We start from the raw sequence: 243,793 nt of genomic DNA on the forward strand, positions 1-243,793 counted from the left end.
ATCAAGACTGAGAAGAGATTCCCAAAAAACAGTGTAAAAGAGCATATGCTTTGGAGTTACTATGCTGCTTCAAATTATGTGTTCAGACCTGGGAATAAGAGACCCAGCCAGGCCACTCTTAGCTATGCCTGATGTTCTTGGAATTTCCCTCACAGAAATCAGGCCTAATTCTAGCTTTAATACTCAGTACCCTGCTGCTGCCGCCTTCCAGTTAAATAAGTGCATTTTGCAAACATAGACACCCTGATAGGTCTCCGTAAGTGCTAACTACCCTCACTGTACTCTTGACTTGCCAGCATCCATAACCTTTCCCTGAATTTCTGAAACTCCCAATCTTCCCTCTAGTTTTGACTTCTGGATAGGACCTCTAAAAAGTGGATTTCATGCTCAGGAAGTAGGGATTCCAAGGCCTATTCCAGGATGTATTAAAATCCAAAGGTAAGGTCCTTCTCAGCAATCTGGCATTGAGTGTGGCCTAGGAATAGTGCAGTGGAAAGAATATCAGGTTTGGAATGAGGCTCTGCCAGTAACTCATTGTATGACCACCCTATTCAATTCATTTAACCTCTCTGAGCCTCAGTTTACTCATCTGTACAACTGAAATACCAAGACCTTTTTCCTATGCCCAGATGAGCTAAACGATATGAAAGTAATTGGCAAAATATGGTTATGGTTAAACCAAAGCGCTGTTATCTTCTAAACATGCTATGGATCACAACCATGCCTGTTAGATCAAAGGCTTATGAGAAAAACATCTCGTCTCTAGAAAACATGCATCTTACTATTTCAAATAATTTTTTTTTAAGGTGAGGAAGTAATAGGAATGTAGCTTCAGCTTACAGAACATTTTATAGGAAGCAATGCTGGGAGGGAGTGATTGTTATGATGGTCGAACAATGATAGCAGTGATTACAGATGTGAGTTTACCTACTTCTCTGCCGATCTTAATTTAAGAACACTTTGCAACCTTGTGACCCTGCTGATGCTCTCTCCCTTCACCAAGGCAAGGTGAAGAAATATATATGGGGCTATGGCAGGCTGCATGTTGGTCCCTCTGAAATGTCCACATCCTAATCCCTGGGACCTGCGGATGCTACCTTCCATAGCAAAAGGGACTTTGTAGATGTGTACAGATGTGCCGAGTAAGAATCTTGATTAAAGATTTTGAGATCAAGAGATTAATCCTGATTATCAGAGTTGGCCCTAAATGTAATCACAAGTGTCCTTATAAGAGGGAGGCAAAGGGAGATTTGACCACGGTAGGTGGAATGACAGAAGCAAGAAGCCCGAGTGATATAAGGAAGGGCTGGGAGCCAAGAAATGAAGTTAGAAAAGGAAAGGAAGTGGACTCCCCCCAGAAGCCTCCAGAAGGAATGTTGCCCTGCCAATACCTTGATTTTAGACTTCTGATCTCCAGAACTGTAAGAGAATAAATTGTGTTGTTTTAAACCACTGAGTTTGCAATGATTTGTTACAGCAGGAATAGGAAACTAACACAGGGATTCTGACTACAGTGAGACTAGGCTACAAGCCAAGTGGCACCTGTCCCAAATAACTCCTGATGGCAGGAAATGGCCCGGTGACCAAAGGAGTAGGCTGGGGCTCCATCAACATGGGTAACTGAGGAATCTTCAGTCATTGAAAGCTTCGGGAGATGCTTCAGCATCTGAACCTGACCTCCCAACATTTCTATAGGCTATAGGTCAGCAGTTACCTGACCTCTGGGGAGGAACTGTTGTATTTGAAATCTGTAGCAGTTAGTTTCAAACGAGATGTGTAAATAGTGCTCATAATGATGAGGTCCCAGTACCAAGAGGGTAATGATTGTGTAATGGCCTAGGAGAGCCTTTGGAGATGGTAAGAATATCTTTGGCTTCAAGAAAAGATCATCTTTATTTATCCTCAAAATAGCCTAATTTAGGAACCAACACCAAACATGACAAGAGACTTATTGAGGAATAAGAATGAAGAATGGTCTTGGACAGACTTTAAAAATATATGTCTGTAATCCAGTATATTCAAAAATTAGCATTTCAACATGCAGTCAACATAAAAATTATTAATGAGATATGTTATTTTCTAATACTGCCTTCAAACTCTGCTGCTAAGTCACTTCAGTCGTGTCTGACTCTGTGTGACCCCATAGACAGCAGCCCACCAGGCTCCCCCGTCCCTGGGATTCTCCAGGCAAGAACACTGGAGTGGGTTGCCATTTCCTTCTCCAATGCATGACAGTGAAAAGTGAAAGTGAAGTCGCTCAGTCGTGTCCAACTCTCAGCAACCCCATGGACTGCAGCCTACCAGGCTCCTCCGTCCATGGGATTTTCCAGGCAAGAGTACTGGAGTGGGATGCCATTGCCTTCTCAAACTCTAGTGTGTATTTTATACTTATAGCTCATCTCAGTCTGGACTAGCCACATTTCAGATGCTTGTTAGCCACACGTGGCTAACACTACACATTTATGACAAATCAAAAAGTAATTTATCAAGTTCCTTCCATATACCCAGCATGCTTTTAGCTGCTATGGCAGGGTGGACAGGGGGGTGGGAATCAGTTAAACCAGCAGTCCCCAACTTTTTTGGCACCAGGGATTAATTTTGTGGAAGATAATTTTTCCATGGACAAGGGTGGGGGTGGGGTGATGGCTTCAGGATGATTCGAGTGCATTACGTTTACTGTACATTTTATTTCTATTTTGTGGCAACCTCAAGATATTCCACCTTGACTTTAGGCTTAGTGTTCGGGCTCCTATGAGAATCTAATATTGCCACCGATCTGACAGGAGGTGGCGCTCAGGCCATAATGTGAGTGATGGGGAGCAGCTGTAAATACGGATAAAGCTTCACTTGCTCACCTGCTGCTCACTTCCTGCTCTGCAGCCCAGTTCCTAACAGACCTCTGACAGGTACCTCATCTGTGGCCCAGGGGTTGTAGACTCCTGAGTTAAACAAACCCAGGCTCCTAAAGATTAGATTTCTTTTAGCAACTATGTTAAAGTTGAGGGGGATAAAAGAGAGGCTCATAGATAGTAGCATGTGATCAGGTGAGCTTCAGAAAAGGAAAAATCATCATAACAGTAGGTTTTGCATCCACAGAGTTAACCAAACATGGATCAAATGTATCTGGGGGAAAAAATTACAGAAAGTTCCAAAAAGCAAAACTTGAATTTACATTGTATTTATAACTGTTTTAGCATTTATACTGTATTAGGTATGACATGTAATCTAGGGATGATTTAAAGTATAATGGAGGATATACATAGGTTACATGCAAACACTACAACATTTTACATGAGGGACTTGAGCATCCATGGATTTTGCTATCAGTTGGAGTCTTGGAACCAATTCCCCAGGGCTACTAAGGGACAGAACTATATAGCTTTTTCAATGGTAACAAGAGGACAAGGAGCATGCCCTATAAGCCAAGTAAATGAATCTCTCTGAAAGGGTACACAGAAATGGATGTTTTATTCACTGAGAACAGACTGGTTGGTCTGGAAGGGAGATGTCATTCTGAGCAGTAGTGAGAAATAACAATGCTTTTTGCCATTTAAGTAGATTCTGGATGACATATTTAAAAAGAAAACCATAAGCATACTAGAGAAAAAAGGTAATTTTAAAAAATTGGAGTACTTTCTAAACACAAGACTCCAAAAGCCATAGAGAAAAAGATCGATAAATTTGACTACCTAAGGCAAAAGGGGAAAAAAAATCTAATAAAGTCACAAGACAAACTCCCAACTAGGAAAACTTTGCAATACATGTGACAAAGGGCAAATTTCATTATAATACAACCAACTCTTATACATCTATTAGAAAAAGACATGCACAGAAGATGATAACAGCAGATAAACACCCAAAAATTTGTTAAATCTCACTCCTTATTAATTACATGCAAATAAAAACAATGAAAGAATATTTTCATCACTTAGAGCAATATTCACAAAATTTTTAAACAGTGATGGTGAGGATTTGGAAAAGTAAGTATTTTCATACCTTATTAGTGGGAATATAAATTAGCATAACCAATCTGAAAGGCAATTTGTCAGTATTTATCCAAAATGTTTACTGAACATACCTAGAAATTCCACTGCTAGGAATTTATCCTGTGAATATACTCACGAAAGTATGTCAGGATTTGTATACAATATCATCCATTACAGTCGGTTGATAAAAGTGAAAAGCTGGAAACAACATAAATGTCCATCAGCAGGAAACGGTATGGCCCAGCCATAAATGGATTACTATGCACTTGTTTAAAGAACAAAGTAGGGACTCCCCTGGTGGTCCAGTGGGTAAGACTCGGTGCTCCCAATGCAGGCAGGCCAGATGTAGTCCCTGGTCAGAGACCTAGATCCCACATGCCACAACTAAAAGTTCACAACTGAAACCGATCCCACGTGCTGCAATTAAACCCTGGTGCAGCCAGATAAATATTTTTTAAAAAGAAGAAGGTAGATCCACATATGCTAATATTGAAAGGTCTCCAAGATATTTTAAGTATAAGAAGAAAGGTACAGAACAATTTGAATGGTAAGATCCCATTTTTTTACCTTTTAAAAAGAATATACACACAGAAGGTAATACAATATTTAAAAGTGAAAAATAAAAGAATTCATTTTTATAAGTATAAGCATATTTAATCATATTAAAGAATCAACCAAAAAGTTCAAATGGCTCATTTTGGGAGGTAGGGAATGCAGCAAATAATTGCTTCTGTGTTGTTTGATTTTTTAAACTGTATTTAGTGCTTTTTAAAAATAATTAATTTTAAATATTTCTGAAAATTAAGCAGTGTCTTTCTAAAAATAATTCTCTCTCATCCCCCATTGTCCCGCCCATCTATCTATCTAACTTTTCCCTCACAACATAGCCAAAATTCTTGAGAGAGTTTTAAATACCTCTTTTCTCCATCCCTTACTTCGTACATCTTTCTCAACCCTTCAAAATTTTATTCTGTCCAAGTCACCAACCACATGTGGCTAAAGTCAGTGGGTATGTCTAAATCCTGATCCGGCCTGACATCAATATCAGGGACTATTTAGTCATTTTTTTGGAAACCTCTTGGGCTCTGGTGACAGCACTTAGCCAGCTGTCTTCCTCCGTTTCTGCAGACCCCTCTCTACTCTTCCTAATGATTCTGTCCCAGTTTCCTGTCTTTCTTTGCATGATCTCCTCCACTCTATGGCTTTAGTTATTACCTATGTTCTGATGACTCACCATGTCTTATCTGTAGTCCAGACATCTCTCCTGAGCTTCAGAAGTATTTAACATCACCATGCATCAGTACTTCCCAGCGTTTCCTACATCATGGCACACGCAGAAAATGATGGTGTTTTTGTGGCAGTCCACCTTACCGAGACTGTGCTCTGTTGAAGGGAGCTTGTGCTGCTTTGAGAGTTGAGAAGATCAACATGCAGCACACTGGGAACCTTTTCCTGAGGCACAATGGTAGGGAAGCTCTGACCTCTTGGCTAGACATTTCCACTTGGACATCTCCCAGGCATTTCAATGTGAACATGTTTGGAAGTGAACATATCCTCTCCCAAATTTGCTCTTCTTCAGGTGTTTTTGATGTTTCAGTGAGTGGTCCAGCGGTCTTGGCTTAGCGCTCTGCTTCCCTCCTCTTCCAATCCTAAGATCTGCTGACTTCAATACTATTTATTTCTTTAAGTCATCTCTCCATCACCCCTATCATTTTCCTAGTCCTGAATCAATAGTTTCTAATTGTTCCCAAATACTACAAAAACTTTCTATCTGATCTCCCTTACTTCAGTCTTGTTCTTTCTAATCTGTTCTCCACACTGCCACCACAGTGATCTTTTTAAAATACGATTTTAATTATGACCCTCCTCCCATCCTGCTTAATACCTTTCAAAGGTTCTGCATTGTTTTTAGGATAAAGCATGATTGTCCCCACTAATTAATTACCTTTTCAGTCTCATCACTTATCATATCTCATGTGAATTCCTTATTAGGTAGCTAATACTACATGCACAGTGCCTGTGATACAGTAAAGATTCAATATGAATTTTTGAATGATGAAAATGAGGTTCAAGGACCTGAGCAGATCCATCATATCTGTGCCAAGTAGACACTTTCAAATCACATACTGGCAATGCTGTCAAAACCCAAAGAACATGTTGTCCTATGTAGAATTAAGCAGCATTAGCGCAGATCTATTCCTATTCAGCAAATGAACCAAATAATAGCCTTTTCCCAGCTTCTTTCTTCCTCCTAGTGAGCAGGAAAGACATAAAAAAATCAGAGTCAGGTTACCAACCCAACTGTCTCCTTATGTCAGGAATTCTAAACTGGGGTCAGTTCACCAACAAGTGTATTTTGCATTGTTGAACTTAGCTGTTTGATATTGGAATACATTCTTAAATAAATGTGCATCATTTTAATGCACATTTCTTGCTTTATGTTTTTTTGCTAATGACTTATTACTTGCTGTGTATTTTATATTTATTTCAGACTAGGGAAATGATGTTAGACAAAAAGCAAATTGGAGTGATCTTCTTATTCAAATTCAAAATGGGTCATAAAGTAATGGAGACAACTCACAACATCAACAACACATTTGGCCCAGGAACTGCTAACAAATGTACAGTGCAGTGGAGGTTCAAGAAGTTTTGCAAAGGAGACGAGAGCCTTGAAGATGAATATCGCAGTGGCCAGCCATTGGAAGTTGACAGTGACCAATTGAGAGGATCATCAAAGCTGATCCTCTTACAACTACACAAGAAGTTGCCTAAGAACTCAAGGTAGACTGTTATGGTCATTCAGCATTTGAAGCAAATTGGAAAGGTGAAAAATCTCGATAAGTGGGTACCTCATGAGCTGACCACAGATAAAAAAAAAATCATCATTCTGAAGTGTCGTCTTCTCTTATTCTATGCAATGACAATGAACCATTTCTCCATCAGATTATGATGTGAGATGAAATTGGATTTTATATGACAGCCAGCAACAACCAGCTCAGTGGCTGGACCGAGAAGCTTCAAGGCACTTCCCAAAGCAAAACTTGCACCAAAAAAAGGTCTTGGTTATTTTCTGGTGGTCTGCTGCTGATCTAATCCACTACAACTTTCTGAATTCCAGCGAAACCATTATATCTGAGAAGTATGCTCAGCAAATCGATGAAATGCTCGAAAAGCTGCAACGCCTGCAGCCGGCATTGGTTGACAGAAGGGGCCTGATTCTTCTCCCAACAACACTCAACTGCACGTTGCACAATTAACATTCACTTCAAAAGTTGAATGAATTGGGCTACAAAGTTTTGCCTCATCCACCATATTCACCTGACCTCTCAACAACCGACTACCACTTCTTCAAGCATCTTGACAACTTCTTGCTGGGAAAATGCTTCCATAACAAGCAGGAGGCAGAAAATGCTTTTCAAGAGTTCATCTAACCCAAAACATGGATTTTTATGCTATAGGAATAAACAAACGTATTTCTCACTGGTAAAAATGTGTTGATTGTAATGGTTTCTATTTTGATTAATAAAGATGTGTTTCAGCCAAGTTATAATGGTTTAAAATTCATGGTCCAAAACAGCAAATTACTTTTCCATCAACCTAATAACACAGTAGCCAAATGGCTACAATGCCGAACTGAAGAATGAAGATGCCGTAACACCAAATGAATGACCACATGGTATTGAAGTAGAGAACCCTATTCAATGTACTGATGTGAGCAGTGAGGGCATGGTTCTCTGAGATGCCACCTACCAGTCATTCATCAGCACTATATGCACAGTTAGACCATGCCACAAACTCGTGTAGTACCAACAGCTTGCAGCAACCAGAAACCTAAGAGGCCTAGCTTGTTTTGTAACATGGATAACTCAAGTAAAGAACAACTAATGGGACTTCCCTGGCAGTACAGTGGATAAGAATCCACCTGCCAATGCAGGGAACTCAGGTTTGATCCCTGGTCTGTAAAGATTCCACATGCTTTGGAGCAGCTGAGCTCATGTGCCACAACTACGGAGCCTGCACTCTAGAACCTGTGAGCTCCAAGTACTGAAGCCCCTACACTTGGGAGCCTGTGCTCCACAACAAGAGGAGCCAACTCAGTGAGAAGCCCGCACGTCAGAAGGAAGGGTAGCCTGCATTTGCCATAACTAGAGACAGCCCATGCACAGAAACAAAGACCCATTGCAGCCGGAAAAAAAACAAAGAAAGAACAATTTATGATCAGAAAACTGATGTTGGGACTTCAGTATAATTTTTAATAAGTGAATAATACCATTAAGAAATTAATGTGTATTAAGCCTCATCAAAGACAGAAAGCATGGAGCAACTGTAGCTATACTTCTTTCACCTCCTGTCAGTGAAGATAAAGGTCTGTGAACCATAGAGAATCTGCCAAAATCTGTATGTCTAAAGTGTGCAAAAGCCTTTAAGTTAAGGAGAATAGGTACTTGTTCTGACAAGTGCAGATGTTCTGGCTGTGTTTATTAAACAAGGGTAAACATCTGAATGTAAAGAAAAAAAATCATCTAGATGGCTTGTTTGCTTCCAAAATTTAGCTATTTGGAAACACCCAAAAATAGTTAGAAATGCCTGGCAGACTCAAGGTTTTTTCACGTGACTTTGGAATGCAACAGATTTGTGGACTTTTACTGGACTTTTAAACCTTTTCAGGAAACCATCATGTCTCATATTTGTTGAAAACCCAAGACTAGAACATTATTATTATTATTCCTATTCAATAAATGTTAAATGACTGAATGAATAAGAATGCTTAAGGATTCTAAAGATGCCACTATCTATCATAAGAAATAAGGTGCGTTCTCTCAAAATGAAAATACATTGACAAAAAGATGTGTTCAAGAATATTTAGAGCACCTTTATTCACAATAGCCCCAAAATGGAAACACTCAAATATCCATCAACTGGAGAATGGATAAACAAATTATGATACAGTCATGCAATGGACTATTACTCAGCAATATAAAAGAATAGATTACACATGGCTGAATGGCAAAAACATAATTAAGCTAAAGAACACAGACAAAAAAGAGTACATACTATATGATTCCACTTATGTGATATTCAAGAACAGACAACGATGGTGATAAAATTCAGGAAGTTGCAAGGGTGGGTGTTGGTAGGTAAAGGGTAATTGACTGTGCAGGGGGATGAACAAATTCTTTGTGGGTGACGGTTCAGGTGGGTTACATAGGTGAATATATTATTGTTGAAATTCACCAAACAAAACACCCGAGATCTATGAATTTTATTGTATGTTAAGGATGAAAGTGAAAGAGGAGAGTAAAAAAGTTGGCTTAAAGCTCAACATTCAGAAAACTAAGAAAGATCATGGCATCTGGTCCCATCACTTCATGGGAAATAGATGGGGAAACAGTGGAAACAGTGTCAGACTTTATTTTTGGGGGCTCCAAAATCACTGCAGTTGGTGATGGCAGCCATGAAATTAAAAGACGCTTACTCCTTGGAAGGAAAGTTATGACCAACCTAGATAGCATATTAAAAAGCAGAGACATTACTTTGTCAACAAAGGTCCGTCTAGTCAAGGCTATGGTTTTTCCGATGGTCATGTATGGATGTGAGAGTTGGACTGTGAAGGAAGCTGAGCACCGAAGAATTGATGCTTTTGAAGTGTGGTGTTGGAGAAGACTCTTGAGAGTCCCTTGGACTGCAAGGAGATCCAACCAGTCCATTGTGAAGGAGATCAGTCCTGGGTGTTCACTGGAAGAACTGATGTTGAGGCTGAAACTCCAATACTTTGGCCACCTCATGCAAAGAGTTGACTCATTGGAAAAGACTCTGATGCTGGGAGGGATTGGGGGCAGGAGGAGAAGGGGACGACAGAGGATGAGATGGCTGAATGGCATCACCAACTTGATGGCACATGAGTTTGGGTGAACTCCGGGAGCTGGTGATGGACAGGGAGGCCTGGTGTGCTGCGATTCATGGGGTCGCAAAGAGTTGGACATGACTGAGCAACTGAACTGAAGGATAAATCTATTTTTTTAATTGTTTTAAAGCAAAGGTGAGATCTGATGGGAGTAACCACCATCTTATCTTCTAGGCTCCAATAATCACTATCCTCAGGCACTCTTTTCATCAAGCTACCTCTACACTCAAGAATCCAAAATGACTTATTACTTGTCCTTTCAAATCCATATCTTTATTATCTCCTCCATACAAAACTTCCTCCATTAACTTCTCCCACTTCCCACCCTACCACTGGTATCTGCTCACTGTCCCATGCAGATAATTTGCTTTTTCCTACCTGAATCTCCTTGGGTCCTTACCTGGCCTAGATCCTACTCAAGTGCTCTCTGCCCTTCAAATTCCATTTTAAATTAAGGAGCCTCCTTCAGAGTGGAATTCTTGGTTAATTCTAGTCAATTTGAGCACGCTATGTTCCCTCAGCTCTTATGTTCATTTATTGGATAATATGGTGTATACCCCAATTTTAATAAAATGCGCAGAGACTGTGGCTAGGGATCCCTTTGTATTTCTCTGCAGAACCCATTTCAGAACCAGCATCAACGGGCCAGCTTATATGGTATCCAGACAAGGGCAAATAGCTGTTTAACCAAGGACCAAAGAGAATCATATAGAAGGGAGCTCTGAGGCCATTCAGGGACCTAAGTGGGCTGTTGGCTTTTCCTCTTTCAAGCAAACAGTTCAACAAGGAAGGATCTGGTCCCCACTGAAACAGCAAGTGGCTGAGAACAAGGTTGTATTCTTTTTCTGCTCACCCTTCCCTCTTCTTTAACTAGTGAGGAAAAGACCAGCACTGCTCTGAGCGGGGCAGAGCCAGTTTCCAGGGCTCAGATTTCCATAGTGCTAAAAGGACCCGATCCAGAAGGAAGAAACGGGTGGCGGGAGCATTTAAGGCCAAGCAGGCACTCAAACCTCTTCCCTTAGATTTACACCCAACACGTATGCAGGAAAGCGAGTTACAAACACCGACGCTCACAACCACATATACACGTGCACGCCCAGCCCTACAGAAGCAGACGCGCATGCCCACTAACCCGCGTGCACCTACTTAGTTTTCTCTGCTATAGATGCCTCCCATGCCACCACCGCTCGGCCCAGCCTGGCTTCTCCTATCCCGGCACTGGGGAGGTTTACCAGCCCCGACCCTGCCAGGTCTGAGAAGACTGTGTCTCTATCCGGGGGGTGATGGGGTGGGGGCGGGAATGGCTTGTAGGGGAGGCCCTTTCCTCCAGGGCGGAAGCAGCGCGCTCCAGCCGGGCGGACTTAGCTCTTGTCCTGGGAACATCTGGAGGGGGCTGGGAGGGGGCTGGGAGGGGCGCGCATCCAGAGTGAACGCGGATTGGCTACGCGGGAGGGGGAGGCGGGGTCTGAGCGAGGGGCGGGGTTCATTGGCCCCTTTAAAGCCTTGACATCAAGAGGCGGCCCCAGCACCCCCCCTTTTCTCTGCCCCCCGCCCCAGAGCCGCGGCCATGGACCCGGCGGATCCGGCCTGCCCTGGCCCAGCTCAGCACCTGATTTTGGTGAGTTCTGGGCCCACTTGCAATTTAAAGGGCGGCGAGTGAAGGGTCTGTAAGCCCCGGGCCGAGGGTGGGAGGTATGGAGGGTAAGACTCTCGTGGCAGCCTTGGGCCGGAGAGGGCGGCGCAGCTTCCTGCCGGACCTCGCTGCCGTCCCCTAGAGCTCGCCGCCCTCACCCCGGGGGGACCAGCCGCGACTCTGTCCACCCCCACCCCACACCCTCCCGCCCCCCGCGCCATCCTCGCGCACACTCCGTGGCCCCGGAAGGGAAACTTTCCAGAGAGGGGGATGTTCCGGGGGGCCGGTCTCCCTCCCCCTTTAAAAGCTCTGACCTTGCCCCAGCTGCGCACCCCACCCCACCCGCATCCCACCGCCCGGGTGCCGTTAGCGGTGCCAGGTTGTTGCTGGGGGGAGACTCTCCCCAAAGCGCAGGCGCGGAGAGGAGCCTCGGGCTCCTCTTCTCACTCCTTGCAGTCCCGGTGGCCTGGGGCGGTGGGGCGTAGGGGAGGTGGGGAGAGGCGGAGAGCTCGGGGTCTCCCGGAACGACCCTTCGGTGGCTTTGAGGGGCTGCGGAAAGGAGAAAGGGAGCTGGGCAGGCTGAACACTAAAGAGGCTGAGGAAGGGAGAAGGGCTGGGCAGGGAGTGGAGCCAGGGCAGCGCCTGCAGGAAAGGCTCTCTGGGTCCTGGCTGCGGTGCCAGAAGAATGCAGAGAATTTATCTGTGCCCGACACTCCCCTGGCCTAGACCGACTAGAAGACCGACTGTCTGAACCCCAGCCCCGGTCTCCTGATCCTGGGCCCAAGGCCCCGCGGTCTCTCCGGCCCTGGCGCCGCCCCAAGGGCACGGAGGACCCTTATCTCCCACAGGCCTGGTTTTCCAGGTGTCTCAGCGCTATCCACTGGCCTGTCCAGCTGCTACTTCTTAAACGCCGGCCTTCCTGAGAAGCCAGGGGTCTTAGGCTGCCGCGTTGCCTGGCTGTAAAGGCAGAGCTTCTATTCCCTTCTTACCACTGCTCTCCCTCCCCTCCACGGGTCCTCCTGCTTAAGCACAATTGTCCGCCAGGGATAACGGTGGAAACAGATGCCTGGAACACGTGTGGTCCTGGAGGAGGGGTAGCGAAGGGTCAGAGTCTGACGGTTCAGTGGACAGTGTGTGTGCTTCGTTGGTCAGTGATGTCCGACTCTTTGCGACCCCATGGACTGCAGTCCGCCAGGCTCCTCTGTCCTTAGGGACTCCCCAGGCAAGAATGCTGGAGTGGGTTGCCATGCTCTTCTCCAGGGGATCTTCCCAACCCAGGGATCAAACCCAGGTCTCCCCGATTGCACGCGATGGACGGTACTTTGGGGAAAATGAACCTAACCCAGTTGCCCTGTTGCAGACTCTCTCTTGCAAGACATGCCAGCTGACTGGGAGACTCCTTGTCTTTCAAGAAAGGAGATAACACAGTTCACTTCTCATATTGGGTCCCTGTCCTTCTGAGAACAACCTGGGGTTAGTGGGTTTCTTACCTCAGAGAAACACTTGCATCCCTGTTTGGGGAGATATTCCCATGTAGTTCAACTTTGTTTTCAGTCTGTGGTCTGTGCATGAGGTGGTATTAGCTCTCCAGGTCAGGCCTTTGGAGGATGGTGAGAACCTGAAGAGGGAGATGGCCTGGGCTGCAGGGAAGAAGGCCCTTCTACAACAGGCAAATGGAAACCAAAGTGTGTGAGGATCAAACTGCTATCACTGTGAACTGGGAGTCAGAAGCTCTGGTCCCTGCCCTTCGTAGGTTGCTGTGTGACCTTAACCAAAGTAGTTTGCCTCTCTGGTGTTCCTTTCCCATATGTAAAATCCAGCAGTTGGACTAGAAAGCTCTACCATTCCTTTCCATGTTTTGACATTGTGTGGTTTCACTGATGAGTGAAATTGGAGGGGAGAAAGGTCCTCCAGCAGGGTAGCTAAGTTTGGAGAGGTAAATTGCTTAGGATTAGAACCTAGAGTTGGAGGGGTGCAGACTCCCTTATCCTGCCTAAGAATAACCACTGCCCTGCTCACCCCTGGTGCCTTGGAGTATGAACTGCTGGCTAGGATTTGGCCCACCCATCAAGGCCTCTGGTGAGACACCCTGGCAGGCCAGTCTTTGAGCTGGGCCTTTGGGGAGGGGTTGAGAAAGGAGAAGGCAGCCAAGGGCCAGCAGGGTAAGCAGATTCCCAGGAGACAGTTTGCATCTCAGCTGTTGGGACTTGTTTTAGGATCTGGGCCAGGGACTACGGCACACTCTTCCACTCTCTTATGGGAAGAGGGCAAGGAGAGCCCCACCGCTGTTGCCCAGCCTGGCCCCACTCAGCTCACCTCTGTACTCACCACCCCCAGCTCCCAGCCACCCTCCCAGACCCTGCCACACCAGCCCAGCAGCAGCAGAGAGAGGCTGCCCCAACCCCACCTTGCCTGGACTCCTTCCCTCCTGGGGATAGAGCTTGCTCAGGAGTCAGGCTCTCCAGGTTGGGACTTGCTCTCTAGCTCAAGAGCCAAAGGCCTTCACGTTCTCCTTGTTTGTTTTCACCCTTTGGTCTCCGGGTGCTGAGGGGGATATCAAAGGAGGTGTGGTGGGCAGAGAGGCCGTGGGACCAGTTGCACATGGAGCACATTCTCTTGCACTGCTTTTCCCTCTGCTTGCTCCCCAGGAGCCCTCTTCCCCTGGGCCTTGCTGCCCACGGGAGTGAAGCTACAGCAGAGGGTATTGAGGTTAGACCCCGAAGGAAGCCTTCCTCACTGCTAGGAGCCCCTGGGATGCAGAATGGAAGCTCCCAGGAAGGTCAGTTTCCCAGAAAGTAGCTAATGGTGGAGTCCCTGTCAGAGTGAAGGATGCGGCTGTTGCTAGGCAGAGGCTGCTGTTTCCTCTTGGGGTGTGGCTCTGAGGCTGGCCAGCCAGAGGCCCCGTTAGAAGCAGGAGGAGAAAGTACTCTTGCCTTGCAGCCAAAGAGGGGTCCCTGGCCCCCTCAGCCTTGGGTCATCAGAAGCACATCTCTCAGGACAAATGCTGCTTCTGCTCCTGCTTCCCCGGCTCCTCCCCTGATTCACCACTACTACCACTGTCTGCTTTGACAGTCCCCTCCCAAACCTGGCAGGCTCCTTCAGCCCTCAGTCTGGCTGCACTAATGGACTGATTGGATTTTCTATACTTGGGAGTTTAGGATTTCTGATTGAACATGCAAATTTATGTAAATCAATCTGGGATCTGCCACAGCATCAAAACAACATAGAGTCACAGGCTGGAAGGAATCCTAGAGACAGTCTAGTCCAACGCCCTCGTGTTAAAAATGGGGAAACTGAAAAAAAAAGAGGGAGGTGCGGTGAAATCTAGAGAGGAAGTGATTCATACAGTGGCGAGTGTCAGAAGCAGGGCTCCTGACTCTGGTCTGTTGTTTTACATTGTACCATTTGCCTTAAATTTCTTGTGCATGAGGGGGCTGGGCCAGATTTAAAGCAGAGAGGGCAGTTCTTGAACCTGAGATTGTGGAGACCTAAGCCCTTAGTGGGTCAGAGTTTTGTCTCAGGGTCCCCCATGGGCTCTGGTCAGCTCTGTTAACATGCTGAAGAAAAACAATGTCAAATTGTTTAGAGTAGCACCCTTAATATTTTTCCCCAGGCTCTGCCCTGGAGGGTTGGAAGACAAGGTCCTTCATTGGTTGCTACCTGGTTTGACACTTATGGTTCCCCAGAGCTGAGATTGTGTCTGTTCCCAGCATCTCTCACGGTACCAAGCACATGTAGTAAGCTGCAGTGCCTCCATCTTTTTGTTGTTGTTGTTAAGATTTTTTTTTATATGGACCATTTTTAAAGTCTTTATTGAATTTGTTGCGACATTGCTTTTCCTATTTATGTTCTGGTTTTTTGGCCCATGTGGAATCCTAACTCCCTGACCAGGGATCAAACCCACACCCCTCTACACTGGAAGGCGAAGTCTCAACTACTGGACCCCCAGGGAAGTCCTCAGAGCCTCCCCTTTCCATTTCCATGCACATTCCAGTGTCTGCTGCTTCCCTCCATGGGTACAGTGGGAAAAGACCTTTGGTCTTCTATAGTTCTCTGCCCACTGTCCTGGAAGTACGGACCAGCTGAGCCTCCTTGTGGATTTCTGAAGCAGTGGCCAACTAAGCAGGCTTTGCTGTAGGAAAGATCTCATTTTAAAAATCAGTGCCAAAAGTGTGTGGGGGCTACAGAGATGGGCTTGGATCCCAAAGAGGCAGTCTCCACACTTGAGATGATTTTGGTCTGATCTAGCCAGTCGGCTGCCAGGTGCCCCCTGCTCCCACTTCATGGACTGGGGCTGTGGTGTGGTGCTGTTTGGAGCGCTGAGCCCTCACTTACCCCACAGTGGCTGTGTACGTTGCAGAGATGACGCTTTGGAGAGTAGTGTGTTCTGACTCAAGATCAAAACCCCAGACTCCCGGCCGAGGCTACCACCAGGCTCTGCTGTAGTCTGGGGAAGGGGCTTGGGACATATTTGGGGTCTTCCTCACCTTCACCCCAAACTCAAGTCTGGCCGCCTCTGAAAGAAGCACCCTTGTCTTCAGCACCGTCCCAAACCCAGCAGGTACAGGGCGGGCACCTCTGATTCTTCACTGCGCAGTGGCCCTCGGCATCCTATATCCTTAGCTCCCTGTGAGAGAAATCTTTCTCCCTGGGCCTCAGTTTCCCAGTCTGTTGCTGATGGATTAATAAGACATCATCTTTGGGGTGTGGCACCTGCTTGATAATTAGCATCTTCGCTTCTCTGGGAGTTACACAGATGAAAGAGGCCCAGGGAGGCCAGCTTGTTATTAAGGTGAATTATCATTGCTGTTAGTCCTGAATTCTAAAAATCCAGCAGCTGCTGGGAAGAGCCCAGTAAGCACAGCTCCCTGAACCTTATGCTGGTCAATAAGCTCTGGGAGTTCTCCAAGACTCACTAAGCTTTTTTTTTTTAAGTATAGGTATTTTGAAAGGAGAAACACCCCATTCTGCTGCTCATGCTGTTGCCTGAAACGCTGAGTACCGCTTGGGGTGTTGGTCTGCAGTTCTCACTTTAATGCAGGGCATGAAGTCGTCTCTCCCTGTAGACCCTTTGGGTAAGAGAGTGGTGAGGTCTTTCCTAGAGGGGAATGTGAGGGGCCCTGTAACTCCTGGGGTGTGGCGCTGGAGTCCTCGGCAGCCGCAGTTCCCAGGGGCTGATTCATTTCATCCCCAGCTGGCTTGATGTGGGGGCTGTAATTGGCCCTTTTGTGTGAGGATCTGTTGAGACACCCCCAGAACTTGCTCTCGGAAGCCCTAGGCACTTTCAGGAGCCCTTTACCCCACTTTACCTCCACCTGCCCCAAACATTCCCCTTGCCCAAGCTCCTACCTCTGCCCTTGGCCAACCTTACCCCTTTCCCAGGAGTGAGAATGAACCCAGCTCTTAGCTAGGAAGAAGTGGCCCTAATTTAACTTCTGAATAGTTTGTTGCTACCAAGGCACACCACAGCCGATGGCTGGGAGGGCCTCTCCCCAAACTTGGGGAGACACTACTGGGAAGAAAGGCGAGAGAAGAAACTGGTGTGCTTTGGCCAGACCCCACACTCCCCTGTGGAGACCTCTTCACCCTCCCTCATCCCTGGGGCCTGGTCCTTACAAGTCACATGGTCAAGTGTTTATTCCTTCTAACAGTTTTTTTTTAAGTTTATATTCTTTTTTTCACTAGATTTTTTTTTTTTACAAAGTCCAAAAATCAAAATGATACAAAAAGGCATATATTGAGAAATCTCACTCTGACGTCCACCCTCTTCTTCCTCCATGTGGTGGTATGTGTGCTCAGTCGCGTCCAACTCTTTGTAACCCCGTGGACTGTAGCTCACCAGGCTGCTCTATCCTTGTAATTCTCCAGGCAAGAATACTGGAGTGGGTTGCCATTTCCTTCTCTAGGAGATCTTCCTGACCCAGGGGTCAAACCTGGGTCTCTTGAGTCTCTGCATTGGCAGGCAGATTCTTTACCACTGTGCCATCTCCCCCCATAGATGATCACTTCTTAATTTCTCTCTTTTCTTTTTGGTTGTTTGGGGCTTTTGCTGCTGCGAGGGCTCTTCTCTAGTTGCAGCGCATGGGCTCATTGCAGTGGTTTCTCTTGCGGCTGGTAGGCCCTGGAGCGTGCCGGCGTCAGTAGTTGGAGCACGTGGATCCAGTAGTTGTGGCGCACGGCTTCGTTGCCCCACAGCATGTGGGATATTAGTTTCCTGGGCCAGAAATCGAACCTGTGTCCCCTGCCTTGGCAGGCAGATTCTTAACCACTGGACCACCAGGGAAGTCCCATTAATTTCTTACATATCCCCCATCTTTTAATACAAAACCAAATACGAACATCCTTTTATCCCCCTTTACCCAAAGATAGCATGTGGCATGTACTATTTTCATCTGTTACCTGTTGGCAATATTTGTGTGTAGAGTGTTTTCTTCTGCCACCATGTTGGGTCTCTGATTTCTGTCCTTTAGCACCCACCTCAGGGTCCCCCAGTCAGCCCCAGGCCAGGAGCAGGGTTCATTTACTTTTGTATACCAGACTTCATTCAGATGCCAAAACCAGCCTCTCAGGGATGCTAAACCTCCAGCCAGCTCTTACTAAGTGTTCAGTGTGATGCCAGACTTTGGGGGTACAGTGGGGATCCCAGAAGTCCATGTCAATCAAAAATTAAGCAGTTATAGAATTAAAGCTGTGATGGAGGCTGCAAAGAAAGGACAAGTATTGTCAGACCAGATAGTCAGAGGCCCTATCCACCTTGGTGTCCGGGTGGGATGTGTGTATACTGGGGGCAGGCACGTGGCATAGCACAGAGCTGGGGCAGGGGTCTAGGACCAACGCTGCAGAAATGGTCCCGTGTGACCTGGAAAGCTGGGTTTTTCAATTTGACTTCGGTTGTGCTCCTCTTCCCACTACCCCAATCTGTGGACTGTCCGGGACCCCTTAAGTTTTATTGTGTCTCAGACAAGAGGCCATCTTTTCTTGGCAGATGGTGCCAAAAATGCCTCCTCCCTGCCCCCTCCACCTTCAGCTTCCCCAGCTCTGGGGCTATGAGCTCCTGAAGCTAGAGCCTTCCTTTCCACTTCAGGCTGAGGGGAAGTTGGGGGGTGTTTGCCTCTCACTTCCTCTGTAGACGGCACCTCACTTCCTGTCCCTGGGGCTAGAAGGAAGCTCAAGTTCTTGGCTTTGCTGTCCCTTCCTCTCTACCCGCCTTGCTTTCCTGGGAAGCCCACGGGGCCCATAGGAGGAGGGCAGCATCAAAGCCAAGGGTTTCTCCCTAACGGTCCTGCCGAGCTCCTCACCCACACATATCCCTACCCCACACAAGGGGACCTCTCAGCTGCAGTCCATTTCCAGGCGTGACCTCATCCTTCTCTTCTATGCCCTATGGGAAGAGAGGAGTCAGAGAGAGCTCACCCCATTTTACAGATAAGAGTAGGGGTGGTTCCAGGCTTCACCTAGGGGCATGCAGTATGCCTGAGCCGGATCAGAATCCAGGAAGCCTAGCTTGTATTTATGGGCATGGATGAGCAGGGCCTGTGGGTGAACAGAGCTGCGTCTCCCTGAGCTGAGCTGGCACCTTAGGCGGTCACCCATGGGCCCTGGCCAGATGGCACCCACTGAGTCAACACTAAAGCTGCCTGGCTGTGGAAGGCACTTGATTGGCCAGAGGCTGTTCCCTTTGAAGAAAGAAGCTAGGATATGGGGCTTGGGGGTGTGAGCACTAGGGGCCGGGCATGGGGGCTAGCAGAGTATATGCCTACCTCTTCAGGGCCTGCAGTGCAGCCTGAGCACCAACAGGCTGTGTGACCTTCCAGGCCCCTTTTTCTCGGATCTGAGAGCAGATCACCGAAGTTCCAGTTGTCAGCTCTTCTGTCATCTCCAGGAACCTCTCTGCCTTGGTTCCTCCTGGGGGACCCAGCATATGCCTCTGGTTACATCCAGGTTGTTGAAAAGATGCTGACTATCGTATTCGGTCTGGGAATAGGAGAGGAGTTAGTAACTAGCATGGACCAGGGGAGCAGGAAGCACTCACCTTCAAACGCCCTTCAGTCCAGCTGCACTGAGTCACTGTTTCCATGCACACCCAGAGATTTCTGCCTCCTGCTGCCTGGAATGACCCCCTTCCCTTTTTCTTGTACCCAAACCGTGTCTGTCTATAAAGGCTAAGTTCACTAGATGCCTCCAATTCTGAAAAACTGTTCCAGCTCCAACCTAATATTTCTTTCCTGATTTTTTTTAAAGTTCTACAAAGACTTTTCTTGTGGAACCTCCTTCATAGTACAGCTATCTACCTGCATGGCTTACATCCCCTACTAGTCTGAAAGCTCCAGGAAGTCTGAGAAGAGGGGACCCATCTCTAAATTGCCCCCCAGTACCCAGCATTGTACCTCCTAATCTGCAGAATGAGTAGATGAATCCCTTTTTCAGAGGGCATCGCTGAGACCTGGGCAAAGGTTGAGAGCTTGGTCATATCAGTGTTCAGGGCAAATCTGAAAATGCCCTCTCTCACTTTGCATGTGTTTTGTCATATGGGCCTTTCAGAAGCACTTGGGGGGGGGCAGGGTCACTGGAGATCTTTAAACATGATGAATCCTCACCTGTCCCTTCTTTCTGGTCTTGAAAGGAGATCACCAAATTCAGGACCTCGGCGGCAGGAATTGGGGAGAACAGAAGTATCAGTATAAGCAGGGTCCCTCCTCAAGGAGCTCCCCTCTAACAGCACCCCTTCTCAGAGGAGTGCTGGAGAACAGGATGCATTGCTGTTTGAAATGCAGGACGAACTTGAAGATGAGAGATCAGTGGGGGCCTCGTCAGTCCAGGACAGCTTTTCAGAAGAATGTTGCTCTGGGGCCAGCCCAGGTCAGGGCTCCCAGGGCCGCGTTGAGTGCTTTCATCTGTCCCCAAAGCTAGGAGGTCATGGGAAGATTTGACGTGAAAGGGACACAATCAGATTTACAGTTTTAGAAAGAAGATTGCTCTGCTAGAAAAAGACTGTGGCAGGGAAAATGCAAGATAAGCCTGGGACATCTTCTGTACCAGAAAGTAAGCAAATGTTAAAAATACTGTCTTTGGGGGCTACGAGGGCTCTTTGTTGTGGACTGCAAGCTTCTCTAGCTGTGGCGCATGGGCTCGGTAGTTATGGTGCACAGGCTTAGCTCCCTGCAGCATCTTAGTTCCCTGACCAGGGATCCAACCTGCATTCCGTGCGTTGGAAGGCGGATTCTTAACCAGTGGACCTCCAGGAACGGCCCAGTTTTGTTTTTTTTTTTTAATGAAAGCATATTGAAAGGACACAGGAACCAACCTGAAAGAATGGCCAAAGCTGGCATTTAAGCTGTAAAAGTAAGTGGTGATGATAATATTAAGATTATAATCCAAAGAATAAAATATTGCATACTGTGAGTCCATACTGATACAAATATGTAATTAAGTAAATAAATGGGAGTGAAGAGACAGCTTTTCCTTACAGAAAACTTCTAATTAATAAATTATAAGGAATGAGAAAAATCAAAAGTTATCTTTAGAGCACAATAGTAATTGCTGCAGGCGAGTTCCACTGATGAATCCTAAAATCATTGGGTGAAAGTTTAAGCAGAAATAGGATTTTGCATGGTCACAAAGGGTTGTCCCCCCTAAATGTTTATTAACTACAAAAGAAAAATAGTCTTGTTATGATGCAAAGCCCACTGATAGATGCCACCTAACCAAGTGATCAAAGTTTAACATCGTTAGTAATAAGACTTCTCAGCGTCATGTATACATACCCCCTGATAGCATGTGCTGAGAAGGGCACATCACCTCTGTAATATTCTTTCCTAGAATCCATAACCCCAATCTCATTGAAGAAAACATGAAACCAACTCATATTAAGGAATATTTTCCAAAATACAGTTTCCTTCTGAAGTGTCAAGGTAATAAAAGACAAAGACTAAGGAACTGTCTTCTATCATAGGAGACTAAGGAGTCATGGTAATTAACCACAACGTGGGATCCTGTATTGCATCTTGGGATAGAATACCAGTGGAAAAGACATCAGTGGAAAAACTCATAAGATCCAAATAAAGTCTGTTTTGTTTTGTTTTTAAGTCTTATTTATTTCTTTAGGGCTTCCTAGGTGGTGCTAATGGTAAATAACCTGCCTGCCAGTGTAGGAGGCATAAGAGACTAGAGTTCAATCCCTGGGTCAAGAAGATCCTTTGGAGGAGGGCATGGCAACCCACTCTAGTTTCTTGCCTGGAGAGTCCCTGTGGACTGAGGAGCCTGGTGGGCTACAGTCTATAAGGTCACAAAGAGCCTGACACAACTGAAGAGACTTAGCACACACATTCGTTTTTGGCTATGGTGGGTCTTCCTTGCTTCACTCTGGTTTTCTCTAGTTGCCGCGAGCAGGTCTGTTCTTCGTTGCTGGCTCAGGCTTCTCACTGCAGTGGCTTCTCTTGTTGCAAAGCACAGGTTCTAGGGCTCGTGTCTTCAGTAGTTGTGTTTCACAGGCTCTAAAGCACCAGCTCAGCAGTTGTGGTGCACAGACTTAGTTCCTCTGAGGCATGTGGGACCTTCCCAGACCTAGGATCGAACCTGTGTCCTCTGCATTGGCAGAGAGCTTCCTTACCACTGAGCTACCAGGGGAACCCCCATTCCTTTTTTTTTAAAGTACACACATGTGCTCAGTCATCAAGTTGTGTCTGACTCTTTGTGACCCCATGGACTGTAGCCTGCCAGACTCCTCTGTCCATGGGATTTTCCAGGCAAGAGGACTAGAGTGGGTTGCCATTCCCTCTTCCAGGGGATCTTCCTGACCCAGGGATCAAACCCACATCTCCTGCATTGGCAGGCAGATTCTTTACCTCTCAGCCATCAGGAAAATGTTAACAAAGTATACACAACATATTCTCACAAATAAATAACAGAAGAGGTGGAAGATGGCTGCAAAGAGAGAAATGCGGTAGACGAGGGAACAGTTGTCCAGGAGGAAGTGGTTACCATCAAGGCAGTGAAAAGACAACCACAGAATAGGAGAAAATATTTGCAAATCATATATCTGATAAGGGGCCTGTGTTCAGAATATATAAAGAATTCTGACAACTCGATGGCAAAAAAGACACATACTGCAATTAAACAATAGGCAAAGGGTCTGAATAGGCTTGTCTCCATGGAAGACATGCAAATGGCCAATAAGCCCTTGAAAAGATGCTCAACATCATCAGTCAAAGAAACAGAAATCAAAACCATAATGAGGTATCACTTCACATTTACTAAGGTGACTTAGAATTAGGAAATCAGACAATAACGAGTGGTGAGGACATGGAGAAATTGCACATCCCATCACACTGTTGATGGGACTCTGAAATGATGCATCTACTTTGGGAAACAGGCTGGCAGTTCTTCAAAAATTTAAACTTAAAGTCACCATATGACCCAGCGGTCCCACTCCTAGGTGTATACCCATGAAAGCTTTCATCCATGTGAAACTAACAGCAGTGCTTAGAGCAGCTTTGTGCATAATAGCCAAACAGTGGAAATAGCTCAAATGTCCATTAGTGGCTGAATAGATAAATTGTGGCGTAGTCATACCATGGAATATTATTTGGCCATGAAGAGGAATGTAGTACTGATACATGCTTCAATAGGGATGAACCTTGAAAACATGCAGAGTGCAAGAAGCCAGTCACAGAAGTCCACCTGTTATATGATTCCCTTCATACGAAATGCCCAGAATGGGGAAGCTATAGAGACAGAAAATAGATGAGTGGTTTCCTAGGTTTGGGCATGAGGGGATGGTAACTAAGGGGTGATGAAAATGTTCTCAAATTGACTATGGTCATGATCTATATATATATCTGTGAATATGCTACAAACCCCTGAATTGTACGCTTTAAATGAGTGAGTTGTGTGTGAGTTGAACTATGTCTCTAAGCTTTAAAAAAAAAGTCCAGCAGGAAGTAACCACCAGAGGCACCTGAGAAAGCAGTGGGGACTGAAAAGTACTGTAGGATTTAGCCTTGTGGCAGTTACTGAAGTTGGACCAGGTTGAGGAAAGAATGAGAAGGAAGGATAGCTTTTTTTTTTTTTTTTTTTAAAGAAGTTTGGCTGTGAAAGGCAAAAGAGGACAGTGTCTGGAGAAATGTCAAGGGGAAATCACTTTTAAGATGAAAGTACCTGAGAAGTTGTAAAGGTAGATGAGAAAGATCCGTTCTGGAAGTAGACCCTGAAGTTGGGGAGGGTCTGGGACAGGAAGTCCTGGCCTTGCTGGGGGAAAGAGCAGCCCCTCTGCTGTAACAGGAGGAGAGGAGGGACAGAGGAGGGGAGGGTGGTGGCAGGAGGTTTGAGGGGTTTTCCCTCTGATGGCCAGTCCTCTTCGGAAACAAGGGGAGATGGTAGACCAGAAGTATGAGGTGATTGGCAAAGGTGTGACATAGTTGTTGCCAAGAATGAGAGAGCAACTCTAAGCCTCAGTAAGAGGGCCAGCAGGACTGCCCATCTGGCTTAGATGGCCTTCCTTTAGTGAAGAGACAGTGAGAAATAATGTGAGACAAAGCCTGGGGACAGAGTATCCAGGCCTGTGTTTCCTTACTGGTAGCCTCTGGACTGGAAAGAGGCATTGACCTTGAATGCTAAAGTCAAGAGGCCCAGGGATCTAACTTCGCTGTCCAGTATAGTCGCCACCAGCTGCATATGGCTTTTTAAATTTAAAATTCAGCTTCTCCATTGGACTAGCCACATTTCAAATGTTCAGTAGCCATATGTGGCTGGTGGCTACCATGTTTATTAAACAGCACAGAATTAACATTTTCATCATCACTAAAGTTCTCCTGGATAACATTGTTCTAAGAAAAGTGATTCTTTTCAAACTATTGAGTCTAAGGACCCCTCTACACTCTTAAAAATTGAAGACCCCCCCCCAAAGAGCTTTGGTTCACATGGATTATACCTACTGACATTCACTGTCGTATAAATTAGAACTGAGAGTTTTGAATATTTAATTCATTTTAAGGTAACAATAACCCATGTTAACATTTTATGAAAAACAATTATCTGTTTTCCAAAACAAAAAATAGTGAAAAGAATGACATTGTTCTTCATTTCTGTAAATCTGTCGTGTCTGACTTAATCAGAGGCAGCTGGATTCTCATATCTGCTTCTGAATTCAGTCTGTCATGCTACCACTTATCCTGTAGTCTCTGGAAAATGTCACTGCCTGCTCATGAGACAAAGAGAGTTAAAAAGACAAATCATGTCTTAGTGATATTGTGAAAATAGTTTTGACCCGGTGGATTCCTTGAAAGGGCCTCAGGATCCCTGGACCTCACTTTGAGAACCGCTGCTCTAGAAGAACCTCCACTTGGCATGAAAGAACTAATCCTTGAGAAATGGAGCGATCTGCCTAAAGTCACACAGCAAATAAATTGCACTGTTGGAACTATAAGCCAAACCATCTGGCCTGAGGCTTTTTCCAGTTCCCTTGGCCCGGCCAGGATGGGCCTGCTGGACTTTTGGGAGTGGGGCTAGGCGTCTTGGCTGCAGAGCCCCTGGCGTGTGGCCCTATAAATAAACCCATTGAGTCTGTCAGAGCCCCTTCTCTCCCTACCCCCAGCGGCTGCTTTTATTGTTGGGTGATGCAGTGAATGGGGAACAGAAAGGATCTGGGGAGGAGAGACAAAGGGTATCAACATCTATAAGCCTTTTGGGCTCATAACACCGCTACCCTTCCTCCTGCCCTGACTGACCTACAGTCGGTTTGAAAGAACCTCCACCATGGTCTGGAGGTTCTTGGAGTGCCTGTGAGGAGGAAGTTGGAGGAGGGGTGCAGTGGGCCCCTTCCCCATGGACACTTGCCCCTCAGAAGGGCTATTGTTGTCAACTGCCCCCTCCTGGGGCCAGTTGTCAGGAGGAGGGAAGGAAATTCTTGTCTGCCTCTGGCCCTGAGTGAGGGGGTGGGGGAGACCAGTGGGAATACTTGGGGCTGAGAGATGCTTTAGGCCAGAGGAAGGAGCCACTCTCAGACCAGGAATGCCCGGGGCCTCAGTCCTCGTTTTGTTTTTTTTTCCCCTACCCTCAGCCCAGGGCAGATCTTGTCTGGAAAGGAGTGTTGCTGTGGGTGAAGAAGTTGCTGTTTACAAGTAGACTCCTGGGTGTGACGGGGATTCCAGAAAGCAGCTGGGGGATGGGGGGGGAACAGAGGGGGAAACGCTTGGATTACACGGACAATTCTGTTAGTAAAGCCAACTCCATCTCTGCCTTCCCACAGCTGCCCACCCCTCCCCCAGCCCCGGCCCCTGGCTCTTTTTCCCTAGAGGACTCTAGGGGGAAACAGCTGGTCATTGAGGGGCTCATCAGGGCCCAGAGGCCTTGGCTAAGGGCCAGGGTGAGGGACTCTAGAGGACCGGCTCACTGCCATCTCTCTGGCCCCTTCCTCCCAAGCCTGGACTCTGATATTACAGAGGGGTCTTCTTGCCTGTGCTCTGGCTGGAGAGGGGTTGGGAGCTGCGGGCTCCCCCTCCTTGATCTGGCTGCCTGAAAGGTCAGGACAGTCTTTTTTGCGGGATTGCCCAACATGCCTGACCAGGCTGAAGAGATGAGCGACCACCCAGGTTCACTCAGTCATTGGGCTGCACCTGCCCCTTCCCTAGGTTACCCAGAGAAACCCCTGAGCAGCTGATCCCCCTTCGCTGTCTCCTCTGAAGGAGGGCCAGAGAGGCCCTCCTCTTCCTCTCCCTCCCTCCCCTCAGCACTGAGGTCACCTCCCTCTGAATCAGGCCTTTGTGGAGGGCGGGGTTGCCCGTTGGCAGTTCTGGCGGGAGAGCCTCCCCATTCAAGTTCAAGCTACCACCCACTGCAGCTCCATCCCTACCCAGCTGGGCCAGTGTCCTGTGTTCCAGACCCACATCGGACACCCGGGATATGTTGTGGGACCCCCCAGAGGAATGCTTGAAAGCAGGGCCATCCCGAAAAACCCAGGCCAGGGGTTTTCCTGGGCTCCAGGTGGGGCTGAGCACAGAAGCTGTGAGTAGCAGTTGTGGGGCCTGAGGGTGGACGAGGGTACTTGGCCCTGGGGAGGGGACCCCCTTGACCCTGCAGGGACAGCCACTGGGGAACTGACCTGGATTGATTGCTTTTTGGTTTTGTTTTTTTCCTCAAGAGATTTGGGTCAAAACCTCAGACTCTGAAGGGCCAAATTCCTAATTGGGCTCAGTTTGGGAGCTAGAGGTGGTATTATCGCTCTGGATCGTAATTTTCCCCAGAGGAGGCTAAAGATGCAAGAAGTTTTCAGTCTAGAGATCTTGAGCCCAGACTTACAGCACGCACCTCCCCAGCGCCAAGTTTAAATGCAGGCCTCTTCCGAGTGACTCAACAATCCGGGCTGACAGCTTCCTGCCTTCATCTTGTGGCCATGCAGACACACAGAAAGCCCAGCGTCCGGAGCTGGCCAGACCACTTGGGCCGAGGGCAGAGAACTTCTCCCCAAAGTGGGGCTGAGTCACAGCCCGCCTTCAGCCGACGTGTCTGGAGCCTCTCCCAGGCCCTGCTCGGACCCGGACGCTGACGCCCTTGACGAGCTGTTGCGCTCCGGTGGCTTGTCCCTTGGAGGGTCTCCCCAGGTCACAGTGGGACTCAGGCCGCCCTGCCTTGGGATTCCCGGGGGCTCAGATCCAAGGGTGGTAGTGGTTGGCTTGGTTGGCGTGTTGGGTCCCCACCCTCCTCAACACATACACAGGCCTCATGCCTGACCTGGATGCCTTTTCATTCATTCGCTTATTTATTTTAGCAAAAGATACCCTCCTAAACCACCTTCACCCTTAGTTTGGTTTCTGTGGTTGTGTGAAGAAAACAAAGACTGGAGGTTTCTACCACTTTATCTTTCCCTTTTGTGGCCTCCGGACACAGCCCTGTTCATCCCACTCCCCTCCTTCATCCTCCTGTTTTTTTCTCACCCTCCCAAGCACTCCCTTCCCTGCCCATGCCCCTTTATTTCTAGAGGTGTCCACTGGGAACGTAAGTGATGAGGAGGTCGAGGGGACGCTGGTGACCTGTGGGGACAGGCCTCTCCTAGAGCAGGGGGAGCCCCGGCCTGGCAAGAGGATGGTGGCCTGGGGATAAGTGACGCGGGGTGGGCTGGACCTGGTCCTCCGAGGCCTGTTTTGGTTTTAACCCCTGTTTGTGTATGTGGGAAGGAGGCTTTTTCCTGAATTTTTTTCATTTATTTTGAGGTCTGTCCATTTCTAAATATAGCAAGTGTGATAATGTTATGAGCAAACAAAGTTATAACTCAATACATTTTTATGATGTTAAAATAACAAAGGACTTTAGATTGTGGTGGAGTGTCAAAAATAAGCATTGCACAGTTTTTCCTTTTTCTCTAGCTTTCAGAAGCCCCCTTCCCGTTGTTGTGCACATGCTTGTTTTTTCTCCCTCCCCACTCCACCCCCACCCAGAAAGAAGCCTTCTCCTCTTCTCTCCCTTTCTTTCTAGAGTATCAGGTGGAAGAGAGTGAGGGCTGGAGGGCTGCCAGGGAAGGGGTCGGAGAGGAGGAAGCCCCTATGGGCAGGGCAGAGGGGCAACACTTCAGATCTTCAGGAGCCCCTCCTTTAAAGACCCCCAGGGAGAGGGACCTGGGACTTAGGGTCTGCTTACAGGTGAAGTGCTAGAGTGAAAAGCCTTCATTTATCAGAGTCCATGCAAGACTCTCTACATACATTATCTCACTTCCTGCTCCAACAGCCCTGTGGACTAGGTATTCTTACCCCATGTTAGGGGTGAGGAAACTGGTTTTGCTGAGTCAGCTTCTAACCCAGGTCTGTCTGACTGCAAAGCTCCGGGAACGCTGAGACTAAGTGCACGGAGCACAGAGGACAAGGATGTACAAAGAGGCTGCACAGGAAGGGGGCCCAGGCCTGCCCACTGTGCTCTGTGAACCAGCCATATGGTGTGGGCAGCATCCTTTGTCTCTGGAGCTTGCTTCAGAGCAGGCTGGCACCTCCCCCCGTCACCCTTCTTACGAGGTCGAAAGGAGAATCAGATGTGATCTGCGACACGGGAACATGCCAGCGCGCAGGATACACTCCGAGGATGCAGGTGTAGCTTCCTTTGCCTCGGTTTCCTCATCTCAAATACGTGTCGATAATAGCACTTGACCCCCTCTGTGGTCGTGAGAATGAAAGAAGACGGCGTATGCTGGGTTGCTGTTCGTTCCCCTCTGGCTGAGAGCTGGGGCCATTTGCACTGGCTCTTTCCTCTGCCTGGAAAGCTTTTCCCATTCCGGGATTTCATCTGCCCATTCACGCAGGTAGGTCTCTGCCTCGCTGTCACCTTCAGCGCCTTCTCAGGACCTGATGTTGGTTCATTGGTTTATCTCTGGTATTACCTGCTGGTCCCAGTAGAATGGCAGCTTCATACGGGCAGGATTTTCTCTGGCTTGTTTATCCCTCTTGTCCAGGATGCCAGGCAGTAGGAAGCCAATAAATGCACGGCTGACCTTGTCTCCCTCTGTCTCCACAGGCAAGGTGACCATTCTGGCTGCGTGCGTGAGTGTGCCAGCCTGGGTGAGGAGGCAGAGACAGGTGAGGGGCTTTGGAACTTGGGTGTGCTTGTGGTGGGGACTGGAGGAGGGCTGGGTTGGGCAAGGCAGCCTCTGCCCCACAGGGGAGGGAGGAAAAAGCATTCAGATGCCTGGTAGGTGAGCTGCTGAGGGCTCCTCTTCCTTGGTCCAAAAGACCTAAGCCCCTTTTGTGGGAGCTTCAGAGGGTCAGGGAGGCAAGCAGTTGGTGTAGACTGGGGACCCCTACCCTTTTGCATTAGGATGGGTTTCCCATCTACTGGAAATTGCAACAGTATTTGTTCAGAGGAAGGAAAGGAGTACTTTGCTCTACCTGAAAAATTAAAACTCAAATGGAAGATGAAGACTAGTTGAGGAAAGCCAGTCACTATGGCAACAGTTTGGAGTAGGGTGGGAGCAGGGATCACATAATGTGATACAGGTCAGAAACCTGGCTCTGTTGTGTTCAGGCAATGAACAGACTAGTCTGTTCAGCCATCAGTTGGTCTCTTCCACACCAGGTATCACATAGGGTATATAGTCAATGAAATGAAGACAGTGTCCCTGCCCTCGCAGAGTTGACAGTCTGGGGGGACACTTACAGAGCCGAGCTGGAGGAGTACCTGACTCAGCCTTGGAGTGGGGGCCCTGGAAAATGAGTGAAAGTGAAAGTGAAGTCGCTCAGTCGTGTCCGACTCTTTGCAACCACATGGACTGTAGCCTACCAGGCTCCTCCATCTATGGGATTTTCCAGGCAAGAATACTAGAGTGGATTGCCATTTCCTTCTCCAGGGGATCTTCCCAACCCAGGGATCGAACCCCGTATTGCAGGCAGACAGACGCTTTACCATCTGAACTACCAGGGAAGCCACCAGGAAGGAGCTGGGAAAGTGGAAGGGGGATGGGTATCAAGAGACCCCTGCAGAGGGCCCAGCGCTCACAGAGGCTGGTCTGCTGGGGCCTTGCCCAGAGCACGGGGGCTTGGAGGCTTGCAGGCCACCTCCCGCTCTGCCAGGAAGATACAGAGTGTCAGTTTGAGACCAACCTCAGTGGAGAATTCAGGTTTCTTGGCTCCTGGCCAGTGTCTGTGTAATCTGTAAGAGGGCAAGGGCAGTCATAAGGGTTTATAAAAACAATGGTCTCTGTTCTTGAGATGGAAGGGCATGTCTATGTGTCTGTCCCATGAGCAGGAATCTGAGCCTCACCCCGAGTTGTTACAGTGTCCAAGGCACAGGGGTCACACGGATGCCAACTCCGGGAATACTGACAAGTTCTGTCTCTGTCCTCCTCCTCCTCCACTCACCTCCCTGTGCCCTGGAGTAGCCTGCTGGGGCTTCTCTCACTTATCCCCAGGGCCTGATGTCAGAGGCCATGGACCAGTCGGCCGGGAGCCCTGGAAACCTGAACCCAGGAGAAGGTGGTGATGGCAGCACGGAGCCGGGCACCTGCCAGGAACTCCTGCACCGGCTGCGGGAGCTGGAGGTGGGGCACGGGGCAGGCTGGCCAGAGCCCTGCAAGCTTGGGTGGTTTTGGAGGTGCAGGGCAACCTTCCTCTCAGCCTGCTTTTCCAGGCTGAAGCAGAGCTGAAACGTTTCTTTAGCAGAGCCGCTCTGAGACGCCCTTTCCTTACTCTTAGCTCTCCAGCCTTCATGCCAGCTCAGGACAAGAGGCGTGCACAAGGCTGGGGCTGTACTAACCCCCAGTTATCTCCCTTCTTTACCCGACTTTTGTGCCCTGGCTGTAGGAAAGGGGTGGCCACAGAGGCCACAGAAGGAAAAGTCTCAGGCATTGAGGGACCAGGGCACGGATCCATGAACTAGGCTACTTACCACGTTCCTAGACCCTGCCCTCCTCCCTCCAGCCTCCTCTGCCTTCTCCCCAGGGAAATAAGGGTAACGTTTAGCACCTCCCACCTTGGTCCTCCTGGCCACTGTATCTCCCCAGCCCCTCCAGCCTCATGGACTGAAGTCGGGGTAACAAAGGACCAGGCGTCTCAGCTCTGCCTTCTGGATGCCCTGGGTCTCTATGTGCTCTCCCCTGACAGAAGCACCCCAGAGCCAAGAGCTGGGGCAGGGAGAGAGCTACTGGACTCCTTGCCTCTCCTTTCCAAGAGGAACCTGCCCTGGGAAGAATGATTGCTTAGCCTCCCATTTACCTTCCTCCTCCTCCCTGCAGGCAGAGAACTCAGCACTCGCCCAAGCCAACGAAAATCAGCGGGAGACCTACGAGCGCTGTCTGGACGAGGTGGGTGGACTGATACCGCCTGTGGGAAGCATAGCTTGTCGGCTCCAGGCTCCAGGCAGAGACTCAGTCATCTGACAGCTTTTCCTCAGCTCTGCCTTTCTCTCCCCAGGTTGCCAACCACGTGGTGCAGGCACTGCTGAACCAAAAGGTAAAAGGCCACAGGAGACATTCATACCCCCTGACCTGAGCCCAGATGCCCTGGGAGGAGGCCCTGGGCACAGCAGGGGAGGTCCTTCCTGGGGACCCCTGAGCCTGCTCAGCTACGGGATCGAGGAAGGTGGAAATGGCCTCTTGGCTCTCCAGCAGAGTCCCCTTTCTCTATCTTGGACAATCCATACTCTTTGACCTGGAGCCGGGGCCACGCTAGGTAAGGCCGGGTCTCCAAGCGATAGTAACTTTGATTTGGGCTCGAATCCTTCCATTATCCAGGCCCCAGCTAGTTTCTCCAGATCATTATAGCCCTGATAGCAATGTTGATGTTGTGACCATAAAGTGACATCTAAATATTGACTCAAGTACTGGGGGTAATTTCTTGACATGTGGGCTACTCTGACCCCCAAGTCTTCCCCTGCCTTACCTGAGCCCTTCTTTGATGTGTGGTTTCTAAGAGGCAGAGGATTGGCTCCAGAGATGAGAAAGCTGCCAAAGGGAATGAAATTACTTCCGACCAGGAGTGGTAAACTTTAGAAAATTTACCATCCCCAGAAGATGCGAGAGCCATAAATATAGGCAGGCTCAACTCCTTCATAGGAGGTTGCAACAGAAGCACATGCCCAGCAGGAGTGCCCACTGCTCTGATGAAGCGACTGTGCTCATGCCACTCTCCCTCTCCCCACCACCTTGCCCTTCTTCCGCCTCCTGGGGGTGGCAGGACCTGCGAGAGGAGTGCATCAAGCTGAAGAAGAGGGTGTTTGACCTGGAAAGGCAGAACCAGATGCTGAGCGCCCTGTTTCAGCAGAAGCTCCAGCTGACAGCGGGCTCCCTCCCTCAGGTGGGCACACGTGATTCCCCCTCCTTCCTCACCTCTCAGCCTCAGACCTCCCAACCAGCCCTGTCGTCGTCATCACCTCAGAAGCAGGTTGTTAGCCACTGGCCTCCATTCTGGGCACTGTGGCCTTCCAGGGCAGGCCCACCTCGCCTGATAGATCTGAGCCTTAGGTGAAGGGAAGCTTCCTAAGACCCCTTACACTTGGCTGTCCCCTACCTCCCCAGTGCTGCCCACCCAGCCAGTTGGTGTCCCTTTTTGTTGACAGAGAAAGTCCTTGCTTCCTTTGCCCTGAGTAGAGAGATGGGTGGATGCTGAAAATGCAGTCATTTCAAGCTAGCTCCCACGAGGCCCCTTTGGCCACTGCCTTTCCTCTTCTTGGCCAGGGGCAGGGGTGGGGCCGGGTGTAAGGCACCCAGTGCTTGGTGTCATGGAGAGGTTAGGGAAGGCCCTTCACCCGGATGACTCTGCGCACGCCTGCTGCATCTGCCCACCCGCTAACCCAGTCTTGGCCACAGACACTCGTCCCTGCTTCCAGCCCTGACACCTGCCTTATCCCGGGAGAAGCAAGAGGGTAGTGGTAGTGAACCCTGGGCTCAGTTAACATGTAACATGGGGTCCACTCTGTTTGGAAGCCCCAAGGATGTGGTGTGCCTGTGGGGAATCAGGAGCAGCTCCATGTACCCAAGGTTCACGGTGGGTTCTGAGGTCAGCCAGCACACCCCCAACCCACCCTGACTTGCCAGGAAGAGAAATACCTTATGTGTGTTTGTGTCTAAATTTATATGTCTGGGATACAAACCAGGTGGCCATTGGCCCCCCCCAAACCCTGAGCAGGATGCCCTCAGCTCCCTGGGAAGCCTGACCCCTGGCAGATGAAGCCTATGTCTCCCCAGGCCGGTGCAGACACGGGTGACTGAGCTGCAGTGACTCTGCAGCTTCCTTTGTCCTGTCCTGGCCCTGCCATGGGCTGACCTGGAGGGCCAGATCACACCAGCCAAGCTCACCCTGTCCACACTCTTCTCAGTGACTGATGATAACAGGCGTAGATCATCCTGAAATCGTTTGTTTTTTAGTAAATGAATTCTGGGATTCGAGTTGGAGATTTTTTAATGAATTTTGGGGTTTGGGACCATAGATTTATCTTCCCCAGAAGTAACATGACATAATGGAAAGAGCACGAACCTTGGCCTCAGATAAACTTGGGTTGGGTCCCTAACTTAGCTAATTCTTAGCTGTGTGACCTTGGGTAGATTATTTAACCATACAAATCGTAGGTTTTTTTCCTTTATAAATGGGGATAAAAATACCTATATTGCAGGCTGTCATGAGGATGAAATGAGATAATATCTAGTGCTTGACCTGTAGTAGTCAATGATTAGCAGCTAGTTATCATTATTAATGTTATTTCTAAGTTGTGCTTTGCTAGGATGGAAGCTCCATTGAACGAATGTTAATTAAGCTCTTACTGTAAGCAGTGCCTTTGCCAACGCACATGGAATTGGAGGGAGCTGGGGCTTTTGGACACGAAGGCAGGGCTGCAGAGGGTGACGGTGCTGACCAAAAGCCCAGGGAGGGGGAGAGGCCATCAGAGATGGGCTAAAGAGAGTGCCCTGAGGACGTGACTGCACCCTGATGATGGGAGATGTTTACTTTTTTATTCTAGTTTTGTTTTATTCTTATTTTTATTTTTTGACTGCACAGGGATTTTAGTTCCCTGACCAGGGGTTGAACCCACACCCTCAGCAGTGAAAGCAGAGTCCTAACCATGGACCACCAGGGAATTCCTGATGGACAGGAGATTTTAAAGAGTACAGAAGGGGTCTGGGAGAAGGGGTGCCCTGTGGGAGGAACAGAGCGGGGGATCCTAGGGAGCAGAGAGCTGTTCAGCCGGACTTGAGCAAAGGTTGTATACAGAGCAAGTGAGACAAAGCTGGGGATGGTGTCAGGGAAGAACCGGTAGATCTGGCTATAATGCCGACCGAAGAGTTCAGACATGTCAGTGGAGGCTGGCAGAGGAAGCTGTGAGCACAGAGGTGCTTTAGACAAAAAAGACTGGAAAGCCACGCGGTCAGGTGAGCGAGACTGAAATGCTGAGCAGCTTTCAGGCCAGAGATGTGAGGATGGTGTGCCAAAGGAGCCGCTGCAGATGGCTCGGCCGGAGGGGAGGCAGAGATACCACAAAGACAGGACTTAACAGCTGTGGAGTGCAAGAGACAGGGGAGAGTTGAAGCTGACTTGTGTCTCATCAAGGTGCCCAAGAGAAGAGGAATGAGAGACAAGTGATCTGTGATTAAATCCAACTTTGGTAATCCTCCGAGCAGAGGCCATTCAGGGGAGATGGAACTAGTAACTGCCACCATCTCTATTCCGGGACCCAGTAAACAACGCCGCTTCTGTTAGTCTGAGCCATTCCTGTGGAGGCTGGGCCACAGGTGGTCAGAAAAGAAATGGGCCCTGAGGCTCACCTTCTCTGTACTCAGGGAGGAGGCTCCACAGAAAAGCAGAGGATCTTGGAGGCTCGGCGGACAGCCAGGCTAGGCCTGCCACTGCCCTGTGGCCCCCGGGCACTCTCCTTTCTCCAGAGGCCCCTGCCCGGTCCCACCTCCCCACCCCGCCACCTGAGCTTGCATTTCTTCAGGCTACCTGTGCTGGGGTCTCCCAAGGTACCTCTGACCCAAGTGGTGAAAGCCTTACCTTGGGCCAGGAGACGTCACTGAAGGAGCAGGGAAGGATGTTCCGCTGCCCCTGGATGGGAAGCCGTAGCTCCCTGAGGGCACAGGGCCCTGGGCTGACAGCACCTGTGCTAACCTTGCCTCTCCCCTGTAGATCCCACTTGCCCCACTCCAGCCGCCTTCAGAGCCACCGGCCTCGCCCTCCCTGAGCTCCGCCGAGGGACCGGCCACCCCGCTGCCTCTGGGGCGTTGTGCTGGGCAGAGAGAGGTAGGAGGGCTGGGCTTCGTGGTCTGTGGCTCCGCTGGCACTGGGCTCGTCAGCTGGTGCTCCACGACTGTTTCCTAACAAGTCTCAGGGGAAGGACTGCTTCCGGGCACACAGATTCTCATCCAGGCTGGGTGTGAGCCCTCAGCTGTCAGCCTCGTACCAAGAAAAACAGATCCCTGCCCCTAACCGCTGGCCTTGTGAGTAAACATGTTTATACTGCAGTCAGACTCAACAGTTTACACTTCTGAGCTCTTCCTCTGAGCCAGGCACTGTGCCGGACACCTGGATCTCATTTATCTTTTTCCTTTTTGGTAATTTTTGGCATACATTTATAATCCTACACGTATTTATTTATCCAAGTCCAATTCATTCATTCTTTTGTTGATCTGGTTCCATTTATCTTATTTTATGAGATTTAAACACAATCACCATCTTATTTTACAGATGATACAGTGAAGCTTAGAGATTAAATGACTTGCTAAAAGTCTTATAACTAGTTAAGCAATAGACCTGGGTCTTGAACCCACACAGTCTGGCCCAGGAGCCCAGGTAGTTAACCACTGTACCAGACTGGACCAGGCCTGAGAAGGGGCCAGGGAGAAGCAGGAAAAGGCTCACAGCGGAGTCGTTGCGTCTGCTTCTCCACGGGGATCAGCTCAGTAGGACAGCTGTCTGACCTGAGAAGGCCTGGGCTTGCCTGTAGCGACTAACTGAGGACTTGGCCACATCATATCCCCTTCTTGAGTCTGTGTTCTTTCCAAAACCTGAAAAAATGGATGGGTCTCCCTCCCCTGGGGCAAATAGAGATATCAGGGGTATAGATGGTCAGCCTTCCTGACTCATAGTTGTAGGAAGTAGTGCTGGGATAACCAGGAAGGAAGGTAGGTGCCCCCTAAGTGTGCCGGGAAGGACAGCTGGGGTAACCAGAACTCAAACTCTTGAGGAAACTTTCCAGCACATTCCAGAAGCCATCAGTTCCTTTTGGGGACACAGACAAACCTGGCCAGCTCAGGTTATGCCAGCTCAGTTACGCCAGCTGACATGCTCAGTTATGCCAGCTCGGGTCCCAGGCCTGCTCATGGTTTCCTCCTCATGCCATTTCTCCCCCAAGGTGTGTTGGGAGCAGCAGCTGCGGTCAGGAGGCCCAGGACCCCCAGCCACCCCACCCCCAGCGCTGGATGCCCTCTCCCCATTCCTTCAAAAGAAAGCGCAGATCCTGGAGGTGCTGAGAGCCCTGGAAGAGACGGACCCCTTGCTTCTGTGCTCACCTGCTACCCCCTGGCAGCCTCCAGGCGAGGGTCCTGGCTCCCCAGAGCCCATCAATGGCGAGCTGTGTGGCCCGCCTCAGCCTGAACCCTCTCCCTGGGCCCCCTACCTGCTACTAGGTCCTGGCAGCCTGGGAGGCCTGCTGCACTGGGAGCGCTTCTTAGGGGGTCCAGGGGAGGAGGAGGGTGCTGGGCGGCCCTGGGGCCCTGGCAGGGGCTCCCCACAGGCCCAGGGCACTGGTTCTGGGCCGCCCTGTGCGCCAGGCAGTAGCTCCTCCTCCTCTTCTGATGAGGCCGGTGACCCCAATGAGGCCCCCAGCCCGGACACCCTGCTAGGGGCCCTGGCCCGCAAGCAGTTGAACCTGGGCCAGCTCCTTGAAGACACAGAGTCTTACCTACAGGCCTTTTTGGCCGGGGCTGCTTGCCCACTCAGTGGGGACCACCCGGGTCCCAGGCAGCCATCCTCCCCAGACCAGGGGCCCCCACAACTGTCCAAGTCCAAAGGCCTCCCCAAGTCAGCTTGGGTTGGGGGTACCCCAGAGGCCAACAGGCCAGGCTTTGGTGCTACCTCAGAGGGCCAGGGGTCCCTCCCCTTCCTCAGCATGTTCATGGGTGCAGGGGACACCCCCCTGGGCTCACGGCCTGGCCACCCCCACTCTTCATCTCAGGTGAAAAGCAAGCTCCAAATTGGCCCCCCTTCTCCTGGGGAAGCCCAAGGACCCCTTCTGCCCTCTCCAGCCAGAGGTCTCAAATTTCTAAAGCTGCCTCCAGCCTCAGAGAAGGTCCCCAGCCCAGGAGGTCCCCAGCTTAGCCCCCAGCTCCCCCGGAATTCCCGAATACCCTGTCGGAACAGTGGCTCAGACGGTAGCCCCTCCCCACTGCTGACCCGCAGGGGTCTGGGCGGAGGAGAGCTGTCCCCAGAGGGGGCACAGGGCCTGCCCACCAGCCCTTCACCCTGCTCCATGACCCCTGACTCTGCACAGCTCAGACCTCCCCAGCCAGCCTTGTCCGCTACACTTTCCCCAGGACCCACAGTGTCTCCTTGCTACGAGAACATTCTGGACCTTTCCCGGAACACCTTTAGGGGGCCTTCCCCAGAGCCACCTCCATCTCCTCTGCAGGTGCCCACCTACCCACAACTAACTCTGGAGGTGCCACGGGTCCCTGAGGTCCTCAGAAGCCCTGGCATCCCCTCCAGCCCTTGCCACCCAGAATCCTGCCCCTATGAGGGCACCCAGGAGAAGAGTTCGGACAAGGCAGGCTCCGAGTCTCCCCATCCTGGCCGCAGGGGCCCAGGCAGCTCGTCCAAGAAGCCCAGCCAGGGGGCAGGACGGCGACCTGGGGATCCTGGCTACACGCCTCTGCGGGACAGACTGGCAGCCCTGGGAAAACTGAAGACTGGCCCTGAGGGGCCTCAGGGCCCAGAAAAGAATGGGGTGCCTGTCAAACCTGGCACTGAGAAGGCCCGGGTAGCAGGGAAGTCAGGGGAGAGCACTGGAGACACAGCACCCCCTGCTTCCAGGCCCCCTGAGCAGCCAGAAGCCAAGGGGGCCCTGCGAGGGGCAGTGGCCTTAGGCACAAGCAGCCTGAAGCAACAGGAATCTGGGCTCCTGGGGGACCCCGGGGCCCGAGTCTACTCTTCCCACTCCATGGGGGCCCGGGTGGACCTGGAGCCTGTCTCACCAAGGAGCTGCCTCACCAAAGTGGAGCTGGCCAAGAGCCGGCTGGCAGGGGCCCTGTGCCCCCAGGTACCCCGCACCCCTGCCAAAGTGCCAACCTCAGCCCCCAGCCTTGGCAAGCCCAATAAGAGCCCCCACAGCAGCCCAACCAAGCTGCCTTCAAAGTCACCCACCAAGGTGGTGCCCCGACCTGTGGTCCCACCAGCCACCAAGGAGCCCCCCAAACCTGACAAGGGGAAGGGCCCACCCTGGGCAGACTGTGGTGGCACCGTGGCCCAGCCCATGTCCCCAGCACCTGGCCCTGCGGACCCAGGCCCAGGCCCTGAGGGGCGGGCTCCACACTCGGCCATTGAGGAGAAGGTGATGAAGGGCATCGAGGAGAACATGCTGCGGCTCCAGGGCCAGGAGCGGGCCCCCGGCACCGAGGCCAAGCATCGGAACACCAGCAGCATCGCCAGCTGGTTTGGCCTTAAGAAGAGCAAGTTGCCAGCGTTAAACCGCCGCACAGAGACCACCAAGGGCAAAGAAGGGGCCGGGGGCTCCCCGCTGCGGAAGGAGGTCAAGGTGGAAGCCCGGAAGCTGGAGGCTGAGAGTCTCAACATCTCCAAGCTGATGGCTAAGGCGGAAGACCTGCGCCGGGCCCTGGAGGAGGAAAAGGCCTACCTGAGCAGCAGGGCCCGGCCTCGGCCCGGGGGCCCAGCACCAGGGACCAGTGCAGGCCTGGGGCAGGGGCAGGGCCAGCTGGTTGGCATGTACCAGGGTGCAGACACCTTCATGCAGCAGCTTCTCAACAGGTGAGAGCTGGGACTGGCTGGCAGAGGCTCAGTAGTTGGGGGCACTTTGCTCTCCACAGGCACTCTGGGATTGGGGGCTGCCTTTCCTGGGAACAGGCTTTCCAGAGGTCAAAGAGTGTAGGAGGTCAGATGACATGGCACCAAATCTTCTGGGGGTTAATGGCCCTGCCCAGAGGAGGGGTCAGGACCTCAAACAAGGAGCTAGGGATTTGTGCCCCAGCTCCCTTCTTCCCTGGCTGTCTGACATTTGGCTTGCTGAGACTCGGTTTCTCCTTTGAGAAGAGTTACCAGTCAATGTTTCCCTGAATCGCCTCGAGTCAGGTGAGGCAGCCTGTCTGGGGTCCAGGGTAGTTAAGACTGCTAGTACCTAGCCATGGGCTAATGCAGGTCTTCTCCCTCCAGGGTTTTATATCCTGTAGAACAAGGAGGGCTCCATCCCTTTGCCTTTTGGTACTTGCCACAGACTCAGCAAAGGGAGATGTGGTTTAGAGAGGGGGTTGCTCTGTCTGGGCCAGGTAAGGCAGAATGTCTGCAGGAATCTGGCTGCAGGCAGAGTGTGCTTTGGACAGCAAGTACACGCAGGGCCAGCTAGAGTAGGCAGGGTGTGTTACATGTGGACCAAGGTGTGACCATGTTTGTTCCTACTGGGGGACATTATCAGAAAGGTCTGTAGGCTTGACCCTAGGTAGCTATGGAGATGTTCTCCCATCACTCCTGCCCCTGCTGGTCCTCTGGGGTTTCCCCTGGGGTCTCCCCTGGGGTCTTGGCCTATTCCTGATGTCAGGAGAGTTGATGCAGAAAGCCAACAGGCATATGTCCTCTTCCCCAGGAGCAGGGGCCAGTAGGTACCTCTCTAGACCCAGCCCCACTGGAGGAAGTGAGGCCAGAATGTGTGGGTGGGCCTGGGGCTCCCTCACTTCCATGTGCACTGCCTGCCCCTAGGGTGGATGGCAAGGAACTGCCCCCCAAGAGCTGGCGGGAACCCAAACCTGAGTATGGCGATTTCCAGCCAGTGTCCTCTGACCCCAAGAACCCCTGGCCCGCCTGTGGGCCCCGAAATGGCCTGGTGGGCCCTCTCCAGGGCTGTGGAAAACCTGGGAAGGTAAGTTCCTGGGGTAGGGGCTGGGTGGAGGCCCTGGCTTTGTGGCCCTGCCAGGTCTCTGACCTGGAGGGCTACCCTTCCCTGGGGCCAGAAGCCTGCTGGATGTATTTCTGGTTTCCAAGGAGAATGGGGAGGGGAGAGGGCTTTCTGAGGGCTAGCAGGTTGCCAGGACTCTTAGATCCATACTCCAGGGGTCCTGATGGAGGGCATTGGCATGGAGGAAGAAGGGGCTCTGAAGTCTTCTGTACCCCATACAGCCAAGCATCGAGCCAGGGAGGCGAGAAGAGATGCCCTCCGAGGACAGTCTGGCGGAGCCAGTGACCACCTCACACTTCACAGGTCAGCAGGGTCAAGGGCCAAGGCTGGGACCTGCCCCTCACCTCTTGCTCACTTTATTCCTTCCTGTCACCACAGCAGGTGCCAAGCCCCAAAGGGCACTGGGACTACACAGGAATATCTCCCTGTCACTTAGGGTACCTGCCCTGTCCTCTTCCCCAAGACTAGGGGAGATGGGGCAGGGCAGGCAGGGACAACTGAGCCTGTAGAGCTAGAAGGGTGTCCAAGGGTGGAGCCTGGGCTGGGGCAGGAAGCCAGAAGAAGGCAGAGGGGCTGAGCCACCTGAGCCTCACATCACCTCCCTTCCCCTCCCCAGCCTGTGGCTCTTTGACTCGAACCCTGGACAGTGGCATTGGGACCTTCCCGCCCCCAGACCATGGCAGCAGTGGGACCCCCAGCAAGAATCTTCCGAAGACCAAGCCACCACGGCTGGAGCCCCCACCAGGGGTGCCCCCAGCTCGGCCCCCACCCCTTACCAAAGTCCCCCGCCGTGCCCACACACTGGAGCGTGAGGTGCCTGGCATAGAGGAGCTGCTGGTGAGCGGGAGGCACCCCAGCATGCCGGCCTTCCCTGCCCTGCTCACCGCTGCCCCAGGCCACCGGGGCCATCAGACCTGTCCAGACGGTGAGTGCCTGGGCAGGGGTAGGGTGGGTCTTTCTGGGAGCTCCGCCCACCACCCACCTTCCCCTTGTCCCCGGACAGATCCCTGCGAAGACCCAGGCCCACCCCCTCCAGTCCAGCTGGCCAAGAACTGGACCTTCCCCAATGCCAGGGCAGCCGGCGGTTCCTCTGACCCTTTCTTATGCCCACCCCGACAACTGGAGGGGCTGCCCAGGACCCCCATGGTGAGCATGGCGGAAGGGGAAAGGGAACAGCACTGGAGGGCAGCGGGGAATGACGAGGGGTGAGGTACCGCCCTGTCCGGGAGGAGGACTGAGCCGTCAGCCCTTTGGATGCCCGTCTGGACAGCCCAACCCCTGCCTTTTCACACCCGTCTTGGGGAAAGGGTTTCTCTCCCTTCCGGAACCTTGGTGGGACTGGCTCAGTCGCACCTCCAGTTTCCGTCCTCTGCAGCGCCTGGCTCAGGTGGGCAGAGCCTCTTAGGAGGTGAGAAGTGAGAGGTACCTGCTCCCGAGCCTGCCCTCCTTCCCCAGGCCCTCCCCGTGGATGGAAAGCGGAGCCTGGAGCCCACCCGCCCTGCCCCTGCGCCCCAGGGCCCGGCATTTGGGGGCAGCCGCACCCCCAGCACATCGGACGTGGGCGAGGAAGGGAGAGTGGCCAGCGGGGGACCCCCGGGGCTGGAGACCTCTGAGTCTCTCAGCGACTCGCTCTACGACTCGCTGTCCTCTTGCGGGAGTCAGGGCTGAGGGGAGTCAAGGCTGAGTGGCAGCGGCAGCTACGCCCCGCGCTGGAGGCGGAGACCTCGGATTGGACTGCTCTCCTCAAGCCCCGCCCCCGGGGGCCCCGCCCTGAAGGGACCAAGGAGGCAGATGAACCAGAAGGTGAAGGGGGTTCCTGGCACAACCAACTGCCCGCCGCTGCCGCCGCCGCCGCCGCTGCTGTGGAGGAGATGACTACTCTCAGCTCAGGGAGAGACCCCACCCTTGGTCCTTTCTCTCACCCAGAGTACGGCTCTTCCTCTGAGGGACTGGGGGGTTCAAGGCCGCTGTGTCCCGGCCCCCACTCCCGCTTCAGGCTGAGCCATCTTGTGGTGCTGGGCTTCCTGCCCACCGGTCGTGCCATCTCCGCCCACCCTGGCGGCTCCCCTGCCTCAGCAGCCCCGTGCTGGTGGAGTTTAGGGGCGAGGGGTCACGTTGCCTTCTCTGTCTGCCCTGGTCCTCCCCGCTGTCTGGATGGTGCTGCCCTCTCCTGCCCCATATCTTTGGGGCCCACTTGTCTGTCTTTTTTTGTTGGTTGTTTTTATATATATATATATATATATATATATATATATATATAAAAGCGTCTGACCCAGCCCCCACCCACCCCCATTCCCACACTGCGGTTAATTTATCTGTTGTTAAAAACGCGGTTGCTCTGCTTCCAGCCTCTGCTTCTGCCCTATCCCTAATAAAACGTGGAGGACCCCCCCACTCCCGCCCCAGACTCAGCTTGTTCTATGGGAGGACTCAGGGATGGACAGGCCAGTAGAGACCTCGTGGGCACCAGAGTGCAGGACTCCAGGGCTCTGCTCCAGGAGCTCTTGTGAGGCAGTTCAGTTTACCAGGGCTGCTGACTTGAGTCACCCTAGAATGTAACTAAGGCTGGGGGATCTGTTTAGACCTGGAATGGTACCTGGCAGTGGGGAAATTCCCCTGGCCCAGGGCTTGGTCAGGAGGAAGGCTGTGCTGCCCCTCAGAAAGGGAGGTGGAGATGGTGGCTGTGGACATGCACTCAAACCCTGGACATACCAGGTTGGGTGGGTATATAAACTGTAAGCTTCAGGAGTCCAGGGGTAAACAGAGTTAAGTGTCCACAGCTGCCTGTTGTCATAAAGGGAGGCACGACTGGGTTTCTGACTTGCCACCTTCTAGTCACACCTCAGCCTTTGGGCTTGCCCATCTTCTTGCCCCTATTTCGCCCTCAGATTTCAACCAGAAGTTCTCCTGGCTCTCAAATTCTTACTTTAAGATGGGAAGGCCAGGAATGAGGCTGTGTGGAAGGGTCTAGGCTTCTAGGAGTTATTTCAGACTCTCCATGGGATGTGAGAAGGCCAGGGGGTGGTTGTGGCCCTCCAGCCCTCGGATTTCCTATTGAGCATAGAGTTGGACCTGAAGGTGGCCCCAGCCCATCTCACACTGACCAGCCAAGTTGGGCCTCAGGAAGGCCTTCTTCTAGCCCAGGTTGCAAGGTGTGGGCTGACTTGCTCAGAGCACCCACCTGCCATAGTCAACACTCACTGCCTCCCCATGCCATCTGTAGGCCGCCTGGACATTGTGCATGCTCCACAGCCCTGGCCTTGTGGCTGGGACTCTGGACAGTTCATCACGGGGGTAGGGGGCTGTGCAGTGAATACACGGTCTGTGTTGGCACTTCAGGCTTGCCAAGCCAAGGTCAGGAGTGCCTGAACAGGGAGCAGTGCTGGGCCAATTCACAACTCAGTTATACCACTGGATGCTGCCATGCGCTCTGACCAGCCCGAGGAAGGCTGGGAGGGACGAAGGATGTCCGTGCCTCTCTTTATACTAACTCCTCCCAGCAGTGTCTCTTCAGCTGTAAATGGTCCAGAGAGCAGTGAAAGAACTCCCTGTTAAATACCTACCATATTGCCAGCCTCCTGATTCATTTCACAGGTGAAGTTATTGAGGCTCAAAAATATTTGAGTAGATGAATTCCCTGGTGGTCCAGTGGTTAAGACCCTGCGGGGGCACAGTTTCAGTCCTTGGTCAGGGAAGTAAAACCCTGAATGCTGCATGGCCTGTCCAAAAACAGACCATTCAGTAGTTTTCCAAAGCTGAGAAGTGATGGGTCTTGGCAGGAGTGATCCCTTTTGGGTGTGTAACTTTGCTTTCTTCTGTCAGGACTCTAATCCCCTCCTCCATTTTTAGCCCTGGATCACTCCTGATGGACAGGGCTGGAGAGCACTAAGCTGGGAGTCAAGGGTCTTAGCCCTTGAGGCCGGGTCTGTGGGGAATGTTACATCTTGTCTCCGGGCCTTGGTTTTCCTTATCTATGGAAGATTGGGAAGTTGGTCCAGACTAGCTTTCCCCTTAGCTTTCTGCTTTTCCCACCATCTCCCAATCTGGCTGTTCTGCCTCCTGTTTCCCTTAGTGGATGTCATCGCTGAGGAGGTTAAAACGACTTAGAGAAGCATCAAGTCAGATGTCTTTATTTTCTTCAAATGTCAGGATCGCATTTTCTTATTTCTGTCTCCTACTTCCAGGTATCCATCCCACTCTCCCTTCTGCTTTTATGGGCTTAAGGATGTTATTACCAAGCTGTTGATCTCTACCTCTTGCCAGGCAGGCTCGGAGAAGTCTACATCCTTCTCTAACTTTTTATTTCTTGGTTTCTTAAGCCCTTTTCTCTGTGTGAACCTGATGGATTACCTCATTTCCTTGTTAGAATTGTTCACCTACAGGATATTTATCCTATTTCCTTTCTGAGAAGGAATTTGGCATGGTGGGTTTAATTCTGGACTCTACCTCCAACAAGCCGAGATCAAGGGTCCATGCAGGTTTCTGTCACCAGAGTCTGCTCATTCCGCCGCCAGGCTCTGTCCTGCAGTGTTTCCACGTGCTAGGTGACCTCTTGGGCCAGGGGACACTGTGGGCCACTTGAGAAAAAGCCCACTGTCTCGCCAGGACAGAGCAGCATCAGCCACAGCTAGTACCTGGAGCCAGCCCTTCCCTACCAGGCAGCTCCTCGTTCCTAAGTCCCCCGGTGTGCTGCTAAGGGGTGCTGGGCCCAGACAAGCCATCTGTGGCCCACATGACTGTGTATGCCCTCCACACAGACAGAATATTCCATCTGAAGTAATTCTGTGGCAAGGGACACACAGTTGAGTTCGAGACCCTTCCAGGTAACCAGTTTCTCTTTGCCCTTGAAGAAAAGATTTATCTAAAAGACCACTTGATCCTCACCATGGCAGAATACTTCATATCTGAGTTTGTAACATCTGCTTGCAGGATTAAGGCGACCTCACTGTTTTCTCCACGAACAATGTGTAAACACTTGCCTTACCATTGTATATGACCCTTTCTGCTGGATTTCCCAAAGAAAAGAAGCCCAAACCACCAAACTCCTCTTGTCCCCCATAAATGGCATCAACAAAAAGCTATGAAAAGACTCCAGATTCCACCTTTCTGGGCACCCTGCTTCTTGTAAAAAGTGTCCCAAAATGTTAACTGAGATTTTCTGTGAGTTGCCAATTGGTTTTATTTTCTTCTCTACCCTTGTCTAGATTTTCTAGACATATTTGAGTCTTAAATAGTATGTTTTGTTTTCCTTACCCCCAAAAAAATTTTAAAAAGAAACAACCATTCTCTGCAACAAATTCTAGGTATGTAACCCCATTCTATAGTCCTGAGTGAGTTAATTCAAGCATATAAGTATTTTTTAAAGACATGAATTTAAATATAGGTGAGTATTTCTATGATCTTGAGGTAAGGGAAACCTTTTTAAAAACCTTTTTTTAATCATTAAAGACATACAAATTAGAAAAGTGCATGTTCAGGACTTCTCTGGAGGTCCAGTGGCTAAGAATCCACCTTCCAATGCAGGGGACATGGGTTTGATCCCTGGTCAAGGAACTAGGACCCCACATGCTGCGGAGCAACTAAGACCACGCATCTCAACTACCGAGCCTGCAGTGCCTCAACGCAAGATCCCGCACGCCACAACTAAGATCCGCCACAGCCTAATAACATATTTTTTTAAGTGCATGTTCATGGTTTTTAAAAATAATTAAGGACTTCCCTCGCAGTCCAGTGGTTAAGACTCTGTGTTTCCACTGCAGGGGGTGTGGGTTCGACCCCTGGTCAGGGAACTAAGATCCTGCATGCCATAGGGTACAGCCAAAAAAATAAAAATAAATTTAAAAAGTCAAAATTGAATAGAATATCATGTAAGGAAGAAGAATAATCTCATATTCCAAGTTCCAGTCTCACTGCCCAGATATAACCCAAGTTGATTAGAATTCCTCTCAAATCACTTTTTTTTTTTTTAATTGTGCTCTTTCAGTAGACATTCTGAGGGCTTCAAGCCAACCACAGCCTCTCAGATCACTCTAAGGGACAGCTCCCTCAAATCACTCTTTAAATGCACACTACACAGAGACAATATATTTATGTTGACCTTTTACTAGACAATGAGATTATTCCATAATTGCTGATCTGCTTCTTTTAGTACTTACTATTATATCTTAGAGATCTTTCCAAAGATCATGATTCTCCATTATTATACACGCTCTCCCATTGGATGGATGTGTGATATTTACATGTTTTGCCATGACAAGCAATGCTGCAGTGAACATTGTATATGTGTCCTTGGCCACTTGCATTTTTCCGTAAGATAAATTCCTATAAATGGAATTGCTGCATTATAAAATATGCTTAATGAAAAACTTTTTATAGATATTAACAAATCACACTTCACCAACCATGTGTAAGTGGGCTATCTTCCACACTGCGTATTATCAAACTTCGCTATTGCTAAGTCACTTCAGTCATGTCCGACTCTGTGTGACCCCATAGACGGCAGCCCACCAGGCTTTCCTGTCCCTGGGATTCTCCAAGCAAGAACACTGGAGTGGGTTGCCATTTCCTTCTCCAATGCATGAAAGTGAAAAGTGAAAGTGAAGTCGCTCAGTCGTGTCCAACCCTCAGCGACCCTATGGACTGCAGCCTCCCAGGCTCCTCTGTCCATGGGATCCTCCAGGCAAGAGTACTGGAGTGGGGTGGTGCCATTGCCTTCTCCGATTATCAAACTTTATTCTTAGCCAATTTGGTAGCAGTAAGTGATCATGTCTTGTAGTCTTGGAGCCCAAAGTAGGGACTTTGGCTTTTACTCAGAATGAAATGAGGAGTAATTAGAAGAGCAATTAAACTGTAGAGGGCAAGTATGGAAATGAACCAGTAAGGAAGCCTCTTGGGTAACTCCAGTGAGAGATGGGAACCTGTGCCAAGGGCAGAGACACCATGAACAACAGGGTTTGCTAATGTAATTTCGATGGGGGGAAAGAGAAGAGTCAAGGACAGCTTCGACACACAGATGGCAGATAGGCACATGAAAAGATGCCCAACATCACTAATTATCAGGGAAATGCAAATCAAAACATTGAGGTACCACCTCACACCAGTCAGAATGGCCATCATTAAAAAGTCTATAAATAACAAATACTGGAGAGGCTGTAGAGAAAAGAGATCACCTCCTACACTGATGGTGGGAATGTAAGTTGGTGCAGCCACTATGAACAGTATGGAGGTTCCTCAGAAAGCTAAAAATAGAGTTGCTATGCAATCCAGCAATCCCAGTCTGGGACATATATCTGGACAAAACTATAATTCGATTAGATACATGCACCCCTGTGCTCATAGCAGCACTATTCACAATAGCCAACGACCTAAATGTCCATCGAAAGATGAACGCATAAAGAAGATGTGGAATATACATATAACGGAATACTTCTCAGCCATAAGAAAGAACGAAATAATACCATTTGCAGCAACATAGATGGAACTAGAGAGAACTATACTTAGTGAAATGAGTCAAAAGAGAAATATAAATACCATATGATATCACTTATATGAAAAATCTAAAATATGACACAAATGACTTAACTACGAAGCAGAAACAGACTCACAGACATAGAAGATAGACTTGTGGTTCCAAGGGGGAGGGGGAAAGAAAGGGGATGGACTGGGAATCTGGGGTTAGTAGATGCAAACTATTACATATAGAATAGATAGGAAACAAGGTCCTCCTGTATAGCACAGAGAATTACATTCAATGTCCTGGGATTAACCATAATGGAAGAGAATATGAAAAGAATGTAAATGTACGTATAGCTGAATCATTTTGGTGTTCAGTAGAAATTAACACAACATTGTAAATCAACTATATTTAAATAAAAAAAAAAGGATAACTCCAAGTTTTTTGGAACAACTGGTAGAATTTGCTATTAACTGATATGGAAAGGACAGTAGATGGAGCAGACTTGAGGGAGGGAAGATCAGGAGTTAAATACTGGACGTGTTAAATTTGAGATGTCTGTTGGACAACATCCAGTGGAAAATGTGGAGTAAGCAGTGAGTTATAGAAGTCTAGAATTCAGAAAAGAAGCCTGGGTTGGGGATATAAATCGGCAAGTCATCAGCATATGGATGCTATTTAAAGCCGAGGGACTGGATGAAATCACCAAGAGAGTAAGAGGAAAGGTCTGAGTCCTAAGCCCTGGGGGTACTCCATCCCTTTAGAGGGCAGAGGAAATTAAGAAAAACAGCACAGAACATAGTGGGGGCTACTTTGAAACTGTGTAAATATTTCACTTTTAGGAAACTTTCCATTTGTGCATTTATATCAGTATAGGTTCATGGTTTCCTGTTTAATGGTTTATAATCCATTATTACCATTATCTACTTTGGTGCTCAAATTGTCCATGATTTGGCCAGTAGGACCCCCCTTAAAACTGGCTTTTGTTTTGCTTTTTACTAATCTCCATCATTCTTTTTGAGTACATACTATCTGGCATAACATGTTCAAGATTCATTTTCACAAACCCAGCTCTGAAATCAACCATTTTTCCAATGAACCCTGGTTTCTTTGAGTGAGGGCATCTCTAGAAACCAAGACCTGGGGGCTGTGTGTGCTTATTGTTATGGGGGAGTTGCTTCCCCCAGGTTCTAAGAGAGGTTTCTTAGAGACTGAAGAAGTTAAAGCATTTTCCTGTACTTATGGGACTGATCAGATAGAGAACATTTGATGATGCAGGAGAGAAACCAGGAAGTGGTTGGGTATTCAGTGCTCAGGTAGCCTCAAGCATCATCTACAGGTACAGGAAGGAGGAGGGAGCACAGGCAGGTAGGTGAGCGTATGTGGTGGTGTCAACTTAGAGAAGAACTCTCCTGATTGCTTCTGTTTTCTCAAGCAAATAATCAAGATCATCAGCCAAGAGGAAGGCTGCGAGAAAGTTGTTGGAGGTTTGAGAAGAGAGAAGATAATATAATAGTCATTTAGGAGCTCAAAAGTTTTTTGTTTTTTTTTTTAATCTGAGGGGTTTTGGACTTTTTTACTTACTAATTTTAAAAAAAGATGTGTTTTTTTATTTGACTGCACCAGGTCTTAGTTGCAGCATGCAAGATCTTTAGTTGTGGCATGCAGGATCTGGTTCCCTAACCAAGAATTGAACCCAGGCCCCCTGCATGGGGAGCGTGGAGTCTTAACCACTAAACCACCAGGAAAGTCCCTAGGATTTCAAAAGTTTGTGAATAAGTTAGAGAAATGTAGTAGGCATAAAGGGTCCACTTGAGGTGATTAGGAATTAAAAACAAGTCTTATTAATGTGAATGTGTTGGAGGTTTTCTTCTGCCATATTAGGTACAGAATAGGCAGCAAGTTGGATTAGCCAGAGCTGCCAATTTGTCAAATAAGCAACAAAAAGAGAGAGGCAAGAGTACTGAAGGTATATATATACAAGGAAGTGGTTCTATTAACTGGCTGTTGGCTTTGCACTGGTTAAAGAGGGAAGAGAGTACAATAAAGGAGAGAGGCATGAAGGGAGGTAGAATCAGTAGGCTGAAGGGCCTGGTGGGATCAAATAAGTTTTGGAGATAAAGTTCTAGCGGGAATGAGCTGGAAAGATGTTGAGAAGAAAAGAGGTGATGGTCAGAGGGTGAGTTGCATGAAATTGAGATTATGGGAGAACAGGAAACTTTATGGGTTGAATTGTGTCCCTTCCTTCCTTAAAAAATGCTGAAGTCCTAGACCCCAGTAACTTCTGAGGTTACAAGTTAAAATGGGGTCATTTGGGTGGACCCTAATCCAAAATGATTGATGTCCTTATAAAAAGTGGAAAATTGGACATAAGGAGAGTGCCATGGAACATGATGATGGCAGAGATCAGAGTGATGCCTCTGCAAGCCAAGGAATGCTGAAGTGTGCCTGCATATTACCAGAAGCTAGAGGACAGGTCTGGGGGAACAGATTCTCCTTCAACAGCCCTCAGAAGGAACCAACACTCCTGACAGCCTGATCTCAGACTTCTAGCCTCCAAAACTGTGGAACACTAAATTCTGTTCTTTGAGCCACCCAGTCTGTGACATTGTGTGATGGCAGCCCCACACTAAAGCAGAAAGGTTGCAGTTATGGGTAAGTTAAGGACCAGGGAATGACCATGAGAGTGAGGGGCTCAGAGGGCCAGGGCGTTGGAGAAGAGGTCATGAAATGCAGAGGCCAGGGACTGTGACGATTATCTCTGTGTGTATTGAGAGGTCTAAGCATCAGAGGGGGTGACAGTGAGGCAGGAGCCAAAACCTCAGGAAAGAAGGGGAAGTAACCCAGAGATTGATAGATAAGAGTGGGGGGCATGGTAGGTGGAATAGTTCGTCAGCATGAGATTCAAAGCTGAGGGAATTTCAGGAAGAAGAACCATCTGAAAGCAACCCTGAGGAATAAGGAGGGCACCTACAAACCCTCTGGCCTCCAGGCACAGGGCTGAGGGAGAGAACAGTGCCCCCTTGAGAGGCCCACAGGGAAGGCGTGCTCAGGGAGAGCCAAGAGGTCAAAGGGGAACTGTGGAGCCCTATCCCTAGATAACCACAATGATGTGATCACTCACCTAGAGCCACACATCCTGGAATTCGAGGTCAAGTGGGCCTTAGGAAGCACCACTACGAACAAAGGTAGTGAAAGTGATGGAATTCCGGTTGAGCTATTTCAAATCCTAAAAGATGATGCTGTGAAAGTGCTGCACTCAATATGCCAGCAACTTTGGAAAACTCAGCAGTGGCCACAGGACTGGAAAAGGTCAGTTTTCATTCCAATCCCAAAGAAAGGCAATGCCAAAGAATGCTCAAACTACCACACACTTGACTCATCTCACACGCTAGTAAAGTAATGCTCAAAATTCTCCAAGCCAGGCTTCAACAGTATGTGAACCGTGAACTTCCAGATGTTCAAGCTGAATTTAGAAAAGGCAGAGGAACCAGAGATCAAATCGCCAACATCCACTGGATCATCAAAAAAGCAAGAGAGTTCCAGAAAAACATCTATCTTTGATTTACTGACTATGCCAAAGCCTTTGACTGTGTTCAGTTCAGTTCAGTCGCTCAGTCATGTCCGACTCCTCGCGACCCCATGAATTGCAGCACACCAGGCCTCCCTGTCCATCACCAACTCTCAGAGTTTACCCAAACCCATGTCCATCGAGTCGGTGATGCCATCCAGCCATCTCATCCTCTGTCGTCCCCTTCTCCTCCTGCCCCCAATCCTTCCCACCATTAGGGTCTTTTCCAATGAGTCAACTCTTGGCATGAAGTGGCCAAAGTATTGGAGTTTCAGCTTCAATATCAGTCCTTCCAATGAACACCCAGGACTGATCTCCTTTAGGGTGGACTGGTTGGATCCTCTTGCAATCCAAGGGATTCTCAAGAATCTTCTCCAACACCACAGTTCAAAAGCATCAATTCTTCGGCACTCAGCTTTCTTCACTGTCAAACTCTCACATCCGTACATGACCACTGGAAAAACCATAGCCTTGACTAGTGTGGATCACAGCAAACCATGGAAAATTCTTCAAGAGATGGAAATACCAGACCACTTGACCTGTCTCCTGAGAAATCTGTATGCAGGTCAGAAAGCAACAGTTAGAACTGGACATGGAACAACAGACTGGTTCCAAATTGGTAAAGGAGTATATCAAGGCTGTATATTATCATCCTGATTATTTAACTTATATGCAGAGTACATCATGCGAAATGCTGGACTGGATGAAGCAAGAGCTGAAATCAAGATTGCTGGGAGAAATATCAGTAACCTCAGATATGCAGATGACACCACCCTTATGTCAGAAAGTGAAGAACTAAAGAGCCTCTTGATGAAAGTGAAAGAGGAGAGTGAAAATGTTGGCTTAAAACTCAATATTCAGAAAACTAAGATCATGGCATCTGGTCCCATCTCTTCATGGCAAAAAGATGGGGAAACAATGGAAACAGTGAGAGACTTTATTTTGGGGGGCTCCAAAATCACTGCAGATGGTGACTGCAGCCATGAAATTAAAAGATGCTTGCTCCTTGGAAGAAAAGCTATGATCAACCTAGACAGCATATTAAAAAGCAGAGACATTACTTTACCAACAAAGGTCCATCTAATCAAGGCTATGGTTTTTCCAGTAGTCATATATGGATGGATGTGAGAGTTGGACATCTCTCTGAAGAATTGATGCTTTTGAACTGTGGTGTTGGAGAAGACTCTTGAGAGTCCCTTGAACTGCAAGGAGATCCAACCAGTCAATCCTAAAGGAAATCAGTCCTGAATATTCATTGGAAGTATTGATGCTGAAGCTGAAACGCGAATACTTTGGCAATCTGATGCAAAGAACTGACTCATTGGAAAGACCCTGATGCTGGGAAAGATTAAAGGCAGGAGGAGAAGGGGATGACAGAGGATGAGATGGTTGGATGGCATCACTGACATGATGGACACGAGTTTGATTATGCTCCGGAAGTTGGTGATGGACAGGGAAGGCTGGTGTGCTGCAGTCCATGGGGTCGCAAAGAGTGGGACACGACTAAGCAACTGAAATGAACTGATCCCTAGGTCACAAGGAGAGGCCTGAACTGAGGCCAGAGAAGTGGAGTCCAGAGCCAAGGTCATCTCCAGAACTGACTGTGCCCCATTGTAACCTTGCCAAAAGACCCTTGACCCTTACTAACCAGCCAAAAGCCCCTTGATCCTTACTGACCAGCTTCCTGTCCCCAAACTAGGTGAAAACGCCCACCCTGCTACTCACCCTATCGCGCCCTAATCAACCACCTAATGCCACCCTCCAGCAGGAATTTTCCTTGTCTCGAGTCTACAAATTGGCTACTAACCCACAAATAGAACCATCGGCTTTCCCCGGCCCACTGCTTTTGCAGCACCTTCATTATCTCTGCTCCTTGCTCTTTATATGCTCGCTCCCTTCTCAAGTGCTCTGTGTCTGGAAATTCTTTTCCAACCTGCCCTTGGACTGCTGCTCCAGGAATGTTTAAAGAGGCTGGATCCAGGGACATCCCTGGTGGTCCAGTGGTCATGACTCTGCCTTTCTACTGCAGGGGATGTGGGTTCTATCCCTGGTCAGCAAACTAAGATCCCACATGCTTCAGGGTGTGGCCAAAATTTTAAAAAGAAAAAAGAAAAGCTTATGTCCAAGGGAGTTTGCTGATGAAGAGCCATGAGCTCAAGAGGATCCAGTGGAAGGGTTTCAGGAGACAGGAACAAAGCAGGGCATGTGCGGGGATGTGAGGATCAGAATGTGAGAGCCAAAGGGTCATCTCATGTCAAGGGGAGTGACTATAGAATACGGTGGCTCTGTTTATCAAATTACCACAGAGGGACCCTTTTATCACTGTAACCTTTTATATATTTTGAATTTCATATCCTGTGAATGGAGAAAGTGGTGACAATGTGGAATGGTCACTGCACACAGAAGAGAGGAATGAGGCTAAAGACAAGTCAAGGATTTTTCAAAGGAGACTGGAGCCCAGTGGAGGCTGAGAATCAGAAATATCCAGTGGCAAAATTGGGATTTTTGTGTTTTCTGTTTCTTCTCTTAGCAGAGTGCAGACGCCTGGTTCTAGGATGAAAAAGGAAGATTGTGGGCTTAGTGCAAGGATGGGCTTTGTTGAGGTGGCTGGTAAGGTCATCCGCCATAGGCTCCCGCTTGAGCAATAATAACATATAGCAGCAAACACCTCTACAGCATTTACAGTGTGCCAGGCACTGTTCTAAGTGGTCACACATCTTCACCGCAACCTTTTAAGGTAGGTATTCACCACCTCCCCCATTTTAATGAGAGAGTGAGGCTCAGAGAGCTTAAGTGAGTTGCCCAAAGTCAAAGCTTGTCTATGGAAGACTTATGATTCAAACCCAGGCAGTCCAGCTCCAGAGTCCACACAAACGCAAAGAGGCTGATGCTAGGCAAGCGCTGAAAGAGCAGAGAAAGTGGAATAAGAGTTAAGAGAGGAGTTAAGGGGCAGGACTGGAGTTTCAGCGCATCCAGAGCGCAGAGGAAAGAGCATGCAGGAGCTGGGATGATGTGAGCGATGGTCTGAGATTGGAAGACTAGATTCTGTACGGACTTTTGTACTCTGAGGCTGGCTGCGATGAGCCAGAGGTGAAAGCCCTGTGAGGGGTGAAGATCCACGAGCCACGGAGTGGGTGGACCACCCACAGGAGCACAATTGAAGACAGATCTCTAATAAGTGCGGTGGATGATTCCTGCAGGAGAGTGAGCCTGCAGAGCAGAGTCTGGACCGAGAGCAGCTGGAGCCTAAGAGGGCAAAAGCCACCAGGAAATCGGGTTTCTGTCATTGACTCGTGGGAAAGCTAACAGGATAGCACTGGGGGCATTTTCTAAGGCAGAAGCACTCCAAGGAGTTCTTTAAGAGCCTCATGTTTAAGTTTGCCACATATGTTCTGTGTGAGATTCTTCAACTTCAAAAAAATCCTTTCCTATCCAACAATTGGAAGACACATGGCCACCAGGTGGCGCCCAGGCGGCAGCGCCCATCTGAGAGGTTTGCGGGTCTGAAGGGCCACCGTGTGGCGAGAAGAGGAGATGCAGGGTGCCTCCCTTCAGCATCGATGACCCTTACGCAAGGAACCTAGGTTGCTATCTCCTCGCACCTACTACATGCGTTGCAAAAAGTACGGAGAACAGGAATATGTGGACTTGGATGGACATAAACTGTCTCTGTCAGAGTCTGTTTCCCCTGAACTCCCCCACCAAGTCCGCCCCCACCTGGGACTCGTGGTGGGCATTTTTCCCACAGCCAGTCCCAAGGCAGGCAGCATTGGCTAAGAAACAGAGGGGACTTTGGGCTTCATTTGCCTCTCTCTTCTTGCCCCTTCTGAAGTCAGGACACTCAGCTGGGGCCCTTCCTCCCCACGCCATGCCTCCCCTTTCACTCTATTTCTTCATCCACCCCCACTGTCCTTCACGCAAGGAACATTCACTGGACCCTTAGTAGGTGTGAAGCAATGAGCTAGACCAGTGACCCAGGGATGAACATGGCAGGCCCCAGCCTTCAGGACTCAGTTCTGGTGGGTGATGCCAGTGATGCCAGTCACCAGGTGACGGATCATAGGAGGACGTGGGGAGTGCTATGATGGAGGGTGCCCAGACACTTAGAGGCCCCAGAAGGGGCTAAAACCCAGTCTTGGGGGTTCAGAGAAGGCTTCCTAGATGAGGTAAGAAAACTAAGGCCTGCAGGGTGGGTGTGATGAATCAGGCAGAATGGATGCGGATGAAAGTTCTAAGCAGAAAAATAAAAATACCAAGGCCTAGCAGCCAAGGATCAAATGGAACATTCTAGCGTAAATTTGAGTTTACTATGCCTAGAGGACTGAAAGATGAGAGGACAAAGGTAGGCAGGAGACTCGAATGTATGATGCAAAGTTTGGACTTTATCCTGACAGCAAAAATGAGTCATTGAAAAATTCAGTGTTCACCATCAGAAGGATTCATCTAGAAATAGTGTGCAGAGTGCGTGGGAGAGAACCAAGGCTGGGAACTAGGAGGTCGGTAAGGAGGCTGGAGCAGTACTCCAGGTGAAATCCAGTAGGGCCTGAACCTAGGCCGCAGGGGTTCGGTTAGAGGGCAGATTAAAAAGATTTCCACAACCTCCTTAAGGTTGCAGGACTTCCACTGGGGTCACTATACCTTCATAAAATATTGCCTTTGAGATCCACCTGATGCTTTTGAACTGTGGTGTTGGAGAAGACTCTTGAGAGTCCCTTGGACTGCAAGGAGATCCTACCAGTCCATTCTGAAGGAGATCAGCCCTGGGATTTCTTTGGAAGGAATGATGCTAAAGCTGAAACTCCAGTACTTTGGCCACCTCATGCGAAGAGCTGACTCATTGGAAAAGACTCTGATGCTGGGAGGGATTGGGGGCAGGAGGAGAAGGGAACGACAGAGGATGAGATGGCTGGATGGCACCACCGACTCGATGGACGTGAGTTTGAGTGAACTCCGGGAGTTGGTGATGGACAGGGAGGCCTGGCGTGCTGCGATTCATGGGGTCGCAGAGAGTCGGACACGACTGATCGACTGAACTGAACTGAACTGAACTGAATGACTACTGATGTTTAACAGCTTTTCATGTGCCAGTTTGCTATTTGTGTATCTTCTTTGGTGAAGTGTCTGTTCAAGGAGCTGACTCATTTCTTTGGTTTTTCAATATGCCAAACAGCCTGTATGTCTATCCCTCACTTGTCCTCAGAGCTGACATCTTTGTGGAAGTCCCTCATGCTGGCCTTCTTAGCACATCCAAAACCAGAATTGTCATCCCCCTGGGCCTCCCCAGGGAAGAACTAACACTGGGAGGGTTTACTATTGTTCCAAACACTGTCCTTAGTGCTTTATATGTTTTAAGTAACTGGATCCTCACAGTCATCCTGTGAGGTGAGTACTGTTTCTGCCTCTGTTTCACACATGGGGAAGTGAGGCACAGACATCTTGGTTGGTCCACCCCAGTTTGCAGAGCTACAAGTGGACAGTAGGGCCATCCAGACACCTGACAGCCGCCCTAGATGTTTCCTTCTCCCCTCTCTACATCTGTTCAGTCACTAAGTCCTGAACGTTTCGCCTCCTTATTTTATCTCATTGTCTATCTTCCTGGCCTTATAATTACTGCTGTTTTTCAAACCATCTTTTCTCTTGCCTGGACCATTTATTTCCAACTTTATATTATAGAAATTTCCAACAATACAAAAAAGTAGAGAGAATAGAACAACGAATGTGTCTATTGCCCAGCTGTGTGTGTGTGTGTGTATGCACACGCGTGCACCAGGGCTCAGTTGTGTTAGACTCTTTGGGACGCCATGGACGGTCGTCTGCCAGGCTCCTCTGCCTATGGAATTTTCCAGGCGAGAATATTGGAGTGGGTTGCCATTTCTTCCTCCAGAATCTTCCTGACCCAGGGATCAAACCCGTATTTTCTACATCTTCTGTATTGGCAGGTGGATTCTTTACCACTCAGCTGTCATGGAAGCCCAGATACAACCAACATATACTCATGACCATTCACTGTATCTATGCCCTCCACTCCTTGCTGCCATCCAACTGCGTTATGTTGAAGTGAATCTCAGGCAGTATATTAATACATCTATAGATACTTCTGTATATATCTCTAAAAGATAACTTTAAAAAAATCACAATTACATGATGAGCATTATGCATTAGCAATATTTCTTTAAATCATCAACTATCTAGTCCAGGTTGGTGTAAGTTATCTATTGCTGTGTAACTAAAGTGTTTTAAAGCAACAATAAACATTCATTGTCACTCGGTTGCTGTGGGTCAGGAATTCAGGAACAGCTTAGCTAGTTCTGGGTCTGTGTCTCCTGAAATTTCTGTCGCTTGAAAGCTTGACAGGTCCTGCAGGATCTGCTTTCCAGGTGGCTCATTCACACTGGCTGGCAAGTCAGAGCTGGCTGTTGACTGGAGACTCAGGTCCTCTCCTGAGAGGGCTCGCCACTTGGCAGCTTGAACCGCCTCAGAACCTGTGCCTGGCTTCCCTCAGAGCTAGTGAACCAGGGAGCCAAGGAGGAAGCTACAATGCCTTTCATGACCAAGCTTCATAAATCGCACACACTTCTGTGGTGTTCCTCCCACCATCTGTGCCAGCCTGCTTCAATGTATACAGGGTGTGAATGCCAGGCCAGGAATTTTTTAGGGGGAGGCAAGCATCCTGGAGAATGGTTACCACAGGCTGAAGTTGCCCCACGCGTCTCTCATTTACAATTTTTGAAAGAAAGTGAAATCACTCAGTTGTGTCCGACTCTTAGTGACCCCATGGACTGCAGCCTACCAGGCTCCTCCGTCCATGGGATTCTCCAGGCAAGAATACTGGAGTGGGTTGCCATTTCCTTCTCCAGGGCATCTTCCCGACCCAGGGATCGAACCCAGGTCTCCCATATTGCAGGCAGGGTCTAATTCAGTTTTACATCACTGCATTTTCTTGATAGGGCTCAAACTCTTTAATTGGAGGATAATGATAACATTGTGATGGTTTTTGTCATACATCAGCGTGAATCAGCCATAGGCGTACATGTGACCCCTTCCCCCACCTCTCCCCCCACCCCATCCCTGGCTCATAACTCTCAACTTCTAGATTTCTTTCCCTCCTTTTTTTTGGTTCTTGCTTCATCTTTTTGTTGTTTAAAGAAACCAGGTTGTTTGTCCTTAGAGTTTTACTAGATTTTGCTGCCCACCTCCCCATGATGTCATTTACATAGTTCTCTGACGCTTGTCTTTCCCATAAACTGGTATGTAGATCTAGAACCTAATATGCCTGAGATTCAACTATTTTTTTTTGCAATTAACCTTTATTGGTCGTGTTGCTTACTTTCATCAGGAGGCATGTCAGGTTGTCTCTTAATATGATGTTGGTAGCTATTGATTACCATCACCCAGCTTCATTATTTCATCAGAGGTTTACAAAACAGTCATTCTAATCTTCTGGGGCTTCCCTGGTAGCTCAGTCAGTAAAGAATCTGCCTGCAGTGTAGGAGACCTGGGTTCAGTTGTTTGGTGGGGAAGATCTCCTGGAGAAGGAAATGGCAACCCACTCTAGTATTCTTGCCTGGGAAATTCCATGGACAAAGGAGCCTGGCGGGCTACAGTCCATGCGGTCTCAAGAGTTGGACACAACTTAGCAGCTAAACCACCAATCTTCTAATTTCTTCATCTATTAGCTGGTATACGTCTATAGAAACCTGAACTTATTTTTGATTACCCTTAAGTACAGTTTATACAGAAAAGAAAGGATAGAGGAGACTGGCGGGCTACAGTCCGTGGGACTGCAGAGTTGGACATGACTAAGCACTTAGCAGCAGCAGCTAGCATCCACCAAAAGTGATCAATATTTTAAAAAATATCATGAACTTATGAGTTTAAAAAATTTGATTTCAACCCTTTACTCTTATAATTCTTAGTGATGCTCAAATTATCCCATCTTTGGCCAAAAGAAGCCTCTTTAGCCCCCGAGTCCTTCTGAATGATACTGCAGTAGTCATTTTTGATAGTTCCTTTACTTTCTGGCCTAACATTATGTTCCAGGTTGATTTTGTACATTTCCTGGGCTGACCTCTAACCACCGTCTTTCCAAGGAGCTCTGCTTCCTTTTACTGACACGTGAGAGACCACCTCTGGGTGTTACTCTAATAGTTGCCTTTCAACTAGCCCCTTCCCCATTCTACTCTGTAGCCACCTGAAATGTGAGGACACAAATCCAACCACTCCCTCCCTCCAAGCTCTTCAGTGCTCTCAGCTGCCCTCAGGACAAGGCCAGATCCTTAGCACCCAAAGGCAGGCCCTAAATTAGTTAGTTCCCTTCCTCCTCCTCATGTCCTCCTGGTCCTCTCAAAATTTACAACCCGGCCATTGCAGCCCCCAGTGCACCCTATGCTGAATCACACTGTGCATTTTCTGATACTAATCTCGACCTGAAAAGGCCCATTCCCAGCACTGCCCATCTTAACCTCTGACTCGATCTTTGAGATCTCACCTTTGCTCACATACCACTTCCTACACACTTTTCCCTGAATCAGGGCACAGGGCTCTCTCTCTCTTGTCCCATGGCCCTGCATTTCTGTGGTGACTGAATAGCAGTAAGTGCCTTATCCATCTTTACCCCCAGCATGGAGCCTGTTACCTGGTGCCAGGTGGACGCCCCGTCTGACTCCCTGCCTGGTCAGGAGACTGTCTCCTCTCCCAACAGACACCTTTCCACTTCTGACGTCCATCAAGACTTTCCCCACTCTAAATCAGCCTGCAGACCTGTTAGGCCTGGAATGAGTAGCTACATCATCTCTTAAAATTTTAACTTGTGACTGGTGGGCAGGTTGGGAGACTAAAATGGAGCTCACTGCCCTGCTCTGGTTACAAAGATTGGGGTTGGGTGGCAGGGGGAACTATTCCCTGAAGCCCCTCCTATTTCCTGCTCCACCGCAGCTGGAGCCTCAGCCAGCAGTCAGACTAACAGGAAGCTGTTGAGCAGAGGGCAAGCGAGCCAAAATGGAGCAACTGGAATGCAAATTTTGGCTTTTAATGGCATACATAAACACTATGAAGACAAGGATTTTTATTTTCACTGATTTCTAGCATCAAGAACAGAGCCTGGCCCAGTTGGGCAACCATGAATACTTGCATAATGAGTGGGTTGTGATGCCTTTTCCATTACATGCTGTGCTTAGTTGCGTCGGACTCTGGAACACCATGGACTGCAGTCTGCCAGGCTCCTGTCCGCGGGGATTCTCCAGGCAAGAATACTGGAGTGGGTTGCCATGCCCTGCTCCAGGGGCGCTTCCCAACCCAGGGATCGAATCCAGGTCTCCCGCATTGCAGGTGGATTCTTCACCATCTGAGCCTCAAACTTCAAAGCTTGGCTGTATTCCGGAATCAGATATACATGCTGCTGCCATGAGCTCCCTGCAATAAAGGCCTGGGTTGTGTATGGAACACAGAATATTCCCAACACCTGTGGCAAGCTGGGTCTACAAGAATGGGAGGCCTAAGTGGGGTTTCTTTGTTTCTATTGATACCTAGAGCAGAAACTTAATCCTGTCCCACTCCCAGCCCCAAGAACAAGAAATCAACAGCACCTCAAACTCAGCTGTAGCCTTGAATTCCACACACACACACCAGAAAAGGTTAAGGAATTTTATTTTTTACAAATTAAGACTATGTAGATTTCATATATTTCTGAATCAAAAACACCTTTGTCTTCACAGTATGAGTTAGAGAATGCAGCCTGAGCTGAAAACCAAGGAACTAGAAAAGAAAGTGATAACTACAGTGATTACTGTATTAAAAACCTGTTAGGCATTTTCTTTAAAAGTAGTTTTTTATATCTTGTCATTCTTGGCACTGTTTCTAAAAGAAAAACTCCTTTAATCCCAAGCAAAAAAGCACAAGAGGTGGAGTTCGGCTTCAGATGTAACTCAGATTCTCAGGCCTAGCAGAGAATCAACAAATTTATGGAGAGTTGCTAGTGGGGGGTTGATAGGAAGGAAATTCCTTCTGGTAAATGTCAAGTGACAGGCTGGGGACAGCAGCTCAATCACAGCAGCATCCTCTGCAGAAGCAAGCCATTCTTCCGGGTGGCATGCCACTCAAGGAACCACACGGCCTGCCAACACAACTGTCTCATAGGGTACGGTGATGTGGTACGCTGCGAACCAGCAGCCACTGGGTCAAACTGTATACTGGTTGTGAACAAGGAAAGCCAAAAATGGTGTCCTACGAGCAATGAGTTTTCAATGGCTCCAGCCCTCCTTAGGCTGAAGCTCTGTGAACAGCCAAAGCCACAACCATTCCCAAGGTTGCCTGCCCTTCCGGGCCAGCTGACTGTGGCAGCTCATGGGGAGCAGCTGGTGATCCCCATTAGTACTGCCCCCTACACCTGCAAACAGAAAGTTGCAGGAAATCAGGGGTATGGTCGCGCGGCCCCTGCCTAAAGGCAGCTACAGACTTCTAGAAATCAGTGAACAGACCAAAACCTAAAAGTGCATCTGTAAAACGGACATTTATCGACTGCCCCAAATCTCTGGCCTGATACTACTTATTAGTGCTCAGGTGGGATAAGACAAAAATGCACCTAAGGACTGTTCTGAATGCTGCCTCCTGAGTCATCACAGGCGGTTCCCCTGGTCTAAACAAAGATGCAGTTAGTGGAGATTTTGCTCTCTCCTGCCTCAAGAGGGTCCTTATCTGGGTTTGTATGGCAGGATTAGTTACAATCACCCTAGAGGCACAACCATGCCCCTTCCTTATCCTTCCTCTCCTGGGATCCTTATTCATAGTCACCTAATAGAGGCCACTCAGTAATTAAGATAGTGATCAAAAAAAAAAAACCACACTGGGACAGTTTGGGAATTTTCCATATCTTCCATACATAATCAGCCTTTCATAAATGCCTGACAAGAATTTCCCTTTGTACTGAAATCCTCCCATCCCCATGGAAGGAAAGCAGGCAGATTCCCTGAGGATCAGATAAGGGACTGGGAAGGGAACATACACAAATCCACATTCCTTTTGTGATAGCAAGGCAGAAAGGTGTGTTTGCCAGACCAGCGGAGACTTAAGCAGCTCAGAGGAAGCTCAGCATCCACCAGAAGAGGCTTTTTCCTTGTAGGGGCTGACAGCTCAGATACAATGAGCCCAAGTAACAATGGGACCAGAAGTCTTTCCAGTGGAAAACACACTTCCTAGTCCCACAGGAACTGTGCACAAACCAAACAACGCTGAGGAAGGAAGGGCCGAGGCGTCTTTACCAAACAGTCCAGGTCCTCTTGGTGAAGCTCGGCCGGAGAGCGGACTCTTGGAGCTTGCCTCTGCTGCAGACCCCGCTCCTTCTCACGGTGGGCTGGCTGCTTGAGGAGAGGAAGGGGCTAAGGGTGGGGGCTGACAGAAAACGAAAGCAGGGAAAAACCCCAGGAATATGAAGCCAAACTCCAAACTATATTCTGCTAATCAGTTTTTTGGATCAAAAAATTCAAAATAGAGAAAACCACAAAGTACAAAAGCTTTTCTGATGCTTTTCATTATCACAGAACACGCCACCTGTAATGTGTGCAAAGAGGAAATGAGGGGCGGAGGGAGAGGAAGTCAAATTGGGGAAGGCTGGATGGCTGCTTCACTTCTTCTTCTTCTTATCCTAGAAATGGAGGAAAATGACCCAATTAACTTCTGGTGTTGACAGTTAAGCTAAAACTCGAGTGAGCCAACAGCTGACTGCCTTTGATTAGGTACTGTAAGACGGAAGGAGAGAAGCTACTTTGGTGTAGGAGGAGCTAAAGCTTAACCGTCTTCCACTGGCAGTCCCCCAAATTGCCAGACTTGACAAGAAAAAAGTCTATGCTCTCGCTCCCGCTTCTAACCGGCGTGAAGCTAGGTGCGTTGCCTGACCACTCCTGGTACTCACAACCGTGACAGCTCAGATACCCACCACCAAAAGCTGCAGACTGGCAGTCTATCCTAAAAGAACTAAATGAGAGGCCAAGACCAACTTTCCATTAGGCCTGAGACGGAAACATAAATCCTGGGCGTAAGCCAACATGCAAAATAATCCAGTCCAGCCAAACTCTTCACTGCATGGGGGTGGAAGCCCAGTGTATAATTACATGAAAGAAAGGCAAGTTGTTTGGACCGAAACTGGGAGGCTGGCTTCGTGCTCAGCCCATTCGTGGCACAGCCGAGACAGGGGCCACAAATCCTATCCAGTCGCCAGCACCCACCACTGCTGCACTGTCCCTTGTTCCATTTTAAGTTCCGTGAAGAAAGGCTATGCTTTCAGCTGTTCCCCTACTACTGGAGTGGACAATGCTTGCTCCTCACTAACCCTACCTAGCATACCTCACTTGGGAAAAAAAAAATTAGACCAACAAATGGATACAACTGGCCTATTTCTGAAATAAAGATAAAAAAGCTGGCTGTCATTTCATCCAAATCCTCTAGGATCTCTTTTTGAGTCAAAGCTATCTTTACAGCCTTTAAATTCTTCATATATACTAATTGTTTCTTGCTGCCACTGAAGCTCTTTTCCTTCTGATACTAATCTTGGGGAGACATTTTCTAAAAAAAAACAGAATTGTCTTTACTTGTTCCTTTTTATCCAACAGCTAATGACTTCTAGTTTAACTCATATGCAGTGGCCTGCCTTACAAGTACCCTGGGCCCACACACAGTGTGAGCAAGCTCTCAGGTTTGAAGGACACACAGATGCTGAGCTCAGGAGCCCGTCTTTCCTCTTCGGGTGGTGCTAACCTTCTCATTCATAGCCAGGATCATCATGAGCTTTCTGAAGAGAGTTACGAAATCCAAGAAGAGGTCAACGCAGTGCCTGAAAGAGAACCACCAGGTTATAAACTGCACTTTCCATGTGTCTTTATCCACAAGCCCACAGAGGTACAGGGCATAAAAACCTCACCCCAACCCCAAGAGTCAACCTCACCAGCACCCTACCATCAACGAAGTACCCTATTGTCTCAGACCCTCTTTGACTCCATGAAGCCATGAAGCACAGAAAGAAGAAAATTTAGACTGTTACATTCCTCTCCCTCTCGTCTGCCTAGAGGTAACCACTATTCAAAGGATAAGATAATTAACTATCTATCAATAGTCCAACTTTTAAAAATCTGATGTCTTTCAGGAACTGAGAAAGACAATGCTTTCTAATGGATAGTTCCAGAACCCTGGATATTCCATCATGTATACCCCTGGTAGGCTGGCCACGTAAGTCAGCCAGTGCCACCTGGTCCACTCTTATTCCTACCAATGTGCAAAGAAAGGTGAGTCAGACAAAAGATCATCCCAGAGATTCAGGAAAGAGCCGCTGAAGAGTAGCCTCCTCCTCCATACTTATTAAAGACCATTTTCACACTCACCAGATATAATCTTTATCTCCATTTTCAGCCTTTTCAATAATGAGTTGAGTATCAAAAAGGACAAAGCCACACATGACCACCAGCCCCATATACAGGTTTGCCTGGCAAAAGAAGAATGAGATGTTACCATGTGGTAGACATTGTAGAGAAGAACAGTCATACCTCTCTCTGGTCCTTGGTCACTTCAAAGTACATCAAACACTAACCCTACAGACATAAACATTCACGAAAATTGAAGCCCACAATGAAGACCATATTACCTTCCCAAGCACAATTCTGCACTTATTTTTTTTTATGTCACTGAAAGAGCTTTGATCATTTTAACAAGAAGCCACTGCTGGACTGGTTTTAGAAAAATGACTTCTGAGCAAACCATCATCTCCACTGCAATGCCCAACCCCTGTTCAGTCTGTACTTTGACCTGGAGCAGAAGGCTCCACTCTGAAAGGGTGAGTGGGGAGGCTTCAAGAGCACTGCCCATGAAGATAAGAGTTTTGGAGGATTCCTAGCCTATCCTGGTTTTAGGAGATTAAACAAGGAAAAGAAACACAAGGTAAATGGGGACTGGAAAGTTATATGCAAATCTCACCTGGAAAAGCCAAACAGATCCGAAGAAAAGGTTCCCCAGGGAAGACAAGAGCATGAGGCTCATGGCCGACATCAAGATACCTAGAAGGGAAGACAAAAACCACCTTGAGAAAAGCTAACACAAAGTTCAGCAATCTCATTAAAGCCATTCTTTACTTTTTCCCCCAAAACAGAGGCTGTCATTCTCAACCCAACAGTTACAAGTTGGAGGGAGGGAAAGGGTCCCAGGGAGAATTTTGGCTAAAGCAGAGATCCTCTCCCTGTTTTCCAGCTCATACATACCTCCTAGAAAGAGGTAGCTACGGCGCCTGGCATAGAGTGCACTCAGGGTGAAGCAGGTGAAGATCATTGCTGTGCCCATGAAGGCAGTGGGAAGGATGCTGTTAAAGGAAAAGGCCGTTATATCAAGGGCTACAGGTATATAACCTTTGTTTAGAAGGTATCTTCATTAAGGTAGAAAGACCTAAGACACTACTAACATAGTTACCTGGGGTTGACGGCAATGCACAAGTCCAGAGCAGGGCCCAGGCCAACTCCTAGAAAACAAAAAGCCCCAGAACATAAAATAAACACCAATTCTTGAAGGATTAATCAATAGCATGGGCATGCCTACAGTCCTAGAAAACAAAACATGTGGACTAAGATAATTCAGTCTCCCTCCCTTCCATCCTCAACTGTTTTCCAGAGAACATATACTTGACTAAATTATTTATGGACAGAGCTGCAAAACCAAGTCCTTGGTTGAAAATCATGGATGACACAGAAGGAACAGAGATTAGGAGAAATGAAGCAGGGAGTTCAAACATTGTCAAGCTAAACTGTAAGGCTGAAAAATTCTGAAGAGCAATGATGTGAGACTGTAATGTGGGCCAGATCAGGAATCAGAATAGAAGAAAAGGATAAAGAGCAAAGTGGTGAAAAGTGGCCAACAACCTGTAGTCATGCAGACTGACTCCCTGTGTAGCAGAAAAGGCCAGACCAGTTCTGCAGGTGGACACTTGCCAACAGGAGGGAAACCTGTCCCAGCTCCAAACACTTCCTCTACTCTGGCCATGCCCTCTCCTTCTGCTCATCCCACCTCTTAACACTTTCAAAAACCAGCTTTTCCTGATCTAAAAATCTAATCTCTAAATCCCTTCCTTTCTACAATTTCTTCAACACTGTACAGATTAGACGCACTCAGAACAAGTTGTATTAACTCAAATGTTGCTCTGTGAATATTTTTATTAGGTAGGCTTGAACTGTTTTCCTTAATGATTATTCTAGAAGAGCTGTGCTTGTACTTCTTGAGCATCAGCAAAGTGCCCTGTAGGATGAATCTCGATGTATGGCTTTAATGAACTGTCTGCAAGATTCAGAACAGATGCTCCTACGAAAGTTGCCAGCGTTGAGTCCTTAATTCATTAAATCAGATTCTCAGGCCGCTGTTTAGTCCCATGTCCACTGTTAACAAGTCATGCTACCTAAGCTCTTAAACTTCATTCATTCAAGCACATGAATGCTTATTTTTGGGTACAAAAGTAGAAGTCATAGTCACAAGTCACAAACAGCTTACCCTCTGGATGGGGGAGCAAGATGCACTTATATGAAATAAGAAAGGAATACAAGGCACACTCAAATACAAGACAGGATAATACAGTGTGCCAATTGGGATGCATCAGAATATATACATATCTTGGGCCTTGGTTTAAAGAGATACTAAAATACAGTGTCGCTCCCTCAAAAATCAGAGCCATCCCAAACATACCTGTAAGGAAAGCAAATCCAGCCAGAAGTCCCAGTCTTTTTTGCTCAGTTTCATGGCTGTGAGGTGTTGCCATCAGCCAAATCATCAACCCCAAAGAGCCCAAGGCAGAGAGCAGGCCAGCCTGTCAGATCCAGAATCAATAATTAAATACTTGAAACTATCAAATTTATCTTACAGGAGACTTTATTGGATTACAATATTCACCTGAACTTCCTAATATTTGATCTTAACCTGGAGGCAGTGGAAAAGGCAGTGAAGGCAGAGGAGAAAAACCAAAAGCCTTGTGGAACAGGCTTAGAACCATGACAGATGCTGGAGGCAGTCCATCCACTAGAACTACCCAAGTCAAATTATGAGTCTTGCCCAAGAAACAGAAAAGATGAATCAAAATTGACAGGTGCTTAAAGAACATTTCAATCTGCAGAATTAAGTAGGATGACCTCTTTTTGATCCCTTTAAAACATACACACACAAATACACATAGAGAGAGAGAACTGAATGACCGTGTACTCATGTACCCCAAAACTCACGTTTAAATCCCAATCCCCAATGTAATGGTATTTGGAGGTGGAGTCTTCAGAAAGTGATTAGGTCACAAGTGTGGAGCTTTTTTGAAGGGAGATTAATGATCTTATAAAAGATTCCAGAGAGCTCCTTTGCCCCTTCTACTATGTGGGGACACAGAAGGTGGCCACTTACACAGGAAGCAAGCCCTCACCACACAACAAATCTGCCAGTGCTTTGATCATGGAATTCCCAAACTGTTGAGAGATGTTTCTTGTTTAAACCACCCAATTTATGGTATTCTGTTATAGCAGCGTGAATGAACTGAGACAGAGTAGGAACCAAAATGTTAAAGAGTTATTTTAGGGTGATGGGATTACAGGGTTTTATATTTCCTTCTTTAACGAATCTGTTTTCTAAATTCTCTATGGTGAACATGTATTAGTTTAAGAAAAAAAAATTTAAAGCAAATGGGAAAAGTAACAGGCAATAGAGACAGAAAAAAATAATTAAAGATGTATGCAGACACCGAAGTTCCTTCCTTCTTTTAAAGGTAGAGTCAATCCTCAGTGTTCACAGTAGTTATGTTCTGCACAGTCACTGTGAGCAATGAATCAGTGATACCCAACAAATGCTCCTGGAGGAAATGAAGGTGTAATTCTTTCGAGCGTCTTGTCAACATTTTTATCAACTGGCCTAAATAAAATACAAAACCTTACTGAATGTGTGTTTTCTGGTTAAAGACACTTGGGTATGCAGTACTGACTCTTTAACACAACTCGTGCTCAGCAGCACTGTAATTCATGCCTGAACAAAGTTTATCTAACACACGTATTTTCTCTAGAAGGCACATCACAGTATTGCATTGAGCAATACCAGACATTTGAGCGTTATGCTTGGGGCCATTTTAAACATCAAAATCACCAACAAAAATGATAAAAATGCAAAAAATGTGGCACTAAATAGACTATGAAAAGGACACTTGTTGACAGTATGAGAGTTTGAAAGAAGGCAGTATTGCTTTGCTCAATCTCAGCTAGAACATGGTGCAGCGGACAACTCAAATTTTTTGCCACTCTGTGTATGGCTGCAAAAGTCCACAAAAGCACCACAAAGGCTGATTTTAGAGTTACAAATGAATCTTGGCAAGTAGGTGAATTCACAAATATGGAATCCACAAATAATGAGGATGACTGTGTCTCACTTAAAAAAGCCAACACGACCAGAAACCAAAAGGGCCACTGTTGCCTAAAAGGTACAATGTTTTGGTCTAAACTCGAAGGATCAAAGCTCTATCTTTGAGTGTCCAAAGTAATTTTTCACACAGCTTCTGCCAGATGCCTGAGCACTGGGGTGTCTGAGCATGCCACTCCCCAGCTGTGGCAAATGCCAACATAATTACATCTCCATATTTACATTAAAAAGGACAACTCTAAAAGGGACCAGTCTTGGTTAGTGAGCCTCAAACTTTCTGGTTTTTCCTCAACTGTTCCTTTTATTGATGCTAGCCAAACTCAAACTCTCCCTCAACAAAGGAAAATGCGTTGTATCATAGAATAAAATGGACCAAGTCCTTAAAGGTCTCAACCCTGTCTCTCCTGGAAATTAAACATACAGTCAGTGTTTTGTATCCAAGTACTCCACAGTCATTCGGGCAAAAAGAGGAAGAAGGGAAGAACAGATAAAAAGGTTACTGTGCAAAGTCACCCCAGCATGCATGTCAAGTCTGTACTCAGTGCGCGGGGGCCTCGCACGTCAGCAGCTCAGCATTCAGTGTCAGGGTCAAGACATCCTGTTTTCAGTACCTAGACAGGGCATAACTGCCAGAAAAAGTAAATGGCTCTGCATGTCCTGATTCATGACTGGTTTTGGCTGGGCTTCCCTGATAGCTCAGTTAGTTAAGACCCCTGTTCGATTCCTGGGTTGGGAAGATCTACTGGAGAAGAGATAGGCTACCCACTCCAGTATTCTTGGGCTTCCCTTGTGGCTCAGCTGGTAAAGAATCCACCTGCAATACGGGAGACCTGGGTTCGATCCCTGGGTTGGAAAGATCCCCTGCAGAAGAGAAAGGTTACCCAGTCCAGTATTCTGGCCTGGAGAAAGTCCAAAGCGACAGACATGACTGAATGACTTTCACTTGGCTGGGTGCAGATCCCAAACTACTGAAAAAGACTACGGAGAGACACAGGCTTGTACCACCCTGCTGAGCTCGTTTCTTCCTAATGCAATTTATGCCACAGCGACTAGAGGAGAAAACTGTTCTTACCTGAATGAAATGGGTGACCACATGGATATAGGCCCCCGCAGCCGCCACAAACATACAGAGGGCAAAACTGGCATAAACCTTCTTCAGGTGCTGCTGTGTCGAGGGGGTTCTAGGAAAGAAGGTTAATAATGGCCATCACTCCAGGACCAATCTATTCTCTAAGCTAAGAATAATTTTCCTTCTTCTCAGGGAATATATGAAAGTTTTAATACAATAAAGAAAGAACAGAAAATCTTAAATTCTGAGGAAGGCCCCACAGCCCAGAATTAACAATCAGTACCCAAACTATAATAACTAACTAGCTTTCAGTGACCACACAGCAGCCCTTAAGAGTTTGGATGCTTTTATCAGAGCCTCTGGACTCTAGCGAAGTTAATATGTTAGTTCATACATGCAAAAGTTAATACAACAGGAAAAGGAAAAGAAAAAAGACATAAAAGGAAACGTAAAAGGAAGCACAGTCAAGGTCAAAGCACTTACATGTGGGAAAATTTAAAGAGTGCATCAAAGTTGATCTTCCGATCAAATATATTCATGATGCTAGTGTCTGTGGGACACAGCCTCCGCTCTGTGGAATCAAGGATATAAGAAAAGTTATCCGAAAGATACAGGGACACACAAAATAACAACTTTCTTTTGATTTTTTAAAAATTTATTTACTTTTTACTGAAGGATAATTGCTTTACAGAATTTTGTTGTTTTCTGTCAAACCTCAACATGAATCAGCCACAGGCATTTGTTATGAAAAACAGCAACATACGAGTTGGGAAACATGAAAGTTATCTGAAAATCCCACTGCCCTAACACAACCATTTTCATTTTTACATATTTCCTTCTAGAACACATTTGCAATCATATGCAACCAATTTAAAGGGGACAAACTCATCTTCTGCCCAAACTGTTTCATTACCAGCAATCGATTTCCATTTTTTCATTAGGTAACTTGCCCCTTTAAAAGACATTCTGTTTCTTGGAGAAACAAAGAAGGAAACTTTTTTTTGTTACAATCCCCAAACTAACTTCCTGAGGAATCCTGGGCCTTCCTTAAGAGTTCACAGGCACTGCTACCATTTGTTCCCTGAGGTTTCTCTCTCACAAATGAAAACAACTACAATGGCGGGCTTGCTTCCTGATTTCCTCTTTCCTTTCTCACCGGCATCCCTACTCACCTCAACAGCACCTTCAGTTTTGTTCTTAAGGATGGATACAGTGAGAAGCTCCAGAACCTACTAAAGCCATTCCCCTCACCTCTAAGTCACGGGACTCTGGCCCTCTTGATCGAGATGGTGCAATGATTGCAGGCTGTTGCACGGCCAACCACAGCCTTCCATAACCATGATGAATCCACCCTCTAGAGAATACATTTATAGGATGGCAGAATCCAGCATCTGGAAAGTGTCTTTGTTTAAAGCTTCCATTAAGTGCCCTAATGACATCCCTAGACAGAACTTGCAACAGCACTGAAGCAACCTGCAGAGCTAAGTTTCTCTTACAACAAAGCTAGAGTGCCTCTTGCTTCCAATTTCAGGAGTTAAAGGTGGGGATGGGGAGGGGGGGTTAAATCCTCAAATACCCTGGAGGTTGTTAGTCAGAAAGGGCCAACATTCTGTAACCAGACCCCACTGAGTGGAAATTGTGAGAGGGGAGAATGGCAGTTTGCTCTTTGGCATTTCCCAGGGGGTACTCTCTCTCTTAAAACTGCTGATGGAAAAACCAAAGTCATCAAAAGTTGTTAAGATAGGGAAGGAGGTGTCAAATAAGAATTTCTCCATGATTTAGTGTCTTGTGATTTAAAATCACTAAAAAATTAATTAATTAAATAAAACTAGTTTTCCACCATTACTATCAACTCTAAGTTTTTTTAAATCTATCAACTCTAAAATTTAAGTGAAATATGTAATTATCAAATTTTCTAGATGCAAAGGTAAACAGCAATTGTAGTAGCAATTTTATAGGGAAAATGCAATAAAGTAAACATTTAATAAATATGACAAGGTGTATATGACAACTTCAGAACTGTTAAAATCAGAGGGGAAAAAAGTTAGGACTTTGAATCAAGGAAACATATGACAGTTTCCTCTTGGTCTGTTCCAAATAGACACTAACATACAGACAAGTAATGAGTTAAAACTGTTCTTACAAGTTTTGCCAGACAGACAAAACGCACCAGTTTTCAATCTTAGCCTTAACTACCTGTGCTCAGAAGCGTAGAGAAGAGATACCTACATTCAGTGGTTCCTGTGTAAACTCAGCTGAACAAGATTAAATTGCATTCATAACTCAAAAATAGCAGCTCCCATACCAAAAGTATTTTCAGTCCAGGAACAGTCAGTTCTCAGCCCAGCTTGAAGTATTCAAAACCATTAACCAAGTAACTCAGTTAACATTCCAGAGGGCCCCCACAGTTAAGTGAAAATCTTTGTTTAAAAATTTGCTTTTAAAAAAGTACAAAGAATTCCCTGAAGTCTGGTGGGACTCCATGCTTTCACTGCCAAGGGCCCAGGTTCAGGCCCTGGTCAGGAAGCTAGGATCCTGCAGGCCGAGCAGCTCGATCAAAATAGATAAATAAAATGTAAAAGCACATTAAAATAATTTTTATGTTATGTGTATTTTACCAAAATAAAGGAGGAAAGTACTGCAAGTATCTAAAAAGGTACTCAATAAAGGATTTCCCCTAACATACATTGAAACCCATTACAGAATGGATACCAGCATTGGTTTGTCTCACTCTGGACCCCAACTCGTACACAGTTCTACACTCCGATCTGAAACAGTAAAGTGGACAGCGCCTCTGAGACTCATGGGAAATTTGCCTGCACTGCATTTGTAAATGAGAAGTAAATGTTCAAGTGTTAATCATAACTAAATTTCTTTAATTCAGAGACTCATTTTATGCCTTCATCCTTAGAAAAGCAGAATACCAAAACTTGTCAAAATTGGTCACGCATACATTGCTAAAGCTTTATTGTAAGTCACTACCTGTGGTTTCCCAGGCCAGCCTCTCTGCCAGAGGCATCCAAAAACATTGCATAGTTATACCAAGAAAGAAAAACTTAAGTGAACACATTGCTTTGAGTCGGTATTCATGAGGTCTGCTTTGGTTTGAGGAAGGAAGGGCAGCAGGGGCAGGCAGAGGGAGACAGGAGTCAGATAATCTGATCAAAGAACACCTATGTCTTCTCACATACTGTTAAATCTGTTTTATTCTAAGCATCTCCCTTAACCTGTTCTAAAACATAACAGCCAAGCCTTAAATTAAAAAAAAAAAAAAAAAATTCTCCTCAATCTTATTCTAACACATATTAAGTACAATGCAAATGAAACATGGCCAAGTGGCCAAAAGCTATGCAAAACAACCATGCATTTAGCATTCTAATAAAAAAAAAAAAAGAAAAGCTTGCTGACTTTTGGAGCCAGCACAGAAGCTGCCTCAGTGTATACAATTTAACAACATTAAACCAATTAAGTCAAAGAAACATTGGTCACACGTTGATTTAAACATTCAGTGTGTGAATTATATGGTTCTTTATTCCTGTTGTAGTAAACTCAACCAGATGAATCCTGTTCCCACACATCCAAAAGGATCTGATTGATACTTAAGAAAAATCTCATGTTAAAAAAAAAGTGGGGGGGGGGTGGAGCAGTAATTTTTGTTAGCAGTTCTTCCTACTAAATAGCTTGTAGACTCTGTACAACCATGTCCCTGGAACAGTGGTTAACATGGCCAGCTGCCTCTGAACCCTGGCTACTTCCTTAGCTGTATGATGCAGCAAGTTTCTGGCACTTAACCTCACTGTGCTTCAGTTTCCTCTTTTGTAAAATAGTAACACTTAATATTTCCTACTTCATAGGAATGAGGACTAAGCGAGAGAATACAAATCAAGTGCTCAGAGTAGTGCTTTTTTTCGTAAGACCAGCTCAGTATGTTAACCATTGTTGTTACCAGTGTAATTCATTACTCTCATGTCCTCAGTGCATGACTTCCCCCCCTTTTTTTTTTTAATTTGTTTAGAATCATTTAACAGATGTTCCAAACACACCCTTCACAGGGCTACAGGTGGTGGCTTTCCCTTTTTTTAAAGTCTAGTTTTAGAAGACATTTATCTTAGACCTAATTTATATACACTCTGTATTTTACTTAAAAAAATATATATTATCCAATAACTAACTATATCCTGAAGGCTTAACAGTTACACAATGAGAGAGTAAAATTAAATGGGAGGAGGGGAGAGTCTAGGAAAATTATAAACTGGAATTGAAAGGAACCTGGTTAAGCTAACTACCGATTAAAAGGTTTAAATGGCATGTCTCTCTGCTGGTACATTTACACTGTCTCTCCTGTCCCCCAGGACCACAAAGGTGTTTTGAGACAGTCTAATAACCACTAAGTGATCGTCTGATGTGGCAAAGAATTTGATGAAATAAATGGTTATTTATTAGCTTGATGTTTTCCTTGCTACCCTTAGGAGGCAGGTCAGTTTGGTTTCAGGAAATCCAAGAAATTCTGTCTCAGCTAGGGCTGAGCTCTGATTGTCCTAGATTTGGATTCCAGATGTCCCAGCCCATCCCTTAACTTGGACCAAAATTCCTGGATCAGGTAACACTGCATCTCTAGGAGGCTGCCTCAGAACCTAACAAGTAACTGGAGATGGAATGCCTATTGCCTTCAATAAATTATTTTTTTGCATCAAGCTGACACTACTAAATCTCCCTCACTAAAGCACAATTGTTTGACAGACACTGAATCGCCTTAAGAAGGTCTCAATGTCCTAAATGCATAATCATCCTCCAGTATAAACCAGCAATCCCTCCCCAATAAAACCGTATTTAGCCCAAGTGAGAGCAGGCATAGATTAGGACAAACGGCACACTCACTCAACCCTCATTCCTAAAGCTCTTTTTTCCCCAAGTGTTTTGGATTCCAGTTAATTGTGCAGGAACTGTTCTCACACATTTTGTTGTAATCACTTTAAGAACCTGCATGTGATTCATCTTGCTATCCCCCACACTTAAATCTCCAGAGTAAATCTAGATGCTACTATCTAATGAAGCGTTGCAACCACACATCAAGATTTCTCAGCTGGCTCAGAGAGGAACTTCCCTTAAAGGGTCATTCAAGTGGCCCTAAAAGCCAGTCTACAGTTTTTCTCTCCTTGGTTTGAATACTGTTTTTTGAAAACAAAAATGTGTATGTGTCATATAAAAGCTACTCCATACAATTTGGTTAGTAACTCTAGAGGAGAGCAAGGTGGAGTGAAAGACATTTCTACCAGTTTCTACACCCAAATCAAAGTAGCAAAGAAAAATTTAGCAAGATAACGCATCAAGAGAATATTCAGTGTTTTCCCAGAGGAGACTAATACCCTTGGGTAGTTTATGAAATAAAGTGAAACTCTTCAGGCCAGTAACGGTACCTCCTGTAACAATACCACTGACTGCATTTATATAGAACTTTACAACTTTCAAAGCGTTGTATTATGTACATTATCCCCTTTGATCATCATACACATGAAGAAAGGACAAAAATGATTAGTACCTCTCTAAAGATTAAAAAGACAGTTCAAAAAAGTAACATAATAGTACCATGAGCACTGGATTTGAAGTTACAAGTCCTGCCATCAGATCAGATCAGATCAGTCACTCAGTCGCGTCCGACTCTTTGCGACCCCATGAATCGCAGCACGCCAGGCCTCCCTGTCCATCACCAACTCCCGGAGTTCACGCCTGCCATAGTCTACCACATAACTTTGGGGAAATCACTTTACCTAAGGTCATCTAGGCTTCCTCATCTGTGAGAGAACGACGATTAACACCTTCCCTATTAAGCTCACTGAATGCCAATAAGAAAACCTCTGTGAAATTACTGTAAAGTATTAAACACTACAGTGGACATTGAACAGACAGTAGTGCTGACAAACGTCAGAAAGTTAACAGTGGAGCCAGGACCAGTTAGGTAAACTCTAGTGCTCTTTATATATTACACCCGACAGCAGAAAAGCCAAGTTTTCCTTAAAGCAGTTTCAGCTGCTGGTCGAGAGAAATTGTAAAACAACTATGACAACAAACACATCCCGATTCCTCTTATACTTTTCTCTGTATTTTTCAGCATTTCTACAGTAAATACGAACCATACACATATGTCAGGAAAAAACCTGGAAATGGCTGACCAAATATCTGGATTAATTTTACCTTTCCTATTCTTTAGGAGAGTGAGACTTCAGTGGATCAACAGGGGAGAAGGGAGAGAAGGAAAGAAAGAGGGTACTAAGCCAGGTTTCCACAACAAAATAATGGAAAAGGGAAACTACAGACTGCACTTCTCAAGGCTTCAACCATTCTGACTCCACTGGAGGAAAATGGCAGAAAATCTAAATGTCAACATACTCTTGAAGCAAGGACAGAAAAAAACATTAGACGAGGAAAAAGAAAACACTGAAGAGAATAAGTCAAGTAATTACACAAAGGTGTTTGCAGAAGCCATAAGAAATGTGGTTATGAAATTTTTATCTTTCCTGAACTTAATTCTTAAACTACACATTCAACCAAAATTCAAGATAAACTTGAAAAAAATAATTAACTAGAAAAGCCCATTTGCCGTTAACCTTTAACCTTGAAATTTCTGTCTATGTTTCAGGCATAGTCAGCTCTTCTGCATGATTACACATTCACAACTAAACTATTGCTGGAACAGAGTCTCAAGTTCAGAAAGGTTTTTGTTGTTGTTTGGTCAATGAAAGGCTGATGAAGCAGGCAACGCAACCTGGGCAGGCACCGGGCTGCAATTCCTCACTTAATAAATACACAAAAATACCACAGCTCCAGCAAGTAGGTCCAAGGGAAAAAACAAAAAACTGCCCGATGACGCCTTTCCTGAGCGAACTTTGAGAAAGACGCCCACAAGGCCCAGGCCCAGCAAAGCCAAAGCCACCTCACCTGTCCAAAGGTAACCAATCAGGTCAGAGCGGGGCTGCCCAGCGGGGCTGGCAAACCAGGCCTAGCCCTGGCCTCTCCTCACCTCCCGCCTCTGCTGTTGGCTTCCAAGTAACTAAGGTGCCTCCCATGTCACAAAAGAGTGTGGCATCACCCGCCCCGCCGTGACAGGGCAGCCTGTCGGACCAGGTACTCCCGAGTCCAAGCCCCAGCCCCTCACCCACAGGCAGCCTAGCCAGAGGCCTCCCAGCAGGCCAGCAATCGGTCGGGAGGGGTTGGGATGACCACAAGCCTGTAAGGTTTCGCTTTCATTCTCCTCCGAAAGAAGGGGTTGGGGGGGGGCGGGGAAACGCGCCCCGAATTCAAGGGATCGAGGCTAGGCCTAGGCAGTTTACACTTGGGCGGAGCAGAAGGAGGGACGCGGCCTGGGCGGGGCAGGAAGGCCAAGAAAGGGGCCTGCGATAACATTTATGCGCAGAATCCCCGCCTCGACGCCGCGCAAAGACCCAGCAACCTTGCCCGCCGCCTCTCCCCTGCTACGGTACAGTTGCGCATGCGCCATTGTAGTTCCTCGCTTCCCTCTCCGCCTAGCTTTCCGGAGTCCAGCGGCCGAGCAAGGCCCAGTTCCCCCAGGATGCAGTCCGTCCGAAAACGGTGACTACTTCCACTCTTTCTCAAGCAATAACTGCTAACCTTCTTTCCATTTCTCACTCCCAGCCTGCGCACTCCTAGCTTCAGACATACCTTCTAACCCGCCTCTCAGGAGCCCACACAGCTCTTCTAACACCGGATGTGCTTCTGACGCTCCCAGGGTCCGCTCCTGACTCTTTACCTTGCGTCCCCGCCCCTCGAGGGAAGCCCCGCCTCCGTATTCGGCCTAAGGCCAGTCCTCATTGGTCGTTGATTGCACTTCTGCCCTTCCATTGGTTGTACGTGCATAAACAACGACTACTTACTTCAGAGCTATTTGCTTAACTCCCTTGTCGATCAGAACTCTAGCCGCCAACCAGCGTCGTTGCAAAAGACCTCCACCTTCTTCCTGCATAGTAAGGAAGGGTCGCGGTCCAAAGCCGCCTCTAGTGGACAAAGGGAAGAGGGGCAGGCCCCACCCAAAACACAGGGCAACTAATGCAGCCTGCAAAACGCGTGAGGTAGCGCTGCAAAAGTGTCAGGATTCTGGTTTAAGGCTTGTCATGTAATGTTAAAGGGGGAAACAGATTCAGAAAACACGTAGAAAAACGCTGTCACAAGGGCCAATTTACCGTGAATCTAGTGAAGCTTAAACTTCAGAACACCTACGGAGGCTCAGTGAATTCTCCAGGAACGCGAGGAAGAATTAACAGCCCCAGTCCTGCATCGGACGCACGAGCCCACCCTGAAAGTCCCTCTCTGAGCCTTAATGGTGGATCTGGGGTCGTGGGCGGGGCCAGCGGGCTGCCAGGACCACCTCCCTGTCCACCTTGCTTCGGGGAGGTGGATATTATTAGTCCGATGGGTGGGAGGGGAACGAGGGTGGCTGTCTGGCCGAGCTGCCCTGACAGCCCTGAAGAAACTAAGCCATGGAAGATCAAAGGGCTCGAGCTCTCCGAGGACTCCTAAGCAATACTTGCACAAGAACTTACAGTAAGGAGTTATGAAACTGATTTTAAAAAGTTTCTACACTATCAGTTTTTTTCAGAACTATTTTTTTTGCTGATTTATTTTTCTAATATCTCTACAAAAATAATACAACATGGTTATACGAAGAGGCAAAAAGTATGCAGCCAAAAAAAGTAGAAAAAGAAAAAAAGCTTAAAGTGGTTTGCAAGCAGTTCAGTTCAGTTCAGTCGCTCAGTCGTGTCCGACTCTTTGCGACCCCATGAATTGCAGCATGCCAGGCCTCCCTGTCCATCACCAACTCCCGGAGTTCACTCAAACTCACGTCCATCGAGTCAGTGATGCCATCTAGCCATCTCATCCTCTGTCGTCCCCTTCTCCTCCTGCCCCCAATCCCTCCCAGTTAGTAATAATAATGTAATTTTTTTGATTGTGGTGATGTTTGTGGTTTTGTCATTATTTTAAAATCTGTAATGATTAATATTCTTATTCTAAATAAATATTGACTTTATTACATGATTTTGTATTCTTTTTATGAAATACAGCCCTACAATTGTAGATGTTTTGGGCTGTACAAAGCATAGATCCACCCCTGACCCTCATTTTACAAATAAGGAAACAAGCCCCTGGACAGAAAAGGTTCTAGCAAAACAAGGGAAGAAATTTAGATTAAGGATTTCATCAGTGAATATCAAATCAGAATGAAAGATTTAGGAAACTGCTTTCTAGAAGGATAGGTTATTTTTCCTTTTTTTTCTTTGGCAGCGTCTCCCTGATTCAGGGTGGAACCCAGGCCCTGGGCAGTGAAAGCATGGAATTCTAACTGCTGGACTGACAGGGAATTCCCTAGAAGGGTAAAATGGTTATCTTTTTTCATAAAGAATACAAATGGGCAGGGTATGATTCTTGGAACACAAACTCAGATATGCAATAACATTTTATTTTTTGTAGTGCAACCTAATGTTTACTCTGAACCTTATTCCATCAGAGTGGAAAAAATATGTATTATCAGTCTTCCTTGAGATTTCTGTCCCTATTCCACCCTAATTTCTGTCACATTTCTGGGGCTAAAGTGCTTGGGAACAGGGCCTATCTGGTTCCTGGTCTTCGATCTACACAGGTTGCTGCAGAAGTTTTTACATCTGTACTGGTGTCCTTTAAAGTATAGCAGTAGCTATTTCCTTCTATACTTAAGGCACAAGAAACCTTTTGTCAGGCTAATACTGAATTATCCACCTAGAACAAGAGGTTGCTAAGAATTTGGCCTGGATAGTATATACTGACATAGGTTACTCATTCATTGAAGACATAGATTATTCACTCCATTTCTGGCTCAGGGTCTTTCAAGAGGTTGCAATCAGATGTCAACAAAGGATGCAGTCATCCAAAGGACTGACTGAAGCTAGAGGAATTATTCCAAGGTATGGCTGACAATTTGGTGCTGACTGTTGGTAGCAGACCTTAGAAGCTTTCCAAATGCGTTCCTTCTTAGGGCTGTTTGAATGTCCTCAAGTTTGAGGCCTGGCTTTTTCCAGAAAGAGCAATCCCAGAAGCAGAGACAACTAGATGGAAGCCCTTTTTACAACTTATCCTCACAGTTGCATAACAATCACTTCCTTATAATAATACCCTTATTACCAGAGCCCTGTCCTGCGTCTCATGCCTCAGAGGGCCTCATGCTTTGGAGGGCCTTCCTAGAAATTTTCTAAGTCTTCCTCATGTGCCTGGGACCAATCTGGGCCAGTTATGGCATCAAGGTTCAGCCCAGATCGGGTCCTGCTGAGCTCTTGTTCAAATTTCTCCCCTTCATGGGATTCTCCAATTCCAGGATGCCCAAGGAACTCTGGAACTCATGTCTATAGCATTATCCCAAGGCCCTGTGATCAAGTCTCTACCCCAAGAGGGCAGCCTGATCACTCTTGCTGGCCAGGATAGTATTTCTTTTGTGGAATTCATGAGATTGGATCTCCAGGATCATGCTGATAGGCCTACTTGGGGGTCAGACAGAAGATGAACTGAGGCCTCTGGGCTGCCAAGAGTCTTCTACTAAGCCTTGGGCTCGAATTGTGTGTATGGGTCCCTGTATTGATCCTTTCCTGTCTGTGTTCTGACTGTGGGGCTGTGTGTGGTCCATAGCACCAGAGGAAACAGAGTGACCGCAGGCATTTCTTCTTCTGTACATCACCACACACAAGCCACCCCCACCACCCCACCCCCCACCCATCCTACCACTGACATCCAGGGCATTCACTGCATCTCCTTCAAAGACTGTGGAATGTATGTCAAGCAGTCCTCTGGGAGTAGCCCCACCTTTCTCCTCCAAGATCACTTCTGAGTGCTTTTAAAACTATTGGTCCACAGTGTCAAAAGGCCTTCCCAACTAATGTCCTCTTCTGTTTCTGAATGCTGTGATGATGCCGTGTTCCCACCCACATCAGTCTTAAGTCGTGCCAAATGAGTGCACATATGACATTATGCCTCTTGTTCTATCCTTGATATGTGGAGGGTAGGGATGTGGTTAACACTGAAAGAGATCACAGTCTGAGAATGCTAGGATTATGGTTTAAAGAGTATAAGAGAAGACATGCTGAGAAGGGATGTTTATCCATTCATCCATTGACATTTGGGTTGTTTACACTTTTTGGCTATTATCAATAATGCTGCTGTGAATAGTCATGTACAAGCTTTTGTGTGAAGATATGTTTTGATTTCTCTTGGGCCTATTCCTAGGTGTGGAATTGCTGAATCTGGAGCCATAATTGGGGTAGTTTTTCTAAAATGGCCTTGAATGCTTGACACTTATCGACAGAGTAAGTCTATTCCCTCTCCCTTGGATCTGAACGAGCTCATGACTACTTCCCATAATAGACTATAGAAGTATTGCTGTGTGACTGCTAGTGCTAGGTCATAAGATACCATGCAGCTTTTGCCTGTTTCTCTTGGAGCACTGTTTCTTGGAATACTCTCTGAAGACTCTCTTAGAACCCAACTACTAGCCTGTGAGTCTAAGCTACTTGAAGAGGCCTTGTATAGGTTCTCCCATCAATAGTCACAATGGAACCAACTTTTGAGTCATCCTAGCCCAGATGTTACACATGTGAGCAATGAAGTCTTTGGATGATCCCAGCCTCCAGATGATTCTAGCAATTCATCTTCCCAGCTGATATCCTGCTGTGTCCTCTCCAAATTCCTATCTCATAGATTCCATAGGCTTAATAAAGTGGTTGTTGGTTTTTGTCATGGGGTGGCATGGACAAGTGTGTTTTTTCTACAAATCAGTAAGAAAAAGACCAAAACCAATGTAAAAATGGGCAAAGGGTATAAACAGGCAGTTCACCCAAGGGAAAAACCAAATGGTCAATAGACAAAGGAAAGTATGTTCAGTCTCACTAGTATTTAGAAAAATGCAAATTAAAACAATGATAGACCATTTTACATAGATTGGCAAAATCAAAAAGCCTGATAACTCCAGCTTTCGTAAAGAAGTGGAAAAACAGAAAATAATATGCTACTGGTGTAATGGAAAACTGTCATAAACATTTTGGGGAACAATTTAACAAGATCTATCCCAGGGACCAGAGAAGGCAATGGCACCCCACTCCAGTACTCTTGCCTGGAAAATCCCATGGACGGAGGAGCCTGGTGGGCTGCAGTCCATGGGGTCGCTAAGAGTCGGGCACGACTGAGTGACTTGCCTTTCACTTTTCACTTTCATGCATTGGAGAAGGAAATGGCAACCCACTCCAGTGTTCTTGCCTGGAGAATCCCAGGGATGGGGGAGCCTGGTAGGCTACCATCTAGGGGGTCACACAGAGTCGGACACAACTGAAGTGACTTAGCATAGCATCCCAGGGACAGAGGAGCCTGGTAGGAGGCTGTCTATGGGGTCGCACAGAGTCGGACATGACTGAAGCGACTTAGCAGCAGCAGCAGCAGCAGCAGCAAAGCTTAAATGAACATACCTCATAACTTCTAGGGATATATTAATATTTTAATGTGTATGTATAAAAATATAAAACTAAACTCTTCTTTGCAACAAAAAGTTAGAAACATGGTATATTTATACCATACATTCTCAACAGGGGCAAATATCACCCTGAAAATGGTGAAAATTGGTTCTTAGGGGGCCGAAACTTAGGTGTGGCTTGTGGTTTGTGAACTCCCCAAAGCTCAGTTCTAGCCAATGAAAATTTTATTCCTTAGTACTTTTTTTCTCTTGTTGGAAGAAATTAAATTAAAATTGAATGTTATTCATTTAATAACTGGTAGTTAACAAAATTTTCTCTTTGGGGAAAATAACAAAAGAAAGGTTGAGAAACAAATTTACACAGTGAAAAACCAGTGCAGCTGCTACAACAAATGTAGTAGATTCATATGTATCAACATGGACACATCTTCAACACAATATGAATGAAAACAAATTATATAATGCTACACCCAAAATGGTACAACTGACTTAAATATAAAGTAACACTCAGAACAGTAATGTATATATTGTTTAAATATTGGGTTGGCCAGAAAGTTCTTTGGGCTTTTTTCCGTAACATTTTACAGGTTTTAGAAAGTTTTTTTTAAAAACTTGGACTTTTTTGTCCAAAACTTGTATAAACATTGGACTTTGCTGGTGGCCCAGATGGTAAAAAATCTGCCTGCAATGCAGGAGACTCGGGTTTGGAATCATGATAATAGGGGTCTCAGAGGATGCTTTGTGAGTGAGATTAAGGAAAGTTTTGATGTATTTATAATATCCTATCTTTATGAGAAATTTTCTGAAGAAAAAGTTATGAAATCTTAACATTCATTAATTGTAACCAATGGGAACATGGGCATTTATTATTATTGTCTGTGCTTTTTTTTCTCCCAAATTTTTCAAATTGAAAGAAAGTAAAAAGTTAAATATTTTAAAAATTCCTATTTGTTTTAGGTGTGTGTGAAGTGCATTTATGGAGAAGGAAATGGCAACCACTCCAGTATTCTTGCCTGGGAAGTGCATTTAACTGGGTCTGTGTCAGTGAAATCCAATTTAATGAGAGAATATGAATGGATGGAGCAGATAGAGTTTGCTTATAAAACAAATAGCTTTTTTTAAAAACCCTGCCTGCTTCACCCCATTCATATCATTCTCCTGGCCCTGAAGATATAGATGGGTTTACTTGGTCCAGAAACCCTCTGCTCTCAGGCCCCTACAGACCTCCCCTCCATCCTGTCTCTAATCCAGGGGAGGGAGATTCTTCTTAGTTTGGTGAAATGAAGGTCCTTTTTTATCTGTCCAAGACACTATACCCACGCCCTTGAGTACTTTGCCAGTAAGTGAAATGCTTAGCAGGCATCATTTGTTCACCGACCCTGCTCTACTTGCCATATCTTCCACGAAGACAATAAACATAAAGTCCACCGACTGCTTGATGGGGGGAAATAGGAAGAAAACCAAGGGAAAAATCTTAAAATGTGATTTAAAGCAGTAGGCCATAGCTGCTGTTGAAGTACCTACTATCTGATAGGCACTGGACTCTAGATCCTTTAAAAACATTGCGAAATTTAAGCTGACAGGATTCCTAAATTAGACTTTGACTTCTTTTCCCATTGCTTCTTTATTTGTCCATCTCACCGTTTACCCTTTGGTTCCCATTCTACCCACCAATGCCAAGTTCAGTTACATAAAATGCACCTCCCAGGAGGGCCTGGAACTTGGCTTTTAGAAAGCATAGACATATTCTTTGGAAACGACTCAAGGAGACTATTTCCAGATAGCACAGAGACCCAGGGAAATGGCCATCACCCAGTCTACCTGAAGATCCTCCGAGTGTGTATGTCCAACCTCAGATTAAGGGAACAAAAGACCAACCATCTATTTACCTGGGTCAGGGAGGTTTCTCAGAATGCGGGACTTTTAGTGCTAAAAGCAGGACAGGCAATTTGGGACAACTACCAGCCCCAAACCTGGGACAGAGTGGAAGTTATGGGACACAGGGCTAGGCAGGGAGCTAGTAGGAGAAGAGAAAGCTAAGCGACCTCCTCCCACAACGTGAATTTGAAGGAAAATTCTGTTGGGTTTCCAGTCATTTCAAGGAGTGTAGATGTAACTAATGACCAAGAAGCAAAAGACTCCAGAAAGATTTCTTAAGCTTCATAACTTCCGCATATTTGTAGTGTTATTTTTGGTCTGTTTTTATTAGCAGAAGCAAAACACTTGTGATTATAGGTAAGATTTTTCTGTTCCTGTTTTTTTTTGTTTTCGATCATGCAGCACGGCTTGAGGGGTCTTAGTTCTCTGACCAGGTACTAAACCCCGGGCCCACTGGACTGCTAGGGAATTCAGGTAATTTTTTTTCCCTTTGCTTTCTATAATAATACTAGTAAATATGTATTGTGCACTGTTTCTTACATGTTAGTCAATGGATAAGATGTTTTGTATGTATAAACTAATTTAATTCTTATAATCACCCTGCGAGGCAGCAACGAATACTACATTTAAGATGAGGAAATTAAGATTCAGTTTGCCCAAGGTCACAGAGCTTCAGTTTGAGCTCTGGGTATCTCATTCTAAAGCCCTTATTCTTAATCATTAAGCTATACTGCATCTCATAAAATTGGCATGTGTTGTTAATGCAATTTTGTAAAGTTCTGTGTGTTTTTGTATTTTAATAAAATCTTTGAAAGAAAAGAGCAGTTGTACTTGACATTAAGAGCTTGGGGAGCTTAAAAAATGGTGAGGAAGGGACTTCCCTGGTGGTCCAGTGGCTAAGACTCTGAGCTCCCAAAGCAGGGGGCCCAGGTTTCATCCCTGGTCAGAGAACTAGACATTGCATGCTGCAAATAAATAATAATAAAAAAAATTCCACGTGCCACAACTAAGACCTGGTACAGTCAACAAATAAATTTTTTAAAAAAGAAAAATGATAGGAAGGAGGTGGGAAGACAGCAACAGAGTCTACATTCCAGAAGCTAGGGAGGAGGTGAAAAGCAGGGTAAGGAAGGAGAGGAGGATGAGAGGGATAGCTTGGAATGACTGCGAGTCCTACTCTCAACTTAGCCATAGGGAGGTTGACTGGTTTCCTAACAATAACGATAAACATGGCTTCCCTGAATCTTACACTTTTCCTTGTCTACTCTTATATCTCCAATCCCTCCTTCAAACTTGCTGACCTTGTTCTGCCCAGTGATTATGAGAACAAGCAGCAAACAGGATTGAAACACATCAAAACCCGCACCATCACCCATAAATGTGTATTTAATATTCTGCTTAAGATTCAGGAGGAGCCTTTTCACTTCCCAGATCTCATTTGCATTTCCATTGACATCTGAAGGACAGAAGTGAAGAAACAAAACTTGAGCTTTCTTTTTCAAATCACAGTATAGTAGGCTATTATTACTGAAGACCAGAAGAAGAAAACAACTAAACTACACAGTTTACAGTATTTTTTACTATCAACTCAGCCCATTGTAACTTTTCAGAGGGCAGTGATTAACAGTAGCAAGAGTATTAGAAGAATGCTTTACTCTTTTCAAAATAATTTTCTATCTGTCGTTTCACTTTCTCTGTATAAAAACTCCAGTGGAGAAGGTAATGCAGATATTATCAGTCCCATTTTATAGATGAGGAAACTGAAACTCAAATAGATTAAGTTAGTTTCTGTGAAGAGCTATGAGAGATGCTTTGGTCTTAGATGTAATTAGCTCTCTCCATTTCTGTTGAGTTTCAGTCTGAGTTTCAGATCAATTACTTTAGTATTTCCCAGCACTCTAAAATCTATACTCAGGACTTCCCTAGTGGTCCAGTGGTTAAGAATCCACCTGCCAATTCAGGGGACACAGGTTTGATCACTGGTTCAGCAAGATCCCACATGCCACAGAGCAACGAAGCTTATCCTCTGCAACTACTGGTCCACTCGCCTAGAGCCTGTGCTCCACACTAAGAGAAGCCACTGCAATGAGAAGCCCCCGCACCGCAACTAGAAAGTAGCCCCCACTCACCACAACTAGAGAAAGCCAGCTTGCAGCAATGAAGATCCAGCACAGCCAATAAATAAATAAAGTCTACACTCTTCTATTCCATCACCACTTCCAAACTCCGGACACTTGGCCAACCTCTTCATCCACTTCATCTTCATCCTGCCTCTGTCATGGGTGCAGGTAGTGAAACACAGCAAAGGGCTCGTGTGCCCAGGGCACACAGAAAGCCAACCCTGGCAGCAGGAGTTTGCAGCAAAGCAAGGATTTAGGCTTCCTTGATAGCTCAGCTGGTAAAGAATCCGCCTGTAATGCAGGAGACCACAGTTCGATTCCTGGGTTGAAAAGATCCGCTGGAGAAGGGGTAAGCTACCCAGTTCAGTATTCTTGGGCTTTCCTGGTAGCTCAGCTGGTAAAGAATCTGCCTGCAACGCGGGTAGGCCTGGGTTCAATCCCTGGGTTGGGAAGATCCCCTGGAGAAGGGAAAGGCTACCCACTCCAGTATTCTGGCCTAGATGATTCCATGGACTGGATAAGTCCATGGGGTCACAAAGAGTTGGACACAATTGAGCAACTTTCTCTTTCACTTTCAAGAATTTATTGCAGGGTGCCAAGCAAGGGTGTGGGAGACAATCCTCAGATCCACTCCCACTAGGTCCTGAGTTAGTGGATTTTTAAAAGGGAAGAGCCAAGAGACTGGGATTAATCATTGTCCTGTGACAACTTTGTGACATTTCTTCATTGTAGTTTTGGAAGCCAGGATATCTCTGGTTTATGATTCTCTCTCTGGCCAGGTGGTTCATGGCTTGGGGGTCTTTTAGTTCATCTTGCCCTGGAGGAACAGCCCGAGTTTGTATGGTGGTAGTTTGTATGGTGGTAGTTTGTATGGTGTTTGTTTGTATGTTGTGTTACTTACAACAACAATTTTAGCCATCTGACTCTGATTGATTAGCATTCAGTTAGCACAGGACTGAAGTCAGAGGAGACAAGAAAGGGAATAAGTTTTGGACAGAGAAGTTAATCACAAACTCTGCAGGGGAACTAAGTTTTAGAGGGACTCGGTTTCAGTAGAGAAGCACTGCATTGTATAACCACTGTTTTACTGCACTGGCTCCTTGAATGACTATTCACAACTGATGACAAAAATCTTTCTTGCCTTAAGGCTTCAACATACCTTTTTCTTTTGCCTTCCTTTAACGGTTTTAAAATAGATAAACACAAGTTCTTTAAGATTTCTCCCTTCAGGTATACGTGCATGTGCTTAGACTGTTTGCGATCTCAATGGCACCCCACTCCAGTACTCTTGCCTGGGAAATCCCATGGACAGAGGAGCCTGGTAGGCTGCAGTCCATGGAGTCACTAAGAGTCAGACACGACTGAGCGACTTCACTTTCACTTTTCACTTTCATGCATTGGAGAAGGAAATGGCAACACACTCCAGTGTTCTTGCCTGGAGAATCCCAGGGACGGGGGAGCCTGGTGGGCTGCCGTCTACGGGGTCTCACAGAGTCAGACACGACTGAAGTGACTTAGCAGCAGCAGCAGCAGCAGACTATAGCCTGCCAGGCTCCTCTGTCCATGCAATTTTTTAGGCAAGAATACTGGAGTGGGTTGCCATTTCCTACTCCAGGGGATCTTCCTGACCCGGGGATCAAACCCACGTCTCTTCTGTCCCTTGCATTGGCAGAGGGATTCTCTACCACTGCCTCACATGAGAAGTCCTCTCCCTTCAAGAAGCAGAGCTTAATTCTCCTCCCTTCAAGCATGAGCTGGATGTTAAGTTGCTTCTAATAAATAGAATGTAAATCTTCCTCAACTTACTATGGGACTTTGTCCCAATAAACCCATCAAAAATTAAAAATATTTTAGGTTGAAAATGTACTTAATACATCTAAGCCACATAACACCATAGCCTAACCTAACTTAAATGTGCTCAGAACACTTATTAGCCTACAGTTGGGCTAATAAAATCATCTAACACAACATTTTATAATAAAATGTTGAGTATTTCATGTAATTTATTCAATGTGTACCGAAAGTGAAAAATATAATACTTGTATGGGTACAGAATGGTTGTAACGGCATCAGTTGTTTACCGTCATGATCCCCTTTAGGGAAGAGTATGGCACTGCATCTCAATAGCCTAGGAAAAGATTACAATTCACAATTCTAACTTCAGTTTCTAAGGAATGTGTATCACTTTCAAACCATCATAAACACGAAAAATCGTAAGTTTAACCATGGTTAGTTGGGGACTGTCTATAAAGTGGAAGTGATGAGGATTAGGTAAAAACACTAGGTCAGAAAAAGCACTGCAGCTTCCTCTCTGCTCTCTCTCTGCTCACAGCTGCCATGTCAGGAGGACACTCAAGCAGCCCTGTGGAAAGGCCCAGGTGGTGGAGGAACTGAGGCCTTTTGCCAACAACTAGTAAGGAAGTGAAGCATCTGACCAACAGCCATGTAAATGAGGCATCTTAAAAGTACATCAAGTTGGGGATTTCCATGGTGGTCCAGTGGCTAAGATTCTGTGCTTCCAATGCAGGGGGCCCAGGTTCAATCTCTGATCAGGGAACTGGATCCCACAATTAAGAGTTTGTATGCCACAGCTAAAACAGATTCAGCATGCCACAACTAAAAGACCTCACATGCTGCAACTTAAAGAAGCCACACGCTTCAACTAAGACCCAGCACAGCCAAATAAATAGATATTAAAAAAAAAAAAAAGAAATCAAGCCTTCAGATGACTGGAGCTGCAGCCGAAAGCTTTATTGCAACCTAATGTGAGTTCCTGAGACAATAGCACCCAACTAAGCCTCTCCCAGATTCCTGACTCTCAGAAAATGTAAGATAATAGGTTTTTTTTTTTTGGTTTTGTTGTTTCAAGCCTCAACGTTTTGGGGTTATTTGCTAGGCAGAAATATATCACTAATATCCTATGTAGTTTCCTTTCTTGATTCCAGCTGATGATGTGATGTAGCTCGAGAGTTTCATAGCTTGAACACATTTGGGTGCCAATCATTGCAGTGGAGAGATAAACTGAATGACAAGGAGATTCCAAGGAAGAGCTAGGCACAGGACCTGTGTCTCTAGTTTTAAAACTCTAGGGACTTTTCCTGGTGGTCCAGTGGTTAAGACTCCCTGCTTCCAATGCAAGGAATGTGGTTCAATCCCTCATCAAAGAACTAAGATCTCACATGCTGTGAGGCCAAAAATTAAAAATAAATAAAGTGTACAACTTGAAAAAAAAATCACTCTAACTTGTGACAGAAGAGAACAAGAGTGGCATCCAAGAAACTCCTATTGGAACAGAACAAATGAGGAAGAATGAGGGCTTGGACTAGAATGGCAGCTTGTTGAAGATGGAGGAAGCCAAGTAGGTGTTCTACTGTATAGGGAAGTTTTGTGTTTTGTATATAGGGAAGACTGGGGAGGGAAAACAACCCGGTATCTGTCTGAAATCGCTTTCTTCAGGGAGCCAATGCTGTCTAACTGCGGAATCCAAAAATCCGAAGGCCTTTTCCCAACCCTCCTGCCTGAGATTACCTCTCCCCTGGCTTTGCGGACATAGTGTCACGTGGCTCCCTTTCACCCTCTTAGGGTGTTCCACCTCTGCCTTGCCTCCTGATTCCTCCCTATCTATCAACAACGACACATTTTCTCTTTCACTCAGGGTTAAAACTTGGAGCTCTTCTCAACTCTTCTCTCTTTTCTTTCTTCAACATGGATTTGTCAAATCCCTAACAAGCACCAGGTTCTGTGTTAAACATTAGAGATGCAAATAGGCATGGCCTTAGCCTTTATGACGTTTTCACTGTACAGGGGAAGACAGACATCAGACATTCACGAAGTGAGAGAAGGGAGAGAATTCCCTGGTGGTCCAGTGGTTAGGACTCCGAGCTTTCACTGCTGGGCCCAGGGGGCCTGTGTGTGATGCTTGATTGGAGAAATAAGATCTTGGAAAACACACACACGAGGAGCATAGCAGTTTTTTCCCAGTTCAAAGGCCTCTGCTTTATTTTAAATTTAAACAACTTTATTTAGGTATAATTGACATATAATAAGCTGCACATATTTAAAGTGTACAATTTCATGAGTTTTTTACATGAAACCATTACCCTAGTCAAGATAAAGAATGATTCATTATCCCTTCAAACTTCCTCATGCCCCTTTGTTTCATGCGACGATTTCTCTTGCCTTCACCCTCCTCATCCCCAGCCAACCACTGACTTGCTTTCTATCACTATTAGATTGGTTTGAATTTTCTGGAATTTTATGTAAATGGACTCATACAATATATACTCTTTTTTCTTTTGCCTCTTTTTACTCACCATAAATTTGAGATTCATTCATTGATGTGAATGAATCACAGTTCATTTTTGTTTATTGTTTATTTCTATTTATTGTTCAAACAGAAATCATAGTTCATTTCTGTTTATTCCTGAGAAGTATCCCATTGTATTTTTTGCTGTTCAGTCACTAAGTCATGTCCGACTTTTTGTGACCCCATGGACTGCAGCATGCCAGGCTCCTCTCTCCTTCACTATTTCCTAGAATTTGCTCAAACTCATGTCCATTGAGTCGGTGATACTATCCAATCATTTCATACTGTCTCCCCCTTCTCCTGCTGCCCTCAATCTTTCCCAGCATCAAGGTCTTTTCCAGTGAGTCAGCTCTTCACACCAGGTGGGCAAAGTATTGAAGCTTCAGCTTCAGCCTCAGTCCTTCCAGTGAATATTCAGGGTTGATTTCCTTTAGCATTGACTGGTTTGATCTGATTTACCATAAATCGTTTATTCATTTACCTGATGATGAATTTGGGATTGCTTCCAGGGGACTTTTTTTTTCCCCTTATAAATAAGGTGCCGAGAATATTTGTGTACAAATCTTTCTGTGCTCATTGGTTTCTTCTTCCCTGGGGTAAATATCTAGGAGTACAATTGCTGAATCATATAGTGGGTATTGGGTTGGCCAAGAAGTTTGTTTGGGTTACCCATACCATCTTACACAGTATGTTTAACTTAAAAAAAAATTTCCGAATTGTTTCCAGAGGGTTGTACCATTCATTTTACACTCCCACCAGCAGAATATGAGAGATCCAAGTTCTCCACAGCTTTTCCAACACTCAGATCACTTTAAATTTTAGGTGTGTATATAGTGGTTTTTCACTGTGGTCTTAATTTGTATTTCCCTAATGACTAATGATTTGAATATCTTTTTATGTGTTTATTTGTCATGCATATATCTTCTTTGCTGAACAAGCCTCTAAATCTTTTGCCCAATTTCTTTTATTGGGCTGTTTGTTTTCTTATTATTAATTTTTGAGAGTTATTTCTGTGTTCTAGATACAAGTCCTTTGTCAGATATGTGATTTGTAATCATTTCTCCTAGTTTGTGGCTTATTTTTAGTTCTCTTAACAATGTCTTTCAAAGAGCATTTGATTTTAATTTTGATGAAGTCCAGTATATCCATTTGTCCTATAAAGGACTGTGCTAAGGATAACTAAGAACTTTGGCCTCATCCACGTCACAGAAAAGGGCAAACTGTAGCCTAAAGGAGAGGACTGAGAGACAGGACCAGAGATAGTCACCAGCAGGGGCCCCTGGGTGGGTTGGGGGAGTGGGAGTGGGCTGGGGGCTGGGGAGGGAAGGCGGGGGGAGGGGAGACGAAGAGACCCAGTTACAGGTGATTAAGACATTGGGTGGATTGTCATACAAGCAGAGTAGTGGATATGTTTATTAGCATTCAGCATATATTCCCACGTTCCTAACATGTTTTTTCCTTCCAGTGTGCTTTCCTATACTGCAGAGGCTGAAAAAAATAAGGATTATATTTCTCAACATACCTTGTAGTCAGTCAGATGTACTTGGGTGAGATTTAAGAGGCAGAAGTGAGACAAAGGTCATCCCTCTGCTACTTTGGCTATTTCTCCTGGCAAGCAAGGCCTTGGAGATGTGATCTATTTCTACTGCAGCAGCCCAGTGATGTCTCAAGCTTTGCAAACATTGAGAGGTGGTTGCATCAGAGTGCAGCGGCGGCAATGTCCTGATTATAGCTTCCAGATCCCTGGATCACAGTTGCGACCACTTGTTCTCAAGCCCCATCATCAGTGGAGACGTCCAGGTGCTCCACCCTCTCTGACTATGGCAGAGGTAGCAGCTCGTCTGATAGAGCACTTTTATCATGTTCTGGAGCTCCATTGCTGGAGTTTCAGCCCAGAGTGGGTGCTTCTAGACATTCCAAGTGAGTTTGTAAGCACGTATGTCTTCATATCCTTGTACTACTTGGAGGGGGTTTTGTTTTCTGCATTGAACCTTCAGTGATACAAGCAGTCAGACTGTATCTGAGAGGAATGATAAAGAGTAAAAGGGCTCTGTGGTGTGGGAGGAATGTCACAATGTATGAAATCATTCATTTATTCAACATGTAACAGACACAAAGTGGGTGCTATTGCTAGATACTAGGAATATCAGCCTGCCCTGAAGGAACTTACACAATCTTATGATTCAAGATATGATGACAGAAATATATTGGGGCACTATGTGCTCACAGACATGTTCTCATCAATTCTGGAGAGGTCATGAAGGAGGTGACCTATAAGCCTGGTTTTAAGGCATGAGTAAGAATTAGCCAGTTAAGAGGAAAGAGAAAATCCTTCTCTCGGTACCAGTGTAAATTATGAAAAAAAAGTTTAAAATTTCTATATTTACCCCCCCCCCCAACATAACTTCCCACAAGAAAGGAGAGAGCAGATGTGTGTTTCTAAAGACCTTAGAGGAGGGGGCTAGAGATAATATAGGGTTTCCTAGGTAGGAGGGAGTAGCAGGAGTTTGAATGTGTTTTGAGTAAGCAGTTGACTTAAGAGAGAGTCTGGGCTCCCCAGAGAATAAGGGTAAGGGATCCAAGCTGGCCTCAACTTTTCAGTCCTCTTTACTCCCTCACTTCTCACAAGAAAATCAGAATGGCATGGAATTCCAAGTCGAAGGCCAGGTTCAGTGCCAGGGTCTGTACTTACTTGCTATAAGGCCTCAGATGTATTATTTAACTTCTTTTAATCTGCTTACTCATCTGTGCAATGGGGATAATAATATCCCTTTCCCACAGTGTTGTGAAGGTCTAACCAGATAATAGGTGTGGGAAAAAATTCTGTAAATTACAAACACTATAAAAATATTAGTCACTGTTATCAAATAGGTAACTATGTCTTGTTGATTCTGTCTCAGATATATCTCTGTTACAAACTGAATTGTATCCTCCGTAAATTCATATGATGATAATGTGACTGTAGTTGGTAACTGGGCCTTTAAGAAGGCAATGAAAGTTAAAGGGGGTTAATGAAGGGTTAATGAAGATTAATGAAGGTTAAAGGGGGCAATGAAGGTTAAAGGTCATAAAGGTGGGGTGTTAACCTGACAGGATGGTGTCCTTATTAAGGAGAGGAAGAAAGGGACTTCCCAGTGTTTGGGACTTCGCTTTCCAATACAGGGAGTGCAGGTTTGATCTATGGTCAGGGAACTAACATCCCAAATGCCTCAAGGCCAAAAAACCAAAACATAAAACAGAAGCAATATTGTAAGAAAATGCAATAAAGTTTTTAAAAAAAAAACAAAAAGAGGAAGAGCCACTAAAGCCTTCTCTCCATGTGAATACAGAGGGAAGGTCCCGTAAGGGCATGGCGAGAAGACAGACATCTACAAGCCAGGAAGAAAAGTCTCTCCAGAAACCAACCCTGATGGCACCTTGATCTTGGATTTCTAAGCTCCAGGACTGTAAGAAAATAAATATCTGCTGTTTAAGACATCCAGGCTCCAGGATTTTATTACAACAGCCTGAACAGACTAATGTAATCTTTCCCAACAATTCTACTTCTCTTCACCCGACCCCTGCCCCTGGTCCTGATTTTGTTCAGGCCTTTATCTCCTCCATATTATCTCTGCATTCTCAAATGCTGCTAAAAGAATCCTTCCAAAGAGTATACTCAAAAACTGACTAGGGAGAGGAGACACCAGTCCACATGTCCTACCAACCTCCCAGAATCCTTCTTGCTGGAATCAATCTCGGCTGAGTAATGCGTGAGCCACCAGGAAGGACCCTGAATCAGAATGATTGGCCAGAGACAATCTGGAAACTAGCCTTATTACCATAAATCTGAGACTGCGAGCCATGTGGCAAAGCAGTTCTCCTGGATTTTCTTACCCAGCAGCTGTCTGCACAGTCACCTCTTCTCAACAAAGACTCTTTGCTTTGTCAGAAAAACAAAAATAAAATACAAAAAACCTGACTAGAACATAGGACTATCTTCTACAGCAGAAAAGACTCAGCTGAACACGAGACTCCTCTAAACTTGATTCACCTGACTTTTTAGGTTTGTCTCCTGTCCTCCCACCACATACCCTATGCTCCAGCCTCACTGAAATTCTTATTATTGCTTGTTCTGTGCTCTTCTACAGTTCTCCATTTTCACTTGTACAGTTCCTCCTCCTTAAACTGCCTTTTCCCCTTCCTGATCACCCCTCCTTCCATCACCTTCTCATTCACACTGTCTCACTTTTTCCATTGGCACATCTATTTATCCCTCAGCCCTGGATCAAGTGACATCTACTCCCTGAAGCCTTAGACAGCATTTTGCACACCCTTCTCTTATAAAACTTATCTCATTGTTTTATAAACATTATTTTCAGAGTCTTCCTTACTAGATTCTGAGAACCTGAAAGAAAGATACCTATTCATCACTGAATCTTCTTTTGTACTTGAAACAAAGCAGGTACTGGATATACGTGTCTTACATAAACCAAAAAGACCCAGAGTCCAGACAAGACATACACAAAAAAATTAAACAACAATGGCAGTTGAGGAACCACAAGTTATGTATTGGGTATCCTCCATGGCACCTAGCCCAGTGTCTTGTACATAGTAGACTCAGTAACATCACTGAATTAGGTTTCAAATGAAAAGTAAGAGAAAATAAGAATCACAAATCTGGGAGAACTCCAGGATGGGATTTCAAAGCTGGTACCCACTACTATGGGCTTCCCTGGTAGCTCAGCTGGTAAAGAATTGGCCTGCAATGCAGGAGACCCCAGTTCAATTCCTGGTTGGGAAGATCCCCTGGAGAAGGGAATGGCCACCCACTCCAGTACGCTGGCCTGAAGAATTCCACAGACAGAGGAGCCTGGCAGGCTACACACAGTCCATGGGGTCAAAAAGAGTCAGATATGACTGAGCAACTTTCACTGTCACCTACTAATATAACCAAAGGTCCTAGCTGGTGCCCTCAAACTTAGTCCATACCTCTATTCCTCTGTACCTTACCTCCTCTGCTCCAGACTATCAGCTCTTTTGAAGTGGGGAGGCACGAGAGTCTCTTACTCATCTTCGTTATCTTGCATTCTTTATCTGTTGGTATTTAGCCAGATGCTTTGCACATGATAAGCATCCAATAATGTCTTTTACATTTTGCTAAAAACCAAAGATTATGCTGAACCTGGGGGGATCAGAATAGGCTGCAGATAAGAAAAATAGAAATCCAGATCAGGGACACAGCAGGAAGGAATTTGTTTCTTGTTGCTGTTCTGACAAATCACCACAAACTTAGTGGCTTAAAACAATAGAGATTCATTATCTTACAGTTCTAGAGATTAGACGTCTGAAAACAGGTCCTACAGAGCTAAAATTGAAGTGTTAAGACCGTGTTCCTTCTACAAGCTCTAGGGGAAAATCTGTTTCCTGACCTTTTCCAGTTTCTAGAGACTGCTGCATTCTTTGGCTGATGACCCTGCATCCTCTTGACCTCTGCTTCAGTTGTCACATCTCCTTCTCTCATTCTGACTCTCCTGTCTCCCTCTTTGAGGACCCTTGTGGCTACATTGAGCCCACCCAGATAATCCAGGATAATCTTCCCCTCTCAAGCTCTTTAACTTAATCTCATCTGCAAAGTCCCTTTTGCTACATAAAATAACATATTCACAGGTTCTGGGGATTAGGATGTGGGTACTTTGGGGAGCCATTATTCTGTCTACCACAAGGAATAAAGCTGAAGACATAAAAATGCACAACTAATGTTAGGAGATGGACCTTTCCTGCTGAAGCAAAGGACTCACGAATATTAGAGCCAAGTAAGATAGGAGAGGTGATGGCACCCCACTCCAGTACTCTTGCCTGGAAAATCCCATGGACAGAGGAGCCTGGTAGGCTGCAGTCCATGGGGTCGATAAGAGTCGGACATGACTGAGCGACTTCACTTTGACTTTTCACTTTCATTCATTGGAGAAGGAAATGGCAACCCACTCCAGTGTTCTTGCCTGGAGAATCCCAGGGATGGGGGAGCCTGGTGGGCTGCTGTCTATGGGGTCGCACAGAGTCAGACATTACTGAAGCGACTTAGCAGCAGCAGCAAGATAGGAAAACTAGATTGAAGAGGCCTTGGGGTTTGGAGATGATAGAGATTTTTAAATTGATATTGCCAGCGTGGATCTCCGGTCTCACACATACCAGAAGCCTAGTAGCTACCTCAACTTGGATGTCCAATCAGCAAATCAAGCTCAACATGGCTAAAAACACTGTCCCTGATCTTCCCTTTCTGGCTGTCCTTCACCAAATCTATTCCTCACACAAACTTTCTCCATTTCAGTCAATGAAAACTCCACCCTCCCACTTGCTCAGGTCAAATGCTTTGGCACTGATTTTCAATCACTCTCAACATCCAAACTGTCAAACAATTCTATTGGTTCTTCTTTCAAACCCATTAAAAATCCGATCATTTCTACTTGTGCAACCACAACACTGTTCCAAACCACCATCATCTCTCACCTGTATTATTGTAATAGCCTTCTCACTGGTCTTCCTGCCCATGCCTCTATTCCTTTCATTTGCCATGCAGGAGCCAGAAGATCCTTTAAACCATAAGTTAGATCATGTCACTCTTCTGCTCAAAATCTTCCAATGGCTACTATCTTAGTTAGAGAAAAACCAAAGTCCTTGCAACAGTCTACACCATCCTGCACCATATGGCTTCTGGTTACCTTTTTGACCTTATCTTTTTTAAAAAAATAATTAAATTAATTTATTTATTTTTGGCTGTGCTGGGTCTTCGTTCCTTCGTAGGCTTTTCTCTAGTTGTGGTGAGCAGAGGCGACTCTTGTTTTGGAGCACAGGCTCTAGAGTGTTTGAGCTCCAGTAGTTGCAGTTCCCTGGATCTAGAGCACTAGCTTAGTAGATATGGTGCACAGGCTTGGTTGCTCCATGGAATGTGGGATCTTCCCGGACCAGGGATCGAACCTGAGTCTCCTGATTTGCAGGTGGATTCTTTACCACTGAGGCACCAGGGAAGCCCTGATCTCATCTTTTACTACTCTTTCCTTTGCTCATCGCATTCCAGTCACATTGACCTCCTTCCTATTCCTCTAACACATCAAGTATAGCATGTACTTGACATTTCCTCTGGATCATTCTTCCCCCAGATAGTCCCATGACTCAATTCTTCACTTCCCTCAGCTTTGTATCCAAGACCTCACCTTAATAGTGAGGTCTGCTCTGATCATCCTATTTAAAATTACAAAGGTCCGTCTAGTCAAGGCTATGGTTTTTCCAGTGGTCATGTATGGATGGGAGAGTTGGACTGTGAAGAAAGCTGAGTGCCGAAGAATTGATGCTTTTGAACTGTGGTGTTGGAGAAGACTCTTGAGAGTCCCTTGGACTGCAAGGAGATCCAACCAGTCCGTTCTGAAGAAGATCAGCCCTGGGTGTTCTTTGGAAGGAATGATGCTAAAGCTGAAACTCCAGTACTTTGGCCACCTCATGCGAAGAGTTGACTCATTGGAAAAGACTCTGATGCTGGGAGGGATTGGGGGCAGGAGGAGAAGGGGACGACAGAGGATGAGATGGCTGGATGGCATCACTGACTCGATGGATGTGAGTCTGAGTGAACTCCGGGAGTTGGTGATGGACAGGAAGGCCTGGTGTGCTGCAATTCATGGGGTCACAGAGAGTCTGACACGACTGAGTGACTGAACTGAACTGAACTGAACTCATCTCTATTCCATTTCATTTTTTTTTTTTTTTAATTTTGGCAGTGCCAAGAGACATGAAATCTTAGTTGTTCCCTGACCAGGGATCAAACCCTCGCCCTCTGCATTGGCAGAGTGGAATCTTAACCACTGGACCATCAGAGTAGTCCCTTGATTTTATTTTTGTTAACACTGATCACTAACACCTGTACATTTTATTTAGTTTATTGTCCACCTTTTTTCCTACCCAGAAGAGCAAGGAGAGCGAGATGTATGCTTCTTTCTTTTTTTGCGGGGGGGGGGGGGGGGTGGGAGGTGGGGGTGAGGGTGGGGGGTGGGGGTGGGGGTGGCGGGTGTCATACCACACAGCTTGCAGGATCCCAGTTCTCTGACCAGGGATCGAACCCTGGCCCCTGGCAGTGGACCATCAGGGAATTCCCTGTATGCCTTTTTCGGTTTACACATATGTCTTCAATGCCCCAAATAGTATCTGACATATAATGAACTTTTCAGTAAATACTTGTTGAACAAATGAATGAAAAGTCAAGGTGATAACTTCAGACATGGCTGGAGTCAGGTTCTCAGCATGTTATTAGAACTCCTTCTTAGTTTTGCTTTCCTTTGCACTGACTTCATTCTCAAACAGGCTTGAGATCTTATGGTGATGGCATGATGGCCACCAGCAGCTCCAGATTTACATTCTCACAATCCAGCAGCATTCCCACTCTGGGAAGAGAGTGCCTCTTTCCTGATGATTCCAGTGAAAGCCTTAGAAATGAGTTTTATATTCCGGGTCAAGTGTCAATCCCTACAACAGTCCTAAAGGTAGAGCAAGAAAAAGCCTGGGTCATGGGGACCTTCTGGCACAGGCGTGAAATTCCGCTCTACATAGACTCAGAACAGCAGAACGTTAAGTTCCCAAATGGGGTGCTATCACTTGAAGAGGGATATAGGCTCAGCTGGCAGAAACAACAGATGTCCATCACATAAATGATGACCCACCCAGCAGACCTCGGCCAGAACAGCATTGTCCTGCCTCTCCATTTTCACATCCAATCAGATCAACCTCTGAACGTTGGTAAGGTCCTCTCAACTGCCTTTTCACCTGTCAGTTACGGTATTTCCCTATCCCTGAATGGCCCAAATATGATCTCCCTCATCTTGACTCTTTAACAGATGTGGTCTCTCTCCCACTTCTGAGCATCCTACTTGTTTCTACTTCTCTTGTAGTTATTTTTTTCACAATGTGCCCTATACCTTACTTATTTGTGTATATTATGAACTGTTGTGGAAAACGGCCGCTTTCCGCGCCCAAGCCGACACACCTCACGCCCTCAGCAACTGCGGTGATTAGATACGCACCAGGGCCGCCAGGGCGCGCCAAGTGCCAGGCGCGAGGCCGCCGGGAGGGAGTCGGAGGAAGAGTGGGCAGGAGGCGCTGTGATTGGCAGTTGCTGCAGTCAATCGGACGCAGGCGGGGGCGGGGCGGGGCGGGGCGCCAGGGAGGCCCGTGGGCGAGAGGCGGGGTCTGCATGAATGGGGCGCGCGGCGCGCGGCTGCAGTCGGCGCTCGGGGGGGAAGCAAGAGTCCTGGCCCGGAGTGGGTGGGAGGAAGCGAAGTGTTGGGGGGAGGGAAAGAGCGCGGGGGGCGGGGAGGGGCAGCGCCGGGGCGGCGCGCTGAGATCGGCTAGGCGGCGGGTGTGAGCGAGAGCCGTGGCCGCGGTGCCTGTCGCTGCGGTGCAGCTGTCCGCTGCACCGCCTCCTGTCGGACCCCGAGGAGCCCCCGACCCGGCGGAGGAGTAGGGACCGGGGTAGCTGGCACTGAGGGAAGAGCTGGGTCCGAGCGGCCGTGCCCAGGAGCCCCGGGCGTGGAGGTGGGGGGGCTAAGGCCCCCAAGGGGGCCCCGCCGCGATGGGCAACCTGGAGAGCGCCGAGGGGGGCCCGGGCGAGCCCTCCTCTGTCTCGCTCCTGCCGCCGCCTGGCAAGATGCCGATGCCGGAGCCCTGTGAGCTGGAAGAGAGGTTCGCCTTGGTGCTGGTGAGAGCCGATCCTGTCCCTTCCCCCTCCTACCGCCCCCCCCCCCCCCCCCCCCGCTCAAGCCCCGATCTCAGCGCCCCGGGGGGGACTTTGCCCGGATTCCTCGGTCCGGCCCACCCCTTCAGTCAGGATCCCCAATGGCCCTCGACCCCCAGCGCCTTTCCAGGCGCTGAGCAGCCCCTTCGGGGACCTCCCAAGCGAAGCCTCTACCTCTGGACACTTAGGAGGAGGGGTCCCTAACCCGGGACCGCCCCAGTATCCAGAGTTCTTCCTCTTCTCTCCCCCTTCTGCCGCCCTTCGCACTTCTCCCCACTTCCTTGACAGTCTCCCCAGATCCCTGGGATTCTCATTTCTAAATCTTTGGCGGGAGAGGGGGAATTCAGAAGCTCTGGGCCGGCCCATTCCTCAGCCTCAGTCCGGGTTCTCTGACTGGGGAGACCGCCTCTCGTGTTAACATGGAGGCTTTCCAGGGAGTGGGTCCTACTCCCAGCCCAGACCAGATGTTTAGGGGAGAGGAGGGGGAATGGAGAGGGGCTGGCAGCCCGTGAAGGGGGTGGAATAAAGAGTGATGCCATTCTACTTATTTTCAGAACGGCCTGCAGGCATCCTGCAAAGTTACAGTGGGTTTGCCTAAAAGGGCTGAACATGTGGATAAACCATTTCACTAGTGTATTTTTCCAATTGAAACAATACACAAACCATCCTGCCTCCCCCACAACCCCCCTTTTTATGTTAAGCCCTAGTGGTTGGTTTTTGTTTTGTGCCTGTGCTTCTTTTTAGTCTTTCTGTAGGTTCCTAAGTGATCTGTATGAGTGAGGTTTTAGGGCTGACTTTGGGACCCTCCTTTGATGTGGAGATTGGACATTGATGTTAGTGGCTGTCTGGAACCAGAGGATCTGATTGATATCACTGAGATGGAGACAGAGAATATGTTGGAGCTAAAAATGATATTTTGGAGAAAGTGAACTAGGTGATGGAACATTTGCTAACAGAGGTAAATCTTAGAGAAACTTGGGGAAATAGTTCCCAGTTGCTCCAAGAACTCTGTTAGAGGCAGTGCCAATGCTGCCTTTATTGTTACTGTGGCCAGAAAGGCTGACTTTGCCTTTGCCTGTGAGGAGGGATAAGTTGTGGACTTAGCAGCCTTATTGGATTTCATCTGCTTTGGAATAGGCAGATTAGATCTGTTGGCATCAGTGAAGCTGTCTAGAGATCCTGGCCTCTCCAATGGTGCAGAGCCTGACATCAGCCCATTGGCACCGTAGCGGGATCAGAGAGGGTCCACGGAGTTCCAAAGGGAAGCTGGCACCTCTCTTGCCCATCAGCTCTGTGAAGGGCCTGAGGGATCTGAGCCACACATCCTGTGGCCCTCTGCATTTCCCCTAGCCTCTTCAGGGGGATGGGGTGAGTCAGTGATTACTAATGTGCTGAGGCCATCTCAGAGGCTGAGGAGGAGAGCCTGGGATTTGGTGCCCTTGAGAACAAGAGCTCAACTGTTGGGGAAAAGAGTAGGAGGGAATCTGCACTCCACTAACGGTGTGAAAACCCCCCAGTGGCATGAGGTAGCTACAGAACTGGAGAGAAAGGGCTGTTCAAAGGTAGACTGATTGGGGGCTGCCTTAGGTAGGGGCTACCAGGCTGGTTGTTGTGAGAGCTCAAAACCAGAGTTGGTCATGTCCTCTTGGGGGTTTGGTTGACACGTTTGTTTAGTTGGCAGGTTAATGGCTTAATATTCACAAAATGTACAAGGTATCCTGATTACTAGCCAGCAAGCCCAGGTCAAGCCAGAGACCTGACCACCCACTCACAAGCCTTCTTTTCTGTATAAAGTTCTGATTTGTTTCCTTGTTGCTTTTGTTTTGATCTTTCTACTGCTGATGGGGAGCTGGGACAGGGCAGGCCCGGGGCTAGTTGTCTTAAGAAAAGAGGGAATTTTACCTCATTTTTCCAACACATGGAAATCATGCTTTCTTGGAGATTTGAGTTCTTCTCGGGGGCTCTTAAAGATCCCTTTTTCCTCTGTTCCTAAAACATGCCCTTTCCACTATCCTTTGGGAACTCCATTGGCTATTAGCTGTTTGACCCTGGAACAGGCTCAGGTGTATGTCCTAACAGGGAGGATAAGCTTAGTAAAGTAGAAAAGGCAGGGGCTCTGACTTAGCAATTGTCTTAACCTCTCTGAGCCTAGATTTTTTTCATCTGTACAATGGGGCAAATGATTCCCATGCTGGTGGGATTTTGAGAATTAAGTGAAGTATGTATATAAAGTGCTTAGCACCTGGTACTCAATATAGATTTGTTTCTTTTTTTGATTGTGTGACAGGTTGCTCCTTTTTCACCATTTTCTTTCCCAGATTGTCAGCCTCACTGTGATTGACGTGGTTTATGAAAAAGTTATTTGTTGGTTTTGCTGAGGTGATGCGCTGGTGTCCTGGTTAAGCATATGCATTTTCAAGTCAAAATGGGCTCGTATATGGCTCCTCACAGTCTCCAGTTAGAAAAGTATTTGACCTCCAGCAGGTTACTTAATCTCTGTAAGTCCCAGGTTCCTCTTATAAATGAAGATAGTAATAGTATTTCCCACATGAGGTTATTGTGTGAATTTAACAAAACTAGAAGTTAAGTCCTTAGTTAGCATAGTCTGGCATCTACTATATGCTCAGTAAATGGTAGTTTTTAAATGTGTAACTCTCAGCTATGACTCAGATCTGAGAGCACTTGTATTCCCAGAAAAGTATTTTCAGTTCAAAAATCTGATGAAACCAGTTACCCCATTATGTACAGCCAGTCCCAGGATATGCTGCTGCTGTCACATGGAGGGCGTCCCCAGTCCCAATATATCTATGGAAACCCCCCCCTGAAAAACACCCTGGCTCGGGAAGTTGTATCACTGCTGAGTCAAGACCACAGGCTCCCTGCTTTTTGGTGCAGACACGTGATCTGACCCACAATCTGTCAGCTGAGGTTGGAGAACTCAGGTCTGAAGCCATGAGGTGATTTGTGCAAGACATTGTTCCCAAGAGTGCTGCCCCAGTCCAGTGTCCTCCCCTGGGGCTTTCCTCCTGGTATGCTGAGATGCTGCCCTTCTTTGCTCTGGGGGCAGCTGACATCCCGGATGGATCCCCTCTGGCTGGATCAGCTTCCACCATTTATTCTGTGTAAAGTACAAACAGTATTATTTTCTAGATGTGCCCTCATATTAAAAAGGCTGTGAAGCTGCTATGTATGTTACACTGTTTCCTTGGGATCCTCCCTTACCCCATGTCTTGACAGCAGCGCCTATTCTGTTGAGAACTGAGAGTTTAGGATGGGCAGTTATTGGAGCTCCTCTTTATTAACACCAGGATGAGAGCCGATCTCTGGTCTGGTAAGGCCCCCTTCTGTGTTTTGGTCCTGGCTGGATTACTACCCAATCTTAGTTGCTCAGAAGCTAGTATGCTGGCCAGTGCTGGCGTAGAGAGGGGAGACAGCGAGCTTTAATGGTCTTGAAAGGATAGCTTTTCTTGTTTGCACCCTGATTTTTCTATTTGCTAGCTTATTACAGATTTGAGATGAAGTCTAAAGGTTCTGATGCCAGAAAAAGCCCTGGGTATTCCGCAAGAGGAGGCTCTCAGGGCACGAGGGAGGGGCTGTGTGACAGCCTGTCCCTGCCATGGCCCCTCCTTTCACATTTCCCTGGTGATGACTGATGACTTGGGGTTTTGCTAGAAGTGTAGCATTGATGTGGGAGCTAAACTGGCCTGGGTGCTAGTTGTCAAGAGACTTTGAGAGGCCTCCTTTGACATAGAAAGGGGCTGGAAAAAACTTGGACTAAATATCAAGTTCCAAATCGCCATGGTGGAAATGTTTTTCCCAGCCTTGGGGATTGTGGTGAATTAGTTCAGGCTGGGATAGAACTTGGGGGAGGGAAAAGGCTCTTGACAGCAGCTCTGGCCAGAGGAACCCCCTTGTTAAGAGACCCCATTTAGAAGACCCTAGGCCACAGAGAGGAGCCTAATTCCTAGACTTTTCCATGTGACCCTGCTTTAGACTGGGGAGGTGTAGGGCTGGGTGGGAGAGGGATGGAACTGATGCAGTGGACTCCTTGTGATTTGAGGATGTTTCATTGCTCGTAAGGAGATTCAACCTTTTTTTCTTTTTTTTCTTAAAGTAATACTCATTCTCTAAAAAAAAAGTTTGGGCAATTTATAATTTAGATTAAAGGAAAAAGTCCATATTTTCTCCATTCCTTTAGCAAATGGAGACATGTGTTCTAAAAGTTTTCATATTTGTTTGTCTGTGTAGAGTTTTGTATCAATACAATGTTGTGATAGTAGTGTGTGTGTGTATACATACATATTTATCCAATATGGCTTTTTTTTTTTTCGCTTTTGTTATTTCAGTAGTTTTCCCAGGCTAGTCACTGTAAACATTTTTAAATGCTTGCACAATGGTCCATCAAGTGAATGTACTATTGTTAACTCTCCTCCTATTGTTGGACATTTGTTTGCTTCTGTTTGCCGGCATGAACAGTGTTGTGATGAATATCTTGGTGTACATTTTCAGTAGAGTTTTCTTTGGGATAGAAACCCAAAATTGATCTTGCCAGATTGTAGAAAATAATGTTTTTCAGGTCCTAAATATGTTCCAAATGATTTTTTTAAAAAAGAGATTAATGCATGTGAGTGTCTTTAAAGGGAGGGAGGAGGGTTGAGAATAGCTTCTTTTCTCCAGATTATGAAAATAAAACACTTTTTAAGCAAATTTAGAAGTAAAAAGTTTGTAAAGTATAAAATACATAAAAAATATAAATAAGAGAATTAAAATCACCTATAATCTCTCCATTTACTTTTAACATTTTGATGTACTTATATTTTAACAATTAGTCATACTGTGCATATTGTTTTGTAAATTGATTTTTAATTTGACTATTTTAAGCATTTTTTCATTTGTTTATTCTTCAGTATCGTGATTTCATATCTGCAGAATATTCCATAATATAGTATTTTATTAATGCCTTATATTTCCTCTCTCTCTCCTTTTTGTTACTATAATTAACACTGTGATGAATTTTCTGTGCATAAATATTTGTGTGCATCTCTATTTCCTTGGGATAAATTGCTGGAAGAGAAATTACTGGATCAAAGGCCTTTGAGAAATATGCCTTCTGAAAAGATTGTACCAGTTGGCTTTTCCACTGATCATGTGTCTCCTTTCTTGATAAGCTAATCATGACTGAATAGTTTAACTTTAAATACTTTTGCCAATTTAATTAGCCAGTATCTTGTAGTATCTTGTAGTATTAGTAGTAGCTTGTTCTAATTTGCATTTCTTTGAACATTTCCTCATAAGTGTTTTGGCCATCTTTTATATGTGTTCTTAGTTCTCTGTTGGGGATTTTATTATATATACATATTTCTGTAGAAAAAAATGTATACACTTTCTATACTTTTTCATTATAAAATATTTTGCGTCTATGAAAGAGCATATATAACTATAATGTAAGATTAAAATAACGATAAAATGGGTACTAGTATATCCGCTGGGGAGTTCTTAGAATTGCTTCTTGCCCCTTAATTTCTTCTCCCTGCTTTTTTATCTGGGATGAGAAAGCCCTTTAGCTCAGGACCTCTGGGATCTGTGGCTGCAGCGGGGGCGGTCCAGGTGGCAGCCGCACCAGCGCTTCATGGCTGCGTCTGTGGGGAAACAACTGCTGCACTGGTGAGAGCAGGAACCGGCTGTGGTGGAAATAGCTAATCTTCAGTGAAGTGAAAAAAGAAGCCAAGGTGGAGAGGAAATGAGACCACAGATCCTCCCCTGCCCCTGGGGTTGCCTGGGAAGGCTGGACGGAGCCAGGGCCCCAGTTCTGTGGTCGAAACCGAAGAATCTGCCCCGGAGCCGAGTGCAGAAGGCCCAGGGGACAGCAGCCCTGGCCGCCTGAAGCCAGCGTGTGATCTGGTCAGCCAGGCTGCTCACCTCCATTCCGGGGAAATGTTTCTCCCAAGTCGGAGCTGAGTTGAAGCAGTGCCAGGGAAAGGCTGGGGGTTCATTCCAGTTCGGAAATGCTCTTCAGAGAAGAGGAAGGATCTTTTTCTTTGAAGATAAGAGAGGGTGCTGTCTCCACACAGCCCCCACCCTCTGCTTCTTGCCGCGTACTTGAGAGTCCCCTCTCTGAATAGCACCGTATGGAAACGTAGGGTATTAAGGTTGTCATCCACGAAGAAGAAGGTTCCAGAATAGAGATGAACTAGGCAGCTAGAATTCCCGAGTTCCCATCTCCAGTCTGTCTTTGCCTCCCTCAGCAGAGCCACATTTTTATATCTTGTTTTCCTTGCACGGGAGAATGCGTCCCCCAGGAAAGATGTAAAGGTATCAGGCTGCCTCTTGTCTTTGAGATACTCTGGTTGTCTTCACCTCCTACCCTCCTCTATACTTCTTCTGTTTTCATCTTTCTGAATCCTCTTCCCAGACTCTCTTATGCTTTCTGTCTTCATCACTTCACAACAAAATTGTGGGTTGGGAGTTTGTGTGTTAGGTACAGGAGGACCTGGATAGGTTTTGGGGAAACAGTTTTCCCCACTCCCTTTACTAATATGCATATTCTTCTCAGTTTATAAAGTGCTTTGAGGTACTTGATGGGTGTTCTAAGTAATATTCAGAACCACAGGGGGAGAGCAGAATTATTTATGTGACTGGTTTTGCAAGTAGAGGAAGGATTTAGGCTGTTGAATTCCCATGAAGGTTCAGTTCTTGTCCTCATCTCTTTCCTTGTTCCCTCCTTGTACCACCTTCTCCCCTTCTCCCAGGTTATTCCCAGGGCTGGCTGGGCTAATGGTCAGCCCTGAAAACACGAAGGAGGAAGTGATGCACTTTCCTCCTCCCGTGCTCGCTCATTTCCACTCAGATCTAGGCTAGAGTGTCACAGCCCTCCTCTGATTGCTCAGCCCCTCTCTAAGGAAGAGCAGGGCCTGAGCCTGGTGTTTGGGTACTTTCAGAGATGGTTATCTAGTTTTACAAACTATCTACAGTTTAGAGCAGAGTTAGTTTCCTCTCAGTTTTTGCCAGCTTCCTTGCAGGGAGCTGGGAAGCCAGCCCCTAGATCCTCCCAGTATTTCCCATGAAGCCTTAAAAACATGTTATTTTGAAAGAAAAAGCACCAGTTTTGGAATCAGGAAACTTGGGTTCTGATCCAGCTTGATAGCCTGTTTTCTCCCCCCAACTGATGACCATTGGCAAAGTCTATAACTTTTCTCATTCAAGTCTCATCTTTATGAAATGATTATACCTACTTTACGAGGTTTTGAAGATGTTTAAAGTAGACAACATAGTGAAAATACTGTGTAATCTGTAAAGGTTCTACAGTTAAATGTCTGTGGCATATACATTACCCACTGTATACCGCCTCTTAACGTGGTTTTCAGATGGGGGAGGTATTGTCCCAGGGGGAGTTTTTGGTAAGTGGGGATGTTTTGGTATCACACTGACTAGGGGAGATGGGGGTGGCTTTTGACATTTAGTGCCCAACAACTAGGAATATTAAACATCCCACAGTGTTTGGGTCAGTCCCACACAATAAAGAATGATCCTACCCAAAATGCTAATAGCACTTCTGCTGAGAATTATCTTCTGTTGATCTGTACCTCGTTGTTTTGTGTTCCAGTTGGGGATGAAGCTTTAAGGACAGTAAAAGTAAAGGCAGAGTAACAGTTTTTGGTTTTTCTCATGGTTTTCCCATTTCCTGGTACACCTTCAAGGAAGAGCTGGACCTCCCATCTTTTTATTACCTTTGTCTATAGGTTTAAGGGCGGATTCCCTAGTTCCTTCTGTACTGTGAGTTCTATCCTACAACTTGTCAAGGAGCAATTTGGGGTACACATTTCACTGTTGACCTTTACTAACCCCATTAGCTCCTCAATCCAGGAGAAGTGTTCTTTTAGGTTGGGAATATGTTTAAGAGCTCTTTAAACAGTGTTTCTGGATCTTTTGAGTAAAGGACCCTTTTGAAAATCCACTTAAATTTGTGACTCCTAATTCTAGGCATGCACACAGCCCTTTAGGGTTTTAAACCCATTCTTGGGTCTGCTAGGGAACCCCTGGCTTTGAGCCTAGAGGAATAGGAAGGGAGACGAGGAGAAGCCACTGTAGGAGCTCCTTCATACAGATAGTACTCAATATTTTTATAAGAGGAAAGGAGTCGTTTATCAGTTCAGATAAAAGGATGCCTTTGTTGGTGGATCCAAAAAGAGAGCGTGTTGAAACGTGGTTGACTGCCATTCAGAGGGAGATATTCTGGTCCCTGGACATCTTAACTTTGACTAAGGATACTTTGTGGTGAGGTCTGCCCCTTTGAGCCAGACCCTCAACCTCCAGGAACATCCAGGTAGGGATGGCAGGATGTACTTTGACAAGCCAGGGGAACCAGGGGCATCCTTGCAGTGAGGCCCTAAGGTTAGGTCATCTCCCTGTGTTTGTAGGTATTACCTGCCCAATCTGCAGCTCTCTCCCACAGGCCTAAGGTCTCTGGGGAAATCCAGGCGGTTGTGGCTTCCCTGGGCATGCCTTAAAGGGGATTTTTGACATACAGTTTCTAGCAGTTACTTCTATGAGTAAATCCTTTTGCTTTCTATCTTGCCAAGAAAAACAAAAAAGACCTTTGCTTTTATTGACTGCTCAGAATATTTCATACCAAAATTTTGTGAAGAAAAGTTCAGATCTTTGGAGGGCTTTATTTATTATGAAAAAAAAAAATTTTTTTTTCAGGACAGTGTTAAGAATGTTTTTTCTGGGTGGAGTCTACCATCTCATCCTTATAGGAGTGGCTCGGTTTCTGCTCCACCAAATGCCTAGACTTAACTCGTATAGCTTAAGGAAAGAATTCAACATTTTTTGGGTATATGCCACATACTTTTACACGAATTATCTCATTAAATGTGTTAGTTATTTTATGTCTGTTGTACAGGTGATGAAACCAGGACTCAGAGGAGTTAACTAACCTGGAGAAGGTCTCAGCTTAAATGTCACTTAGAGGCCTTAAGTAAAAATTTTTGTTTAGATATTTTTGTTCATGCTAAAAGGATTGATAGAGATACAGCTTCTAAAAGATGCTCATATAGATTTTAAAGAACAGAGAAAATTTTCTGGAAGAATACAAATAAGTCTAATAATGAATACCTGTGAAATGCAGGGAAGGAATCATAATAGGAAGAACAGGAAAGTCAAAGGGAATTTAGGTTTATATATTATGTTGACATTTCTTACAAGGAGAATATATTTATGTGTTAGTTATACAATTAAAAGTTAAAGAAAAATTAATCTCATTAGAAATCAAAGAAATGAATATTTCGATGATACACTTATATACTCATCATCAGGGCAAAATTTTAAAGATTGACAGCGTCTGTGGTTGTCATTGGGCTCCCCTGATGATTCAAATGGTAAAGAATCTGCCTGCAACACAGGAGACCCAGGTTCGATCCCTGGGTCGGGAAGATCCCCTAGAAAAAGGAATGGCTACCCACTTCCATATTCTTGCCTGGAGAATTCCATGGACAGAACAGCCTGGTGGGCTACAGTTCATGGGGTCGCAAAGAGTCAGACACAACTGAGTGACTAACACAACGACATGGTTGTCACTAATAGTACATTAATACACCGTTAGGGGTAGTGTAATTTGGTACAGACATTTTAGAAGGTATTTTGTAGGGTCTACTGGTTTCATATGTGCATGCCCTTTAACTTGGTCATCTCATATCTAGGAAGCTGTCTTACAGAATTGTTTATGCATGTGCATGAAGGTGCATGGAAAAGATCCTCAGGACAGCATTGTTTACAATAAACATCTGGGAGAAACCTGATTGTCCATTTCCTGTCCATATCTATTCCTTTACCGTTCATCTGGTTACTTTGGGCAAATACAGGGAGTTATCCTTCATTTTTCCTTCTGCTTTCTCCATACCCAGTCTATTACCCTGCCAGTTCCATCTCCGAAAATATGTCTCAGATCTACACATTCTATCTCTACTGCCTCAGTCCAAGCCAGTATCAACTCTGACTTGTATTACACCCAACAAATTGGCGTCCCGATTTCTTCCACTGTCCCTTTCTCCATCCTCACATCCATTTTCCACAAAGCAGCCAAATTTAAACTACAAGTCAAATAGCATCATTTCCTACCGAGAAATCTTTTTAATGGTTTCCTTCTTGAAGGAAAAAACAGCAAACTCCTGGCTTTGGCCCCTAAGAGTGCATTATTTTGGCTCCTGCTGACTTCTTTAACCTTACTCGCCCTCCTGATTGCTAGCCTCCACATTAGCCTTCCTTGAGTTAGGACAAGTTCCTTCCTTGTCTCAGGGCCTTTGCACAAGCTGTTTCCTCTCCAGGAATGTCTTGTCCTTGGATTTTCAAATGGTTCAATCTAGTTTATGCTTCAGGGCTCAGTTTTTATAATATCACCTCTCAGAGAGGCCTCTCTTCCTTATTATTCTCTATCTTAGCATCCTATTAACTTCTTTTGTATCATTTTCTATTTTAAAATTCTTTGTTTAATTGTTTATTATCTGTCTCCCCACTGTTGATTCCATGAGGGTAGAGACTTTCTGTATGCTTATCACTATCCACCCCAATACCTGGCACTGGGTAGGCCCTCAATAAATGGTTGTGGCTGATGGGAATCTCCAAGATATGTGTGTGTGTGTAAATATAATAGTCTAAAAGGGGAATTAAAAGAAAACTACATATAATGCTTTATAAAGCAACATGTTTGTATGTAAATGTATAGAAAAAAAGGCCTGGAACAATCAATACCAAGTTGTGGGTTCCTGTGGTTACCTGTGGAGGGGGATGGATAGAGTTGGGGACCAAACAGTGATTCCTTTTTATTCTATAAGCTTTTGAGTTGATTAATTTTTTAAGCTACACATATCCACATATTTGTTCCTCTTTTAAGGGAAAAGGAGGAATAAAAATAGGGGAGGAAGATTCAACTTTTGCTGCAAAAAAGAAAGCTCCTGTCTCTCTGCACTGATCCAAAAGAAGAGAGCAGGAGGAAGAAAGGACACCACTGGGGTCATTCCCTGCTCTGTACTGAGGTTGGCACTAGTTTTCATAGCAGGAAGAATCCTAAGAGATGCCCTTATTCCCTGAGGCTGTATTTTAAATTCATAAATGTAGGCACAATCTCGGTCCCCTAGACACAGGCAGGTTGTGTATTTTTAGCCTCTTTCATTTCTAGGCTATTGAAAGCTGCACCTCCAGCCTCAGCAGAGCTTTAGCAGATGAAGTTAGCAAAGAGAATAAACATGAGCTCTGGGCTTCACTGCAGCTAAGCTTCTCAAAGTTAAGTCAGTTCAGCAGCTGGGAACTGACTTAGGAAACTGTGTTCTCTAGATTCTAGTCTCCCAGAAACACGAATAGCTCATCATTTTCACAGCTAATGTTTGTTGTGTGCTAATGGTAGGCTGGTCACCTGGCAGACTCTTTATACACGTTATCTCACTTAATCTCCACAACTTTATGAAGTAATTATTATTATCTCCATTTTATAGATGAGGAAATGGACGTCCAAGAAGGCTAAATAGCTCACCTAGGATCACACAGTTGGTAGGTGGTGAAGTCAGAATTTGAATCTAAGCAGTTTGACTCCAAAACCCACATCCTTAACCACAATCTCCTTCTCTTTCTGGGGTCAGCACCTCCCTCGCCTTCAGTATTGTTTTGGTGGGGATTGTGTACATTACAACAGAAATCAGGGGAAGTAGGACAAGTCATCTTTTGCTGAGCGGTGTGGTGGGAAGGTCTGGGCTTCAGAATCCCAGCCAGGTTTGGGTTTGAATCCCAGCTATCCCGTAGGACATTCACTGTCCAACAAATGTTTCCTTATTCATTTACTCTGTGCCAGTGATACCACTGGGTATACAGTGGTGAAAAACAAATATCACCTCTGCCTTCATGGAGTTTATGGGAATGCAGATATTAAATGAATAAGTACTTAATTACAAATCGTATGTCCTTGGAAGGCAAAGAACAGGTTGTTAGGAGAGAATGTAACCAACACTCCCCTTTAAATGAAGGCCAGAGGCAGCCTTGGGATCTATGAGAGACTCTACGTTCATCTAATTTTCCTTCCTATCTTGCTTTACTAAGAAAATAGGTCTTAGGTGCCCGCTGTATATACAACACTTTCTTGAGTGCTTTGGAGAATACCAAAAAATAGAAGATAATTGGAAAGATAAAATATGCATTTAGAGCTGTACTTTGAATGACTAGAGAATTAAAACAAGTGCATGTCCTCGGGTTATCTGTGAGGTTCTCTGTGTGCCTCAGTAATTTTATCTATAACGTGGGGTTACTGTTTGTCTTGCCCAGTCACATGTTTTTTGAGAAGACCAAATGAGATCATGAGGTGATGAGGGGCCGCATAGCTCCAAGCACAGAAGGACTAGAGGGTTAGGGAAGGATTAGCATGGCCTAGGATTGCTAATCAGGCAGTGCTCTCAGAAGGAAGTGGACTTGAAGTCAGGCCTTAAAGGGGACAGGTGTGGATTAGGAGAGAGGAAGCGGAAGGCTAGAGCAGAATGGGAGGGGAGTAAAGAGGAGGAATGAGCCAGATCTGTGAAGGGCAGCCAGGAGACCCACCTGTCAGGGTAGAAGATCCTAGCTCTAGACACAGACGTGAGCTTGGATCAGAACAGTTGGCCAGTTCATAGAGAGTTTGGTCTGAAGAGCCCCTGATTGTTAGAAAAGGCTCTGGAGGCCTTCCTGCCCAGAGTTTCAGAGGGGAATAGAGATTCGTTGATAAATGGTTCCTGGCCATTCATGGTCTTGCTTGTAACAATGAGTGATTGAAATATACAAGAAAACAAAAAAACCCACTCAGTCCTTACAGGTTAGAAAATCTGAATAATTTGATTTAAGTAAAACTGGATGGAAGATGATCCCAAATGTCACCCCTGAATTGGAGAAATCTAAGGGCTTCCCTGATGGCTTAGACGGTAAAGAATCCACCTGCAATGCAAGTTACCCAGGTTCAATCCCTGGGTCAGGAAGATCCCCTGGAGGAGGAAATGACAACCCACTCCAGTGGAGAATTCCTTGGATAGAGGAGCCTGGCGGGCTACGTACAGCCCATGGGGTCACAAAGAATCCGACACAGCTGAACAATGAACACTTTCACTTTCAAAAAACATAGATGCTTCTATTTCTAGTCGCCAAGTTTGGGGCTAATTCTTGCCTTTGCCAAACTTATCTTGCCTTCCTTTAAAGTGGAATGTGGTCGTGTACTAAATAATTTATGTAATTAACAATACCTTGTTATGTTAGGTGTTCATTTCATACTACTCATTACATAGTGTCCAGTGCGTGTGTTCTCCTTTCTGCTTGCTAGTGTTTTCTTGTACACTGTACTAGGGTGGGGGGCAGTGGGATGGCACCCTCTCCCAGCCAGTCACCCCGGCTGGACACCTGGGGCTACTCTTGGCTGTGCTCCTCTTGCCTTCTCTCTGTGTGCCACCACCGCCGTAGTTCGTCCTCATCTCTTGCCTGGTCTGCTGTAGTAGACTCCTTAGGGGTCTCTCCTCCAGTCTTGCAGACCCAGCCCCATGTGCCTACTACTCCCGCCCCCATTCATCTTCACAGCCATATATACAGATCTGAGTGGTAGGTTTTCTAAGAAAAAAGAGTAAACCTTGGGATGGGAAAGAACTTTGCACATCTGAGGAACTGAAGGAATGCCAGACTGGTCAACAAGGATGCTAAAGAGACGTCAGGGATTGTAGAAGAAAGGTGATCAGGGCTTAGGTCATGGAACTTTATCAGCCTCGATAAGGAGTTTGGGGAGTGACCCAATGTGTTGTATAGTGTGAAGAGTTCACTGTCGCTGCTGTGTGGAGAATCCTGGAATCTGGCTTTCCTCCGGGCAGCCTGTTGGCCTGAGTGAGACCAGGCTCCTCAGTCAGCTCTGCCCAGCAGGGTGATCGAACCCTCTGCTCTTTCAGGTTTGACTGGTGTCCGGCCCTCTTTCCTATACCCACTTCAGGCCAGAAAGGGCAGTGCCTCTGCTAGGCTGGCCCCAGTGTTTGGCGTGCCTGCCCGTGGCCTGAGCCTATAATTTGGTGGGTTGGCTGGTTACAAAAATAAAAAGTGCGACCTATAACTAAAGCTGAGTGGATTCAGTAAAGAGGGAGCTTTTAATTTGCAGAGCTCCTGGGCTGTGTTTAACTGGAAGAGAAATGTGTCTCCTCCCTAGGCGCTGCTCCATTTTCTCCCTGGAGTACCTGCTCTGGGTGAGTTAGGGTTTGTGGGCCTGGGGGTGGTGAGCTTTAGGGAGATATTTGCAAGGGTTGTTAGTGTCCAACAACAGGTTTGATGAGGCTTCCTAGGAAGCTGGCATTATTCAGTTGCCTCTCAAATAACCCATTGGGAAGCACGTATTTTTTCATTTTAATAAGTGATACATTAAAAAAAATACTTATTTAGCTGCATCTGGCCTTAGTTGTGACACGCGAGAGGCATGTGGACTCTTGTGGCTTAGTTTCCCTGTGGCATGTGGGATCTTAGTTCTCCAACCAGGGATCAAACCCGTGTCCCCGGATTGGAAGATGGATTCTTACCCACTGGACTGCCACGGAAGTTCCGAAAGTAGAATTTTTAAATGTTTGATTGTGTGATCACTCATTTATTCACTCAACACAAATGTATTGAGTGTTAGCATTTTAGACATTAGGGGTCCCACAGTGAACAAGAGACAGAGGGACTTGCCCCATGGATGTCACGTTGTTCGTGGGGACAGTGATCAACACATACACAGGTCTGTATAGAATGTTGAGTAGGGATAGTGCCATGAAGAAAAAGAAGCTAAAGGGGTAGAGAGGAAGAGCGGTGATATTTTAGTAAAGTGGCAGTTTGGGGAGTTGAAGTACAAGAGAAAAGTAAAATGGTGAAGACAACTCTCGGTGGACTCTGGATCCCAGCTCCTGAGAGTCCCCCAGGGCAGGGGGTCCCTGGGCAGCACAGCCCGTCCGGGCAGGGTCCGGTCCACGCTGCTCATCCAGGGGCCTGGCTGGCTCCTAGCCCCAGGTGGGCCCAGTCAGAGCCTGTGGTTGCCTCCTCCTGGCTCCACTTGTCAAAACTGTCTGCAGGGCCGGGCAGGGTGCTGATTAACTGTAAATAGATACTTGTCTTTTCAGGGCTCCTCAAGCCTGATTCTCTTAAGATTTCCTGAAGCCACTGTGTGTTCTGGGCTAGAGGAGGACTAAGGAGTCTGGCCCGGGAAGCTATAAGCGGTATTGGGGTTCCTTCAGCCTGGGACTGCTGCCCAGCCAGGCCTTTATTCAGGACCCTGGGGCTCCACGGATTTGGAGTTGAATCCCAGCTCTGCTGTTTATTAGCTCCATGACCTTGGGCCAGTGCTGTAACTTCCTTGAGCCTCAGTTTCTATGTCTGTCTAATCAGGATAAGAGTACTTGGCTTCTAGGGATTTTAGGAGACTTAAATAACATTTAAGGGTCCAGGGCAATGTCTGGTGTGGTGGGGTGCTCAGTACATTTTAAGTAGAAATATTATTCTCAGTCCACCAACCTCTTCAAGTCAGGGCTGCTAAGTCGCTTCATTTGTGTCTGACTCTTCGAGACGCCATGGACTGTAGCCCACCAGGCTCCTCTGTCCATGGGATTCTCCAGGGAAGAATACTGGAATGGGTTGTTGTTTCCCTTCTCCAGGGGATCTTCCCGAACCCAGGGATCAAACCAGTGTCTTTTATGTGCCCTGCTTTGGCAAGTGGGTTCTTTACCACTAGCACCACCTGGGAAGCCCTCAAAGTCAGGGATCTGGTATTAATTGAGAAATATGGGTTATTGTTGATGGGTAAGAGGCTGGTTCTATGTACCTCAAACTTGTAAAATCACTGAATTGCATACCACACATTAATCACCTTGCTTTCCTTCTTGATGTTATTGGCCTTGTCATGACTTCCCCACAGGCCTTAGGACCTCCAGGAACCAATGTAGCCCTTGGCCTATCCTTTAGCACCTTTCATCTCTAGCGTAGCCATGGAAGGAACTTGAAGAGCCTTTTAGGCATTTACCAAGGCTAGAATAGCCAGCCTAGGCCTACTGAAGTCCAGACCTGTGCTCCTGGGACTGTACTGAACTTTGGGGTGGTGGTGGCTCATTTGCAGACTGAAAGGGTCACAGACTCCCTTTCTTCTCAAAACTTCCCTCAGAATGATGCCCAGATAATGTTCTAAAACAGATGGATGAGAGATAGCTAAGTGGGAAAGAGTATTTTTGTTTGAATCGTCTGTGTCCAGAGTATGCTTAGGCCCCTTTGGACAGATTTCTGGTTTATGGTTGTGGTTATTTTGTTTTCACTTGCTGCTCAGCAGAATCAGCATCACACAAACACTCATTATCCTCACCCCCTTGGCAGTCAGGACACTTGGTAAATCCCTTGTAAAGTGCTCACGTCTGCAGATTATTTTCTGATGCATCTGGCATGAGTTCCAGATTGATGGTCCAATAGCAGCTATTAATTGCTCCCTTTGGGCTTGCCTAATTACTGCTGGCATCGTGGGTGAGTAAGGGATTAAGAGTCTCTTCTGCATTTATGGGGCAGCAGGTCCTGGTGAGCTCCCAAAGCATTTATCTGTCATTTCCCCAGAATACCCTTGTTAAAAGTTGGGAGTAAAACCTCAGGAGTTGAAGGGTCGGCGGCTAGACAGTGTCTGGTGGCATTAGGCTTCTCGGTTGATTCCCTCCGGGAATTGTAAAGAAACCATCTAGTATTTGTTGCCTATGGATGACTGTAGGGAAATGTCAGGTGGTGTCACAGTGTTATAAAACACTGCCGGCTGCTTCTGATTGTCTCAGAGGCAAGAGGGCAGAGAGGCTACTCCGGCCTTATCCCACCACGGCTAGGTATAGAGTCACTCAGTACTCTGGAGGGCTTCTGAGGCTGCGCACTGAGAATGGTGAAGGTGTCATCTTCCTCGCCTGGAGACGAAGAAGGGAGAGGAATGCTATGCCAGTGCTCAGAGCCTTCTGAGTGCAGCCTGGTGTTCATTCACTCAGCAAGCACTTACTAAGCACTTAGGATTGTGTTAAGTGCCAGAGAAATAAAGATGACCGAGCCAGTGTCTGCCCCCAGGAGTTCAGTCTGAAGGGGAAGACAAACACATTAACATCTAATTGCAGTCTTCAGCTTGGGAAGTGTGATGGTGTAGAAAGGGAGGAGCACCTGGGCAGCACAGAGCAGGGCTTGGGGAATGCTGCCTGTAGGAGGAAATCTCTGCTGGCTAAAAGGATAATTAGGAGCTGGAGAGAAGTGTGGAGGAGAAAGCATTCCAGGTAGAGGGGCAGTGTCCGGACGAGACAGAGCGTAATGTGCTCAGAGAATCCTTCTGGAGCTGCTCAGGGCTTTTGGAGTATAGGGTGTAAGGCAGACAGTGGTGAAAGCACTTTGACTGCTCTGTGGATGGGCTTCCCTGGTGTCTCAGACAATAAAGGATCTGCCTGCAATGCAGGAGACTTGAGTTCAGTCCCTGGGTTGGGAAGATCCTCTGGAGGAGGACATGGCAACCCACTCCAGTACTCTTGCTGGGAGAATCCCAGGGACAGAGGAGCCTGGCAGGCTACAGGCCATGGGGTTGCAAAGAGTCGGTCACAACTGAGCGACTAAGCACAGCACAGCGGATGAACCACACGTCATGCTTTTGGTAGGAGGGTGGCACGATCAGATTTTGAGGTGTCAGTGTGGCAGCCATGGGAGGGGAATCAGTTGGAGGTCGACAGCCAAGTGGACGCCTAACAGTGTGGTGATGCTGGTGGCAGCCCGAACCAGGGCTGGTTTGTGTGGTAGAGACTCAACAAATAGTTTAAAAGAGTAAGTTTAGGGAGCTCGATGGATCAAATTTGATATTGGAAAGGTGGAGATAAGCGGGAAAGGAGGAATTCAGGATGGCACTCAGATTTCTAGCTTGAGGTAGAAATGCATGTTTGAGTGAGTCATTGGTGTGTTCCCAGGTGATGCGAGTGGTAAAGAACCCTTCTGCCAATGCAGGAGACATAAGACGTGTGGGTTGTGGGTTCGATTCCTGAGTTGGGAAGATCCCCTGGAAGAGGGTATGGCAACCCACTCCAGTTTTCTTGCCTGGAGAATCCCATGGACAGAGGAGCCTGGCAGTCTACAGTCCATGGGGGCTCACAGAGTCGGACACAACTGAAGCAACTCAGCATGCACGGTGTCTATTGGTCAAATAAAATTTGAGGCTTAAACATTCTCATGCCTATCTCTATATTCCCATAGACAGCACAGCCGTTTAGTGTGTCTGGGAGGGACAACTCCAGGGACTTCTGCAAGGTCACAAGGGAAGAAACAGAGTTGTGGAGAAAAATGGTTAGCTGAGGGGACAGAAAACAGATTTGTGGTTAATCAAACCTCAGCTTTGCAGACCGCAGGTTTAACCTGAGGAAGTCAGGAGACAACGGGGAAGCGAGGGACTTGAGATAAGGTGGAACCCTAAAAACAACTTTCTTTGAAAAATCTCATTCAAAAGATCACGCAGCAGAGCACCTTAGTCAGTCAGTGACTCAATTCTTTCTCCTCAAACTCTGGTCCTAGCTTTCCTGTGAATCCCCTGAGTGGCCATTGGTATTTTCAGTCTTATCTTTCAAAGGGGTGTATGTGCAACTGCTCTAACCTAGAAAATTAGTAAACATATAAGTAAATATATTTAACCTATATTGTTCAGCTGCATGTATAGACTCTGTCTTTTGTGTATTTTAAAATACTGTGAAATTATGTTTTATGTATGGGCTTAGAAGCTGTCTTTGAATCACCTGCGACTCCTGGAGTGGCTCATCCCAGTTACCATTTATAGAGCCCTTCTCCTGGGCCAGGCCATATGCAAAATACTTGTCGTTCATTCATCCCATCACTGAATTCTTGTAGGAGATAGAGATTGTGATTCACATTTTATAGATGAGGAAACTGAAGTTCAGAGAAGTCTAGTAACATTCCCACTGTCTCATGAAAAGTACCAGGACTCAAATCTAGGTTCTCCCTGTTGCAAAGCCCATGCCGTTATTTATAGATGGCTCTGAATGTTTAAAATGCCATTCAGATATGAAGGAATTGTCACTGGTAGTATCCAAGAGGGAGTTCCCTTGGCTTTCTGCTCTGCATGGTGTCCCTCTTCCTGTGAGACAGAAGCCTTGAACTTCAGGTGTCGGGCACACATACCTCGTTCAGCTTGTTTCACCCAGTCTTGCTGGACAGGGAAGCACTGTTTAATGATCAACCAAAGTCAGTCAGACAAATCCAGGTGGGCCTTTCCAAGTTAGAAATGGAGATTTGATTTCTTTGAAAGGAGATGGCAAGATATGGCAGAAAAAGGCATGTCCTGTCAAAAGTTCTGTGGGAGGCCACATATCTGGGTTTGAATCTTGGTTCTGCCTCATTCGGTGTGACTTCAAGCCTGTTGGTCTCAGATTCTTAATTCTTTCACCAGTTAAACAGGCATAACACCACTTAACCTCCACGGGTTACTGAGAGTAGTGATAAAAGTGCCTGGCGTGTAACAGACGCTCAGTAATGTTTTCCTCCCCATCTGTGGCCCTGAGTGGTTATGACACCCAGAATGCCAGACACTGAGAGAAGCAGACAAGATTCAGAGTCTCTCTGGGTCGAGGGGTGGGAACTCTTATGAGGCTGCCTCTAAACAGATGTTTTTTGTTTTTTGTTTCTGGCTAGACGATCAAATGAGATAGAAAAAGGCTGGGACACTCAAAGATGGGGTTGGGGGTGTGGGCAGTCATGACCCCTGTGTCAAGCTCTGGCCTTAACAAGTATGAGGGAGGGACAATGTTGGGAAGGCGGGTTGTGGATCAAGAGCAGACTGGGGTCTTTATGTTTCCTCCCCAAAGAGGCGAGGTGCTCCGAGGCACTGAGATGGACCCCCGTTTGAGAGCAATTGGAAAAGCCAGGGGAGATAAGACTTGTAGTGCCTCTCCCCAGCTGATATGACTGGTGCTGGGCCTCAGTTTGTCCTTCCATAAAGCAGAAGTCATGCCTCTCCCACATGTAGTCTGGACGTAGGAAGGGATTCATTAGGTTTTATGACTTCGTGATAAGCTCCTGGGTTTATAACGAGACTCCTGGAAATCCAGACCCAGTGGTACTGGGTGGGGTGGAGTGCTGTCCCCAGCCGGCCACACGGGCAACTCACAACACCTATTAGGCTTCTTTATGTCAGATTGTCTAGGAACATGTGAGATCAAGGAAAAGTCCATGCCCTCAGGAAGCTTACAGTCTAGTTCAAGAAATAATACAGAATGTGAAAAATGAGTAGCAATATGGGAGTGAAATCATTTTGTTTTTTCATGAAATCTTAACAATTAAAAGATCTAGCATAGTGTTCAGACCAAAGTAGATATTTATAAGCCATAATTTTTCCTTTTTTGGGTAAACGTATAAAAGTTATTGCCAGACAAAACAAGACTTCCGGTTGGCACAGTGTATGGTGCCCCGAAGATGCTAAAGGAATGATGACATGTAATCGTGGATGGGAAGCGAGGGCAGTAGCCCTGCAGAGGTTCAAGGGACGGAGTGTGCAGAGGTCTGGGTTGTTTGAAGGGGGCTTCATGAGGCACCTTGATCATATTAACCCTGAAGGATGCATACAATCCGAAAAGGTTCAGAGAAAGGCTAAAACAATTGGTTGTCTCAGAGGAGGCATTGTGTGAGAATACAAAGTCAGGATCAGACCTGGGTTCAAACCTCAACTCCATCACGCACTAGCTGTGTGACCTTGGGCAAGTTCCTTGGCCTGCCTTTCCGAGCCTTTGTTTCCTCACTTGTTAAATAGGAATGATTTTGGTCCTAACTCCATAGGCTAGTTGTAAGAATTAATGAGATAATTTATATAGAGTTCTCATCTCAGTTTTGTCAATAAATGTCATCAGCTTTTGTCATTATTCCATTTTTCATTTTAATGGTAGTGTCATTAGTATCCTACTCATGCCCACAGATTTACCCTTAGTTCCTAGGACCTTGTGTCATCTGGCCATTCCCTTCCTGCTGTAATTTCCTTGAATATGCTTTTGTTCTGTTATTGCAGATCACTTGGAGACTCCTGGGCTTTTTATGGTGTTTTGTACTTCTGTGTACTTGCAAATGCCATGTCCTTGCCCAGAATTTCACCATCTTCCCCTGCTTCATTGCTTTTGCCTAACTTCCTCCTGCTTGATGTTTTAAGAGTAAATCCTATAGCATTTCTTCCAGGAAGCCTTACTTGACTCCTCTGTTCCGTTTCCTCCCTGGGACCCCACAGTGCCATATGCTGCTGTTTGACAGCAGTACTGTGTGCACTCATCCCTGGCTTGCTGATCTACCTTGGATATAAACTTTCTGAATGTAGGGATCCTACGTTATTTATTTTTATATCTGTAGCTCCTAGCTTAGTGACGGGCATATAGTTATTTTCTGCTAATTGTTGAATAAGAAATCCCAACCAAAAACAAACAAAAAACCAAGAAGAACACAGCTAGCTTTATGTGTAACATTTATTACCTAGTTAGTTCTGATTTAAATGCTTTATGTATACTAACTTATTTAATTGTCATAGCAACCTTAAGAAGTAGGTACTGTTTGTACCTCCATTTTACAGATGAGGAAACTGAGGCTCATAGAAATTAAATAACTCTCCCAAGGCCACACTAGTAAGTGGTGGAACCAAGATTCGTACTAGGGCAGTGTAGCTCCTCATTCTGTGGTTTAGCCACTCTTTGAGATTTGTGATGTTTATTGAACGCCCAAGAAAAAGTGAAGAGACATTAGCTGTACATCACAACTCCATGAACACATGCTAAAAGCATTAGGGAACGTGTAGAGACACTTTTAGGGGAGAGTGTAAACCTTCCCAGTCTTACTTATGACAGATTTGCTAGAGAAGGTGGGATTTCTCCCCTTGTGAATTGGATGAGGGGCATGGCTGGCGGCTGGGAAGGAGATGATCTCTGAGGACGATGGAGGAGAAATCTTAGGGAGCGGATGAAGAATATATGTCTGGGGAAATTCAGTTTGCTCAATCTTTATTGAGCACCTACCGCAGTGATCAACAAGCTGGTGATGATGATGCCTGTGCTCAGGAGCTTGTGGTCTAGCGGACTTTAAGTGCATCTGGTTAGACAATAAGTCAAGGGAGTGTCTTAGACTTATAACATGAACCGAAAGACAGAGTTGAAACCCAATGAGAAGTGGGAATTTGGTGCGGGAGAAGCAACATATAAGGAAAGTGATTTGGGCTGTAGCACATAAGGCAGATTATAAGACCAGAAATAGCAAGGACAATTGTGAGAAGTTGGATAATCCCCTCCAAAAATAACCAGGGACTGAACAAAGGACTTGGTGGTGGATGAGGTAGTAGCAGGATCAATCAGTTATTTATTAAGCACCTGCACATGATTCAGAGGAGGATAAGGCATGACTCCTCCCCTCCAGCAGTTGTATTCTAATTGAAATAAAGGAAGCACACGCATGAAAATGCACTATATGACCTCATTCAATTTGTGTTGAGATCCACAGTCTCAGTGACCAGGTACTTTCTTTCTCTTTGCTTCACTCATCTGGATTTCATTTCTAAGGTCACCTCATTTTCCAGAATAGCTGCTGAAGTTCCAGTTATTGTCTCTGCATTCCAGCCAGCTGGAAGCAGAAAGGAGAAAAAAAGGTATACTCCCTCCCTTTAATGATACTTCTCAGAAGTTATACATACTATTTCTGTTCACATCCCATGTGGTCACATAGCCACATCTGAATTCTAGGAAAGATGAGAAATATATTAATTCTTTGTATTAAAAAAATGTTTATGAAGTATAGTTGATTTACAATGTGTTAATTTCTGCTGTACAGCAGAGTGACTCAGTTATACACATATATACATTCTTTTTTATATTCTTTTCCACTATGGTTTATCCCAGGATATTGAATTTAGTTCCCTGTGCTATTCAGTAGGATCTTGTTGTTTATAGAAATGTATTAATTCTGGGTTGCTAAGTGCTCAGCTAAGCATTGGAGGTTCATTAATAAGGAAGATGAGAAGAGGTTGGGGATAACAAGCAGGTCTCCGCCTTATCATTCTTCACATATAATTATGCTTTGGAGCTCAGAAGAGGGACTGAGCTATGTTGGGTAGTCACAGAGTTGGATTTTGAGTCTAGTAGTGATAGGTAGGGATTCAGAAGATTGGGGAAACATGAGTTACAAGTGAATCCTATGACTAGAGTAGCTGCTCCAAGAGAACCCAGGAGACAATGAGCTGGTCAGAGATGCTGGGGCCAACATGGAAAAAAATCTTAGCTCTGAAGCTCTTGCTTATCTAAGATGCTGAGAACAAGTCAGCCAAGGAGTTTAGGTTTTCTTGTGTAAATGGTAAGGAGTCAGAGATTTCTGAACTGAAAAGCATGATTTATCTTATGTGCTAGGAAGTTTGGAAATTCCATCCACATGCAGGCTGGAAGTAGGGATGCCAGCTAGAAGTTTATCCCAGAAGGTCAGGAGTGTACAACAAGGGCCATCTGATGATGGCCACGGGAGGGGAAGAAAAGGTATGGATGAGAGACCCTGGGAGAAGCACACTTGGGTCCTAGTGAGTAATGGCCTGTGGTCCGAGGAGAGAGAGGAAAATGTCTTTTGTGGGGTGTAACCCCAGAAATGTTGTGTCCTCTCTGAGGTGGCACTGCCTAAGGGCTCCCCCTGCGGGAAGGCAGAATATGGTGAAGAGAAGGGTAAACCCTGGTTGGCTACAGGGACAATGTGAGTCTGCCCCAGGACGCCTTGGCTTTGGAAAAGGCAGCGGCCCCCAGCAGAATAGTTTCCATTCTGCGTAACTGGGGAGTGTGTGGGTCTGGCTAACCGCGAGGAGGGGCTGAGGAGCCAGCAGACAGATCGAGTTGCTGTGGCAGTGGTGTTTTTAAGCTGGGGCTTGGGGCCTGTGGCTAACAAGAGTTCTTCTATCCCAGATTGTATGCTTCTTGACTGAGTAGGCCAAGAGGGCGTCCTTAGCCAGGGCCAGGTTACCTGCTCAGGTTACCCGATGTCAGGTGTAAGGCCGGCGGCGTGGCAGAGAGTAGAGCTAGGGGGCTTTGCTGGCGCTGGGGACCTGACTGACTTCCTGCACCAGTTCAGGATCCCAGGTGGGAGTCGACCATGGTGAGGAGGAGGCCTCAGGGGTACAGTTGTATTTGGATAAAGCCACCTCTTCGTTTGATTGACACCGGCCTTCCGGGACCTTGCCTTTACCCGACTTCCCTGGTGTGAGTTGCGGAGCTCAGCCTGAGACATCTGGCAAATCCATCTCTTTTTCCTCCAGGCTGCTCAGGGACTTGGCCCGTAACCACTCAGCAAGTCATTTCTGGTTATAGAGTCATCAGTGACCACAGAAGCACGTTCTCCAGACAGGGCTCTGAAAGCTGGCTTTTCTCTGGTAGCTTGTCCCCAAAGTGATAGCTTCAAGCAAACAAAACCAGAAAGTCAGATCTAAGCCGCTACAGACGCTTAAGTCAAGGAGCACCCACTTTTCCGATGTCTTTTGTCATAAGGTACTGCGGTAAATTTCCCACAGGTCTAGTTGGGCAGCTCAGGCCTTAAGCAAACTGTGTGTGTGGTAAGCGCTGGGTCACACCCATGAGCTCCTGTGCATGGGCTGCAAATGGAGGGAGGAGGGTGGCAGGGGAGCTGCTCTGTTGAGGCTGTGGGATTTGGCGGCACCAGGGCTCCAGGCCTCGCATCTAGGGAGGTGACTGCTCCTGGTCCACTCCTTCCTGTTCTTCAAGTGTTCACCCCACTCCATCATGGGCAGGGCTCCCTCTTCCTCCAGCCAAGTGTCATGAACTGTTCTTGTGATTTCCTTTCTGCCGCAGGGCACTTCTTCTCCCAGAGCCTTTCGCAGTAGACTCGGGCTCATTCCAGGCTCTGTCTGTCTCATGTTATCTTCTCCAAACCTGAGCTCTGAAAAGAAGGATGGGAGGGAGGAAAGCGAGGAGAGCCATCTTGAGCTTCGTCTCCTAGGTTGGCCGCAGAGCCTGGCTCGGCCTGTCTGCGGGGGCTGCATTGAGACCTGGCTGCCGACCCGGCCCACTTCCTCCCTGTACTACACCCACCGGTCACGGGGCTGGGGAAGCTGTGCTTCCCATGTCTGGACCTTCTTAATTTTAGCTCTTGGACCTTTGCTCAAACACTCTGATTTTTTTTATTTCCTTTTGCCAATATTGTAGTTTTGGGGGGCAGTTGGGAGGAGCTGTGCTGAAGGAGTGAGATAAACAAACAGTGACGCAGAGGCGGCGGCAGCGTAAGCACCGGGCTGGGCCTGCTGTCTGGGCGGGCCGGGTGGAGGAGGCCTCCCGCCCTGCACACTGGCCAGCTGGCTTGTGTTAAAGCGCTGGCTGAAAATAACTCTCATTGTCTGGGAGCTGCTACCGCGGCAGGGCTGGCTATGGCCGCTGAGGGGGCCGGGGTAGCAGGAATGATGCCTCCCACCTCCTTGGGCTCCCGCCCTTTGGGAGCAGTACCCAGCTGGCCACAGCTGCCCCTACTGCCCACCAGGAGAGACATGTGGAGGGAAGGCCTGGCCACTCCTAACCCTAGGTCCATTTGGCGGCTGGGCGTGGGCCTCTGTGCCCAGTGTTGCCTGCTTCTCCATTGACTTGGGGGCAGAGATGTTGGTTTGTGAGGGGCTCCTGGTGGGAATATGGTACTCCAGCTGCTCCTCCAGCAGTCTCCTGGACTCCTACACCTCGTACCTTCTCACTGCCTTCTCCTCTGCCATCCGCATAATGGACTGATCTGCAGATGCCCGAGAGGACTTGCTGGCAGCTGTGACCAGGGGCCAGGGCTCAATAGCATATGGTACCAGCCTGGGACGGTGCCTCACTTCCCCTCTGGGGAGGATCTAGACTCCGCTTCCCAGGGCTCCCTGCCCCGTGGGCTGAGCATGGCGACTGCGGCTACCACTCCAGGGAGAAGTGGCCAGCCATAAGGGCCTCGGTGGGGAGGTGGTTCTGAGACGGAAAACATTAAGAAAACCACCAACTCACATTCTATATTTGCTCAAAATGAACAGCCCCTGCCTGCCTTTCCTTAAGTCTCCAGAATCCCCTTTGCAGGAACATTTCAGCCATCTCTCTCTCTTTCTCTCTCTCTCCTCAGAGGAACTGTGCCATTTTAGCCTCTGATCCTGAAATTTATCATGACTGACTGGGACCAGTAGAGGCAGCTGGGAATTTTGGGTGGTTCCTATCTCTGTTTGTTGGGTTTTCCCCAGGCCTGGCCCAAGGAGACTGGCAGAGGAGGGGTGAGTCCCAGCACAGGACCCACAGCTTTGAAGGAAACTCCAGCCACACCGGCATTTCCCTTCCCCTGCGGTGGGAAGGAAGCGAGGAGGGGCTAACTGACTGGGGGTGCAGAGCAGGAAAGGGAAAGGAACCTCTGTGACCAGAGCCAGCTCCCCCCTCCTCTGCTTCTCTGGGGCCAACAGGGTCGTGTGGGGAGTAAGGAAACCTCGCTGCGGGGACTGGGCCCTTGCTCCCATGGAAGGGGTTGGCCCCTGAGCAGGGTGCTCGGCCTGGTCTCAAACTGGCCGTAAACCAGAGCTGCCTTGCTGGAGAAGCATCAGATCCACCCCTTTCTGCTTCTTTCTGTTATAGGTTTTTATTTTAGACTTCTGGCTGGTTCCCTCTGATTTAGGAATCAGTCCCAGAGTTGCTTTGAGTCTGAGTTCCTCTTCTCCCGTCTCCTTGGAGTCTTCCCCTCCCATCCCAAGGACAGTGATGTTTTACTGCCTCCTAGTCTTAGCAGCGAAGGATCAAAGCAGGGGTGAGGGGTTGCTCTGTCCCCAGAGTGTTGAGAAGCAGAGCTGAAGGAGGAGGGACAGAGGCAGGAATAGAGGACAGCCGGGGAGAGGGCAGGTCCTTGGGGTGTCAGAGCATCGCTCAGGGTTTCTAGGAGGAGAGGGGAGGGAAGTGTGTTGAACACCCACAGTGTTCCAGACTTACTCGGACCTAAAGTATTTATCATTTAATCCTCATAAAACCCTGTGAAGTGGTGAGATTATCTCCGTTTTGTGAATGAGCTCTTTAAGGTTCTGTGACTCTGAAGAGCTTGAACTCGATCTGGAGCTCGCTGGTTCCACATCCAGTGTCCTCTGCTCCAAAACAGCCGAGTCTCCTTTCTCTTCAGCAAGGGGCTCCTAGAGGAGTTAGCAAGAACTCAGCCCGGCTTCTGCCTCAAGAGAGCCTGTGGTCTCAGTGGAGCTACAGCAGGAAAATGTCAAGGAAGCAACCTCTGACTGAAACTGGAAGGAAGGTTGGCAGGTTTGCTCCCTGGCTGTCCCCGGAACTCAGGAAGCTGCCCTTCCTCAGGACATTGAGCCCTGTTGGCCTCACACACAGTATCTGTTGGAGGCAGGGGCCCCAGTGCCATGGCTGGGTGGGGAGAGAACCACCAAACCCTGGCCCTGCCCGTGATGGGTGGCTCCCACCCCCCACAGTCCATAGCTGACTTCTTGTGAGTGCTGGAGGCTGGGGAATTCCCCCACCCACTTCCTTCCCCATCGCACTTCAGTCACAAAGGAGAGAAAACTTCCCTCACTGCTCAGAAGCGTCACCCAGAGCTCTAGACTGGAGGACGTGGGCCTGTGGTCAGAACTGCTTCACGCTCCTGTCCCTGGTTTCTGTTTGCTGGCATCCCTCTCTCCTGGGCATCTAAAGTCTGGCCAGTTCCCCGAGGTTCCTCTTCCATGCTCTGTGGCTGGGGTTCCCAGAGGTGGTGACCCTGCTTCATCTTTGAAGCCCCGGGGGACCAGACGTTTTCTCAGTGGTTCACCTGGTGGGGAAGTGTGAGGCCCCAGCGGCTGAGGGAGGAAGTTGGTGTAGACAGGATGTGATGTCTGCCACAGCCACGACGAGCTCCCCCTCCCCTTCCCAAGTCACGTGTTTCCAGGGGAGACTACTGTTTTCTGTCTTCATGGCACAGACGTGGGAGAGAGGCAGGAGGACAGTGAAGCCACCTCAGGCCGTGTGCAGAGCCAGAACCAGGCCTGGTCCCACGGGCTCTGCGGGCTGCAGCCTGGCCCTGCTTAGGTGGGAGAACTTGCTCCAGGCCACCTTTGGTCTTCGGGTCCCTGTTCTGTGGTGGCCTCCTGCTCCTGTCCTGCTGGCCACACAGACACGCTGAGATCGGCCCTTAGCAGGGTGGTCCCAGAGAGAACACCTGGGGTCCTATTTGCCTGTCGGGCCAGGCCTGCTCCATCGGCAGTGGGGCGGATTCGGTTAGCCCCTCTTCCCTGCGGAAGCTCAGGCAGACTCACAGGGCGGGAGCAACCATGCGGAGAGGCATGACGTGGTAGTCCCTTCCCCTTCTTTTCTTCTCTTCTGGGTTTCTAAATTCTTCCATTTCTAAACACTGAACAGAGATCCCAACTCCACTTCCTTTTTCGAGCCATAATGACCCTGTTTCCAGCCAGAAGCTTGGCCCAGAGCTCAGAACCGGAACCTGTTTGTTTTTTTTTTAATTTATCTATCTTGGGCTGTGCTGGATGTTTGTTGCTGCTCAGGCTTTTCTCTAGTTGCACCGAGCAGGGCTACTCTCTTGTTTCAGGGCACAGGCTTCACATTGTAGTGTCTTCTGTTGTTGCAAAACACAGGCTATAGGGCACACAGTCTTCAGCAGTCGCAGCTCAGCCCCCAGGTCTAGAGCACAGGTTCACTAGTTGCGGTGCACGGGCTTGGTTGCTCCATGGCATATGGGATCTTCCCGGATCAGGGATTGTTAACCTGTGTCTCCTTCATGGGCAGGCGGATTCTCTACCACTGAGCCACCGGGGAAGCCCCACAACTGGAACCTCTTAACCATAGGTTTACCATCAGCCTACTCTCTACTTGGTGCCTGTCCTAGGGTTAGACGTTATTAGGAGTTGGAGATCATATGAATAATGGTACAGTCAGTCCTTTAGATGACCGTGTGTGTGTGTGTTAAGTCGCTTCAGTCGTGTCCAACTCTTTGTGACCGTATGGACCGTAGCTCGCCAGGCTCCTCTGTCCTTGGGATTCTCCAGGCCAGAATACTGGAGTGGATTGGCGTGCCCTCCTCCAGGGGATCTTCCTGATCCAGGGATCAAACCCACATCTTTTATGTCTCCTGAATTGGCAGGCGGGTTCTTTACCACCAGCACCACTTGGAAAGCCCTTGAGCATACAACTGGCTTAATAGCATGTATGTAAATAAATACCTAATAAATAGATACATGTAACAGAAATAAATGTTTAAGGATTTTCTTTCAATTTCTTAGAAAACAGAGAGCCTACTCCCAGGATACTCTTGCTGTTTTTGGAGTAACTCAGAGTTGGTATGACTCCTCAGGATCCTGGGCACATACAATTTGTGTCCCCAGGGACAAGGATGTCAAGGACCCAACAGAGATAAGCCAGGTGGTCATGCTTTGTTTACCTGGAAGTTAGAGCTGAGCTTGGAGCAGTAGTAAGGGAGAGGAAGATGAGAGGACCTGCAGCCAAGGCAGCTAGATTGGTTAGAGGAGGGGCTTGGCTGGACCGGAGCGGGAGGTGAAGGGTAAGGAGGGGACAGTGGAGCTGCTGGTCTGGGTGGGGCTTGCCCCTGGATGCCTTGGCTTTTATTCACTTACACTTGTGTTCATGTATTCATTCAGCAAATGGTAGTGAACAAAATAAAATGACTCCTGGTCTGTCCTGTACTCTCAGCTAGAGTGTCTCAGGGAAGGGTTGGGATACTTCACTGTGTCTTAAATAATTAGGAGCTGTGTCATAAGTAATCAGCACTAATGATTAAAAGTACTGAAATCTTGTAAACTATTTCCTTAAAAACTTGAACAGTTATCTTCATGTTGATGTTCTGCTCATTCCCTGGTGTCCTGGATGTGACAGAAAGGGTTAGAGTTGTAGCATCTGCACAGGCTATGTATGGGTGGCTCAGGATTCACCCAGGGGTGTGTGTGGTACAGGAAGCCTGCCCAGCTCTCAGGCTGTGGGGGGAAATTGATTGATGTTGTCACTTTAGACTGGTGACTTTCAAACTTTTTTGACCTGTCCCATGTTAAGAAACACATCTTACATTGTGTGTCTGTTTTGTTCATGAAATAAAAACTTTGTGAAACATTATTTATACTTCCTAATTGCAGTCAATTCTGATATCTTAAATTCTTGTTCTATTTTAATCTGTTCATTCTCATTCAAAATAAAGTTACTCTTGACTGACTTCACTGATTCCACAACCAGTGGTTTGGAAAATGCTGCTCAGCCAAACTGAACCAAACATGAAGGGGAAATGGGAAGATGGCCGTGCCCCTCTGAGCCTTCCTGTTCACCCATGGAATGTCAGGGTGAAACCTGAGGGTTCAGGCGTGAGGGAAGCCTGTCAGCTCTGTTGACTCAGGTTCTCTCCGCAGAGCTCCATGAACCTGCCTCCCGACAAGGCGCGGCTCCTGCGGCAGTACGACAACGAGAAGAAGTGGGACCTCATCTGTGACCAGGTACAGGGTTTGGGACCGGAAGTGAGGCCAAGCATGGCGGCGGGGCCTTGGGCATTAACTGCAGCCCTGGGGTCCCTTGAGGAACCCCAGCCTGGTCTTGGCCTCAGCCCATGCTTATTTCCTCTTCTAAAAGCACTTTCCTAACAGACACAGGCTGGCAGGTCAGGTTCCCCTTTAGCTCCCACAAAGCACTGTCTTGATTTCTTCCCAGTGAGGTTTATTGAGCTGTGAGGTCTGCTGTGAAGGAGTTTGGTGGTTTCCCCAGTAGAGCCTGTTTCTGCCTTTCCAACCAGGGTGAGGGCTGTGCCTGGCTGAAGAATCCAAAGCGCCATTTGTCTTTCACTCTGCTCCAGACCTGGCGAATAGCAGCCTTTTCCCCATTACTTACAGGCCTCTAGGAATGAGAAGCCCCGGTCCTCTAGTCTTCTGTTCCCAAATCTCAGAATGTGAGGATTGGAAGTTCCCTTTACATGAAAGTGTTTGGAGCCAGAAGAGAAAAGAGAGATTTTCACTTAGCTCAGAATCAAGAACTCACACCTGTGGCCTTGCTTTTTCCCCTGCGTACATTTGAAGATGACAGATCATGAGTTTTTGAACTCGGACAGGCCTGGCCGCAAGCAACCTCTTAATTTTTAACATAGAAAATTACTTTAGACTCAGGGTTACTGAGTCTACTCAGTAACTCAGAATTATTCATCAAAGGAGGAGAAGATGGCAACAGAGAAGTACCTGAGGATAAGTCACGGAGGGGAACTTATGGTGTGGGGGATGTTAAGGGCCAGGTGACAGCTTAAGGAGTCCCCTCACATCAGACACTGTGGGCGCCCTGCTTCCTCAGCACTCTTCTCAGAAGCCTGAGTGTCTGTGTGCACACACGTGTTTCCCTCACAGGAACGATTCCAGGTGAAGAATCCTCCCCACACGTACATCCAGAAACTCCAGAGCTTCTTGGACCCCAGCGTAACTCGGAAGGTGAGGTGCAAAGCAGGGTAGCCCCATCTTGCTGTCCTTTGCAGTCCTGTGGGGTTTAGGGGCAAACCCTGTGACGTGGGTCAGGACTGTTCTGAGCAGCAGGAGCTGGGTTTCTGTGTTCTGGGGCTCTGGGGGAATGGCTGGCTAGGAACAGATGGAAGGACTGTCACTGCCCTCTTGGGAGCCTTCCCTCTCCTTTTCTGCCCCTTTTGCTTGTATTGTAAAGTTGACTTGGGGGCCTCCATCAGTGACAGAATCCTACATTCACAGAAATTCAGGAGGAGAGTGCAGGAGTCAACCAAAGTACTGAGAGAGCTGGAGATCTCACTGCGGACCAACCACATTGGGTGAGTCACTCTTGACCATCAGAGCCTTTCCACCTGGCCGCTTAGGACCCGGCGTCCACTGAAGAGAGTTTGCCTGTTTATCTCCTTGTTGTGGGGCAGAGCTGCCTCTCGAATGCCTTTTGGTTCCCCAGAGGGCTTCAGACTGTTCCTTTTCTGGCTTTTCTCCCCCTCAGCTCTGCCAGCTGCTGACTGGATGCTGCTGGCAAGCCTGGGGCCTCTCCTGGGGTCCTCAGTCTGTGGCTTTGAGTGGAAGACATTCCCACAGCAGCTGAGACTGGAGTCTGCCTGTGGCCTGGGGCTGGGCCAAGGGAGGCCCAGAGAAGGCTGGGAATGGGGGAATGTATTGCATTGGGTTGCTGAGACCTGGTTTGTAGACTGTTTGGTGCCCAGAAGACTATTTGCTTGATTATAAGACAATTTTAGTTCATGAGCAGAAGCAGCTTCCTGAAACATCAGGGAAGATCTGAAGCAGGTGGACCAGATGCTGAGTGTCCTCTGTAGTCCCAGACCCAGGTCCTGTCAACCTGTTGCCTGAGCCCCTAGAAACTACATGAGTCTTTTTTTTTTTTCCAGAGGAGTGAGGAACCAGGACCTGCTGAGCAGGCACAGGGCTAATGCGTGAGATACAGGGAAAGAGCTACAGTCTTGCATTCATAAAACTGTAACCAGCCAGGGTAAATATAGTGAAAGTGAGAGCAAGAGAGAGGATGAGAGAGCGAGAGAGCAAGCGTGCGTGTGTGTACACACAGGACAGTGAGGGACTGTGACAGAGAACTGCAGGCAGTACTACAAATCTGGCCTGATCATTTAGAGCTCACAGGAGTGAGAAGTCTGAGAAGTCTAGCCTGGGGTGGAGGTGGGGTTGCTGGGCAGGTTCCAGCCCCAGAAGCAGGAGTAGAAAGAGCCAAATGACATCATCTGCCTTCCCCTCCTGTCCCGCCTGGGCTTCTGGTGCAGGCTACCTGTATGCAGTCAGCTGCCTCCTGCAGTCCTGGGAGAGAACAGGTAAGGACAGTTGCCGGCGCAGTCGCTGTGCTTGGTGGCCAGAGCTGGCTTTCACACCTCATCCATGAATCCATGAACCACACATTGAGAACTGACCAGCTAGGAAATGTGTAACTCAGCCTTCACCTTTATTTAGTGAAGCTCAAGGAAGGAAAGACTGCAGCGTCCCATCAGCTGCCCCACGTGTGAGAGCACGAGCAACACAGATGACAGCTCCAAACTCCACCCTGCATTCATCCGGAGGGCCTTTACCCCTCCCTGCTTCCTTTTCCCTCACGCCCTCCCGTCCTCCTTACTGAGTCCTGCTGCATGAGGAGGGGGCTCTGCTCTTCCCCAGAAAGGGCCTTGGAGCAATGTGGGACGGTCCCCCAGCATTCCGCCTCTACCTGCTGCCATCCCCTCTGGCCATTGGCCAGGCTCTGAGGCCAGAGCAGCGTGGTTCCCAGGCCCAGGCCTCTCAGCAGTTGGCACACAAGCTAGAGATCTGAACCGGGTCCTTGGTTCCCAGGAGCAGCTCAACATCTGGCATTTGAGGAGCTCCTGTCATTTGAACTGTGCTCCGCTGGTGGAGTTATATGGGAAGGCCAGGACGCTTCCTGCATTTCTGGGCAGGAAGAGTGTGTCAGGCTGTCAGGCAGGGCTGTGGGAGCTCCAGGGTGGTGGGAGCCCAGGGCAAGGTAGCAAGAGGGCGATTCTGCCTCCAAAGCAGCCTGATCCGCCCCAGGCCCTTGGAAGATGGGGACTTGAGCCTGGAGCGGGACAGGCTGGGAAGCAGGGTTCCAGAGCTACCCCAGCTCCTCCTCCCCCTGGTTTGTGTTGGTTTCACGGCCTCGCTGAGGTGCCCTTTGACATCTCCTCAAAGTGTCAAGATCCCGAAAATAGCAGTGGAGACTCAGACAGGAAATGAGAAGGGGGCGGGGAGCTGGAGAGCAGACAGACAGGAAACGGGAGGCCTGTCGGCCCCCAGAGAGGAAGCTAACTTCAGGCAGCTCCGGTGTCAGTCAGCCTCCTCCGCCAGAGCTTGCTGCCAGATCTCTGCCGGGCCTGGCGCTTCGGCCCGGCCTCTCTCTGCAGCCCGGGTGTGGCCATCCAACATGGCGCTGGTGTCCCAGCTGTGGGGGAGAAGGCCTCAGGGGGCTGTTCGGCGCAGCTGGCCTAGAAAGACCCCAGACTCTCAGAGTGAAGAGGGCACAGGAGAGTCAGGGTTTCATCTGGAGAGTTTTCTTTCTCTCCAGGTCCTGTGTGTCTACAGGACAGGAGTGAACCTGTCCTGTAACAATCCTAGGACTTGCTCCTGACTCCTTCCAGGGCTGTCTCCGTTCGAAAGGCTTGAAGGCAGAAGGGTTGAAGTGCCCCAGTCTGTTGTCTGTCTTCCTGCCTCCCCAGTTCAGTCCCTTAGAGGTCAGAGCCGTTCCGGAGTTACTTGAGTTCCTGACTATTCCCCCATCCTTCTCCTATTCTGCCAGTCTCACCTGTGACCACACACAGAAATCCCACGTATCCCTCTGTTAACTGCTTCCCGAAATACCTTTTCTTGAACTTGGTGGGGAGCCCTTTGGCCCAGTATGCCTCTTTTCCAGAGCTCTCTTTGCAATGGCACTCCACTTCAGTACTCTTGCCTGGAAAATCGCATGGGCGGAGGAGCCTGGTAGGCTGCAGTCCATGGGGTCGCCAAGAGTCGGACACGACTGAGTGACTTCACTTTCACTTTTCACTTTCATCCATTGGAGAAGGAAATGGCAACCCACTCCAGTGTTCTTGTCTGGAGAATCCCAGGGACGGAGGAGCCTCGTAGGCTGCCGTCTATGGGGTCGCACAGAGTCGGACACAACTGAAGCGACTTAGCAGCAGCAGCAGCAGCCTGTCTTTTAACTGACACTTCAGTTAAGTTGGGGTGCTCAGTTGTGTCCAACTCTTTATGACCCCATGGACTGTAGCCTGCCAGGCTCCTCTGTCCCGGAGATCTCCCAGGCAAGAATACTGGAGTGGGTTGTCATTTCCTTCTCCAGGGGATCTTCCTGACCCAGGGATCAAACCCGCATCTCCTATGTCTCCTGCTCTGCAGGCGAGTTCTTTACCTGCTGAGCCACCGGTCAATTTGGGGACCTGCCAGCTTCCATCAGCTCTGTCAAAGGACTGCAGTAAATACTCTGTGTAACCCTCAGTTCCTCCCACAAATGTGGCATCAGGAAACTGTGCCCAGCCTCATGTTCGACACCAGGAACCCAGAAAATGATGGAGTGGGGGCCCTGGCTCTTGAGGAGGGGGCTTCTGAAGGCTGGTTTGGCTGACGTGGTGTTGGAAGGCCTGCATCTCTCCCCATCTCTGGCTCCCCCGCCTAGGGGCGGTCCGGCCAGGTGACATGATCATGGCTGGGTCAGCCACAGGCTTTGATCATCAGAATTCTCCCAGCCTGGTGCTGAGTTCCAGAGGATCCAAGAGGGGATATTGTTTCACAGAGGCACCTTTTGCTCCTCTCCCTCAACCCACTTTATTAGCAGACCCCTCCGCTATCTTTCCTTTATCTGCAGGTGGGTGCGGGAGTTTCTGAATGACGAAAACAAAGGCCTGGACGTGTTGGTGGATTACCTGTCCTTTGCCCAGTGTTCTGTCATGTGAGTACCACCTGGGACCGGGGCGGGGGGTCCCATTCTGCTTTGACTGGAACTGCCAGTAGTGAAGGTGGAATGGGAACCCCAGGCAGCAGTCTGGGTGTGGGCAGGTGGCCACGGGGCTGTCTGAGGTCAGTGAAGAGTGCCAGGTGACTGGAGTGGAAGGTGCGTTTTGGGGAGCAGAAGGCAAAGTGTGGAAGGGCAGCTCAGGATCCTAACCCAGAAGACCCAGACTCCATGCTGGGAGCTCCCCAAGGAGGTTTCCTGGCCTTTGGGAGAGAGGCCCCCCGCAGGGTTCGTTTACTTAGGGAGAGCTTGGTCTTCGCAAAGCCACTTTAGGTCTCCAGCTATAAGAGGGTTTCTCCGTGTCACCCCAGAAGCAGTGAGCATGACCTTTGACAGACTGAAAATGAAGCATTCAGGAGACTTTTTCAAGCAGGCGGGGGTTTGGAGGCAGCTGGAAGTGAGTTAACGCAGAGGAAAAGGCAACGTGGGCTGGGGTGGGGAGTGGAGGGAACGAGGGCTTTCAAGGCAAAGCCTGGCGTGGGTCTCTTCGGTCCTTTACTATCTGTGTGACCTCTGGAAAGATTGTTGAGGTCCTCTTATGTAAGAGGGGATCCATGTTACAGGGTTGCTGTAAGCATTAGATGATACGGTGTGTAAAGCAGTCTGTAGTATTTGGAACGTAGGCTGTACTGTGGTAGCCACTTTTTATTTGTTAATTGTTGTTGTTTAAGGTGTTCCCTACCATAATTACCTAAATATATGGAAAGAGGGATTATATTGATCATTCACAGCATGACCAACACATGCAGACCTGTACCCAAGACTTACTAGAGCACTTGGGTGACCGATCATCCCAGTTTACCCGTGATTTTCCCCACATGACTTTCCCCAGTGTTAGTGCTGAAAGTCCCTCATCCTGGGGAACTCCTCAGTCCGGGGACTCCGCCCCAGTCATGAATTTCACTTTTCTTGCTGCCGTCCTTGCCCTGGGCCATTCTCCTTCCTCAGCAGGTTTTTCCCCTCATCTCCTTAAGGGTTTAGAACTATTGCCCCTCCTGGGTTTGGCCTTAGTCATTTTTACCAGGTCATCCCATTAAAACCAAGAGTGACCCACTCCCCCTTCCCATCCCTGCAGAAGTCAAGCCTTCTATCCCTTAAAAAAAAAAAAAAAAAAACTTACTCTTTTTATAGAAAGAAATGAAAAATATTTGCTGAAGCGATTTAAAAAAAATAATTCAGAGCTTTTATAGTAAAAGATGTAGATCATTTTTCCAAATAAGCCTATCTTGTTTGGAAAGCAAATAAATTCCAGCTGCTTGAAACCAAAATACCCTGGAACCTCAGTATTGTAGTGTCCATGGCAGTACCTTTGACTGTGTTTTTAAAAGAAAGACTCAGGGCAGGCAGAGGGTAGGTAAGAGTGTGTGTTTTGGGAAGGGTTGAGAGGAAAAGAGTGAAGCCAAATAGAGTTTGAGTAAAGGCACTTAATTTGTACACTGAACGTCCCAGAGTGGGGTTGGAGTGGGGAATACTATTTTTGATGGAGGGAGGGCACTGGCAAGCGGTTTCCCTGTCCTGGAGACTCCTCCGAGGTCCACTTGAAAGCCCCATCAAACATCTGACCGTCAGGATCCTGAAGTCTGCTCCTACTTTCTTGGAAACATTCAGGCATCTGCAGATACCGCTTCCTATTTCAGAAAGCCTTGGCCTCTGTGACTTTGACCCTGGTGCTGTGCATATTTAAGGAGCCTGTTGGAAATGCTTGTTCTGTCCTGGATGACCCTCTTCAGGGAAGAGGACAGGAAAGGGGAGTGGGGCTTGTTTCTCAGAGGGGGAGATCCGATGAGGGGACCTGCAAGGGACAAGGCCCTGTGGGTTCATCATCTTGAGCTGTCCTCTTTATTCTGGCCACACTCCCAAACTGCTGATTGGGGAAGACAGCTGGTCCGAGAAGCAGAAAGTGACAAAGAAGCCGTCCCAACTCTCTTAGGGACTAAGGACCCCAGTTCACATCTCTGCCCTCCCCCAAGGGAAGCTGCAGCGCGAGGAGCCTCTGAGCCAGGAAAACCTAGAAACCTCAAGTAGAATCATGGAGAACCCAGCCATCAAAACTCAGTGCTGGGATGGGACTGTAGAGTTCCTCCTGAACATGGAGGCCTGTCCCACTCTGGCTTCACCAGGACCCCCATCCCTCTCCACTCAGACCTGCCCTCCTGAACATAATCCAGAACCACCCAGGCTCCCTCAGGGCATTGAGAGGCCTCTCCGGCAGCTGCTGTCGGCCGCCTAGTAGTACCTGCAGTTGTCCAGTTCCCCACCGCCGCTCTTCGGGCTGACTCAAGGGGACCCATGGCTTCTCTGAGATGTCCTTTCTATGGCTGGAGGTGCAGAAAGACTACCAGCCCCCCGAGTCCCTTCAGGCTCATGGGAGGTGACTCCTGGAGTTGCTTGGCCAGTGGGGAGCAGCAGCTGGCCTCCCAGCATCCCCATCTCCTCAGATGCCCCTTCTGGGCATGGCTCATGGTGCCTCTGCCCTGCTCAGCACACTTGTGCCAGTGGCTCTCCCGGCCAGGGCTGGGTCTCTGCTGCCCGGTTCCGCTTTTCCTTCTGGCTGCCCTTGCTTCTTGTGGCCCTCAAGGTCTAACGGGCGGGAGTGGGCCTGCCAGGGGCTTGGCACTGAATTTCTCCTGTGTGCGTGCATGTGTGTCCTTTCCTGCTCCAGGTTTGACTTTGAGGCTCTGGAGAGTGGTGACGATGGTGCGTTTGACAAGCTCCGGTCCTGGAGCAGGTCTATCGAGGACCTGCAGCCACCCAGCGCCCTGTCAGCCCCCTTCACCAACAGCCTCGCTCGCTCTGCGCGCCAGTCTGTGCTCCGGTATGTGTGCTCTTGCTCTGCCCGCCTGCCTCCCACCCTCGCCCCCATCCGTGCAGGTCCTGGGTAACAGCGGTGAGTGCTCACGCGCCTCCCTTCACTCTTGCTTCCAGGCTCAGCTCTCTTGCCCTCTGCCTGCCAGTCTGTCTCTGGTCTGTCCTCTCTGTCCCCTGACTCTGCCCAGCGATCTGTCCTGGGTAAGTACATCCCCCTCGGCTGTGCCCTCCCCTCTCGTCTCCCCCTCTCTGGGGGCCCCTCCATTCCTCACTCTCACTCTGCCATTCCTCCAGGCCCCTGGGCAGGGCTTGTCCTCATCCAGCTCCTTGGTCTTCACCGGCTGGTCCAGCACCTGCCTTCATGTCTGTTTCCCTCTGCTCCATCAGCTGCCCGGAGACCACCCCCCACCAGCCTGCTGCTGCTCACCTTTCCCTCACTTCTTCCTTTAGGCCTTTTTTCCTCCAAGGCTGTAGCGTGTGTGTTGGTCTGCAGTAGCTGAAGAGCTGTCCTGCCGGGATGCAGGTGGATGGACTAGATGATTTCTCAGAGCCCCTTCACAGAGGGAGGCTTCCCTTTGGGCCCTGTGGCCCTTTCCATGATTTCTCTCAGCCATGCTTTTCTCCTTGTCTCCTTTGGGTCTTGCCCCTGACACTGCTCATCATTCTAGTCATGCATGACCAGATACCATTTGTGTTTCCTTTATTTCCCATGAAACATCACTGGGGGCAAAGTCAGAGGTCGCCCCAGCCCTCTTGTAGCCTCTGGGGTCTGCTCTGTCTTTTCTAGGACCTAGAAGTGAGGTAGGAGCCAAGGTGCCCCAGCCCCAGGGGATGTGTAGAAGATGCAGTGACTGGGAGGAGGAGGAAGGAGGGCTCAGATGGATGTCTCCTGGACCCATGCTGAGGTCCAGGAAGGCCTGCACAGCTCCTGTTGTGTTTGGAGGAGCTCTGGGCTTAGGATGGTTTGGGCACTGGTTTTAAAGCTGGGGTCCTGGAGATTTACTGACAAAGACCTGCTCCAGGGAGGTGAAAACAGTGGAGCACCTGCCCCCTGCACCTTCTCTCTCGGGGCTATTGGTACAAGGTCCTCCATCCCCCTTTCCTCCTGCTGCTGAGGGGCAGCCTGCTGTCTGGGTGATGCTGCATGCCCCCGACCCTTCACCAGAAGCCCCCTCTCCCCCAGGTACAGCACTCTCCCTGGGCGCAGGGCCCTGAAGAACTCCCGCCTGGTGAGCCAGAAGGATGATGTCCACGTGTGTATCCTTTGTCTCAGAGCCATCATGAACTACCAGGTAAGGCGATAGCACTGGCCATGGGTGTCTCTTCCTGGTCTCCCAACCAGGAGAGCTAGGAAGGCAGCAGCTTGTAAAGGATGAGTCTGTGGGTGGAGCCACCATCAGGGAGCTCCAGCTGGGGTCTGCCTTCCCCCCATCACCGTCTCCCCTCCTGTCCTTTCTCCTTGCTGCAGTATGGATTCAACCTGGTCATGTCCCATCCTCACGCTGTCAATGAGATTGCGCTGAGTCTCAACAACAAGAATCCAAGGTGAGTTCCTTTCCTCTCCTTTCCTCCCCCCTCTGCCCAGGGCTCTGGAGATCTGGGCTCCACTTGTCCCTGTCCGGAAGTCCTGCCTGGTCTTGGGTCCCGTGGCCTAGGGCAGTGCCTCAATTTGGCCCCCTCCCCTCTGCTGGAGGAGGAGTGTTCTGCTTCCCTCACAGCTTAGGAAGGGGAGCCAGCTTGTCTCCCCTGCCTTCTCTCCCAAGCCCACACCTTCTCCTTCACCACGGAGGCTGTCTTTGTTCCCTCGGAAGGACTCACACAGGTGTGCAAATGAACTGTGTCGTGGCCAGGGCAGGGGCAAGGGTGTTCATTTTTATTTTCCACCCCTTAGGACCAAAGCCCTTGTCTTAGAGCTCCTGGCAGCTGTGTGTTTGGTACGAGGAGGTCACGAAATCATTCTCGCTGCCTTTGACAATTTCAAAGAGGTCAGTGTCCTACACTCGTGTGTGTGTGTGCATGTGTGTGTTTAGTGGGGAGGATATGGGAGCCAGGTAGCGAAGCACCCTTTCCTGTGATCTCACACATCCTGGGGATTTTAACAGCCCAGTGCTTTTAGCTAGGTGGTCTGCCCCCTGCTTTTTTAAACCCAAAGCCAAACTTCAGTCTTACTAGATCTTATGTTGGGGATGCCCCTGATTGGCCAGCAAAGGATGCCCTCATTGAGGGCTACAGTCCCACAGTCCTAACCCACTGTGCAGAATACCTGAAGAGCCTGGTAAATGGTTGGACCCCTGGGAAGCCTGGTGATCTGTGCCTTAACAGGCACCCTGGGTGGTTCAGAGGCAGTGAACACACTGGTCGAACCCAAGGTAGTTATACTTGTTGTGGGAGGAGAAGCAGGGGTTCTCCTGAGGGGGCTGTTGTTGGTAAAGGGAGAGGGACCTCCTACTTGGAATTCCCCAGCCCCGGGGCCTGGCTCTGAAACCCCCATCTGCTTGAACATAGGATTCCTCGACATCCAGCCGCAGCTGCTGGTCCCACCCCTTCCTCCTCTTTGGACCTCTTCCCTAGCATCCATTGTTCAAGCCAGGAAGTGGCTCTTCCTCCTTGAAGCCAGAGGCTCAGCGGAGTCTCTGGACCCCTCTCAGCTCTGGGGCTTTCCTGTGCCCCAGCCTGTCTCCTGCATCCCTGCTAGGACCTCAGCGTTCTGCCTCAGCCTTGGCTTCCACCTGTCTTCCACCCCACTCCTAACTCAGTACCCCAGACCCCTTGTTTCTTCTTGGCCTACCCCCAGAGGCACCTAGAGCCCAGACTAAGGTCACACCTTTACTGAGCCCCTTCTGAAGCCCAGAGCAAATGTCAGGTCCCAGGCTTTCTTATGTCATGTCCCAAGTGGCCAGTTACATAGAGAGTTGTGGTTACACTTGGTCAGAACCAGTCCCTTTGCCGAATGTTCCTAAGAACCAGGGCTCGGGGGGTGCTAGGGTTCTGCAGGGGACAGATCCTGTCACTGAGAAAGTCTGTTTGTTCAGGTGTGCAAGGAGCTGCACCGCTTTGAGAAGCTGATGGAGTATTTCCGGAATGAGGACAGCAACATCGACTTCATGGTGAGGAGCTGGGCTGGGTCAGGTGCTTGCCCAGCAGGGCCACCTAACCCTTGAGAGCTGGGCCAGGCCGACAGTGTGCTTTGGTATTCTGTGTAGAACCGCAAGTGGTTCTCTACTCAGTAACTGCTGCTTGTCCACTCACCCCAGAGGAAACTCCAGGACGAGGTCATTTTTCTGTCTTGGGTCTGGTTCCTTTCCTCCTTTTTTTGGCCTTACGGTCCCTAATTTGGATCCTTCCTGAGCGGCTTTCCTTTCCCCCAGCTTTTCCTCTGGCTTCACTTCTCTTCAGTCGAAGGTGTTCAGCTAGTAGGGTGGTCTCAAGAAATACCTGCTGAGGGACTTCCCTGGTGATCCAGTGGTTAAGATTCTGCACTTCCACTGCAGGGGGCACAGGTTTGATCGGGGAACTAAGATCCCACATGCCAGGTGATGTGGCCAAAAAATAAAAATAGAAGTAAGTTAAAAAAAAAAAACCTGCTGATGTGCAAAGGAAATCAGAGCACGAATCTTCATTTATACTCATTTCTCTTATAGTTTGTCTTCATACACTGAATATTGTTTGACTTAAATGAAAATACTCTTATTTTGCTATTGTTCCCCAAAGCCTTCCCGATTTACTCACTCCTTTTGATTATCCCCTGATGATGCTGGTTCTGCCAGCCACCTACCATCTCTGTCTCAGCTCTCTGACCCTCCGGGCTGCTCCTCCCCCAGGTGGCCTGCATGCAGTTTATCAACATCGTGGTGCACTCAGTGGAAGACATGAACTTCCGGGTCCACCTGCAGTATGAGTTCACAAAGCTGGGGCTGGAGGAGTTCCTGCAGGTGAGCTGGGCCGGAGTCCTCACAGTGGGAGGTGCTTCAGGACAGTTCAGGACAGAGAACCAGCATAGCTGTATCACAGTGGGTGTTTCTTTTCTAAGAGCCTAGTCATGGATGCTCCTGGCACCCCACCTGTCTTCTGTGGCCTGGGATTCAGGCCTTCCTGCAGAGGGCTCAATCAGTCAGCTCCAGGGCCAAGAATCGGACACTGCTGCAGGAGGAACTCCCCGGGCCCTAGCTCTAGGAAGGGATCTTGGAGGGAATGAGGAGGCTCCCCCCACTACTACTGTGTCTGCTCTTCCCTAGAAGTCACGGCACACAGAGAGCGAGAAGCTGCAGGTGCAGATCCAGGCGTACCTGGACAACGTGTTCGATGTGGGGGGTTTGTTGGAGGATGCTGAGACCAAGAATGTGGCCCTGGAGAAGGTGGAAGAGCTGGAGGAGCATGTGTCACATGTACGTGGCCCTCCATTGCTGCCAGGACCGCTGTTGAGGGTGGGGAGGGAATGGGGACATGTGAGTCCAGGAATCCCGAGCCAACCTACTTAGCTCCTGACTGAGCCCCCGGGAAGCCTCAGAACCCAGCAGGGCTCTCCGGCGCATGGTTCGGCTGAGGCATGGGGCCGTCCGCAGTGGAGTGAACACACCACTGGTGACCTCTGGCCTGGATGTGAGGTGGCCTTGGGCTCCAGAGAATTGGGTGTAGCCATTTGCCTGGTACTGTTTCCCGCAGCCTCAGACCCCAGGCCCACAGGAGTCCGTAGGGAAGCCACTGGGCCAAGCTGCCTTTGGAGCCCTGGGTGGAGGGGTCGGGCCCAGGTTGGTCACTCGGACTTAGGCTCCGCTGAGTGGCCAGGCTTTAGGACTGGCCCCCAGACCTGCCCTTCTCATCCTGCAGCTCACAGAGAAGCTTCTGGACCTAGAGAATGAAAACATGATGCGTGTGGCGGAGCTAGAGAAGCAACTGCTGCAGCGGGAGAAGGAACTCGAGAGCGTCAAGGTACGAAGTTACCTGGGGAAGGCGCCCCTGGGCGCTGGGGCCAGGGAAACTTGCTTTCCATCCCTGAGTCATGTCAAGTCCTCAAGAATCCAGATCTTGATTCACCCTTGGAACACTGATGATTTCACCCCAGGATCTAGCTGGAGAGGGAAGCTGGAGCCAGAGTGGGCCAGATGCACACACAGAAGGGTGGAGACCCCTCGAGTTCCCGCCTTCTCTTCCAGCCCGTCCCCCTGCTTCTCCCTTGCCTGCACCTCCACTGCTTTCCCAGCCCAGCTCCTTGGGGCTGTTTGTTAGGGTTTCTACCAGGCATCCCATACTGGAGGGCAAGGCCTCCTCATATTTCAGTGTCTTCTCTGTCCCTCATTGAACTTTATGTAGTTGCAAAATCATGCCCCAACCTACCTGTTCTCCCACAGGAATACAGTTATGCCAGCTCTGTTGAGCCCAGCACACATCCGCCAAGCCCCTGCTAAGAGTCTGAAGTGCTCTGTCAGGAGTATGGAGGACACAGAGGTGGCTAAGGCAGGGCCTCGTCCATAGGGGGCTTCCAGCTTAGCAGTTGTACAAACCAGATGGAACGAGAGCAGGCCTGAGGCACCAAGGGCTGAGAGCAGCCATAGCAGGCTGCTGGTGGTTGAGGGAGCATCTACAAGGCAACTTCCACCCAAGTCTTGAGGGACCAGTGAAACTGGACTGGAGCACTGCCAGGTGCCGGCCAGGTGGTCGATGCTTCCATTCACCTCTTGTTACTTTGCATCCTAGCTTCCCCCAGTCCCCACCTGGGTTTCTGCTGCTCTTTGCCTCTGAACACTCTCCTGGAGACCCCGGTGTAGGAAGCCTCCCTCCCAGAGGCCTTCAGGTGCTCTTTTCCTGATGGTGCCCTCTGCCCAACAGGAGACTTACGAGAACACAAGCCACCAGGTACACACCCTGCGGCGGCTCATTAAAGAGAAAGAGGAGGCCTTCCAGCGCCGGTGCCACTTGGAGCCCAGTGCCCGGGGCCTGGAGTCCATGGGCAGCGAGGCTCTGGCCCGGGTGGGCTCTGCGGAGCTGAATGAGGGCATGCCCCACTCCGACCTGGACCTCCTCACTCTGGCCCCCCCTGCTGAGGAGGCCCTGCCCCTGCCTCCACCGCCAGCTCCTCCCTTGCCCCCGCCTCCTCCCCCGTTACCAGGTAAGCAGAACCTTTACCTGGTAAAAGCCAAGAGGTGCAGCCTTATTGTGAGGTCACAGGGGATGTGCTCGAAGGATGTAAAGTCAGATGGGAGGGGCTGGGGGAGGGTTGGGATCTGAGGGATGCTCAGGTTACTAGGGAAGGGATTCTAAGAGCAGGTGTGGATCTGTTTTAAGGAGCATAAAGATGCTGCTTCTGATTCCTCTGAAGACATTCAAGGAGAGGGCTTAGACTAAAGCAGGAAAGAGTGGGTCAGAGACCAGCACCACCACCCCTGGGACCCCTGGGAGTCGGAGTCAGAACCCCTGGGAGCCGCTTGGGCAGGGAGTTCATGCAGCCTGCTCTCCTGAAAGTCTTTAAGGACAGGTAGGCGAGCAGAGGGGTCTCTTGGCCCTTGAGTCACTGTGCCATTTCTTCTCCCCCAGACAAGTGTCCCCCGGCCCCGCCGCTCCCTGGCGCTGCCCCCTCTGTGGTGTTGACAGTAGGGCTGTCAGGTGAGTGTCCTGAGAGCTCTGGGCAGAGCTAGTGGGACCGAGGGAGTGTGTTCTTGGCTCCTGTCTCACTGCTCCTCCTTCTAAATTAGCCATTCGCATTAAGAAACCTATCAAGACCAAGTTCCGGCTGCCCGTCTTCAACTGGACAGCCCTAAAACCCAACCAGATCAGCGGCACTGTCTTCAGCGAACTTGATGATGAGAAAATCTTGGAGGTAGCAGGGCCTGGGGCCCTGAGGGATGGGGCTGGGGGTTAGGGACTAGGGTATCCTTCAGGCTAGATCTCCTGGCCTTGGAGGAGCCCCCGGGCTCAGCCTTGGGGCACCAGAGCTGAGCCGGTGCTGGTGTGCTGCCAGGGGCCCTCCCGAGGGTGAGACCACAGCACTTGCCCTCTTGTGACTCCTGCCAGGACCTGGACCTGGACAAGTTTGAAGAACTGTTCAAGACAAAAGCCCAGGGCCCTGCCCTCGATCTCATCTGCTCCAAGAACAAGACAGCACAAAAGGCTGCCAGCAAGGTGACCCTGTTGGAAGCCAATCGTGCCAAGAACCTGGCCATCACCCTACGCAAGGCTGGCCGCTCAGCTGAGGAGATCTGCAGGGCCATCCACACGTGAGGCTCCCACTGAACTTTCCCTGGCCCCCAGCTGTTGGTAACCCACTTAGGATCTCCACCTGGGACCCCAGCCTTCCCTGGATTCCAGGGTATCGACAGAACTCCCTCAGTCATCCAGTGGCTTGGCCAGAACTTACTGCATCTGTGCTGTGTGCCAGGCACTGTATGAGGTGCAGGGTAGTCAGCCCAGACCTTCCCTCAGGGAGCTCCCAGTCTAGTGGGAACAGTCCAGTAACACTGGGTGGTAACCACCAAGATGATGGAGGTACAGGAGGCTTTGGGAGAACAGCGAGGGCCAGGTAGCCGAGCTTGGTGATCAGGGAAGGCTTCCTAGAGGAGGCGATGTCTCACTTGCGACCTGAAGGATGTATGTGTATATAAAGTGCAGGTTGGGGCCTAGAGGGAGAGGCATGGTGCCCTGGATACTGAAAATTGACTCTGGCTTTAGTGTAAGGAGGGGAGCCAAAGAGACAGAGCAGAGAGGTGAGCAGAAGTCTTGCAGGTTGGGCCTCCTAAGCCACATCTGGGAGTTAAAACTTCTTAGCTGCAGAGGGAAGATACTGAAGAGTTCTTAAACAAGAATGGACTGTGCCTCTAGGACTTTTCCTGGTGCTGAGTAACATCAGTACTGGAGTTACTGGAGGTGAGGCAGTGAGTCCTCTGCCTCTGGCTGTGTGCTGCTCAAGACCCTGCCCTCCCTCCTTGTAGGAACTGGATAATGAAGGGATGACAGATACTGTGGGCAAAGGCAAGACCCAAGGTGGTTCCTCCCTCCTACACAGGTTTGACCTCCAGACACTGCCCGTTGACTTCGTGGAGTGCCTGATGCGCTTCCTGCCCACGGAGGCGGAGGTGAAGCTGCTGCGGCAGTACGAGCGGGAGAGGCAGCCGCTGGAGGAGCTGACGGCTGAGGACCGCTTCATGCTGCTCTTCAGCAAGGTGGAGCGGCTGACCCAGCGAATGGCTGGCATGGCCTTCCTGGGCAACTTCCAGGACAACCTGCAGATGCTCACGCCGGTACGGCTCTCCCCCGAATCCTGGTGGTCTGCAGTGCCCCCGCCCAACTCCTGACCTGCTGGCCCCCTTCCCTGCTGGCCCTGCTCTGACATCATCCTGCCCTGGCGTGGGGTTACTTAGTTCTTCCTCTTGCCTTCCAGCAACTCAACGCTATCATTGCCGCCTCTGCCTCTGTCAAGTCTTCCCAGAAGCTGAAGCAGATGTTGGAGGTGGGGGAGGTTGTGGATGTGGGTGCGGGTGGTCCCCAGGTCCTGGGTGGGGCTGGAGCTGTACAGAGAGGAAGGCCTGCCCTGAGTCCCTCTGGTGCACCTCTGGACAGATCATACTTGCGCTGGGGAACTATATGAACAGCAGCAAGCGGGGAGCTGTGTATGGCTTCAAGCTCCAGAGCCTGGATCTGGTAAGAGGGTAGGGGCGACACGGAGCCAGGGAGCTTGAGGGGCAGCTGTGGAGCCCAGGTGTTCAGACCTGTTGCGTTGCCCTTTGCCCCCCTCGACCAGCTGCTGGACACCAAGTCCACCGACAGGAAGATGACCCTGCTTCATTTCATCGCCCTGACGGTGAAGGAGAAGTACCCAGACCTGGCTAACTTTTGGCACGAGCTGCACTTTGTGGAGAAAGCCGCTGCAGGTGAGAGCCCAGGACAATCCCCAGAAGCTATGAGGAGAAGAACGCTTGGGTGCCTTTCTTTCTGGCTTTTCTTTCTGATATTTCAAAGCTTTCCGCTGGGGCCATGGGCAGGGGCCACCCCAGAGAGAGCCTTCCTACAGGCCCCTTGCCCCACCCGGCCCTGCCCATGTGGGTGCTATGGGAGCTGGTAGAGAAAGGCAGCCATGGCTCTTTGCCCCCGCAGGCTGGCCCTGGAGCCTGCATGTCTCTGTGATGTGTGTGAAGCCCCCCACAGACATAGGGTCGCTGTTATTTTTGTCCTGCTCCTGAAACCGGGGCAGGCCTGGGGCAGCTCTGTGTTGGAGCCCAGCAGTCTCTGGCTCAGCTTCCTTGGCTATCTGGAGGGTCACGAGCCCACAGCCTCCACTCCTTCTCCTTGCCCGCCCTTTAAGAGCCTGGCTAGCTTGGTGTGCCCCTCTCCATCCATGTGGGAGCTCTGGAAGCAGGGCGTGAGGAACCAAGCTAGTCCCCGCTGCGGGGAGGGCTGTAGTCCTCAGCCCGGGCTCTGGTGACCACAGTGTCCCTGGAGAATGTGCTGCTGGACGTGAAGGAGCTGGGCCGGGGCATGGAGCTGATCCGGCGGGAATGCAGCATACATGACAACAGCGTCCTGCGCAACTTCCTTAGCACCAACGAAGGCAAACTGGATAAGCTCCAGCGTGACGCCAAGACGGCCGAGGTGAGCATAGGGTGGAGGCGTGTGGAAGCAGCGTGGTTCCGGCTCTTGGCTCAGAGAACTTTCGTCAGGCAGCTGGCTGGCTGATTAGGGGGCAGGGGTTGCACTGTGGTGGCAGGCAGCTGCCTCTGGAGACACATACTCCAGGGGGCTCTGGGAGCCCTTGTTCTTTTCCCTCCCACAGGGGCTGGGGGGGGGGGCGCTGTTGCCTCTCCTTGGTCCTGACTGGTCCCTGGTGGGAGCTGGCTTCCCCTTCCCCGCCGGGCTGACCCCTTCTGCCCACCCCTTCCCCAGGAAGCCTACAATGCGGTAGTACGCTACTTCGGTGAGAGTCCCAAGACCACACCTCCTTCTGTATTTTTCCCAGTGTTTGTCCGATTCATTCGTTCTTACAAGGTGAGTAGAAGAGAGGTTTTTAAAGAGGCGTCTGCCTCAGAGAAATCGGGTAGGGGGAGAGAGGGCTGGGCTTCAAGTCTGGGCCTTTTTCATCTCCTCCTCTGAGTCCTGGGAGGGATCAATGGAAGCTGGCCACAGGCCTCCTAGCTGTGAACTGGTGGGCAGGGTGGGGGCCCAGGCCCTTCCTGTCATTGTTTGGGGCAGGAAGTACCCCTCCAGAGGGTGGCCACCTGGGGTTGCTGGTCCCACTGACACCCACTCTCCACCCTCAGTGTCAGCTCCTCCCCTCATAGCCTGTGTGAGCCTCAGCACACATACACACCATCCTTAAACACACACACCCTCAACACACACCATCCTTATACACACACACACCATCCTTATACACACACACCATCTTCCACACACACACACAAACACCATCCTTATACACACACCATCCTCAACGCACACACACACACACCATCTTTCTTGGTTCTTAGGAAGCAGAACAAGAGAACGAAGCCCGAAAGAAACAGGAGGAGGTAATGCGGGAGAAGCAGCTGGCTCAGGAAGCCAAGAAACTGGATGCCAAGGTGGGTGGGACCAAGAGCTGGGGCCTGGAGAACAGGGCAAAGGCTTAGGTGGAGGGTGGAGCGGACAGCTGGAGCCCCAAGACCACCCAGAGGGCCTGATGCTAGCTAGAGTCCACGGGCTGGGGAGAGGGGCTACAAGAGGGGACTCCCAGGCCATGGGGGTGGGGTGCTGGTGAGCGGGTCTGAGTGCATCTTGAGGCAGGAACCAGCCCCATGGAGCGTTAGTGCTGACTCCCTTCCCCTTCAAATGCTCGGCCCTAGACCCCATCTCAGCGGAACAAGTGGCAGCAGCAGGAGCTGATTGCAGAGTTGAGGCGGCGCCAAGCCAAGGAGCACCGGCCTGTTTACGAGGGGAAGGATGGTACCATTGAGGACATCATCACAGGTGGGCCCTTTGCCCTTCCTGACGCCTGGCCGCTGGGTGGCTCCCAAACCCCTCCCATAGCCCTTTGGGCCTCCTCCCACCCCACCCCCATGGGGCCTGACCACTGTGTCTCTCTCCTGGGCCACAGTGCTGAAGAGTGTCCCTTTCACGGCTCGTACTGCCAAGCGGGGCTCACGCTTCTTCTGTGATGCAGCCCACCATGATGAGTCAAACTGTTAACCCCCAAGGCTGGGGCCCTTGACAGGTACTGGGCACCACAGCTGCCCTCTGCATGCCCACCTCCCAGCACTCCTGCTGGGACCCACAGGCACCTCCTCTCCTGCATGATTTGGAACCATCCTCTGGCAGCCTCGTGGTGATGGGGGACACATACTTCTTCCCTTGCATGCCCCATGCTCTGAGAAGCGTGACTGATCCCCTGCATGTACCCTCAGGGAAGTGGTGCTCTCCCACTAATGCTGTCCTGGCTTCTACTAAGACCCAAGGGGTAGGGAGCTGTCCAAATAGGCAGGACCAGGCGCCACCTCTGATTACTGAGGCTGAGCAGCTCCAGTCCTGGGCCTGGGTGTCCGTTGTCCTTGCCTCCTCAAATGAGCTCTGGCAGTGGCTTCTGCCCAGGGACATCAGATGACCCTTGACCTGTATCCTGATATCCAATCTGCCTGGCATCTCTTCCCAGCTTCTAGCTCTTGCTGAGTCCACCATTTTCTGCCATTCCCTAGTGACCTCTAGTACCCCCGCCTATTCTTCTGAACATGCAGAGTCCACCCTGACTGTCCACTCCAGCCTCTTTTAATCTCACTCATCAGCCTCACGGCTGGCTCTTCGCTAGACCTGCCTGTGGGGCTGGGCCTACAGAAGGTGGGCCTGGCCCAGCCTCCCTGCCTGTTCACAGGCCTCTTGTCTTCCCCACAGGCCTCCACCACCAGCCCCTCGTCGTTCGCCATCCAGCCAGGAGTGCTGCACCACCCGCTGGCCCCCCTCGGGCTCCAGGCCCCCACTGAGACCCTCCTAGAAGCAGAAGCACTTCAACCCTTGGAGTCCTGCAGGTCCAGCCAGTGCACCTGAAGCCCTGCAGCTGTCCAAGGGCCCAGCAGAGGGCTGTGCTGCTCTCAGTCCATCCCAGCTCTCAAAGCTGCAGCTTGCCTGCCACCTCTGTGGGCACTAGGCCTTTCAGGGCCTGGCACTTCCCTGGTGCCTCCAGCACTGCACTTTGCTCCCAAGGTCTTCAACTTCATTTCCTCAAGAGCCAGCTCAGGGCTAGAAAAACCATTTCCAGCTTTAAGCTAGGCCACGGGCACCTAGGCCCGCCGTCACTAGAGGCAGAGGGAGGAGAGGAGAAAGCAAGTATCCCTTCTTTTTTCCCCTTACTTTTTGAATCCCAGTGGTCAGCTGTGATCTAGGAGTGTCCAAGCTTAGCAAGCCCTGGACCCTGCCAGCCTCAGGTCTCCTTCTACCAGGAGCAAGGCCCTCCTAAGCCTGGGCCTGCCCAGCTGTGCCCTAGTGACAAGGAGGAGCGATCCCACACTCCCTGCCCACGGCCCTTTGCAGTCAAGGCTGACTCTGTCCTTGCCAATGTGAGCAGAGGGGTCGTTTCCTCTTCCCCAACCTGGAGACAGCAAGACAAAGGATGTGCCAACAGCATCCTCATTTTTCCCAGCTAGGTTTTGCTGGCAGGGGGCAGGGTCATGGTGGTCTCAGCTGTTTTCTCCATCCCCTGCCAGTTTCTTCTCAGTCCCTGAAGGGAACACAGGGGCCCACTCCTTTTTGTACATGTACCACTTCCTTCTCTCTTGTATATAAACCCCCAAACCTTCCTTCTCTCAACAAAGGCTTGAAATACCAGGCCTGACTCTGTCTCCTTTTTCTGAGCATAGGGGCTACATCGGCCATTTAGGCTGACCTAAACCACAGGGGGGCTTCCCTGGTGGCTCAGCAGTAAAGAATCTGCCTGCGATGCAGGAGACGTAGGTTCAGTCCCTGGGTGGGGAAGATCCCCTGGAGAAGGGCATGGCAACCCACTCCAGTATTCTTGCCTAGAGAAGCCCATGGACAGAGGAGCCTGGCAGGCTGCAGTCCATAGGGTCACACAGAATTGGACACGACTGATGTGACTAAGCAGCAGCAAGCCACAGGGACAGAAAGGAGGCTGGGTCAAGCTGCCATGCTTGGGGGAGGTGACTGCAGAAGCCTGGGCAAGGAGAATCTGTTTAGATGGGCGCCAACCTCACACAGGGAGGCAGGCCTCCCATGAGGCACCAGTGCCCCCTGCTGGCCATGCGTGTACCTGTCTGGTCCCCAGCCTGCCCCCAGTACCAAGCCCAAGGACAAGACAAAAGAGCCACTGGCCACGTTATAAATATTGTCATTTAAAAAACAAAACCAAAACAAAACACACATACGCTGGGCCCCAGGCGTGGTGGAGCCCCAGGGCCTGGGCAGGCGGGAGCAGGCCCTGATGCTAGCGGCTAAGGACCTGCCCCTGCCGCCCAGGCTGTGTCCACCAGCCTGCCACTTGTTCTGGGGGCCCCATCTCACATTTTATCTACTGGCACCACCCACATGGCATTCACCACCAATCGCTGGTCTGAGACTGAGGGCAAGGACTGCACTAGTTGTCCGGGAAGTTGAGGGGACCCTTGAACACCACAAGCACCTTGGGAGATGCCAGAAATGGTGGGTTGGGGTTGGGGATACTTGAGAAAAAGTGGACACAGACCCAACTAAAGAAGTCTGGGGCAGACAGCGAGGGTGAACTCAGCCACAGCCTCACGCAGACCCGAGGCACGGTGGCGTGTCAGGTCACTGGTGGTCGTCCAGCTGCTGCAAAAGCGTCCGCCGCCGTCTTTCCAGCTCACCCTCACTCAGCTCGCTTTCCGACGTGTCCCAGCCCGTCTGGTGGAGCAAAGGCACAGCTCACCCACGGCTTCCCCGAGGGCCTGGGCAGAGCGCTGACCGGGCGGGGGCCGGGTGCCTGCCTCTCTCACCTTCTCCTTCTTGATTCCAAAGGCTGGGGAGCGGTTAGGGAGCTCTGCCCGCCGGAGGTCCCTGTCCTTGTCCTGTTCCGGTTCTTTCTCATCACTCTCCTTGGCAGCTTTCTCCTCAGGGTCTGTCTCGCTCTCAGGACTATTCTGTAAGAGCCCAGAGCCCACCTCCTCAGTTCTGTGGAGGACGGCCCGGGAGGCGGGTGAAGACATGAAGATATCTCATAAAATAGCAGAGACTTGGACGCAAGTTCCTTCTCTACGCACCGACTTGTGTCTTCTCTTCTTAGTTTTCTTTTTTGGTTTCTTGGCTTTCCGAAGACCATGATCTGGAGATGGAAAAATTCCCACTAAGTCCCACGGGAAAAGGGAGGCCTCATCCTTTTTTCTGCTCATTCTTCACAGGCAGGGACCTGTCTGAGGAAGTCTCAGTCCAGTCCTCCTTCCTTCTCTCCGCTTCCTGCCTGGGCAGGGACGGGAAGTTCTTACTCTCTGACAGGTGCAGCCCTCCCCACCACCTCCACCCTCAGGGGTGGGGCTCCCCTAAGGCCTCCCCTCCAGCTCCCAACTACTTACCTGATCCGAGGAGAAGGCGAGAGGAGGGGGAACCCCGTCCTCCAAGGGCAGCACCCCCACTTTCAACAGAATCAAGTGAGGAAGAGGGCTCAGAGCCTGACTCCGAGGGGTTCCGTCGCCTCCGCTTGGGGGGCCGGAGAGAGGGTGGGGGCAGCTCCTCATCTCCTGACTCAGAGCCCTGGGTAGATGAGCAGATACAAGTCAGCACAGAGGGGCGCTGGGCTCCAGAAGCCCTCAAGTCTGGGAACTGGGGACAGGAAAATCCAAGACCAAAGGAATCTCCCAGTCTTCCTCCAGGGGAGGTGATATATGGGGAAAGCAAGAGAAGTGGTTCTTATTTCCCCCAGGTAGTCCAGCCTCACCCCACATCCTTCCTACCCGCCAACTCACTGAAGGCGAGTGGGAACGCTTGCGATGGTGCTTCTTGCCCTTTCTGCCGTGTTTCCGGCCTTTGCTGTGGAGGTGCTGGCATTCCGTCTGGTGGAGGCAGAAGGGAGGGTGAGGAAGGCACCAAGGTTAGCCCCAAGAAGGACCCTGTGTCCCAGAGGTTTTGCTGCCTCCTCTGAGGCTAGGGCCTTGGGTGGTTCCAGGGCACCGTGAGACCTCCCCTTCCTTAGTTGTCAAGGAAAGGAGAGCGTGGGGTTGAGAGGTTACTGAGGCTACTGTTAAGCTAGCTTCATGTGTTCACCAGTCTGGGGCAGATATAGAGGACCAGAAGCTCTGCCTCACCTCCAGTACCTGCAGGAACTCCCGAAAGAGCCGGATCCGCTCCGACTCCAGGGTGATCTGCTCAAAGGCTGAGTCGCACACAAAGCGCTCACGGACCTTGAACAGGAGAGCACTGCTGATCAGACCAGCCCCAGCACAACGTGGAGGCCGCCGTGAGCACAGGGCAGGGCTGGGGCAGAGGAAGGAAGGAAGGGCGCCGAAGCTGGCCCCGAGCTGTGCTACGACTGGGGTGGGCCCCCAGTGGTGGAGAAGCACTGCTGCCCTCAGGACTGAGGGGGTGGTGTTTGATGCCAGGCTGCAGTCCTGACCTCTTCCCAGGCCGTGCCCAGCTCCAGAGCAGGCACAGCCTGCCTCAGCATGCTTCGGAAGGCAGCTTCCCTGCGCCGCAGCCGCCGGGCCTCCTCCTTCTCCCGCTCTCTCTCGCGCGCCTCTGCTTTCTCCAGCAGCTGAGGGCGACAGGGCACAGGGTAGGGTCACTCAAGAGAGGGTGTGTGGGAAGTTGGGGTCTGAGCTCCTACTATCACTCCTGGACTGGGGGCAGAGTCACACTGGGGCGGTGCGTGAGAAGGAACGGAACCAGAGCAAGGGACGAGCTTGAGAACGGAGCCCTGGCTACAGCCCCACCCCGCGCGGCCCCTCACACTATTGAAAGTCAGCTTGATGTTGCCTGCATCCAGCGCAGCAGCCCTCTTGTCAAAGCTTATGACGTGGGCGAAGTCCTCGAAGGCTGTGTTCACCTCCACGCAGAAGCCCCGGTCCTGTGGGCACAGCAGCGCATGAAGCAGGGGGGCACCACAGGCCTGAACCTGAAGTTGGCTGCCTCCAGGGCAGGCACGGGTCAGACTACAGATGCTCAAGTAGCCCCCTCCCCCGGAAGGGATCCACAGGACGGGGATGCACTTCGGAGACCAAGTCATTCAAGTCCTCCCCCATCTGATAATTAAACCTCCCATACCAGCCCTTGGCTTAGCTGTCACAGGGAACTGGCAAGGCTGGATCACGGGTAGGTGTTCAAGGTACATGTTCTCCGTCTGATAGATGCCTGTGTTTCTGACAACTGATTCTTTGTCCCTTTGGCTTAAGCTTGAGCCATTGCTGGGTCATAAGTTCCCTGTATTCTTTCTTAGTCAACATCTACGGCTGTATTTATTGAGTGCTTACTATGTACCAGGTACCATGCTGAGTGCCTCACACACATTATCTCATTTAATCCTCACGTATCTGAACTAAAGCACAGGTCCTAATTTTATGTGGAAGAAGAAACCAAGGTTGAGAGAAACTAGAGTAACTGCCCAAGGTCTTCAAGGCTAACATATGGCTGGACAAGAATTCTACCCCAGGTCTTTCTAATGATGAAGTCCCTACTTTTAAGCACTACACCCACAATCATGAAAAATAAAGGCCATCAGCTGTACATCTCCCCAGCATTATTAAGGACACGTCACACTATAAAGCACCATGGACTAGGCGCTGTGCTTCTCACCTAAGCCTCACAACACGCCAGTGAGCAGGCTGTAGGAGAGTTGTCTCACTTGGCCCAAGACGACTCAGTGGAAAGTGGAGCCACTGGAGCGTGAGGTCTGAGGCAGAGGCCCAGGTTCCCTTCTACTACCTCTGCTCATCCGGAACCTGCTCTGGCCCCCTGCTGACGGCAGAGGCATACTCTTCCTGCTGCTTCCAAGAGGGATTCCTCAGCCCATGCTCTCCAGCTCTTCTCAGACATACATCTCTCTCGCTTAGGGAACTGCAGACTTCGATCTCACCTCTTCATTGGTTCCTTCTGTCAAGTACGCACCTCACTTAACCTGGAATACCCTTTCCACCCTGCTCTCACCTTCCTCAAGCTAATAACCTCTGCTTCTGTCTCTCTGTTTCACAATCTTTAAATGTAGCACAAAGGAAAACATTTATTAAACCTACTAATGAGCAAGATACTACAAATGTTATCATTTAACTTCATGACCTTGCATTTATATTATCCTCATTTTACAGATAAGGAAACTGAGGCTCAGAGACACTATATAACTTGCAGAGGTCTCAACCAATAAACAGCCAGGAGTTATATAACTAAAGCCTGTGCTGCACTCATTCTACCCTCTTCATGGACGCTGTTCCCCTAGAGGTTGCTCATGTCCTAAGAACTCCAGGGACCCCTTCTGAGTCCTCAGTCTTCTAGCCTCTGTTCACTTCTGCAGTCCTTCCTTCTCCGGGGTCCCCGCCTGTCTCCGACCCCTTTTACCACCTCTCTTGTCTTATGTGCCTGTCCCACACTGTTCCTAGCAATCCCACCCCTCACCTCTCTCCTGACTTTCAGACCCATTCTAGACTGGATATTTCACAGACACTTCAAGTTCAGCAGATCCCAAGATAATTCATTTTCTGGGAGCCCTCACCCCATACTCCACTCCCCACTCCCATGGATGGGCCCAGATCTTCTGACTTTCAGCTTCTCCGAGTTCAGGACTCTGCATTACCCTATGGGATGTGGAGTGTCATCACAGTCCACAGTCTGCCTGGCGGGTAGATGGCCTCAGGGCCCTGGGTTCACCTCCCTTCCAGAGGCAGGAGCCCAAAAGGGGGCAACAGGAAGGGGAACTGACCAAAGACTGTCCTCAGGAGGTGTGGAGAGACAGGCCTCAGCAAGGATAGGGCTCCTACAGGCCTGTCAGCAGTACCAGCCACTGAGGGGTTAAAAGTTAAGTGTCCAATAAAATTTAACTCTTCCTGGATAAGATATTTCTACCTTATGCGATTATCATATTTAAAATATGGTATTTGCTCTATTCCTCCCTGCCCCTGGTTGCTTTATGAGAACAATTTCCCAAATGGAATTCCTGTTTTCTCCAGCCCTGTTCTTCCTGCTTAATCCTTACCATCAATCCACCCCTGCTATCTCCAACTCACTCCTTCCTTCCCTCAATTTCACACACACACACAAATGTGTCAGTTCTACTTCTGAGTGAGTCTAGCCTACTGGTTTGAAACCCTTTTTTTAAATCAGCAGATGCTTTTTTTTTTAAACAAAAATCTTAAGTAGAACCCTCATTCCATAAGAGAAACAAGCAGTTATACTTGAAAATAAAGGAAGGAGCAAAAAGTCCCGCCACCCCGCCCCCTCCGGCTTGTCCCAAGGCCCCCATGAGCCAACCTTGGGAGTTTCAGAAGCAACTGGAGCACCCCAGCTGTGCTCACCGGCCATCCCCACCTAGACCACACAGCAGCTCCTGCCTGGTCTCTCTGCTCACCCCTCACACTTCAAACCCTGCCTCGAGAGTCCACAGCTGCCCAGACTTTTCTCCCAAGGGCCCCAACAGCAAGGGAGCAGTCTAGGGGTGAGTCAGAAGAGGATGACTCAAGCTCAGAACTGACCTGAATCACTTGCCACTATCACTTTCTGCGTCCTGAGGCCTCAAGTCCTGTCTCCCTACCACTCCATCCCTGCGCATACAAGTGCTCTGGCTGCGGGCAGGACTCTACACCACCACTGGGGCTTTTCCAAGACATCATTCCCCGCCTCCCCATTACTTACAAGATAAAAATGCAATTTCCTTATTTTAGCATTCAAAGAATTTTATATGCAGGGCTCTCCTTCCCAACTGGGGTATAGAGAAATAGAGGAGGCCACAGGACAATACAATATATGTTACCTAATGGTAAGTAATTTTAAAATATTAACAGGTAAGTGTTACGGTATTAAAGTACAGCGCCTGCATGAATTTTAAGGCAAGACATGGGACTTAAAAGAAACGTGTGTGCAGTGAGACATTCCTAGCTTTATTCTGAGACCTTCTTCATCTCGGGTACCAAGTTACTCCTGCTGATAATCAGGTGAAGTTTGGGGGAATATTCCCCACTTTTCAGATGAGGAAACATGCTCAGAAAAATTAAGTAATCTGCTCAAAGTCGCAAACCTTCTAAGTGGTTAAGATGGACTTTCAACCCCACAGTCGGCCTTCACAGTCTTGTTCCTAACCACGGTGCACACTGCTCCCCGAAACTCATGAGAAGAGTCTTTATCTCCACAAAGAAATATGCTTCTCTTTGTTATCTTTTCCGAAACACAGGGCTCTCTCAGTCCATCACTTTTTCCTCTTTGATAGACATGAATACTGAGGAACTCTCCAGCATGGAGATGGTAAATTGTAGGTGACTTTGCTCTCGTGTTACGGATGTGACAGGGAGGAGTTAGGACAGATAAGGAGGATATGCCCCTTCTAAAAAGCCTTAGTATCTCAGCTTTAGCCCACTGAATGCTTCTCAAAGCCAACCTAGCGCTGCTAGATAATGCAAATTTCCAAGAGATGCTGAAGATCCAGATTTTAATTGTAATCTCTTGATTTTAAAATGTTAGCAACAAATTCCAGGTTTTTCTAAAACACTGTACAGGCAGAAGGAGAATACTTGTGTGAAACTAGTTTATGACTAGTTGTGCTTCCTGCTCCTCTTTGCTCCTGCGGCACCCTACACCCCTGGCCTCCATCCTCCCCCACCTCCTCATTCTTAGAGGTGCAGTTTAAATGGCAATTCTTCTGATTCTCATCTCTGTAATAATAACCCTTGCCCCTCTGTAATGTCTATCTACTTGCCATGTCTCTCTTCCTATTAGACCCTGAGCTCCTTCTAGGCAGAAATTGTATCTTGTTCATTTCTGTATAAAGAAAGGATCACAATAGCTATCTCCTGAACTGAGTTGCAATGCTCCCACAAAACAGGATTTATCAGGGAGCCCTGTCCTGGGAGCAGCCCTGCATCCAGCCTGCATCCATCCACAGCCCCAGGCCTCCCTCACCTTAAGGATGTCCTTTATGATCTTCTTCTCATCATGGAATCGTGCCTTCAACTCTTCCACATAGAACTTGAACAAGTCCAGAGGGGTGGAGCCTGTGGGGGAGGGAGGGAGGGGGGCCTGGCGGGCGGCAGCTTCCCAAGGCCTGAGGGTGGGGTTGAGGACAGGACCAAGGAGTGGGAGTGCAGAGAGACTGGCAGGGCAGGAAGCCAGGCCAGAGAAGGGAGAGCCCAGCTGCCTTACCCGGCTGGCCCAGCATGTTGGCAAAGCGGATATCAGTGCTGACCGCTGGGTACAGCTCCATCCAGGTGGACATGGAGTGCAGCTGCCCTGTCTCGTGCAGCTCATCCAGGAAGGTCTAAGCAGGGAAGAGGCCAGTTACAGGGAGGGTGAGAGAGGGAGGGAGGCAAAGTCAAAGCCTGGGCAGGGAGAGGAGAGACGGCAGGGAGAGGCAGGAACAACCAGACTGAGGAAATGCCGGCAAGGGAGGCAGAGATGAGGAGTTACAGATGGGGAGGCAGAGAGCAATGTGAACACAGACTGTAAAACAGAATGGGACAGACTCCACGAGAATAGGCTGGACTGGGAGGCAGAGAAACAGCGCCTGCAACATTACCTTCCCATGACTCCCACACTTCCCCATGTGTTATAGCCAACTAATCCCCTCCTCCACCACCACCAGTGCCACCTCCAAGACGGGGGATGAACTAACTGCCTGTCTGGCTCCCCAGTGAAGGGAAATAAACCTGGCCAAGCTGCTGAGCCTTGCTTTTAGGGCGCCATCTGCTGGCAGTTTCCGGGTGGCACGCACACCTAGTCTAGAGGAGCTGGCCCAGAGTTGAGGGGACACAGCAGGAGCAAAACTGCAGGCACAGAGAGCCCTCATGGAGCGAGGACAGGCTGGGCACAGGGAGAACAGTGGGCCTGGCCGAGAGGAGGCAGCGTGTGGGTGAAGAGACTGTCCGGGGAAGAGCTGAGTTCCGATTCAGAGAGCAGCAAAGATACCTGGAAGGCTTCCCGGTTCTTGCGCTGCTGGCGCCGCTCCCGAAGTCGGGCTCGCTCTCGCTCCTCCTCCTCCTCCCTCTCCAAAGCTCGGATGTGCTCCTCAAAGCAGATCAGCGCATCTTCCTTGTCCATGTCTAACCACAGAGAGGAGGCTCAGCAGGCACCGCACCAGGGGAACACCCTCTCAGTCCCAGCACCCCGAGTTTCCAAGATGCTACTCCTGCAGGTGTTGGGGACATCCAGGGTGGTGGGGAGAGGGGAGCAGGGGCTCCTGGGAGAGGCTATTGGAATGATGGTTCATGAAAAGGGTTCAGTGATTATATGAAGTGTTAAATAGAAGCATTCAGATCTTATGAATTTGGTTACTAGAAGTCATTATATGAAATCAGTTTTCTCAGAATCTAAGGTTTTACTTTTTATTGGACTGGGAATCAACCAGGCTTTGATATAACTTCAGAAGGTGAATATCAGAAGATACTGCAAATGATGACAGGCCAACAGCAGCTGATTGCCACATGTGTGACCATTTACAGCCCACCATACCAAGATGATTTAAAACCATATTCACATGAGCTGTAAAAGTCATCTTCAAATATTATTCCTATCCCAGTGCTGTTCCCCCAAGAACACATAATATCCAGGTTAACTACAGACCCTAGAGGGAGAGGTGACCTGAAGCATCCTCCTGTGATCTCAAGTCCAGAGAGGTTCTGGACTACATGCAAGGGACTCCTAGATGTCCAAGGGGATAGGAGGTGCAGGGGGAGTAGTGTGAGGCAGGTGCTGGGGGTCAGGAAAGAAAAAGGAAGGGAGAGAAGGGAGTGGAGACCCAGGCTTACTCTGCAGCTGATGGTCCTGAGCAAAGCTGGGGTTATCCATGAGGTACTGCTGGGCCTGGGACCATGTTGTTTGGAAGTTGACACTACTCATCCCATCTAGGATGCTCTTCAGGGCCTGGATGTTGCGGCGCCGCAGCTGCTTGGCCTGTTCCTAGGGAGCCATGGGGTTAGGGTGAGGCAGGGCAGGGCAGAGCTACACAAGTGGGCCTGGGCAGAGAACCTAGGTAAAGGCAGGTGGCTTGGGAACTCTGGGATGGCCAGACTCAAGGCCTTTCTGACTCCAGAAAGGGGAAGGAGCACAGGTTACAGACCACACCCTCAGAGACCTTCCTGTCCTCCCAGACCAAGTTGTAGGCCCAAAGCATGAACTGGGGATGTGCCGTACCAGCTTCTGAGTAAGAAGCTGGGACCCTGGGGCAGCAAGTGAATGGGCGGGTCCACAAGGAAGCCAAGACATGGAAGGCCTTAATGAGACTGGGGCTGATGGATCCAGCCCAGTAGCTGTTACCTTCTCCTTCTTGGCCAGGAAGAAGAGGACATCATCATAAACCTCTTTTCGATCCCTCTCAGGGACCACAGCCCAGACCTCCAGCTCCCCAAAGGTCTGTTCTGCCCGCCTGTGGAGCATATGGGCTGTGAGAAGGCAGGCAGAGAACAGAGCCTGGGCCCATGGGGGTCTCAGGGTTCCCAGGCCCCAACCCAGCCTGGCCCCCTGACCGGTAGCGGGTAGTGGAGGTCATGCGTTCATGCTGCTCCAGGAAATGCTGCAAGGTCTGCTTGGCCTCCTTGGCTCTTAGCCGGGCCTCTTCCTTCTCCTCCTTCTCCCGCTGCGCTTTGTAGGCATTGAATGCCTGCTTTTTCTCACTCAGTTTGGGCAAGGCACTAGGGTGGACAGGGTGGGAGTTTGGTGGGGACAGACGAGTCAGCCTGAACCACAACGCACAGCCCACAAAGTAGGGTCATGGCACACTGGGGATGGGTCTCACAGAACTGACTGAATGTCCACGCATGGGCACAGCGGGCTGCAGTGGCCCCAAGGGCACAGGGAAGCAAGATAGGTTGGTCTCTGGCATATGGGGAGGGGTGACAATGAGGGAACAAGACAGGCCTCTTAAGACACTATTAATACTGAGCCCTTTTGCTATGGGTTCTCAAGTTGCAGTCAGGCCTCTGCCCTATCCAACCCCTTTCCCCAATTAATTCAATTCAAATCAATTCAATTCAACAAGCATTTATTGAATGATCCCCTTCCCCTTCTCCTGGAGGCTCTTCAGCTTCTCTTCCCCAGCACGCTCACCCATCTATCACTCTCCTCACTCTGACCCCGTCAGGGTTTCTTAGGAAATCCGTGGATCAGCCACCCTCATGAACAATGTCTGGAGGGCCTGCCCAGGCCTACCTGTAACGGGGGTCAGTGACCACCATCTTCATGGCCTGTTCCCACGAAGCATTGGAGGGGACAGCCTGGAATGGAGCAGGCGGGGATCATGGGCTCTGCCCACCTCCAGCCCCCTCCAGGGCTACCCTGGGAGCCCCACCCTCAGCACCTTGTCCCTCAGCAGCTCCTTGAAGGCCTGCTTTGCCTTCTCCCGGTTGCTCCAACTGAGGCCAGACCTCTCCGGCTCCGGTTTTGATTCTTCTTCCTCTTGCTGCGGTGGCTGATGCTGTCCAGCAGAACTGGGGTACAAAGGGAAGTCAGCCACAGTGTCCCCAAGTCCACATAGTTTTCAGTGCCCTGTGTGATCAGGACACCCCTTTGTTCCCCAGGGAAGCCCTTTTCTGCTCATTAGAGGCCATGCCCAGATCTTCACCCCTTTCCCGAGAAACCTGGCAGAGGTCAAGGGTTGAACCCAGGTGGGAGCCTGAGGTCTAGAATGCCATGGGAGGCAGCCCTCACCTGCTGGGGCCCTCCTCTGGCTGCTGCAGGAACCCCTGTTCCAGGGGCTGGGCAGCCTCTGACACAGCGCAATCTTCACTCCCACCGGGCTCAGGTTCTAGGAGGCCTGTGGGCAGCAGGGTGGGGCCTGGCGGCACAGGTGGGGGATCGGGCTGAGGCTGAGGAGGCTGTGGCTGTAGTGCCTGTGGCTGCTGCTGTTTCCTGCAGGTGGGTCGGAAGGGCAGTGTCCAGTAGTGCAAAGACAGATGTGGTCAGGGGCTGACTGGTCTCTATCCTGTGAAGGACTAGCGCCACAGCAGACCACTCCACAAGGAGATGAGAGCTGGCTCTTCCTCTCACAGAGCACGGATCATGGAGAGAGGCCACTCCCACCCCTCAGGAGGCCCCACGTATGGGTGGACGGGCAGGCAAGACAAGCAAGTCACTTACCCTGCAGCCTCCTGTTTGACTAGAGCTGCAACAGGAAAGGATAACGTGGTTAGAGGGTAGCACAGAGTCACGCTCCCGAGCCTCTGCTTGGGCCCACCCCCTCCTCACCCTCCAGGTCATCCAGGTCCTTGGGCCGGGTCCAGCGGGACTCCTTACTCTGATTGTTGTAGTAGTAAGGTTTGCCTGTGTCCGACTTGTACTCTTTCCAGGGACACTGGGACAGCAGGAGCTGTAAGAGGATGGGCCAGGGAACATGAGTGGGTTGGGCATACCCGCCAGCCACATTTGGGGGAGCTAAGTGAGGGGACCCAGTGAGGGGGTACACAGAAGTGCTTAGGTACCACCTGGCCTGGTTCAAGATGAGGGAAGGTGGACTTCTTGAGATCCTAGGAAGGTTGGGGAACGGTCAGGGATCTTAGGATTAGAGGAACCATGAGTATGGTTAGAGACTCAAGGGAGGCCAAGGACTTGGAAGGGTCAGGGCAGCTGAAAAAAAGAGCCAGAAAGCCCCATTCAGGACCTCTGCCTTGGACTTGAGCACGCTGGGCTTCTCCCACACGGACTGCTTGTCGTCAGCGTTGTAGTAGTAGATGCGCCCGTCAGGGGCTACATGCTCGCTCCACAGGGCCCTCTAGGGGAGGGGAGGGTGCACAGAACAGTGGTCACAGCTCCTTTCCCAAAGCTTCTCCTCCTCATCCCCAAAATTTAACCATTAGCACCTCTTTTAGCTTCCTACCCAGAGACCCCTGAGTGGAAAGAACTTACCGGAGGGCCTGTCCCAGCCACAGCAGCTAGAAAAGAAGCCAAAGGAAACCTATTAAGTCCTTGTTCCAACAATTATCTGATCCCCATCTATTCCTCCCTTACACTCCATCCCCAGTAAATCTCCCCTGGTCCCATCACATCCCAGGATCCCTGGCACCCCAACAGGCATGATCCAGGGTAGGCCCTAGTCCATGGTCCCTCTCCCCGCCCAACCTCCGAGCCTGGGGGGAGCAGACCCCCAGAAGACTCACAGCTGGCGGTGTCCGCACCCGGAGCCGTCTGCCGAAGAAAGAGGAGGGGGAAGGGTTGGGGCCAAGCCCAGTGGCCCCCAAGACCCAGGCCATGGGGGATGAAGAAGCAGGCCAGGCCAGGATCCATGTGCCCTGCTCCCAGGGATCTCTGCTCCCTAACAAGCTTCCCCCGCCCTCTGGGACCATGGCTCTAGGACCCCAGGAGGAAACTGCACGGCAGCTCCTTTTTTCAAGAGAGTATTCTGTTGAGTGAGACTCCATGGCCCACCTCTTCCACAGAAAGTACCAACTGCCACATCCTACCCAACTCTACTACGCTGAACAGCAGCACAAGAAGGTTTAGTGAGATCTCCAGGTACTGCCGCTTCCTCCAGAGACAAAGAAGATGCGAAGAGGAAATTGTATTCACGTGTCCACAGTGCTAACTCTGTGAGAGTGATCAGTGTCTGGAGTGAAGGTGTTCCTTAAGGGAACTGGGCATAGCAAGGGGATAATGAGAGGATGTATGTGCCTTTTGGGACGAGTGAGAAGCTAGAAGAGCTGAGTTTGTGGCTGGAAGGACTCAGTGTGGGGAGTGCAGCGGGGCCATGGGTGGATGTGATGAGAAGAGGGAGAGAACGGAGGCCGCGTCCCTGTACGCCAAGTCAGACCCGCTGGGCTGCAGCGCAGAGCCCACTTCCTGCCCCCCAGTGCTTACCGCTGCGGTGACAGGCACTGCTGGCATCAGCATTCCTGGCATCATGGGAGGTACCATTCCTGGTATCTGTGGATACAAAGGAGACAAAAACCAGCTACTAAGGTGAAGGCAAGCACAGGCCACACAGAGTCCTGAGAGATGCTGACGGGGCCATGACCCTCACAAGGGTACGCACTGGGCTCTGGGCGCTCAGCTGAGCCTCAGAGTGGCCTCTAGCCACTCAGCAGGCAAATTCACGTGGGCCTGGCCCCACCTTCCCTCCCTTCCTCCCCAGACTCTCAAGTTCAGTTCAGATATCCACCTTCATCTCTACCTGCAACTGAGATGACAGGGTTTTCTGAGGCCCTGGAGCAGGGGAGATTACCTGTGTGAGTGGTGGTGGTGCCCCCATCGGTGGGAGCATTGGGGGCATGATGCCAGGTGGCATGGGGGGGATGGCTGGTGGTCTCTGACTCATGGGAGGGAGCCCCATTGGAGGAAAAGGTGGGGGGATTCCTGGAGGAGGCATCTGCAAACGAGGAAAGGAAGAGAGCCTGAGCAGAGGAGACACTGCTCTGCCCCTGTCAGGAAACAGCCACTCATCTCCCACCCAACCCTTCACACTGGCTCTGAGACAGTCCAAAGTTTCAGTTTGAGAGGCATCAAACTGCCTCCCTCCTCACCACTGAGACTGACAACAGGGGTCCTCTGGGTCTAAGAGGCAAGCAAACGGCTTCTTGAGAGGCAGGGGAGAGGGGAAAGAGAAATGGAACTGCCACCAGACTGCGACTGGAAGGCTCCACCACTTAAGCAACTCTCTCCAGAGAGGCCTTTCAGATGCAGGGCCAGAGGCAGGTGTCCAGTCCCCAATCTCCCAGTCCTCTGCCTCCTATCCCTTTTTTCCCAACTGATGACCACTGGTTGCTATTCCAGCCTGACTTCATGGCGTATTTAAAAAATATAGACAAGGGGAGTTTCCTGGCAGTCCAGTGGTTAGGACTCCAAGCTTTCACTGCCAAGGGCATGGGTTCAGTCCCTGGTTGGGGAACTGAGATCCCACAAGCCATGTTGGGGGAGGAACAAAAAAGAATACAGACAAGGAGCAGTGAAAGAGAAAGAGAGCCCCACCCTGCCCTCACACTTAAGAGGGTCTTTTCCCATTCACTTCTTCCCCCAGCCCCCGTGTGTCCCAAGGACAAAAAGACAAAGGGAGAACTGTCAACGTTATGGACCCAAGCAAAACCATCCCTCAACCAAGGGCAACAGGAAGGGGGCATTACACAAAAACTGTGCTGGCGATGCAGCAGTGCTGGGGGCTAGGAAGTTGGGGATGCAGGCTGGAAAAGCCAAGCCCAGGGAAAGACATAAAACTTACGAAGGGTGGTGGCATCATGGGGGGCCCCGGTGGGAAGGGGGCAGGCGCTGCTGGGGGCCGGGGACCAGAATCGGGAACCGACTGTTGAGGGAGAGAAAAGTCATAGAACCCCGGACGGGCAGAGATGGGCTTTTGTAGAAGAGAAGCAGAGGGGTGAGGATGAAAAAGGAGCACAAAGTTCAAAGGAAGAGTCTCAAAGCCCAGTTTCCTACCCATTCCCACTCTGAGCCCTCGATAGATCTGTTCTTTCTTTTGCCAGTCCAGAGTCAGCTGGCTGAGCCCCATTAAAGTCATCTGTAGTTTGGAAGTTTCCATTTTGCCCAAGCCATGAAAAGATGGAGGAGGTTCTACTACAGGGACAGATCAACTCTTTCCAAGGCTTTTCATCCACCCTCCCGCCTGTGGGCAAGGCTGCGCTTCCCTCCAGTCAGTCAGAGGTCTCTCATTCCCATTCAGGAAGGAAGTGGCCTCTTTTCCTGTTCACCTTCCTGAATTCACCCAGTACAGAGATTCAACCCAAAGCCCTCTAAACACAATTAGTCCTTCCTAAGTACTACCACCAGCCTCCTCCCCTAACTGGCCTCATCTTTAGTCACTCACTGTCCTTGACAGCTCCATTCCCATCCCCTCCTCTTTAGCTCTGCATCCCAGCCCCCATCAAGACAGCAGCCTGTGCCTCTTCTAGGTTCATCCCAGTGGAGGAGGCTTGGAACAGCCTAGGTCTCCCTGTCCCACACCCAATGGCTAGCCACATCTCATCCTTTAGTTCTCAGCTTAAATATCACTTGCTCTAAGAAGCCTTCCTGACTCTATTTAAAGCACGTCCAATTTGTTCTGATCCTCTTTTTAGTTCCATCACGTATACAATTGTGTAATTATTATGTTAGACTGGATATGTGCTTCCCCTTACACATATTCCATGGGGGCAGAGATCATATCTGAGTTGTTGAAAGCTGAATTCCTGGTACCTGCCACAGCATCTGGCACATAATAGGTACTCAACATATATAAAGTGAATGAATAAACAAATGAAGGAACAAATCCTATTTATATAGAATCTTATGGCTCTAAAAATTCATCCTATAGATATAGCCCTACATGTGTGTACGAGATTTTCAGAGCAGCATTATTTATAAAACCAGAAGACTGTAATCAGCCTAAATATCTGTAAGGAACTATAAAATTTTACACAAACATAAGATGAACTACTATGCAGTCATAAAAAGAATGAAGAGGCTCACTGTCTCGATTATAATCTGGAAGATACATAAACAAGTGGGAAAAAAAGCAAAGTGCAGCAAAGTTTTATTACTTGCATAAAAATCAGAAACAAAAGATGACACAAGAAATGAGAATGAGGACACTGGTAGAAAGAACTCTATCTGCCCTCTGTAACTTTGAATATAGCTAGATTCACCCATTCAAAAACAGTTTTTAAGTAACCTGGGGCACTTAAATGCAGCTAAAAGGCTCTGTCCTTCCTCCTTGCTTGGAAGGTGCTGGGAGTATGGTGGTGAGGAGGAGATCCAGGTAAAGGTGGGAGCTGGCTCACTGCCACCCAATTTCCCGACTTTCCCAATTATCCCTATGTTGGGAAGACTCAGTATTTAACAATGCTTCTACTCTCTACTTCAGCAACACCTGTCCTTCCTTCCCTCTGCTTATCTTGTCCTAAGAGAGGGGGTAAGTCAAACTACTCCGACTTAAATTACCTTTGCTTGGGGTTCAGCTACTCTAAGCCCTGAATTCAGACCTGCTCCGCCCCCTGAAACCTCCTTTTGCACTAGAAGTCAGAAACAAATCAACTCAGGATGAAATCCAGCTCTCTGTGCCACACTTTCCCACCCAACCTGCCTCAGGGTCCCAGCCTACCAGAGGCTACATAACCATCTCTGGGTCCTACCAGGCTCTACGATTACCCATCTCAGAGACTATGCCACCATTCACACAGTTGTCCAAGATAGAAATTTGTGAGCCACTCACCACACCTCCCTCTTTCTTGTGAATACATCAATGAGTCCAGTTAATTTTACTTCCTAAAGATTTCCCGAATCCATCTATTTCTGTTTCCTTTTCCAACCCTACAACTTAAAAAAAAAATCTGACCTACTTCAGTGGCCTCCTGATTGGTCTCCCCACATCCACTCCAACCGCAGGCTACATTACTCCTCTGCTTAAAACTCTTTAATTGCTTCCCACTGTCCCCAAACCCACTTCCAGGGCCTGGGAGGCTGTGGCAGGTTTGCTTCCCAGCTGCCTTATCTTCCTCACCCATGTTGAGCTCCTTCTTGCAGTCCTCCCAACTAAGACACCCACCTCTGCCTGGGGCAATGCTCCCTCCAACTCCACACACCCCGCCTCCATAACCTTTAGATCTGGTCATCATCATTTCTTCAGGAAAGGCTTTCTCCAACCCAGCGGACTAGTCAGAGCCCTCTTTTACACTCTCATACACCACGTACCTTCCCCTTCAGCAATTAGTCACTGGAATTTTAGTTATTTGTACAACTGATACAAATTGTATCAGTTTGTATCTGATTGTATTATTATGTGGCACTAATAAAAAACAAATGCTGCCCAAATTACAATACTCCACTGATTTTGGGCTTCCCTGGTGGCTCAGACAGTAAAGAATCTGGCCTGTAATGTGGGAGACCCAGGTTTGATCCCTGGGTTGCAAAGGGCCCTGGAGAAGGGCATGGCAATCCACTCCAGTATTCTTGCCTGGAGAATCCCATGGAGAGAGGAGCTTGGTAGGCTACTGTCCACAGGGTCGCAGAGTTGGGCATGACTGAGCAACTTTCACCACTGATCTTAAGACACATCTTGACTTCAGAAATGTTAAGATGTGAGTCTCAGAATCAATGAAATATGTGATACCTCCAGTTTCCAGCCTAGGCTAGAAATTTTAAGGGGCAAGGACTTTGTTTTTGCTCATCCCAGAACCCTGTGCCCATTGTAATTTCACCACCACCACCACTGGCTCACAGTACATGCTATTATTTCTTAACTTAATGACTGAATGGTCTTGGCAGGTTCACAAAACAAAGCCATCAGTAAGGTCTAGCAGTTATTTAGGGAACACTGAATGTCAGAGCTGGAGGAGACTCTGGCAACTACCCTAGGCATTTTTTCTCAGATGAAAAAGGGGGGAATAATGGGTCCCAGGACGGGATTCAATCTGCCCTCCGGGCCTACTCCCTTAAATACACAATCCTTACAAGAAGGAGCTCTGTTTTTTTCACTCTAGCATATTCTCTGTGACCCACGTGGTTAAACCAGGAAGTCCAACATTTTCTTGCTAGGAGACCAGTGGTGGCTCCCCGTTGCCCACCCTACAGAATCTTTCATCGGACATTCAAAGCCTTTAAACAAGACCCATCCCACATTCTTCTGGCTCACCCTGATTCATGGCTTCCCTCCTCCTCTTTGCACAGAAAGTATTAGATTACTCCATGTGTTTCTTTTATTCTGCTTTGTCTCTTATTTTGTTCAAGATGATCCGATATTCACCTCCTTTTGGGCCTTTATGATTATCCTCCACACATACACCCTCCTACCTCAGTCTCCTCGGGATAAATACTGAACTACTTTGCACAGAGTCACATGCTACTCTATGGATGTCTGCTGGGTGTTCCACATGGGACTGCATGTCTTGCTACTCAGGTCGGGGTTTCCCCACGTTTAGGGATTGAGTTTTCTCCTTTTAAGTCTCTTCTGAATGTCAAGTCAGGGCCCTGTATACAAAGTGTTGTGACAAAATGCAGACTCATCCCTAACCTTATTTTTGCATACTGGAATATCCTAAAACAGACAAATGTGTGTGTATGTGCCCAGGTACATCTGTATAAACTCTTTGGGTAAAAGCTGACTGTGATGGAGAGAGAGGCAGTTTGGCAGAGGTCTGTGTGTCTGGGGAAAGTGAACTAGAATCAAATACTAGCATGGGAAAACCTAAACAATTAAAAAAAACTAACTCTATATGACCATCTTTAACGGGACGGAGACTCCTGGCCAGGATCCAGACACTAGCCTGTTTTGGACAGTTTCCACAGAGGAGAGAGCAACGGTATGAACATAAATTACTGTGAAAAATTCAAAGCCCTCCTTTCCTTGAGTCTCCCCTGTGCAACCTGCATACTTTCTTTCCTGAAACACCCCTGCCCCTATCTCACTTGATGCAGTGCCTATATAACTTTGAGTCTTATTACACTTCTGGGTGAGACTCTGAAGAAGAAATTTGTGTGAGAAAACGATATAGGAAAGGGGGCTGAAAGAGAAACAGATCATGTGTCTTCCCTGGAACAAAAACACATTTGTGGGTGGGGACAGACAATGAAGAGATAATCAATCATCTGATCATCATGTGTTCACCTGGGCCAACTGAAGCATTCTTCCCACCCCCATACAATCAATTCTTCTCAGTGTTCACTCGTGGGGGACATCTCAGAACTGAAGATTTAGAAAAAAAGAACAAAAGGAGAAAAGGAGAAGACTGGAGAGACACAGAATGGAAGGAGGAGGAAAAAAAACCAACACCTAATTGCTAATATTTACTGAGTGCTTATTATGAGCCAGATACCATGACAAAGAGTCATTTAATCCTTGCAACTATCTTAGAGGTTATCATCCCTATTTTACAGATAAAGAAACTGAGGTTCAGAGAGATCAAGTAACTTGACCACGGTTCCAAAAGATTAAATGGCAGGGGCAAGTCTGGAATCCAAGCAGTCTGACCCCGAAGAAGACTAAGCTTTCAACTACTCCACAAAGCAAGGATGATGGTACCACAGGCATTTCTCACATTCAAATTCATTCCCCTGTTTTCTTTTTACCCCAATTCTCAAACAATCCTGAAATCCTCAGCCAGCCAGGTGATCCCAAGGCTGGCCTGCTCTGCCTCACTTCCTAAAGGGATCTATGCTGGAAAATGAAGGCTGGGGAGGCACACCTTTCCGAAAGAGGGAGCAATCATCAAAAAGAAAGATATTAGGGAGGCTGAGAGACCAGCTGATTCCCCTGTGGTCTACATCCACCAGCTGCCCTTCTTTAGCTGCCCCAAACAGCACCAGCCACACCCTCCCTGTTTTCGAGGCCATCCTAGTCCCCACTCCCCTGTACCAGCCTTATTATTCTTTCTGCTTCCCCAAAATATTAGAAAATATTTTCCACTGCTTCTAATCCTGCCATCACCTCACACTCTCCTGATGAACAGAATGTTACTTCTGGTCTTCATCCTTCTTGGGTTCAGTTTCAACCTCTTTGTCTTATTTACAGTCTTCCCATCACTCCAACAGGATTCCAGAGGCGCTGGCTAGCCTGCCCCAGCCTTGCTTTGTGCCTACCCTCCCCTCATGTCCCTGGGGACTTTCTGCAGCCCCAGCTGAAGACCTAGCCTCCATCTTCATCCTTCTTTCCTTTGCTTCCCCAAGTCCTAGAACCCATTCTCCTGAACTCTCTCCTCAAGCACTTCCCCATTTTAAGAGCAGAAAGAGATCTGGGATATCCTTCTTATGCATCTTCCTTTTTTTTTTTTTTTTAATCGATGGGAAATCTTAGGCCCAAAGAAAGGTAGTGAGTGACTTGCCCAAGGTCACACAGAGTTGTTACAGACTGTCTTGGCGGCAGAGCCAGGGTTGGGACAAAGGGGCTTCTGCTCTCCCCGTTTCTTGGACTACCCAGCACTGGGTGGGGGCCAGAAACGTCTCCTTCCTCAGGAGACAATACCCCCCTCCTCACATCAGGAGACTATGCGGGGAAACGAAGGACGGAGTCTCAAGAGGTCTTAGAGGGTATCCACGGCTTCCAAAGGGAGCAAGTAGTGAGTCTGAGGAAGGGGCCTGTCGGACGCCAAACATCCCAGGAGGGGAAACTGTGCACCCCCCCCTTTCCCCTAGACCCACGGTTCCCACGTCTCTCGCCCTTCTGTTCTTTCCCGACCTTTCTCCACAAACGCACCCTTCACTTCATCCTTTCCCCTTCCTCACCCAGTCCCGCAACTCCAGTTCTCCTCAACACCCCCACCCCCCCGCCATCCTCCATCATGGCCTCCCCCGCCCCTTCCCCCCCAAATCCCCGCCCCCTCCCCCTTCCTGGGCTCCTCTCCCTAACCTCTCGTTCCCCTCGCTCTGCCCCGGGGTCCCGGGTACCCCTGGCGGCCTCCCTGCCCCCCTGGCCCCGGGCCCGGGCCGCCGGGGGCGCTGTGGGACCGCCCCGGGCCCCGCCACCCCCGCGCGGGGACGTTACCATGCCAGAGCCTCGGAGCAGCTGGGCCGGCTCGGCCCACCCGCCAGTAAAAGCCGCTCTGATTGGCTGACCGCAGCCGGGAAGGCGGGGCCAGTGGGGGGTCGCACCCCTTGGTGGCCGGGGCTCCGGTAGCTCCCACCGACCAGCCGGGTCCTCCACCGGCCCGGAGAGCCCGGGTCCGGCCCCGCCCCCGGCGCGGAGAGCCAGGCCCCGCCCCCACGCCGCCGGGTCCGGGGTCCGCCCACTAGGGGCGGGGCACGCCTGCTCCGGGCTCTGACTGCACGAGGGCCGACGCAGGCCTGCAGCTCGCGGCCTGAACGTGGAGCTTGACCCCTGAGCGCGCACCCGCTACTCCCCTGCTTTCCCGCCCTGCCTGCAGGCCTCCGACCTCCGCCCTCCGCTTCTTGGCCTTCGTGCTGGGCTGCCCAAGCGCATGGAGCGGCTCGTGCGCTTGCTCTGAGGACCAGAGGCGGGACCCAAGTATTCATTCCGAATATAGGGGTATCTTTGCACTTCGCAAAGCGTTTTTTGTTCAATGCATAGTTATTTTTAGCACTTTAATTCACTCATTCAACAGCTATTTATTTTGAACACCTGTTAATGTGCCAGGAAGTGTGCAGACACTGGGCAAATAGCAGTGGAAAAAGTAAAAGTGAACAGATCTCCGTAAATCCCTGCCCTCGTGCGTTGTACACGTGTTTCTCACGTGACTCCAGTGTTGCTTCATTTGAGACTGGCTCCCACCAAGTGGTGAAATAGTGAGGTGAGGAGCCCAATTCATTTTAGGAATAAAGATGTGAGATAGATATTATGTTGCACAGATAAAGGAACTATGCTGCTGCTGCTGCTAAGTCGCTTCAGTCGCGTCCGACTCTGTGCGACCCCATAGACGGCTGCCCACCAGGCTTCCCCGTCCCTGGGATTCTTCAGGCAAGAATACTGGAGTGGGTTGCTATTTCCTTCTCCAATGCATGAAAGTGAAAAGTGAAAGTGAAGTCACTCAGTCGTGTCCGACTCTTAGCGACCCCATGGACTGCAGTCCACCAGGCTTCTCCTGGATTTTCCAGGCAAGAGTACTAGAGTGGGTGCCATTGCCTTCTCCGAAAGGAATTATAGCCTAAAGCTATTTAATGACTGTTCAACGTCGCAGGGCTAGTAACTTACAGAGCTCCAGGCATTCGGGTGCAGAAAGGTGGAACATCTTCCCTCCAAAGCCCAGGTAAAGGTATTTCCTTTTTTCTTTATTTATTCACACTTAGCTGAGCCTGTGCTCTGTGCTTGGTACAGTGCTAGATCTTGAAGATACAAAGAACTCTCACCTGCGTCCGATTGCCGGAAGCTGAGAGCCTAGCCGGTGAGAGATAGGAAAACAACCAATAGGAAGTAGAAGTTCTAAAGGTGACAAACAGGCAGAAAGGAAGAGAGAGTCATTCTTAAGGCCACTGCAGAGAGAAACTTCATTTGGAGGGAGTTGGTTTGGGAGTGTTTTTTTGGCAGCATACAGCTTGTGGGGATCTTAGTTCCTGAGCCAGGGTTGGAACCTCTGCCGGCTGTAGTGGAAGGGACGACCCTAACCACTGGACCACCAGGGAATTCGCAAACCATGTGGTTTTCATTGTAATACTGCTGCTGCTGCTAAGTCGCTTCAGTCGTGTCCAACTCTGTGTGACCCCATGGACGGCAGCCCACCAGGCTCCCCCATCCCTGGGATTCTCCAGGCAAGAACACTGGAGTGGGTTGCCATTTCCTTCTCCAATGCATGAAAGTGAAAAGTGAAAGTGAAGTCGCTCAGTCGTGTCCGACCCTCAGGACCCCATGGACTGCAGCCTTCCAGGCTCCTCCGTCCATGGGATTTTCCAGGCAAGAGTCCTGGAGTGGGGTGCCATTGCCTTCTCCGCATTGTAATACTAGATGGGCTCAAAGAGGGTCTAGTCCTGTTGCTTTCAAATGTTGTTATTGAGACCTCTAGGCATAACACAATGGTTCAGGGGCTCCATAAACTTTTATTAATCATATTTTATTTTTACAGTGTTTTTTTAAATGAGATAATTTTTAAGAATACATAGACACAGCAGAGCCCTTCCTCCATCATCTCTACCTCTTCAGCCATATTCAGCTCTTTTAAACTGTTTCTTTTGGCATTTATCTTCATAGCTTTGACCCTCCTCCAGCTGTATCCCTCCCTTCAGAGTGAGGCACCCAAGGGAATGTGCCTACCCAAAGCCCGTTCTTGCATGCTAAGTCGCTTCAGTGGTGTCCAACTCTGTGCAACCCTATGGACTGTAGCCTGCCAGGCTCCTCTGTCCAAGTGATTCTCCAGGCAAGAATACTGGAGTGAGTTGCCATGCCCTCCTCCAGACCCAAAGCCCACTTACCCTCTAATAGATGATATTCTGAATACCTGGAACCCTGGGATTCCCTGCCCAGCTTGCTTCCTGGGCCTGCACCAGCTTCTTCCTTGGGTCTTTCCTCCCCAGGGAGACCATGCTGATAATGTGGGCATTCCTAGGACTGAGGGGTAGCCAGGGAACAGCTATTCAAGCAAGAGGAATGAGCACAAGCTGGGATGTCCACAGGACCTTATGCGAGGCTCTCTCATTGCAGGACAGAGGCAAGGGCAGAAAGGAAGGGGGTCAGGCAAGAGTCAGAGGCTAGGGGCTGCTATTTTCTACTGTAGAACTCAGGATTCCCAAAATTGTAATTTAGAGCCTGGCCTTTTAGGTAGGTCCTTAGGAAAGTATATTTGTTAAGTTAGGAGCTTGGAAGGTATTTTCTTTAACAGTGTGTTGTCTTAGTTTGTAACATTAAGATATGTAGTATGTGAGTCTCCATCTGTAATCTTGTGGGGCCTTGTCGAAGGCCCCACAAATAATAGGGGCAGGATTGAGGATTTAACTCTTTCCCCTTCCTCTCTCCCCACTGCTCATACCTTCTTCTTATCTCCTATCTGCCAAAATAAATTTGATGATTTTTGTTCGTTGAATTTTCAGTTCTTACGATGCTGTGACTACATATGCTATTCACAATTGAGCCTTGTAAAAAACTTTGATTACTCTTCCTTTCCTGCACTTTTTATGTTTCCTGGAATTAGTAATTATCTTGTTTTTTCATTTGTTTAGTTTTCTATGTGTTTATCACAAAATCTGCCTCAGAATCTTCCCGCAGTTGCCTAAATCTCTTCTCAGAATGTGTAGATACAGGAGATATCCTATCAATTTCATCTTCTTGATGACATCTGGAGCCTTCTGACCTGCTCCAATATGTTTATCCTCCCACCCCCTTGCTTCACCTAGCATCTCCTTTCTCATCCTTCTAGGCATTTTCTTTCCCTCTCTCCTTTGTTAGGTCTTTTATTTGCCATTTTCTATATCTTTCTCTTTTTTAACTTATACCCTCTTGAGGAGACCATCTTCTAGAAGCTTCCCCAGAAAGGAGAAGGTAAATTATTTGGAAACTGCACATTTGACATTACCATTATTCTATTCTGACACTTGCTCTATTGTTTGGCTGGGCCTGAATTTCTTTGAAATTATGATGGCATTGTGATATTACTTTCTAGCTTCCATCACTGCTCTTGAGATGTCCAAAGTCTTTTAATTCCTTATCCTTCATAAGTGACTTTCCCCCTCCCTCTGAACTTCTCCTTGTCTTCAGTTTTCTGAAATGACAGTGATATGTCTGGGAGAGGCTATTTGTAGTGCTGGGCACTCAATGACTTCTGGGAAATAATGTTTCTTAAAATTTTATTTATTTATTTGACTGTACTACATCTTAGTTGTAGCACAAGGGATCTTTAGTTATGGTATGCAGACTCTTAGATGTGGCTCGTGGGATCTAGTTCCCCAACCAGGGATCAAACCTAGGCTCCCTGCATTGGGAGCATGGAATCTTAGCCATGGACCACCAGGGCAGTCCCCTGGGAAGTAGTCTTGACTCACCCATTTGTGATTTCCTCCCTGCCATTTTCTCTCATTTCTTTTTTGTAACTCCTGTAATTCAGATGGAAAAGGAAATCGCAACCCACCCCAATGTTCTTGCCTGGGAAATCCCATGGACAGAGGAGCCCAGTGGCCGACAGTCCACGAGGTCTCAAAGAGTCAGACGCCACTGAGCACGTGCACACATCTCTGACACTATTAATGATCCTTTTGTTTAAATTTTCTTCTTTCACATAATTGCTGTTTTCTCTAAATTTCTTTTCCTGTGATTCTGGTTTCTTTCATGTATATTCTTTGCTTTTATAATCCTTTGTTGTCTGCTCACATTAAGGATGGGTTACCAAAATCCCAGTTAGAAGCAGTTGTGCTCTGTGGGCTCAGGTACGTGAGTGGACTTGTCTCTAAGAACTTCACTGCGGGGAACCTCTGGAGTCCCATCTTTAGGCCTGCCTTTTCGGGGTGATCAGCAGTCTGGCACAACCAATTCCATTTGCCATATGGTTGCCACACTACAGTCCAAGGATTCATCCTTCTCTGTTCTGTCAGAAACCACTCATCTAGCTTCCTAAAGTATTTCACTTTTGTCTCCTCTCCTGTTTTCCTGTCTTTGTGCATTTATGCCCTAAAAAACAAATCCCTTTGCTATAGTTTTAGTGTATTTTTAGTAGAGCAAAATTAGATACATGTGTTCAATCTACCATTTTTACCCAGAAACTTTAAATATCTTTTAACTATTTGTAAAACAGTAGTTTAAAAATATGAACATTCAGATGTCCTACATTTCAAATTTTTGGTTTTGTCAAAACAGGCTAGTTGACATTGAATGATTTTATAACAGAGATAGGAAGTTGAACTTACAAATGTGTTCTAATAAGACATTGCTTGTGTCTGTTTTAGATAGTGAAGTTCTACAAAAGGCTTTGCTTGCAGAAGGGGGTTGGCTGGGTTTTTTTTTATAATTTTATGTACTTATTTTTATTTCTTTTGACTGTTCTGAGTCTTCATTGCTATGCAGGCTTTTCTCTAGTTGTGGCAAACGGGAACTACTCTCTAATTGTGGTGCACAGGCTTCTCATTGCAGTGGCTTCTCTTGTTGCAGAGTAGGGCCTCTAGGGCGTGTGGGCTTCAATAGTTGCGGCTCCCAGGCTGTAGAGCACAAGCTCAGTAGTTGTGGCTCGAGGGCTTTGTTGCTCCTTGGCACGTAGGATCTTCCCGGACCAGGGATCGAACCGGTGTCTCCTGCATTGGCAGGCGGATTCTTAACCACTGAGCCACTAGGAAAGTCCCCAGCTGCTTTTTTAAATGTTTGCAAACATCTCTTTTGAGCTGGTGATCAACTAGTGTGACCCTTGAACTGTGGTGAAGGTTCTGCTATTGGCCTGCATGGGAGAGGGGCTTGGAGGAGGGAGCGTCCCAGCCTCAATGGTAAAGGGAATGAAATAGGGAAGACTTGCCACCTGAGCAAAGAGAAAGAGTTCTTTCCTTATACCCTCCTGACTAACTTCCAGTCCTTTGTGCTGTCTGCCCACAATCCCTCCACAGCCTTGAACATTATAGAACATTACATTTTTAAAAATCAGTTTGGGGGACGTCTCTGAAGCCTCTACTGAGCCTACACCCTGTAGAGCCTATGCTCCGCAACACGAGAAGCCATTGCAATGAGAAGCCGGTGCATTGCAACTAGAAAAAGGCTGTGTGTGGCAACAAAGACCCAGAGCAGTCAAAAATAAATGATTTTTAAAGTTTAAAAAAGTATATAAAAGTCTGCTTTGGGATTTCCTTTGTGGTCCAATGGCTAAGACTCTGCACTGCCAAAGCAAGGGGCCTGGGTTTGATCCCTAGTTATTAGGGAACCCTGGAGAAGGCAATGGCACCCCACTCCAGTACTCTGGCCTGGAGAGTCCCATGGAGGGAGGAGCCTGGTAGGCTACAGTCCATGGGGTTGCAAAGAGTCGGACACGACTGAGCGACTTCACTTATTAGGGAACTAGAGCCCACACACAGCAACTAAGACCCAGTACAGCCAAATAAATAAATAATTTTTTTTTTAAATCAGCTTTATTGACGTATAGTTTACCCATAATAAAGTTCACCAATTTGAAGTGTAGGGTGCAGTGAATTAATCATGACATAAAACAGTTCCTTCCCTCAGAGACCTTCTTTGTTCCATTTTGCAGTCAGTTGAATCTCCCTCATCTGGCTCCTGGCATCAACTAACCTCCTTTCTGTCACAGCAGTTTTACATTTCTAGAATTTCATAAAAGTGGAGTGTATAGTTTGTAGTAGTTTGTGTCTGCCCTTCTTTCGCTTGGTATGAAGCTTTTGAGATTATCCATGTTGTTGCATGTATCAGTAGTTCATTCTTTTTTAAAAATACAGAGTGGTACATTTCATTGTTTATCCATTTACCAGTTGATGGACATTTAGATTGTTTATAGTTTTGAGCTATAACAAATAGAGCTGTTTATGAATATTTGTGTATAGGTCTTTGTATGGATATGTTTTAATTTCTCTTGGGTGAATACTTAGGAATGGGCTTGCTGCATTGTATGGAATAGATATTTAATTTTTTTTTTAAACTGCCAAGCAGCTTTCTAAGTGGCCATACCATTTTACATGCTCACCTGTAATAAACGAGGATTTCACATGCCAACATCCTCCTCAACACTTGGTGTGTTCACGCTTTTTATTGTGGCTAACAAGTTGTGATTTTATGTGTATTTCCCTAATGACTAATGATGTTGAGAATCTTTTTATTGCCTACTTACCTTTTGAGAACCTTCTCTTTTTTTAAGATTTATTTATGTATTTTTGGCTGTGCTGGGTCTTGTGCTACATGCAGCAAGAGGGGGACTACTCGGCTGTGGTGCGGGCTTCTCACTGGGGATGGCTTCTCTCTGTGTGGACTTCAGCAGTTGTGGTTCCCGGGCTCTGGAGCACAGGCTCAGTAGTTGTGGCCACAGGCTTAGTTACCCCTTGGCCTGTGGGATCTTCCTAGACCAGGGATCAGACCGTATCCTCTGCATTGGCAGGCGAATTCTTAACCACTGGACCACCAGGGAAGCCCATGAATATCTTCAGTGATGTGTCTATTCACATCTTCTACCCATTTAACAACTGGATTGTTTTCCTTTTTGTAATTGAGTCATAGTGGTTCTTTATATATTCTGAATACAAGTCCTTTATCAAATACATGTTTTGCAAATAATTTTTTTCCTGTCAAGGGCTTCTATTTTCTTTTCTTTTATGTCTATATCAGGTCTGTGCTTTTATAATATTCTGTCTTGTTTTTTGTAGCAAGACAATGCTAACTGCATAAAATGATTTGAGAAATATTCCGTTACTGTTCAACTTTCTCAAATAGTGTATATAGAATTGTATTATGTTTTCCTTAAATCTTTGGCAAAATTTACCAATGAAGTTATCTGGGGCTGGAGTCTTCCTTAAGGGAAAGGTTTTTAATTACAATTTCTTTAGTAGATACAGGGTTTTTCAGGGTTTTGCTTTCTTATTGAGCTTTAATACGTTGTATCCTTCAAGGAATTTGTCTATTTCATCTAATTTATCAAGTTTATTGGCATAAAGTTTTTTCATAATACTCTCATTATTTCCCACTATAGAGTCTGTAGTGATGTCCCCTTTATTATTCCTGATGTTGGTAAATTGTGTCTTTTTTCCCCCCTGATGAAAGCTGGATAGAGCTTTATCAATTTATTAATCTTTTCAAAGAACCAGATTTGGGTGATTGCACTGATTTTCTCTATCTTTGTTTGTTTGTTTTATTTATTTACTCTTATCCATACGATTCCCTTCTGCTTCAGTTTCTCTGTAATTACTTATCTAGTTTCTTACTCTAAGCACTACTTTAGCAGCATCCTATAAATTTTAATGTCAATTTTTCATTTTCACTCAGTTCAAAATACTTCATAGTTCTCCTTGTCATTTCTTCTTTGATTCATGAGTTGTATAGAAGTATGTTGTTTAATTTGCAAACATTTGGGAATTTTCCCACATACCTCTTAATTATTGGCTTATGGTTTAATTCCATTGTGATCTGAGAACAGATTTTGTATGATTCTAATCTTAAGCTTATTGATATTTGTTTTATGGTCCAGATTATTATTCCATATGCATTTGGAAATAAGGCATCCTGCTGTTGTTTGGTGGTGTGTTCTATAAATGTCAATTGAGTCAAGTTGGTTGACAGTATTTTTGAAAACTTCTATATCCTTGCTTTTTTTTTTCTCTGCTTTTTCCAGTTGCTGAAAGAAAAGCGTTGAAGTCTCTAACAGAAATTGTGGATTTATCCATTTCTCCTTTCACTTCTGTAAGTTTTTTGCTTCATGTATTTTCAAGCTGTTATTAGGTTCAAATATATATAGGATTACATCACTTTTATTAGTTGACACCTCTATCATGGAGTTTATGGGTTTAAAAAGGACACCTCCCTTTTTAACTTTGCTAATCTTTCTTGTTCTAAAATCTGAAATTGGGACTTCCCTGGCGGTCCAAGTTTCCAATGTAGCAGGTGCTAGTTTAATCCCTGGTCAGGGAAATAAGATCCCACATGCCGTGCCATGTGGCCAAAAAGTAAAAAATAAAATAAAATCTGAAATTGATGTAGTCACTCTAGCTTTCTTTTGACTAGTATTGGCATAGTTTATTTCTTTCCATCTTTTAACCAATGTGTGTCTTTTTATTTAAAGTGTGTTTCCTGTAGACAGAACATAGTTTGAGTCTTGGGTTTTTCTTAATTGAATCTTATAATCTATCTTTTAATTAGCTTATTTAGATCATCTATTTAATGGCACCCCACTCCAGTACTCTTGCCTGGAAAATCCCATGGGCGGAGGAGCCTGGTAGGCTGCAGTCCATGGGGTCTCGAAGAGTCGGACATGACTGAGCGACTTCACTTTCACTTTTCACTTTCATGCATTGGAGAAGGAAATGGCAACCCACTCCAGTATTCTTGCCTGGAGAATCCGAGGGACAGGGTAATCTGGTGGGCTGCCGTCTATGGGGTCGCACAGAGTCAGACACGACTGAAGTGACTTAGCAGTAGCAGCAGTAGCATGATCATCTTCAAGAGAAAGAAAAAGTAGAGAGGGAGAGAAAGGAAAAAAGAGGAAGGGACCCCAGACGGGGAATCAAAAAAGCAGGTTGAAGTCCTGATTCTGTACTTGCTAGCCCTGTAACTTTAGATAAATCTCATAACTCTGAGCCTCAGCTGGCTCTCAAACATGTTTGTAAGGATGAATAAGTTATTTGTAAACTACAACATGCTCTGAAATCACAAGGGATTAAAGGAATCCAGTGCCAGATGTATGGATAGGAATCCATAAAGCAGGATGTGAGTACCTCAAAGGCAGAACTAGGTCTCACTCTTCTGTATTTCTAGCACCTAGCTTCATGCCTGAAACATTAAATGTTACCAATAAGTGTTCATTGCAGGAGTGAGACAATGAAAGAATTAACTTTGAATAAGCTTGAGCCATAGGAGAAGCCCATAGTGAATGAATGATAGTATGTAAAAGACGGGTGGATGTCAGGTGACATGTTTTTAAGTGGCTATCGCACGGCTGAGAACTGAACTTACAATGTTTAATTCCTTATCTGTTAAATGTTTCAGTAGCATGGAAGAATGAAGTGAAGTGAAGTCACCCAGTCGTATCCGACTCTTTGCGACCCCAAGGACTGTAGCCTACCAGGCTCCTCCGTCCTTGGGATTTTCCAGGCAAGAGTACTGGAGTGGGTTGCCATGTCCTTCTCCAGGGGATCCTCCCAACCCAGGGATCGAACCCAGATCTCCTGCATTGAAGGCAGACGCTTTACAGTCTGAACCACTGGGGAAGCCCGGAAGCATGGAAGAATAATTTGCACATATATGTATTTTTCTTACATATTCATTAATTCAACAAATGTTTATTAAGTGCCTATTATATACCAGGCAAAGTTCTAGTCCTGGGCATGAAACAATGTCCATTTTAATCATTTGTTTTAAAAAGGCCTCTGGTAATGATGATTATCTTTAGTGAAAGTATTGATTAAGCCCTGACTCTTGGTGTAAATTGAAATGTATTCCCATTAGTTATTGGTTGGTTGTAATTTTTTTAAAAAACTTCTTTGGGAAAATAACTTTTTCTAATTTTTTTTTACTACTTTTAGCCATTAATATTAGTTTGGGAGCATAGCATTTAATGATTTTTTAAAAAGCAGTAGGCCAAGTTAATATATATTAGGTGATGGATATGGATAAAAAGCTAGATAATCAAGCAGATAGATGACAGGAAGTCATTCTTCCAGTCAACCTGATGATGTCATTGGAAGAAAGAAGGTCAGTTGGAACCTGTCACCTGGCAGTTACAGGGAGCTGCAGCTAGGAAGAGGGGTCAGGAGCTGCCCTGGAGTCCTTAACCCCCAAGCAGCCAACACTGTGTGTTCAGGCAGGCCCCTGCACCAGAGGCACAGGAAGTCTTTGTGACTGACAGAGTGATCCAAGATGGAGAAAGATAAACCCCCACAGTTGGTGACCCCTGCGTCAGTGAAAGCCATCATCTCAAGGATTGAGGCTGCCCAGCTAACTCGGGCTCAGGAGGTAACCCCTGAGATGAAAATGTCACCTTTCTGTTGGGGTCTGATGGGGAGGCCAGGGACTGATGCCAGATTTGGGCAAGATTCCAGCTCTGGGCCCCTGTGGGGCCTCAGGATCCTCAGCAAGCTGGGTTTATGGATAGCTTAGTGCAAAATATTCACCTCGTATAGATTGGCCTCTGGAGGGTGATCTGGAATCAAATCTCGATCCCCGTCCCCCAACCGAGGCCAGCGATGGGTCCAGGAAGAGGACAGCCCAAGGGAAGCCCTAGGATGGCCCTGAGACCATGGTGGTGGGTCCTACCAGGGCAGATGCTGCTGCTAAGTCACTTCAGTCATGTCCGACTCTGTGTGACCCCATAGACGGCAGCCCACCAGGCTCCCCCGTCCCTGAGATTCTCCAGGCAATAATACTGGAGTAGGTTGCCATTTTCTTCTCCAATGCATGAAAGTGAAAAGTAAAGTGAAGTTGCTCAGTCGTGTCCGACTCTTAGCGACCCCATGGACTGCAGCCTACCAGGCTCCTCCGCCCATGGGATTTTCCAGGCAAGAGTACTGGAGTGGGTTGCCATTGCTTTCTCCATACCAGGGCAGAAGGGGCCCAGAGTTCATGATTTCAGGTCTGTTCTTGGCAACCTATCAGAATCTCCCCAAGCTGAGCCCTAGAAACTCTCATTTTTAAATGGGAATCTCTGATCCTTGCTTCCCTTGTGGCTCAGCTGGTAAAGAATCCGCCTGCAATGTAGGAGACCCAGGTACGATCCCTGGGTGGGGAAGATCCCCTGGAGAAGGGAAAGGCTACCCACTCCAGTATTCTTGCCTGGAGAATTCCATGAACTGTATAGTCCATGGGCTCACAAAGAATCAGACACACCTGAGCGACTTTCACTTTCACTTTTCTGATCCTTGGGTTTCTTGGGGCCTCATTTTTCTAGTCTGTTGCCTCTGGATCCTTGTGAGGAGAGATGTCCAGAAGTCCCTGCAAATTCTGAAATTCTGAAGAAATGTTCACTGTGGATTTTTTGTATTCTCTCCCTGACCTGGTCTTAATAATTGAAATGAGAGTAATTAAAGCTAACACTTACTTTCTGTGCCAGGTGCTGACCTAAGTGCTTTACAAATACTGGCTCATATAATCTTTATTAAAACTCTGTGAGATAGTTATTATAATGATCCCCACTTTACAAATAAGAAAACTGAGGCCCCGAGAGGTTTAACTGCCTTGTTTAAGATCACATAACTGGGACATGGCATCTGGTGCCAGAGTTTACATTCCTAAACACTACAATCTACTGCTTCCCGTGTAGAATATTTCTTCCCAGCTCTCAGAAATCTTGGACAATATCAACTGTGTCATCAACCGCTTCCAGGAAGAATTAGGATATGATTTTAAAAAAAAGGCGAAACCTCCCCAGCCACAGCAGAAGGGCAAGAACAGATTCATCTTGCTGGAGAAAATATCCTCCTTCTCCGAAGATGCTAAGACTAAAGAGAAGAACTTGTATGAAATTCTTCACTGGCTAGGTGACTGGGGTGAGTTTGCAGGGGGGGTGCAGTCCTAAGGGTGGGTTCCTTCCCCTAGTGACTCTGGTTCCAGCTCACTCAACCTCCTTCTTTCCCCACCCTAGGCCAGCCTTTGATGGGAGCAAGGGCAGGGTGGTGGGTGCAGAAGGAGCAAAAGACACATCGTAGTGCCTCGCCAGTGAAAACATCACCCACTCATGACATAGCACGTCACCTCTACTCCCTAGAGAGACAAATGTGTCATTGTCCAAAACATAACAGATTGTGACATTAGATGCTTGTGTGATGAAGCCTAAGTCATGGGTTCATTATTATATCTCATTTTTTAGCGAGACAGAAACTAAATGCAAACTCACTGCTTTCTTTTTCCAGCTTTATTGAGATATAATTGACAAACAACATTGTATAAATGTTAAGTGTACATGTGATTATTTTATATGTATATGTATGCAGTGAAATGATTATCGCAATAACACATCATCTCACAGCTTCCCTTTTTTTGTGTGTATGGTAAGAGCATTTAAGATCTTCTCTCTTAGCAAATTTCAGATTTGGATATTGAAGGTTTAGTTCCAGACCACCACAATAAAGTAAATATCACAATAAAGTGAATCATAAGAATTTTTTGGTTTCCCAGTGCATATAAAAGTTATGTTTTTATTATACTGTAGTCTATTAAGTGTATAATAGTATTATATCTAAGCAAACAATGTGCATACCTTAATTGACAATACTTTATTGCTAAAAAATGCTAACCATCATCTGACCATGCAGGGTTTCCACAAAGCTTCAGTTTTTAAAAAATGCAATATTTGCAAAGAGCAATAAAACAAAATGCCATTAAACAAGATGTGCCTGTATACAATACAGCGTTAACTGTAGTCGCCATGCTGTATATTAGATCCCCAGAACTTATTCATCTTATAATTGAAAGTTTGTACCTTTAACCAACATCTCCCCATTTCTCTCACTTCTTAGCCTCTGATAACCACCAGTTTACTCTCTGTTTCTGTCAGCTCAGCATTTTTTTGTTTCCATTTCCCTGTCTGATTTATTTCATTTAGTGTAATACCCTCAAGGTCCATCCATATTGTCACGAGTGGCAGGATTTCCTTCTCTGTTGTGACTTAATAATATAGATCTTCCTTAGCTTATGATGGGTGTACATCCCAATAACCCTATCCTAAGTTATAATACCATAAATCAAAAATGTACCTAATACACCTAACCTTCCCTAGTGGCTCAGATGGTAAAGAATCTGCCTGCAACACAGGAGACCTGGGTTCCATCCCTGGGTCGGGAAGATCCCCTGGAGAAGGGAATGGCTACCCACTCCAGTATTCTTGCCTGGAGAATTCCACGGACAGAGCAGCCTGGTAGGCTACAGTCCACGGGGTCCCAAAGAGTTGGACACAATTGAGTGACTAGCACTTTCACTTTAACCGACCAAACAGGTTAGCCTAGCCTATCCTATTCAGAACACTTCCGTTAGCTTATCACCTAACACAAAGCCTATTTTATAATGTGTTGGATATTTCACATAATTTATTGAAGACTATACTGAAAGTGAAAAACAGGATGACCGTATGCATACAGATGGTTGCGAGTGTATTTGCTGTTTACTCCTGTGATTGTGTGGCTACTTAGAGCTGCAGTTTGCTGTTGGTGCCAGCATCATAGGAGTATCATACTATTTATGGCTAGCATGGGAAAAGATAAAAATTCAAAGATTTCTACTGAATGCATATCACTTTCACATTGTAAAGTCAAAAAGTCAGAAGTTGGGGACTATCTGTATTTCTTTATATATACCACATTTTCATTATCCGTTCATCCATTGACTGACACTTAGGTTGCTTCCATGCCTTGACTCTTGTAACATGGGCTTCACTGAACATGCGCATGCAGATATCTCTTGGAGACAGTGATTTTGTTTCCTATGGTTATATACCCAGAAGTAGGATTGCTGGATTATATGGTAATTCGATTTTAAATTTTTTGAGGAACCTCCATACTGTTTTCCAAAATGGTTATACCAAGTTACACTCCCATAAACAGTGCACAAGGGCCCCTTTTCTTCCTGTCCTCACCAATACTTGTTATCTCGTATCTTTTACATAATTGCCATCCTAACAGGTCTGAGGTAATATCTCATTGTGACTTTGATTTGCTTTTCCCTGATGATTGGTGTTGGAGAAGACTCTTGAGAGTCCCTTGGACTGCAAGGAGATCCAACCAGTCCATTCTGAAGGAGATCAGTCCTGGGATTTCTTTGGAGGGAATGATGCTAAAGCTGAAACTCCAGTACTTTGGCCACCTCATGCGAAGAGTTGACTCATTGGAAAAGACTCTGATGCTGGGAGGGATTGGGGGCAGGAGGAGAAGGGGACGACAGAGGATGAGATGGCTGGATGGCATCACTGACTCGATGGACATGAGTCTGAGTGAACTCTGGGAGTTGGTGATGGACAGGGAGGCCTGGCGTGCTGAGATTCATGGGGTCGCAAAGAGTCGGACACGACTGAGCGACTGATCTGAACTGATGATTAGTGATGTTAAACACCTTTTCATATACTCGTTGGCTATTTGTATATCTTCTTTAGAAAAATGTTTATTCATATCCTTTGTCAATTTTTTAATGTTTAAATGTTTATTTATTTATTTGACTGCATAGGGATCTTTGCTGTGTTATGCAGGCTCCATAGTTGGGGCTTTTGGGCTTAGTTGTTCTGAGGCCTGTGGGATCTTAGTTCCCTGACCAGAGATTGAACCTGCATTTTGCAGGGTGGATTTTTAATCACTGGACTACCAAGGAAGTCCCCTTTGTCCATTTTTAATCAGATTATTTGTTTTGTTTTGCTCTTGAGTTTTGTGAGTTTCTTAGATATTTTGGATATTAACCCTTTATTAGATATATGGTTTGTATATATTTTCTCCCATTCTGTAGGTTGAACCTTTTCACTTTGTTGATCATTTCTTTTACTGTACAGAAACTTTTTTAGTGTGATGTAGTTCCACTTATTTATTTTTGCTTTGGGCTGCTATCTATGGGGTCGCACAGAGTCGAACACGACTGAAGTGACTTAACCTTTTGTTGCCTTGCTTTTGATGTCATATATAAAAAAAAAAAAGTCATTGCCAAGATGAATATCAGAAAGTTTTTCCCCTAAGTTTTCTCCTAAGAGTTTTAAGGTTTGGGGGTTTATATTTAATTCCTTTCAAGTTAATTTTTGTAAGTGGCATAAGACAGGAGTCTCCAATTTAATTTTTTTGCATGTGAATGTACAGGCTTACCAGCGCCACTTATTGAAGAGATTATCCTTTCTTCACTGAGTGTTCTTGGTTCCCTTGGCAAATACTAGCTGACTGTATATGCATGGATTTATTTTTGAGCTCTTGATTCTGTCCCATTTGTCTCTGTGCCTGTTTTTATGTCAGTGCCACACTGTTTTGTTTACTGTCAGTTCCGTTCAGTCACTCAGCTGTGTCCGACTCTTTGTGACCACATGGACTACAGCACACCAGGCTTCCCTGTCCATCACCAACTCCCAGAGCTTGCTCAAACTCATCTCCATCGAGTTGGTGATGCCATCCAACCATCTCATCCTCTGTCGTCCGCTTCTCTTCTTGTCTTCAATCTTTCCCAGCATCAGGGTCTTTTCCAATGAGTCACTTCTTTGAATCAGATGGCCAAAGTACTGGAGTTTCAGCTTCAGCATCAGTTCTTCCAATGAATATTCAAGACTGATTTCCTTTGTAATATAGCTTAAAATCAGGTAGTGTGATGCCTCCAACTTTGTTTTTGTTGCTCAAGAGTGCTTTGGCTATTTGGGGTCTTTTGTGGCTCCCTATGGATTTTAAGATTGTTCTCCTAGTTCTGTGGAAAATGCTACAGGATTTTGATAGAGATTGCACTGAATATATAGATGACTTTGGGTAGTATAGAGATTTTAACAATATTAATTCTTTTGATCCATGAACATGGGTTATCTTTCCATTTATATGTGTTTTCTTCAATTTCTTTCATTAATGTCTTATGGTTTTCACTGTAGATATCTTTCACACACTCCCATTAAATTTATTCTGATGTATTTTATTGTTTTGATGCTTTTTAATTGGGATTGTTTTCTTTATTGCTTTTTTAGATAATTAATTGTTAGTGTGTGGAAATGCAACTGATTTTTATGTGTTTATTTTAGGTCCTGCAACTTTATTGAACTTATTAGTTCTAATACTTTTTTTGGTGGAGCATACTAGCTATTTCATAGAGGAACTCAAGGGTGATATTCAAAGTACTGAATGGATACTAGGCCAAAGAGCACGGATGCCAGCTGTAAGCAACTGGTATAGCCATTTGGGTGTGGACCAGCTGCATGCAGCCCTGGAACCAGGTGCTACCCCTCTTAAGATCAGAACTATCCCATCAAGAGACCTCAGTCTGGTGTGAGATGTGGTGGATGCTGCAGTGTTGGAGGAAGATGGTATAAGCATGTGCTCTAACCCTCCTCGCATTGCCCTGCTCCTGAGTGCTCAGTTCAGTGGTTCTTCAGCTGCCTCCAGAAACTAAGCAGAGCTGTTGACTCCAGTTAATTCATTTAATTGTCCAGATAGAATAAATAAGTAGGCTAGGCAATGAGCGTAGAAAAATAACAAGGCAGACACATGCTTGGCCTTGTAGTACAACAATACAATTTAATATCTATGCATATTTTCTACATGGCAGGTCTCATGTTAATCATTTCACTTGTGTTATCTCATTTAATCCATACCCAACCCTTTTTTGGCAAGAATACTAAGGCTCAGGGGAATAAGTGATTTGCCCAACATCATACAGCTAATAAGAGGTTAAACTAATTTAACCTCAAAGTCTGCTGGGGTTACCCCCATGCTCTACCACTGTTTCGGGCTCCCTAGAGGACAGATTGTTATCAGCCTGAATCTCCCACTCTCTCTCAGGTGACAGCCTGACCTATGAGATCAAGAACAGGAAGAGTGAGGAGGAAGAGGAAGCCCTGGATGAATGGATCGAGGTGATGGAAAAGGTGTTACCCCTCTCCCTCATAGCCACCAAAGGAGGCATCGAATCTCTCATTTCCCTTTGCTCTACTCTCATTGAAGGACAAAGGAAAGGGGCACAAAGTAGGTACCGGGAACAGCATGATTAGAAAAATAACTCTACTCCAGGGAAATATGGAGGATCAGGAGTGTGTTGAATTGAGTTGAACTGGGTCAAATAGGTCCAGACCCCTCTGGGCCCTACAGGTGCTGTGGAGCTGACAGACCCTGACAGGTAAGCTCTGAGCCCAGCAGAGTCCTCTCCCGACAGTATCTCTCCTGGCCTCATATAATGCCCCAGCTCCTTATTACCAAAGCCCTAAGAGGGCTGGATGGGAATGTGGCCAAGCAGGATCTGGAGAATCAGTATAATCCTTGGATCCATGGGAGCTTATTGTCTTTGTTCTCTCTACCTCTCCTAGTGTCCAAACATACCTTCTGGCAGGACTGGCAGGAACAGAGCCCACAAAAAGCGATATCCTGCCCTCAGCCCCTGAGCCCAGAGCAGATGCTGCAGGACAAGCACACTACCTGTGTAAAGGTCTCCGAGGTGAAGTCCATGTTACAGGAGCTCCTGGACTCCACCATGTTCAACCAAGGGGAGGTTAGGGCCATCAGATACATGTCTGCTGTGGTGGAGAACCTCAATAAGGCCTTGATCCTCCAGCACAAGGAGAACAGGAGCCTGGAGGCCAAATACAGGCACCTGAAAATAGAGATGACCAAAGAACTCAGCAACCAGAAGCTGTACTTCCAGAAGTCCCTCCAGGTCCTCGAGAGTAAGAGAGATGCCCTGCTAAAGCAGATAGACATTTTAGGGGGAAAGTACCATGACCTGCTCCTGATAAAGCATGCCCTAGAGTTCCAGCTGAAGAAAATTCAGTCTGCTGGAGGTCAAGCAGAAGACTTAGTCAGGGTCTTGGTTGAGTTCCCAGACCCTGACAAGAAAGAAGCCCTCCCAAAGAAAGACACAGTCATGGAGGAAACCCAACAGGAGCCCAAGAAGGAGGAGCAGTTTTCACCATGTTCCCCAAGCCCCATGGCCATGGCCTGGGACAGTGGTGCTATGCCTTCACCAGATCAGCCTCTTTCCACCATGACCATGGATTCAAGGATTGCAGATGTGTACAGGAGCAAGGACGCTGAAAGTCTTCAGCCTGTGTTGCCATCCTCCATGGATCATATGTTTCCTAAGAAATGGGAAAGACTGTCAGCAGAAAGCCCAGGTGACAGAGCCAAAGACCAGGACTTCTTCCAGGAAGTGGCCTGGGAGAAGGAAGGACTCCAAATTAAGTCCCATTTTCAGAAGCAGCTGTCCCTAGAGAGGTCAAGGAAGTTGGCCTTGGAGAGCAAGGCAGAGGCCAGGGAAGAGGAGCTAAGCTGGGAGAGGCGGAGGCAGCAGTGGCAGCAGGAGGAGGAGATGTGGCTGCAGCGGCAGGAGAGGTGGGCCCTGCTAGAGCAGGAGCACGAGGAGAAGCTGCGGCAGTGGGAGGCAGAGGAGGCAGCAAGGGAGCAGCGGCTGAGACTGGACCAGGAGCCCAGGGGCCCGTGGAGGGAGCCGGAGCAGCCGGGAGAGGACGCCGAGAGGATGATCTTTGTGCCCATCATTCGCTGGAAGGACTCGGAGGACGCGTCTTTGGCACCTCCCCCAAGCCGGGCCCAATCTGCTCGCCAAGGCAGGAGGCCATGCGTGCCCAGGTCCCCTAAGGCCCAGCAGCCCATCCCAAGAAACCAGAGGTCCATGAGTTCAGCCGAGTTTACCCAGAAACCACAGGCCCACCGGCTTCCCATGAAGCCCAAGAAATCGGCCTCCTTTCCTGTCACGGGTACATCCCCACGAAGGGTGACCCAGCCCCCTGTGCATATAGCCCCGGTAACTCGGAAGGAGAAGGTATACCATATAGACGTGGAGGCCCAGAGGAGGAATCTGTGGCTCCTGACTGAGGAGGACACACTGGGGCTGCCCCACTACCTGCATGGTAAGGCGCTGGAGCTCACCACCTCCACCATGGAGCTGAATGCGCTCAAGCTGTGGTGCCTCTTCCACAAGTACATCTGCTACAGACACTTCCAGAGCCTCCGGTAAGTCTTCCCTGGCAACCATTGGCACCACCCACACCCATGGGCAGAGCCAGAACCCAATGAGAAAGAAGGAGCGTGGGGCATGGGGTGGGGAGAATCACCCAGGCCTGGACGTGATGCCCCTGAGAGAGGGACTTGCACAGGACACCCAGCCTCAGAGCCTTGGGCAACCCTGAGGTGTGGGAGGTGGAGTACTTAACACTGCTCTCCCTCTGGGAGTCTTCCTGCTGTCTTCCTGTCGTCCTACTGCCCTGCCCATAACCCGCCTGCCATGCTCCCCCATTGGCCTTACTTCCTATTTCCAGCCCAGCCCAAGGCTCCTTACCTGACACCACCTCACCTCTGCTCCCTGTTTTCCCCAGTTCTCACACACACAGAGTCATGCCGATTAACCCACTCCAGTACTCTTGCTTGGAAAATCTCATGGATGGAGGAGGCTGGTAGGCTGCAGTCCATGGGGTCGCTAAGAGTCGGACACGACTGAGCGACTTCACTTTCACTTTTCACTTTCATGCATTGGAGAAGGAAATGGCAGCCCACTCCAGTGTTCTTGCCTAGAGAATCCCAGGAATGGGGGAGCCTGGTGGGCTGCCGTCTATGGGGTCACACAGTTGGACACGACTGAAGTGACTTAGCATAGCATAGCATAGGGGCTAGGAGGAGGCCCCTTCACCCACTAAATCACTTCCCTCTCTTTCCAGCCAAGACGTGATCAACCATATACAAGTCGTGCGAGAAGCTGGGGCTTCCTACAAGGCCCAGAACCTCTTCCTCTTCCTGGAAAACGTGGACCACCTGCAGAAACTCCAGCTCCAGGTGTGGACAGACAAGCAGAAGGACCTGGAGGAGAAGCGCCGAGAGTGCCTGAGCAGCATGGCAACTATGTTCCCCAAGGTGGGCCTCGCACCTGGCGACCTTCTCAGGGGTCAGCACGGCCAGCAGGAACAGGGCCAGGATGGAGCCATGGGGCTGTGGGGGTGTGCCTGGGGGCAGGAGAGCAGATGGGAAATCAGAGAGCAGATTAAAGCCTCTGAACCAGGAAGAGGGGAAGGCAGGCGGCAGCCTGAGTAGAAGGAAGGCAAGTTTTCCAATCTCCATACATGGAGGGAGAGCAAGAAAGGGAAGAAAGGGAAAGTCGCTCACTTGTGTCTGACTCTTTGCGACCCCATGGATTGTATTGGACTGTACAGTCCATGGAATTCTCCAGGCCGGAATACTGGAGTGGGTTGCCTTTCCCTTCTCCAGGGGATCTGAGGGACCCTCAAAAAGAGCTGGAGGGGACTTCCCTGGTGGTCCAGTGGTTAAGACTCCGTGCTTGCAATGCAGGGGGCACAGGTTCAATCCCTGGCAGAGAAGCTAAAGTCCCACATGCCACAAGGTGCGGCCAAAAATAAATAAATAAATTTTAAAAAGAAAAGAGTTAGAGAAGGAAGCCCCTTCTGCAGGGGAGGTAGCCAGAGCCTGCAGTCCAGCTCTGTGCTCAGATCCTCCTCCCGTGGGTCTCCTTGTCCAGCTCCTGTCGGATCTGGTTGCTCTCTTGGTTGCTCTCCAGGCTTGGTCTCCAGGTCTTCTTCACCCTCATGCTGGGGACTCCCTTTACTGCTCTCTGGGGACAGCTCCCCTGCTTCCAATCCTGGGTCTCCCTTGTTTTAGTGGAGCACCTCCTCCAGGCACTTCTTGACAAAGGGTTCCTGGCAGGTAGAATCACTGAGACCCTGGTTGTCTGAAAATGTCTTCACTTAATATCTACCCTTAACTGAGGTTGACAGCTTGCCTGAATAGAGAAGTCTAGGTTAGAATTCATTTTCTCTCACAATTTTGAAGGCACTGATCATTGCCTTCCAGGTTTTGGCTTTGCTGTTGAGAGTCCAAAGTCATTCTGAGTCTTACTGTATTGGGTTTCACCTAGTTTTATTCTCTAAGGGCTGCCTGCAGTTTCCTGTACTCTCTCCCTTGCTGCCAAGGTCAGAAAAGCATTGAGTGCTGATGTGGCCCATAGGAGGCTAGCTGATGGCTAGCAGTGACTCTGAATCTGCTAAGATGGACCAGGAGGTATCCCCCCTGAGTCCTGAGCAGCAGTGGTCAGAGTCTGGGGGAAGCAGTGTCCTGAGGGATTCAGCATTGGAAGTTGAGTCAAGGCAGTTGGAAGAGCCTTGCCATGGAGCCATCTCCCAACTCAGTTTCCTGTCTCCTTATACTAGTCTTGATCACCTCCTGTAGGTGTCTTGACGTGCTAAATTGGTTTTGAGATTGAGAAGGAAAGGGACCATATATATACAATTCTTTAGGTGGCTGTGAGGGTTCCCCCAGCTCCTTGCCCAGGGCCAGGGCAGAGGCTGAATGACTAGATACAGAGAGCATTCCAGACACAACCTGACCCGTGTCATGAACCCTATGAGTCTTCACAGTTCCAGCTGCTCTAGCTTCTTTAGTTTTTTCCTTGCTGTTTTGCCCATTGTCTGGATTCTCCACAACAAAGGAGAAAACAGGAACTAAACCAGCAAATTGCAATTCAAGGCATTTCTAGGAAATGTGATACATTGAAGTCCCAGGGGGTCTCTAATTGGAGGGATTCCTGGGGCCTCCCCCTTTGTGCTAAACCCCAAGTCAGGCAGCAGTTGTGTTGGGCTGTGCTCAGCCACTCAGTCATGTCCAACTCTTTGTGACTCCATGGACTGTAGCCCAGCAGGATCCTCTGACCTTGGAATTTGCCAAGCAAGAATACTGGAGTGGGTAAACATCCCTCCTCCAGGGGATCTTTCTGACCCAGGGGTTCGAACCTGTGTCTCTTGCATCTCCTGGATTGGCAGGCGGATTCTTTTAAAAGAGGATAAATTCCTGTCTCTCTGATGATGCCTCTCTGCTGGTTTCTCTTAGCTCCAGGAGTGGAACGTTAACCTGCACACCCCTGTGGTCATCTCCCCAAAGTCAAGGAAAAGCAAGCCTCCTCCATTCCTACTGCAGCACATCCACTCCAGCAGCCCCTTCTGCAAGCGATCCCAGGAGCTCTTTAAGACTAAGCACCAGCCACGTGTGCCCCAGCAGATGGCCCGGTAGGTGCACGGAAGCCGGGGGCAGCTGGCTGGGTGAGTGGGGAATCAGGGAGCAGGGGTGAGCAGACTGGGGAGGGGACCAGAAGCTCAGTGAAGGTACAGACAAGCAAAGCTCACCCATGAGTTGCAAGGAGCCCAGCTTCTCAGCCACCCTGCCCAGTTCTGGCCATTGGCCTAGATGAGGGTGTGTGTATGTGTGTGGTGTGTGGGCTTCAAGGGCCAGCCTGACCAAGTATGTTTCAAACTATGCAACTGAGAGACTCCTGGGACCCACAGCTGAGAACTCACAACCATTTCTACCCCGAGCATTGGTCCGTCCATAAAAATAAACTTGAGCCTTCCCACCCCGTGACCGCTGGGCTCAAAGAGAGACATTGTGAGGCACACCTCAACCATCCTAGTGTGGCCAGCTCAGGGCTTCAGCCCCGGGGCATGTCTCGGAGGAACAGGGGCTATCTCGGCAGCCTTTTCCAGTAGTTCCTCAACCAGAGGAGACTCCAGCAGGTGAGACTGAGAGTTGGGAAGGGAAGAGATGTGACACGAAGGATGGTGACAACTATCTGAAGGGGAAGAAAACCCTGGAGAGCTTGTTGCTCCCCATTCTCTCCCTTTCTGCAAGTCTAACTTCGTCTCTTTTTGTACTTTCCGCCTTCACACCCCAGCCAGCAGGGGAACCAGATGGAGGCCATGTGGAAAATTGATGTGGCTGCCTCCAGTTACCCCATAGAAAAGAAGACCCCCACCAGCCTGTCCTGGGACCAGCTAGGAGGTTTCCCAGACATTCCCCGCCTGTTGGCACTGGATGTGCAGTCCTCCTTCCACAAAAGCTTGATGTCCCTCAAGGCCCGGTAAGGTTCAAGGCCAGATGGTCAATCTGGATTCAGGGACACCTGCCCATTAAGGGCAGGGGCCAGAGTAAACACTCCCTGTGTCCAACCGCCCAACAGATATCTTTCCAAACATTAATGATGACTCACTGTAACACACTGAATCTGCCCACAATGCAGGAGACCCAGGTTCTATCCCTGGTTTGGGAAGATTCCCTTGGAAAAGAGGAATTCTCCAGTATTCTTGCCTGGAGAATTCCATGGACAGAGGAGCCTGGTGGACTACAGTCCATAGAGCTGCAAAGGGTCGGACACGACTGAGTGACTAACACTTTCACTTACCATACCACATCAGACAGACAGATGCTTACCTGCCTCATCAGGCATGAGCTTGGGTCCCCACACCAACACCATTCTAGTTCTCTCAAAGACTCCACATGGCATCTCAGAAGACCAGGATGGAAGTCTTTTCTTTACACTTATTTCCTGGGACTTGCATTTAAATTACTCAAGAGTGTGTCTTGCCCTAGGCCTGGGGGTTGTTCTCAAGGTGAGCCAGGTGCAGGTATGGAGAGATGAGAGAGACCAAAAATCTCAGGATAAACCTGGGCCCATCTTTGGCACTGTTATTTCCTTACCGCCTTCAAGAACTGGCCCCGGGAAGAGCAGCTGAGGGGAGGGAAGTGGGACTCAGTGGGGCCAACAAAAGACTTTTCTGGTTAGGAAGGTTCAACTCTGCCTTTCTTGGCTTGAAGACTCAAGGTTCTTCAGGGAACCCTTCTACATTACTAATGCCAGCTGTCTCTTGTGGCCCTGGCCATGCGCCATCTAAAGATCTCTGACCTAATAGGAATTCCCTGGTAGTCCAATGGTTAGGACTTGGCACTTCCTTTGCCGGGGCCCCAGTTTAATCCCTGGTCAGGGAACTAAGGGGCTTCCCACGTGGCCCTAGTGGTAAAAAACTTGCCTGCCAATGCTGGAGATACAGGAGACCCAGGTTCGATCCCTGGATCAGGAAGATCCCCTGGAGGCAGGCATGGCAACCCACTCCAGTATTCTTGCCTGAAGAATCCCATGGACAGAGGAGCCTGGCGGGCTGTAGTCCATGGGGTTGCAAAGAGTCAGATGTGACTGAAGCAGCTTAGCACACACACACAGGGAACTAAGATCCTGCAACAAAAGAATGAATGAATGAATGAGTTAGACAGGGAGCGGGCACTGATGCCTGCCAGTCTAGACCTAACTGGAACCAAGCCTGCAAGATGCTGGTGCTGCCATTGTCCTCTCGACAGGGACTGAGGGAAGACAGGGTGGCCCAGCAGCATCAAAGAAGGCTGGTGCTCGGCTGTGATCCTACTCTGAAGTGGTCCTGAGAGTCCCAGCTGGACATCAGCATAGCCCACCTAGTACATACATACCTGGCTTCGGTTCCTAAAGCGATTCCAAGTGTGTGGGTGTGTTGCTGTTATTGTTAGTTGATTTGGATACAACAGAATTGAGCAAACAGAATTGAGAATAACCGAAACAACAGTGTGGCAGAATTTAGTAACCCAGAAATCGACTGGGGCTGCACCCTGCTGAGACTGGGCTAAACTTGCCCTCAACTCCTGCACCCCCGTAGTGGTGTCTCTCCTCTCTGAGCTCCTTCTCTGCATCTGTTTCAACCTGAGGCACGAACCCCTTTGTTCTTCAGACACACATAAATGCATGCACGTAAATATCAAGTAAACACACGCCACTTGGCCGCACGCGCTTCATGATGTTAGTAACTTTCTGAAAATTTAGGAGGGTGACAAAGACAGGGATTCACAGTGAACAGCACCACAGAGCAGCCTCCTTTCTTCCCCTCTTTCTGTATATAACATGCAGAATGCAAAAACTCCTTCTTTGTCTCACGCAGAGCTCTTCCACCCACACCCAGCCCTTCACTGGGATCTCAGCTTCAGATTTAAGCACTTATCAAAATATTGCTCCCACCAAAGACTTTCTCTTTTCCAGGGGAATTTAGGTGAATACAATTTTCTTCTCCCTTTTCTAGCTCCACATGTGTGTATTCAGTTTATCACAGTACCAGGTGTAGAAGTCAAGCCCTGCTGCTTCTGTCTTCTTTACCCACATGCCAGGTGGGCACCACCTACCTGGATGTCAAGCCAATCCCCGACATTTCAGGGCAGTGCTGCCTGCCTTGTCCTGGGATCTCAGTTCTATGGCCTGAGAATTTCCTGCTCCTGAATGCAAGTTCTCTGCCGCTTTCCAGGCTCCTGCTGCCCCTGGGCTGGTGGTTGTGCTGCGGTCTTTGTGAATTCTCTGGGTGTACGCACCTCTGGAGACATGCTGCTTCCACTCCCAAAAGTGCATCCTGTCTTTGGCTGCCTGCCCCAGGCCTACCTCAAATCTGCATGTCCACCTGTTGCGTGGGTCCAGGCCACTCACCCCTTTGTGACCCTGCCCACCTCATCAGCTCCCCTGGCTGTGCTCTCCAGTTCACAGTAGTGGCTAGTCTCCTAACTGGAACCCATCTCGGGCCAACTGTGCCGTTCTCCCTGTTTGCTTGGCGCTGGCAACCTGCCTCATCAAAGGCTAACTGGGATGTCTTCTCAGCTTGTGGGGAAGGGCTCTTCATCTTTCCCCTGGGCTTTGGGACTGAGTCTCTCAAAGGCCAGCAGACCCCCTCCTCCAGAAGGTTTCTCTGCTTTGTTTTACACATGTGTCTCCTGGGCGCTCTGTCTGACAGGTAAGATAGCTACATGCCCGCACACTCTAGGCACGGTGTGTAGTCCGAGAAGAATCTTAACCTCGACTCAGACTGCCCTGCCCTCCCTTGCTCAGAGCCTGTTTCTGCACAAAGTACATAGTGGTTCACATGTGTGTGCCGAGATGCAGCGAGCAGGGACTCATGCAGACTTCCAGTGCGGTGCTGACAGAGGAGAGGGCTTATAACTTGGTTTCTGGGAAGGAACCAAGATAGGGGTGGAGAGGAAGAAGCATGGATGGGTAAGAAGGACAGGAAACAGTGAGGGGAGGGAGAGGGAGAATTCTGTGATGTGAAAGAAGAGGAAGATTCGCAAGAAAAGCAGCAGAGCCCCTGGAATGTGGCAGAAATGTCGTATTAAGCAGTTCCACATCTGGGTCAGCCCTGGACTGGTCTCCCAGAGTCAACCAGGGAAACAGCTGGGTAGGCTGGGTGGGCGCTCACATCTCAGGGGCCATGTCTCAGCTGCTCCCCAACCCATAACTGTATTAACCCTTTCAGTGCCTCAGTGACGCAAAGAAAGGAAGAAGAGGAACCCCCAGAGGAGTCAGCTGAACTTGTTCATAAAAAGTCAAACGAGTCCTTCCCTGGAACCCTAAGGAGCCAGAAGGATCGAGACAATCCCAGCCCCATTCCATGCCTGAGCCAGTGATTCTCAAACTTGTTCCAAAGCAGATTCCCAGCTACTGTTTTTAAACAAACTCTCTGGGTCCTGCTAAGTAATCCTAGAACTTTGAGAAACACTACTTTCCTCTTTCAGTCAGCAAACTGTACATTGTTAATAAAATAGAGATATGTTTATTTTTAAAATTTTCTGTCTCATTGCTAAAACCCACACCTCCCCAACTCATTTTTGGAACCAGGTCCATGACTTGGACACCAGTTACAGAGGATCCCCCAAATGTTGAGCTTGCCCTCCGGGAGTCGACCCGCCAAGACAGCCATGATTAGTGTCTGGCACGCGTCAGGGCTCAGTAAGTCTTCATTCAGTCAGAGACATGGACAAATATGTAACTGATAATGAGCATCAACACTTAGAACAAAAGAAGATGGTACAAGTCAGAGCCAGGGGTGACCAGGTTGCGGGGGAGAGGGCAAAGACGAGTGTCCTTCTGAGGAGTGAGGACACAGATGGAACAAATGGAGACACGAGTTTCCAAATCTACATGGTGTGGGCTTAGGAGGCCATGTCTGTCTATTGTCTCAATTCAGGTAAGACATGGCTTTGGTTGGTTCACACAGCTTACAAGCAGCGTCCCACCCTCACTCTCCCTTGCGCTCAGCCGCCTGCCAGTCTCCCAGCGGCCTCTGCCCGCCCCTTCCGCCTTGTCTCACCCAGCCAGGCCAGGCCTAGGGAGCAGGCACAACCAAATGTTAGCTAGGAAGTCACCCTGTCCTCAGAGGACCCACAGTCTAGTTCTGTTTCTTAGGAATGGCAGCCATGCTTGCTCCCGGCTTAAGGTTGAAACTTTGGAAGGAAGAGAAGAATATGGGATGCACACAGATGGGCGCTTGACCTGATCTCTGGGCCAGAGCAGGATTTGATTTCTGAGCCACAGCTCTGTGTATCCCAAGGAAGCCTGCTGGAGGGAGGATGGTGAGAGGCACTCCTGATGCAGGTCACACACACTGGACTGCTGGGGCAAGAATGGGCCATTTCTAGCCTTTTGGGTCTATTCTTTCCAGGAGGCCTCACCCATGGTAGCCCTCATGCTAAATATACTTCTTTATAAATAATTTGAAAAGATTTTTATAACTTTGCTTTGGAAATTGACTGACTATGAGTAAGTTGTGGTTTTTTTTTAATGTGCAGTGGGCTGTGACTTCTCAGCAATCATCGCCCATAGAGATGAAATCTAACAAGTTTTGTAAATATGAGAACATTTTGAATATTAAATTTGACAGAATAATGAAACTGACAATATTATGTTTTTTGTTGTTGTTCAGTTACTCAGTTGTGTCCGACTCTTTGTAACCCCATGGACTGAAGCACACCAGGCTTCCCTGTCCTTCACCATCTCCCGGAGCTTGCTCAAACTCATGTCCAGAGTCAGTGATGCCATCTCATCCTCTGTCACCCCCTTCTCCTGCCTTCAATCTTTCCCAGCATCAGGGTCTTTTCCAGTGAGTCAGTTCTTCACATCAAGTGGCCAAAGTATTGGAGTTTCAGCCTCAGCAACAGTCCTTCTAATGAATATTCAGGATTGATTTCCTTTAGGATTGACTGGCTTGATCTCCTTGCAGTCCAAGGGATTCTCAAGAGTCTTCTCCAACACCACAGTTCAAAAGCATCAGTTCTTTGGCGTTCAGCCTTCCTTATGCTACAACTCTCACATCCATACATGACTACTGGAAAAACCATACCTTTGACTAGATGGACCTTTATTGGCAAAGTAACGTCTCTGCTTTTTAATACGCTGTCTAGGTTTGTCACAGCTTTTCTTCCAAGGAGCAGACATCTTTTAATTTCACGGCTGCAGTCACCATCTGCAGTGATTTTGGAGCCCAAGAAAATAAAGTCCGTCACTGTTTCCATTGTTTCCACATCTATTTACCATGAAGTGATGGGACTGGATGCCATGATTTTCGTTTTTTGAATCTTGAGTTTTAAGCCAGCTTTCTCACTCTCTTTCATTTTCATCAAGAGGCTCTTTAGTTCCTCTTTGCTTTCTGCCATAAGGGTGGTGTCATATGAATATCTGAGGTTATTGATATTTCTCCCTGCAATCTTGATTCCAGCTTGTGCTTCATCCAGCCCAGCATTTTGCATGATGTACTCTGCATATAAGTTAAATAAGCAGGGTGACAGTATACAGCCTTGACATACTCCTTTCCCAGTTTGGAACCAGTCCATTGTTCCATGTCCGGTTCTAACTGTTGCTTCTTGACCTGCATACAGATTTCTCAGGAGGCAGGTCAGGTGGTCTGGTATTCCCAACTCTTTAAGAATTTTCCTCAGTTTGTTGTGACTCATACAGTCAAAGGTTTCAGCGTAGTCAATAAAGCAGAAGTAGATGTTTTTCCAGAACTCTCTGGCTTTTTCGACGATCCAATGGATGCTGGCAATTTGATCTCTGGTTCCTCTGCCTTTTCTAAATCCAGCTTGAACATCTGGAATTTCTCAGTTCACATACTGTTGAAGCCTGGCCTGGAGAATTTTGAACATTATATAAACATTTAATTACATGTTTTTTTATATTTTTGTGCCAATGACTTTACTCCCTCACATGTGGGATCTTAGTTCCCAACCAGGGATTGAACCTGTGCTCCTTGCCCTGGAAGCACAGAGTCCTAACCACTGGACCACCAGGGAAGCCCCACCAATGGCATTTTTAAAGGTTTCACATGTTTCCATAGGCTCTTGGCACTGTGCTTAAGGTGCCTGGCAGCCAAACCCACTCTGGTGATGGAGGACTTTGGCTTTTTGGATGTCTTCTCTCAAGCTCTCCAGCAAGCAAGCCGAGTATCTCATAGAGGCTGTGAAGCCAAGAGGATTTCAACCAAGGAGATATATAGATATAGTGTATGATGTTTTTCTGGTATGAAGTTCTTTAATATTATACAAGAGTCTCATTTTTTTTTCAGAGCAAAGTTGATGTATTCGATCAAATAAGATATTGCCTTCACCCTCAAAAAAACAAAAACAGGGAAGCCAAAATATGAGAAGTAATACTGCTTGGCATATTTCTTGAAGCCAGATTTGGGAGTTGGCCAAAGCTCTGCTTGCATGGCCCATAGTCTCAGGGGTCTCCAGGATGAGGGGTCAACACTAAGGTGGAAGGTGACTTTAGCCCTAACTGTGGCCTTCAAGGAGGTGTTGATGGAGTGAAAAGGACAAAAACCATTTGTAAACAATCAAGACAGAGCCAGGGAGGGGAAAGCCGGGTGGGATCTGGTGTGTCCCATGTGATGGGGAGGCTAACTTAGAAAAAAGTCAGATAAAGGATGAGTATGATTCTATTGTTGGAGGAGTCGTCTTCTCCAAAAAAAATGTGAGCATGGCTAGGACTGGTCTAGTGGAAAAGGTGGACAACATGCATGAACAGATGGTGAATCTGAGCAGAGATAGGAAAGTGTTTAAAAAAATGGAAATGCTAAAAGTGAAAACTGTAATATCAGAGATGAAGAATTCCTTTGGCCAGTTAATCAAGCTGGACAAAAGCAGAGGAAAAAAAATCTGTGAGCTTGAAGCCAGGTCGGGAGAAATTTAAACAAACTGTAACTCTGACCTAAGGAACAACTGAGCAAACCCAAAGCTAATCACCAAGATATGTAGGACAATGACAAGTGCTCTGACAGACATGATTGAAGTCCCAGAAAAAGGGAGACAGAACGGGGCAGAAGAAATATTTGAAGAGAGAACCACTGAGAATTTCCCAAATTAATGAAAGAAAACCAACCACAGATCCAAGATTGTCAGAGAACCCCAAACAGGATAAAGAAAAACACACCTAAGTACAGCTTAGTCTAATTGTTGAAACCAAAGATAAGAGAACATTTTGAAGGCAGCCAGAAACAAAAACATTATATAGAAAAGTAAGAAAGAAGTCTTCTCATCAGAGACTGTGCCAGTCAGATGGTTCCTGAGGTCCAGCCGTATCCCTTATAAGTCCACAAGATAACCCAGTGTATTCCAGGACGTTCCCTGTCTAGGGGCTGATATTAGCTTAGGTGGGTTTCGGTTACCTGCAGAAACAGTAATGGGCTGGAACTAGCAGTGTCTCAGCTGAGCAGCATCCTCCAGGGCATGGGCCCCACTTCTCCATAGCACCCAGTGCCCTCCTCTATACACACCTGGCCCTGAGCTGGCTGGTGATCCTTAAAGACTCCTTATTGGCTGTGAGTTGGGAGGAGGCAAAGAAGGAGAGAAGATCGATACACTAGTCAACTGATCCGAATGCCCCTCAAAGAAGGCCCTGGGATGTGACTACTGCATCAAATTCTTTCCACAAAGGTGACCCATCCTGGAACAACCAAAGCCAAAGGCCCGCTGGTATACCTGTCAGGGCTCTGCTGAGGGCATGGTCATTGCTATTGGCAGTAATGTCTGTGGGGGCAGGAGCAGCTGCCAGTATTTCAGGGCTGCCATGGGGGTCAAGAAGATTCAGGTTTCTTCTCCCATGCCCCTCATTCTAAGAGTCCCTGTGTAGACCTCTGTCGTCTCACTTTCCAGAAGTTCCTTTACTACAGGAGCCACAAGGAGGCAGCAGAGTGCCTGTTTAAGGGCCTCAGCTGTCCTGATAGGGAGAGGATGGAACTGCTGAAGGACGGATGCAGCCAAAGCTGGGTGGAGTTCATCTGAGAAGGTGCTTGGCTGAGTGCAGAGAGTAAATACGATCAATATAGGGAGAGAGACAAGGGATTCCAGACCCATCCTTTGGACATCTGGATCCACTCCTGGTGGCTTCAGCCCAGGGCACTTGATTCACTCACCCCCAGCAGGGTCCCCAACTTTGCAGTTCAGAGATCTGTCCTTATAAATGATACTTCACTTCAGTTCAGTTCAGTCACTCAGTCATGTCCGACTCTTTGCGACCCCATGAATCGCAGCATGCCAGGCCTCCCTGTCCATCACCATCTCCCGGAGTTCACTCAAACTCATGTCCATCAAGTCGGTGATGCCATCCAACCATCTCAACTGTCGTCCCCTTTTCCTCCTGCCCCCAATCCCTCCCAGCATCAGAGTCTTTTCCAATGAGTCAACTCTTCGCATGAGGTGGCCAAAGTACTGGAGTTTCAGCTTTAGCCATCATTCCTTCCAAAGAAATCCCAGGGCTGATCTCCTTCAGAATGGACTGGTTGGATCTCCTTGCAGTCCATGGGACTCTCAAGAGTCTTCTCCAACACCACAGTTCAAAAGCATCAATTCTTCGGCGCTCAGCTTTCTTCACAGTCCAACTCTCACATCCATACATGACCACTGGAAAAACCATAGCCTCTACTAGACGGACCTTTGTTGGCAAAGTAACATCTCTGCTTTTGAATATGCTATCTAGGTTGGTCATAACTTTTCTTCCAAGGAGTAAGTGTCTTTTAATTTCATGGCTGCAATCACCATCTGCAGTGACTTCAGGTAACTATTTTTTAGGAACTCTGCCAGGAGGCCCTTCCTGAAGACTTCCTCAAATATGTATCACATCCTCATTCATTCAACAAATATCTACTGGGTACCTAATAGGAGGCACTGTTGAAAGCATTGGGATATAGTGCTGAAGAAAAGAGTTTGTTTTTTTAAAGTGATTTCCCAGAACTTTTATTGGGCAAAAATAGACAAAAAATTAGTAAAATACACAGTATGTCAGATGGTAAAAGATACTATGCTGCTGCTGCTGCTAAGTCGCTTCAATCGTGTCCAACTCTGTGCAACCCCATAGAGGGCAGCCTACCAGGCTCCTCCGTCCCTGGGATTCTCCAGGCAAGAACTGGAGTGGGCTGCCATTTCCTTCTCCATTGAGATGGTGAAGAAACACAAATTTCAGCAGAGGAGTAGGAGTCAAAGTGTCACTCGACCTCCAGGGCATTCCTGAGATTACCATTTAAAATGGGGCGTGTCAGGCCTCACTGAGTTGACATTTGCGTGAAGACTTGGAGATGAAGAAGCAAGCTGTGAGGAAAGGCGCGCAGGCAAAGGGAACAGCCTGAAGTGGGAGCATGCCTGGCATACTAGAGGAATGGCTGGGTCTCCCGTGTGACTGGTGCCAGGTGAGTGAGGGGAGGAGAGTAGAGTGGAAAGTGCTGGAGAATGACTGGAGGACAGGTCACTTAAGGCCTTGTAGGCCACTGTAAGGACGCTTTGTTTTTCACCCTGAAAGAATAGGAGCCATTTTAACTCTGAATAAAATGGGAACCACTGCAGAATTCCAAGCAGAGATGACATAATTGGATCCACCCTTCCAGAACCTCACCGTGGCCACAGGGATGGGAACAGACTGCAGGTGTGGAGGGGGAAACTGACGATTCCCTTTCTATTCAGGAAAGTTTAGTAAAGGAACTCAAATGCTACTCCCCTACCAAGATGCCTCTTCTGATCCTCTGTAAGGTGCCCCCTTCTCCTGGAGGTCCTCTCCATCTTTGCTGATGCATCTCTTCCAGCACTGGTCAGTTTTGTCTTTGTTCCAGAACGTTTTTTGTGTTTTTTTTTTTTTCTTTTAGTATTTATTTATTTGGCTTAGTTGTGGCATGCATGATCTTTAGTTGCAGCATGTGGGATCTAGTTCCCTGGCTAGGAACCGAACCTGGGGCCCCCTACATTGGGAAGGCAGAGTCTTAGCCACCCTTCCTTAATTGAGCTGCCTTGCTCTTGCCACTGAGGCCTCTTCCAGGCTGCATTTCTGCCTGAGAGCCACATCTCTTTGTGTTAATTCAGTCTGTTAACCATACTACATGACATAGCTTGTCAATGACCTACTAAAGCAGCCTGTCAGAGCTGGCAGGAAGCACATGCCAAACATTGTTTGCCAAAGCTATTGCCTCTGGAGGCTACTGAGAGCAAATTAAATGAGTAATTATTGAGTCCCTAAACATTTATTGAGCACCCACTGTGATGTTATGCTCTGTACCAGGCTGTAAGGGTATAAAAGTCAATTAAACAAACTTCTAAGGAGCTTACTGCAAAAACAGGATACAGGCTATATGCAAAGCACCAGAGTAATAAAAATATGTAGAAATAGGTCCTTGTCCTCCTAAGGACTTACCATCCACTCATCACTCATTTAGCGATTACTTAATGCACTGTGCTAAGGCTGGATGTGTAATGATGACACTGAGACACAATCTCTTTTCACACTCCACTGTGGAGACAGAGTAGTAAATGGTGAGGATCTAGCTATGTAAACACAGGGTCACACAGAGTCGGACACGACTGAAGCGACTTAGCAGCAGCAGCAGCTCCGTAACAAACACAAACACAGTACAGATGCAAAGTCAAAAGGAGAACAAAAGAAAAGGATGTTCACTGCAGAGTCTGGAAAGGCCCTCAGGGCTATGTGGGATTTCAACAGAAAGCTGAAGGATGTACAGAACTAACACAGGTGGCAGGGGTGGAGGACTCCAGGGGAATACAAGGGATTAGAGTATTATGAACATAGAGCATGTTTACGGACCAGAAAGTGGTCGACATGGCTGTAGTTCATCAGTAACAAGCCAGATATTACATGAGCAAAGCTGGGCTGAGATTGGGTTTGGATGAGCTTGAAGGCCAAGCTGATGATTTTCCTCAGCAGGCAGTGGAGAGCCATGGATGATTTTCAAGGAAAGGAATGATGTTACTAGACCTGTGCTGTAGAGAGGCAGGTGTGGCAACATGGAGAAGTCGGAGAATGGATGCAAGGAGACCAGTTAGAGGACTAGTAATGAAGTAAAGGCCCAGTTTTGATTGCACTTACTTATTTGTGCCCGTATTTGTTCACAGACATCTCAATATGTGCAAAATCTTACACTGAAGGTAGGGGTGGAGCAGACAGGGAGAAAAATAAAAATAAGACCTAGTTTATGTCCTTAAGGATATTTTAATCAAGTGAGAGACGTGGACCACTGAAATGCTACCAAAATCTTCCCTTGTTTCTGTCATGTGACACTTGGCTTCCCTCCTGTTCCCCACACCCCTGGCTCTTGTGGGAGTTCATGATCTTCTGCCTGTAGGCCAGGGGTTGCTCCAGTGCCCAGACTCCTCTCCTCATGCCTCAGGACATCCCAGGATGACTTTATCCTCCCTTATGGCTTCAAACATCAGCTCTATGTTGATGATTCCCAGATGATTCTCCTCTGAGTCCTAGAGCTGTATGCCCAAACACCCAACCGAGGATCTCAATTGGTTGCCCACTGGCACCTCCAACTCAATTCATCTGAATATGTGCTAAGTCACTTCAGTCGTGTCCAGCTCTTTGCGACCCCATGGACTGTACCTAGCCTGCCAGGCTCTGTGTCCGTGGGATTCTCCAGGCAAGAATACTAGAGTGGGTTGCCGTGCCTCCTCCAGGGGATCTTCCTGACTCAGGGATTGAACCTGAGTCGCTTACATCTCCTGCTATAGCAGGCGAGTTCTTGACAGCTAGTGCCCCGTGGAAACCCATATGCAAGTATATTGGGTCAGAAATTATATTCATTTGTAATTTTGGCAAGTACTGACAATTTACAGTTCTACTAGTAACACATTAGAGGGCCTCTTTCTCCATAACCATGCCAAGGGCATATTGTCAAACATTTGAATTTTTGCCTATCTATAGGTGAAAAATGATATTGAAATGTAGTTTCAATTTTCTTGTGTGTGAAGTTGAGTATCTTTTCATATGTCTAAGAGCCATTTATCTTTCCTTTTATGTTAACCATCTTATTTTGTTCTTGTATTTTTGTTCTTTCTCATATTGATTTGAAAGGATTTTGTATATATTAAGCAAATTAGTCCTTTTGTCTATGATATGAGCTGCAAACATTTCCCTCAGTTTGCCATTTGTCTGTTTATGGTGTTTTTTGCTCTGCACAAATTATAGATTTTTATGTTGACAGAATTGTCTTTTTTTATGCTTTGGAATTTTGTGCTATTCTATTTTCTCTGCTGTGACATATAAATTTATAATTTTACTATTTTACATTTATTTAAACACAATTGATTCATATAGATTTATTTTAGTGTGAGGAATAGAGATACTTTTTTTTTTCAGGTGGCTACACAATTGTCTCAATACCACTTACCATATAATCCATCTTTCCCCTACTGATAGGCAATGCCACCTTTATTACATGCTAACATTTTAAATGTCTCGCGCCTATTTCTGGACTCTTTGTTCTCTTGATCAAATTGCCTATGCTTGGGCTAGTGTCCTCTGGATTTTACTCTTTTAGCTCTTATTGGTTTAATATCCAATAAAGCTATTCCTCTTTGATTAACTTTCTTTTTCAGAATGCTGTTATTTTTTATGCAAAAATTTCCATATGAATGTTATATTCAGATTATGTAGTCTGATGGTATTTTTATTAGATTGTGTTAAATTTATAGATTAATTTATGGAGAGCTGACATCTTTATGATAGTGAGTCTTTCTACCCAAAAATAGAATATGCCTTTCCATTTATTCTTCTCTCTTTTTTGTGTTCTTTGATAGTGATTTCAGTTTGGGGCACCTAGATCTAGCACACTGTTAAGATTACTCTAGGTTACATTACTTTTTCCTTGCTATTGTAAATGATATTTTATTCCCATATACTTTCTGATTGGCTATTGTTCGTTGACTTTTTGTGTATAATTTGTACCCACTTTGCTAAAATGTCTTATTTGTATTAGTCATTCAGTTGATATCTTCTGATTTTCCAGTTAGGCTATTAAATCATAAATTAATAATGGTAACTTCACCTCTTCCCTAGTTTTTATATCTCATTCCTTTCTCTTCTGAAATTAGGTAGGCTAATGGCACCCCACTCCAGTACTCTTGCCTGGAAAATCCCATGGACGGAGGAGCCTGGTAGGCTGCAGTCCATGGGGTCACTAAGAGTCGGATATGACTGAGCGTCTTCACTTTCACTTTTCACTTTCATGCATTGGAGAAGGAAATGGCGACCCATTCCAGCGTTCTTGCCTGGAGAATCCCAGGGACAGGGGAGCCTCGTGGGCTGCCGTCTATGGGGTTGCACAGAGTCGGACACGACTGAAGCAACTTAGCAGCAGCAGCAGCAGTGTTTCCAAGGCAGTGTTAAATAAAAATAGCCATAGGGGCTATCCTCATGGAATACCTAACTTTAATGGGAATAATTTAGGTGTCCTCATTAAGTGTGATTCTAGTTTTCAGATCGAGATGGAACAAGTCAGATGTTTCATAAAGTTTGCCTGTGATTCTCTACCTTGGGGATTGAAATTTCATTTAAATTCAGCCTGTGTATGAGACTTTTCCTTTGCAGATGGTTTCTCCTCCCTTAGAGAAAGAAAAAAAAAAGTATACAGATATCAAGTAGAGTATATGTTGACTTAAAATGCATTATGATGGGCTTCCCTCGTGGCTCAGTGATAAAGAATTTGTCTGACAATGCAGGAAACACGGGTTCAGGTTCGATCCCTAATCTGGGAAGATCCTACATGCCACAGAGCAACTAAGACCATGCCACAACTATTGAGCCTGTGCTCTAGAGCCCAGGAACCAAACTACTGGGGCCTCAGCCACAATGACTGAAGCCCATGCTCCACAACAAGAAAAGCTACCACAATGAGAAGCCTGCACACGCAACTAGAGAGTAGCCCCTATTTGCTGCAACTAGAGAAAAACCAGTGTAGCAACAAAGACCCAGTGCAACCAAAAGTAAATAAATAAAAATTAATTTTTAAAAAATGCATTATGAGTCCAAAGTCATCTTTGTACTGGTCAAAGCTGTATTAAACCTGACTTCCTAAGAAGGTATACTTGAGCCAAGAGCAGTGCAATCCTGTGTCCTCTGAGTGCCCAGAAAGTAGCAGTCTCGGGTGAAAGGAAAACCGGTCCTGCTCTAATGGAGGGGAATGTTATCAGACACTGGGTCCAAGACTGACCACCTGGCAGTAGACACTAGGACCCAAGCTCTAAGATCAGTACCAACAGCTAACATTTTATAAGCATTTGCTATATATGACCTACTTGTTTATGCAGAGTGATTTATTCCTCAGAACCATCCTATGAAGTGGATACTATTATTTCCCAATATGATGAAACTGAGGCAAAGAAATATAACTTCTCAAGGTCACAAGATAGTAGGTGAGATAACTAAGGTTTAAAACCAGGCAGAGCCTGGGAATTCCCTGGTGGTCTAATGGTTAAGGCTCTGAGTTTCCACTGTGGGGGCAGTGGGGGGCACAGGTTAGATCTCTGGTCAGGGAACTAAGATCCCATATGCCAAACGGCCAAAAAAATAAAATGAAATAAAATTGGACAGAGCCTCTATTCTGCTTTTTAAAAAACATTTTTAAGACTTATTTATTTTTTGGCTGTGGTAGGTCTTTGTTGCTGCGCACAGGCTTTCTCCAGTTGCAGCGAGCAGGGGCTATTCGCACTGAGCCCTGCGCAGGCTTCTCATTGCAGTGACTTCTCATGTTGTGAGCACAGGCTCTAGAGCACAGAGGCTTCAACAGTTGCAGCCTGCAGGCTCTGGAGCGCAGGCTCAGCAGTTGTGGTGCACGGGCTTAGTTGCCCTGCAGCATGTGGGATCTTCCCAGACCAGGGATCGAACCCGCATTGTGAGATGGATGCTTAACCAGTGGACCACCAGGGAAGCCCAGAACCTTAACCACCATGTCCTAATCCCTCAGATGAAGGAACCTGGGGCCCTGAGCAAAGATTCAGGAGAAACCATGATTGTTGCCCCCATGGCCGGGCCACATCTGTCCTGGGGAGGATGCTGTACTGTGAACGATTACTCTGGAGCCAGGGACAGCTAACTGGAGGTTAGATGACTGGTGCTACTACTAACTTTTCTTTTTATGCACACTCTTCTTTTTGTTCCTTTGCTGGCTCCTTCTCTTATTATTCAGTAGCTCAGTTGTGTTCAACTCTTTGACCCAATGAACTACAGCATGGCAGGCTTCCCTGTCCTTCACTATCTCGTGGAGTTTGCTCAAATTCACATCCATTCAGTGGGTGATACTATCAAACCATCTCAACTTCTGCTGCCCTCTTCTCCTTTTGTCTTCAATCTTTCCCAGAATCAGGGTTTATTCCAGTGAGTTGGCTCTTTGCATCAAGTGGCCAAAGTATTGGAGCTTCAGCCTCAGTATCAGTCCTTCCAATGAATATTCAGGGTTGATTTCCTTTAGAATTGACTGGTTTGATCTCCTTGTTGTCCATGGGACTCTCAAGAGTCTTCTTCAACACCACAATTTGAAAGCATCAATTCTTCGGTGCTCAGCCTTTTTCATGGTCCAACTCTCACATGCATACATTACTACTGGAAGAACCATAGCTTTGTCTATATAGACCCTTGCTAGCAAAGTGATGTCTCTGCTTTTTAATACACTGTCTAGGTTTGTCATAGCTTTCCTTCCAAGGGGCAAGCAAAATCTGTCACTGCTTCCACTTTTTCCCCTTCTAGTTGCCATAAAGTGATGGGACCAGATGCCAGGATCTTATTAGTTTTTTGAATATTGAGTTTCAAGCCAGCTTTTTCACTCTTCTCTTTGACCCTCATCAAAGGGCTCTTTATTTACTCTTCACTTTCTGCCATTAGAGTGGTATCATCTGCATATCTGAGGCCCCTTCATGGATCACAGCCTTGTCATAGAGAAAGGGCTTGTATAACTCAATGAAGCTATGAGATATGCTGTGCAGGACTACCTAAGACAGACAAGTCATAGTGAAGAGTTCTGACAAAACGTGGTCCACTGGAGAAGGAAATGGCAACCCACGCCAGTATTCTTGCCAGAAGAACCAGAACAGTATGAAGAAGCAAAAAGATATGACACTGGAAGATGAGCACCCCCTCCCGCCCAGGTCGGAAGATGTCCAATATGCTACTGGGGAAGAGCAGAAGGCAATTACTAGCAGCTCCAGGAAGAATGAAGCAGATGGGCCAAAGCAGAAACGATGCTCAGTTGCCTTTGTGTCTGGTGGTGAACGCAAAGTCTGAAGCTGAAAAGAACACTGTTGCATAGGAACCTGGAATGTTAGTTCCATGAATCAAGTAAATTGGACATGGTCAAGCAGGAGATGGCAAGATTGAACATGGACATCTTAGTAATTGTGAACTAAAATGGATGGGAATGGGTTCCTCCTCTACCTTACCTTAAATGTTGGAATCCCCAACACTTAAGCTTATGGCTAGACCATAAAGTTTATTCCAAGGATGATGGAGAATTTTGAGCAGAGGCTTGACTACATGGATTTCCATTTTGAAGGGAATACTCTAGCTGCTATAAAGAAACTGGAGGAGAGGTGGTAAAGATGAAAGCTGGGAGACTAGTTAGGGAACTCTTGCAATAGTCCAAGTGGGAGACGATGAATCCAGGGGATTTGGGTCAGGAAACAGTGGAGAAGCTGGTGAGATATGACCAGCTGGATATATTCTAAAGACAGGGTGGGAGGGGTTGTCTAGTATCCATCCAGTTACTCAGGCCAAAAATCTAGATCTTATCCTTGATTTTTCCTTTTCCCTCATATCCCAAATCCAACCCATCAGCAAGCCCCTGTGGTTCTACCTCCAAAATACGCATCAAAGTTACTATGTCTGTCCATTTTCACTGCCCCCACAACCCAGCTAAACCACCTGAGTTTACCTCTTATTTGGATCGATACAGTAGCCTCTTCTCTGTTCTCTCTGCTTCCTCTTACTTCCCTACAATCCATTCTCCACAAGCAGGCAAACGGATCATTTATAAAACTAAATCATATTACAGAATGGATGCTTTTGCATCTTTTAAGGACTTTCTAATGCAATAAAAACAAAGGCCAAGGGGACTCCTTACTGGTCCAGTGGTTAAGACTCCATGTTGCCACTGCAGGGGGCACAGGTTTGATCCCTGGTCAGGGAACTAAGATCCTCCATGCCGTGTGATGCAACCAAAGTAAATAAATACAGTTTATATATATATATATATATATATTTTTTTTTTTTTTTTAAGAAAAAAGGCCAAAATTCATACCATGAACCACAAGGCCTAAAATGACCTGCCCTGATGACCTCTCTGTTCTCATCTCCTCCTTCTCTCTTTTTCTTGATCATCTTGCTCCAGCCACACCAATCTCCATCCTGTTCCTCAGTCTCTCCAAATTCTTTTCTGCTTTGGAGCTATGCTGTCCCCGCTGACTAGGCCATCTTATCTCAGCTCTTTGCCCAACTGACCCCTTATCAAATGTCAAATCTCAATTCAACCCTCATCTCCTTAGAGACCTCTGTGATGACTCTCACCTAGTATAGCTACTATGCTGTATTTAATATAGTCCATCACATCTTGTATCAGAAAATACAATCTTTCAGGGGAAATACAGTAGGTTAATGCTCATTAAGCAAGATCACAAATGAACAGGGGACTCTTGTCCCCTGAGAGTGTATGAAGGCTATCATGCCCTCAGGGCCGGAAGGCCCAGCCTCCCATCTAACACTTGAATCACGTGGCAATATTCATGTGAGGAGTACTTGACACCTACACTGAGGAGTCCCACCTAGCTGCTAGACAGCTTTGGAATTGTACTTTTCTTATTCTGAGCTGCAGTATGTTTCTTTAGAGCTATTACACTTCTGTGTCCCTCCAAGGGAGCATGAAACAAATAGAAACTCTCTTTTAGAGGACAGTCTTTTTGGTTTCTCAAGGTACCTCTCACACCCTCAAACGCCCAACTTTTCCTGTAGGCTTGTCCTCCCATCTTCAGGGCTTCTCCTCTGAAGGTGCTTCCGCGGGTCGTCTTACCTCCCAGGGCCAACAGCTCCCTCCAGCAATCCAGGCGTGGTGGGGCCGACTGGATGGGCACTCCTTCTCCCAGGGCCTCTACTCTCTTTCTCTCTCTCTCTCTTGGCCTCTGCTTTCTAGAGCCGCGGTCCACAACTCTCCATCCTTTCGTTAGACATCAACCTCCCGGCCCCTTCTATACGCCACATCTCTCCGGCTGGAGGGAGCTCCTCAACATCGTCTCCCCATATTGTGCCTAGCACAGGCCTGCCACAGAGTAGTTTCTCTAAAACCGCTGGTGGAATCAAACAATCTATAAGTGCTCCTGGGAAACTATCAGAATCCTAGATCTCTAGCAAGGCGGCAACATTCGGAAGCCGAAATCTAGTAGCTGTGCGGCCCCACCCTCCGGCCCACCCTCTCCCAAGATTGCCTCACCTAGCTGCTCAGGCTATCCCGCTCCAACTCTCGCCTTTCCCTTTAATCACTTCCTCCAACTTGGGGCCTATAATACCTGATGTCTCCCAATAAGGTGTTTCAATTAGGAAAGACTTTAACTTCTGCTGATACACAAAACGGTAATATCGTCGGTACCATGGCCACGCCCCTTTACTTAACGTAGTCGGGGCGAACCGGAAGGGATTGCTCAACCCTTAGTTCGTAGACCCGGAAGTAGACGAACCTCACGGAAGCCGGCCTTGGCCCTGCGGCTGCTGCCGTCGCCGCGGAGAAAGTGTTGGAACTGGCAGCCTAGGAATGGTGAGACTTCGCGGTTCGCCTTTGAGGATTCTGAGGAGAGTTGGGGGTGAAATGGGGTTTCCCAGAATGCTGCCGGGTACGATCCCCCCAGGTTTGGGGCCCCGCCCCGGTAGCGCCCCGAAAATCTGCGCATGCGTGGGCCGGACCGGGCCAGAATCTGGTCCGAGAAGTTACGCATGCGCAAAGGTAGCATGCCAAAGGTGGGGTGAGAATTAGCCTGGGAGTTGACTCCCTTCCCCCGCCACCGGCCCCTGGGGCTTGAATCAAGGCTCCGAGAGCATCAGGGTTCATTCGGCGCTTTGCTTTTGAGTTGCAGTACTGACTTCACCACTTGTATCCCGAGCCCCTGAAACAGACCCGGACAAATTCCCTACTTTGGGTGTGCATTTGGCGGGGAGAACGAAGGGCGGAGGGCCAGAGAAGGAAGGGGACGCAGACCCTGCCTCAGTGTAACGGCGGCATCGGGCTATTCACCCTTTCCCCAAGTGGCTGAACTCCCAACCGTATCCGATGGAGCGGTTTGACGAGCGCTTCCTGGTCAGAAGCGTCCGTGATCAGGAGGGGCAGGACCGGATAGTCCCCAGCACCTGAGTTCTCCGGGTCTTAGGCGAGGGTCCCCCAGACGGCGGTTGATGTTTGCTCAGTGACCAAGCCGCGTTTTTCAACTTCCACGAAGTAACGCCCTCTAAATCTTTACCCAAAGCTTCAAATGAAAAAAAAAAGGTAGACTGGTTGGAGTCCTATCTCCTTTTCCTTTCCCGTGCTTTGGACTGGGAGGGGAGCTGAGTGGGCAGCTGACAAAGCAAAAGTGAACCAAGAATCTTTTGTTTCTTGCTAGTTTGGAGTCAAGGCCCTTCACCTAGGGGCTGTTAGTAGAATTAGAGGGGTTTGTGAACTTCCTGAAATGTGTACATTTTTCTAGGGTCCCTAGCTTTTATCACTGTCTCAGAGATGTTGGTGACCTTCAAAAGGCTACTGGTTTATTAGGGTCATATTGGCAGAATATATTGTGTCTTTTCTGGTGTTTTTGCTAGCTTATGGGATGCTGAGGACCAGTTCCAGTATAAGGAGGTGAGGCTGGCCAGATGGAAATCTGAGCCTCAGGGAGCCTCATTTCTCCTTTGCAGAATCTCCTCTCGGCCTCTAAGCTCACCTGGTCAGAATCCTTGAATGAGCCTGTGGGACCCTTCCTTCTAGCCCTGTGGTTTGGAACCAGTGGCTTTGGGACTGTAAGAGGATGGACAAAGGTAGTATGAGGCCGGGCCAGCTCCCCAAACGCTCAGGCGCCAAGCATCTGCTGATTCCACCCCGTGCCTGGCACGTGTGTCTTTCGGTCCTGGCTGGGCATTGCCACCTCCCCCTGGGCCAGCACCACCCACGTACCTCTCGGCAGAGGCCACAATTGACTGACTTTCTGTTGAGCTGCTGCTCTTTGGCATGGCTGCATTTTGATGGCAGAGGGAGCAGTTATGCCCAGAGCCCGGTGTGTCGGCATCACCAGTCTGACCTGAGCACCATGTGCTGCACGACATGACACGTGGCACCGGGAGAACTGCCCAGCGTGGAAGGTCTGGGCCCAGATGGGACTGGATGGCCAAGGAACTCCCACCTTAAAACCTCAAATGTGAAGGAGGCAGGGGAGGGACCAAGAGGGCTGGCTGGGAAAGGGGGCTGAGGAGGGGTCCCCTGTGCAGAGGCTCAAGGCTCTGCTTGGCAATTAGGAGCTCTGACTTCACCACTTCTCTTTTTTCTAGATTCTCAGGGGCTGCTAGATTCATCCCTCATGGCATCGGGCACTGCCAGCCGCTCAGAGGATGAGGAGTCACTGGCAGGGCAGAAGCGGGCCTCCTCTCAGGCCTTGGGAACCATCCCTAAACGGAGAAGCTCCTCTAGGTAATAAGGATTTGAAGGGCCAGAAACTGAGACTGCAGCATGCCTTCACCCCTGCACCCCTCTGGGGCCTGCGTTGGCAGAGGCTTGTGCTTTTCCTGACCTTACTAAGTATCTCCTTGAGACTGACCAAGGGAGGGAGATCTTAGGTCTTTGATGTGAAGTCTTTGTAGTGTGGTACCCTGTCATCTCAGAGGGGTGGAGCATAGAGGTTCCATGCCTCGACCACTGAGCCAGAGCAGTGAGTACTCTGACTGCTGGGAACCTGCTCTTCTTTGGAGGCTGGGTGTGGGTGAGTGGGTACTGGGGGTGGGGCGTGGAGAGCTCACTGAGTAGGTTCACTCTTCACAGGTTCATCAAGAGGAAGAAGTTCGATGATGAGCTGGTGGAGAGCAGCCTGGCTAAGTCCTCTACCCGGGCGAAGGGGGCCAGTGGGGTGGAACCAGGGCGCTGTTCGGGGAGCGAACCTTCCTCCAGTGAGAAGAAGAAGGTGAGGATTGGGAGAATGGGGAGTAGCAGGGGGTGGGGGCCAGTGCCAGATTTCGTGTTTCCCCACAACCTCCGCCAGCTGGCAAGAGCCCTGCAGAGGAGGCTTGTGAGAGGATCAAGCCGCCCCAGCCCCAACCTTAGATGCCTCCCTCCTGGGAGCCCATCTCACTACTCCCGCTTTCTTGCTGCATACCCCCCACCACCACCACCCTGTCAGCGCATCCTGTATCACATTCTGTGTGGGAGGCATAGAGCGTGCATCTATTCTGGGAGCAGACAGCCTGTTCCCAGCATTGCTGGGTGTAAAAATAACCCCCAGGTGGCATTGCTCTGGCCCCAGACACTGTACCAGTAAGAGTGTTTTCCTGGTATCCTCCCCACCCACCCTCCACACTGGGGCTGGGGGCACCATCACCAAAAAGAAGACCCCATATGGTCTAGGACTGTGTAGAAGTACTTTGATGGGGGCGGGAACGGGGAGGGGCTGGTATTAGAAAGCTGAGCTCCCTGCCTGTGGCTTCTTGTTGGGTGGGGCTGTACAAAGCTCTGGGTCTGAAACCCCAGCTGCCCTGGTGCCAGCTCTGAGCTCACTCTACTCCTGCCCTCTGCCCAGGTGTCCAAGACCCCCAGCACACCGGTGCCACCCAGCCCTGCCCCAGCCCCTGGACTCACCAAGCGTGTGAAGAAGAGCAAACAGCCGCTGCAGGTGACCAAGGACCTGGGCCGCTGGAAGCCTGCGGACGACCTCCTGCTCATCAATGCCGTGCTGCAGGTAGTGCTTCCTACCACAGGGGTCTTGTTCCCTTTTCCCCACTGCTTCCAGTTCTCAGCCCCCAGCTAGCCTGGCAGTGTCTGGAGGTGGCATGGGAGGGTATTTCCCAGTTCCAAAGCTGGAACAAACTGCTCTGGGGTCTTGCAGACCAATGACCTGACATCTGTCCACCTGGGTGTGAAGTTCAGCTGCCGCTTCACCCTGCGGGAAGTCCAGGAGCGCTGGTATGCCCTGCTCTACGATCCTGTCATCTCCAAGTGAGTGAGCTGGCCCCGGTGGCAGCACGGTACTGGGGACACCAGGATTTGGTTCTGGAACAGAAAGAATTGTACAAGGGAGGGGGCTGGGAGGCATGGCTCCCTGGGGCCTGGAATTCTCTGAGATGATACCAAGACCTCCCAGGCTTTGGGGGGAAGCTTCTTCCCGATATCAACCTTGCTAGTCCAGGCTGGATGCTGAGAAAAAGGGCCTGGAAGCCGAGGAAGTAGCACTAGAGAAAACACCAGAATGAATGCTGGGAGCCCTGTCTTACTGCCATATGCATGGTGGTTTAGGGCGGTCCCCTTCAGCTTTCCCACACTGACCTCCCACAGTTTCTTCCTTCATAAGAAGTGGTTGGAACAGAAGAACACCAGGGTCCCTTCTAGTTCTAGCAGTCCAAGTTCCAGATACACCTGTGCACACGCACAACACACACACTTCCTCCTCGGGCACTTCATTTGACGTTATCAGAATAATGCTTAACATCCATCTTCTACCCCACAGACACTCGTGCCACTTAAGCTATAGCCACAGCCCTGATACACCAGGAAATGCGCAGGGCGTGGTTTGGGGAAGAGGAGGTGTCTAGTGGGTGGCCGCTTTAGCCAAGTAAGGGCGAAGGTCTTGGGGCAGGAACAGCAACTGGTCTTAGGATTGCCCTCAGGACTGGCCTCTAGGCAGCTGTGCCCTTGAGTCTCCTCGCAGGGTTGAGCACAGGAGCCTGAGTTTTCTGAATTGCCTGTTCACGTTTTTGACAAACCCACGAGGCCACAGGTGCCTTGCTCATGACCCTCGGGCTCTTCTGTTGAGGGCCTGGATCTTTGAGTTGTGGATCGCAAAGGCCTGCAGGCTTTGAAGAAGTAGGAACCCCAGATTGCTTGACACCATGTCTTCACCCTGCCTTGCTTTCTGTCTCCTTTCTTCCCAGGCTGGCCTGCCAGGCCATGAGACAGCTGCACCCAGAGGCCATTGCAGCCATCCAGAGCAAGGCACTGTTTAGCAAGGCTGAGGAACAGCTGCTGAGCAAAGTGGGATCGGTAAGGCTGAGGGCCAGTAAGGCTAGAGGGTAGGGTGGGAACCAGTCACCTGGAAAACTGACTGCAGGGAGGCTGTACTGCCTGGGGACCTACCCTGCAGACACATGGACACCTGCAGGGCCTCTGGACGGGGTCCTCTGGGAGAGCCAAGCCTGGCTCCTGGCTGGCAGGAGCTGTCACTTTTTCCATCTCCTGATGGGGACTGGGGCAGGGGGCTCAGATGGTGAGGCAGGGGCAGGACAAGGAAACCCTGATGCCCAGAGCATACTCCCTGCCCTCCAGACCAGCCAGCCCACCTTGGAGACCTTCCAGGACCTGCTGCACAGACACCCCGATGCCTTCTACCTGGCCCGTACTGCCAAGGCTCTGCAGGCCCACTGGCAGCTCATGAAGCAGTATTACCTATTGGAGGACCAGACAGGTAACTGGGCCCAGGATCTGGCAGCGTGGGGGTGCGTATGTATGAGTGTGGAGGGGGCTGGATGCAGCCACCCTCAGTGCCTTGTAACAAATCCTCAGTGGTTCCCAGGGTCTTGTTCACCTCTTTTTGCAGCAGAAACCACTTCCAAAGGGAGGGAGCATGGCTGGAATGGTCTTGATGGTAAAGGTAGCCAGAATTGCCTAGAATCCTGAGCAGAAAGACTGAACAAAGGGTCTCCCACTTCTCGATTAGTTTGCTTTTTTGACATGTTTGACAATTACATAAATACCACGTTAATATTTTCTTCATGAGTAACTTTCAAACTTGAGTAAAATGCAAAAGTCTCTTTCGGTGCTCACCCTCCCCCCTTTCCTTCCTTGGAGATAAAGACCTTTTTCTCTAAGCCTTTCTGTCCTTTCCCTCTCTCCACTTTCCTCCCACCAGGCTGTGGGGCTGCCTTCAGGCCACTCAGAAATCCCCGCGGGAGCTTCACACCCAGGCTGCCTGTCTTTCTCTTTCCCAGGGGTCAGAATGCTCTCCGATCGCTCTCTTCCCTTGCCAACAAGACACTCACTCTCCTAATGAGTATTAGGAAAGTGGTCCTATTGGATGGGAAGAAACTCTTCAGTTGGATTTAAGATTCAGGGTCAGACCTGCATAGTCCGAGCACACTTTACTCTCGCTTCTTAAGTACTATTGCGTGTTGGCTGCCATGTAGTGGTTCACACTGATCTGAAAATCAGGCCGTGGTTCTGCCCTTCACCCTACTCACTAGGTCTTGTAGCTTCTGGATCATAGAAGATTCCTACCAGAGGATTTTAGGAAATCTTGTCAGGAGAGGCCCCATCTTCTCTTCCTGAGGATCTTTGAATTCAGTATGCAGTGCGCCACCTCCTTTATTCCTGCAGCTTCCAGATCTCTGCTGCTCGCCCAGGCTCAGCTGTCACTGACCTCCCACAGAGAGAGCAGACACCGGATAAAGTTTATTTTTGCTGCTACAGCTAGCTCCTTTGTCACTCTTTTGAAAGTTATCTTGTGTAAATTTGCTAACGTAAAGGTATAACTTTTCAAGAGTCATGTTTTGTGAGTATTTGATTTCTTGGCTATTTGGTGCTTGGAGTCTCTAGCAATAGGGAGCATAAATTGCTTACTTTTCAAGTCAGCTGGGTGTTAGGTTGGTAGGATTCAGGCAGCTGTGGCAGGGTGACTGCCCCAGCCCCATCTCCCACCCAGTCTGGACTAAGGTGACGGCGGCGGGGGGAGAGGCGGTAGTGATGGAGCATTTGTGGCTCCTGTACAGCCCCCCTGTTGCCTCCCCAGCAGTGATGACATCTCAGGGGTTGTCAGGCTCCTAAGCCAGCAGTTTCACTAGCTAGTGGAGCTCTTGCTGAGCAGACATTGCAATCCTAGGAACCACTGACCATGAAGCAGGAATTCTCAGATTTGGGGACCCTAGCCCTTTCTACATTTTGACCACAAAGAACTGAAAAACTTCCATAAAACTTTTTCATTAAAAAAAAGTCAGTATTTATCCTATTATCTGGTGGATATCTGACTACATTTGATTGTATTCCATTTCTATTTTTTGGAAAGAAAAGGCATTTCATGGCCCGTTAACCCGTCATGACCCACAGTTTGAAAACACTGGCTTTAAGGCTGCCTTCTGACACCTCCTGAATGAGACTTGACTGTCCTGTGCCTCTCAGCTCCTTGTGGCAGGAAATGTTTGGAGCATGTGATGTAGTATAGGGAGCAGTTTAGACTTGGAATCAGGAAAGCAACCTTGATTTCTGATTCTGTCCTGAACTCAAGTCACAGAGCTTAACCCGCCCTCTGTTTGCTCGTCTATAACGTACAGCTTGTAGTCGTGCCTTCCCTGCACAGAGCAAGTTCTGTAAGCGGGAACTCTTCGCACACTGAGAGAGCGCACAAAGGTCAGCTTTCATTCCCTGCACTTTCTAGAACCACCTCTGCCCCAGCTAACCCTGGGATGCTCTGTGCCAGAGTAGCACGCAGTCTGATCTGCACGCACTCGTTACCCGTGTCCAGGTCGCTGTTGTTGATTTCAGCGCGAGGCCGTCCCCACAGGGCTCTCCCTACAGTTTGTCCCATTTGCTCATTGTCTGCCCAGTGTCTCGGGGGTGAGTGGGAGCATTGGCACTGACCCTCCCTCCGTCCTTCGTTCAGTGCAGCCACTGCCCAAGGGGGACCAAGTGCTGAACTTTTCCGACGCAGAGGACTTGATTGATGACAGTAAGCTCAAGTGAGTGGCTGGGGTCACAAGCAGGGCACAGAGAGCCGTGTGTCCCCCAAGGACTCCCAAGGCAGCTCCCGCACCACCCAGCCCTGCCTCTCACTGCAGAGCATGGAGCCCAGCCCATATTCGGCCTGGAGTCCCAGCTGCAGCTGTTGGTGCCTGGTCTCCCTGCTAAGCCCTCCTTACCCCAACCTCCACCCTTTGTACATGACCCCTACTCCAGGGAAGGAGGCTCGGCTGGGACCAGAGGAGCAGCCTACAGGGCCGCTGGGCTGCGGGACCCTAGTGAGCCAAATAGTACCTAATAGTGATGGCAGGTAAGCTTGAATTGGAGCTTGATTCATCCTTCTCTTCTCGCCCCCCAGGGACATGCGAGATGAAGTCCTGGAACATGGTGAGCGTGCCCTGGTGGGAACATTGAGGGGGTGGGAGCTCCTGCTGGAACAGAAAGGAATAGTACCAGGTGCCGGTGACCTCACCCCTTACACCCCACTTCACCCCAGAGCTGACTGTGGCTGACCGGCGCCAGAAACGGGAGATTCGGCAGCTGGAACAGGAACTCCATAAGTGGCAGGTGCTGGTAGATAGCATCACAGGTGAGGAGTCCAGGGGGCCAGCAAGCTCGCGCTCCCACTCCCTTCACCACACCTCGAGCACCCTGGTTGCTGGGCTGGCCTTACCCTCCTCTCCTAGACCTGTAGCTCCTTTCCCTCAGGGGATCCTGGCCTGGTTCCCTGCCTTCCACAGTGGGGCTCTTCTCTGACACGAACTGCTCTCCCCCAGGCATGAGCTCCCCAGACTTCGACAACCAGACCCTGGCAGTGCTGCGGGGCCGCATGGTGCGGTACCTGATGCGCTCTAGAGAGGTGAGGCCAGCCCAGCCCTCCCTGTCCTCGTCCCCATCCCCACACCCCCTTGTGAGGTTCCCCCCCTGTTGATCTTCCCCTCACAGCCCTTTCTATGTCTGGTCCTGATCTCTCATCTTTCCCTGGCCTGTGTGGACCCCTCCCGTTCCTCAGGTCCCAGCCCTCACCTGCCCCATTTTCCCAGATCACCCTCGGCAGAGCGACCAAGGACAACCAGATTGATGTGGACCTGTCCCTGGAGGGTCCGGCCTGGAAGATCTCCCGGAAGCAAGGTATCTGCAGGAAGCAGCATGAGGAAGTCCCTCCAGCCCCGGGACTTGGCCTCCATGGGAACCTTGGGGACAGACAGGGGCTGAGGAGCTGGCATTTTAAGATCCCTAACTTAGGGGTGCTGGGTGCCTTGTAGTGTCCCCAGGAAGCAGAGGGTACATGTGGGTTTCAGACCCTTTTCTAGCTTCCCTCATCCCATCATAGCCCTTTCCTTTCTTTTCCCATAGGTGTCATCAAATTGAAAAACAATGGTGATTTCTTCATTGCCAATGAGGGCCGGCGGCCCATCTACATTGATGGACGGCCTGTGCTGTGTGGCTCCAAGTGGCGCCTTAGCAACAACTCAGTAGTGGAGGTGAGCTGGGGAGAGGTGGAAAGGCCACAGTGAACCCTGGGGTGTGGTGAGCCAGAGTGTAGGCCTGGCCCTAGCCTGACTCACCTCCATCCTCAGCTACCCTTCTCTCCTGCCCACAGATTGCCAGCCTGCGATTTGTCTTCCTTATCAACCAGGACCTCATTGCCCTCATTCGGGCCGAGGCTGCCAAGATCACGCCACAGTGAGGAGTGGCGGTGGGACCCATGGGCTCTCTCTGGCCTCAGTGTCCCCTGCCATCCCAGCCCCTGGAGCTGGAGACTCAGGCTCTTGGAGAAACCAGAGTGGGCAGCGGGAGACTCGGCTCCTGGCCCCTCGATCTGAGCCTCTGCGGGAGGGTGGGGCTGGCCCTGGGGAAGCACCTGAGGCTGGGACCCTCAGCTTCCTTAGTGCCAGAGCCCCGCCTTCTCTCTGCAGACGATCCTGCCCTTTCCCCCAGATTCCCGCCTTTGCTCCCTGTCTTCAGCTGATTATTAATAGCTTCAGACTTTTCTTTTATTATTTTTCTTTTGTAAATACAAAGCACTGAGTTCCAAAGTAGTTTCTTTATTCTCTTTTTAATATAAAAAACATGGTGACAGGTGAGGCAGGGGCACATGCAGGGGATAGCAGAACCCCTCCTGGGCCTCGGGCCACTGCCCCCCAGCCTGCAGAGGGTGACAGGGTGGTCAGAGGAGCAGGCTGAGGGGAGCAAGGGCCCCAGGAGTAGGAGCCCAGAGATTCCTGGGCTGGGGCCTGCCCCTGAAGTTCCCGCCCACCCTGTGAGTCCGGGGCCAGGCGTTCATTTGCTGTCTAGCTCCCTGCCCTGAGTCCGCAGGTAGCACGGAGTCCCCGGTGGGTGGGGGGTGGCTGTCCCCTTCTCCACCCTGAGCTTGGGCAGAGCAGCAGATGGAAGCAGGTCTGGCAACACTGAGTTCTGAGGCTGGTGGTCAGACCCCTGTGCCTTCTTCCTGGGTCCACTGGACTGTACCAGAGCCGTGGCAGCCGATAAGCACCATCTCCAGGCTATGGGGCTCCCAGGGCAAGGCGTGGCCCCCCGAAGCTGGTGGGGGCTCTCCGGTGCTGGCAGCCTCAGCCTGGGTCATGGGCTCCGGGGGCCCAGTCCTAGCCCCTTCCTCGGGAGGCGGTGAGCCAGGGGTGCTGGGCTCAGGGCAGAGTTCTCCTGAGCCTGGGGGCTCCGAGTCAGAGGTGGAGGTCCAAAAAGCAGTGGCTCGAGGCCATGGTGAGCTCTGAGATGCAGGGGGGCCCCAGGGCCAGGGAGCCATGAGGGGAGGGGGCCCTGGACGAGGGTGGGGCCAGGTCCCACTCAAGACAGAGCCAGCTGAGGGCTGTAGGCAGCAGGAGGATGCCCCAGTGTCCACACACAGGGGCTGCAGCAGCCCAGAGGCCCCGGCCGGGCAGGGGCCCTCCCCTCGGGGTGCCAGGACCAGCTGCACAGCCTGGCGAAGGGACTGCAGCCCCTCCCGCATCTGCAGCACCTGCTCAGACAGCTCCATCACCTGCAGGGAGGGTGGGCGTGGTCAGAGTGGAGCCGGGACCTGCCAACAGCAGGCACACCCCACCTGGCCCCTCACCCACCGCCTGCCGAAGCTTGTCCAGCGTGTCTGTGTTCCTCACCTCGCTGGGCCCAAGGGGGACAGTGAGCAGGCCGTTCTCTGTGGACAGTAGGAAGGGGTTACCAGCCAGGGCTGGTCAATGAAGATAGCGCGGGGTCCAGGCCTCTGCCTGGTGAGCACAGACCACACTGGCCTGGCCAGGCCTGCCGCCAGGAGCAGCCATTTGTAACCTTGCCCGAGTTGCTGAATCCAGTGCAAACCGCCAGGGAGCCTCGGGCACACTGACTCGGGCTTCCCCCTTGGGAAGCTGCCTTCGTGATTGTCTCTTGTTCTGTCTTCCAGGCTAGGGGACACTCTGAGGGCTGCCGGGCCTGCCCGGTGGTCATTTTCAACTCTGCTTCCCCAGCCCTGTATCTCCCGCAGTGGGCCAGACACTTCTAAGGGTTTTAACAACATTATCTCATTTAACATGCACAACCACCTTTTTACAGATAGGAAGCTGGCAGCAGAGATCTAAGCTCCATTTCAGCTACCTTCCAACACCAAGGTGCTGGTGTTATCCACCAAACTCCCCCGCCCAAACCATGCAGATGGATGAGGGCAAGAAGGCATCCAAAGTCTGTGCCCTGCCAGTTTCTCAGAGGCCCCCAGGGCAAGGGGCCTGCTCTGCCAGCCTCCCCACGGACTGAGCCCTAGTACCTGGTCCAGGAGAAGGGCTGCTGCTACATTCCGGGCCAGACTGCCTCACACGGAAGGAGAACTTGGGCTGGTCGGAGCCACAGCCGTCCTCAATCCCATCTACGACCCTGCGGACGCAGGCGCCAGGGCAACAAATCAGTCAACAGACAGACACTGCAGTGTTCTGTTTTACAGGACAAGATGCCCCACTGTCCACAGAAGCTACAAGAGCTGGAGCTAGGCCAGGGGCTTGGGGTCCCAAGAGAAGGGTGGAACACATGGTCCCTTTTTCCCTAGGAGCTTGCAGTTTCTAGCTTGAGCGGTATGAAACAGCAAGAGTTCTGAGCAGTGCATGGCCTGAATGGTGGAGTTGGGGCAGGGAGGAGGTGGGGTAGTCAAGGGGGCTTCCTGGAGGAGGCTGAGAGGGGTTAGGATGGAAGGATGGGCATCCAGGGCAGCAGTGTGGCTGGCTGGGGACCCAGCCCTGTCACTAGCTCTGCCTGACTTGAGTGGCCCAGAGCTCGCTCACCTGGGGCTCAGATCTGGGGGCACATTCCATGGCACGGGGGGCAGCCGCAGCCCCTCCAAGCTCCGAGGGTGAGTTGAGGGGCCGGCCTCAGCCTGTAAAGCCCCAGCCCTGCCTGGCCGCCCTCTGCCACCCAGCCGGGACCGGGGCACAGTTCGCCGCGGGGATAGCAGCTTGGCAGCTGAGGACGAGGAGGTGCAGCCAGGGGACAGCAGGGGGCTGGAGGGCTCATCAGCTGGGGCTGGGGAGGCTGCGGGGCCCTGCTCCCCGTCTGTCTCCTTCTCCTCCAGGGTGGACATGAGGGTGTTGTCGCCACTCAGGGAGCTGGTGTCCGCCTGGGGAGAGCAGGGGCAGGGAGTCAGCATGGATAGCACCCCAGTGTCCCACTCACTCCCCCTGCCAGGTCTCACGGTCCTAGAAGCCAGGAGCTGTTTTTGTTAAAACAGATGTGGGTGTCTCCTACCTCCTGAGGAGGAGGCTCAGCAGGGGGAAGGGGTGTTTTCCTGCTGCCATCTCAAAGCCACCAGCCCTGGAGGCGTTCACTGTCCCTCAAAATTCTAGCCAAGCACGGACACGCTGTCTCTCTACTTGGTCTCTGAGGCACACTGAACTGTCCAGGAGGACCCGGTACTAAAAACTGGTTTGGAATTAGTGACATAAGGCAGGCAAACTCAAAAGCCCCCTCAGAGTGGTCCTGGGTCATGGCAGCGCACTTTGCAGAGGTGGCCTGACCTGAGGGCACCGCCCATCCCCTGCACACAGCCTCCTTGTCTGGTACCAGTCGGCTTGGTCAGACTCTCCTGGGCCAGGGAGAGCAGGAGAGGTGGCTGAGCAGGACAGGGCTGGGCTCTAAGGGCTGGTGTGAGGGAGTGAAGGGGCGGGAGAGTGTGGAGCCACCCCCATCATGCATGCAGTGCTCACACCAGGCCATGCGCTCACACCAGGCCATGCACTCACACAGCACCCCCACGGACCCCCTTTCCAACTCCCCAGGCCTCTAGCCCTCCCGCGCACAGACCCAGCGCCCTCACCTCGGCAGGGCCTCCACCAGCACCCAGGTTGTAGCTGAGCTCCCCTCGGAGGCCCCGGCTGAAGCGGGGGGCAAACTCGGGGTACAGTGCCAGGCTCTCATGCAGCCCGGCCAGCTGCAGACACTGTAGGACGCAGTACGTCAGCCCCTTCACATCGGCGTTGGCCTTGACCACCTGCTCACGCCGGGGCAGCTCACAGCCGATCAGGTCTCCCTTCCCTGAGAAGAGCCAGCAGAGGTCAGCAAGCCCTGTCCCTCAGCCACCAGACGGGATGCCTGGGGCCTCTCCAGCCAGGACAGGAGCGGGGGGGCCCAGACGCTGGCCAGCCCCCGCTGTCCGCCTCACTGGCTTCTCAGAACAGCCTGGTGGCCCGGGTGCTCAGTCACCTTTGGGGTCAAAGCACTGTGCTGAAACACCCAAGTTTTAAGTCTAATGGTCTCCAAGTTGCATGTGGATCAGAATCCTCTGGGAAAGTTAAACCTATCAGACTCCCCAGGGAAGGAGCCCCATCACTATGTACAGAATCATAATATCTACTGGAGCCCGCGCAATTGTTTTTAAGCCCTGTGGGTGATTCAGATGGAGCTTGTCTAGGAACCAGTATGTGGAACCAGCAAGTTAGTGCTGTGTGTGTGTTGGGGGGAGGGAGGGTCATGTTATTGCACCGAGCCTTGGTGCCTCTTCTACATGGCAGATCCTGTCCTGAACTGAGTCTGTGGTGCTTTCTTCATCTTACCAGAAGGTGTCAACGGAGGGGTTCCCCACCACCCAAGTGAGACTGCCACCTGGCTGACAGCGATAGTAAAATGGCATCAATTCGAGTCCGCACCCCAATCTCAAGAGATGTTAAATTGCAGGGTGGGAGGGGGGTGTGGGGGGAACATATGACTTAGAATCAATGAAATAGGATGTCTCCAATCAGGGACATGAGGATTAAATGAGTTTGTATAGATAAAGTATTGGTCACATAGATGGTCGGTCAAAGTTCATTTCCTTCCCTTCCCTCTCAACAAGAATCCCCTATAGCTGATTCCCATCAGGGATGGCTGGCCACCGGGGCTTGGGCAGAGCACTCATGGCCCTCACAAGGAAGCTCAGCCCACAGCCAGACATTTCACAAGATTAGACAGCTTTTCCTCATCCTTAAGGAAAAAGATGGCTTGCCGCCACCCCCGCTGTGGGCTGCCTCCCGCTGCCAGCAGAACTCACTGAGCTTAAAGGCCTCCTCTAAATGTTCACGGACTTTTGCTCAAACTTAAGTGTAGAACGCATCATCGTTAAATCTTATTTTCTTGGCTCCCGGCCATCCTTCTGGTTCCTTCTGAGAGCTGTTTGGATCTCAGTGTGATCATCTGATGAATGAGCTCTCTCTCCTCATGTGTGTCATCTGGAAATAGGATAAGGATGTATTTCTTGTTCTCATCCAAGAGGGGAGAGAAAAACAAGAGATAGGACAGGACCAAGGATGGAGTTCCGTGCCACTGGTCTCGGGGACCAGCTTCCAGCTGACCTCAGCCAGAGCTTCCAGCTCAACTCATCAAGGCGTGTGAGGTCCTCCCCACACCACCACTCAGCTCATCTCCCTTTGTCTTGCCTCTGTCCTCCCCCATAACTAACTTTGCATGCTTAGCTGTTAATTTATACACAGGGGTAGAGGCCAGAATTGATACTGCTAGAGATGCGTGAGCCTTAGCTGCCAGGAGCAGGCAGCAAGCACCTGCATGTTCAACTAAGGAGGCAGGTGGGAGATGGGGTGAAGGCAAAGCAGAAAACCAGGCTATCATGAAGGCTAGGGAGCCAGGCGTCCATCAGGGCGTCCAGTGCAGCCAAGTCAACAGAGGAAACCGTTCATCTGGAACATACGGGCAGGGACAGGACGGATCAAAGGTGGCGTACGTCCCAGCGTGGAGAATTCTGGAGGCAAAGGTGGGACGTGGGCAGCGGCCCTCCTTGAGGCTGCCTTCACACCAGATACGGGCATTCTGAGACCCGGCACCTGGCATCAAAGAGGGATTCTTGCAGGACCCATGCCAGCTGCCAGCCACGCTGCTTCCTCAGCTCCAAGCTGAAAGCCATCTGCTTAATAATCCACTGGACAATCTTGCTTTGGAGTGACCAGTTTGCAACTGTCAAAATCTGCTTTTTTGCCTTTCTGATTTATCTCCAGTTCCTCATAATTTCTCCCGGATTGCCAGCCATACATGAGTGGCCATAATTCCATTTGCTCAGGGTCCTGGCATTAACTGCACGTAGGGCCAGAAGCCAAACTTGTGAGCAATGCCTCTCTCGGTTCTCATGGTATTTCTTTCTTCTGTTCCTGTTGGAAGACCATCCTCAGAGACGAGAGGATGGACACACGGTTGCTGCTGGCCATGTGGTTCTCCAGGTGAGTGACAAACTCCAGCCTCTCCAGGCAGCAGCAGCTGTCCCCACAGGGAGTGTGCAAGCACTGCTGCCTGAGGACTGGCTGTGGTCCGGGCACCTTCCATCTGTATGTGAGGCCCTCTGTTCCCCACAGAGACCACAGCGTCCCCACAGCCCTGGAGCCTGCAGCCCCGTGTCGCCCACCACCCTGAAATCGCGCCCTTTTTGCGGGAGGACTCTCCCCAGAGCAGAGCACTTAAGAGCACAACGTCTGAAGCCTGAGGTTGAGTTAGCAGGCCAGGTTCTAGCCCTAGTGGCCTGCCGACTCATTAACTTCTCAGAGTCTCAGTCTCCTTCCATGCAAAACAAGAATAGCAATAGTTTCTCCCGGCTGGGTTTTGTGAGGTTTGCGTGAGTTGAAGCATGTAAGGGCCTGGATGCAGGGCTGGCTCCACTGTAGGACCCCTGGGGCCAGCACTGTTACCACATCCCTTCCACAACTGCAATCTCTCCCTCTTATCTAAGGGACTGATCTAAGGATCAGTCTTTTCTTTTGCCGAGAAGGGAAATGTATTTGGAGCCTGAGCTCTGTTGTCACCCATCTCAATCCCGGGCCTGCTCTAGGAGAGTAGCATCTCCTGTTTTCTAACAAAAATGGCATACACACACATACAGTCGATTAATCTTCGACAAAGGAGGCAAGAATATACAATGGAGAAAAAACAGGCTCTTCAGCAAGTGGTGTGGGAAAGTTGGACAGCTGCATGTAAATCAATGAACTTAGAACACTCCCTCTCACCATACACAAAAATAAACTCAAAGTGGCTCAAAAACATAAGACATGGTACTGTAAAAGCCCTAGAAGAGGACATGGGCAAAACATTCTCTGACATAAATTATACTAGTAATTTTTTAGGTCAATCTCCCAGGGCAATAGAAATAAAAGCAAAAATAAACAGATGGACCTAATCAAATACAAGCTTTTGCACAGCAAAGGAAACCATAAACAAAATGAAAAGACAATCTATGGAATATATTTGGAGAAAATATTTGCAAATGATATGACCAACGAGCTTAATTTCCAAAATATACAAGCAACTCATACAACTCAACAACAACCATAATCACAGCAAAAAACAACCCGATAAAAAAAATGGGCATTAGAACTAAACAGACATTTCTCCAAAGAAAACATACAGATAGGCAACAGGCATATGAAAAGATGCTCAACATCGCTACTTATTAGAGAAATGCAAGCTAAAACTCCAATGAAGTACCACGTCACACTGGTCAGAATGGCCATTATTGAAAAGTCTACAAACAACAAATGCTGGAGAGGGTGTGGAGAAAAGGGAACCCTCCTACACTGTGGGTGGGAATTTGAGTTGATGCTGCCACTATGGAAAACAGCATGGAGATTCCTCAAAAAACTAAAAAGAGAGTTGCCATGTGGTCCAACAATCCCACTCCTGGGCAAATATCCAGACAAAACTCTAGTTCAGAAAAATACAAGCACCCCTATGTTCATAGCATTACTGTTTACAACAGTCAAGACATAGAAACAACCTAGATGTACATTGACCAACACATGGATAAAGAAGAGACGGCACGTATGTATATATGTATATGGGAATACTGCTCGGCCATAAAAAAGAATGAAATAATGCCATTCGCAACAACATGGGTGGAACTAGAGATTATCATACTAAGTGAAGTCAGTCAGAAAGAGAGAGAAATGCCATATGATACCACTTATATGTGGAATCTAAACTATGACACAAATGAACTTATCTACAAAACAGAAACAGACTCACAGACATAGAGAACAGACTTATGGTTGCCAAGGGGGAGGGAAGATAGGGAGGGAGGGAGTGGGAGGTTGGGATCAGCAGATGCAATCTATTATATATAGAATAGATAAACAACAAGGTCCTGCTGTGCAGCGAAGGGAGTATATTCAATATTCTATGATAAACCATAATGGAAAAAAATATTAAAAAGATTGTGTATATATATGTATAACTGAATCACTTTACCATAAAGCAGAAATTAACACATTGTAAATCAACTATACTTCAATAAATTAAAAGAAAAAAAATAGCGTTCATGCCTCCCTTTTTCCTGCCTGAACACTTTCCAGCACTTGCATCTTTAGCATTTGATTTTTCCCCCTTGACAGAAAGTGCTCCCTTCCGTCCTCTCACAGACCAAAGGCTGGCACTTGGCTCTCATCCTGGCCTCCCGAAATCCAGGAGATGAGGTCACTTCTTCGTGTTGCCACCTGGTGGTCACCGGGTCCGCTCTTAGCTTTGCCTAGGGCTCCACGGCTGCTACCGACCCCACCCTGGCTGCTTCTCCCTGGAGGCCTTGCCCACATCTCTCTGCAGAAGGGACCATGGTTCCACCCGCCCCGCTCCCCAGCCCTGGCATCCTCCACTTCGCCCTCACAAACCTAGGATGGCGAGCACAGTTCCGCCCTTGAGCACCTCCATGGAGCCAGAGCAGACGAAGTAGAGGGCCTGGAGGGCGTCGCCCTGGTGGATGAGGTACTCGCCCGGCGTGCAGAAGGCGGGCCGCAAGGCCAGGGACAGCGCCCGCAGGCAGCCCCGGCTGGCCGCCTCGAACAGGGGCAGCTGCAGGACCTCCTTGTGCAGGTGCATGGCGATGTCAGCGCGGAGCTCGTCCGGGAGGCTCTGCAGCAGCTGCGGGTGGCACCAGGTGGGGAAGGTCAGAGTGGAGAATGGGAGCAGCCTCCCGCCAGCCCTTTCCACCCGGAGAGCCTGAGGAGCAAGGGGAGGCGTGGGAGGGACCGGCCTCCCTCTCCTCCAGCAGCCCTGCTTTTCTCCACCAGGCCTTGGGCTTGGACGTCAGTGAGCAGGGCCTGTAGATCTAACGATGGTGGAGAGGGGCCTTCGAGCCGGCTTGGCTGCCTTCTGCTCCTCCCCGCTGTCTCCCCAGGAGAGAGCGGAGGCACGGAGGTCAGAATGCTGCCTCCCTTGCCCTCCAGCCCGGTCCGCGGAATCTTGGGCGGAGCGCACGCTCCTGGAAGGAGCAGAGGCTGGAAGGGCCGGCCCTGGAGGCCTGCGCACCTCTGTGGTGTCGATACCGTTGTTCACCGCCCAGGTCGCCTGGAAGTACTCGAGCATGCGCTGCTTGAGGGGCTTGGGGATGCGGTGGATGCGGATGTAGTCGCGCAGGTCGCGGGTGCGGCTGTGGTACAGAAAGCGGCGGGCGTACATGCGCTGGATGATGGCCGTCACGTTCCCAAACACCACCGCGTGCATCAGGGCTGGGGAGGGGGGCAGAGGGGTCACCTCCAGGACCTGCCCAGCCCGGCCAGCCACGTGCTGGACACACCTGTCCCCGCAGCTCCCACTCCGCCCCCACGCTAGGCGAGGCCCCGGCTGCCGTGTGGCCTCTCCCGGCCCTGGCCTCGGGTTCCCTGTTCCTCTAAGGCAGACGCACCTCGGGGAAGGACCGGGGACCCTGCTGGGCGTGGGGAGGCCGGGGCCCGGCCGAGGTCATGAGTCTGGGACGGGGCCCTGGACCGGAAGCGGGGCAGGCCTCACCGCCGATGAGCATGGTGCAGATGGAGAAGATCTTCTCCGTGTCCGTGTTGGCGGACACGTTGCCGAAGCCCACGCTGGTGAGGCTGCTGAGCGCGAAGTAGAGGGAGGTGATGTAGGCGCTGCGCAGTGAGGGGCCGCCCAGGAGCTCAGGCCCGGTCCTGTTGGCCTCGCCGAAGCTGCTGCTACAGTTGTCACTCTGGCCCGAGCTGTTCCCTGCGGCAGGGCTCCGGCCCACCAGGTAGTAAGGGGTCTCCAGTCGGCGGGCCAGCTCCTGCAGCCAGCCTGGGGAGAGGGCAGGATGGCACTGCTGCACTGCGGCCACCGTGTGCATGCTGCTTCCCCTGGGGTGAGGGGGCACCTGGCTGCAGAGCCACCCTCATGCTTCTTTCCAGGTGTGTCCCTCCTCTGCCAGCCTTGCACACCCCATCCTCCCTTGATCCTCACCAAGACAAGCCCATGAGGATGAGACTGTCATCTCCCCAGACGGTGTCTCTAGGTGCTGAGGCTGCAGTGAGAAGTACTGCACCCTCCTCCCAACGGTGGCACTAAACCCAGGCAGTGAGCCCAGCTGGAGGGGGCACAGGGGCTGGTGGGCTCGCTGTACCAGCCCCAGCCTCACTCCCAGGCCCCCCTCCTCTGCCTGATCCTCCTAGACTCTTCTCACTTTTTCTCTGAGCTCCGGAAAGCCATCCTCCATTCAGTCCCATCCTGCCCCACAACCACACATGCCACCCAACCTCGTGCACATGTTCTCCGGCACGGCAACACGGATGTGTGCCTATACCCCATTGAGGCTATAGTTGTGCTCCACGCAGTCAAGAGGACAAGGACACACACGTGTGAGCACAGTTCCAGGAGCACAGCCATGCCTGTGCACACTTGGGAGAGAGACGAGGACACACAGGTGCTTGCACACTGACAGCCAGGTAGGAGAGGGACACACCTGCATGGACATGAGCACACAGGTAAGTGAACACAGAGGCTCTGCACACACACAGACACAGGCCAGCCAGGGACACTGGGAGGACAATGAAGATCGCTCCAGTCTCCCCATCAACCCCACATTCTCTGGTCAGACTTTAGAGGGGGTGGGACTGCGTACTGGGGTCTCTCAGGAGCCCACAGCTGCCGAAAGTCACTCAGTCCACCTGGAGGGATGTGGGAATTCTAAGGTGTTAGATGAAGGTCCCCAGGGTCCACAGAGGCCCCAAGAGTCCTGGCAGAGGTGGGGGCCACGGAAAGCCAGGGAGAGAGGGAAGCTCTAGCACAGGGGTCCAGAGGGTGGGCTCAGGATCACAGGCTGCGGTTGGACCCACCTTTCCACACACCCCTCCCCAGACCCCTAATCCACACTCACCCTAACAGCACACACACAGCCCCCTGTGGTCCTCACACCCCTCCTCTCACCCCCAGCCCTTCATTCAGGAACCTCACACATGTGCCAGGAGCCAGGTGAACCCCAGGAGCTTCCTGCAGGGGAAAAATGTACCCAGCACCTGAGGGCCCTGGGGTGGGGCTCAAATCCATATGCTATGGGCCAGAGTTAGACGACTTCCTGAAAGAGGGGGCACTGGTGCTTGGTCTCAGAGGATGGGTGGTTTTGAGATAAAGAAACTGAGAGGGGCTCATTCCTGATCTAGGGAAAGGCCTGGACTAACCTAGAACTGGCAGCAAGTATAGGCAAGTAGCTTAGCTAGAATGTGGGGTCCACGCTGGGGAGCAAGCTCCAGGCTGAGGAGTTGGGGGTATATGTGAAATCCTGAGCCAAGGCGAGGACTCGCCCTCCTGTTACTTGAGATGTGAGAACACAGGGAAGTGCACAGAGCTCTTCAGTCGTTATTTAGGTGGGCCGCTGAGGTGAAGCCAGTTGCTGGGGGAGAGGGAGGGGGCTGGAGGCAGGAGAAGGAGCAGGATGAAGGGAGGAGCCCCTCCTCACGTAGTCTTGGTCCTGGGGCGTCCACAGCCTCTGATGCTGGTGGTGGGATACTGCCTCTGCTCGTGAAGGGTCAACTGCAGAGGCTGTTCTGGAGGCTGATGTCCCCAAACGACCTCCCTCAGTATTTAGCACCAACTTTTGAAAATCCAGCCCATCTCCACTGGGCTAATGGGACTCTGGGGTCGGAACTCTGTGTCCACACCCGGGGCAGTGCAGCTGCCCAGAACCAAGGCAAGGAGGCCAAGGGAAGGCACCTCCCACCAGACAGAGCTGGGCCAGGAGGGGGTGCCACTCTCCCCAACAGACATCCCTGCCTGGGTGGATTTCAGCAGGTCTGGGTGCAGCTCCCACCCAGTTAAGGGTAGTTTCCCTGGAGAAGGAAGGGGCAGATGAAATTGTGAAGGACTTGGAAACTCCCCTAGAGTGAACTAGTGTGTGTGTTAGTCGCTCAGTCATGTCCGACTCTTTGTGACCCCACAGACTGTAGCCTGCCAGGCTTCTCTGTCCATGGGATTCTCCAGGCAAGAATACTGGAGTGGGTTGCCATTCCCTTCTCCAGAGGATTCCTGACCCAGGGATCAAACCCGGGTCCCCTGAACTTCAGGCAAATTCTTTACTGTTTGAGCTACAGGGACGTTCCTAATGTGAACTAGTACCAGCCCCAAACAGAAAAACCCTCTGGAACTTAGGGTTCAAGTTATGATCTGCAAAACAGTCAGACAGCCCCCTACAACCCCCATGCTCTCCATGGAGGGGCTCAGAGCTCCTCTGGGAGCCAAAGGTGCTCTTCATGTCATCTCAGCAAGCCCTGTGAGGTGGTCAGAATGGAGAATTCACGTGGACGCAAGACTCAGGCGTCTGGATCCTGCTGAGGAAGGCAACTGACCCCAGGGATTTGCAGGAGTCTCAAGAGACTTGGGTTCAATCCTTGGGTGGGGAAGATCCCTTGGAGTAGGAAATGGCAACCCACTCCAGTATTCTTGACTGGAGAATTTCACCGACAGAGGAGCCTGGTGGGCTAAAGTCCATGGGGTCACAAAGAGTCAGACACAACTGAGCGCTAATGCACACACACACGACTTTGGGGTCAGGGCTTTGCGTCACCATTACCTATCTCCCAATCCTCTGACCTCAGAGCTGCCTCCACCACAGCCTCCCTCTGGGAAGGGCAGGTGCCAAGGAGCTGACACTGTCTGGAACATTCTGGTTCCTGTGCTCAGCAACTAGAGCTTTGGGGAATATCCAAGTGGGCCTCTGGGCTACACACCAGTCTCCGTGGGCTTTGTGAACGGGGGAGGATTCGCAGAAGTCTCCTCGTCCCCGGGCACTGATCAGAGCACGTGTCTAAAGCCAACCTGGACTCCGGGTGACTGACCCCACCAAGGAGCAGGTAGTCATAGGGGGGCGTCCGAGCAGCTGGCCTCTTGCCCACTGACTGGAAACCGGGGCTAAAGGCCAGTTACCAGGAAGTTGCCAGAGGGCTGGAGGGCGTGGGCGGAAGAAGGTGTGTTCAATTTTGGAACAGAATGGTTTGGAGAGAGGACGGAAGCTGAGATGTTCACGCAGTGGTGCCAGTGGAGTCGCCCAGGGAGAGCAAGGTGGGGGAGGAGGGGTCTGAGGAAAGCCCGGGGCAGGAGGAGGCCTCATCCTGGGGCAGAGAGGTGGCTGGCAGGGTCAGGTGCTCTGGGGACTTCAAGGGGATAAGGGTTTGGTCCCAGAAGGTCACTGTGACCTGCAGGGTGACATTTTGGGTTGAGCAGTGGGGGTGGAAGCCCTCCTGGCAGGAGTTAAGTCGTGAGTGGGAGGTAAGCAGAGGGAGGAGCTGTGAGCGTGGAGGTGAAATGAAGGAGAGTGAAGACACTGGTGGGGCGCAGGGAACGGCTGCTTTTCAGGCAGGGGGAGGCTGACACGGATGAGAGAACGTGCTGCCGGAGGCAAAAAGAGCGGGGAAGGGGCCTTAGGAGCCAAGGTGGTGGAGAATGAGCTTCCAAGAGATTGGTGGGAAAGTGCCAGGCATGTGAGGAGCCCCTGATCATGGGAGACCATGGGAGACCATGGGAGACCATGGGAGAGAGGTCTCCTGAGAGGGGTGGGCTTCCCAGGTGGGCAGGGAACAGAAGCAAGTGCCACAGGCTTGACCACGAGGAGGCCACGATGGGTGAACAGCCTCTCCCAGGCAGCCTACCAGGCTTTTTCCACAATAAGGGGCTGCTGGAGAGTGGGCCTGCCTTGAGGGGGAGGCTCTGTCACACTCCCCTCTGCACACACACACCAGCCCCCGTCTCCCCCTCACAAACACACACATACTCGCACACACGCCCCAGACACACAGCTGTGAGCATGTACACACGCAGGCTTGCACACATCTCTCTGACACCTTGTATCAGCTCACAGATATCCCCTGACACACACTTGAACTCACATTTCCCTGACACACACACCCTTGAGTGAACAGATTCCTTGGGCACATGTACATACACACACACACACACACACACACATGCAAGCAGCCTCCAGTACCAATCTCAGGCAGCTCCGAGGCGCTGCTCTCAATTTCCCGCTGGCCAATGTAGAACCAGACGCAGGCCACCCAGTGGGCGAGCAGGGCGAACACGGCCATGAGCAGGGTCAGCACCACGGCGCTGTACTGCGAGTAGCGGTCCAGCCGGGGGAGCAGGCGAAGCAGCCGCAGGAGTCGCACTGTCTTCAGCAGGTGCGCCCCGAAGTACTGCAGTGGGGGGAGGCGGGGCAGTCACCCCAGGGCTGGCCTGGCCCGTCCCGCCCCCGAGCCCGCCCAGCCCGACTGCACTGACCACATTGACCTTGAAGGCGTGCAGCAGGTCAAAGGGCAGCGCTGCAATGACATCCAACAGGAACCACGTGGTAACGTAGTGGAGGCAAATGGACTTGGGGGCAAACACCACCTGGCCTGACTTGGACACGAATGTGGTACGGAAATTCAGCACAATGTCTGTGGGAAGTCAGGGCGGGACTCAGCGTGGGTTGGGGAGAAGCCACACTTTTTTGGGCCCCTGGCTCAGTATGTGACACTGGCCTGGGCCCTTCATATGCATCGTCTTAGTTTTCACAGTAACTGCAAAGGGTAGGTACTGTTATGCCTATTTGATGATGGGAGAAACAGGCTTGGAGAGGCTATGACTAGGTCGCGGTCAAGTGACCCATTAGCAGTGGGGACATATGGACCCGTGGTCCTATTTCAAAGGCCACGGGTCATAAACAAAGGGAGGGCCAGGGGGACAGCAGGGGGCAGTGGAAGCCATGCAGACTATCCCCACCAAAGCCCGGGGGTCGCCAGGGGTGGGACGCACAGAGTGCACATACCGAGAATGAAGAGGACCTCCACGGCCAGGTCGCAGACACTGGGGGGGCCACGGGCGGCACTGGGCTCCCGGGCTGTGCTCACGCACACGCTGTAGGGCACGGTGACAGCCACGTAGAGGGTGGCCAGCAGGATGAAGCCATCCCAAGTGGCCCTCAGCGCCCCACAGTGCAGCAGGATGAAGGGCGACTTCCGGATGGCGGCTACCTTGTACTCAGGCAGATTTGGCTTCTCCCCAAACACCCCCTAATGAGAGGCAGGGCAGGGCCAGGCAGGGAGGACAGTAAATTGGCACAGGCTGAGTTTGGATAGAGTCTGGCCTCCTTTCTCTCCCTGCATTCTCAAAACCACCTCTGGCACAGGTTTTAGAGCCCACTGGTTATAGATCAGAAGACTGAGCATTGGGGAGCTCCAGTGACTCAGCCAAGGTCACACAGCTGCTTAGCAGAGGAGCCAACACTGAGCCAAGGGCCATCTGACTCCAGGGTCCAAACTCCTCCTTTTACCTTTGACAACTCAGGCAGGTGACACTCTCGCCACAACTCCCGAAATGCTAGTGGAGCCTGAGTGGCCCCCTGAGCAGTCTCTCTGTGGTCGGCTCCGTTCCCCTTCTCCATCTCCTCAGCCTGCCCCCCCAGGGCCCCCCTCCCACACACACCCTAGCGCACAGTCCACCTTATTGAGCTTGTGCTTGCCCTTGGGCTGCTTCTGCAGGTGCCCAGACAGGTGGTAGAGCACAGCCCGGCTCCGTCGCCGGTTGGCATTGAAACCTTTGGATCCAGCCCGGCCATATCGGCGTCGGCCACCACCTGCGAAAGAACAAGGGCTGGAGAGAAGGGCGGGGGGGGCGCACACACTTAACCCTGGGGTGTGGGGGTAGACACCTGGTGCTGGCCCAGGGACTGGCTCATTGACTAGTTAGACTATTCAGAGCTGGGGCTCCAGCGTTTCTCACTTCCTAGAGTCATTTGCCAACAACCCCAGCAACGAGCAGTGCTGAGGGTGCATATGGACCCTCCTCCCAGTGCCTTCTTCTAGGAGGGGGACCAGGGCAAGGCAGGAGAGGATCTCCACTAGGAAAGGCCTGAGAGAGGAGTGGGGAGATGGTTCCCAGAGCGGAGGAGTGCTGAGCTAGCAGGAGGCCAAGGGGCAGAGTTGCTGCAACCCTTAGCTGGGGGATGGGAAGAGTATCCCAGCATTAGCAAATGGCAAAGAGGCCTTGTGGCAGCTTCCGTTAACAGCTCTGTGAGCTGTCCAAAGGGCACTCCCAAGCCCTAAGAGGATGCAAGAGGGGAAAGACCACAAGGACTTAAAGGAGGGTTTTGGCTAGGGCTCCCCAGACAGGTTTGTATGAAGAAAAGGAACCAGGTGGGCCTCACTAATCAGTGGGAAAATGGTACTTCATGGACACTAGTGGAATGTGTTTTTTTCCGTTTCTTAGTAAAGTTGACGTCAAAACTCCAGCTTTTGGGACTTCCCTGGTGGTCCAATGGTTAAGACCGCCTTCTAATGCAAAGGGTGTGGGTTCGATCCCTGGTCAGGGAGCTAAGATCCCATGTGCTTGACAGCCAAAAAACCAAAACATCAAACAGAAGCAATGTTTAACAAACTCAATAAAGACTTTAAAGATGGTCCGAACCCAAAAAATCTTAAAAAAAACCCCAACAACTCCAACTGTGTCTCAGCAAGCTTTCCTACCTGGGCCTGCAGAGATGAGAGAGCCACAGGCTTCTTAGCCAGCAGAGCAGGAGTCAGTCAGTGCGGGTAGGGTGGGGGGCCCTCAAGCCCACGCTGGGTACCATGGCCCCACCCAGGCTGAGGTACCCAACACCCCAGGCAGAGCAGCCAGATCAGTGGCCCCTGGGCACCCACCTGACTCCTTCCAGCTGTCAGGCCCCCCTCGGTTCTTGGTTTCACTGATGTCCTTGTGAGAGACCAGGAAGAGGGCCACCTCCCCTTTCTCATTCTTTATGGGTATCACATCCAGGAGACACCAGAACGGGAGCCCTGGGCATGAAGACACAGCTCAGCTCCCATTTTCTGTGCTGCCCAAGATGACAGAGGGGCCATTGACACCCCTTAGTTAAGGCACAAGCCAGCTCCACTTAGGACACTCAGGCTCGATCGAGCAGGGAGAGGAAGGGCAAGGGAGAGCAGAGTGGACATTCAGACATGTGTGTTCAGAGATCTGTCCTGCTAAGTAAGATGGGCAAATTCTTCTGCTGGGGGCGGGGGGAAATCCAAGATGGGAAATAGAGGACTGATTGAGATTGCGGTGAGGACCCAAGAAGGTTGAGAAAAAGGAGATGGGAATGTGGGAAGATGGGATGAGATGGGGAGATGAAGATGGGAATGGAAAGGAGGGACTGTGGATGGGGTGGGTACCAGGCTGGGTGAGACCGAGAAAGTAAGGCAGGCTGGCCAGACGGCCCCTCACCACTCTTCCGGTACAGGATCAGCTCAGCCTTGAACTCCTTGTGCTCATCCAGGGCCTTGCGGATCTGTTGGCGGACGAGCTCACTTGTGTCTGGCCCATAGAGGAAGGAGCAGGCGCAGCCCCGCTGCATGACCTCGGCCCGGGAGAAACCCGTGAGGTCACAGAAGCCATCAGAGCAGTAGACCACGGGGAAGAGCCCCGCCACCTGGGCATTGCCCAGCACGAAGTTACTATCTGCAAGAGAGCACCTCTCAGAGCGGGTGTGTGGTGAAGGGACACGAGGTCTACTGCCTTCCTTTAACACTGCCTGCCATCAAAGGGGGGGTGTGACAATCTTGGGACTCCTGCCTGTGAGTGTTTGGGCTGGGGGGCTGGGGGAGGGTTAGGACAGGAGCTGTTCATGAACTGGAGTTAGGATGTCGCCTGTGTGTCAGTACCCTGCAAGGACCCATTCTTAGCATCGTGTGTAAGTGTATTTGAGAATCGGCATACCTGAGCCCTGAGGCTGGTGAACGCAGCCCTGTGTGGGTGCTCTGCTCTCTGGAGTGTGAGCTGACCAGCCAGGGGTAAGGAGTGGGACTGGGGATGTCTGCAGGAGAACTGCAGGACCAGTTCTAGGACCGCCTCAGCCCCACCCCAGCCTCGGCCAGGTTCCCTCACCTGCCAGGTGCTCAGGTGGACCATTTGGCTCCTCCCACTGAGCCTCGCTGGGAAAGGCGATTCAAGCCATCATCTATTCTGCACTCTGCCTGAGCCCCAGCTGCCTGACCTGGCTCGGGAGTTAGTGAATGTGATCCACAATGGGGGTGTAAGGACGGTAGCTGAGCTCTGGCAGCCTGGAGCCAGGAACGTATTGGGGGGTGGGGGGCACTGAATCAGCAGGCTACGGGAGCCAAGTGCAGGCAAAGCAGAGGGAGAAGCCTGAAGGGGTCCTCAGAGAGGGGCTTCCACCCTCTATGAGGAGCCAGAGACTGAGGTAGAGAGCTGGGAAGCCCCACTGCGGGGTGGTGGTGGGGGGGTGGTGGTGGGGGGGTGGGTGGGTGGCGGTAGTTTGAGGGAGGAGGAGAAGGAAGGGAGCTTTCACGACTTTCCAGGGTTCAGAGCCATAGAAAACCATAATTCAGAACTCTGGTTGCCTTCTCCAAACTTCCCCAGTCTTGGTGGGAGTCCCCAAACCTGTCTATTTGGGGATAGACGGGCTCAGTGGGTTTAGGCAGTGAGGTGAGCTTGAACCAACAGTGCTCTCCGGAGACCGGTTTACTCTATCCTGGTTTGCAAACCTCTTTTCTACAGCAGTTTTTTAAGCCTCTGGGCTGTCTCTTGACGCTTCCTTGCCTCACTCCCCAACCTGCCAGTTCGAGGGTAGTCGATGGGACAGCGCCAGACGCAGGGATGGGATAGATTAGATTAAGTAGCTCCGGGTTCTCTCCCCCAGGCACAGAGAGCATGCCCGGCTCCCAGACTGAGAGTTCTAGTCATTTCGCCTGGCCTGGGGCAGCGTTGACTTTGAATTTTTCAGAAACGGCATCTGAAAGGAGACGGTGGTCCCAGCTTAAAGTGGGGCTCGGGGAAGGGAAGGCGAGAGCAGGAGGGCTCCAGTCTGAGATGTCAGGGTACTGGACTAGAGGGAACCCTGGCTAGGGACAGCTGGTCCGGGAGATAGTGGGACGAGGGTCGGGACTCACGCGTGCCGTCGAAGCGCGTGGCGATGGTGTCCAGGAAGGTGTTCTGCGGCGCCAGGAGTCCCCGCATGGCCGGCATCTTAGGCGGCCAAGGCCGCCCGCCCCATCCCTCCGGGGCGCGGGAGCTCAGCGCCGGGGGAGGGCGCCCAAGTCGGCCGCCCCCCACCGGGCCCCGCGCCCCCTAGCGCAGCCGTCGGGGGGCGATGCCCACCCCGGGCTCGCAGGTCCTGCCAGCCGCCCGCGCGCAAGGGGGCGTCCCCGCCGTCGGGGCCCGGAGCATGGCGCGCTGCTCCTCGCGCCCTGGCAGCCCACGAATCCTGGACTCGCGGCTCCGCTCGCACTGTGCTCTCGGCACCTTCCGCTCGCGGCGGCTGCAGCAGGAGCTCCCGTTTCGGCTGCGGGTCGGCTCCCTCTCGGGCTCCGCTCCGCACCGGATCCCCGCAGCTCCCTCCGTCTGTCGGGGAGAAGCGGCAGCCTCCCTCCTTCCCTCCTGCGCCCGCCGCCAGCACCGGGGTAACCATGGAGACGGGGCACACCCAGGCAGGGCCGCCTCCTTAAAGGGACAGGCCTCCCGCCGAGGGATCCCCCTCCCCTCGGGACCTCGTGGGGGCCTGGGAGGCGGCGCCCTCCCTCCCTCCCCGCGCCAAGCGGGCCGCCCGGGCCACCCGAAGCCGCCCCGCCCGCCCTTCGGAGAACGACGGGCAAGCGCCTGGTCCCGCTCGGGCTGACTGAGCCGCAGGGGCGAGGCGTCTTTCTCTGCAGCAAGGGGGTGCTCAGAGAGCCTGGCAGCCTCTCCTCCCCCGGAGGGACCTGGGGAGAGCTCAGGCGGGGGCTGAGCGGGGGTTGCTTGTTTTAGAAGATGCTTTTCCCTTAGGAAAAATGTAACGGGAAAGGGGGCTGGGCCAGCAGGCGGAGGTGGTGAAGACCGGTGGTTGGCGGAAGCTGTGGGGCAGGGGAAGTCTGAAAGGAGATTTGGTGGAGGGGGTCTAAACACAGCTTCTGGGCATCCGAGTCTTTCTTAGCCTCTACTTTACCCTCCGGGGAATGGATCAATCCTTCACTAAGTGCATCTCAGCCTGAAGCGGCGGCTGACTGGAGCTGTCAGGGAATTGGAGGGTGGGCAGTCCTGGAAATAAGATTTAGACGCTTTTAGTGTGTGATCGGGAGGTGGAGGTGGTAGGGAGTGGAAAACAGGTGTGTGGGAATGGGGGCGCCCCAGAACCTTTGTCTTGCCCCTACATTTCTTTCGGTCACCCTTTGTCGCTTCCAGGCTGCGATGAAGGGCCAGGTTGCAAATACAGGTACGGTAGCCGTCAGAAGCTGGGGGAAACTTCCTAGTCCTGTGTTAGTGGTCTTTGCGAGCGGGGAGTGAGAGAACCGTGTCTCCTCTGCCCCAGAGCCTTCAGTCCTAGAGCCCTAGGCTCTGCGCTGAAGCGGGTGCCGGTGGTTGAGGGACCCTCCCATCCAGCGAGGGGGTGGGAGGAGAGGCCGACCATGGGCGGTGCGCAGCCCGGCCCCGGGCCGCAGTCTCTCGCCGGCCTCCCGCGCTGCGTCGGTCCCCCCAGGCTTGCGCTGCCAGCGCCGCTCCTCCTCCCTCCCACGATTTGCCAGCGAGCGCGGCTACCGCCCGCGCCCAGAGGAACCGCCGGGGCCAAAACAGCAATTTGTTCCCGAACGAGTGATGCGGAAGGCTTAGCACCCCCCCCCAACCCCCCGCCGCCCCGCCAAGGAGACATAACCAGAGTCATCAGCATCGGAAAGACAGTGTCTCCCGCTCCACCCACCCCTCATCTGCGACAAGGGCCGAAGCCCCTGGCACCTGTATTAAAATGAGCTGGTGCTAGGGGAGGAACAGGAGGAATTTGTCTCCCCTAGTCCTCTGAATTCTGGAATCCTGCTCCCAGGAAGAGCGACCCTAAGGAGTCTGCAGATCTTGCTCCTGACTCCCGCCCTCCCACCCTCTCACCTGTGTCCAGGATTGCACAGTAATTCCTCCCCCGTGGCTCATCTTTGCCCCTCCGGGCCTGTTCAAGCTGTACTGCTAAGGAGGGGGTGCAATTTACCAACTGTCTCACTTTGAAAGGATGAGGAGTATGGTTGATAGCACCTAACTTGAGAGCCAGGCTACTTACCTAGGTTTGAATATAGTGCTGCCACTTGCTGTTGTGATTTTCCTTGCGTG

General features: G+C 49.1%; 8 protein-coding genes, 2 long non-coding RNA genes and 1 pseudogene across 61 annotated transcripts in view; 7 read left to right on the forward strand and 4 right to left on the reverse strand.

The window, feature by feature from the left end:
• The window catches only part of BCDIN3D (BCDIN3 domain containing RNA methyltransferase), a 16,723-nt gene extending 9,194 nt beyond the window's left edge, over positions 1–7,529 (forward strand). The window contains exon 2 of the mRNA XM_086399561.1: positions 6,478–7,529. Within this exon, the coding sequence (XP_086255687.1) occupies positions 6,478–6,771 (294 nt within the window). The 3' untranslated portion in view covers positions 6,772–7,529. The remainder of the gene's footprint in view (positions 1–6,477) is intronic.
• A 3,593-nt stretch (positions 7,530–11,122) lies between these two features.
• NCKAP5L (NCK associated protein 5 like) lies at positions 11,123–42,496 on the forward strand. Of its 3 annotated transcripts, XM_086399558.1 has the most exons (14): positions 11,123–11,141; positions 11,449–11,509; positions 29,018–29,079; positions 30,378–30,536; positions 31,230–31,298; positions 31,408–31,446; positions 32,170–32,289; positions 35,113–35,226; positions 36,338–38,964; positions 39,907–40,066; positions 40,324–40,405; positions 40,719–41,027; positions 41,106–41,248; positions 41,558–42,496. In XM_086399558.1, the coding sequence occupies exons 4-14, from the start codon at positions 30,414–30,416 to the stop codon at positions 41,768–41,770; spliced, it is 3,999 nt and encodes a 1,332-aa protein (XP_086255684.1). In that variant the 5' UTR covers positions 11,123–11,141; positions 11,449–11,509; positions 29,018–29,079; positions 30,378–30,413; the 3' UTR covers positions 41,771–42,496. The 3 variants fall into 3 exon arrangements, with proteins under 3 accessions (XP_086255684.1, XP_086255683.1, XP_086255685.1); XM_086399557.1 differs by lacking the exon at positions 11,123–11,141 and having other exon boundaries at positions 11,369–11,509; positions 30,408–30,536; XM_086399559.1 differs by lacking the exons at positions 11,123–11,141; positions 11,449–11,509 and adding an exon at positions 26,359–26,524.
• LOC147371639 (uncharacterized) lies at positions 11,600–12,692 on the forward strand (annotated as a pseudogene).
• An 18,258-nt stretch (positions 42,497–60,754) lies between the features above and the next one.
• On the reverse strand, positions 60,755–77,328 carry TMBIM6 (transmembrane BAX inhibitor motif containing 6). Of its 2 annotated transcripts, none has more exons than XM_086399562.1 (10): positions 77,273–77,328; positions 70,079–70,166; positions 69,599–69,707; positions 66,829–66,949; positions 65,569–65,617; positions 65,364–65,461; positions 65,083–65,162; positions 64,494–64,594; positions 63,874–63,949; positions 60,755–62,764 (listed from the first exon to the last, which is right to left on the reverse strand). In XM_086399562.1, exons 2-10 carry the CDS (start codon positions 70,132–70,134, stop codon positions 62,744–62,746), a joined length of 711 nt encoding a protein of 236 aa, XP_086255688.1. In that variant the 5' UTR covers positions 70,135–70,166; positions 77,273–77,328; the 3' UTR covers positions 60,755–62,743. The 2 variants fall into 2 exon arrangements, with proteins under 2 accessions (XP_086255688.1, XP_086255689.1); XM_086399563.1 differs by lacking the exon at positions 77,273–77,328 and adding an exon at positions 76,532–76,611 and having other exon boundaries at positions 70,079–70,164.
• Positions 77,329–91,860: 14,532 nt separating this feature from the next.
• Positions 91,861–93,872, forward strand: LOC147371641 (uncharacterized). The gene is made up of 2 exons (XR_015163677.1): positions 91,861–92,315; positions 93,725–93,872. It is a non-coding gene; the product is annotated as an uncharacterized LOC147371641 (long non-coding RNA).
• Positions 93,873–99,765: 5,893 nt separating this feature from the next.
• On the forward strand, positions 99,766–151,229 carry FMNL3 (formin like 3). Of its 8 annotated transcripts, none has more exons than XM_086399569.1 (27): positions 99,766–100,113; positions 130,559–130,642; positions 131,534–131,614; positions 131,885–131,961; positions 135,498–135,581; positions 138,307–138,459; positions 139,636–139,744; positions 139,921–139,997; positions 140,344–140,437; positions 141,485–141,559; positions 142,274–142,384; positions 142,688–142,837; positions 143,280–143,381; positions 144,279–144,558; positions 144,984–145,052; positions 145,142–145,266; positions 145,461–145,663; positions 146,449–146,683; positions 146,824–146,892; positions 147,003–147,083; positions 147,184–147,313; positions 147,871–148,031; positions 148,323–148,424; positions 148,907–148,999; positions 149,261–149,384; positions 149,512–149,628; positions 150,300–151,229. In XM_086399569.1, exons 1-26 carry the CDS (start codon positions 99,988–99,990, stop codon positions 149,601–149,603), a joined length of 3,087 nt encoding a protein of 1,028 aa, XP_086255695.1. In that variant the 5' UTR covers positions 99,766–99,987; the 3' UTR covers positions 149,604–149,628; positions 150,300–151,229. The 8 variants fall into 8 exon arrangements, with proteins under 8 accessions (XP_086255695.1, XP_086255696.1, XP_086255697.1 ...); XM_086399570.1 differs by having other exon boundaries at positions 142,691–142,837; XM_086399571.1 differs by lacking the exon at positions 149,512–149,628.
• A 504-nt stretch (positions 151,230–151,733) lies between these two features.
• On the reverse strand, positions 151,734–171,975 carry PRPF40B (pre-mRNA processing factor 40B). 29 transcript variants are annotated; one of them, XM_086399585.1, is made up of 27 exons: positions 171,943–171,975; positions 165,697–165,777; positions 164,707–164,850; positions 164,343–164,408; positions 163,646–163,673; positions 163,395–163,420; positions 163,150–163,260; positions 162,786–162,858; positions 162,630–162,654; positions 162,201–162,401; positions 161,851–161,980; positions 161,703–161,767; positions 161,021–161,185; positions 160,812–160,920; positions 160,304–160,454; positions 159,465–159,598; positions 158,703–158,817; positions 158,463–158,554; positions 154,315–154,431; positions 153,982–154,119; positions 153,674–153,769; positions 153,335–153,421; positions 152,945–153,122; positions 152,782–152,832; positions 152,636–152,697; positions 152,372–152,515; positions 151,734–152,279 (listed from the first exon to the last, which is right to left on the reverse strand). In XM_086399585.1, the coding sequence occupies exons 1-27, from the start codon at positions 171,943–171,945 to the stop codon at positions 152,187–152,189; spliced, it is 2,685 nt and encodes an 894-aa protein (XP_086255711.1). In that variant the 5' UTR covers positions 171,946–171,975; the 3' UTR covers positions 151,734–152,186. The 29 variants fall into 29 exon arrangements, 27 of the variants coding, with proteins under 27 accessions (XP_086255711.1, XP_086255709.1, XP_086255708.1 ...); XM_086399583.1 differs by having other exon boundaries at positions 153,323–153,421; XM_086399582.1 differs by having other exon boundaries at positions 162,738–162,858.
• Positions 171,976–172,020: 45 nt separating this feature from the next.
• Positions 172,021–201,293, forward strand: FAM186B (family with sequence similarity 186 member B). 3 transcript variants are annotated; one of them, XM_086399579.1, is made up of 9 exons: positions 172,021–173,161; positions 180,140–180,207; positions 183,779–184,004; positions 188,952–189,134; positions 189,473–191,132; positions 191,834–192,026; positions 194,010–194,185; positions 194,848–195,033; positions 198,266–198,574. In XM_086399579.1, exons 4-9 carry the CDS (start codon positions 189,029–189,031, stop codon positions 198,414–198,416), a joined length of 2,472 nt encoding a protein of 823 aa, XP_086255705.1. In that variant the 5' UTR covers positions 172,021–173,161; positions 180,140–180,207; positions 183,779–184,004; positions 188,952–189,028; the 3' UTR covers positions 198,417–198,574. The 3 variants fall into 3 exon arrangements, with proteins under 3 accessions (XP_086255705.1, XP_086255704.1, XP_086255706.1); XM_086399578.1 differs by lacking the exons at positions 172,021–173,161; positions 180,140–180,207 and adding an exon at positions 182,182–182,475; XM_086399580.1 differs by lacking the exons at positions 172,021–173,161; positions 180,140–180,207; positions 198,266–198,574 and adding exons at positions 182,191–182,475; positions 201,122–201,293.
• LOC147371645 (uncharacterized) lies at positions 199,550–213,721 on the reverse strand. 3 transcript variants are annotated; one of them, XR_015163683.1, is made up of 3 exons: positions 213,612–213,721; positions 213,119–213,392; positions 199,550–200,912 (listed from the first exon to the last, which is right to left on the reverse strand). It is a non-coding gene; the product is annotated as an uncharacterized LOC147371645 (long non-coding RNA). The 3 variants fall into 3 exon arrangements; XR_015163682.1 differs by having other exon boundaries at positions 213,536–213,667; XR_015163684.1 differs by lacking the exon at positions 213,119–213,392 and having other exon boundaries at positions 213,536–213,712.
• Positions 213,722–213,759: 38 nt separating this feature from the next.
• Positions 213,760–223,029, forward strand: MCRS1 (microspherule protein 1). Of its 5 annotated transcripts, none has more exons than XM_086399612.1 (15): positions 213,760–213,856; positions 214,984–215,424; positions 215,611–215,749; positions 216,098–216,236; positions 216,849–217,007; positions 217,155–217,264; positions 218,197–218,305; positions 218,588–218,726; positions 220,914–220,989; positions 221,349–221,377; positions 221,487–221,579; positions 221,767–221,849; positions 222,034–222,121; positions 222,347–222,474; positions 222,594–223,029. In XM_086399612.1, exons 3-15 carry the CDS (start codon positions 215,640–215,642, stop codon positions 222,678–222,680), a joined length of 1,350 nt encoding a protein of 449 aa, XP_086255738.1. In that variant the 5' UTR covers positions 213,760–213,856; positions 214,984–215,424; positions 215,611–215,639; the 3' UTR covers positions 222,681–223,029. The 5 variants fall into 5 exon arrangements, with proteins under 5 accessions (XP_086255738.1, XP_086255735.1, XP_086255737.1 ...); XM_086399609.1 differs by having other exon boundaries at positions 214,984–215,103; XM_086399613.1 differs by lacking the exon at positions 213,760–213,856 and adding an exon at positions 213,976–214,579.
• Position 223,030: 1 nt separating this feature from the next.
• On the reverse strand, positions 223,031–241,746 carry KCNH3 (potassium voltage-gated channel subfamily H member 3). Of its 6 annotated transcripts, XR_015163678.1 has the most exons (16): positions 241,615–241,746; positions 239,930–240,163; positions 239,365–239,499; positions 238,168–238,301; positions 237,495–237,738; positions 236,966–237,123; positions 236,673–236,880; positions 232,217–232,498; positions 231,737–231,936; positions 231,100–231,349; positions 227,493–227,670; positions 226,284–226,501; positions 225,256–225,587; positions 224,748–224,854; positions 224,071–224,147; positions 223,031–223,991 (listed from the first exon to the last, which is right to left on the reverse strand). XR_015163678.1 is itself a non-coding variant. In XM_086399565.1 (15 exons), the coding sequence occupies exons 1-15, from the start codon at positions 241,688–241,690 to the stop codon at positions 223,422–223,424; spliced, it is 3,186 nt and encodes a 1,061-aa protein (XP_086255691.1). In that variant the 5' UTR covers positions 241,691–241,746; the 3' UTR covers positions 223,031–223,421. The 6 variants fall into 6 exon arrangements, 5 of the variants coding, with proteins under 5 accessions (XP_086255691.1, XP_086255690.1, XP_086255693.1 ...); XM_086399565.1 differs by lacking the exon at positions 227,493–227,670 and having other exon boundaries at positions 224,110–224,147; XM_086399564.1 differs by lacking the exon at positions 227,493–227,670.
• Positions 241,747–243,793: the final 2,047 nt, after the last annotated feature.

The sequence above is a fragment of the Bos grunniens genome, chromosome 5, assembly GCF_055505025.1.
Source record: "Bos grunniens cultivar Pamir isolate PY7600 chromosome 5, Bosgru_T2T1.0, whole genome shotgun sequence".
NCBI classification, from domain to species: domain Eukaryota; kingdom Metazoa; phylum Chordata; class Mammalia; order Artiodactyla; family Bovidae; genus Bos; species Bos grunniens.

Coding starts and splice junctions, on each gene's coding strand:
- NCKAP5L (XM_086399559.1), top strand. CDS start 26,446: ATGCTTGAAAGCAGGGCCATCCCGAAAAACCCAGGCCAGGGGTTTTCC. Junction 32,290..35,112: donor CAGCGGGCTCCCTCCCTCAG/GTGGGCACACGT, acceptor TCTCCCCTGTAG/ATCCCACTTGCCCCACTCCA. Junction 38,965..39,906: donor ATGCAGCAGCTTCTCAACAG/GTGAGAGCTGGG, acceptor GCCTGCCCCTAG/GGTGGATGGCAAGGAACTGC.
- TMBIM6 (XM_086399562.1), bottom strand. CDS start 70,134: ATGAATATATTTGATCGGAAGATCAACTTTGATGCACTCTTTAAATTT. Junction 66,950..69,598: donor TGGTCACCCATTTCATTCAG/GTAAGAACAGTT, acceptor TGGATCTGACAG/GCTGGCCTGCTCTCTGCCTT. Junction 65,462..65,568: donor TGCATTGCCGTCAACCCCAG/GTAACTATGTTA, acceptor TTCCTTTAACAG/CATCCTTCCCACTGCCTTCA.
- FMNL3 (XM_086399569.1), top strand. CDS start 99,988: ATGGGCAACCTGGAGAGCGCCGAGGGGGGCCCGGGCGAGCCCTCCTCT. Junction 147,084..147,183: donor AGCTCCAGAGCCTGGATCTG/GTAAGAGGGTAG, acceptor CCCCTCGACCAG/CTGCTGGACACCAAGTCCAC. Junction 147,314..147,870: donor TGTGGAGAAAGCCGCTGCAG/GTGAGAGCCCAG, acceptor TGGTGACCACAG/TGTCCCTGGAGAATGTGCTG.
- PRPF40B (XM_086399591.1), bottom strand. CDS start 171,945: ATGGTAACGTCCCCGCGCGGGGGTGGCGGGGCCCGGGGCGGTCCCACA. Junction 161,768..161,850: donor AGGAGCTGCTGAGGGACAAG/GTGCTGAGGGTG, acceptor GCTCCATTCCAG/GCTGTCCCCTCCAATGCTTC. Junction 153,770..153,981: donor TGGGCACGGCCTGGGAAGAG/GTCAGGACTGCA, acceptor CTCCTGTTCAAG/GTCCGTGAGCGCTTTGTGTG.
- FAM186B (XM_086399580.1), top strand. CDS start 182,380: ATGGAGAAAGATAAACCCCCACAGTTGGTGACCCCTGCGTCAGTGAAA. Junction 191,133..191,833: donor AGACACTTCCAGAGCCTCCG/GTAAGTCTTCCC, acceptor CTCTCTTTCCAG/CCAAGACGTGATCAACCATA. Junction 192,027..194,009: donor TGGCAACTATGTTCCCCAAG/GTGGGCCTCGCA, acceptor GGTTTCTCTTAG/CTCCAGGAGTGGAACGTTAA.
- MCRS1 (XM_086399609.1), top strand. Junction 218,306..218,587: donor TGCTGAGCAAAGTGGGATCG/GTAAGGCTGAGG, acceptor CCTGCCCTCCAG/ACCAGCCAGCCCACCTTGGA. Junction 218,727..220,913: donor CCTATTGGAGGACCAGACAG/GTAACTGGGCCC, acceptor TCCTTCGTTCAG/TGCAGCCACTGCCCAAGGGG.
- KCNH3 (XM_086399564.1), bottom strand. CDS start 241,690: ATGCCGGCCATGCGGGGACTCCTGGCGCCGCAGAACACCTTCCTGGAC. Junction 239,500..239,929: donor GATCCTGTACCGGAAGAGTG/GTGAGGGGCCGT, acceptor CTTCATGCCCAG/GGCTCCCGTTCTGGTGTCTC. Junction 223,992..224,070: donor TGGACAAGCTTCGGCAGGCG/GTGGGTGAGGGG, acceptor CCCTCCCTGCAG/GTGATGGAGCTGTCTGAGCA.